At 43.9% G+C, this 288,358-nt stretch overlaps 2 protein-coding genes and 1 long non-coding RNA gene across 3 annotated transcripts; 1 reads left to right on the top strand and 2 right to left on the bottom strand.

The window, feature by feature from the left end:
• Window positions 1-21,681: 21,681 nt before the first annotated feature.
• On the bottom strand, window positions 21,682-73,080 carry LOC122104159 (transforming protein p68/c-ets-1-like). The gene is made up of 4 exons (XM_042674865.1): window positions 73,014-73,080; window positions 43,813-43,895; window positions 24,824-24,971; window positions 21,682-21,812 (listed from the first exon to the last, which is right to left on the bottom strand). The coding sequence occupies exons 1-4, from the start codon at window positions 73,078-73,080 to the stop codon at window positions 21,682-21,684; spliced, it is 429 nt and encodes a 142-aa protein (XP_042530799.1).
• Window positions 73,081-163,972: 90,892 nt separating this feature from the next.
• LOC122104223 lies at window positions 163,973-165,194 on the bottom strand. The gene is made up of 3 exons (XR_006146895.1): window positions 164,708-165,194; window positions 164,249-164,353; window positions 163,973-164,010 (listed from the first exon to the last, which is right to left on the bottom strand). It is a non-coding gene; the product is annotated as an uncharacterized LOC122104223 (long non-coding RNA).
• Window positions 165,195-165,274: 80 nt separating this feature from the next.
• On the top strand, window positions 165,275-288,062 carry Fli1 (Fli-1 proto-oncogene, ETS transcription factor). The gene is made up of 9 exons (XM_042674848.1): window positions 165,275-165,584; window positions 231,867-232,078; window positions 242,131-242,285; window positions 247,349-247,552; window positions 258,002-258,067; window positions 282,455-282,520; window positions 284,559-284,618; window positions 285,468-285,515; window positions 286,035-288,062. The coding sequence occupies exons 1-9, from the start codon at window positions 165,567-165,569 to the stop codon at window positions 286,562-286,564; spliced, it is 1,359 nt and encodes a 452-aa protein (XP_042530782.1). The 5' UTR covers window positions 165,275-165,566; the 3' UTR covers window positions 286,565-288,062.
• Window positions 288,063-288,358: the final 296 nt, after the last annotated feature.

Here is a 288,358-nt window from a genome sequence, read left to right as displayed (position 1 = left end):
AAACAGCGGTGCAAAACACTGAAGATGCACCTTATTTCAGTTCTTCCTAATAATTCATGTGTCCAAGATCACACTCGCCTATCTCTCAAAGACCTTTAAATGTGCATTTCCCCTGCCAAGTCTTTTGTTGTCATTTATTGAATTTCATTTTTCCTTCCTTTTCTTTCTTCCTCCCTCCCTCCCTGCCTCCCTCCCTCCCTCCCTCCCTCCCTGCCTCCCTCCCTCCCTGCCTCCCTCTCTCCCTCCCTTCCTTCCTTCCTTCCTTCCTTTTTCTCCCGCTTTCTTTTCTTCTTTCTTTCTTTCTCTCTTTCTCTCTTTTCCTCTTTTGGTGCTGGAACTGAGGCTTGAACAGAGGGCATGAATGCTGTTCCTTAGCTTTTCAATAAAGGGTGATGCTCACTTGAGCCACAGCTCCCCTTTCAAGGTTGTTTTTATTTGTTGTTGTTCTGCTTTGTTTTTGCTTTGTTTTAGTGGTGGGTTAATTAGAGATCGGAATCTCAAAGTCTTTCATTCCTGGGCTGCTTTGAACAGCAATCCTCAGATCTCAGCCTCCCGATTAGCTAGGACTATAGACATAAACCACTATGACCTGGCTCATTTATTACATTTCCTTTCCTTTTCTTTTTATCTTTTTGTGTGCCATAATCCATTTACATCATTATTTTTTCCCACCAAGAAAGATGGTAGTGGGTGGGGGAGGGAATGAGACATGGGGTCAGGTGATAAAATTATTAACACACTAATTTCTACCCATCTCTCCTAGGAAGGGGGTGGAGCATCCTTGGGAGGTGGAGACAGACAGAGCTCAGTGATACATCTGCCTGAGCTCAAGAATGCACCAGCATGAAGGATGAAATCACCACTGAGTATTGGGAAAAGGAGAGCAAAGACTCAGCTCCTTCCCCTGGGACTCAAGGGTCGAGGGAAACTGACACTGAAATAAACTTCTGCATCCAGACTGCAGAGGCTCTCAGATGTCTCTCCCTCACAGCTGCAGCCACTCAGCAAGGCAAAGCCTTACAAAGCGAGGATGGATCACCAAAGTCCTCTTCCTAACTGTTCTACTTTCACATGCCGGTGAATGTTGGGATTCTATAGTAACAAATTCTGGTACTGCACATATCTTAGAGTAACTGAGACACAAGGTTACATACACATCAACAATGCATCTAGAACAATGCTGCACTGTTCTAAAGCTTCATACTCCAAATTCTTCACAAAGGGGACCTACAAGAAGGAAGAAAGAAGCAGGATAAGGAAGAGGACTGGGGCAGCAATTTCATTGCTGGCATCTCCATTGTTAAGAGGTTATTTCTACTTTCCTTGGAGTCACAGTTTATCTCTTCCAAATGCCTGATTTGACCATTACTATGTATTAAAACTCTTATCTGTGATAAACTGTGAAGATTCAAGATGTTTATTAGACAATTGATATTAATGTTCTTTCTTTCTTTCTTTCTCTTTCTTCCTTCCTTCCTTCCTTCCTTCCTTCCTTTCTTTCTTTCTTTCTTTCTTTCTTTCTTTCTTTCTTTCTTTCTTTCTTTCTTTCTTTCTTTCTTTCTTTCTTTCTTTCTGTCTTTCTTCCTTCCTTTCTTTCTTTTTTGCTGGCACTAGAGTTTGAATAAGCGTTACACTTATTTGAATTGTTTGCTCATGGCTGGTGCTCTACCACTATAGTTGTGCCCCCAGCCTGGCTTTTTGCTAGTTACTTTGGAGATGGAGTCTCCCAGACTTTTCTTCTCAAGCTGGCTTTGAACCTTGGTCCTCTGGATCACAGCCTCCTAAGTAGCTAGAATTATGAGCATGAGCCAGTGGCACCCAGTTAATAGTGTCTTGTTTGTAAACTTGTCAAAGACAATGAATTAAAAACAAAATATCAATATTCATGTTACAGACATATTATCTTGCCTTAAGATAAAATTGGTATAATTGTTTCATAAAAGTATAATGAAATTGTCCCACAAAAGTGTGCTGACATTTTGTAGTTCACGTACACTGAGGAAACTGGACATTTAAATATTGTTTGTTTAAGTTTAATTGTAATGAAGGTGACAAGGGAAGATATTAACATCCCTTTTTCGAGATGAGGAAATAGAAACCCTTTAGCATAAGTAGATTTGCAGATTTTGCATCTTTACAAACTGCATACATCCGGGCTGCTCTGTTATTTTCTCCTGGCCTCTGATCATTTCCCATAACTTGTCTTATGAGGTCTCACTCTAGATTACCTGAGCTCAGACACAGAGACTGTCACACTTTTTTTAATAGTTACTTAGGTCTGAACCCAAGACCTTCTGGATTGTGCAACTCCTCCAACCCAGATTTTCTACTGGTTATTTTTGAAAATGAGAGTCTAGTGGACTTTCCTGCCCAAGTTAATCTCTAACCACGATCCCCCAGATCTCAGCCTCCTGAGTAGCTAGGAATACAGGTGTGACCTACCAGTGCCTGGTTCTAATAGTATAACTTTTGACAAATTATTTCAACTATGTAAAGTTCAGCTTACTGGCCCATAAAATTGGGGTTAATAATAGCTCACGGGATATTTGGTAAGATGTAAATGGGCAAATGTATTTAATAAGTTTGATAGAGCCTGGTTTGATGCAAATAATGTGTAGCAAGGTTTTTTTTCAAGTTGAACACACACACACACACATTCACACACACATTACTCCCCACTGCCCCAGCCCCCCCACCATAGTACCAGCCCTTCCAAAAACTAACTCAATGCGCATAGATTATGTGCTTAAATGTAAGAGCTGAAACCACACAGTTCTTGTAGGATAAACTGGAATAAATCTCCATAGCCTTGTGTTAGGCAGTGACTCCTTAGATACAACAGCAAAAGCATCAAAAATTGGGCTATATTAAAATGAAAATCCCCGTGTGCATGTATGTGTGTGTGCGCTCATACACATGTGCGTGCTCCAAGTGATAAAAGTGTAACGATAACCCATATTCTGGGAGATAACATTTGTAAATTGTATATCTGATGAAGGACATGTATTCAGGCTATCTGAAGAACTCTTACCACTCAATAGTAAAAAATATAACCCTGTTTAAAAGTAGACCAAAGATCTGAATACACATTTCTCAAAAAAAGATACACATATGATCGATATGCACATGAAAATATACTCAAAATCACTAATAATTAAGGGAATGCAAACCAAAACCACAGTGAAACAAGGAAGACTAGAAACTACAAGACAAGTCAACAATTGCTAAGGTGACCAACAACCAGTTCATGGATAAAGAAACTATGACACATGTGTGCGTGCACACACACGCACACACACACACACACACACACACACACATACCATGCAATATTACTCGACCATAAAGAAAAATAAAAGGACCTGGCGATCCTTACATTGAACCAGGTTCAGTACACTAATACATGTTTTCAGCGATTGGTGGAGGAGAGATCTAAAATGAAGATGATCATCATCATTTTAATGGATCATGATTGTTAAGAAGGGGTGACCTAGAGAGAAATGAGCAGGAATGAGAGGAGCAATGGGAGTAAAAAACATAATAAAATTTACTAAATCTGGACACTGGTAGTTCACGCCTTTAATCCTAGCTACTAGGAGGCTGAGATCTGAAGATCATGGTTCAAAGCCAGCCCTGGCAGGAAAGTCTGTGAGACTCTTATCTCCAGTCAACTACTCAAAAAAGCAAGAAGGGGTGCTATGACTCACGTAGTAGAGTACTTACCTTGAGCAAAAGAAGATCAAGGACAGCACCCAGGCCCAGAGTTCAAGTCCCTGGACCAGCCAAAATGAAAAAAAATTCTACCAAATACTGTTTGATAAGTGAGGAGGAGGAAAAGAAATAATATGAACAGGGAAAAGGAGTGTGCACACAAAGGAAATATCCTCGAGAAACTGTTTTATGTTACAAAGATACATAAATTCAAAATGAAACAAAATAGTTTTTTGAGAAGTAACAGGTAATAGGGAGAATAAGAAGAAATGAGAACACTTAGACATCATTGATGGCAATGGAAAATGACAGGGTCACCTTGGAGAACACTCTGCCCACAACACAAATGGTTAGAGAGTGATCACATTCATGTAAAAATAGGTACATAGATGTTCATAGTAATGTTATCTGTAACAGCCACAAAGTAAAAGCAATCCACATGTCCATCCAATGGTGGATAAATACAATGTGACATAACCATTTCACAAAATCCATGTGTGTTGTTGTATGTGTGTGTGTGTGTGTGTGCACACGTGCGTGTGTATGTGTGCCAGTACTAAGGCTTGAACTCAGGGCCTCAAGCTCTCATTTGTCCTTTTCTGCTCAAGGCTGGCTTTCTATCACTGAAGCCACACCTCTACTTCCAGCTTTTTAACTGGTCGATTAGAGATAAGACTTTTCTGTCCTGGCTGGTCTTAAACTTCAATCCTCAGATCTCAGCCTCCTGAGTAGCTAGGCTTGCAGGCATGAGCTACTAACCCCCAGATTAATGAAATAATGTTTAATGATACAAAGCAATGAAACATAGATGAATATGTTACTAAAGGGAGAACCTTATATGATAAGTGAAAGAAAATAGTCATAGCAAGCTACTGTAGGAGAAATCCAGACTAGGAAATGTTACAAGGACTAGTAGTTTAAAGTTGTAGGACAGGAAGCTGAGGGAGAATGGAAACTCTCTACAAATTTGTTTTAGGAAGGACAAAAATACTTTAAATTATGATGATGACTGAACAATATCGCAAATATTCTAAAAAACTGAAGTTGTGCATATTACATGAGTAAATGTATATATGGCATATAAATTATCCCAATACAGCTTTGCTCCCTATCATTACCTCCCCCCCCCCAAAAAAAAAGAAAGAAAAAAGAAAAAATCTCTCAGCTTTCCAATGATAAAGGCAAGACAAATATAAAAGACAGGTTTCTTATCAAGCAGTAGAGTCTGCCCAGTCTGGTCTATAGGACAGCATCTTAAGACCATTTTCTTAACAAAAGTTCAGTGGAAAAACCATCTAACATTTTCATGACCTTCTTTTCTAAACTTCCTAAGTAGCTTAGAGTGAAGCTGCCCGGGGAACTCCAAATGGAACCTAAAAATATTATCTCCTGGCTTTATAAACATTGGGGACACTAATGAGGTGAGGAGCAGCAGACCCAGGAATGGAATATTTCATTCAGGTTGGGAGGCAGGCGCAAAGTCTAAATGCATCTCTGAAGGCAGGCAGGAAGGCCATTGAGGGGGGCCGGGTGAAGGCCAGGGAGGTGAAAACCAACCCAAGGCAGAGAAGGAAAGAATAACAGTGATCTCAAATACATAAAGCAGAGCCAGATGACCACTCTTCTAAACACCAGTAAAACAAACCCCTCTGCAAAATCAAACTCTCCTGGCTGTGCTGACCAAGTCAGGAAAAATGACTGCTCCTCATGGGGCACAGACAGGACCCTCCCTTGCACATCATTTGGAGTCCCCAGAAAGAAGTATCTTGGGGTCTTCTTTCCCCTGGCCTACACAAAGAACATTCTTCTCACTATTTAGTCAAGAGTCTGGGTTCTAATTAAGAACCAAGACACCTACCAGTAGCTATGATGAGTTTGGACAACCGTGACACAAATACTGATCAAATCTTCTTTTATATGGCATTTATAGGCTACTTACTGGAGATATAAGAGTAAATGGTGAACTGTACTGTGATTTTTGAGGGAGAAGAATGACAACACAGAAAGCCTTCTTTGGGTCTGATTCTTGTTTTGTTTTGTGTACCAGTCCTGTGGCTTATACTCAGGGCCTTGGCACTGTCTCAGCTTTGTTGCTCAAGGCTAGAGCTCTACCAATTGAGCCACAGATTCACTTCTGGCTCTGTGTGTGTGTGTGTGTGTACTTAATTAGAGCTAAAGTTTTCATGGATTTTCTTGCCCAGGCTGGATTTGAACTGTGACATTCAGTGCTAGGATGCTAGGAATGAGCCACCAGTGCCTGGCTGGAACTGATTCTTTTTCTTTTTCTTTTTGTAAGTCATGGTGCTGAACTCTGAACCTGGGCACTGTCCCTGAGCTCTTCAGCTCAAGGAGAGCATTCTACCACTTGAGTCATAGAACCACTTCTAGTTTTCTGGTAGTTAATTGGAGATAAGAATCTCACTGACTTTCCTGCCTGGGCTGGCTTTTGAACTGTGATCCTCAGATCTCAGCCTCTCACAGGTGTAAGTCACTTGTGCCTGGCTGGAACTGATTCTTAAAGGCCTTTTTTTACGGATTATTGAAGGTTTATATGTGTGGTTAATTTTAATGACTTCTTACCTAATTTTAGATTATGTTTAGCCATAATGATCCTGAGAGATGAGTTGTTTGTTTGATTTGGTTCTGATATAGGAACTTGAACTCAGGGCCTCACACGCTCACTTATTTTTTCATTCAAGGCTAGCACTATGCCACTTAAGTAGTACTTCCACTTCTAGCTTTATGCTGGTTAATTGGAGATCAGAATCTCACAGACTTTCCTGCCAGAGCTGGCAGCCTCTGGAGTTGCCAGGATTACAGTACCTGGCTTCAGATGAGTTTTAAAACACTGGTTCATCTATCTGTCAACCTTACTTGAATTCCTATGACAGTTCAGGCACTCTGTTAGATACTGCAAGGAATGTTTGCTTCACAAGGAAGACTAAGGCAGTGCCTGCACACTGGTATTAAGGAACATGACAGACCTGCACAAGGAAATGACAGCCTTCTTCACATAGGAGATAGGTACAGAACGCCCTTTGCCTCCTATTCAGAAGGAAAAGTGATCATTTAGATTTCCCCATTTCCATCATCTCCTTGATTACTGGGGTAACATATGCTATTCACATATGCCATTAACCTAGAAGGAAGGCATGTTTTAGTAATGCCTATGATGACAGACTTTCCTTCTATCAAAGCAAAATCATGATAGACAGAGACAGAGATAGACACAGAGAGATAAAGACAGAGAGACAAAGACAAAGGCAGAGAGACAGAGACAAAGAGAGAAAAAAACAGAAGAAAGATAAGCAAAGAAGATCAAAATGGAGAAGAGGAAGAGAGAAATGTGACAGTTGATCAAGGCAGGATTTTCTAGTGAACTTTCCAATTGAAAAATCCATAAAGTCCTCTTCTATTTAAGCTAATGTGAGCTACTTCTCTGCAACTTGCAAACAAAAGAAGCCCCAACACATACAGGGGAAATATCGATGGGAGGGAGTCAGAAAAATGCAATTTTCTAGCCTGGTGGGTAGTTGATGGATAGCAGGGAGGGGTTAGGACACAGAGATGGAAGAAAAGAGGTAAGATCTTCTATAACCAGGGCACTGTTATGGGAAACAGGTGAGGCATTCAAAGAACACCCATGCAAACATCTAGATGTGTAAAACCACAGAGATGAAACTTTAAATGAGTTAAAGACCCTATGAGACTTCTGGTTTACAAGCCTTCTTTAAAGATGTGTGCTATATTTGTAGTGATTTTTAAAATTGCGATTATACAGGTGATGTACAGAGGTGTTACAGTTACGTAAGTTAGGTAATGATTACATTTCTTTTTGAACAGGGTCGATTGTTTCAAAAGGTAAACTAAACATGTCATATGTGTGTGCATGGAAAAGTTCACATCCAGGAACAGGAAAACGATTGTGTGAAAATTACAAGAGTGGCACATGCTCTCTGTGTTTCCTGCAGAAGTTGAGCTTGGATGCCTGCTCAGCCTCAAACACTGGGCAAATACAAATATTAGGTGGCTGATAACAAAGGGAGAGATGCAGGGTTGAATTTCAGATGGTCTCTTCCCAACTGCAAAATCTGATGCCTGAACTTCTCATACTGACGTGCTCAGCAAGGTCTCTTTGAATGCCTCTGATGCAGAATCAAAATGTTGTTCTGAACTCAATTTCTTCCTTCCTTCCTTCCTCCTTTCCTCCCTCCCTCCCTTCCTCCCTCCCTTTCTTCTTTCCTTCCTTCCTTTCCTCTTTCTTCTGTCTTTATTTGTGCTGATACTGGGCCTCAAACTCAGGGCCTGTATACTGTCCCTTAGCTCTACCACTTGAGCCACGACTCCCTTTCTGGCTTTTGGGTGGTTAATTGGAGATAAGAATTTCATGGACTATTCTGCCCTGGCTGGCTTCAAATTTCAGTCCTCAGATCTCAGCTTCCCGAGTAGCAAGGATTATAGGCCTGAGACATCAGAATTCAGCTTCAATACTTTTCTTTTTATACATGAGTTGTTCATTCCCTCTTGTGTTTCCTAAAACATTACCCTAACGAGTTTCAAAACTTTTGTCTTATGTGATAGAGCCATAAGGAATATAATAAAATAATTACTTAAGCACCTTCTGAACTATCATGAAAAATATTTGCAAGGAAAGGTAATTCACAGACTCCTAAATAGCTAATTTGGAAGTCCAGTTTCCTTCTAGCAAGTCAAAATCCATCTTTTTCAATTTAATCTCATCTTTCTGCTTACTATTCAATGAATGTGCAGAACAACTACCCCTTGGTGAAATTTGAAGAATTAAGTCTGCACTAGTATCAAATCTCCATTGGTTTCATACAGAATTCCAACTCACTGCTCCCTTGAAGTTCAACTTTTAAAAAGAGGAAAGAAGGAGAGAGTCTCAGTCCATCTTGTATTGCTGTAATAAAATACCAGAGGCTGTAAGAGATTCAGGGAAATTGGCCATCTTGCTTGTAACAACCTGCAGTTATGCTTGAGCTCCTTTGTGCAAGAGCTAGAAGACACTCTCATGAGAAAAGCACAAATCTCTGCTAAAGATCGAATCACTTCCCACATGTCCCCTCTGAAAGGTTTCATTACCTCTTATTATCTAACATAAAGCAAGCTCCAGCATAGGGAACTTAAAGGGAATACACTCAAACCACATCCACACCTTCCTACTGTAGGGCCTGATCAAGACTTATGCTAGATAATCCTCTTTAGGTCAGCTACATAGTAGCAACCAAACCACACTAAACGTCATAAGAAAGACCTATTCTCTGGAATGTTCTACCATTCAAAATGTTTTAAATTTTTGGAGATTAAAAAAGCAAAAAAAAAAAAAGGAAAGAAAACAAGGCCAAGCTACGCTTGTAATCCTATTTAATCAGGAGGCTGAGATCTAAGGATCACAGGTTAAAGCCAGCCTGGGCAGGAAAGTTCCTGAGACACTCATCTTCAAATAACCCTCAGAAAACCAGAAGTGGAGCTCTGGCTCAAAATAGTAGAGGGCTAGCCTTGATCAAAAGAGCCCAGGGAGAGCTTCCAGGCCCTAAGTTCAAGCCCCATGACCGACAACACAAACAAACACAGACCCAAACAAGTGTTCTGTCAACTCCATTAAGAGTTAGCAAGATAGGGAAAGAATTTTGAAAGGGAAGATGGAAAAATAATTGTTTGCTAAAAGTAATATAAAATATGCAATCCCCACCCATCCCACCCCTCCATCACCCAGTAGATAGAGCTGAAAACAGCAGGCAGAATTAACAAAGCGGGGGATCCACTGATAAAACAGTTAACTTATCCCAGCCCTTCAGCCCTCCCACTTCCCCTGCCCCCTGCCCCCAGTTCTGATCAGACATGCCAATTCTATCTTCTGCCCAGGCTCTCCTTCTCCCCATCTCCAGAACCCCAGATCCACAGCCCATTGAGTTCCAAGTAACGAAATGCTTTTCCTGAAGAATTCACATACAAATAATCTCATTACCCTAGTGCTTGGATTTATACAGCAGACGTCCTCTGCCAGGAAAAGAGGGGGGAGGGGAGGTACACTCTATGCTCACTCACATAGAACAGCTGCGAGGAGAGAAATGGTATTTAATTCATTGTGAAATATTCAACAATGACTACACTGCACTTTTAAAAGCCTTTTGATAGTAAACCCCACAGGGAACAGCCCATCCTGTGTGCTGAAAAGCAGCTTCCCCACAATTAGTCCCTCTATTCAGAGGTCTGAGAAGTCTGTGTAAACTTCAGCACGTGCTATGTACACTGTGGGGAGCTTCAAGGGTATAGCCTTTCAGGAACTTCTGAGTCTGGCTGGGGGCCTCTGTCTGCTCCCAGGGTGGCTGGGCCTGGGGTGAGGAGGGAGATGCTAACGGAGCAGAGGGGGATGTGATGCGTAAGTGAAGGGGTAAGCAAACCCCTCAGTGTCTAACAAAGGAACTAAACCATGATTTGGAGAAGCCTGGCAGATAAATAAAACCAATGTTGGACCAAAGAGAAACCAGAAAGGTTTCACAGCCCATAGTCAATACTGGGTCAGCTTTCTACTTGATCTCTGTGAGGTAGTCACGGGGCCTCTGACATGTAGGAAAGCCCACATTCTCCTATTCTGGAGAGGAGACATTAATCACTAAGGGGAGGCAACAAGGAAGATGTAAAAAGAAAAAACCTGGGCAATGTTTATCTAATGGTTAAGAGAGCAAGCTTTGAAGAAAAATCCCAATTTAATTACTCCCTCCCTCCCTCTCTTTTTCCCTCCCTCTGTCCCTTTCTTCTTCCCTTCCTCCCTCCTTCTCTCTCCCTCCATCCCAGAGTGATAGTTATTGTTCTTTGGGGGAGGTAGCTTTACCTCCCTGGCTATCATTCATTTAGTATATAACATTGGAAGAATATCACTCTCATAGGATTATTGTAAAAGCAAAAGACCACATGTACGTGATCCCTGGCACATAGAAGGCATTTTATAAACTGTGACTACCTCTCAAACCACCCTAGGAAGACAGCCTTCTCTGGAGCTTTCTAGAACACGATCATTTAAATTCTCACTTAATCAGAAAAGAACGGGTTACAACCTGATCTTTATTGATATTGGTCCCCCACTGGTCAGTAAAGAAACAACATAGAAATGGAGAAATGTGGTAGACATGGGTATGTGGTTCAAGTGGTAGAGCACCAGCCTTGAGTGAAAAAGCCAAGCCAGACCATGAGTTCAAGCCTCAGTACCAGAACAAGAGAGGAGGGGAGGGGAGGGGAGGGGAGGGGAGGGGAGGGGAGGGGAGAGGAGAGGAGAGGAGAGGAGAGGAGAGTGCTAATGACAAATACCTGGTGATAAAATACCTGAAATCTTACAGTTATGGTTGGAGTGCAGCACCAGCCTTCCTATTACTTCTAGTCTTTACTTGGACTCATTGGAACAGTCCTGAGACTTCTCTATTGCCAGAGGTAGCTAGCCACTTGCCTTCTAAAACCCAACATTCATTCAGCCTCCGAGTTTTCACGGGAGTGCTCGGCTAAGAACACACATCTGAGGTATGAAGGACAGAAATGTCTGCCCAACACGGCGTAGCTGAAAGCTCACTGGCTCAGTGCAGCGTGATCTCTGTCTCTCTAGCCTGGAAAGGTCCGAAAACTGTTTCTACTTGTTGGAGTCTGTAGCAGTGATGAGTCTGATCTGACTCAGAGTCTAAGTCTGGTAACAGTTGATGACTCCAAGAGAAGCTAAAGATCAAAAATGAGGGAATGATCCTGAGAGATAACCTAGGTACAGAGACAGTCAGCTGAGAGTCTGCCACGCCCAGTGATTTATTTGCCACTTGATGGGGAGGTTGTCAGAGACCTTATTTACACTCCCCTCGCCCATGAGAGTTAAGGATAACAGGGGAAATCTCTTGCTTATTAGAAAGTCTCCAAGAAGCAGGATCTCCATGTGGCTTCCCTATGATGCTGTGAAGTAGACCAAAAGGTCCATACTCCAGCTCACTTGAGAGAGGCCACAATGCCATTACTTCAAGGGTTTTCTTTGTGGATTTATTTTAGGGATTTTCATGAAGATCATTAATAGAAGGATCATTGAAAAACAGGAGGATGGCACTGAACTTAGGCCAAGACTTGTGGTGCTTATCCTGGAGACAATGGGAAGGAACCAGCTTCCAGTGTTAAATGCATTCTCTCAGGATTTACTGGGTTCTGGTGAGGCAAGATTATCAGAAGGAAGTTCACACCATGAATCCACCCCGTTCCACCAAGTGTGCACGTGCATTCCAAGAGTACAACAGTTTAAGTGCTACAAGAGGCTGCAGCAGTACCTTTTCCTTGAGGAAGATGTTCTCAACTTCTGGGGGGGGGGGGGGGGCGGGCAGGGGCCGGGAGAGGAGGTTTTCAGGTGGCTTTGAGAATCAGAGGACAGCAACACAGCCTTAGAAAGAGTCTTGCATATAATCTCTCAGCAGGATCACACATTTTTGAAGATCAGTTCTGGCCAAGAACCCTGCTCTGTTAGAATCAGCAGGTCTAAGACCTGGCAGAAAGTTATCGGGGCTGATAAAGAACCTATGAGATAAGGATAACATCAAATGAAGAGTCCAGCCACCTAGAACCTGGCTGTGTGGTTGCTCAGATCACTGCATGTCAGCTCCCCACCACGACCTGGTCAAGAATAAAACAAAAACAAAAAACCTCTGGGAATTGGTAGCTTTGGTGTCGGGTGTTCCAATCCAGCCTGCCAGGATGAAGAGAGGTCCTCAAGTTCTTTTTTTTTTTTGTTTTGTCGGTGTGGGGCTTGAACTCTAGGCCTGGGCACTGCCTCTCAGCTCTTCAGCTCAAAGCTAGTGCTCTACCACCTGAGCCACAGCACCACTTCCAAGTTCTCTTTTCTTAAGTAGCAAGAGAGCCCAAAAGAATCAAACAATTCTCCAAAGTCAGGAGTGAGTCTAGTGGGGTTGTTCAGGATGGAGTGGGGGAAAAATTGGTCCCTATTTAGAATAATAACAACAACAATAATAATAATTCCAGGAGGAAAGGGCTAATCAACTGGTTGGTGGGATAGGATAGGCTACTGAAAGGCAGAAGGCACAGGCCAACACACACAAGGGCAGCTGCCCACACATCAGCAGAGAGCTGATTTCTCCCAGGGTGCAATTAGGCTTCATGTTTGACCCTTGATCTCTGTCCCATGGGATATTTATGTTCTCCAGGCAGACAGCAGGGGGCCAGATGAGGGAAGATGGAAGCTAGAGGCCTTTAATAAGGAAAGAATGAAAGAGAGAGGGGAAGGAGGGAAAGAAGGGAGGAAGGAAAGAAGGAAGGGAGGGAGGGAGGGAGGGAGAGAAGAAGGGAAGGAAGGGGGAGAAGAAAAGAGGTGGGAAGGGAGGGGAGGTAAAAAGGAAGGACCTGGTCAATGCACAGTGATCTTTTAAATCTGGAAATTTATTGTTTGGTTGGTTTATATATATATATATATAAATATTTTTTCCTCCTCTCTTTAGCACAAGTGGGGAAACTGAGGCCCAGAGAGGTTCAGTGATTTGCATGTGGTTGTTGAGCTGGTGCTGATCTGAGCTCAAACCTGAGTCCCTATAGGTCCCACTGTCCATTTCCACACTGGGCAGCTGCGCATGTGTGCGCCTGGGTAGAGAACCACACTCTACCCAAGACGGTTATCCCTCGCCTCACTGGAAGCTCCTGTCCCAACCGTCTATTTCTTCAGTCCAGCTGGGAGCCCAGACCAGGCACCCCACGCCCCTCTCTCCTCTCCTGGCTTTGGCAGGGTGGCATTTGCCAAATGCAGGGCCTGAGGCCCCCACCTCAGAGGCCAGGCTGGCAGCGCCAGGGTTAACCGGCAGGGCCTGCGCAGCAATGATTTCTGCTTTATTTCAGCAGGGGAAGTGTGCGCTGGCTGATTAGCCTGATGGTTTCCTCTTTTCCCATAACCTCCAGACCCCCACGGCCCAAGTGTTTACTCTCTGAAATAAAAAATCTGCTGGTGTTTTTCTTTTTTGTGCGCTCGTGTATTTTGGGAGGATTGCAGAGGAGGAAGGCGGGGTTGGGTGCGGGGTGGGGAGGCTGGGGGGAGGAGGTTGGGAGGGGGAGGGAGGGGGGAGGGCGGAAGGGGGGAGGGGAGCAGGACAAGCAGGCTTCAGCTGCAGGCTCCGGGCAGAGACCTCTCTAGCTGCAGTGTAAGAAAGCAACTTATTAATGAGGGAGCTGGGTCTCCTGCTCCAGCAGCTATAAACACTGTGAACATCTGGACAGAGAGTCCAGGACCGCCAGACTTGAGCACAGCAGGCTGTCCCTGCGGCCGATCCCCACCCCCACCCGGTCTTGCTTTTTGGCTCCAGCCCTCACATCATCCATCCACCCACCTACCCACCCACCACCGGGTGCAGTGGCGCCCGACTTGTCGCCTGACCATTGGAGCCAAGCAGAGAGAGAGAGCCCAGTGACGCCAGCCAAGCCAGCCAGGGGCCTCCACCACCCCCAGACCCCACCCCCTCCTCCTCCCCATTGCAGAAGAAGGGTCAAACTGCTTGAATCCCGGTGGCCCCCAGGGACCTTTCCCAACTTGGACCAAATATTTGTGGTTTGTAAAAGTTCAGAGAACTTTTCTATCAGCACCCCCCAGGGGACTTGGCCCAGCGAGGCTTTAACTTCCTTGGATTTGGGGACATCAAGGCACTTCATCCATGGCCCCAACAGGAGAAGTTGTATCCTAATAGTAACACTGCTGAGACTCCATGCAGGTTAGACTAGGCTAGGCTGTCTCCATCCAGGCTGCCTTCCTCCCCAAGGTGCAAAGGTGACGTATATCTGGAAAGCCCTTTGCTCCTGGCTATGGAAACCAGCCAGAAAGCCAAGCCCCAGCTCCTGACCTGGCTTTGCTTCTCTCTTGCTTCTCCTCAGCGTCTGTTTCTTTCACTGGTAAAATGAGACCCGGAAGCCTCGGGTAGGAACCTAGTTTTTGTGTCTCAAGCTCAACCGGGGGTTGGAAAAACAGGAGAGGGCATCCATCTGTCACTTGCTAGCAGCCAGGATCTTTACAGTATTGTTTGCCAGTCTGTTGAATGGGCACAAGAGCTTTAAAAAATAAGTTTAAGCCAAGCTGAGGGTCATAAACGTCACGCGTGTGTGCTCATGTGCGGAAGCTAGATCTAAAATACATGAGGACCTGATAAATGATAGAGGACTCTGCAATCACACAGCGAGACTCTTAACAGAGGGACACAAGGGCACAAGGCCTACGGGCATCATATAAAATAATATTTATGGAAATTAACTCCAGGAAATGGAAACAAGAGGGTTTTCTCTGTTTTCTTTTCTCTGTTTTTCTTCTTTTCTTTTTGTCTTGTTTGGTCTTTTATCTTTGAGAAGGTAGAGGGAGGGGCAGAGAACGAGGGACAAGGGGGTAAACAAATACAACAGTGGTACTCATTGGACACAATGTTGAAAATGAACTATACAACTTGTGGGTGAGGACCAGGTGGGGTGGGGGCATTGGAAAAAAGCAAGGGAAGGAGTGGCATTGTCCAAAAAGAAATGTACTCTTTATCTGCTAACTGCCACCCTCTCTGTACATCGCCTTTATAACAATTTTTAAAATGTAAAGAATAAGCTTAAGTACTTCACTGTTAACGGTGGAAAGATGGGCCCTGAAGAACTGAATCAACGCTCCAGGCCTTTACCAGGCAGTGCTAAGGCCTGGGGGTATATTCTTTTTCCTTTTCCTTTTCCTCTTTCTTTCTTTCCTTTTTTTTTGGTTATGGGGCTTGAACTCAGGGCCTGGGCACTGTCCCTGAGCCTCTCTGTGCTCAAAGCTAGTGCTCTAGGGGCTGGGAAGGTGGCTCAGTGGTAGAGCGCTTGGCCTTGCATGCTCAAGGCCCTGGGTTCCATTCCTCAGCACCACATAAGCAAAAAGAAAAAAAGCCGGAAGTGGCGCTGTGGCTCAAGTGGTAGAGCGCTAGCCTTGAGCTGAAGAGCTGAGGGGCAGCGCCCAGGCCCAGAGTTCAGGCCCCACAACAGAACCCAAAAAAAAAAAAAAAAAAAAGCTAGTACTCTACCACTTTTTGAACAACAGTGCCACTTCTGGTTTTTGAGTGATTAATTGGAAATAGAAGTCTCACAGGGACTTTACTGCCTGGGCTAGCTTCAAACCATGGTCCTCAGAACTCAGCCTCCTTAGCAGCTAGGATGATAGGCATGAGCTACCGGCATCCAGCTTGGGGTATATTCTTACTCTGAGCACCACACCAGTTAAACCCTTCAGTTTATTCTCATCCTTGATGCCCACAGTTCATGTGGCCTATGAAATGATTCAGGCTGGAAAGCTACCAAGGAAGCAGGAGGTGGCAAGAGAATATAGGAGACCATGTGACATCAGAAGACAGGCAAGATCAGCCACAGTTGGTCAGTGACAGCACTCATTTGCAAAGAGTAAGGTTCATAAGCATCTTGTGGTCAGGAAATCTAAATGATAGAATAGGAAAAAAGAGGATAGGAAGTATCAGTGTGGCTTAAGTGGTAAAGCACCATGTTTGAGGGAAAAAGCCAAGCAAGAATGCAAGGCCTGGAGTTCAAGCCCCCAGTACCAACGCAAGAAATTTTTTTTAAAGAAAATAAGGGAGGAAATATATATATATATACATGTATGAAAATAGCACAATGAAACCCACTAAAAACTGTTTTTGAGAAGTGGGAGGGTAGGCCAGGTGCTGGTGGCTCATACCTGTAATCCTAGCTACTCAGGAGGCTGAGATCTGTCCAAAGCCAGCCTGAGCAGAGGAGTCTGTGAGACTCTTATCTCCAATTAACCAAAAAGCTAGAAGTGGAGCTATGGTTCTAGTTGTAGCATGCTAGACTTGAAGGAAAAAGCGGAGGAAGAAGAGGAGGAGGAGGAAGGAGAAGAAGAAGAAGACGCTGACAAAAAACACATATACACAAACCTCAGGGGTACTGAGTTCAAGCCCCAGCACAAAAAATGGAGAAGATCATTAAGAAAGAATATTGTAGGGCTATGAGTGTGTCCTAAGAGGCCCTGAGTTCAAACCCCATACCAGCGAGGAAAAAAGTCTTAAAGAGTAATAGAAACAGGGTCAATTTGATCAAGTACATATATGTGAATACCACAGTGAAGCCCTTTTCTTTGCATATATTCTGTTAATAATTGTTTAAAGAAATGATAGGGCCAGCGTGTGGAATCTTTCCTGGCAGGTGGATTCTCTTCTTTGTGTCCTACTTAGGCTAGGCCCACTCTGGGTCCCTTTCCTCCAGCATTTCCTCTGTGCAACCTCAGATCTCCTTGGAGACCAGTTGGGGTATGGCATGATGGGTCCTGCCTGGTGCTTTTCTTGGCACTAGTCCCTCTGGGAAGGGCCAAAGACAAGGCAACCACTAAACACTATAACTCCTAAGTCAGAACCTGAGACACTTCACTTTTCCCATCATCTTAAGAGTTTACTAAAAGGAATTGGAGGACATAGTCTTATGCTACAGAACTAGTGATGCTTCTGTCGTTGGATGGTTTAAGACAGCTCCACACTGAGTTGAAAAACTGAGAAAAAACAGCACAATAAAATCCTGAGATTGGGCAATGCCTGCATGGTTCCTGGTCTACTTCACTGTAGGCTATTCATCCAATATTGTAGTGTGTGATGTTTCAACATCTGGGCAATGCATACTCATGGGATCAGAACAGCTTTTGAAGAAGAAAGAAGCTGAAAGAAGACTCCCATTCTGAAATAGGTCAGAATACACATACACACACACACGTGTGTGTGTGTGTATATATATATTTTTTTTTTCAGATAGAGTTTAAAATGCCATTTTTTCAACTCCAGAGCCATCTGAGATAGTCAGCTGAAAGAACAAACCTGCTATAAAAATAAACATTTCAGAGCAAGGTGAATCTCCCTTTAACAAGTCTCTCTGGCTTTCCCTCAATAACCTCAACACTTGAAAGCCAAACTGGAGGCATCTGGTTTTCCTGCTGAAATTTCCCACCTGGTTGTGGATAGCCCTTTCCAAACACTGCCCAGGATTGATCCCTCCCAGCCGCCCTGCCTTCTGAGAAAGCCCCGGGAGAGACTTCTGAACCCAAACTCTCAGTATTATCTGACACTTGAACAGGCAAAGTTTATTTAGGCAAGACATTCTTCACTTCCACCATCTTATTAACGAATTTGTTTCAGAAATGTTAAATAGTGAGATTTGAAGTCACTCACTGATACTGCCAAACTTGCTGACATAAGTGTGTAATATTTCATATGGAAACCATTTGCTTTGTTGTGGGAATGTGCGCGCGTGCACGCACGCGCACACACACACACACACACACACAATATAGTCTTGAATAAAAGTTTTCAAGCCATACCCTTGTGGCTTGTAATTACACTTGTGATCCTAGCTACTCAGGAGGCTGAGATCTGACAACCATGGTTCAAGCCCAGCCCAAGCAGACAAATCCATTAAATTCTTAACTCCAATTAATCACCAAAAAGGCAGAAGTGGAGCTGTGACTCAAGTGGTAGAGTGCCAGCCTGGAATGAAAAAAAAACCAAGCAAGTGTATGAGGCCCTGAGTTCAAGTCCCAGTACCAGCACATGTGTACTTGTGCATACATGCTTACACATGCATACACACATGCTCACAAGTTGATCCCTTTATCCATCCATATTTTTAGTATCTAGGAAATGGCACTGGCCACTAAAGGTATTTAGCAAATCCATGGTTCACACTCTCTGAGTCAATGATTTGCAAACATTGTTGGGACTCCCAACATGTACTTTATAACAGTGACTCAAATGCACATGTTAACAAACATTCATATTATGCTTGCTAAATGATGGCACTGTTTCACCTTCTGTATATAGTGATGTAGTCATTCTCAAAGTGTAGAACACCAGCAGTGGCAGCACCTGGGAACTTGTTAGAAATGTACATTCCTCTGGAATTCAATGTTTTATGTGAAGTACGCCAAACTCAGAAGGACAACGGCTGGATGTTTTCTCTCATTTTCAGGATCTAGTCCCAAAAGATACACACACACACACACACACACACACACACACACACACATACACACACACACACACAGAGTATTTGGGATGACCTAGGGAGCAGGAGGAGATATAAGAGAGAATTTTGGAGGGCCAATAATTTTATGAAGATGGCATAAGGAACCTCACTGGAATTTGTTGAATTAGAGGAGTAGGGAGACACAGGAGAGAGAGCAATGGAGAGCGCTAATGTGATGCAAGTGTGTTATAACATATGTGTGAAATACCATGGTGAAACCTTTGTACAACTAATATGCAACAAAGAAAATGAAGGATAAGAAGTATAACAAATTCTTAGTGGGACGGGGGAATGAGAATGGACAGAGTAAAGGGGGTGAATATGGTTGAAGTACTCTATATGCATGTATGAAAGGAACAGCAAAACCTGTTGAAATGGTTTTAAGAAGAGAGCAGAATGATGAGGGGGAACGGTGGCGGTAATAGATTTGATCAGGGGACATTGCGTGTGTGTATGGAAATAGCATAGTGAAATCCCATTGTACAACTCACATGTACCAATAGAAATGGTCCTAAACTTGCACAGCTGAACAAGGAAGTTTGTTGAGGATGCTATTTTTTAGGGAGTACGGGAAGCATGAAGTGTGATGGAGGGAGTGAATGCAAGGTAAATATGTGTTGACATAACAATGAAATCCTCCAACCCTATATAAATAATAGACGCCAAAAAGAAGTAAAGAAAGGAAGAATTTACTTTCCTGACCGCCAACCTTGACCCACAGAACCAGAAATCCCCTTTAGAGCAAGGCTGTGTTAAAGCCCTCCAGGAGATCTTGCACTTCAGGAGTTCCTGGTTGGACCAGTGTGGGTTTGGGGTTAAGAGTCTGAACTTCTACCAAGTTCTCAGATAGTATTGTTTCTAGTGGTCTGGGAAGCACACTTTATAGGAGGAAAACCAAGTCACCTAGAGTCACACGGTCAGGAAGAACTTGCAAAGCCAACAATCTGACTACATGGTCTGGATTTGTTTTACTTTTTCTGTCTTCTTTTTTTTGTTGTTGTTTGTCTTTAGTGGTGTTAGGGTTTGAACTCAGGGCCTTATGCTTGCACTCTGCCACTTGAGCCACACTCATATTTAGTTTTCAGTAGAGTTGCGTGTGTTTTCCTGGACAAGCATTGGACTATGAGTCTCTTACCACAGCCCTATATTCTCAGTGGCTAAGATTACAAGCATGCCTAACTCCACTTGGCTAGAATCTGGGTTCTTTACTGATGTACCATGTACACATACTTTCTCAAGAAGAACAGGAAATGGCAGGTATTTTATGCAATAGGTAGATGGAGGTTTGCTGTGCTAAGCAACCAAAAGACAAATTGCATTTCATAAGAAGGATAAGAAAAAGCATTGTCTTGTTTCTCAAACAAAGTGAGTTGGATTTACTTTGTTCTACAGCTTCATATTTACTTCTGAACTCTAAACAAGTATTTCACAAAAGTGTGCTCTGATGGTGACACCCTGGGTTTGGTTAATTCCAGATGAACTTCATATTGCATTTGCACAATCATTCCTGAATTAAAAAAACCTGAACAATTCTTTCAATTTGGAAGGTACCAGGTAAACATTGTTTTTCTGACATACATGGTAGGCAATTCATAATCACCCTAATTGAGAGGCTGAAATAAAATATGGACTGAGAACTTATGGTCTGGGTGCTGCGGGGGGTGGTTGATAACAGTATTTCTGGAATGATAGTGGATAGGTAGGTCTAGGTTCTACTCTAAGGTTTCCTGTTTTCCATCAGAGAATGGCCTCCATCTATCTGTCGCTTCTCAATAAGGCCATGCATAAGAAGTAGTCATAACAGTGGTAGCAAAATGCTAGTGAATTCGAACTAAGGTGCCCATAGCTCATACCTGTGATCCTAGCTGCTCAGAAGGCTGAGATCTGAGGATTGAGGTTCGAAGCTATCCAGAGCAGTAAAAGTCATTGAGATTCTTGTCTTCCAACTACTCCCCCAAAGAACTGTGGCTCAAGTGATAGATAGAGCACCAGCCTTGAACCAAAAAGCCAAGGAATAACACCTAGTCCCCAAGTTCAAATCCCAGGACCAGCATACAAATATAGATAAAGAAAAAGAAAAAAAAAAAAGAAACATCACTAATGATCTCTTTGAGACAGGTAGCAAAAGCCGGTCACACAAAGTGATTTTGGCTATGAGGAGGAGGAGAGAGGGCTGACGCTGAAGGGTGGAACAGAGGAAGGGAGCAGAGCAGGCAGGGTCAGTGGGAGCCACTCCAGTCAGACTATAAACAGTAACAGACATTTCAACCCTGCCTCGTGTAAGGGGCTCATTGATTCACAAAGTTCCCTGACAGAAGGATGACGAGAAGCCCAGACAGAAAGGGTCTATTCATTCATTCAGAATACCAGCCCGCAGCCCCCATTGGCTCACACAATGGCTCCAGGCTGATGGGGAGGAGGGGGCCATGGCAGAGGGAGGAGGAGGAGGTAAAAATGAAAGAAAATGATGACTACAAGATTGTCGTGAAGAAATGTACAGCTGCACAGGCAATTGCATGCAAATGTGCCTTCCCATTTTAGCTTGTATAGTTAATGCTCTCAGAATCATCTATTTTTTTCTTTCATGTCATCCCCCTCCCCCACCTTCTTGCCTTGTCTTTTTTTTCTGGGCTCCCCACTTTTTCTCCGCTTCCCATCCACCATTCATAATCTTACCCCATTATGATCTACCTCTCTTAGCCATATTCATCTTGATCTCTGGCCCATCTCCACCCACGGCACCTGTATCCCATTTACCATCTATTCTATACAGGTGGCTCCTGACTCTTCTGGATTACTCCATCTTTCCTATCACCTGTCAAGGCTATTTCCCCAACTTGTATCTTTGTGCTTTCCTCCTCTCTTCCTCTCTTCAGCCTCTGCCTCAGCCTCTGCCTATTAGCGGGTAGTTACAACATTCCAATGAAGGCTGCTGTAAGGGGGGGTTGACCACTCCCCCACAGCCCCTCCTGTCAGTTTTCCAGTCTCCGACAGATGCAAAAATCCTTGGAAACGCTGTTCATTCATCCCTTTTGAGAGCACAAATATGAAGGAGGAGGGTGGGAAGTAGCCGTGAGATGGAGGACGGGAAGGAAACTGAAGTTATAAATAGGATAAAAGAAGATTGGGGAGAAAAAAAAATAAGTGGAGTATTTTTTCTCTCTTTCCCTTTTATTCAACACAGCTCCTAGGAAATATGCCACAGCTGGAGAAATCATTGTTCCATGTTTTCACCTACCTTTCTAATGACCCCACTATCACCTTCCAACCATCACCTAAACAAACTGGACCACAGCCCAGAAAGGATCCCTAGGACTCCTTCATCTGGACAGTTCACAAAGCAAAGAGGCTAGAATGACTTAAGGTGCTTGCAAGATATTCCCATCTGAGGAAGCCTGGCGAAGTGAGAGTTAGAGCCTATATCTGCAAAGAGATTGCCATTAACTGGTCAGGAGCCAAAGCCCCACCTAGAGTGGCCAAGGCCTACCATTTTCAGAGCCACAAAGGGGGCACCCAAGTCACCCAGCCTTCCCATGTGACCCCAAAGCCACAGGCTGGGTGACTCCAGCTTTCATCTCGAAACAATAAAGTGGACTATGGAAAGAAGACTACTTTATGCTGCCTGTAAGTCTCCGCATTTTAAAGCAGTCTACATTTATGAGACCTTCATGTGCTTCATAGACACTTTCTCATTAATACTGAAATAAAAATACAGTTTTTTTACCTTTGGGAACTTTGATAAGGAAGAGAATTAACAAATCATCTAAGAAGTTTACCTACTTCTTATTTGAGGTAGAGGACCATGTTGGGCATTGATAACTCATGTCTGCAACCCTAGCTACTCAAAAGGCTGAGCTGAGATCTAAGGATGGAGGCTTGAAGCCAGCCCCAGGCAGGAAAGTCCATGAGACTCTTATCTACAATTAACCACCAAAAAGACAGAAGTAGAGCTGTAGTTAAAATGATAGAGTGTTGGATTTGAGATAAAAAAAGTAAGGGGCAGTGCCTAGGCCCCAAGTTCAAGTCTCCTACACACACACATACACATACAACAATAGAAGACCATTTTTATTTGCTGTAAAGAAGAGACAGTCTTGACTGGGTGCCAGTGGCTCATGCCTGTAATCCTAGCTACTGAGGAGGCTGAGATCTGAGCATGGTGGTTCAAAGCCAGTCCGGGCAGGAAAGTCTCTGAGACTCTTATCTCCAATAAACCAGTAGAAAACCAGAAGTGGCGCTGTGGCTCAAGGGATAGAGTGCTCGCCTTGAGCTGAAGAGCACAGGGACAGCACCCAAGCCCAGAGTTCAAGCCCCATGGTGGCAAAATTTAAAAAAAAAGAGGAAGAAGAAGAAGAAGAAGAAGAGGAGGAGGAGGAAGAAGAGTCTCATTTTGAGGCCTTAGTCAAGTTCAGAGACAGTCTTAGTTACTAATAAGGTATAAATTGTAGCAAGAAGATGTATAATGAGAGCTGGAAGTTTTTTGGGTAACTTTAACCTCAGTTGCTCTGAGAGATACAAAATTTAAGCCTTGTGTTCTTGTGTTCAATAATCATACAAATAAGGATACAACCTTTTTGATCTTCTGCCTACACAAATATTATCCATTTTGGTTTAGAATTTTTAAAGGTCACTGTTATTCACATCTTCATATTTTAAGTCCTTAAGTTGAATAGGTATATAAAATATTCTCAACCTCCTCATGAAGTAGATACATAGTGAGGGCATTTGTGTTTGAGGATGAAGGATCAAAGATACAAAACAGAATATGATTGCATAAATGTTATTATGTCTGAAATCCAGGGTACTATCAAAGAATCCCTGAAAAATCAATGGCTAGTAAGTGAGGAGAATATGGGACACAGAGACTGAATTCACTCTTTCCTAGAGAAGAAACAGGCCATTGGAAAGTAGCCCCTCTGGCTTCTTTGACTGCGCTGGGCAGGCCCTATTAAGTGTTGTCCCAGCTTACCATGTGCTATGTCTATTTCTGATGACATGGTCATTAAAGCCAACATTTTTTTTATTTCTTTACTGTTATAAAAGTTGATATTGAACTAAAAATAAACAAATAAATTGCATTTAAGTTAGCTTGCAGAGGCTCACCTTACTCCATAGCTTCACCCAGGTAATTCCTCAAAATTATATTGTTTTCACAAGAGTAGGGACAGTGAGATGTTTGGAACTCATCCTGGTGAAAATCAAATTCGGACTGGTTTTGGTATTAGGATATACATCAGACCGTGGGTTCCAGGAAACCTAATCTGAATATCTGATTCATGATTCTGAACTCATCACATTTTACAGTTTGTGTTTTTGTTTTGGAAATAAAAAGGGAGAGGCTAGAAAGCAAACAAAGGAAGAATAGAATCTGTGAGAAACCAAATAGGTCCTGAAGACAGAAGGGAGGAAAGAACTTTGCACTGATCAGGCTCTGGAGAAAATAGTTCTGGTCATTCTAGAAAGCTCTGCGGGAATCTGATTCCTGCTCACCAGAGGGCAGCACTGCCAACCAGCAGCCCAGGAAGAAGAGGAAATGAAAGGAGGAGCTGGAAGGAGAATGGGAGGAGCTGGCATGGAGACAAGAAGGAAGGACTGGAGAGACGGACTGAGGAAGAGGCAGCCAAGCGCAGGTGGGCAAAGGCAGAGAACAGTGGAAAAGATGAGAAACGATGGTCCACAAACCCACACACCTGTGTTTTTCCAATCCATTCTTTATGGTAGCAGAACCTGTAGGCCCTTTGTCAATAGGCCCGACATGGTGTCATAGAAACGGGTGTCAGGAAATACATAGAAGACAACACTATTTACAAAACAGAGAGCTAAAGTGACCTCTTTGGGACCCATTCTTAGATTCGTGTCTTCCTGTTGAACAAAATAAAATAAAGCAAAATGATGCAGAGGCAGGGGCTTTCCATTAGAACAATAGTCCATACCCACGCAAGCCATGGCAGCTGTAACTTCAGAGAATGCACGCGTGCCTCACCAGTTTCCCTTGTCTTTCAACTCTATCCTCGTTCCCAGCTCCTGTTGATGTTCCTACCTGAGCCGCAGTGTTCGAGACCCGTGGGAACTTCCTGGGTAGCCATCTCATCCCAGAATGGGTAGTAAAGTCTTTGCTGGTGGTGATAATTCATCTGGAAAGTATAGGTCATTCGAGGATCTTCAAAGGTATTGACAGGTCCCTGCCTCTGTGACCAGGAAAAACAAAAAGGAGATATATATATATATATATACACACACACATATATATATATATACATGTATATACATATACATGTATATATATACATATACATCTCTATATATTTACTATGACTTCATTATTATTATTCTCCAGTTACATGTGAGTAGGGATAAACTATCAATGATAGAACAGCATCCACTATTGATTTCCTTCCCCTTTATCCCCCAAGTGCATGGCAAATGAAGAGAATTTCTTTTTTTTTTTTTTAATTTTATTTTATTTGAGAACATACTGTACAGAGGGGTTACAATTACATGGGCAGGATAATGCATACATTTCTTACCAAGCATTGCAGCCTCCTCCTTTGTTTACCCTTCACCTCCCTTCCCAGCCTCCCCCCTCCCCCCCACCCAATCCTTCCCCCCTCTCCCCCCACACACCGACATTGTAAAGCTCATTTTTGACATGACATTTTGTACTTCTCATTGTTGCAACAGGTCCACCTGAATCCTTAAACGACTTGTTTGTCCCCATCTCCTCCACAAGTTATACTGACATCAAATATAGTGAAAGCGGGGGTTACACTGTGGGGGAGGGACATACAAAGCAACAAAGAAATAATCTTATAAATGTGTTAGAAACACATGCATGAAAAAAAAACATTTAAATACATATTTAAGGGTTCGTTTTCCTAACATCACATTATCTGACCTTTCCCGCTTGACTCATACCTATACTATACTATACTCATACCTATACTAGATATTGCAAATAAGGGAAACCATGGGACCTATGTTTCTTTGGGCCTGGCTTACTTCACTTAATATAATTTTTTCCAAGCCTTTCCATTTCCTAACAAATGGGGAAATGTCATTCTTTCTGATGGAGGCATAGAATTCCATTGTGTATATATACCACATTTTCTTGATCCATTCATCTACTGAGGGGCATCTGGGTTGGTTCCATATCTTAGCTATGGTAAATAATGCTGCAATAAACATAGTTGTGCTGGTAGCTTTAGTGTGGTCTTGTTTGTAAACATTTGGGTAAATGCCCAAAAGTGGGATTGCTGGGTCATAGGGGAGTTCTATGTGAAGTCTTTTGAGGAACCTCCATACTGCTTTCCAAAATGGTTGAACAAGTTTACATTCCCACCAACAATGAAGTAAGGTTCCTTTCTGTCCACATCCCCTCCAGCATCTGTTGTTGTTAGAGTTCTTGATTTTTGCCGTTCTAACTGGAGTGAGGTGATATCTCAATGTTGTTTTGATTTGCATTTCTTTTATGGCTAGGGATGTTGAACATTTCTTCATGTGTCTATTGGCCATCCTTCTTTCTTCTTCAGAGAAGTTTCTCTTTAAGTCTTTCGCCCACTTATTTATTGGGCAGTTGTTTCTTTGAGGATTTGTTGTTGGGGGGTTTAATTTTTTGAGTTCCAAGTATATTTTAGATATGAGACCCTTGTCCATTGTATGGCTAGTAAAGATCTTCTCCCAATCGTGGGCTTTCTATTGATCTTGCTAGCTATGTCATTTGCCCTGCAGAAGCTCTGCAACTTTATGCAATCCCATTTGTCCAACCTTTCTTTGATTTGTTGTGTTTCCGGGTCTCTATTCAGAAAATTTTGGCCGGAGCCAAGGAGACCTAGGGTTTCTCCTATTCCATCCTGTAATGTTTTCAGAGTGTCTGCTTTGAGTTCAAGGTTTTTGATCCATTTGGAGTTGATTCTGGTGCAGGGTGATATATAAGGATCTAGCTTTAGTTTTCTACATGTAGTTAACCAATTTTGCCAGCACCATTTACTGAAGAGGCTGTCTTTCTTCCATTCTATTGTTTTAGCTCCCTTATCGAAGATTAGATGGCTATAGGTCTGTAGGTTCATTTCTGGGTTTTCAATTCTATTCCATTGGTCCTGAGGTCTGTTCTTATGCCAATACCAAGCTGTTTTGATTACTATGGCTTTATAGTAGAGTTTGAAATTTGGTATTGATATTCCTCCAGCAGTGTTCTTTCCGTTGAGGAGCGTTTTTGCTATTTGGGGTCTTTTATTGTTCCATATGAATTTTTGGATTGCCTCTTCTATTTCCTTGAAGAAAGAGGGTGGAATTTTGATAGGTATTGCGTTGAATTTGTAGATAGCCTTGGGAAATATTGCCATTTTCACAATGTTAATCTTTCCAATCCAGGAGCATGGGAGATTTTGCCATTTTCTAAGTTCTGTTTTGATTTCCTTTTTCAGGTTTTTAAAGTTTTCATCATAGAGGTCCTTCACTTCTTAAGTTAATTCCTAGGTATTTTATTTTTTGTGGGGCTATTACAAATGGAGTTGCTTTCCTAATTTCAGCCACACTTTTCTCATTGTTGGCATACAGAAAAGCCATTGATTTTTGGGGGTTAATTTTATAACCTGCTACTTTGCCAAAGTTTTGAATCAGCTTGAGTAATTTGGGAGTGGAGTCTATGGGATTCTTTAAATACAAGATCATGTCATCTGCAAAGAGGGAGAGTTTTATTTCTTCTTTCCCTATTTGGATCTCCTTTATGTTTTCATCTTGTCTTATTGCTGTAGCTAGGCATTCTAATACTAGATTGAAGAGAAGTGGAGAGAGTGGGCATCCTTGTCTTGTTCCTGAGTTAAGAGGAAATGGCTTTAGTTTTTCACCATTGAGTATAATGCTGGCTGTAGGTTTGTCATATACAGCCTTTATTGTATTGAGGAATGTTCCATGGATTCCTAATTTTTCCAAAACCTTCATCATAAAGGGGTGTTGGATCTTGTCAAATTGAAGAGAATTTCTGACTCAAGCTATGACTATCTTCATCTCCTCCCATTTCTTCACACATTTAAGGACTACCTTTTATCATCTTCAAATAAAGGTTCGCAGTTGGGTTGGGAGCATATTTAACTTGATGGTAGAGTGCTTGCTTAACATGTATAAGACCCAGGACCCCACCCACCAAGACTCATAGTTAACAACAGGACAGAATATGAATTATTTTAAATATATACACTCTTAGCTTTTTTTGGGGGGGGGGAGGGAGTCTGGTCATGGGGCCTGGACTCTGGGCCTGGGTGCTGTCCCTCAGCTCTTCAGCTCAAGGCTAGTGCTCTACCACTTGAGCCACAGCGCCACTTCCGGCTTTTATCTTTTTGCTTACGTGGTGCTGAGGAATCGAACCCAGGGCCTCATGCATGCAAGGCAAGCGCTCTACCATTGACCACCTTCCCAGCCCGTACTCTTAGCCTTTTATTTTTAGGGTACCTTACTCTAAAAGAAAAACAAACATGAAACAGTCTTCTGCCAAGCCATTCCAATATATAGAAGTGATAAGTGGCACATGCCAAAAAGAAAATGAAAAATGGTTTGTTGCTAATAGCTGACACTTGTAAACCTAGCTAGCCACGTAAGTGGCTGAGATCCAGAGGATCATGAAGCTAGCCTGAGCAGAAAAGCCCATGAGACTCCATCTCTAAAGCAACCAACAAAAAGTCATGGCTCAAGAGGTAGAGCACTCACTAAGCAAGCAGGCTGAGCAAGCACAAGGTTCTAAGTCCAAACATGTGTACTACCACAAGAAATAAAATAAATAAAAATAAATACAGACCTATTTCATGAAATTCATCTCATGTTTTTTTCCGCTAGTGAGGGTAGGTGGTAATGACATTGGTTGTTAGACAAGATTTTCTTCCAATATGTGGGGATTTATGTCATAAAACAGATAGCCCAGCACTGTCTAATGAAGATAGATGGCTATGGGAAAGGCCATGATGTATAGTGTGTAAAACCTTACCTTCTGAATTCAGAGGAAGTCAGATGTACATAGATTCAACTCTTGGCTTCACCACTTATTAATGTGAGTCTGATCTGCTTCTTAAGCTAAACTTCATTTTACTCAGTTATTAAGTGGGGCAAATACCACTTACTTCACCAAGTAAAAGCCATGTACATGAAATGATATGCATAAGAACATTATATGTAAAGCAAAATAAAAGGGCTGATTGTGGTTCATGCCTGTAGTCCCAGCTACTCTGTAGGCTGAGACAAAGGAATCACAGCTGTGAGGCTAGCTTGGGAAAAAGCTGGAGACTCTACCTGAGAAATGATGTAATAGCAAGAAGACCGGATCCATGCTGCAAGAGCAGAACACAAGGGCCTGAGCTCAGGTCTTAGGATTGCCAGAATAAAATTAAAATAAAACAAGAAGCTGTTCCATAAACGTACTCATTATACATGCGAAATTCAAGATAGCTGACCCTCAATCATAAGTAGGTATCATTTAGCATTTCTTATATAAAGCAAGCGAGGTAAATATTATGATTATAAAAAGGGAGGCAGATTCATGGAACAATTTTCCGGAGAGTAAGAATCTAAGCTGTACTAGCTCATCATCAGCGTTCCTTTATCCCTATACTCTCATGGCCCTTCCACGGCCGTGGGAACCCGGACCCCAATGAAGAGAAACAAAACTCTGCAAAGAAGTTAATGTGATTAAAACAATTGATGGGAAGTGCTAAGGAATGCACCTCTTAGGGGCCACGGACAGAAGATAGCCTAATAGATTCTCTAATTGTAGGATCTGATGCTGGCTTTCCCCTTGAGCATATAAGAACTCAGCCCATTATTTTACATTCAGTCACTTACCACATACTCCCTTATTTTGCAGTGGTCCACCCCTGCTCTCAAAAGCTCAGTTAAAAAAAAAAAGAAAGAAAAAGCAATAGAACATAGTGAGGTGTCCCTGGCTCACACCTGTTATCCTAGCTACTTAAGAGGCTGAGATCTGAGGATGCAATTCATAGCTAGTCTGGGCAGGAAAGTCCATGAGACTCTGATCTACAATTCACCACCACAGAGCAGGAAGTGGATCTGTGGTTAAAATGGTAGAGAGCCAGCCTTGAAGAAAAAAGCTAAGGGACAGTGCCCCAGCCTTGAGTTCAGGTCTCAGTACTGGCCCAAACAACAACAAAAACAGAAACAATATATTGGCACAGAGAAAAGTGACCATTGAACCCTAAATGTAGAAGAAGGCACTGTGCCCAATGTAAGACCCCATGAAGGTGGATCTTGTATGTGCTAATACTCATGAAGTTATTTAAGCTGGTACTGGATGGCATTTACTTTGGGACTGTTTATCTTCCACCTGCTCTGAAGGTACTGAGAACACAGTACTAACAATTCCTCAACCCTCCAACAAACACATCTTGAGGACTAAATGAAGATCAAGGCTAACATTCTTGGCCTTCTGCTGCCAGGAAGCCTGAGAAACTAAGAAAGATTTTCTACCATTTTTTACCTGTATGTGTTTTAAACCAAGAGGTTTGGGGAAATTATCACACACACACACACACACACACACACACACACACACACACACACACACACACACTCACACACAAATCAAAACACTGCAAGCGTCAGTGAGATATAGTTTCCTGAATTCTGGCTTCAAACCATTTTGCTGACAACTTCTTTTAATACTGTGAGCTCCTAGAGTGACTGCTGAGAGACCTTCTTCTGATTCTCCAACAATAAGCAGTCATCCATAACACTTGGAAACAGTCCATACAAGACACATTTATTTCTCTGTGAGATGCTTTTCTCCAATGAAGCACCAAAAAAGCCGGGAGTGGAGCTGTGACTCCAACAGTAGAGCACTAGCCCTGAGCACAAAAGCCCAAGGACAGTGCCCAATCCCTGAGTTGAAGCCCCAATAAACAAACAAAAAACCCACACAACACATTTCTTAGATGTATATAAGTCACACTATGGGCTCTCAATTCTATCCCTCAGATCCCTTCTCTGAATTCAATATCAAGCGTCAAAGTCCTAGGAACAGGATCTCAAGGGAGAGAATTTTGGCTCTAAATGGTATGAAGGAGAACTCTAAGTTACCCATCTCTTTCTTCTGTTTTTAAATTTATTTTTTATTGTCAAGGTGATATACAGAGAGGTTGCAGTTACATAAGTAAGATAATAAGTACATTTCCTATTAAGCTTGTCACCCCTTCCCTCATTTTCCTCCTACTTATCCTCCCCCCTACTACCCATCTCCCCATAGTGTCTTGTGTAGATCACTGTTGCATTGGCTACCCCCTTGCCCTTTGTCTCACCATTCTGTTGTTCTCATACCTTTCTTCTTTTGGGTCACAAATGTCCATGGCTTACTGAAAGCAAAAGATCCTTTGAAGGCGGTGACTGGTAGAGTTAAGTGTGGTGTTCTTGTAAGGTGGTAGTAAATCGTGTCAGTAGGATTTTTGTGCCATGATAGAGGGGAGTGGAAATAGGAGCTTTGTCAGAGGGCAGCAGAAAGAATAACTAGAAACCTTGCAAGCAGATGATGGGCTGTGTGTTACAGGCCCTGCTATAGTGGCAGGTGATTGAGATGGGTAGAATTCAACATAAGGAAAGTATGAGTTTTCTTTGCTATGGAAAGATCACTGAAAAGGCAAGGCTTAATATACCTAGAGGTATTGTGGGGAAAACTATCAACTAGAGGGTAGAGAAACACAGTGGGGTTCAGGTCTGCAAAACAGCTGTGTTGGTAATGAAGGCCAGCTTACTATGTCTGTAGGACAACCAGGGATGGTATCAGCTTCATTTTATGTCACTGCCTTTTTGGGTAGAGCATCTTCTGTTCCTCAAAGAGGTTCTTTCGTCAAGAGGGATAGCTCATCTTTATTTATAAATAGAACTAGGCTTATTTATTAATTATCTATTTATGCTTGTGCTGGTCCTGGGGTTTGAACTCAGGGCATTGGCACTCTCCTTGGGCTTCATTTGCTCAAGGCTAGAGCTCTACCACTTGAGCCATACCTCTATTTCCAGCTTTTATTTTTTAAGTAGTTAATTGGAAATAAGAGTCTCACAGACTTTCCTGCCTGAGCTGGCTTCAACCTATGATTCTCAGATCTGAAACTAGAGGCGTGAACCACTAGTGCCCTGTAAAACTATGTATTTTTAAAAGATGTATTTTCTCTGGCTCCCAATAGAGCCAGAGGACTGTTCATTAAAGAATGACTTTATGTCTTTAATGTCCAAGTCTCCCATAGGCCACCAGCATCCTTGCTAATGGATGTCACTGTCAATGATCTGTTATCTAGACACCTGCCTGTTTCTTTGACATTTCATCAACTGACTTAAAAACTATATCATAGCGTATGAAAGTGCCATTTTTACTCAAAGAGAACCACTTCACGAATTCCAATTCATTATGAAACTGCCCTACTTGAGGAGAAAGAAGCCAGTTATCAGTAGGTTTGAAATCTGGGTGGCAAAGCTCTTAACTCGTTGAATTTAAAAGGCACCACCCAAAACAATCTCTTCATTGACACCTTCCTTTCTAGGCTGTATCCAGAGATGAGTCAATGAGTTGTGAGCCACACACCCAATCTCTGCCACCGTTTTAAGGAAACCATCTGACAGTTTTTCACTCTTCCTCCCAAATGTTACTGATGAAAGGAACCAACAGACATCTCACGGCTGTTGGCACCAGCTGGCAGGCGAAGGCCCCTACAGACAACAGTCCCTGTTCATTCTCACCACAATCTTGCACCATTACTATTTTCATCTCCATTTCACAAGATGGAGACTTTAAGAGTGTAAGCACATATCCAAAGGCCATGCTCCTAATAAAATAATGAAGACCTAAGTATAACCCTGCTCTGTTAGATTTCAAATTCTTTCTCCCACCTCTACAACATGAAGTTGTGTGAGGCAATAGTTTGCTCAAAAATAACGGTTGAGCCAGATGCTGTTGGCTCATGCCTGTAATCCCAGCTACTCAGGAGGCTGAGATCTGAGGATCACAGTTTGAAGCTAGCCTGGACATAAAAGTTCCTGTGAGACTCTTACTCAAAAACTGGAAGTGGTGTTGTGGCTCAAATTGGTAGAGCTCTAGCCTTGAGTAAAAGAGCTCAAGGATAGTACCCAGGCCCCCATCACTGAACCCCCCCCCAAAAAAAAGTTGGAAACCAGGTGCCTGTAATCCTAGCTACTCAGGGGGCTGAGATCTGAGGGTTGCAGTTCAAAGCCTGGGCAAGGAAGTCTGTAAGACTCTTACCTCCAGTGAACCAGCAAAAAAGGCTAGAAGTGGATTTGTGACTCGAGTACTAGCCCAGGCCCTGAGTTTAAGCCTCAGGACCAACACACACACACACACACACACACACACACACACACACACACACACACACACACACACGCTCTGTTGAAGAATGTTGGTGGCTACTCAGTTGAGATATAAGGATCACAAACCTTGTTTGTGCCCTCTCCCTTACTCCATGGCTCACACTTCAGGGTCATGGAGTGGGAATTTTCCATCTCTCCTTCTCCACTGCCTGCAGCTAATGTCTCCAGGGTCATCTCTTCCACTTCCGTCTTCTGCCTTGCCACATTCATTTGCTCATTGGCTTCCTTCTCTCCCCCACCCCTCTCCAAAGTCCTACAAAATTGGAAAAGAGGAACCAGGAGAATAGTTTTATGAGACCAAATCACAAACTTATGAGGTCAGTGAATCTAAGGAGAATGTGTGCGAGCTATTCTTCAGCTAGTCTCTCTGGCTTTAGCCTGCGAAGTGCAGGTGGTTCATTCTCCTGCACTTATAAGCTCTTCTTTCACTTTCCTCGCATGTCTCCCCATGTGTTAACTCTCCTTTCCTTTGGTTATCTCCAGAATCCTGGGGCTTAACCCCAGGCCATAAATGGAGAACACAATCAACATTTTTAAGATAATGCAATGTCTAAGCACATTTTAAAGCCAGAAGTGAAGCTGAGTCCATGCTGGGTGAATGAATCCTGGGACTAGAATTGGTGTACTGTTTTCTAGGAAGTCAGGGATACTCTTGCAGTGGAGCAGAAAGACTCTAGAGCAGGAAGCTTGTGTTCAAATCCTGTCTACCTCCCAGGAGCTGTGTAATCTGTGGCCTGTCACTTAATCTCCCTAAGCTTTGTTTCCTGTGGAGCTCGGCCCTGACAACCTGACCTCTGGGTTCCTTGCTAACTCAAAGGCTCGGTTGTGCTGACCTACCTACATTCTCCTCTTGATGTTGGATTGGACAATCTTCCTCAGACTAACAACCCCACAGAGCAAAGAAGCCTAGGGAGAGCCAAAAGTGGTCAATTGTAGTGCCAATTCATGACAGTGTCCCCTTAAAAAAATATTCAAGCTTCCCTGAAACCATACCCAAACATGGCTTTGCTCTCACGGATCCCATGTTTCAGGAAAGTACCTTGGTAGTACAGTTACCAAACTCTTGCATGGCAGGGACTATAACACATAGTATAACACACAGGCCCTACTTTAGCTTAAACTCTTTACCTCTTTGTATACAGTCACTCCTTCCTTGACTCGAGGTAGAGCAACACTGATTTCTAACTTAGACTCTTCTTTCTCTGCATATGGTATCTTCTTACACTTACTAGACATGGTATGTACAGAGCTGCTAAGAAGGATTTGGCTGGGGTGTGCTTGGCCTCAGAATGAATGGCAGATTGGTGATGCGTCTTGGGGGTATCATCATTCTGCTCTGTTGGAGGCAAAGGGAGGGAGGCAGAGTAGAAGTCCTCCCTAGCTCTCCTGAGCATGCCTGTTTATCAAGAACAGGGGACTAGGGGTGGTGTGGACACCAGGAGAGGCCGGAACAGACAAAATAGGAAACTCTCAAAGGGCAATTTAATTTTAGACTCAAGGCCAGGAAATTCTTCTTAAAACAATAGGAATGATAGGCCTGCCTAGGCCTTGATGAAAGGGCAGACCTGACCCACTGCAGGGTTTTGAAAGAAGAAACATCTGAAGCCCGGGGGGGGGGGGGGGGGGGGGGGAGGGACATATCTGAACATCTAATTGTGCTTTTCAATTTCTTTTAATCAATTAATTGATCTTTTTTAAAAAAGTTTTTGGTGCCAGTACTGAGGTTTGAACTCATATCCTGGGAGCTGTCCCTTAGCTTTTTCACTCAAGGCTGGTGTTCTACCAGTTGAGCCACAGATGTATTTCCAGCTTTTTGGAAGTCAGAGTGTCACAGACTTTTCTGCCTAGGCTGGCCTTGAACCATGGTCCTCAGATCTCAGCCTCCTGAGTAGCTAGGATTACAGGAGTGAACCACCTGCCCTTGGCTAATTATGCTCTTGTGTAGACCATCTGGTTAGCTCACTGTCAGTGAGGGCCACACTCAACACTAGCACTGCACCTCATGCCAGCCAGGAACCAGCCAAGAGTACAATGACCTCCCCACACAGCAGGCATTGGCTGAGACACATGGAAGATAGGGCAAGAAAGGGCTTCTGAGGACCAGAGCACATCCCTGTTCCCTGCTGAGAAGTCTTAGATGAGATGTCACTTGTCAGCTCCCAGGATATCCGAATTACAGGAACTCAGCATGAAGCCTGCATATCAATGCTGTGGCACCACTGAGTGACAGGCAGGTCTCCATTGGCATGAGGCATATGGTGGCACTGAACCAGAGCCTTGAGGAAGGACACAGTCAGGAGGGACCTTCTGCTACTGCTACATACCGACAGTACTATCAGTACTGTGATTTGCTTGGTGGTGTACATGAGTTTTGACTCTTTCCTAAATCAGAAAGGCCATTTTCCCCCACAAACAAAGTGCATGGATATGAGTCAATTTTTTTCTTATATCGCACCAATATTTGTTTTTCAATTGAATAAGGATGTGTTTGGAGGTAAGGAATTGTTGTGCTTTGAATATCACTGATGTGATAGTAGTAAAAGGTAGTTGTCTAGGAAGTGGGTGGGGAGGAGGGGAGGCTCAGTCCCTTCCATTCCTTCCATCAAGAACACCGTGTTTATTCATCCATTCCAGATACAGCAACAATGTGCCATCTTGGAAGCAGAGTCTGGGATCCTCACTGACCTTAAAATCTACCAGAAACTTGATATGGATTTTTCCAGAACTACAATCGGTCACTTCCTGTATTTATAATTACCTACCCTCCGGTGCTTAGCTATAGCCACACAAATAGACAGGAGTATTCTGTGCCAAGAGCCAGGAAACATGGGCCACACTCCATCTATTTTCTATTTTGTAAACTGGAGCAGGTCATTTAACCTCTTAGCACCTTCATTTTCTGATGACATGGACTTCTTTTCACTTCTCTGACTCTGAAATGTGCTCATTTGTACTGACAGAATCTGGCAATTTAGAGAACTCACACTTTCTAAGGTCCTTGCTCTTTGTTTTTGTCAATTTCTCACCTGCCACTGAGAGTTTTAAGTATAAACAATTCCCTCCACATTCTGTTGCAATGATCTCTTCAAGAATAAAGCCATCACCACCTTAAGCAGTAGAGTGAAAAATCCTTTTCTGGATTCTTACTTTCTTTTCGTTGTATCTTTCCATTTTTTTTCTAATCCCAAATGCATTGCCTATGGGTCTCCAGGATTCCCGCAGACAAGGAAGAGAATCCACATCTGGGAGCACTCAGGATCACTGTAGACAAAGCCCAGGTCAGCAGCGACTCCCCTGTGAACATGCCCAAATTCTGGGATCCTGTGGCCCACAGGTAGAGGTGAAGAGAGTACCACTAGCTGGAGCCCTGGGTAAAAAGAGAATTGCTGCTCAATGAGGTACAATTAAACCAATTACTCAAGAGAAGAGAACCAGGGGCCTGTATACCACTGGCCCATGACTAGAGAACTTGAATCAAGTAGTAAGAGAGCTTATTACTCATTCAGGGTCACAATGAAGCAAAGAGGTTTCCCAATAAGAAAGAATGTCTCCATTTTTTACCCCATCTTGCTCTGGTAACATCCTTATATGGACAACAAGTCCATATTATCATTGTTCCCAGGCATCTATATAAAATGATCAAAAAGCCCAGGCCAGGTGTCAGTGGCTCATGCCTGTAATCTTAGCCACTTTTGAGGCTGAGATCTGAGGATCAAAGTTCAAAGCCAGCCTGGGCAGGATAGTTTGTGAGACTCTTATCTCAAGTAACCAGAAAAAAAGCCAGAAATGGAGGTGTGGCTCAAGAGGTACAGTGCCAGCCTTGAGTATAAAAGTTAAGGGACAGTACCAAGCACTGAGTTCAAGCACCAATACGGTGTGTGTACACACATGCATACTACACACACAAACACACACACACACATACATACACACACACACACACACACACACGTCAAAAATAAAAAAGGAAGACCTAGTGGACAAAGGGGAAAAAAGAATTAATGAAGGCCATTTTTGTGGAGTTACTTGTTAAGCACTATCTCCCTTAAGCCTCCCAGTGGCCTTCCTCTATAAGCTTCGATATCCACAGAGGTTATCCTTCATCTAAGGTTCTGTGTGTGGCTAAGGAATTAGAGACTAGAATTTAACACAGGTCTTTCTGACTCTAAAACCCAAGAGATTTCCATTTGGAGTGTCTAGGGTGCTGTTATGATTTGAGTGTCTCCATTCAGATAATTTTGTGGGACTATCAAGAGTCCTCTGCTCTCCTGAATGAATTAATGCTACTGTTACAGAAGAAGCTTCCTGATTCAAAAAAAAAGGTGAAGAGAATGAGTTCAGCCCTGCCCCACCTCCCTCCGCCATATTCTCTTTCATTATGTAATTTTTTTCCTCCATATTAGGCTGTAGCAAAAAGACCTTCACCAGATGAAGCCCCAACAAGCCTCCAGAACTGTGAGCTAAATGAATACATTTAAAAATAAATAAATAAATTTCCCAGTCTCAAGCCTTGTGATCTAGTAGCAGAAAATAAAGTCAGGTGTATCTCACAGCTACCTGGCCCAAGACTAAAGGTTTTAGTTAATGTCTGTTGTCAGACAAGGAAGGAGTACATGCAGGAAGTCCCTTTTCTGCCTCACTAGAGTGATTAAAGATGCAAATAAGAATTGTGTATAAATCAGTTGTCAATAGATCCATCGATCAGGGAAGAGAGGAAGAAGAGATAAAAAGGAGGATCTGCCCAAACCACGGAGAGATTGCCAAGACCCTCTGAAAGGCAGAGTTTGAGAGCCATAGCCTGGAGTTCAGTTTTGAACTGCTTTTAGCTGAGCCTCATAGCTGGGCTATTCCCCTTCCCAACCAAATTGAGCTTCCAGAGGCTCTCTGGCATTGCTCAGGCCGATGACACAGACCCCAGAGGTAGCCAGGGACTGAGGACCCCCCCTCGCATCCTTCCCAAGCTGACATCAGCCCTGTGTGCCTGAATTCATTTCCACCACCCTGTCCTTTGCGTGATCAAGTGTCATGATTCTTTGTCCTGTACAGCAAGAACAATCATCTAAAAAACTGCGTGCTCAATGATCAGTCAATAAATTCACAAGTCAAAGAAAGAAAAAGCCTTTCGTTGAAACAGCCCCTGTTTTCATTGAAAAAATAAAGGTACTGAATTTATAAGAGAAATACGTTTGATTTAGATGAGAGGGTGATCGGTTCTCAATGTTACCCCATCCTTCAGCCAGCAGGAATATCCCCTGATGGGGCCTATCCTAAGGAAGTCTGGAATTTGGGGATATCTATTGAACCCCTTGAATATTTATGTGGCCTAGCACCCTGGACATCCACTCTTACCAGGTCCCAGGTCCCAAGTACAGTGCTATGTCCCCAAAAGCACCCAGCTCCACAAGGAGATGAATGGGAAGTTACTATGCCTGTCCTCTAAGCAGCTTTAGGTGCTTCCTAAAGTCCCTAGGGCCCCAGGATCACTGATCCCTGAGGCTCAGCTCCCCACATCCTCCCTACCAAGGCCTAGGACATGTTTGGTCAAAGGAAGAGTGGCCCAGGTCCCTCAGGTCTGCTCTCCCCAGCGGGGCCAGCGCGGTGGCCTGAGGAGAATGACGCAGGGTGAGGACCGATGAGCCAGCACTGGAGGGACTTCCAGGGCCCAGGAGGGCAGAGCCAGCCAGAATAACAGGAAGGAGTGCTTCCCGCTCTGGATGAAAGGGTCCCTCACAGCCCACAGAAGTACCTGGAAATGTACCCCTCCCACACAAAGGCCACCCACCTTCCCACCCTGTGGCTTCTCCACCTCTCCAGCTGAAGCTGTGACATCACTCCATTCATAAAGGTCCCCAGAGGGCTGACTTTACAGTCAGGAAAAACAGGGACCTGCTTTGACAGACTCAACACAAACAGAGGCAAATGCAAGCACTTCTGCCTAAGCCACCATTGCCTGGTGGTGGTATCCATTTCCCATTTTTTTTGTTGTTATTGTTGGTCATGGGGCTTGAATTCAGGGCCTAGGAGCTGTCCCTGAGGTTTTTCCCTCAAGGCTAGCTAAACTCCACCACGTTAAACCACAGCACCACTTCTGGTTTTCTGGTAGTTAATTGGAGAACAGAGAGTCTCAGGGACTTCCTTGCCCCAGCTGGTTTTGAACTGTGATCCTCAGATCTCAGCCACTTGAGTAGCTAGGATTACAGGCATGAGCCACCAGCATCTGGCTGAGGCATCCATTCTCATGACAGCCTCTAGGGGTAAGCACTAGTGATTCTAGTATATCAGAAAACCAGGGAGTTTACAAACCAGGAACCTGAGACTAGGCAATTTCTCAGGCTTAGAAAATAATCACATCCTATTTCAGAAGATTGCTTTTTGGCCAATTAAACCAACACTCTAAATGGAGCTTCTTAGAAGAGGAGCACATACTGATTGTCTTCTATTCTGAGGGTTCCTTTCCCAAAGCAATAAGTCATAGGAGCCAAGAACCGCTTAGACCATTGTGCTACATTTACAATCCAGCCTTCAAACATGAAGGTATTATAGTGTTTCTCAACCTTAGGGGCTGGATAATTCTTTGTCATGGATTCTGTCTTGTGTTTAGTGGAAGTTTAGGTGAGTCGGTGGCTTCTACCAACTAACTAGAAGACAGTAGCACATCTCAGACCTTGACAACCAATCATAGTTCCAGGCATTACCAGAGTCTCTGTTGAGAATCTCACTGGCCCTCATCATTTCCCTTTTCCTACCCTTCCTAAGTTTACTATACCGAAGAAGGGACAAAATTGCTTTTTTTTGGGGGGGGGGAGAGGTGTCTAACTAAATTGTGGCTCAGGCAGGAAGACTTGGAGGGTTGGATTGAGAATATGGATGGGGCTCCATATGGGATGAGACTTGCTTCTCTAACATAGAGAGTTAAAGGGAACTATGCTCTGTCCTCAACCACATCTAGCTTGGGCTCGAGAATAGGAGGCTTGCTTGCTAGTGTCTCTAGCGCCCACATTGAAGGTTTTAAGTTGCAGACAACATTCTCTGTTTGTAAGATAGCCTAGATAAATATTGAAAGTTTACCTAAGAGGTTTACTAAACTTGAACTGTCACCAATCCATGTTATTGATGTGCCCCTCTTGATCAGATGAGTTGTTCAATGTGTCTCTGCTTATTCTGTGGTACTGAAGTTTGCCTTAATAGTTTCAGGGGTAGAGAAATTGAGGTCCAGTGAAAGTGCTGGAATAAGAACTTCAGGCTCTCACATCACCCAACCTTCTGCTTTTACCCAAGCAGCTTGGAAACTGATAGTCAAAAGCATCTCACATGTGGATAGTGTTTCTCAGAAATGGTTGTTGGTAGAGGACCGTGTGGTTTCTTTCCTTTTGGAAACCGTTCACAGTGCATGAAAACATCTGGTGTACCTCATTGAGGATGGTGGCTGTTAGCTGAATATTGATTGATTTTGATTGAGGGGTTTTTGTTGTTTGGTTTTCTCTGTACCATTCCTGGGGCTTGAATTTTTGTCCAAGGCTAGTGTTCTACCACTTGAGCCACAGTTCCACTTCTGGCTTATTGGTGGTTAATTAGAGATCAGAGTCTCATAGACTTTCCTGCCTGAGCTGGCTTCTGAGATCCTCAGATCTCAGCCTCCTGAGTAGCTAGGATTATAGGTGAGTCACTGGCTCCTGGCTTTTGGTTGAGTGTTTATTTTTAACCATCTATGACTTCCAGATACCCTGTCCAGGATAATATCCTACTATACCTGCAACTTAGACACTTAATATTTTTTGTCTGATAAGTACATACTTTTGTAACATTCTTCTCTTAATTTTAATTAATTTGTTTCCTTTAAATTATGAATGCTTGTTGGAAGTGGCGCTGTGGCTCAAGTGGTAGAGAGCTCGCCTTGAGCTGAAGAGCTGAGGGACAGCGCCCAGGCCCAGCATTCAAGCCCCATGACCCCCCCAAAAATGTTATGAATGCTTAATTTGATTATAACTAAAGATAACTAACATACACTGGCTTTAAATTGTCTTTTCCAAGTCAGTGACACATTTTCCCTGAGGTCACACCATGACTGTGTATATTTTAACAAAGCTCTACAATATTATCTTGAAGAAAAGTGGAGTGTAATTTTGCTGACTTTAGGTGATAACCTCTCAGAAGCAGGGATAAGTCCCTAGTAACTTTTCCAGCCCTGACCATGACTTTGAACTCTGAGTTCCTGGGCAGTTTTTTAGTAAACAAGTCCAAAGTGACTCTTTTGTTTTCCTTTTTGTAGTTCCCGTGTTTGAACCCAGTACCTCAGGCTAGTGTTCAGTCACTGAAGCTACATCTCCAGTCCTTTTTGCTTCTAGTTATTTTTCAGATAGGATCTCACATTTTTGTCACGATTCATCATGGACTTTAATCTCCGAAGTAGCTAAGATTGCATATATCAACTACTATGCTTAGCTCACTGGTTCAGATAGAGTCTTACTAACTCAAACTGTGATCCTCCTGATCTCTGCTTCTTCAGTAGTCAGGATTATAGACATGAACCACTATACCTAGTCTAATTGATTTCTTGCCTTGTATTTCTTTTTATTTTTAACATACTTCTGATATAAATTGTGGTATAAACCTTTTTCTGCTTTCAATTTGGGGAAATGGTGAATGGTAATTGCATAAAAACAGAAATCTTTTTTTTTTCTTTTTTTTTTGTTGGTCCTGGGGCTTGAACTCTGGGCATGGGTGCTGTCCCTCAGCTCTTCAGCTCAAGGCTAGCACTCTACCACCTGAGCCACAGAGCCAGTTTTCTGAGTGGTTTATTAGAGATAAGAGTCTCTCGGACTTTCCTGCCTGGGCTGGCTTTGAACCGATCCTCAGATCTCAGCCTCCTGAGTAGCTAGGATTAAAGGCTTGAGCCACCAGTGCCTGGCTCAGAAATCATTTTTGAAAAGATGAAAAATGTATTTCAGAAAAGCCCAGGGAGAAAGGTGCACTAAGGTTCCCTAACATAAGCTCCTCCTATGACTATGCTACAGCTTTTGAGCAATTACTTTTCAACATGACAGGAAAGAGTCTCAAAGTATTCAGATCTTTTCATATGCAATTAGAATGAGAAATTATGGCTAACTTAAAGTTCCAATGTTAAAAATTCCACAGGATCTCAGGTAAGACACAGGCAGAGACTAGTTAAACAGCTCTGATGGATTGATGCCTATTTGGGCAGAATTAACAATGAACTTATCTACCCATTTCCAGACTAAGTTTACATATTCAACACTTTTTTGACAACTACATTTGCAGAAACACATACAGAATTTAGAAGTAGCTAACCACACAGCTGGAAATATTAAAGTTTCATTTAACATGGAAATTGATCCATTCTGGAATCTCTCCTGTAAAGTGGCTTTTTTTAACTTTGCCAATACCAGAGTTTGAACTCAAAGCCTTGTGCTTGTTCAGGTGGCCCTCTACCACCTGAGTCATGTCTCCAGCTCTGCTTTGTGCTGGTTGTTTTGATGATGGAGTCTCTAGGATTTTATTGCCTAGACTGGGTTTGAATCATTATCCTCCAGATCCCAGCCTCCTGATTATCTAGAATTACAGGCACGAGCCACCTGCACCCAGCTGTCCCATAGCAATTTTTAAGCAAGTCTAGTGATCACCATATAGCTTTGAGAGGGGTCTTCTTTAAGGCAGGAAAAAAGTTTATCAAGTTCTATCTTTTTAAGTTCCTTTGGCCTTCCTTAACCAAAGATTGATGACATTTTTCATGTAAACTTATTTTCTTTCTTTCTTATTTATTTATTTATTTTTTGTTGGCTGTGTGGCTTGAACTCTGGGCTTGGGCATTGTCCCTCAGCTCTTCAGCTCAAGGCCTGCACTCTACCATTTGAGCCACAGCGCCACTTCTGGTTTTCTGAGTAGTTTATTGGAGATAACAGTCTTATGGACTTTCCTGCCAGAGCTGGCTTTGAACTGCAATCCTCAGATCTCAGCCTCCTGAGTAGCTAGGATTACAGGCGCCCGGCATAAACTTATTTTCACATTTCTTCTTTTTCCAGTTTCAAATCCTCTGATTAGAAAACTTGTACTGGATGCCCATGGTTTATGCCTGTAATCCTAGCTACTCAAGAGGGTTAGATCTGAGGATCATGGTTCGAAGCCAGTCTGGGCAGGAGATCCTTGAGACTCATCTCCTATTAACTAGCAAAAAGGGGTAGTGGATATGTAGATCAAATGTTAGGGGGCCAGTTGTGAATGTTAAGAACTAAGCAAGAGTGTAAAGCCTTTGGCTTAAGCTTCAGTACCAACACGTACACACACAAAGAAAACTTGTATTATTTATCTCTCATGTCTAAGTTAAATCATACTAATAAATATGTCTAAGGTACATGTGGAAAACTGACACCAAGTGATCTGAGAACTGTGAAAAATCATTGGGCTTCCCACTGGGAGCCACAGGTACAAATAAAACTTTTTCAGCAGATGTAGGGATTTCTGTATTAATACTGAATAGAAGAGTAATAATGTCACGAAAGACTGAAAATGGCCCCCAGTGTTGGTGGTATTCTGGTTCCTGGCTACTACTCTCTGTGTATCCTGGGTCATGGAAGAGATGCAGAAGGGAGCAGAGGGATGGGGGGGGGGGGCAGAGTCAAGGAAGGGACCACCACTCACCGCCATCGCAGGACGAGGTGCTGAGTAAGGCACAGGGCTCCCCATGGCAGAATCCACAGTGTAGCTCATTCTGCTCTTAGCACCTGTGTGGAAAAAAGTATTGGCTGAGCCTCTCACTGCCCATGGCGGTGGGAATCTGAACCATCTCAACCCCCACCTCCACCAAAGTGTCTGTGACCCTTAGACCTAGGAGTCTCCCTAGGAGTCATTTGATTCACGTCTCTATGAGGAGACTGAGATTGAGAGAGACAGAGTCAGAGAGACCTCACATAGAGCCAGACTTTGGACAGCCTGGTAGCCTGGCTGTGTGGACATCAGACAATATGGGTTGAGAGGGTCTACAAAGGGTAAAGGAATCTAGGCAGAGACCAGAGTCTTATGAATCTTTTAAAATAAGTTCTAGAGCCCTAGTTGGGTGAGGTGGCTCAAAGCGTGTGATTTCTAGCTACCTAGGGGGTATAGAGATTGGGTGATCGTAATTAGAGGCCAACCTAAGCCTGCCCCTCATCTAAAACCCCACAAGACTCCACCTGTACTGGGTGGAGATCAAAAGCCTGCTATCCCCAGCAAGATGGGGAATACATGCAGAAAGCACAGACCAAGCCTGCTGTGACCTCAAAAACGAAATGTCAAAAGGAAGTCTGGTGTTGGTGGCTTATGCTTACAATCCTAGTTACTCAGAAGGCTAAGATCTGAGGGTAGCAGCTCAAAAAATCAGCCCCAGTAGGAAAGTCCTTGAGACTCTGACCTACAACTAACCACCGGAAAACCAGAAGTGGAACTGTGGCTCAAACTGGTAGAGTGCTAACCTTGAACCAAAAAGCTCAGGGACAGTGTCTAGGCCCTGAGTTCAAGTACTATAGCTGACTGAAAAAAAAAAGCCAAAAGGGATTTGAAGGTGTAGCTCAAATGCTAAAGCACCTGCTTAGCAGGAGTAAGGCCTTGAGTAGATCAATTCCCAGTGCCATCAAAAAGGAAAAAACAAAAAAGAGAAAGAGAAAACAGATTTCCTTCCCTCTCTTGCTTCTCCCCCCACTCCCAATCAAAACTGGTACATAATAAGGATTTAATACATATAATTGAGCTGTAAATTAATTGATAAAGGGATAAATAGAGAAAGCATTAGAGAGAATAAAAAAAGCCACCCACCCCAGTGAAGCATGTCAAAAACAAAGCTGGATTCTGGTGGCTCACACCTGCAATCATGCTCAGGAAACTGAGATCTGAGGGTCCTGGTTCAAAGCCACCCTGGGCAGGAAAATGTGGCTCAAAGTGGTAGAGTGCTAGCCTTGAACAAAAGGATCTTGGGGACAGTACCCAGGCCCCGAGTTCAAGCCCCATGACCAACCAAAATAAATAGTACCTCCAAAGACAGATAGAGTCCCTGCATAATGGACCAACCACATTCATCCCAAAAGTAAGAGGAGAACTGCTAAATAATTCCCCATGAGAATGTTTGAGAATGTCTTAGAAGGACTGATTTTCAGCTAGCTGCCTTTCAGAAAGAAATCCTTTGTATCTCAAACCTAACTGATCTCTGGAGTAAATTAATTCACACATTCCCCATCCCCCACCCAACCTCAGGGCCTGTGCCCTCATTAGCCTTGTTATTTTACAGCTAGTATTCTATCACTTGACCCATACCTCCAGTCCTGCTTTTTTGCTAGTTAATTGGAGGTGAAGTCTCTCAGGCTTTTCTGCCTGGGCTAGCTTCGAACTGTAATTGTCTGGAGTTCTGCCTCCTGAGTCACTAGGATAATAGTCGAGTGGAGCCTAGTTAGTTCACTGTCATATAAATTCAAGCCCCAGTTCCAACACACACAAAAATTTACTGTGTACCTACTATGTGCTGAGGTACTATTTGGGACTTTGGAGACACACTAGTAAACAAGCAAAGTCTCCTGACCTTGTGGCCTTCTACCAGACTTAGGGTAGTAAACCTGAGAAAGACAGTGAAGAGAGAGACTCTCATGTAAGTAACATGATGTGATGAATAATTTGCCAGGAATATGGAAAGCAGAAGCAGCAGACAGTTCTGCCCAGTGCAAGGAATGGGAAATCATGGAAGATTACAGAGGGGGGTGGGGGGAGAGGGCGGGAGGAGGAGGTGTGACCACCAGAGTCCCCAGAGAATCATCCCAGACTCCCACAAGCAGCAAAGGACCTTTGCCCTTCTGGATGCCTCTTTGACTTACACATTGCAAAAGAAAGAACTTTGGGAATTGGCAATAACAGACCTCCTTGCAGCCCAGCTCAAAGACACCAAGGGTTTCTGTCTGCCTGCCAGACAACACTCTCCCTCCAAGCAACAGACTTGTGGGGGGGGTGGGGGCGGTGGGGGAAGGTTGGGTAGAAGCATGTTTTCTGTTCCATTGACAGAGGGGGGGGGGGAACCTCTGGCTGAACATCTGGTGCACTGTGTGCTGGACCACATTCTCGAGTCCATGAATGACGCTTCTCTGGGGGGAAAAGCCCTTTGCCCGGGGAAGGAAACAGAAAAGAGGGAGTTGCCAGGACTCTCCAGGGCTCTCATCTCAGGAAATAAAGCTGGGACAGAAATGGATTGCTACTTTAATTTTTTTTGGAGAAAGAAAAAAAGAACCTGTCTTCTTCCCCCCACCCCTCTTCCCCTCAACTTGTAGATTGTGACACTGAACAGCTGCAAATGCTCTGAACTCTTTCAGAAGATACAGAAGGCATATTGGGGGGTTGTTTTGGTGTGTGTGTGTGTGTGTGTGTGTGTGTGTGTGTGTGTGTGTGTGTGTGTGTGTGTGTGTGTGTGTGTGTGTGTGTGCCAGAGGGGAGGGAAAGCGGGGAGGTTCCACCCACCCCTTCCTTGTCTCTTTGGCCAGAGAGAATTCCCTCCCACATAACCACTGCTTGAACATCAGCTGGACTTGAACATTTTGTCTTGGCATTGCACATGCGCATTACCCAAATAGAAAACAACTGTGAGATTTTCAAGATTTACTCCCCAGCCAGGAAGCAGCTGTGAGACCTGTCTTGGTGCAGAAATGAACTGAGTACTTGATAACAGAGGCTCATGATGAGCCAACTTCATTTTTTTTCTTCTTCAATGGAACCAGAGCATTGCTCAAGCAATGAAGTGTGTGGATCCAATAAGAAACAGCCAAGCTCACCCATTCAGCTTTCCACACTCCAACCCCCCCAGCCCATACCTCTGGACCCAGCATGCAGCCTTCCCCCCAGCCCTTCCTCCCTGGGCCTCACCATGGAACTCAAGTTCTGGAGGGACCCGTTCTCTCCCCTAAAACTTCCCTACTCTTCTCAGGTTGTATGAAGGTTAGCCATGACCCTCTACTTTACCACACTTCTGAACTAGTGGACCCTTCTTCTTCAAGATTTTAGCAATTGCTCAGTTTCTCCTGCCTGCCCCTTGCGGAGCCACCCTTTGCTCCAACCAAGGAAAGCTGCCCCTTTCTTAAATTCTTCAGTGGTGTATTTTGTACTTATCACACTGTTCTGCACACATCTGCTTCTAGTTGTCTCTCCCACTAGATCCTGAACTTTTATGAATGTAGCCACACCTCCTTTTTCACATTGCATAACGGAACTCACTGTGTGTAAATCTGTGGATGGATGGATGGATGAATAACTGGATGGATAACTGGATGGATGAATGAATGAATTGCTCTCACAAGACTAAACGCAAATGAACTAGGTCAGAGGTGAAGACATTCATTTCTCAGATCACAGAATCTTAATAGGTGACAGGTCTGGATAAAAACCACTTCAAAAAATGAGTTTGTTTCATAGCAATGTGTACATGAAAACTGTTTCCTTCTTTGCTATTTAAGGTCACCTTATCTTTTCCCACAGCCCTGAACAAGAAGCCACACCCTATTCTCCATCTATTGTCTCCCCTAGTGCTACCCTAGTAGAACTTAAGCTCTAGAGCAGATTTTGCTCATTCCTTTCACACCATATCTCTGATCTAGAGCAATGTTGGTGGGTCTAAACCAGATAATAACTGTTGACTAACCAAGCCTAAGTTAGAAAACTGACACAGACCCTTTAACTCATGAATGTTGTCTTTCTTTCCACGAGGAAGAACTGGCCCAATTGAGCCCTGATTCTGAGTCTTAGGCTCCACCTTCACTATGCTTAAATATAGGGACCAAAACATGATCAGTAAATGAAGGGGACAAAAGGGTAATAACCCTTCTAGACCGATCTCTTTCCATTTGACTCTGCAGGGCTCTGTTCTTTACAAAGCATATGCCATTTCTCCAATGGACCACCCTTCCCAAGTCTTGTAACCCAGTAGGGATCTGTATGCCTAGAGCTTCCTTTTACCCAAGTCTTCCCAGGACAAGTTGAGGGACAAAGTGAAATGAAGGTTAGGGAACAAGAGGGACATTGGGGTCAAGACAGCAGGAGAATAGGAAATCCCAAAGAGACAAGGTTTTAGTCATGGCAGGCTCCCATTCCCATCCACTCTGGCCAACTTGGCTGTATATCCCTGTGACTGTGGCATCAGTTAAGGGATGTTCATTTTGGGTATCTGTTCTTAAAGAAAAGGTTAAGACTTTAAACTATAATTTAAATTTTTTCTCCTATGTACCCTGCAGGGCATATGCCTGTAATCTCATCGCTAAGGAGGCCAAGGCATGAGGACCAAGAATTAGAGGTCAGCCTAGTCTACATATCAAGATCCTGCTGCAAAAAAAAATCTTTTCAAATTAATTGCTTTTAAGCTGGACAAGGGCGGCCCATGCCTCTCATGTTAGCTACTCAGGAAGCTGTGATCTAAGGATTGAGCACCTACCAGCCAGGGGAAGAAAGGCCTAAGAGATTCTTATCTCCAATTAACCAGTAAAAAGCTGGACTGGAAGTGAAGATGTGGCTCAAGTGGTAAAGGCCCAGCCTTGAAGGAAAAAGCCAAGCAAGAACCAAGAGACTCTGAGTTCAAGTCCCATTACACACACACGCACACACGCACACACGCACACACACACACACACACACACACACACACACACACACACACCAAAACCCAAAACAATATATTGGTATTGATAAAACAATGTTTTGTATCTCAAAACATATTACTTTTAAAATACAGAAGGCTTAAATGGACATCATAGAGCAACTGAAATCCCAAAGGATTATACTAATATTTCATTCAATATTCTTCTCAGTATTTCAAGTGTTTCTACATAAATGCAAATGTAATATGTAAAAGTGATCATAATTCACTTTGGGGATATTCCTTATAAGCTATTTTGTTATCTACTTTGTTTTTTTGATAGTTGTGGGGCTTGAACTAGGGCCTGGGCGCTGTCCCTGAACTTTTTTGCTCAAGGCTAGTGATCTACCCCATGTTGAGCCACAGCACCACTTCCAGTTTTTGGTGGTTAAAAGTCTCTCAGACTTTTCTGCTCAGGCTGGCTTCAATCCGTGAAACTCAGATCTCAGCCTCCGGAGTAGCTAGGATTATAGGCATGAGCTCCCAGCACCCAGCTTATTATCTACTTTTTTCATTGATATTGGATATCATAAGGTGAGTGTTTTCAATAAATACAGCTCTATTTTGTGACAGGGAAGACTATATGGGATTCTATTGCTATGTATGCCTGTACTTTTCTCAGTGAGTATCTTACTGCTGCATACTTACTTTGGCTCCAATTCCTCTCTATCATAAAACTCCCCCCAAAACTTTACACACTCAATAAATGTGGTAAAGTGAGTGTTGTGGACACAAAAAATATATAAATGCCATATTTTAATATGTATTAACAAATTGTATCTCATAATACACAAGCTAGAATTCTATTGCTACTGAAAAAGGCACTGTAATTAACTATTGCTATTGTCATTTTATTTATTTTTTTAATTATGTTTAGGTCTATTACAGCCCAAGCCATCCTGAAACTGCAACCAGGCCCATGTTACTAGAGACCATGTGGTCTCAATTGAGAGGACTACAATGGTAGACCACACCCAGCTAACATTGTAGTGTTTGTGTTTTGTTTTGTTTTCATCTTTAAGCAACTGTACAAAGAAGTTTTTGAGTATAATGTATCTTGATCAATGGAACTTGCCCTCTAGTCTTCAGGTTCACTTCCCAGGCTTGGAATTATGGGTAAAACTGACCCTGAGTATGGAGTCTGCATGAAGAGTACAAATGTACAATAAATCTCTAGCAGAATATATCTCTGTCTTTCCTTATCTTTTCTTCTTGGAAAGCTACAAAATACTTGATAAGATTTGCAATGAACATTTCTTCTAATGTCAACAATTTAGCATTGTCATCAATTAGATTTTTAAGAAAAGGACATCCTTTTGATTTAAGATTACAGAAGAGAAAGAGTTTGGCTTCCAAATGACTGGTCACCACTTAAAGCAGCTTATTCTAAACAACAGTGCCTCTGCCAAATAAAAACCAACACTCATAGTATCAAGGCCACATTTTAATCTTCAATGCACTAAATTTGAACTTTTTTTCTTTCTGAAATACATCCTAGGGGAACTTGTGGATGTTCAAGTCTGTTGTATGAAACAGCCTTGTGTTGGCATACAACTAACACTATCTGTGTACTTTAAGATATCTCTTGATTTCTTATCTCTAATACCATGTCAATACTATGTAAATAATGTTTTTCTGTAGTGTAGAAACCATGACAAGGAAAAGAAAAAGTCTGTACATGTTCAATCCTGATAGAAATGTTTCTCAGCACTTTTGTTTTGTGGTTGGTTGAGGCTATGGACACAGCAGGCCAACTATACCCAAAAACTGTGTTTCTAAAGACTCAGAATATCACCTCTTTCTGGATATTTTCTCTCATGTTCCTAGGCTATTAAAAAGTCAGTTATGATACTCCTTCTGGGATTGTCTATAACAATGCAGCAAAGATACGATTATTTCCCATCCTTTTCTGCTTCTGAGTCATGAGTTCTTTGAGAGAAGGGACCATGTATTCTTAGGTGGTGCCTAGGACAAGTACAATGCACATTTGTTTAAGTCTATTACAGCCCTGGCTAAATGAAGGAAAGAGCAATGGTATGGAGTGTCAGAGCCTGGGGATGTAGATATATTTGGGACAAAAAAAAATTGCCACCTATGAAGTATGTCCATGTGCAACCCTGAGGGTTAGGCTTCTTAAATGTTAGCTACAAGATGGTATTCTATCTAAATGAATTGATATACCACATCTATTCAGTGTACTCTACTTTCCATCCCTTCCTTCCTTCCTTCCTTCCTTCCTTCCTTCCTTCCTTCCTTCCTTCCTTCCTTCCTTCCTTCCTTCCTTCCTTCTTTCCTTCCTTCCTTCCTTTCCCTTCTTCCTTCCTTTTCTTCCTTCTCTTTCACTCTTTCTCTCCCTTTCTTTTCCTTTTTCTTTATTCTTCTCACTTTCACTTGTATTTGGAGTTTGAATTTAGGGCTCACTCTGCTTGCTTGCTGAAGGCTAAAGTTTTACCTCGAGCTATGCTTCCAGTCCTGGTTAATTGGAGATGGAGTCTCTTGGTTTACCTGGGTTAGTTTTAAGTAAGGAGTGCTTACTTTTGTATTTCTTTCTGAATGAGAAAAAAAAATTCCACACCATCATACTGCTAAGTGCATTCTCAAAACCGAGAAGAAAGGCACCTTGGTATTAAAGTCCGCCAACTCTAACATGCCTGGGGATCTCAATAGGACAGTGCTTACTAAACCAAGTAACTGAAACTAGTCAAGAACTCACAATCTACTAGTTAGTCAGTATTTGTTTGAGTGGAAACAGCTTCTGGGAGATTAAAGATGTTTTAGAATAAAAGTGGCTATAGCTTGCATCCAAATGCTATTCCTCAGCTCTGGGTTTAATCATGAACTTCAACAAATAATGGCACTTGGGCTTAGGATGTGATCCAGTGACATGAACATATTAGGGATTTGTAAATAATGAAATAAATAAATTACAATGGTTTTTCTCTTCCTCCTCCCCTTTTTTTTCTTTGCTAAGAAACTAGAAAGAAAAAAAGAATAAACCACCAGGTGCAAGTGATTGATACCTGTAATCCTATGTACTCCGCAGGCTGAGATCTAAGAATCACAGTTTGCAGCCAGCTCAGTCAGACAAAACCATGAGACTCTTGTCTCCAATTAACCAGCAAAAGGTAGGAAGTGGAGCTGTGACTCAAGTGGTAGAGTGCCAGATTCAAACAGTTAAAACAAGAGCACGAGGCCCTGAGTTCAAGTCTCAGTACTGGTGTGTGCATACACACACACACACACACACACACACACACACACACACACACACACACACACACACACATGAAGAAGCCAGAGGAATAACATGAAGTACTCTGCTTTACAACCATCATGGATGTGAATTGGGTAGCAGTCCAGGCAGAACAAATTCCTAGCCAATTCAAGCTCAGAGAAGGACTATAAGACCAAAAACACCACTTCTTACCTGGTGCTGAATACCAAAGGAATTCTTCAAGAGCCTAGAATTTTGCATAATTTGTTTTCAACCCATAGTCTGTGGACCATGTAGGATTGAATCTAGTTCAGTTCTGGCTTTTAGGGAGCTCTCAATAAAGCAAACAGCATCAATAGAGAGATTAAGAGAAGAATTAAAGAGGACTGGGTAGTTTCAATAATGCCTTTCATAGAATTGAATTAAAAGACACTAGTTGACATAGATCTCTCAAACCCATCAAGTAACTTCTTGAACTATATCTGATTGTGATTTCCATGGTGGAATTTTATTGGCTTTATTGCTTGAATTGTAAGGTTCCAATTTCTCAGTATAATGCTAAACATCTTGTTGGCATGCTGGTTGTAAAGAGGAGTCTTTGTAAATTCAGTGAATTTTGGAGTTGGAAAGAGCTTCATCGGATCAGCTTTTTTTTTTTTTTAATTTGACTGAACTGAGTGAGGTTAAATGTTAGCCTCTGTGTGAACATGTATTATGAGGTCATGGGCACATATTTTAACTAATTTTACTCCAGAAAGGAGATGATAATAATCACTCCTTCAGGATGATTGCACAAAATAAATAGGATTTAACAAGTTCTTCATACATGGAAAAAAAAACCGATCCATTAATAATAGTTATCATTTTTATTTTATTTATGGTGCCTGTCAGCTTGTCAACATTTACTAGGTCATAGAAAGGATGGGTTTTATTTACTTTCATTTTTTATATCTTTGAATTAGTAGTTTTATTTATGAATTAGAACTAGAACCCATAGAGCCTAAATCCTCATCTTCTTCCCTCCCCCTCCCCCCTTCACTCTATGCCAATCCCTAAGGAGTAATATTAGGATTTCCTTTCATAACCCTAGGTTGAGTAGCCTTAGTCAGGAATTTTGCAAGAGAAAAGAACCATAATTTCTATTGAATGTGACTCAGTTTGTACCATTGTTAAACAGAAAACCAAGAAGTAAGCACTTTTCTTACAGCTCCCAAGGAAGTTTTTGGGAGACTGCTTAGAACTTACGGAGAACTATGGAAGCGCCAGGCCTGAGTTAAACCAATGTTCTTTTTGGTATAAATGTCAATCTTTTTTTAAATAAGTTTTTATTGTGGAAATACTGTACAGACGGTTTACAGTTACATGAGCAAGGTAATGAGTACATTTCTTATCAAGCATTGTTGTCTCCTCCTTTGTTTTTCCCCTACCATCCTAAATGTCAATCTTTTGTGGAGTAACTAGCTATGTATATAAGGAAGTAGTAATCTGCTCCAGAAAATGTTCGAGAAGTTTTTGTTTGTTTGGGTTTTCTACATTTTTTTGTTCTCTCTTTTCATTTTAAGGCAACACCCACCCAAACCATCACATGCATGGTAATTACCCAGGGATCCTGCTACAGTCTTAGGAAGGAGGTCTAGATCTGGGTCTGGACCTGAGCACATGACCCGGAAGCTGCAGGTCACAGGAACTCAGTGAGTAAGTAGGCAGCTGGGCTCATTTGATTACATTTCTGAATACGTGTAGCAAAATGGGTGTTTAGGGAGCAGTGACCACCCTATGACCAACAAAAAGATATCATCAGGGCCAAGGCTGAGCACAAGTCTGGAAAGGTGGAAGGCAAAGTTGGAAGGTTTGAATTGCACAGCTCAGGTCCTTTCTGGACCTCTCTAGCCAGGAACCAGATGACAGCTCCTATCTACAAGGCATCTGGTCTGTCAGATTTAGGTACCAGCCTACAGTCCCATCCAGGAGTCCTTGTACCTAGAAGTTCAGGCTAACCTGGCCAATGTAGCAAGAGCTTGTGGAGAAAGAAAGAGAGACAGAGAGAGAAAGAGACAGAGACAGACAGAGAGACAGAGAGAGAGACAGAGACAGAGAGAGACACAGAGAGAGACAGACAGAGACAGAGACAGACAAAGACAGAAACAGAGACAGAGACAGACAGGAGAGAGAGATAGAGAAGAGAGAGAAGGAAAGGAAAGGAATGGAAAGGAAAGGAAAAGGAAGTAAAGGGTAGGGAAAGAAAAGGAAGGGAAAGGAGGGGGGGGAAAAGGGGAGTAGAAGAGGGAAAAAGGGAAAGAAAAAAAAGAAAAAAACAAACAAACAAGTAACAGGGCTCCTTTCTCAGGCAAGATGAAGGAAACCAGAGAAGATACCCAGGAAATCAGCTAGATTCAAAGAGTGAGTGCTTGTGAAACTACTACATTTTCAGTAGAAATGATGAAGCAACCAACAAACAAAAAGAACTATGCTGTCATGGTAAGAACTGTTATCATAAGCAAGTTTCCTCAAATGCCACTAAATTGTTGCCTATCACATTAATTTCACTCAATCTAATTTTTAATTTCCATGAAGAAATAAAAGACAAAATAAGGAGAGGAAGAAAGGGTGGAAAGAAGGCGAGAGGGGAGGAGGAGGAGGAGGAGGAGGAGAAGGGGATAGAAGAGCAGAGAGGAGTGAGAAAAAAGGAAAAGAGAGGAGAGGAAAGAGAAAAAAGAAAGGAGGAGGAAGAAAAAGAAAGAGAGGAGGGAAGGGAAGAAAAGGGGAGAGAAGATGCTTCAGCTTCTAGAATACATCTATTTCTTCTGCTTTTTGGTAGGAACAATTGGGAAATTTGAAAGGGTCATTTAAAACAATGATTTCTCCAACAACACATAAAACTTTGAGGCACAGCAGAATGTGAGTTAAGGGTGCGAAATTTTTCCATCAGAACATTGAATCTCTGTGTGTAATCATAGAGAAATCTGGGCCAAGTTCTGTCTCCCTGGCATTTGTTCACCCCTGCCTCGCCCTCCTCTGGGGACCTCCACCCACACACCCACTTTCCTGCAGTATTACTTCACGCTACCCTGGATCTACTGGCTCTTATATTTTTTTTCCAAAGCTCTATTCCATTTACTTCTAATCTCTCATCTTCATGCACTAAGTGGTTTCCAATAACCATTCACATTCTAGAGTTAGAGGAAATCAAAGCACATCACGTTCAATCACCTGTCCTGGATTCTAAGGTTAAACTAAAAAAAAAAAATACCTTAAAGGTTTCAGTTCAACATATCAGTCTATAAGTACAAGGCATCTTGATTGATGTCACATTGTGACATCTTTAATACAACTCAAGGACCTTCCACTTTCCTGATTTCCAAGACAGAGCTTGAAAGTTCAGCTCTGACCCTGCTGTGGCCTCTGAACTCCACCATTACCTGGAACAAGCAGTTCTACCAGATCCAGGCTCTCAGCCGATTCTTCAAGGTCAGGGAAAGCAGCCAGGTGTTGAAGGATCCCCCCCCCACCCCAGTCTCCCCCTGACTCTGCTGAGAGGCCTTCTTGTACTTCTAGCAACAAACACCTGGGTGTAAGGAGCCGGTAAGGCAGTGAGGCCTGCTCTTGTAATCAATCTGAGCTTCCTACATCCCCAGCAGCGGAACCAAAACGGAAAAGGCTTGTGTGGCAGACTGAATTGTTTGTTATTTCAGTCCTGAGTTGGCAAGGATGGAAGTTGTTGATTTACAATTAGAAGCAGCATGCTTCTTCAAATATTAATATTAATAACTACAATACCCCCCAACACATGAAAAGAACTTTTCATCTTCAAAGCACTTTGCAAAGGCAAGCTCTCTCTTCTCTCCATTCAGAAACCACCAGGTAAGCAACTATCTCCCCAAGGGTGGCTGCCACCCAGTACTGCAGACTGGGCACAGGGGGTTTCTCTTGAGATAAAAAGGAGGTGAAACAATCCAGACCACCACTGATGAAAGAATTAAAGTGATGGTCATTTTACAAATCAAATAGAACTGCCTGGGTTATCTGTTTAAGATCCATACTTTCTGTTGTTTAACAACTACCATTTTGCTCAGAGAGAGAGAGAGAGAGAGAGAGAGAGAGAGAGAGAGAGAGAGAGAGAGAGAGAGAGAGAGAGAGAGGTGAAAAATGGCCTGGACAATTTTAGAAAAAGAGAGGAAAAGAAAAGTAATAAGGAAAACTTACAACCCTTCCCCCAAATCCTATCTCAATCTCTGAATAGCTTTTTGTGACAGCTCACCCACAAAAAAATGCTCCCCCCACATCCTTGTGTCCCTTAGCTTTTTTTTTTTTCCAAAGCTAGTATTCTACCACTTGAGCCACACCTTCACTTTAGCTATTTTTTGGAAGTCTCATGGACTTTTTTCTGCCTGGGCTGCCTCTGAACCTCAATCCTCGGCTTCCTAAGAAGTTAGAATTACAAGCGTGAACCAGCCGGTGGAAAATGCTACTTTAAAAATCAGTAATAGCGACATTTTAAACAGTAGTTGAGAAGCACACGGACAAGATGGAATTGCTGGATACTGTCAAGGAATGGAAAGGAACTGCCATTCCCCTCCCCCATATACATCCTAGTAGCAACTCAAGACTGAGAGACCCCCCCCCACCCCTCACCCACCCATTCACAGGGATGAGAAGAGCTGCGGAAGGGATTGGTAGATCTTGAAGAACTGTGAGACAGAAAGACTGTGCTAAAGCTGCTTGCCTTACAAAACTCCAACCTGTAACAGGCTTCACTAGGAGTGAAAGGCTGGGATAGAAGAGACATTTCTATGTTGAATTACAGTTTTATTTCCTTGGAAGTGCTCCAGTCTGCCAGGAAAACCCAGTAAGTGACAAGACCTTTGAATATGGACACCAATCAGAATTCTGCTTTGGGAGAAAGACACAGAATAAGACCTAAGTCTATAACAAGGTCAGGTAAGATTTTTTTTTTCTTCAAAAACTGGAATTAAACAATTGAATGGATACACAGAAGAAGATGCAAAATGAAGAAGAGAAACCTGCTGGTATCCTGAAAGTTTCCACTAATTTACCCTTGATTCACAGAATGGAGGGAAAAATAAAATGACAATAGGAAAAAAGAAAAAGGAAATGAAAAAATTTTCAGTAGAAACTCACCTTACCCTTTGCTGCGTGGAGGGAGAGGCAGGATGAAGTTTAGCTAACCAGTGAACGCCCCTGAAGTTCTGCTTTCTCTGCCCCAACTACCTGCGGAATTCTCTGCTAAGGGAGTGACTAAAGAGGATGCAAAGACCATAATGCTCCTAATAGAGCTGCCTCCTTAAATTGGGGGGTGTGGTCAAGAGAAAGCTGGAGATCCGATAGTCTTCCATCAGCCCTGAGCACCAAAGCAGGAGTCATTTAGGACCGGCGCTGCAGTCTACAGGAAAACAATTAGTGTGACTAGCTATAGCAATCTTAACTTTACATCCTTTGAAATTATGCTTCAGCAAAATGTGAATCAGCCAGCAGCAAAGCCAGGAGGGAAAGGAGCAAACGGACCCAGCTGTGTGATAGGAAACCATGTCTTATCAGGAATAATACATCAGATTTCCACTGAGTACACAAATATAAGATGCTGTCCACAGTTGTTTAAATTTTTTTTTTCCCAACGGAGCCTCATTCATTCAGGCAAGAGCTAGTGGGAAGGCTACGGGGGGGGGGGGGGGGGGGAAAATAGTTCTGACTGTCAGCAAGCATTTGGCTGCTGCCCACTTAGTTTTGTAGCCCAGTGTTTCTCTCTGATAGTAAATGCCACATTTCCTCAGGACAAGAGGAGAAATACAGGTGCGCATTAATTACACAGATTTTTACCCTGTATGTGCACTGTCACTTATACTTGCATATGAAAATACCTATGACCAGTAGTAATCTATAAGGACCATCCTGGCTTCTGTAGCCTGGCCTTGACCTACATGTATAGAAGAGAGCTGACTTGGGATTTCTATATGAGTTCAGGTGATCTCTAAAACAAATGAATGTCAGTTGCCCTGCCCAGAGTCTTTTTTCCTGCCTGACTGTAAACCTGGGTACAATGCACCAATGCTAGGCTAGGATTTCCATCACAGCTAGGGTAATAAGTATATATCACTGAGTTCAGGCATATGTTGAGAAGAGGACTTCTGTACAAATGTGTGACTAGGCTGGCCTTAAACCTCGATCCTCCTAATCTGAGTCCTTAAGTAGTTACGATTACAGACATGAGCCACTAGCACCCCATTCTTTTCCTTCTTTTTCATGAAGATACCAATTCTCAAATTTTTAAAGGCCCATAAAAATCTAGTAAATGTCATTCAGCACATCATCTCATTATCCTCCGTTGTATACTATTAGCAGTGCAGTAATGAGGTAATTAAAGCAAGACTGTGCTGTGCATGTTGCTCTCTGCACATTAACATGGCTTGGGGAAAAAAGGAAGACAGAGTGCCACTGGTTCTGTTTAATCTAATTAATATCTACACCAGGCACTGATCTAGGCCCTGGTAATCTATCAAGATCATCACACTGTCGTGGACAGGCAGACACATAAATCATCCATCTCCACAAAGCACGATGCATGGTGAAAGAGAGGTCTGTGAAGTTGCGTTCGCTCCCGCCTGTCTCCTAAAGCAAAGTCAGGTCCAGCATACAGCTTTATTCAAACAGCATATGCGCCAGTCACTGAATTTGCAACAGAACTTGTTTGTAGGTGCCACTACTGGGACTTGAACTCTTGAGCCTTGTATTCTTGGTTGGCGCTCAGCTTTTGCTGGCTTATTGATTGGAGTTAAGAGTCTCTCGAAGTCGTCTACCCAGGCTGACTTCAAACCATGATCCCCAGATCTCAGTATCTTGACTAGCTAGAATTGTAGGTTTGAGCCTACAATTGAGGGTATGAGTCTTCAGCCACCTGGCTTAAGACTTTGATTCTTGTTTTCACAAAACCATAGGGTGTTATTTTTATTACTAGAAAGCAGTACCAGGGTTTGAAGTCAGAGTCCTTGTGCTTGCTAGGCAAGAACTCCACCACCTGAGTCATGCCTCCAACCCTTTTTGCTTGAGGCTATTTTTCAGAGTCTTGAGCTTTTTTCACTTGGCGCTGGTCTCAGACTGTGATAGTCCTTTCCATGCTTCCTGTGTAGTTGAACTTACAGCCATGAACCATCATGAGTGGCTTTATTGATTGAGGTAAGGCCTTCTGAACTTTTCACCCAGGCTGAACTTGAACTGTGATCCTCCTGATGTCTGCCTCTCCAGTAACAGTAACTGGAATTATAGCCACAAGCCCCCATGCCTGGTATAGTGTAATTATTGAGGGATAGATTTAGAGTTTTCTGTATAGAGTCTGTACACAAAGCCACTCTTTAGAACCTGAGCTCCATCCTTTGCGGCAACCTGTCATGCAATGGTGGGAATAAACTAGAACCCCAAAGAATGTATGGTATATGTCACCACTGCCATAGATTGTCTACAGCGTGTCCAGCATGGCTGCAGTTTTATTTTTAACTAATACCTTAGCCGAAACATACGTTAGAAGGTATCTACATTCAACAGAATGAAGCTAGATTGTTACCTCCCACTATATGCAAAAAATTTAAAAATGAGTCAGAGACAGGATCTAAATATAGAAAACCCATAGAAGAAAATGTAGGAGGAAACATCATGATATTTTGTCTGTAATGATTTCCTGGCTATCATACCAAAAACACAGGCAACAATAACAACAACAAATAAACATTAGATTTCATCAAGACAAAAAATATGTCAATGGGCAATATCAAAAAAGTAAAAAGAAAGGTGAGGTATGGTGGTGCATACCTGTAATCTCAGCCATCCAGGAGGCAGAATTGAAATTATTTGTGGTCTAAGGCCAGCAGAGGGGAGAAAAGTAATAGATCTTATATAAAAATAGACTAAAGCAAAAAAGAGTCCAAGGCTTGGCTCAAATGGTAAAGGGCTTTCCTAACAAAGAGAAACATATAATGGGAAAAATTGTAATTCTCATATCAAATATAGACTTAATATTATATTAATTAGAATAAGTAACATAATACAATTAAAGTATCAATTACCTGTTGTTTAACTATATAGATATTATAATCAATTAATAAGCATATTATATTAAGATTAATAAGATTATATAAAGAACTTCTACAATTAAATAAACTCAATGAAAAAAATCAGAAAAAACTTCACTAGACATTTCTCCAAAGCTACAAAAGTGATTGATAAACCAGGAAAATATCAGTAATTTTTAGGGAAATATCAATGAAAACATCAATAAGACACCATGTTGTGTGGTATGTACTATCCAAGAAAGAGAAGATGATAGCTAAGATATAAAGAAAGTGAACTTTGATGGTCAAAAATGTACAGTGGTCCAATAAATTTGCTCTGCCAACGATATGGTCCCTACTCCAAACAAACACGAAATCACCTTGGGATCTAGCAATTCCATTCTTTGATCTATAGACAAAAGGACTGAAAGCGGGAATGTAAGCAGACACTTGTATACCAGAGTTCTTAGCAGTGTCGATCGTAAGTGTCAAAAGGTAGAAACAATCCACTTGTCTACCCAAGGATGAATAGATGAACAAAATGTACTGTAGGCCTTTGCAAAGAATGAGATTCTGACACATGCTATAGTATGAAGGAATGTTGACAAAAGTATGCCAACTGAAATAAGGTAGACACAATAGGACAAATGTACCATTCTGGTTATCTGAGGTCTCTAGAATAGTGAAGTTTGTCAACAGAATGTACGAACAAGTTAGCAGGGATTGGAGGGAGTGAACGAGGAGTTAGAGTTTAATGGGGACAGACTTTTATTTGGGGACAATATAAGAGTTCTGGAAGCTGGTCGTTAGATCACATCTGTAATCCTATCTACTTGAGAGGCTGAGATTTAGAGGATCACAGTGTGAGGCCAGCAGGAACAAATGAGAGATACAGTCCCAAATAACCAACACTGGGCCCAAAGAAAATGTAGTGTTAAGCAGGCCCTCCACCGTCCCTTGAAGAAAATGACCATGTGGAACAGGAGGGTATAATGCAGGGGCAGGCCAAGTTCAAAGGCCCAGTAGCTCACTAGACATGGGATGACTACATCAGCAGTGAGCTGAAAAGACAATGCTGTGTTGTCTTTCCTGGATAACTACCTGGAAGGATCTCAGTGGGGGAATCACATCTTTGCAGTTCAACAAAAGCAAGAAAGAAACTTGGAGCAAACTCATGATACCTAGACTTGTCTCCACATTCAAGGGAATGAAACACCATCACTGCTAGTTGAAACCCATGGTACTCATTACAGTTGACACCTAATCAGGGTAGCGCTTATAGAAGTTTCTAGAATAATTACCACCAAGCTATTTGCTGTGCTAAGTGTGAACAAGTCTTTCCCTCTCTTTCTTATCACCACCAGCTGCATGGCAAAGCTATACAGTCCCTTGAGAAGAAAGGGAGGTAAATTTTATAATCTTTGTTTTGCAAGGATTTTTAATCCTTTTCCCACCCATCTTCTCTCCCTCCTATCTAGGCCCCCTGAAATTCACTAACCCCCTTACAGTTCTCAATGATTCTTTATTATTATTATTATTATTACTAGTAGTAGTAGTTTCTTTAGTTGTACCAAATCTTGTCAATTCAACATGTCAGTTTGTGAATACAATGCATCTTGATCAATGTCACCCCTTCCATTCTTCTTCCCTCATCTCTCCCAACCCCACCCTCCCCCTCAAGTTACTTTGTTCCATTTCATATAAGTACATCGAAGATCATGACTGTACTCACCCGCCCTTCCTCCTTCCATTCATATGACCCCTCTCCTCAACCTCCCTTCTCTGACAAAACATATTTCAGCTTCCTGGTATTCATTTTGTTAAACTATAAGTTGTTCAAAGGAGTTACACCACTGGAATCCTCTCCTGAAATGATTCTTTAAGTCCAACACAATTTGGGTTAAGTTTGAAAAGATGAATAGCACTAAATTTAAAGAACACTAAAAGAAAAATTAGCTGCCTACTGCATTTCACCTATCATCTCTTCTTTACTTTTCTCTCAGGAAAAAGAAAAGGAAAGATCTAAGGATTCAGAAAACTCCCTACAAGCAGGAAAGCAATAATCTACACAAAGTGTCACAATAATGGAGGTAAAATCCAGACATCATTATAAACATGGTTGTCACCAAATAATGAAGAAGCCCCAAAAGATACAATAAAAGGAAAGCGCTGAGGTGAGAACCTCCGTCTACTCACACTCCAGCTCTGGAACTTCTCATCCTGTACTTTGGCATGGGTCTCTCTCTCTCTCTCTCTCTCTCTCCTTTCCATGATCAAAAGCCAAGCTTCTGTCTTGAGTCCCAGATGGAACTTCAGTAGTATACACACACACACACACACACACACACACACACACACACACACACACACACACACACACACACACACACACACACACACACACACACACCCGCCTGCTCACATCTGGCTTCCAGGTACTTTCCTGTGTGTGCCAGACAGCCTATCTATGGAAAAACTGGGTTTCTTGGTATGGTCCTCCCAGGACCCTGAAATGCACTGTTCCATTATTGTTGGCACCAACTTTCTCTTCTGAACTTCCTCTCTGTGATGTCCTACAAAGTCACTTTTATAAGGCTTGTCAGAGATGCATCTTCATCATCCCAGCTCTACTGAGACAGATGACCACTCGATGGCTGTGTAACGGATGTTTATGGGATACATGATAGTCAGCATGAAACTGTCCCATTACCTCTCCTTCTTTGACCCCTTTTTCTGCATTAAAAAAAATTGTTTTAGTGTTTTTTGTGTGCTGGTAGTAGGACTTGATCCAGGGTCTGGGCACTCTCTCTTACCTTTTTCTTTCAAGACTGGTATTCTACCAGGCGCTGGTGGCTCACCCCTGTAATCCTAGTGACTCAGGAGGCTGAGCTCTGAGGATTGTGGTTCAAATCCATCCTGGGCAGGAAGGTTTGTGAGTCTCCTATCTCCCATAAACCACCAGAAAACCAGAAGTGGTGCTGTGGCTCAAATGGTAGAGCGCTTGCCTTGAGCTAAACAGCTGAGGTATAGCACTCAGGCCCAGAGTTTAAGCCCCATGACCACCACCACCAACAACAACAACAACAAAGACTGGTATTCTATCTCTTGAACCACACCAGTACTTCCAGCTTTTTGGTGGTTAATTAGAGATAAGAGTCTTAAGAACTTTCTTGCCCAGGCGGGTTTTGAACCTCAGCCCTTAGATCTCAGTCTCCTGAGTAACTAGGATTATAGGCATGAGCTACAGGCGTCAGCTGTACTTTTTGTCATTCTATCTCCCCATCTCTTGTCTTTAAAACTCCTTTCACCTTTTTTGTTTCTTTTTGCTCTGTCAGTGTAACACCTACAAGGTTTTCTGTTTCAACCAGAAACATGAATATAAAGGTGATCTTTAAACTGTGTAGAAGGGTACAGATTCAACACTGAAGATGCTCATCCCTGGGCCCTTCCCTTCATGTTATACCAGATGGCTGCCCACTGTTTGAGAAAGTGATCCTCTAGATTTTCTTGTAGTTTTATACCAAGACTAGCCCTTCCCAAAGAATTGTGTTGTAGATGATGTGTTCCTTGACTTGTGTGTTGGGGTGAACTTTCCATGTTAGCCTTCAGAGAAGCCTCTTTCAGTCCAACATTCTCTCCCTACCATCCTCTGCCTTATAGGCTCCAGTTTTGTTTCTTCTGTGTCCCCCTAAACAGCCTGTCTTCTGCAGTTTCTTCTTGCCATCTTCTTGCTCCCAGGTTGAGTTGTAGCAATGCACTGTTGAAATTCTCCTATCTCCTTCCTACTTTTCTCTACCTCCCCTTCCCTACTAGAGTGGGATTCTGGGAGGGTGTGGCCTGTGTTTGTGACCTTCGCATTTCTTCAGTAACCCCACATCTCCCTGGCAAACTCCTGGAACTTAATACAGGCTGGAGGAATATGAACTTTATAGCCAGACAACTCAAAACATAGTAAGCCTGCCTTATTCCTGGATTTATTACACATGGTTTTGACCAAACATGACCCAATAGTTTTTTTTTAATCAAGAGAAATTGCAAAAACAAAATGAAAATTCCCCCATGCCCGTTCATTATACAGGTCAGTGGATGCAGGAGACTTAGTCCCATGTAATGGCGAGTTGTGCTTCAATCGTGTGTGATCTGCTGAGAGTTCCTCTGACCTTAGTTTTATGAAAACATGCCTTGTAGTTTTGGGGGTGCCTTAGTTTTATGAAAACATGCCTTGTAGTTTTGGGGGTGCCCCCCCCGATCAAGATGTTAACGCACTTATTTACAATGATAAAGTGAAAAGGTTAGCTTGTGGAAAGGCAGCACATCCTAAGTGGAAGTGATGTGGTGGCGTGGGGAAAATGAATCAAGCATGCTCCATACAGCACTGAACTCTGCATCCTGGCATTCCTGGTTTTCCTCAATGGCAATTTCCTTGAAGCCATGTCCCCATAGATAGCAAGGGTCTGTGGTATGCAATATATAGCTTGATACTATTATTGAAATCTAACAACAGAGATTGCTGGGGAGAGCATCTCAAGCCTGAATCCTAGCTACTTGGAAGACAGATCAGGAGGGGAGAATGACAGCTGAAGACCAGATATAAGTCCAAAGATTCCATCTCAGCCAATGACCAGACAGAGAAGTTTGCAACTGTTATCCAGGCATGAGGGAAGCATGATGCAGTGGCACAAGCATGTCATCCCAGTGGCATAGGGAAACACAAATAGGAAGATCACAGCCTGGAGGGGGTGGCGGGGGCTGGGTGGGGGGAGTATAAAGTGAGACATTACTTCCAAACTAACCAGTGCAGAAAGTGACTGGAGGATTAGCTCAAGTGGTAGAGTGCCTATCCAGTAAGCACGAGACCTTGAGTTCAATCCTAAGCACTCCCATAAATGAATAAATATACACATAAGTTAATTTTTAAAAGCAGCTGAGCACTGGTGGCTCACACCTTTGGCCTTAGCACCTCAAGAGAGCTGTGTTTCCAAGCTAGCCAGATCAGAAAAGTCCACAAAAGGTTTATCTCTAATGAGCCAGAAAAATGATGGACTGGAGGTATTGCTCAAGGGATAAAGTGTCAGATGTGAGCAAGAAAGGCAAGTGAGTGAGGTAAGTATGAATTCAAATCTTGGCACAAAGGAAAAAAGAAGCAGAAATCGCCAAAGTATTGAGTCTTTATTTCTTTTGTATGAGAAATTTTTGTCTTTTTTATGTCTGTACTTTTGACTTTCACACAATGTCATATTTCTGCAATAAGAATAAAAAAAGAAATCAAAGTCTAACACCAGTGACTCCCACCTGTAATCCTGGGCATCCAGGAGGCTGAGCTAGGAGGATCGTGGTTCGAAGCCAGCCTAGGCAGGATGGTCTGTGAGCCTCTTATCTCCAATTAACCACGAAAAATCTGGAAGTGGAGCTCAAGTGGTAGAGTGTTAGCCTTGAGCAAAGTATGCTCAGGGACAACACCTAGGCCCCAGGGCTGGCACAAATTTAAAAAAAACAAACAACAAAATTGTTTTCATAAAGATTATTTTTATTGCATGGGTCTTATAGCACATATTCTTCAATCCCAGTGCCCTAGTGGAAATGCCAGACTAGTAGACTAGCATCTGTGATACGACATTTTACTGAAGACTTCAGGTCTTTGATTTCTGTGTATATGTAATGTGAGGATGCTCAAGGATTATGCAAGAATGAAAGAAGCAGTGAGGGTTAGGTATTTAGTTCAGTGTTTATGCTGGATGGCAGAGCAAGGGCTGGACCTAGGACTGATTCCCACCTTAGTGCTATTCCACACATGTGGTAGATTCACACAAGGACCGTGAGCTGAGTATCTCTCCTGGTTGGATGCTAGTTTGCTAACCAGGAGAGTCCTATCATTACAGCACACTTGCAAGAGAAGCTGTCCTACTGAGTCTGTAGGACTGTGGCACCTGAGTCATATTCAGGAATGTCAACTGCATCCATCTTCCCTTTAGAAACAGTCTCCCTATTGCAGACCGAGCCAGGTCTCCAAGCTCAGCCTCCTCACCAAGACACAACGACTGGACCAATGCTTTGAATTTTTCTGACCCTATTTTCTAGTCTTATTTACAAGGCAGCCCACTATCATTGGAAGGATTCTTTTAAAAAAATCTATCTGTCTGTCTGCCTGTCTGCCTGTCTATCTATCTATTTGTGGGGCTTGAACTCAGAGCTGGGTGCTGCCCCTGAGATTTTTTACTCAAAGCTAGTACTCTAGCACTTTGAGCCATAGTTTCACTTCTGGTTTTCTGATGGTTAATTGGAGCTAAGAGTCTCATGGACTTTCCTGCCCTGGGTGGCTTTGAACTGAAGTGTGATCCTGGGAGAGCCTCCTGAGTAGCTAGGATTACAGATGTGAGTCACCAGCACCCAGAAGGTGCTGATTATCTCATTAGAAAGATTCCTAGTCCATTGATGAATTCCCTGACCCTTCTCACTGGACAAAGTGGTCCTCTACATCCCCTCCTTGATGGGAGTCTATAAGCATCTTAGGGAAGCAGTTTGGGCTCCGTTTTCTCTGAAGTACTCAAGAGCTGATGCTTCTGATACAAGAATATCTATCCTCTGAGCTTTGGCATTGAAACCTCAGCCCTATATCTGGGTTAATTCTATCTGTTCAGATGTGCCTCTCAGGGCAGGACTCCCATGTCCAAAATTCTAAAAGCCCTGAGTTTACTGGAAGAAGCAGGGATTATATAAGTACACAGAGCCAAAGAGATGACTCTTTTGACTAAGGGAAAGCTGGTAAGTATTTTACATCTATTTCTAACTAGATGGCTTATGTATTCATAGAAACCAATATCCACTGCCTATTGAACATCTTGAGAGAATGATCTATAGGTCTATGATTATGGTTAAGCCAGCAGCCATATCAAAAAAAAAAAAGAAGTAAAATCCAGATTAACTGCTCTGTTGATGGAGTAATCCTCCCCTTTTCAATGACAAGTTCAGAGAGGGCAAGTCCAATGCACAACAAAAGACTGTCATGCTTAGGTTCAGAAGACTAGTACACCTCAGTCAGCTATAGCCAGGCACGTGTTGAGAGATTTATAGAAAGCTACCTTCCTGGGCTGATAATATACGTATTATATTGGCCTCGGGCTGGTGAATGATTAGAAGTAGATTGGTTTATTTATATTTTTGAGACATCCTGGAACATCATTTCAACCAGATGCCAGGTTTGCCACTGACATCTTTATCCTGGATATTTTCCTTTCTTCTTCCACACACCCAAGACTATTCCTGTATTCAGGGACTTGGGGAGACAGCCTAAAGAGATCCAGATGTTTCCGACATTCTTACATCTGGTTTCAACCTGAGTTTTACCTTTGCAAGGAGATTTTCCCTGACCACTTCTGTGTCTTCTCTCTCATGAGATTCTGTCTTCTTACTAGATATGTTTCAATCATGTACTACCTTCTATACCAAGAATTATATTGTATTTATTTGTGCAACATTCCTCTTGCTTATGGTAAAGTCACAAAGCAATGAATGGACTCACTTTGTTTCACATATGTAGCCCTGAACTTGACATCTAAATTAAGGATAAGTTAATATTTAATAGGCAAATGAACGATTGAATGATTGGATAGATGGATGGATGGATGGATGAGCAGATAGATGATAGACAAATGAACAGCTATATGGACAAAAAGATGAATAAGTGAATGTTTCCAATCTAATTTACCTCATAACCTCTTAAGTCTTAGTTCTCTTCTCTTTCCTCCTTGATTCTGCTAATGTCACACACATAATACTGAATTCTGGCCTCTGTCCCTTGTAATAGGTACCATACTGACTTAACACAGGATTTTTTTCCCAATCAACACACAAGCAAACCTGTCAGGAGAATCATCTATCTCTACACAAAGTGGAGAGCTGGCAATTAAGCAGAACATTGCAGGCTGTGTCAACAGACGGAATGAGTCACCACTTTACACCAGATTTCTTTCTGTTATCTGGGTAATTCTGTCTACATCTGGTCTGGCTTTCCCTGATTACCAAAGACGTTATCTCAGTACAACCCTCATCTTACTTTTTCCTTGAGGAGGAATACAATAAAAGAAACAGGCTTGTGATTTCCGGACTGAATCTAGACTTCAGCGTTTTATTTTCCTTGGTTTGTTTTCTATGTGTGTCAGGTCTAAAGGCCGATGAAATATTTCACCCACTCTTCTCAATGGTGTTTGGTCTATAGAACACACCACATGGTGAGGGTGTGTAGGAACAGCATCTGAGTCCTGATTTGGGATAAGCATAGAGTAGAGAAAGAAAGGTACTAAGTGTGAAATCTAGTATGGAGACACCCTAGTAAGACACACAGCATCATTCACCCATGATTTTCATAAAAACCAGGTAAGGGAATCACATAAATGTGAGCTCAATCTTACACCAACTAGAAGGCATCTGGAGTCCTCCCCACCCCCACATCCAGAGATGCTGAAATAACTCTTAATAACAGGCTTGTGGCTGGAGACAATCAAGCTCATTATCTAAAGATACTCAACTCCTAATCAGGGCCTTTTCTTGCCTCCTGCCTCTCAGCACATCCCTGCACAACAAGTCTAGCCCTTTTTAATCTTATTTTGGTGGCATGTAAAAAATGCCAGAAATTCTGAAAGTTTGGATAATACATACTTTTAAAAAGACAACAGAAATGGAAAAAAGGGTTTGAGTTTTTTTTTTAAAAAAAGTGTTGCTTTTGCCAACCTTGAAGTGAATCAAAGGTTCCAAAGGTTTTGCCCAAATTGTGGAGAAGTTCTGCCCCAAAAGTGATCAAAATTCAAAGGAGCTTGGAGGGGAAAAATTTTACATTGAAATTAGGCCCATCCTTATTTTTGGTAAGGTTTTTATTATAAAAATACTGTACAGAGCCGGGCGCTGGTGGCTCACGCCTGCAATCCTAGCTACTCAGGAGGCTGAGATCTGAGGATCACGGTTCAAAGCCAGCCCGGGCAGGAGAGACCGTGAGACTCTTATCTCCAATAAAAACCACCAGAACACCGGAAGTGGCGCTGTAGCTCAAGTGGTAGAGCACTCGCCTTGAGCTGAAGAGCTGAGGGACAGCGCCCAGGCCCAGAGTTCAATCCCCACGACCGACAAAAAAAAAAAAAAAAAATACTGTACAGAGGGGTTACAGTTACATGAGCGAGGTAATGAGTACATTTCCGATCCAGCATTGTTGTCTCCTCCTTTGTTTTTCACTGACTTTGCGATTGTAAGTAAGGGGTAGAATTCTAACCTAGAGTATGACAGACAAGCACTTTGCACTCGGGTACATCCCAAGTGCCAAGGACATTGACCTTGAATTCAAAAGCAATTCTTTTACCACTTTTTACAAATAAATATTCTTTTCTGAAATCTGAAAGGAGTATCAATTTTTTTAATTGGGGAATACAGGAAAGGTCAGAGGGACAGATGAACGGAGGAAGGAAGGTGAATGCCGTCATAACTATTCAATGTACATATGTGAACATGGAAGTTGAGCAGATGGAGGGGTTGGGAGAGATGGGGTAGAATGATGGAAGGACATTGATCAAGATGCATTGTATTCATAAACTGTTATGTTGATATAAAAGAATGGTGTATCTAAACACTCTGCTCACCAAAAAAGACCAAATGAGAAGACTGAATGCATTTATAATCCTTCACCTAGAGATAGCCAGTGTTATAATTTCAGTGGATAATTTCTTTCCAATCTTTTCTTTGCAAAAATGTCTTATTACACAAATTTAAACAGATCATACTACTCATGATATTTTAATATACTGCTTACTTTTTTCCCCATCAGTTATGTGGCTTGAACTCTGGGCTTTGGCACTGTCCTTGAGCTCTTCAGCTCAAGGAAAAGGCTCTACCACCTGAGCCACAGGACCATTTCTGGTTTTCTGGTGATTAATTGGAGATAAGAGTCTCATGGACCTTACTGCACAGGCTGGCTTTGAACTGCAATCTTCAGATCTCAACCTCCTGAATAGCTAGGATTATAGGCATGAGACACCAGTACCTGGCTGCATTGCTTTCTTTAGTTATAAATCTTAATCTCTTTTTTGGGGGTAGCTATTCTTTGCTTTTGGGGGGAGGGGTACCTGGGATTGAACCTAGGAAGTTGTACTTGCTAGGCAAGCTCTTTGCCACTGAGCTATATGTCAGCCCTTAACCTGCCTACTATTCTTTTTTCTTTTCTTTTCTTTTTTTTTTTGTTTTTTGTTTTTGGGTCCGGTCGTGGGGCCTAAACTCTGGGCCTGGGGCACTGTCCCGTCCCTCAGCTCTTCTGCTCAAGGCTAGCGCTCTACCATTTGAGCCACAGCACCACTTCCGGCTTTTTTCATTTTGCTTATGTGGTGCTGAGGAATGGAACCCAGAGCCTCAGGCATGCAAGGCAAGTGCTCTATCACTGAGCCACCTTCCCAGCCCCCCTGCCTACTATTCTTTTGTGTGTATGTGTGTGTGTGTGTGTGTGTGTGTGTGTGTGTGTGTGTGTGTGTGTGTGTGTGCCAGTACTGGATAAACTCAGGGCCTGGGTGTTATTGCATAGGTTTTCCACTCAGGGTTGGCATTCTAACACTTGACCCCCAACTCTACTTCTAGCTTCTTTTGCTGGTTAATTGAAGATAAGAGTCTCACAGACTTTCCTTCCCAGGCTGGCTTCAAACCTCTATTCTCAGATCTCAGCCTCCTGAGCAGCTAGCATTATAGGCATGTGACACTGGAACCAGAGTTTACTTAAGTATTCTTATTTGTATTTCTGAAAGCCAAAAATTTAGCAAAGGACACAGCCTTCATTTCATACTGACCCTTGTAAAAATGAGAAGAGTCAGGAACTAGATTCCATTCCTATTTCTATTAAGTAGGAATCTAGTTGGGGCAAGGTCTCTCTCTTTCTCTGGACACAGCTTTGCTTGTCTATGAAGTAAAGGGTGATTTCTAGAAAGTTTAAGAGGAAGTCTTCTCATGTATAAGCCACATAATGCAATGTATAAATTGCCTTACTGCCTACTTTGTACGCTCCATATGATAGGGATTTCCTCTTTCCTTTCATCCTTTGATTTCTTTGCCTTTAATTTTTCCATTTCCTTTTCCCTGAAATGATGAAATGTGATTCCTTTTATCTTCTCATTGGAAGATGGGTGGTTGGCTTCTTCCACGCTTGGCTTTTGTAAACCCAGCACCATTGTCCTCCTGGAAGTGAGAGCTCTGGTTTGGAGCAACAGGGGGCAAGGCCAGTACTTTACAGATGCTGCAGCAAACAGGCTCCCCTGAGCCACCTACGTGTCCCTGGAATAAAACTACAGTCAATACTCCTGGAGTTTCAGGGAAGGCTCTGCTTTCTTGCAAGCTCCAGCCAGAGTAAAACTATGAATAAATTGAAAAGGCATTCATTCTCTTAAGCACACAAAGTTAATTATCTTATTTTCAACTTTATATCTACGCATACTTGTAACTTTAAACTCATGAGTGTGTATAGATGTATATGATTGAAACAGTCATATGATGTATGTGTATATCTGCAGTTATAGCCAATGTACATTATGTAAAAAGTAAGCCATGTAACTTGCAGGTAGGGATGGAGGGGGGAAATGAGGGAGAATGATGGGAGAGGTTAACAGTGACTAAGCAGTGCCCGACTCATAACCTGACATGGAACTGTAACCCCTTTGTGCAACTACTTAATAACAAGAATAAGCTAGGCGCTGGTAGTTCATGCCTATAATCCTAGTCAGGAGGCTGAGATCTGAGGATTGCAGTTTGAAGCCAGCCCAGGAAGGAAAGTCCATGAGACTCTGATCTCTGATTAACAACCAGAGAGTTAGATTTGGCACTGTGGCTCAAAGTGTTAGAGTGCTAGCCTTCAGTGAAAAAGCTCAAGGACAGCACCCAGGCCCTGAATTCAAGTCCCACAACTGACCAAAAAAAACCCAAACTCAAATAATAATAATAATAATAATGGCAATGATAATGATTATCATCATCATCATCATCAAAAGAACTAGCAAAGGTTTTATGTTCTATATCAAAGGGGCTAGGAAGTGAATGTTTTCTGTAGACACTGAAAATAGTTGGACACTCAACTTACGCATAAATTGGAAGGTAAAGAAGTTCCTGAGGAGTAATAACATATTTCATAGAAAGAACTTCCAGATTTCCTGAACCTTCCCTGTGCAGAAAGTGAGTGACGAAGAACATGTTCTCCACCATTGCATGACAACAAAGATTCTCCCAAGGCCTAGTCTGACTGCTATTCATTGTGTGAGCTCTAACACAGATCTGAAAATAAAACACAAGTTTGTGTGTTAGCACTGCGTATCTTAGGGTCTGTTAGGTAGGTTTCTGAAGAAAAAGAAAGGAAGGAAGAAGGAAGGTAGGAAGGAAGGAAGGAAGAAGGGAGGGAGGGAGGGATGGAGGGAGGGAGGGAGGGAGAACAAAAGAAGGAAAAGATGAAAGGAGAGAGAGGAAAAGAGGGAAGGAGATAAGAAGGGAGGGAGGGAAAGGAGGAAAGGGAGGGAGGGAGGAGGGAGAGAGGAAGAAAGAAAGAAAGAAAGAAAAGAAGGAAGGAAAGCAAAAGGAAGGAAGATAGGAAGGAAGGAAGGAAGGAGGAAGGAAGGAAGGAAGGAAGGAAGGAGGAAGGAAGGAAGGAAGGAAGGGAGGGAGGGAAGGAGGATGAAAGAAGGAAAGGATGAAATGAGAGAGAGGAAAGAGCGAAGGAGATAAGGAGAGAGGGAGGGAAAGGAGGAAGGGGAGGGAGGGAGGATGAAGGAAAGAAAGAAAGAAAGAAAGAAAGGAAAGAAGGAAGGAAGGAAAGACAAAGTAAGGGAGAGAGGAAGAAAGGCAGGGAGGGAGGGAAGAAGGAAGAAAGAAAATGTGGAAGGAAAGAAAGAGAAGAGAAAGAAATAAGAGGAAGGAAGGAATCAACATTTCTCACCAGTTTTCCGAAGCATTTTCACTGAGAAGACCCAGCATGGAGTCTTCTGATGTCTTGCTGCTATCATGAATTCCACTGAGCTCAGAGACCTGTGATTCTGGTGTGAAATAGGAACACTGTGAGGGAATGGTTCCAGCACATCTCAAGATGCTGATGTTCCCGCCTATCAGAGAACAGGATTCTGGAGAAGGAGAGCATCTGACCAATGAGCGTCCTCTGAGACAGTTCCTGCTTGACTAATCCCACCTTCAGTCATCAGTGTTAACCCCAGCAAAACGAATCCTGGAGCTTGAACTCAGGGCTGAACTCAGGTGCTGTCCCTGAGCTACTTTTGCTCAAGGCTAGCACTGTACCACTTGAGCCACAGCTTCACTTCTGGCTTTATTTGGCAGTAAATTGGAGATAAAAGTCTCACGGACTTTCTTGCCTGAGCTGGCTGCAAACTGTGATTCTCATATCTCAGCCCCCTGAGTAGCTATGATTAAAGGCATTGGCCACAGCGCTAATCCTCATTCTTCTTCTTTTTTTAACTTTCAGTTTCCATCATAGGATCTCAGTTTATTTAGGGATACAAGACTTGAAATGACATAATTATATTGTAACAGCATATAATAGAATTATATCATATAGGAATGTGGCCTGTTGAGAATGACAAATCTGTCAGAGATATTTGTCAGAAACAAAGATTATTTAAACTGAAACATGAAAGCCAAGTTTAACTATCAAGAAGGAACACAATAGATTTGCAGAAATTGATGCAAATGACAAAACAAAATGTGTATTATGATCTCATTCACATAAGAAAAATAACCTATTCTATGTAAATACATTAACACTGGTCTAAACTAAAGTAACCCAGAAGATAACAGTGATTACTTTTGAAAAGAAAAAAAGAGGACAAGAAAGACTTTTCTGCATGCCTGTGTTTGCACACAATTTTCACTTTTTCAGAATAGAATACCACACATTAGTTTCATGGCCACCGAGTTTTCAAAGGCCAGGGATTGAGGAGGTTTGTTCTCAATGTGAATGAATCCCCCAGAATCTAAGTTCCTGACTAGGAACCCTCCAGTTTAAAATCTTGATTAGTCAGGTATGTGTGGCTCTGAACTGGAATAGGCAAATGAGAAAAGAGACTCAAAAGCAAGAGAAGAGGCAGAGATCAGAGGCCACTGGAGAATCTTCTCGTAGATGTCTATGTTGGGCTTCAAAAAATGAATGAGCACTTGTAAAAGTTTGAATATTGTTACTGCATGATACCAAAAGATGGCCTTCCTGTAACACCCATTGACTGAGCCTCATTCAGTACTTGGATCCAAAGCCTTTCAGCTTCTCTACTAGAGCCTTTTTTTACATATCTAAAAGCAGCTGGAGAAGTCATGGTAACTGCAGCTGCTGTCTGGTACAATGAAAAAGGCTTTCCCACAGAGTCCTCGTGCACTGTCCTACTTACCTGATGCTTCTCTCTCTGGGCCTGCATTTCTGTTTTGAGTGGCTCCAAATGTTCCAGTGTACTTCATTATTTTGACCTAAAATATGCTTCCCTGTAGTGTTTATCCACTGATCCCAGTTCTGTGACACATGTGTGCTAATTAGACAATCACAGTTCCAACAAGGAATTTTTTTCTCTCTTTAAAAAACCTGCTGTTGGGGCTGTGAAGGTGGCTCAGTGGTAGAGTGCTTGCCTTGCATGCATGAGGCCCTGAGTTCGATTCCTCAGCACAATTCAAGCAGAAAAGGCAAAAGTGGCGCTGTGGCTCAAGTGGTAGAGCTGTGCTCAGGCCCAGAGTTCAGAGTTCAGCCCCCACGACCGGCAAAAACAAAACACCAACAAAACAAAACAAAACAAAACAAAAAACCTGCTGTTAGGCCAAGTGCTGGTGGCTCATGCCTATAATTTTAGCTACTCAGGAGGCTGAGATCTGAGGATCATGGTTCAAAGCCAGCCCTGGCAGGAAAGTCTGTGAGACTCTTATCTCCAATAAACTACCAGAAAACTGGAAGTGGCACTATGGCTCAAGTAGTAGAGTGCTTGCCTTGACATGAAGAGCTGAGGGATAGTGCCCAGGTCCAGAGTTCAAGCCCCACAACCAACAATACAAAACAACAACAACAACAACAAAAACCCTGCTGTTTGGAAACAAGACAGGATTCAGGAAACTATCTTAAGCAAAATTTCCAGTTCCTTTTTCCTAAGCAGAGCACTTTACATTTTATCTCTTTACTTTTCAACATCTCAGTGAAGAGATAAGAAGAGGTAAGTGTCTCAAGGACTTTCTTGCTCAGGCTGGGTTCCAACTATGATCCTCAAATCTCAGTTGCCTGAGTAGCTAGGATTGATTACAGGCATGTGCCACTGGTACCTGGCTTCAGGAAGGTTTTAAGTTTGTGAGACTCATCTCCAATGAACCACCCAGAAAGCCAGAAGTGGAGCTACAGTTCAAGAGGTAGAATGCTAGCCTTGAGCAGAGACAATGTCCAGGCCCTGTGGTCAAGCCTCAAGATTGGCACCAAAAGAAGAAGAAGGAAAAAAAAAGAACAAAAATAAATGAGCTTTGGCTGGGTCCTCTTCTGGTCCTATTAACTGTTTTTTTGTTGTCGTTTTTTGTTTTGTCAGTTGTGGGGCTTGAACTCCAGGCCTTGGCACTGTCCCTGTGCTCTTCAGCTCAAGGTTAGTACTCTACCACTTGAGCCACAGCACCATTTCTGGCTTTTTCTGCTTATGTGGTGCTGAGGAATCAAACTCAGGGCCTCATGCATGCAAGGCAAGCACTCTAACGCTGAGCCACCTTCCTAGCCCTGTTCCTATTACCCTTTAACGTCTTTCTTTCTTAGTCTTAATTTTCCAGGGGTAAATTAGGTTCATCTTCCTGGGCTATCCACAGGCCTCCAGAAACTAGGCTGAAGTGAATAAAAACTCTTGATGGAAATTCATTTGTTGTTGAGTTCTGCCTGTAGCCCTTAAAATCAGAGATATTCTCTTCCATTCTACCCTGTAGTCAACTTTTAACTCCTCTTGCCTCAGTTTCCCTAGCTTGATTTCCCCCTTATCTGGAACCAGCAGAGGCAGCTTTGTGGGATCAAGTGTTCATGTTCCCAGCTCACGTTACACAGTGACACCCCAATACCCTGTTAATCCACAGACAAATCCAGCAAACACTGGCCTACACATGGCTACTTTCCATTCAGAGTAAGGAATGGGCCTTCTTTATCTTTGTGTCCCAGCATCTTACCTGATGCCTGGCCTTTAGGTATTTCTCAGTTAGTGTATGTTCATTGGTTCAAAGTATACATGTTACACACAATTATTGTGTAGCAATTATAAAGAACGAAATGGATATGTTTTATTTTAGAGACTTGAAGGCTAATTGAGAATGGAGTAGGTGAGGTGAGAGGCTCAAATACAAAACCAAACCATCCTCAATTTTTAATATACATTTTTTATTGTAAAGATACTGTGTAGAGGGGTTACAGTTACATGAGTAAGGCAATGAGCACATTTCCTATCCGGCATTGTTACCCCATCCTTTGTTTTTCCCCTACCATCCCTTTCCTTCCCCCCTTCCCAATCCCTTCCTCTCCCCTCCAATGTTTTAAAGTTCGTTTCAACAGTGTCTTGTACATCTCATTGTTACAATGGCTCAACCTGTATCCTTATTTCAGTTTTTTGTTATTTCCCTTCCCCTCCCCAAGTTAGAAGAATGTATATGCAAGATGCAGGGCACCAGAATCACATACAGTGACAACAGGGGTTGTACCTTGGGGGAAGAACATATAAGAGAAACAAAAAAAAATCACATAGTACATTCTAAGTACATTAAAAACAACAGAAACAAAGATAAAACCTCTTGTGTCCCTATCTTGGGGCTCATTTTGCTTAGCATCATCTTATATGGTCATATGTACATAGCTTTTGATCTTTTCTGCTTGTCCTAGGTATATACTAGTTATTGCAGATAAGGGATCTTCCAGCCTGGCGCTGGTGGCTCATGCCTGTAATCTTAGCTACTCAAGAAGCTGAGATCTGAGGATCATGGTTCAAAGCCAGCCCAGGCAGGAAAGTTCATGAGACTCTTATCTCCAATTAACCACCAGAAAAATGGAAGTGGTACGGCAGCTCAAATGGTAGAGTGCTCACCTTGAGCTGAAGAGCTCAGAGACAGCACCCAGGCCCAGAGTTCAAGGCCCACAACCAGAAAAAAAAAAATCTTCCAAATACCATTTTGAACCAATATGGAAAAGGACCAAAGAACAAGGAAGTTCTTACCTTCGCTCTGCATTTGTGCACTTCTTCCTCCTGCTGTAGTGCCACATAGTGCTCTCTCTCGCTCTCTCTCTCTCTCTCTCTCTCTCTCTCTCTCCCTGGTTTCTCTCTCGCTCACTTGCTTAATAGATGTCACATGAAGATTTTAACTCAGCAGTGAGGTTTCACTTGACTGTCTCATCCATCCATAACCTCATTACTCTCTTATCCACCTTACTCTGCTTTATTTCTCTCCGTAGCATTTATCACTAACTAATACACTGTTTTTTCCTTACTTATGGTTTTACTTAGAGAGTAGAAATCGATGTGTCCTTTTTAGTAAATCTCTTCTAAGATCTTGTCTGGGGCTAGGCATGCTTCTAAGTCCAGGGATATGTAGAGAATGGAGCCCAGCCTGTGAACTTGTTCTTCAGCCACTCAGGAGGCATAAATAGGAGAAGCATGGTCAGTTCAGGAAAAACAGACTCTACTTGAAAAAGGATTAAAGCAAAACCAGAGTGAAAGTGGGGTTTCAGTGATAAAGCACCTGCCTAACAAGTGCTTGAATTCAAACACCAGTACTAACACACACATATAAACCAGGTTCCTATAACAAATAATTTACAAATTGGCTGAATAGTGAATACACAAATTGTTCTAGTTAGAAGAAAAACAAGCCAGGCACCAGTGGCTCATACCTGTTATTGCAGCTACTCAGGAGGCTAATAACTGAGGCTTGTGGTTCTTAGCCAGCCCTGCAGGAAAGTCCATGAGATTCGTATATCCAATTAACCATCAGAAAACCAGAAGTAGAACTGTGGCTCAAAGTGTTAGAGCACTAGCCTTGAGCAAAAGAGCTCAGGGATACCACCCAGACCTTGAGGTCAAGCCTGGTGATCTACAAAAAAAAGAAAAAAGAAAAGAAAAGAATAAAAGCAATTTAAAATAACAGGAAAAACATAAATCTCTAAAAGAAAAAAATGAAGTGATTCATATAAGAAAGAGATTCCATCTGATCTTAGAACTTGGAATTTTTCTTTTTTTTTTGTTTGTTTGTTTTTTTGGGTCCGGTTGTGGGGTCTGAACTCTGGGCCTGGGCACTGTCCCTCAGCTCTTCAGCTCAAGGCTAGCGCTCTACCACTTGAGCCACAGCGCCACTTCCGGCTTTTTTCTTTTTGCTTATGTGGTGCTGAGGAATCAAACCCAGGGCCTCAAGCATGCAAGGCAAGTGCTCTACCACTGAGCCACCTTCCCAGCCCACAGAACTTGGAATTTTTCATTAGTGGAGTTTTTATGATATAAAATCATGCCTCCTCTGTAAAGCCTAGTTATACATCTTTGTTCTACGGTGAATTCACTTAATATGAATATACATTCAGTGCAACACTGATTTCAATCTTTAGAATTAATCTATAGGGAGATAGTATAAATGACTCGACTTTGGTTACAAAATTGGATGCAAATTTAATGTTAATAACATTAGTAGGTGGGGATGTATGTTAAAAGGTGGAGAGAAATATGGTAGTATTAATTTCCTCATCTTACATGGCATGAAATCAAATATGTTCTCTAAAGATAGTAAACCAAAAGAAAGACTGTTACTCAAAGTTACAGTGATAGCTAAAAGAAAGCTAAAATGAAAATTCCCATAAAGATTAGGAACTTGATGTGTTCAATTATAGTGTAATTAACCTACATATTTATGTTTTGGATTGATAGTCAACTGGCATGACTTAAAGTGATTAAAGCATCTAAATTATATTCCATAAAGGATGAAATTAATTACCAAATGATAAGAACAAAAAAAGACACAGTTTTAAAAATGTGACCAGCTGTGGGTGTGGGAATGTCTGCTTTCACATTTTATAATACTCTGTTCTATTTGACTTTTCATTATCACATGATTTTCTATGCAATTCTTTTTTTTTTTTTTTAAAAGGTATCAGTTTGTTATTGTTGTTGTTAACAGAAGAGACCATTTGTAAAGAAGATGCTGGTCCATAGCCATGCTCAGAGTGAAATAAATTATGAAAATGTGTTTTTCTTTTTCTGGGATAAAGAGAGCCTGGGAGAAGTTTTGAAAAAATATTGATATGAAATCAAAAGCAACAGCAATTTCAGAAAAGAAAAAAACATCTTTGTCTCGATCATTCCCGCCTTCAGTGGACTTCTTCCTCTAATGGTTCACTCTTACTTGGCTCTAAGAATAGGAGACATTGGCACCCTAAGCTCTAGGGAATTTTACCTGTGGTCCTTTCCAGCTCAAACCCGTCATTGTGGCAACGGGCCACCTAGTTCTTCTGCATTTACGGCTCCCAGGTCAATGTGTGAAATGTTTAAAGGCACTGGGTGATTTCTCAGTCAGCAGCTCCAAAGCCCCCCTGACAGAATCAAATTTCCAAATGTTCTGAGGAAATTGCTGACTTACTGCACAGCCTGCAGCCAGCCAGCCACCCACGCAGCTCGCAGCACCCCTCCAAAACACCAGGTGAGCTGGGGACATGATGGAGAACTTCCTTCCCAGAGGGCCAGCTCCAGGCATGCACCCATCCTTGGGTACTAGGCTCAGGGAAGATGGTAGAAGGCATCCTGCCAAACTTCTCCATCCCCCTTGGACATATGCAGGGATGTCCTCTCTTCTAAACAAAGATCTCTCCAGTTCCTCTTCCCAAAATGATGGCTTTTCCTGCGGAATGCATAGGGTTGGAGGTTGGGGGTGGACAGGAAACATATAGAGAATGGAAAACAAAAAATGATGTGTGCAAATTCTCATCAAGGAGGCCTGCATTCCTGGTTGTGTGCATTAGTAATACTAAAGGGGGGAAAAATCACAAATAAGGCAGTCGATGAGTTAGTATGAATCAGATCTTTGTTCTTTGGCGAACCCTGCCTGGAAGGCTGAACTCAGGCTTCTCATTGACTTGGAGTATCCATTTTTATAGAAATGTCTGTAAAATGTTCCCAAGACACATTCTCCTCTTGCCAGGACAGAAGGAATAAGAAAGGTGACCACACAACTAGATACCTTGTGGTCAGGCTTATGAAAAGAGCAACCTTGGTACAGAGCCTCTACAACTGCCCCCCGCAACTGGAAAGAAGGTAAGGAAATCGGCCCATGGAGGGACCTGGTAACAGAGCAGGGAGCCAAAGACAGTAATAATTCTCCTGGCTCTGTTCTATGCCACCCACATCCATGGGCTAGATACACTCTCTGAGTGCCAAACCCGTCCTTCCTAGTCACCCTTGCAGCCAAAATGTAGCTTGAGAAAGCAACTGGAACATTCTACCATCCCAGCAAGCAAAGAAGTTTGACTGGAGACAAGACCAGGAGATAAGAAGGAACGAATGGAAGAGAGATTCCTTGTGAAGGAGAAACATTTGTCAATCTAACCCCTTTTGGTCCTGCTGATAAATTTGTGGAGCAGGTTGTATTTTCCCCATTTAATGAGCAGTGCAATCCAAGTTGAGAGTTGACTTGGCTTTCCTATCCAGTTGCACAAAGACCTAGACGGATGTCATTCTCCAACTGGACCATGGGAATTATAGTCACTTGGCTAGAGGTTACGGTCTGAAGGGTTGGGGGAGGTAGAGATTTGTGGCCTGTGTGTCCAGTTCTGCTTGATTCTGCCCCATACAGAGCCGGAGGACTATATTGCTTTTGCCTTCCTAACACTGAACGTACTCTACTCAAGGGTATGTCCCTGCCATTCGGATCCACCATCCCACTAAAGTGCTGCTCAAATTCAAATGAGGGTAGTAAACTTCATGTTTTTTCCTCCAGTTATAAAATATGAACCTTGAGGAAGGCTATTTTTAACAATATATCTGACATATTTATTTAACATATTTAACAACAATATAAACATATATTGTTGTTCTGGTAGTGATGATGGCAATGGTAGGAAGGTTTGAATCCGGGGCCTTGTGCTTGCTAGGCTGGTATTCTATATCACTTGAACTACACCTCCAGCCCTGGTTTTTGCTTGTTATTTTTCCAATAAGTTCTTGTAAACTTCCTTCCTCTCTCCGCTTCCTGAGTAGCTAGGACTAACCACACAACCTATACTACTTGTATTACTGTAGACCTGGTTTGGGTTTTGGTGATTTCCTTTTTTGATGATAAGACTATTCCACATCCTAGACCAAATGGGTTCCCATTTTCCTTGTTATAATTTTAATTTCCAAATGAATGGAATAAACATGGATGCCTTCCTATCTCATTTTCCTGTGCTGATAGAAATGAAAATCAAACAAAATCACCTGGCCATCCATCTTTCTCTCACTGGACAGTTTTCTGTTCTGATGCTCTTGCCTTTATTAACAGGGCCACTGTCACAGCAATAAGACTGGAAAGACCCATTAGCTCATCTGACCCTATCTCCCTGCCAGGGCAGGATATGAGCCCTAAAAATGCTTCCTGGTCTAAAGACTGCTTTGGGGTTTATTTATCCTAGGTTACAGCAAACATGGCTTAAAAACAACAGGAAATAGGGTCTCAGCTAATTATGATTGCAGCTATAACAATGTAGTGGAGGAGTTTCCATACAAGGCTGTGAGTCTTCTATAGAAGACTGTCAGGAAGCCGAAATCTGCAGCTATGACAGCCCTCCTAGGACCTAGAGAGGATTACCTATTCCCATTCTCACATTCCCTGGGGCCTACAAACGTCAGGAAAATTAGATCCGCTTGAGGAATTCTTAAATTGGTCCTAATTCACTGAGTTCCTATTAGGCAAATGAATTGTTCTATTTGCCTTTTGGTGAGGCCAGCCCTTCAGACATGCTCGATAAAATGCTTCATTAATTAAAACTATGGAAAAAGAGCCTAATTCTGTGAGAGAGGAGGGGTATGGAAGAGGAGAGGCAGGAGGAGGAGGGGAAGGAGGAGGCAGGGGTGGGGGGGAGGAGGAGGAGGAGGAGGAGAAGAAAGTGTTCAGGGAATCCAGGATCATTCATTTGTATGGAAGGAGCCCCTGAAGTAGTAAATTTGTGTTGCAGCATTTCTTTGTTGCTCTCTATCCTTCCTTCCTTGCTTGCTTGCTTCCTTCCTTCCTTTCCTCCCTCCTTCCCTCCCTCCCTTTCCTCCTTTTCTCCCTCCCTTTTCTTTCTTTCTTTCTGTCTTTCTTTCTTTCTGTCTGTCTTTCTTTCTGTCTTTCTTTCTTTTTCTTTCTTTCTCTTTATTACTTTCTTGTCTGTCTTTCTTTCTTGTTTGTCTTTCTTTCCTTCATTCTTCCTTTTTTGGCAGTACCAAGGTTTGAACTCAGGACCTTGAGCTTGCTAAGCTTACCTTGCTAGGTGGTGTTCCTGGTGCCTCCAGTCCAGCTTTTTGTCAATCATTTTGGAGACAGAGTCTTTCAAATTTTTCTTCCTAGATTGACTTTGAACTGTGTCCCTCTAAATCTCAGCTGTCGATGTAGCTAGGATTGCATGTATGGACCACAAGTACTGGACAAGTCATATTAATTGTGACATGTTACTGCTTTTCTCTTCTTGGTTTATTTCTGGAGAAGCAGTGCTTCCAGAGAAGAGAAGGGAGTGGCACTTATCATTGTCATGTTCACTGGGTAATTTTACATCTATCTCTATTTCTAAGAGATGCTTCTTTTCCCTTTTCGCCTTCCATAGGCCTCATTGGAGCCTCTCTGTTCCCACTCTGCTACCTCTACCTCTGCTTCCTTTCTTTAGTCCCTTTCCCATCAAAATCCTAAGTGTCTGATAAGACTAGAAAGCATGTTCATGGAGTAGTCAAATGTCTATTCCAGCCTCAGGTTCAAAAGAAGAAATAATCTCTTAGCTGCTACCTTCAGTGAAGCAGGACCTATTTTCTGTGTACATTCCATTCAGCATCTTCGTTTTCATTTTCATATGTAATACGTGTTACAAAAATATGAATTAGGCAAGCAAGATTCTTTTCTCTTTTTTGGAAGTTTAGAGCATTGAATTCAAGGTCTTGAACTTGCTATCAGGTGTTCTACCATTAAAACCATGACTCTCCCCTCAGCTCTTTTTTATTTTTTGATACTGTCTTTGTTTTCTGGTTAGGCCAATCTAAATCATAATCCTCCTCCTACTGGTGTATAGGCTAAAATGGTTGGTCTATACTACTTTACACTACTTACTTATTGAGATGGAGTCTCACTTTTTGTTCAGGCTGGCCTTGAACTGTGATTCTCCTGTTCTCCACCTCCTGACTAGCAAGGATTATAGGCATTTGTGTACCTTCTACTTTACAAGTAACAAAATTGAATCTAAGAATCCGGTACTAATAAGATCCACTTTCACATCCTACCTGTTCTCCTGGCCCTCAGATTCTGCCATCACTCCAGCTTGAGGAGCTGGTAGGCTTCACTTGGCATTTCGAACCCCACCCATGTGGCTCAGATGTCATTCACTGTTATGTATTCTTGACAAGCTGAGGTTTCTATGAGAGCTCATGTTTATGTTGGCTGTGGGATTGTTCTGTTCTTGCCATAGAAACCACATTATTTTGGTTTCCTTTAGTTGTTTCTGTCTTGCTTTAAACATTGTCTTGGTATAAAAGTAAACACAAGGTGAGCATCAAGTTTATCAACAAGTCTAAACAGCAATATACATTCATCCATAGTATAAAGAGTGGTATGTGAGTCAAAACACTTGGATTGTAGCCCAAATCTCCCAGAGGATTCTACCAGGTTTTGAGAGGGTCCCCTCAGCTACCCATTCCATGTGATTTCCATGATGGAATCAAAAGTGATGGGCTTGTGGGGTGACAGTGGCTCACCCCATAATCCTAGCTACTCTTGAGGCTGAGATCTGAGGATCGTAGTTCAAAGTCAACCCAGACAGGAAAGTGCATGAGACTCTTATCTTCAACTAACTACCAGCAACCCAGTAGTGGTGCTGTGGCTCAAAGTGGCAGAGCATTAGCCTTGAGCACAAAAGCTCAAGTGATACCACCCAGGCCCGGAATGCAGGCCCCACAACCAACAACAACAATGAAAGTGATAGGCTAGAGAACTCTCACAGAGTAGAACCCTCCCAGCATTAACCACTCACACACCCTTTAGCATCATTGACCATCTTAACTTTGGTCTCATTTGGGAAGTGTATTTGCTCTAAGCAAATTTGTTGTTTCAGAAGATTAGACCTAGAGACTTTCTTGCTGGCATGGTTAGGCAAAACGATGGCTGGAAGAAGATATTCAAAGAAGAGAAAGGTAGGCTATGGGCTGGCCTCCTGGAGAAAAAGTAGGAATGCTGAGTCTTTCACTGAGTTACAGGCTTTGAGCTGTCACTGAGTTAGAAGCTTTGAGTGACCGGTGATGATATTGCTATCTCTATGGGTGGTCTTTTGCTCTGAGTACACTATTTGAAGATAGCTTATGAGGATTAACTTACCCAAACAATTCATAATGAAGCCCTTCTGTGTCCCAGATATTTGATAAGCACTAGCAATAAAAGATAAAGTAAGATTCTGCTCTTAAAGAGCTTATGGTTTATCAGAAGAACAAATAACAAGATGATGTTAGCAGAGTCAAGTAAAGGGTTGGCTGGGAAAAATGGTTCAACAAAATCCGATCAACTCACAGGATCCTTTCATCTCTGAAATGTATGCTTATAATTGTTCTGTCTATTTAGACATCACACTATTCAGTGCATATTTTTTCCAGATCCAATTTTCCTCCTTTCCCTTTCTCACATTGAATCTGAAATCCTCTTGATCTTCCCATGTGGTTTGTTAGGGTGCAGTACTTTAGACCAGTTTGTAATATTCTTGAAGCTTTGTGTTTGTCCATGTGCACACATGTGTGTGTGCATGTGTGTGTGCGTGTATGCTGAGGTTTGAACTCAGGGTCTGGGCACTGTCCCTGAGCTTCTTTTACTCAAGGATAATGTTCTACCTCTTGAGCCACTGCTCCACTTCTGGCTCTTTTTTTCCCCCAGTAGCTCATTGGAGATAAGAGTCTTAGAGACTTTCTTGCCTGGGCAGGCTTTGATCCATGATCCTTAGATCTCAGCCTGTTGAGTAGCTAGGATGACAGACATAAGCCATCAGAGCCCAGCTATATATATATATATTTTTTGGGTCAGTCATAGGGCTTGAACTCTGGGCCTGAGCACTGTCCCTCAGCTCTTCAGCTCAAGGCTAGCACTCTACCACTTGAGCTATAGCGCCACTTCTGCTTTTCTGGTGGTCTTTTGGAGATAGGAGTCTTATGGACTTTCCTGCCCAGGCTGGCTTTGAACAGCGATCCTCAGATCTCAGCCTCCTGAGTAGCTAGGATTACAGGCGTGAGCCATTGGTACCCAGCACCCAACTATTCTTGAACCTTTTGAGGTATGAGAAGTCCTAGTTACTCAATTAGGGGAAACTAGGGCAAGGTTCTGACTGCTGTTTGCTTGCTCAGCAAAACTAGCCCAGTGGAAAACACATCAAAAGCTGTTCACTGTATATTTCAGATCTTTCTCAATCGGGACCTGCAACTATACTTTACTTTCTTGTCTTGAAATTGAGAATTGCCACAGAACTTGTTCTCATTGATGAAGCTGGAGCCAGGGTCACTTCTGATAGGACTAATGAAGAGCTTCAGCCATTCTGAAATCTCACCTTAGATGACAGCTGTTTATCAGCCTGCTTCCATGAAATGAAGCCCCCTTATCAACCCATAATACCCAGGTAACATGATTAAGAGTTGCTACAAAATATGGAGGGTTGGCATTTGTTATCACAGCATAAGCTGGCCCAACCTGACTCATATAGAAATGCTTAACATGCGGCGCCAGTGGCTCACCCCTGTAATCCTAGCTACTCAAGAGGCTGAGATCTGAGGATTGCAGTTCAAAGCCAGCCCAGACAGGAAAGTCCATGAGACTCTTATCTCCAATAAACCACTAGAAAACTGGAAGTGGTGCTGTGGCTTGAGCAGTAGAGCACTGGTCTTGAGCTGAAGAGCTGAGGGACGGTGCTCAGGCCCAGAGTTCAAGCCCCACAACCGACAAAAAAAAAACAACAACAACAAATATTTGCTGATGTCTAAACAAGAACAAGTCTCAGTAGAACAAACTCAAATGCAACAGATGGGAAAGGAAGAAAATACAAAATAGCTTGGTCTTACTCTGAGGTAAAAGCTATCTACCTATATTGGAAAGAATGAAAATAAAAATCTTCGCTAACTCCTTTTAATAGATAGAGCATCTTCCCCTCAAATCCTTTGGGGAACACATTCCAAGACCACCATTAGATGCTATATATAGGTTGAGGGTTTTTTTCCTGCACCATACATACTTACAGTGAGGTTTTATTCATAAATTTGGCATAGTAAGACATTAACAACAGTAACTGATCATAGATTAACATGCTAATATAGGCTGTGATAAGAAGTTATTTAAAACTTATGAAATTCTTATCTATGGAATTTTCCATTCAATATTTCTGGACTGTGGTTGACCGTGAGTAACTGAAACTCTGAAAAGTGAAAGCGTAAAGGGCGATGACTGCATTGCTCTTGCTCATATTTCTAGAAAAGTACCTCTCAGAGCCTTTGGCATTTCACCTCTCCTCCACCCTGAGGCTGCTTTTGTCTCAACAGTGTCCTAGCAAGGGACAGAGAATTGGGCAAGAATAATCACCTGAGAAGGTGTGCAAAGACTTTTAGTAAAAAAAAAAAAGTTCCACTGAGAACCTGTCACAAAGACCTCAGTGAAAACCACTGGGCTGCAGAAAAAACACTAGGGTGCGGCTGAGTGGTAGAACTCTTGCCATCCTGTCCCCAGCACCACAGAAACAAAATGAAATGCAACTGAACACCTTGGAAATTGTAATTGATGGGAAAGTATGTCAGAAGTTGCTGTCTGTCACCAGCCAAACCTGTACTTAATTCAGTCTTTTCATCTGCGGCGGTCTTATGTATGGGTGGTATAGGGCAAATCGGTTAATCTCTCTGACCAATCTCTGAGACTAGAACTCAAGAGTTTAGGGTAACTGAGAACATTGAACAGGCAATGTTCATTCAGCAGGGTACCGGTGGCCCACATCTATAATCCTAGCTCCTCAAAAAGCTGATGTCTGAGGATCGTGGTTCAAAGCCAGCCAGGCATCAAAGTACAAAGTGAGACTCTTATCTCCAATTAACCATCAGAAAGCTGAAAGTGGTACTGTGGCTCAAAGTAGTTGAGTGCTAACCTTGAGTTTAAAAAGCTCAGGGGGGCTGGGAAGGTGGCTCAGTGGTAGAGTACTTGCCTTGCGCTCAAAGTAGTTAAATGCTAACCTTGAGTTTAAAAAGCTCAGGGGGGCTGGGAAGGTGGCTCAGTGGTAGAGTACTTGCCTTGCATGCATGAGGCTCTGGGTTCGATTCCTCAGCACCATATAAGCAAAAAGAAAAAAGCCGGAAGTGGTGCTGTGGCTCAAGTGGTAGAGTGCTAGCCTTGAGCTGAAGAGCTGAGGGACAGCGCCCAGGCCCTGAGTTCAGGCCCACGACTGGACCCCCCCCAAAAAAATGCTCAGGGACAGTGCCTAGGCCCTGAGTTCAAGACCCAGGACCAGCAAACAAGTAGGCTGGAGGCATGATTCAAGTCATAGAGTACCCACAGTGAGCAAGAAACTGAACAAGCACAAAGCCTAACATTTAAACCCCAGTCTACAAAAAAAATGACAAAAAGAAGATAAAAAAAAAAATAAAAGAAGAAGGTACTATTCCTCATTTCCCCCTGTGGTACTAAGGTTTAAACCCCCAAACCTGTGCATGCTTTGCAAAGTGCTGCTTCTTGATTCCTATATCCCAAGCTTGTTTATTTTGTATTTTGTTTCTCAGAGATAAAGTATCTTCTCTAACTTTGCTAGGATTCTCCTATCTGTGCCTTCCAAATAGATGATAGTGTGTACCACTGGGCTCAGCTTGCAATGTTCCTCGAGAAAAACAAAGGGTCTTCATATCATGTGCCTTAAAAGAGTCTTCAACATAGTTAAGTGTGAACATTTTCTAGTACAGATAGCATGGTGACTATGACATAATTTTTTAAATGGTTCTAAGAATATAAAAGGAAGTAAGAACAGTCACACCAAAATAGCACCTGACACAGAAAAGCAAGTTCTGCATGGCTTTAGCTTCCATGAAACACCTGCCCAGAACACAGTGTTGGCTCCCATGCAAACCATGACAATTGGTTGTCCAGAAGTCATAACTTACCTAAACCCAGCCAGTTAAAAGGCATCCTCTGGAAAGTGCTCTAAGAGGGCTTCAAGCCGGGGAGACAATAGTGAAAGCATGCTTCCTGGACTGGTGTGTACTTCTTTCTAGAAAAGTTGAGCCGTTGGCCTTTGCTCTGTTCATCTGCCTTTGTGACATTGTCAAGGCCACCGTGAGCCTTCACCAAGGACAGCCTCATTGTCCTTTTGCTCCATGTAGATGGCCCCAGAAATACTACTACAGGGGACACTCTGAGGTGGCCCATTTCCCTTCTTTGTGTCCTCCCCTTTATCTGAGGAGGTGTTTCTGGGGGCCATAGCATCAGGCTGTCTTGAAATTCTGCTCTTCTCCCTGACAGAGTGAAACAAACCAAAGACTCAGAATTAAAAGATAGAAATCAGAAGCGGAATGCCTTCCCATGCCAGCTCTTTTAACTGATTGTCCCACAGCTTCAGTTTCCCAAAATAGTAATAACCACTATTTTATTCCCTTATGGTAGCAGCAGATTTGAACAGCAAAACCAAAAAAGGATTAATTTTTGCTCCTGTAGATGAAGGGAAAATTCATCACATGGATTGATATATTGCTCCCTCTCTTTATTGTTCCATCCATCTGCTCTCTCAGTAAACATTTATTCTACACTCATTATTAAGTTAGCTGGGGCTGAGGGGCGACAGCAGAAAGACAATTAAGCTAGGGGTGGGGGTGGGGGAGAAGACACTAACAAATTCAGTGTATATCCTACAAAATTAAGAAACATTTTTTAAAGATTGAGGAAAGGGAAGGGAGGGAGGGATGGGTGAGAAGGAGGAAAAGAGTGGCATTGATCAAGACACACTGTATTCATAAACTACTTTATTGAAGGACAACTCCTTTCATGATAATAAAAATTAAGAATAAAACAATACCACTTAAAACCTGGGAGAGCTTCATGCCTGAGGACCAGCCCAACACAGAAACAGAACAGAGATCAAGTGGCAGGCAGTAATGTAGAATTCACAGGGATGGAAGAAGAATACCAGCTTACTCCAGGGAGTTCAGGGAAAGGCTGCCTGGAAGAGAAGATATGTGGCTTAGAGGGAACTAACTGGGTAAGAGAGGCAGAGGGAAAGAAAGGGAGGAACGGGATGAGAGAAGAGATGAGAATGTGAAGTGGCAAGGAAAGCCAGTCCTTCCATGGAGCAGGAGGTGGAGCAGGCTGGGAAACTCTTGCTGAAGCAAACCCTTGCTTCAAAATGGAAAGTCTAACAGAAGCCCCCACCTGAGTCACTGGGCTCCTAGGTTTTCTGGGACAGAAAATTTACGTTGAGGAAATAGGTAGAAAACTGAAACGTTCATATCTCCCTCTGCATTTTCTCTCTCTCTCTCCTCTCCCCCTTTCTCTCCCTCCTCCCCCTCTCTCTCCTTTTCTGTCCTTTTTTGTGAGCACCAAACCCCTTTAGTAGGAAGCATTTATCTAAAAATAGCCTTTCTCAAAGACCCAATCTTTTCTGAGTTTCATAGAACATCTGTTCAACAGTTTCCCATAACTGCTTTTGGCCATTAAATCAAAGCCAGCAGAAACAATGTTCTGTTTCTGTCTTTCAAGCGAAGAATTGCCATGAGGCCTTCCTCTCAGACCCAGACGACAATGGGGCCAGAAATAGCCACTGGAGGCTTTGAAACACCTTTAAGGCTTGAGTCCAAAGCAAGGGAGTTTTGTGTGTGCGTGTGTGTGTGTGTGTGTGTGTGTGTGTGTTTTCTCTCTCTTTTTTAAAAGACCATTCAACTCCCAAGTAGAGAAAATATACTTCCTATAGCTCAAACCTCCTGAGAGAGGCTATGCTACCCCATGCAAATTACCACCTGCAGCGTGGGGCCCTGTGGTCTGAGCTACTCAGGGTGGTCAGAGACCAGAGATGGTAAATGTCTCATTTACACATGCGGAGCCATATCTGGGGGTGGCTGTTATCTGCTGTGTGGTTGCATATGGTTCTAAGTTGTGACCGTGACATGGCCTGGGCTCTTATTTATTCATAGAACACTGAATGTGGAGGTCTGCAGCAACCTATGTTAGTCCTGGGGGAAAAGACTCACCAAAGTTCAAGGAGATACTGTCCAGACTTGACTGCCCACTAGCCCGACATGTGTACTAAGACATTTTGTCTCTCTGACCCTGCCTGTGTTTGCAGGGTACTGGGAACAAGCATTGGAGCAAACACTTGGGGCTTTTGCTTCCCAGGCAGATGGCAGCAGCATGAGGGGGAGGGAGCCAGGGCCTGGTGTGAGCCAAAGTTAATGCCTTGCCCAGGGCCAGGGCCAAGGCCAGGGACTGGCTGTGCTCACCACAGAGCCCAAGAGACCCAGAGCTGGCGACTAGCTAAGGGGCCATTCTGGGGCAGAGCCCAGCCTTAGCATGAACAACCATGCTGGAGCTGAGACTTCTGTCCAGCTGTGCAAGATTCATTTAAGAGCTCAGGGTGCAGATAAAGCTGGATCCAGTTCCCCTCTTCCTCCCTCCCCCAGAGGAAAAGAAGCCTTCCAATGCTTTCCCACTGTAAGCCAGGACTTTAATCTGTGCAGTAGAAGATGGAAGATTAGGCCGAATAAAACAAAGCAACACCCTGGTACCAGAAGATGGAAGATTAGGCCGAATAAAACAAAGCAACACCCTGGTACCAAGGAGGTACAGATCAGCACATGCAGGGTCATGTGACCCCAGTTATAGCTCACAAAGAGTTCCTGGGTACGTGGGAGCACTTCTTGGTCTTAGGGCATGAGTGTTCAGCCCCAAGGCTTAATACTGCCTTGAAATAGGCAAATAGGCCAAAGCCACAGCTTGCTACTGTGCTACTGTAAAGACTTGCTCGGGATGGGAGTGCACCCCTGCCATTCACTTGGAAGCACAGGCAGATGAGGATGGTGGGGACAGGGGTGCACGGCTGTCTGCTAGGGAGGGGTGGCGGAGGTAACTCGAACAGCTCCATCCTTCCTCCAGTGTAGCCCCATGCATGTCTGGGTGCCCTCTTTAGGTGGTATAGAGCTGCCTTTGCAGTTTTTGTTAGAAACGGACCTCTGCAGTTCAAGTTCATCTTGATCTGAGAGAGGATCATGGTGCAATGGCAGCAGGTACAGGGATCCAGTGGACGCAGTCAGGTGGAACCAGGTCTGCAGTCGTGTAAGAGTAGAGTGAGAAGTGGGAGCAGGTGTTTCCTTGCCCTTGTGGCCTCCCGCTGAGCTCAGCCAAACAAAGGCCACCCTGGGAGAGAGGAGGACACCAAAAGAGAGGCCAGCTTGTTTTCTTTCTTTCTCCCTTCCTTGCTTCTTTCTTCCTCTCCTCTTCCTCCCCCTCTTCCTCCCCCTCTTCCTCTTCCTCCTTCTATACCTCCTTCTCCTTCCTCACCTTCTTCTCCTCTTCCTCCTTCTCTCTTCTCTTACTAGATAGCTGTTTAGAGTAGTTGCACCCTGAACAGAGCTTAATTTTTTTTTATTGTGAACATACTATACAGAGGGGTTACAATTACATGCGCAAGATAATGAGTACATTTCTTATCAAGCATTGCAGCCTCCTCCTTTGTTTACCCTTCACATCCCTTCCCTGTCTCCCTTCCCGCCCCCCCCCACCCAATCCTCTCCCCCTCCCCACGACCAAAGTTGTAAAGTTCGTTTTCGACATGACAACTTGTACTTCTCATTGTTGCAACGGATCCACCTGTATCCTTAAATGACTTGTTTTTCCCCTTCTCCTCCACAAATTATACCGACATCAAATATAGTGAAAGCAGGGGTTATACTGTGGGGGAAGGACATACAAAGCAACAAAGAAATAATCTTATAAATGCATTAGAAACAAATGCATGAAAGAAAAAAAACATTTAAATACATATCTAAGGGTTCATTTTCCTAACATCACATTATCTGACCTTTTCTGCTTGAATCATAAATATACTAGATATTGCAAATAAGGGAAACCATGGGACCTATGTTTCTTTGGGCTTGGCTTACTTCACTTACTATAATTTTTTCCAAGCCTTTCCATTTCCTAACAAATGGGGCAATGTCATTCATTCTGATGGAGGCATAGAATTCCATTGTGTGTATATACCACATTTTCTTGATCCATTCATCTACTGAGGGGCATCTGGGTTGGTTCCATATCTTAGCTATGGTAAATAATGCTGCAATAAACATAGTTGTGCTAGTAGCTTTAGTGTGGTCTTGTTTGTAAACATTTGGGTAAATGCCCAAAAGTGGGATTGCTGGGTCATAGGGGAGCTCTATGTGAAGTCTTTTGAGGAACCTCCATACTGCTTTCCAAAGTGGTTGAACAAGTTTACACTCCCACCAACAATGAAGTAAGGTTCCCTTCTGTCCACATCCCCTCCAGCATCTGTTATTGTTAGAGTTCTTGATTTTTGCCATTCTAACTGGGGTAAGGTGGTAATGTTGTTTTGATTTGCATTTCTTTTATGGCTAGGGACATTGAGCATTTCTTCATGTGTCTATTGGCCATCCTTCTTTCTTCTTCAGAGAAGTTTCTCTTTAAGTCTTTAGCCCACTTACTTATTGGGCAGTTGTTTCTTTGAAGATTTGTTGTTGGGGGATTTAATTGTTTGAGTTCCAAGTATATTTTAGATATGAGACCCTTGTCTGTTGTATGGCTAGTGAAGATCTTCTCCCAATCCGTGGGCTTTCTATTGATCTTGCTAACTATGTCCTTTGCCATGCAGAAGCTCTGCAACTTCATGCAATCCCATTTGTCCAACCTTTCTTTAATTTGTTGTGTTTCCGGGTCTCTATTCAGAAAATTTCAGCCTGCACCAAGGAGACCTAGGGTTTCTCCTATTCCATCCTGTAATGTTTTCAGAGTGTCTGCTTTGACTCCAAGGTCTTTAATCCATTTGGAGTTGATTCTGGTGCAGGATGATATATAAGGATCTAGCTTTAGTTTTCTACAAATAGTTACCCAATTTTGCCAGCACCATTTACTGAAGAGGCTGTCTTTCTTCCATTCTATTTTTTTAGCTCCCTTATAGAAGATTAGATGGCTATAGGTCTGTAGGTTCATTTCTGGGTTTTCAATTCTATCCCATTGGTCCTGAGGTCTGTTCTTGTGCCAGTACCAAGCTGTTTTGATTACTATGGCTTTATAGTAGAGTTTGAAATTTGGTATTGATATTCCTCCAGCAGTGTTCTTTCCGTTGAGGAGCGTTTTTGCTATTTGGGGTCTTTTATTGTTCCATATGAATTTTTGGATTGCCTCTTCTATTTCCTTGAAGAATGACATTGGAATTTTGATAGGTATCGCATTGAATTTGTAGATAGCCTTGGGAAGTATTGCCATTTTCACAATGTTAATCTTTCCAATCTAGGAGCATGGGAGGTTTTGCCATTTTCTAAGTTCTGTTTTGATTTCCTTTTTCAGGTTTTTAAAGTTTTCGTCATAGAGGTCCTTCACTTCTTTGATTAAGTTAATTCCTAGGTATTTTATTTTTTGTGGGGCTATTACAAATGGAGTTGCTTTCCTAATTTCAGCCACACTTTTCTCATTGTTGGCATACAGAAAAGCCATTGATTTTTGGGGGTTAATTTTATAACCTGCTACTTTGCCAAAGTTTTGAATCAGCTTGAGTAATTTGGGAGTGGAGTCTATGGGATTCCTTAAATACAAGATCACGTCATGTGCAAAGAGGGAGAGTTTTATTTCTTCTTTCCCTATTTGGATCTCCTTTATGTTTTCATCTTGTCTTATTGCTGTAGCTAGGCATTCTAATACTAGATTGAAGAGAAGTGGAGAGAGTGGGTATCCTTGTCTTGTTCCTGAGTTAAGAGGAAATGGCTTTAGTTTTTCACCATTAAGTATAATGCTGGCTGTAGGTTTGTCATATACAGCCTTTATTGTATTGAGGAATGTTCCATGGATTCCTAATTTTTCCAAAACCTTCATCATAAAGGGGTGTTGGATCTTGTCGAATGCTTTTTTCTGCATCTATTGAGATAACCATGTGGTTCTTATCCTTGCTCCTGTTGATGTGATGAATAATATTAATTGATTTGCGTATATTGAACCAGCTTTGCATCCCTGAAATGAATCCTGTTTGATCTGGTGTATGATTTTTTGGATGAATTGTTGAAGTTGATTGGCCAAAATTTTGTTGAGAAGTTTTGCATCAATGTTCATCAAAGAAATGGGTCTATAGTTCTCTTTGATGAGTCCCTGCCTGGTTTTGGGATGAGAGTTATGATGGCTTCATAGAATGTGTTCGTAGTGAACTTTCTCTTTCAATTTCATTGAAGAGTTGGAGGAGTATTGTGTGAGCTCTGCTTTGAAGGCCTTGTAGAATTCCGCTGTAAAACCACCTGGTCCTGGACTTTTCTTAGCTGGGAGGTCTCTTACTGCTGTTTCTATTTCAATGCTTGATATGGGCCTGTTAAGCTGGTTTAACTCATCTTGGTTTAGTTTTGGCATGTCAATATTTCTAGGAAAAGATCCATTTCTGCCAAGTTCTCAAACTTATTAGCATAAAGTTTTGAGAAGTATTCCCTTATAATGTTCTGAATCTTGGTTGTTTCCATAGTGATGTTTCCATTCTCATCTCTGAGTTTATTTATTTGGGTGTGTTCTCTTCTTTTTCTGATAAGATTTGCTAAGGATCTGTCAATCAGAGTTTAATTTTTTTAAGCATATAGATTAGCCAGTGGCTCACACCTATAACCTAGCTACACAGGAGGCTGAGATATGAGGATCATGGTTCAAAGCCAGCCTGGGCAGAAAAGTCTGTGAGATTCTTATCTCCAATTAACCACCTGGAAACTAGGAATGGAGCTGTGGTTCAAGTGGTAGAGTGTGAGCCTTGATCCAAAAAGCTCAGGAAGAGCAGCCAGGCCCTGAGTTCAAGCCCCAGAACTAGCACCAAAAACAAACAAAAACATATAGATTATTGTTTTACACAAATAGCCCAAGCCAATAGCCAGTTCAGGTGAAAACAGCATTGGCACATAGAAATAACGTCTTCCCCTGATATGGAGGCTGCAGAGAGACAGTGCTGCTCTGCTGAGAGCCCCAAGACCCCAGATGCCTGCTCCTTCTGAGCCCACCAATGCTTTTCCTTCTTTGTGAGAACATTTCTACATATTTGTCAATTAGTGTGTATGGATGTGTGTGCGTATGCATGCACACATGCACACCAGTACTGGAGCTCAAGCTGAATGCCTGGACTCTCTCCCTTAGCTTGTCTGCTCAAGTCAGCATTCTAGCCACAGCTTTGCTTCTAGCTTTTGGATGGTTAATAGGAGATAAAAAGTCTCAAGGACTTTCCTGCCCAAGGTAGCTTTAAACTATAATCTCAAGATCTCAGCTTCCTGAGTAGCTAGGATTACAAGAGTGAGGCACTGATGCCTACCTAGCTTGCTTGTAAATGTATGAAGCAAAGCATGAGGTCTATTTATAGATCTGTACTTGCAGAATAACAGGGGTACTGAATGGGCTGTTGTAAGGCAGGTGTGAATGTGTGAGCCAATCTGGGATGCTGTTATGAATAACCATTGATGTGCACACTGCCTAAGGTCCTTCCCTACTTAGACCCCTGCCTGTCAGTCTTTCCCAGGTTCCCAGATCCAAATAAAAGCTTCACCAGGTAGAGGTGCAGAGCAGAGCATTGAAGTCAGGGGAGGGCAAAATGGTTGTGGTCTTATATTGTAAGTAAAGGGAAAAGCTTCATAAATAACACTTTTCAAAAATGATTTTCTTTCCTTTAGTCATCTGGCCATTTCCCTGCTTACCCAAGGACACAGAGAAAAAAAAGTCAGTCCCTAGTTTCCAAATATCAGGCCATGAATTACCAACAAGGTTGGGCCACAAGCCAAAGGACTCTAGGTCTGTTACAGTGCCTAAAGCTGGAGCTGTGGCAGCTCCTATCCTGCAATTGCCTTTGAGCTACATCCTCAGCAAGTAGTAGGTGGCTAGAAGCTGTTCTGGAATTCCTAGGAAGCATCAGGGTCTCCCTGGGAATGTGGTCTCAACAGCTGGAAGAGAGTCACAGCTGGGGCTGGTGGGAGCTCTGGGCCTGTGTCCTTTTCCATGGTTCAAGGAGTTCAGTCCTAAGGCTGCTTCAAAGAAGCATCTGTAGGCGGGGATGTAGTTCAGTGGCAAAGTGCTTGCCTAACAAGTGCAAGGTCTTGGAATTGAGCCCCAATACCAGAAAAGAAAAGGAGCTTCTGTAGTGTTTCCTCCTCACCTGTCCCTTTCTGCAAAAAACAAAACAAAACAAAACAAAAAACACAACCCAGTTCATTTCATGCAGGGTGTAGGTGTAGTTCAGGGAGTGGGAAGACAGGGAGGACACCACTCCAGGTGGGAAGCCCAAGGCAGGACACACAGCAAGCTCTTGCCTGGTGGTAGGCTCCAAATAGAATAGATCCTACCGGTAAGGAGACTGTGGGGATTGCATATTCCAGGCAATATGCAAACTCACCCAAGGTGCAGCACAGAGGCCCTTTGTTTCCTTAGAAGCAATGGATACAGTAGGGTTGAAATGTGGCAAGTGTCCTGGGATCTCCCAGTGCCAGGCATGGGGGGCACCAGGGAGGCTTTTCAGCCAATAAGGAGGCTTAAAGGAGTCTGTGACAGCATCATTTAATCTGACTGGCCTATAGTGTAGGAAAACAAGAGGAATCTTCCATGGATGGGCAGAAAGAGCAAGCAGATGCCTGCACAGTACAATGCTAGAGAAAGAACAGATCTTCTCTTCATATTCTCTCTCGCTTGCACGCACATATACATACACACAGATGTTTGCATACTCACATATGTGCATTCACACCCACACTCAGTCAGACAAACCTAGGCTCCAGGCTGACTTTCTCTCCTAGCTTTGAGGCTATGTGCAAATTCTTTATTTCTCTGAGCCTCAAATTCCTTCAACAACAAAAATGCGGGTATTTTAATAAAATGGATTTCACAGAACGGCTGCACGAGGCCCAGAAGACAATACACTACAAATGGTTCCCATTCATTCCACCAATATTTTGTTAGCACCTGTTTCCTGGAAGTTATACCAAGTCCTTGAAAGACCATAGAATGAAGCAAACACACACAGGATGGGAATGAATGACAAATGCAGGTAAGTGTGTTTACAAGTTGTGACAACAAGTTTGGAGGACCCAAGAGAGCACATAGGCAGGGAGGCATAATCTACCTGGGGTAATCTCTGAGAAACTGGCCTCCAGGCCACATCCTGTGGAAGAGAAGTAGATATCTGTAATCAAAGGGAATGTTGGGCCTATGGCAGGGCCTGCCCTGTGTCACCAGGCTCTAGGACTCAAAGTCCTAGTGGGGCCTGAGGCCTGGGAAGGAAGAAATACAGAAAATGGGGAATCGAGGAAATGATCCAACTAGGATAGAAGAAAAAGAGTAGGGTAAACTAGATGGGTGAGCTGGAGGGTGGGCTGGGGCAGAGCCAGGGTGTGGCCCCTTCTTACAGACTAGTCAAAGCTGGAGGGGGAAACAAAGACTTAAATTGGTGAAAGAAGAGGATCATGATTTGTCCATTACTTCAGTGACAGGTTGGAAGAAAGCCATTGCAGACTTCCAAATGAGACTTGAAGGTGGCTCAGCAAAGAGTGTAGTGGAAGAGAGGCAAAGAAGCTGGTGGGTACTGGAGTAAAAGTAGAGCCAACAGGATATGGTAACATGTTCGATGAAGGCTGCAAGAACAGAGAAGGGAAGCAAGATTCCATGTCTCAGTCTGAGAAAAATGGCAGTAGGGGAAGCTCACAAGCTGGTGTGACATCACCCAGGCTGCCAGTGACCACTCAAATCCGAGAAGTCTGGTTTGTGAATGCCATAGGTATGTCTGGAGTCCCAAGGGAGCTCGGGTTGGAGTTCAAGTGTGGGGTGTCCACCTTAGAGATGCTCTCTGGAGGCATGATTCTCTAAGCAGATGTAAAGAAAGAGTGTAGAGCTGAGGACACGGACAAATGCAGAGACTGGACACAAGATAAAGAACAAGTGAGCAGGCAGGGGGATGGAGCAGAGGACAGTGAAATAGGAGGAAAAGCAAGCAAGAATGACATCCCAAGACCTACCCAAGAAACCCAGCTAGGACAAGAGTAGCTGATAGCATCACATGTGATCTGAGTGGAAAAATAAAATGAGGGTGGGACATAAACACTCTTATTTCAGAGGGATCTGAAGGGGTTCCCAAAGCTCCATCCCTCAGATGTTTCTCCCTGTCCCTAGCCTGAAATCCTTTCTTGGAATCACCCCCTCCTTCCCCCCAGGACAGAATGAAGTCTAGGGCAAGTGTCCCCAGAGAGACCTGCCAGCCCCCACCCACAGACTCATGAAGGCGCAGATGTCAGTGACATATAAGGGTTCCTGCTAACCTCAGAAAGTGGAATGGCACCCTATGAGTAGGAGGTCTTAGAGGAGGGGGATTTTGAAGGAGGTGGGGTGGGGGTGGGACACAAACGACAGCCCTCCACAAGCATGCTTTGCAATCCATTTCTAACTTTCCACCTGATCCCTTTATAACACTCATCTGAACATGTGTGGAGCCACAGGCAGCTGGGACCCGATCAGGAGACCCTGCGTTTGTAGGCCACAGCAGCATGCACAGTGAGGAGACAAGGAAGGAAACAGGCTACACGGAAGCCTCCTCTGCAGGTCCTGGAACAGCAGCCCAGCCCCTTGCTCACCAGTGTTTATGGATAGGAAAGGAGGGGCTGGGCCCCAGAGAGGAAGGTAAAGGGCCTGGTCTGCCTGTGCTGATAAGTGATCCTACAAGACAAGCAGAGCATCCAGACTGAGATCTAAGAGCATCCAGATGCTCGGCACAGCAGGACCCAGTTCCTGAGCTAGGAGGGGCTTTCATGTGTGCCTTAGCTCCTGGAGAGAGGGCCTGGCTGCCTGGTCCTCCCTGATCTCCAGCGATGACCCAGGCTCCCCTCCCCAGGCAAGGCGGAGACTGTATCTGTAAAAGCATCCACCCCATGCTAGCTGCTGCTTCTCTGAACTCCCAGACACAGGGTCTAGGCTGGTAGCTTGCAGAACGGAATGTGAGATGCTTAGATTGTGATTGAGATGACAGTGTGAGTCAGGTATGTGCTGGCTGCTTTGGGGGTTGTATAGATTCAATCCTCACACACAGGCGATCTGGGGAGTAACTATTGCTTTGTCTCCATGTGATGAATGAGAAATGGAGCCTCAGGATGATGAAAGGACTTGCTCAAGACTGCACAGTTAATGAATGCTGCGATTTGTATCTAGCCCAGGCCATTGCCATGGTGCTTCTTGACTTGTTAACCACTGAGTCAAGCTTCTTTGAAGTCTGGGGAGAAAGAATACTCAAACATTAGATGCAATTTTCCTCTTTCTGAAGTGTTTTACATCAAGAAAGACAGCAAACTGGGCACCATAGCTCATGCCTGTAATCCTAGCTACTCAGGAGGCAGAGATGGGGGATAGTCCTAGTAAAAAGACTCCATCTGAACCAGTAACTGGGCGTGGTGGCTCATGCCAGTGATCTCAGCAATACAGAAGGCATAAATAGGAAGCTAGCAGTCCATATTCCCTAGGCCTTGTTCTCCCCTCCTCTCCTCTTCCCTTAATCTCTATCCACTGTGATCTTCACAGTAATCTTCCACAGTCCAAGCCAGCTCAGATATAATGTATGAAAAATTACTTGAAAAATAACAAAAATAAAAAGGGGTAGAGGGCAAAAGTAACAAGGTAGAGCTCCTGCCTAGCAAGAGCAAGGCCCTAAGCTTAAACCCTAGTACCACAGGAAGGAAGGACGGAAGGAAGGAAGGAAGGAAGGAAGGAAGGAAGGAAGGAAGGAAGGAAGGAAGGAAGGAAGGAAGGAAGAAGGGAGGGAGGGAGAGACAGGTAAAAAAGTAAATGACCTACTTCCTTCTCCCTGAGTGTGACAGGACAAAAAGACTAAGGAGAAACTCCTATACTGGGTTTAGAAGACAAAACGTTGACATCCAGAACTAGCCAGTCCCTAACTCTCACATAAAATTCAAAGTTGCACTTTGTCAATGAATCTACATTCATCTGCAAGCCCATTCATATGGCACTCAGTGCTAGAGACAGGACAGAAAATAGGGCAGAAATCAAATGGTTCTCCTGGAGGAGTGGGGACTTTCTGTTAAAGAACGAACCATCTGGTTAAGGCTGTGGTAAATGCTGTAAAGGGATGCATGGGATACTTCAAGAGCACCATCAGAGGGGCAGCTGAGGAAAACATCCCCTAGGAAGTAGTTTTGAGAATGAGGTTGAATGCTGAGCAAGAGTAACTCCATAAGGGACAGGGGGAAAGGATGTCATCTGCAGAGGCCCTGGTTGGGAGAAGCCTGACCAGCTGCAGGACAAAGAGGCTGGATGGCTGGAGTGTCCTAAACAGACCCAGTGACAAAAATAGCATGGCAGACATCTCAGTTCATCCTTTGAATAAGCCGATTGATCTGATCCTCCCTGTTGTCGGCATCTCCACCTTCTACCAAATGGGTGATCTTCTTCATTCTGCCTCATGGAGAAGATAACTTGAAAGGCCCCAGGAAGTTATATGCTTCCTTAACACAATCTCATGAATCCGACCCTCCATGCAGATGAAGCCTATTTCCCAAGAGAGCCGAGCAATTCACTGTTAAGGCAATTCACTTTGTATTGATTTTTCCATAACCACACTTGTAGATGAGCTCAATGACTTCAGATTTTGGGTACCCCACATGCAAGATATGGTTCCACAATTAAGGATGTTTCTAAAGTAGGGGTGAGAAGAGCAAGATAGAAAGAGGTCTACATCTCCGATGGACAGGGCTGAGCCAACCCTGCAGGTACTGGGCCACACAGGCTGAACTGAAGTCAGAGGACTTCTGGGAGAGGCCAGGAGAAAAACACAGGTGAGCCCTGACAGGTGGGTGGCAAACGCACAGGTGTGAGAGTTGCATCCAGAGGACTGCCAGTCCTCCAGGGAGGGAGAGAAAGGCTGGCTGGCTAGAGGCCACAGCAGATGAGGCCCATGCAGGAAGGGACTATGGGATCCCCAGCAGGTAGCAAGAGAAAGTGCCAACTCTGAGAGGCATGTCTCCAGTGGCAGAGTGGCCGAAGCTGTAGGGAAGAATGATCCTCTGCCTGAGGAACTGAGGAGACAAATTGGGGCATATTGAACTCAGGACCACTTAAATTATGCTGTCTTGTAAGTCTATGAATGCTAACGTTACTAGGCAGCAAAAGTTGTCCAAATAAAATCTTAGGAGGAAATCGAATAGGTGAAATGAATTAAGAGGAGATTGAGTTGGTTGAAAACAAGGGGTGCCATGAGCCTCATAAGTATTCACTCCATTTTTGAGGACTCCTTAGAACATCTTTGGGGAGGGAAATAACACTGGCTTGGGGGTGTGGCTCAAGCAATAGAGCACCTATCTAGGAAGCACAAGTTCAATAGCAGTATCACCAAGAAAGGAAGGAGGGCAAGAGAGAGGGAATAGGGGACCACAGCCACTAGTAATTGAAGAGGTTAGATCAACTGTGGACTAGGGGTCTGAGTTAGGGATGAAGAAGATTTGGGGTCACCAACCCAGGGCTGATAACTTAGGACATCTCTGATATCTCTGAGGTATTTGAGTTCAGAGCAAAGTTAAGCATGGGAATGCCAGGTTAGAGACAGGAGAGCAAACGTTAAACAGAGCATCAGGCCTGTTGGTATTTTGTCATTTGAATATTAATTTCCTGGGGGTTTTCCCCATGAAATGTGAACCTCGTATTTGCAGGACTGGACTTTCTCCCCAGAACCTTACTGTCTCAGGTTCTAACTCTGTTTCTCCCTGTCCTGTTGTATATCTTGTCCATGGGCACAAGCAGTTCCTCTTTCTTCCCCTAGAAGCATTCCTCCATCTTTTTATTTGTTTGTTTGTTTGTACTGGTCCTACTAGCTCTTAAATCTAGGACCTGGCCACTGTCCCTGAGGTTCTTTTGTTTTTGTTTTTGTTTTTATACTCAAGGCTAGCATTCTACCTTGAGCCACAGCTCCACTTTCAGCTTTTTGGGACTTTCCTGCCCAAGCTGGCTTCAAACTTCAGTCTTCAGGTCTCAGCCTCCTGAGTAGCTAGGACTACAAGCCACCAGCAATGGCTTCCAGGGTTTTTGCTTTCAACTCTTCCTAACTCTCTTCCTCTTCTTCACCTACTTATCGGACTGCATTTCAAGCTTTATTTTTAGCTCCTGTGTGTCCTGAGGATGTGAACAATACTTCTGAGTCATGGGTTTGCAAGGAAACAGGGGCAGACAGCTCCCCTGCACACCTCTGAAGATGGCTTATCAACTTCCAGCCAGCCAGGACTGCAGAGAGAGAGCTTTATCTTCTAGTTCCTCCTCTGGTTGGTCTTTCCTCCTCAGTCTCTACCCTCAGCTCAGCCTCCAGCTGCTACACCCCAGGCCTATAGTCAGAGACATCAGCTGCTCCTGTTGATCCCAGGAAAGCAAGGCAAGCAAAATTCACTTGTGTCCATCCACATTACATCCTTCCCAGAGTGGGTCTCAGGAAAAAGGGATCTTGTCTCTGGTATGTATATGATTGAGAACAGAGAGGAAGTTTGTTCTGAGAAAGAGGGAAGGTGACATCTATTCTTAAAAAGCACTGAATTGATGTTCAGAGACTTGGGCTCAAAGTCAGTCACCTTGAGCAAGTCAAGAAGTATTTACTGATTTTATCCTGTAGGGAAGTTCCTAGTTTCATCTGAGTAAAAAGGAGAGGATTATGTTAGAAAAGAAAGACTCTATGATCTTTGAGACAAGGTCTCAAATGGTTGATATAAGTCAGGATTTAAACATCGCTAGCTGGGCGCTGGTGGCTCACACCTGTAATCCTAGCTACTCGTGAGGCTGAGAGCTGAGGATCAAGGTTCGAAGCCAGCCAGGGTAGGAAAGTCCCTGACATTCCTTTTTTTTTGGTCCAGTCGTGGGCCTGAACTCTGGGCCTGGACGCTGTCCCTCAGCTCTTCAGCTCAAGGCTAGCGCTCTACCACTTGAGCCACAGCGCCACTTCCGGCTTTTTTCTTTTTGCTTATGTGGTGCTGAGGAATCGAACCCAGGGCTTCAAGCATGCAAGGCAAGCGCTCTACCACTGAGCCACCTTCCCAGCCCCAGTCCCCGACATTCCTATCTCCAATTAACCACCCAAAAACTGGAAGTAGAGCTGTGTGGTAGAGCGCTAGCATAGAGCAAAACTGCTCAAGGACAGTGCCTAGGCCCCAAGTTTAAGCCCCAGGACAGAAAAAAAATCACTTTGATGTCATTTCTACTTTATATTCCTCTTTTCCCCTGCCTGCTTCCAGCTCCGGCCTTTAGCTGTCTTCACTGAAGAACAACGGCTAGATCTTGAAGCAGTGTGGATTGATGGAGATTCAGGCTGGCTGGGAGAAATTCAGTATTTTGGGGTCTTCTTTTTCCTAGGGACCATAACCAAGCAGGTTACACCATAGAGAAGGAGCCTCTAGGTCAGAACAAATCTGTTAAACATCTAGATGTGAATCATTCTAGATTTCTCCCTGATGGGTAGAGAGAGATTTTCTGTGACAGAGACATAGCTTCCACAGCAGCTCTGTCTCCCCATTTCTCCCTTCCCCCCTCCTCCCAGTTCCCTCTGAAGCAGAGCCTCCTCCCTCAAACCTCTGCCTCTAGCTTGCCTTTTTTTAGATGCTTTGGTGTTTCCCAATAGAAAATACAAAATGATACAATAAATTGCATGGCCACCAAGAGAGGTGGGAGAAAGAATGCAGTCCTGAATCACACTCAAGAGATGAGTTTTTTGTTTTTTTTTTCCAGATGGACACAATCCCAGGGGTACTTCTCAGAGAGGGGGCTGGCTGTTGTGGTGACCCTGTTGCAAGTCCTGGGACCTGACCGATCCCTGTAGGATATTAGTCACTCTATAAAACCTCTAGGCCAGTTTCCCAGACTGTAAGCCCCTATAGGCAATTTCCCATAGGGTCTCTGAGCCTGAGAACCTATGCATCTCGGGAACTTGGTGGTCGGTTCCTGTGTTGCATCAGATGTTATTTGTTTCTTCAAACATGACTTCAGCAAATATCTCCAGGCAGAGCCGTGAGCTTCCTTCACTTCTCTCACAGAGGGAGCTGCAGGATGCAACCACCATTGTTCCTCAGGCCTTGAAGCGCCTGGAGGAATCCAGAGGACTTGCTTCAAGGCAAAGCTATAGGCGTGTTTCAGAGAAAGCACACATTCCATCTCAGGAGATTGGAACTGAGAGGATGAAGAAGAAAGTCAGCTACCAGATACCTGTGTAAAGAACCTGAGGATGAGGAATCTCAGGGCCTAGATGACAGCCAGAAAGATAGATACTCTTATACCCCCCCCCCCCATACACATAGACACATACACATAGCATTGCTTTCTTGCATTTGTTGGGTCTTGGTTTAAATCCCCTCCTCCTCTCCAACTGATTTCACATTTGGATCCCTTTCCTGGTTCGAGCAATTTCTCAGCATCTGATAATGAAATTGGACTGGAGGTGGTAGGGAGAGATCATCAATGAAGGAACAAAGAAACATTTATTTGTTCATTATTTATTCTATCTATCGGTAGTTACAGTTTCTTATTTACATTGAAGTGAATTCAGATTCAGAAGAGAAGGATGACAATTATAGTGGATAAAGATTAAGAGGAGAGGAGGAGGGAACAAGGCCCAGACATCAGACAAGGAGAGGAAGAACTAAGCCAGTTAGTTCCCTGGGTTGCACACGCAGCCAGCCTAGAAAGAGTGTCATTATATGTATTACTTTGTAGGGCTTGGGTTTGTTTTCTCCGACCATGAAAGAATTAAAGGGTAGGAAAGTGTTTAAAGCAGATGGAGCAGATTTATTTGAAAGCAAAAGAAACAGTGAAACAGACTTCTTGTACAAGGAGAGGTCCAATGTCTCCCCCTACATCCCTGGCAGCCATATTTAGTGTCAATGATGACGGTACCTGGCTTTAGTGGCTGGTTTTTAGCAGCTAAGAACCCAGCATTGAGAGAGAGCGAGAAAGAGAGAGAGGAAGTATCAGAATCAGAAAGCTGGGGGACAGGGGGTGGTGAGGAGCTAGTTTTTTGCTTCCTAAGCCCTGTCAGAGTGTGGTAGCCAAGTACAGCCTCCACAGGCCTGAAGTGTCCACACAGCTCAGCACATCGATGACCCACACTGGTTCTCTCCAATTAACTACCAGAAAACTACAAGTGGAATTGTGGTTCAAAGTAGTAGGGTGCTAGCCTTGAGTAGAAAAGGCTCAGGAAACCAACCGGGCACTGGTGGCTCACGCCTGTAATCCGAGCTACTCAGGAAGCTGAGATCTGAGGATCATGGTTCGAAGCCAACCTGGGCAGGAAAGTCTGTGAGACTCTTATCTCCAATTAATCAAAGAAAATGCTGGAAGTGGTGCTGTGGCTCAAGTGGTATAATGCTAACCTTGAGCCAAAGGAGCTCAGAGATAGTGCTTAAGCTCAGAGTTCAAGCCCCAGGACCAGCAAAAAAGAAAGCTCAGAGACAGTTCCCAGGCCCCGATTTCAAGACCCCTGCCTGGAAATACATATAGTATCTAGCTCCCAGACTCTCACCATGACTGCGACCGCAAAAGGCAGAAGGGGCCTGCTTTGGGAACTGGCTTTCTACCTGGGATGCCTCCTGCTATATGAGCACTCTACCCAAACAGTGCTCATGTGCACACACACACACACATACACCACCAGCTTCCCATGTACCCTTCCATCTGAATATCAGCAACTTCCACCACCTGACATTGTGTTTATTGGCTGGTTGATCTTCCCTCATCTCATCCCTGAATCAGAACACAGCATTCAGTTGTGAATCAGAGGTGCAGGAATCTATGACAGGTTGGAAATCCTGAATCCAAAAATCAGAAAGCCAACATCGAAAAGCTTTGAGTACCTACTAGATGCCACAAGAGAAAAAAAAAATTCCACCCCGTGAAACCATTTCATGCTTAACATTTAAAACCATCTCCCAAGTATTGTCAGGCTTTCCTATAAGGTATACATGAAACCCAAGTTTCATGTTTATACTTGAGTCTCATTCCTGAAGTATCTCATTAGGTACAGGCAAATACTTCATACCCCCAAAATTCCAAATTTCGAAATGCTTCTGGCCCCAACCATTTTGGGTACACGGTGCTGGCTCTGCCGTCATGTCTTCCTGGTCTCAAGAACTGGGGCCAGGGTCTTAGAACTGTATTTCCTAAAGTCTTATGCACAGTAGGCATAAGAATAATCATGTACTGGTGATTGAATCCAGTGGGTTCTATCACCGAATAAAAGGAGAGGAATAACAGCCAGGGCATTAGAGAACATTGCTCAGAGTGGGTGATACCGCGCATTACAAAGACATCACAGCTTGTGGAGCTCATTGACCATGCCCCTGCTCCATCCTGCAGCATGCTACACTATCTCTCTGCCTCTCCCACAAACCTCCAACCTCCTCCTGCACCGCACAGATTTCCTTTTCTCTAAGACTTCATGGCCCCATGTCCTTGCACCCAAGTCTACCAGGTCCGCGTGTTCCTGCCCCTCAAAGATGCAAAACGACTATATTTCCTCTAGCAGCCCGAGCACACTGAGGCTGGCTCTTCCTAAGGAGGGAGTTTTTGGTATCCTTTTTTTGACAAGAAAAGCACAATAAACCTGAAGGTAGAACAGAGCATCGCTGTGGGAAAGGGGAAGGAGAATGCCTAGCAAGTGTGTGGGGCTTAATTATGAACTTGCTGTCCTTAGGAATCCTCCTGAAGACCACCTGCTCCTGTGTCTCTTTCTATCTCCTCAAAGGGAAGATGCAGGCCCAGAAAGGTCACTGCTGACAGCCAGACTCTGGGCCAGTCCTCTGGGGCCTGCTTCCCCACACAGGGTCCAGTCCTGGCTATGGGATACTACAACAAAACCATGACTGGGAGTCAGAGAGATCTGTGTGAATCTTGTCCTTGTTAACAAGGTGATTGTGAGACACTTCCTTCAACTCTCTAAGCCTCAGGCTTCCTCTTGTCAACATGAGACATGGCATTGAATCTCAAGGTTTTAAATGAGATACTTAGATGACAAACACAACATAGCCACTTTGTACTGTAATCATTTGATAATGCAAAAGTTAGCATAGAAACCATGTTTTCTTTTAGAATGCCAGGCATTCTAACAGGACCAGAAAAGGTTTTTGTTTTGTTTTGTTTTGTTTTTGTGTCAGTACTGGGGCTTAAATTCAGGGCATGAGTGCTATCCCTGAGTTTTTCTGTTCAAGGCTAGAGCTCTACTATGTTGAGTCACAGCTCTACTTCCAGTTTTCTGGTGGTTAATTGGAGATAAGAGTCTCATGGACATTCCTGCCTGGGCTGGCTTTAAAGCACGAGTCTCAGATCTCAGCCTCCCGAGTAGCTAAGATTATAGGTATGAGCCACCAGCACCAGGCTCAGAAGAGATTTTAAAGATCTTTATATTCGCTACCCAAAAGGAGGAGGAAAGAGAGGGCAAAGACATAAAAAAAGAATAAAGAATCATTAGTAGTTTATTTGGAAGAAAATACTAGTCAGCTTGGCTGGCTCAAATAGAAAAGTACAACCGAATGCAGTAAGAGCAGTAGCAGCGGCCCTGGGAGGGACGAGAGGTTCTGCGTGTACATTGGGAAGCCTTACCTAGGATGACATGAAAAGGATCTTTATGCCTGAGTCCCAGGTCCACAAGGAGAAGTAGCCCTGGCAGAAGGCAGAGGCCACACCTCCTGTGCTGAGGAGGCCATACCCAGAGCCACGTGGAGGAAGTGAGGGGAAGGAGAGCCAAGGGGGACTGGGGCCCAGCCACACGGAGAAGGGATCTCTTTGCCTGACTGAGTCTCAGGACTTCATCTCAGAGGCCCTAGCAGAAGGGTGGAAGGCTTATCCAGATTTACTTCTGGAAAGGATCTCAGAAGCCATGGGAAGGAGCACAAAGGAGAAGATGGAGCAAGGAGGCAATCGGTAGCACTCCAAGTAGGAGAATCATACAGGTGGGTGCTCTTTTACGGCAAAGGAGTGGAGTCTTCAAAGCCAAAGGGGACCCCAGAGTCCCTAAAATATAGATATGAGTCAGCCCCCATGCTTAGTGACTACAAACAAAGCCATATCTTGGCCCTACAGCTGCATTCTAATCCAGAGATAAAGGTGAGTGACCCAAAGAAAGAGCCCCCAAACCCAAAGGGAATATTTATTTTAAGTAGTCTGACGTCCGTCCGTAGGAAGAGGGTGGGGGTGGGGATTGGCCCAGGCCTGAATGGAGAACCATGACATTCACAGCAAGCCCGGCCATTGTGTCAAGAGACGAATTCCTCAAGATTATGTTTGTCCAAGAAATCAGACAGTTTACGGTCCCTGAGTCAAAACACTCAAGGGTTGGAAGCCAGCGTTTCCTGGGCTGAGCCCTGTTACTAAATAAAAAATGAGAGAGCAATTAGATGCCATGAATTGTTGTTCAGCAAATAGGGTGGGTTGCCGAGGCTCATACCCAAAAGATGTGACAAAAGAAACGTAGTCAGGAGAAGCAGAGGCCTGCTGAACCACGCCACCCCCTCTGCCTCACCACCCACGCTGGTTGGCACTGCTGATATCCCTGTGAGACCTACCCATAGCCCCCGATCCACCAGGATAAGAAGGAAACTGTGGATTCAGCCAGGTCTTGCAGAATGTTGCATTCAACTAAGAAATCAAAGGAAACCCCAGTTTGTAGCCAGATATTGGTGGCTTACGCCTCTAATCTTAACTACTCAGAAGGCAGAGATCTGAGGATCATGATTCAAAGCCAGCTTGGGCAAGAACATCTGGTGAGACTCCTTTCCAATGAACCGTCAAAAAGACAGAAATGGAGCTATGGCTTAAGTGGCAGAGTGCTGGTCTTGAGCAAAAAAGAGGAAAAGAAAAAGAAAAAAAGGAAAAGAAAATGCTAAGGTAGAGTGACCAGGCCAAGTTCAAGCCCCAGTAACAACACACACAGACACACACACACACACACACACACACACACGAATACACAGACCCTTCTTGCTAGACCCTTTGGAAAACAGTGTCTTACAAAGACCACTGAACAGAGCTACCTGTACCCCTTCCCCTGAGTGAAAAGACAATGAAGAGTAGAAGGCATATCAGCTTTATGGGGGGAGAGGACACCCGACTGGGAAGAGTAGAAAGGACAGTGAGTGAGACAGATAGCATTTGGTGCCTGTTCACCCACCTCCACATTGCAACCCTCTGAACCAGCTCAGCACCTACCACTGAAGGCTGAGTGCAAGCTGTGCATCAAAAACGCTGCATGGACCACAGAGCCCCCTTATCAGACCACCCTGGCTGCTGCACAGGGACAGGGATGAGAAAAGAGTGTGCCTTGACAGTGTGAGGCCCCATCTGTACTCCGCATCACTGAAGTGGACCTGCTTGGAGTAAGTTAGAATCCAGCTGCTTTGCGAGAGGAAAACACACAGAGCCCCTCGAGGCCAAGCTGGAGGTGTTTGGGTTGCCTGTGACCCCAGACCTCAGGCAGGTGTCTCACACATGCTTGACCCCTCCTCAGCCTTCAGGGTGCCAGGCAAACCCTGTGAGGTATTCGCAAAGCTAGAAGATGCTCCAGGATCTCAGGCCTCAAAGGCTCAAGCAAAGTTCAGCTCCGCATTTCAAGGTTTCAACAAACAGTGGAGGGGGAGGTGTGAAATCTCTTGTTGAAGGTGAAGTATAAACAAACTTCAGAAACGAAGAGGAAACCCAGCAAAGCCTGAAAACGATTAACTCTATCGGTTCATATAGTTCATGTCGAAGAAAGAAAAGAAGAAAAGCAGAAGGAAGTTAAGTGGTGAGGGTCCTTATAAATATTTCTGAAGATCATTTTGCCCATTCTCTTTTGAAAAGAGAATCAGGTGCTTTCTCTACTGGAGTCTGATTCTCTGGCCACCGTGGAAAAGGACTGAAAGTCATTTCACCCTGCCCAGAGGAATGGGGGTGCTGTCAGAACTCACTGACACCATGGAAGTGTTTGTGGGCCAGGTAGATGACACTCAGCTTATGCGGTTGAGCTGGGGAAGCCTGTGTTATTTTCTTTTTTTTTCCTGTGTTATTTTCAAGTGGATCAAACTTGAAGTAATTCATTTCGTCTCAGCCTCCATTTGCCTAGGAACAGATTCTATCCTATGGCAAATGGAAAGTCAGTCCCATATCCTTTCCATGTGTTTGCTCCCTGACTCCTCTTTTTTTGTTTCCTATATATTGTTTCCTCAGCCAAGAAATGAGATGGCAGTAGATCATACGAAGAGCTTAGATACTAACAAGGCAGGCCTGGCCCAAGATGTGTCTACATGGTACAGAGCAGAATAATTTAGGCCAGGGCTATAGGAGAAGACCCAGTGGACTGAAAGCCAGAATGGGGGACCCCATTGAAGAGGACTTCCAAGTGTGCCTCTTCTTCCCCCACATTGGCCTTAATGGTTGTGCCCAGCAGTTTTAGATAAAGGTAAGCATCAGAGGCATTGGGAAGCAAAGGTGCCAAGCAGCTACTTGTCAAAACAGCCTTGGAAAATTGCAAAGAGGAGAGACAGTCAATGATGCTGTATGCAGTCAATCTATCTTCAGGCTGGCTGCCACACAAAACACTCCAGTATACACATAGCATGGAAGTCTCCTTACCCTCTCAGCACCCTGCCTTATACAAATGCTCACAGGAGATCCTCAGAGTGACTGAAATGGGCTAATGTGCCTAAAGATTTCCTTTACTTACACATGGTCTGCAAGAAGATTTCCAGAATTAGTGGGATTGGAAGCACCTTTTCTTTCTGTGTCTGTCTCCCTGTCTCTGTCTCTGTCTGTTTTTCTGTCCCCCTGCACCCCCCACGCTGAGGATGGATCCCAGGGCCTCATGCATGCTAGCCAAGCTCCTCCTTACCACTGAGCTGTATCTTCAGCCCTTGGAAGCATTTTCTTTCCATCTTTCCAGCAGGAGTGACTCTCTTCCATACTTCCTTTATGCCTGAGAGAAGAAACAGACTAACTAACAGTGATGCACACTGAACATGGGCATGAGGGAATATGTGGCAGCCTGTGCCAGAATGTCCCAGGTGGACACAGGCTGGTGTTCCAAGACAGCTTGGGCTTTCCTAACAAAGGCTTTCAGCCCCTGAGATTGAAATCTCACAATTTAGCAAACAGACAAAGAAAAGAAAAGGGGTCCTAATCATTTCCCAGGTGTCAATGCTCTCTGATGGGTTGGATTCCTGTTTGCATGAACCACAGTTAACCATTTGCTTTATCTCATGGTAGATAGAGGGCCTCTCAAGACATCTCCCTGACAAGTTTAAGGTTACCAGTTCTGTGCTGATACTGGATCCAGAGTTGCTCTGTGTGCCTTTGATGATGCTTTGCTTTGCTTTGTTTTGTTTTAAGGTAGTTTCGTAGTTTTCTTTTTGAAGTACCTTGAGTAAAGGAGAGAAACAACACAAGTTGCACTAACCTTGACTTCTTAAAGGGCCATTCGTTACAGGTATGGAACAATTTTCCTTTTTAAGATGTGTGTGTGTGTGTGTGTGTGTGTGTGTGTGTGTTCACAAAGACAAAAGTCTTAGTGGTTAGGATTTCAACCTTAAGAGTTTTTCTTTACCTCCTGGATAATTTTAAATTGCACTGTAGGTCCTTTTGGCCTAGAACTTGGTGAATACAGCTCAATGGCGCCCCCTGAAGGCCAATGGCATGCAGTACAGTAAAGAGAATGTGGTGCCTTGAGTCCTCCACTTCTGATTGGCCAAAGCAAGTTGGTATTCAGGGCAAGGTCAGTTATTAACTCAGTTTTGAACACACTAAGCTCTTTACACACATGCCACACAGATGAGAAGAGAGACTGGAATAAAACTCGCATTGGATTCGATTCCTGCAAGACATGTTACTCTGACTCAATTTCCCCTCTCTGCATATGATATTATTCGGTTCCAGGAGAGCCCCTCCCGCTGCTCTCACCTGCATAGAGAAAACTTCCAAGAATAATCAGGTCTCTTATATAATGGCGTGTTATTTGTATAGAATACATCTTCCTGTGTGTTTTAAGCTATCTTTATATGACTGTGTGTGCGTGTGGGGCGGAGGGGTGGTTCCTGGGGTTAGAACCTAAAGCCTGCGAGCTCTTCTTGAGCTTTTGTGTTCAGAGCTAGGGCTCTACCACTTTTGGCTTGTGGGGGAGTATTTAACTGGAGATAAGTGTCTCATGGACTTTCCTTTCTAGGCTGGCTTCGCCTCTTGAACCTCAGATCACAGCCTTCTGAGTAGCTAGGTCTACAGACACGGGCCACTGCCGGTGGGCGCAACTTTTGATTGTTTCCTACCTTGCCGCATCTGCTCTATGTTCAGCATTAAACCACTTAATCATCAAAACCCCTCTGATTCCTGCTCTCTGATTACCTACTTTGTACAAATGAGACAATCGAAGCCCAGAAGGAGTGAGGAAGTTTTGTAGCTGCTAATTGGCAAAAGCAGGTTGAACCTAGGGGGGTGTGGCCCAGAGCTTAGAGCCAACCACACTGCACACTGATTCCTCACCATGAGGCCAGGCTGCTGTGAACAGCAGAAGGGGAAGGAACGAGGCTGGCACAGAATAAATGCTCAGTAAAAAAAGGAGCTAGAGTTAGATTCCTGTTCATGGTAGACCACATTCGTAAAAGAAATCATAGGAGAATTATTACAAGCGGTGACTAGAACACTAAGAACGTGGCACTGTGCAAGAAAAGAAACATAATACAGGGTATTTGAACAACTGGCATACCATATAAAATTATGTCTAAGTTAACAAAGTAGTGAACTCTTGCTATAAATTCTTAGTATTTTTATTCTTGTTCTTTTCCTTTCCTGTGCCAGTACTGGCTCCATCCCTTAGCTGCTGCTGTCAAGGCTGGTGCTCTACCACTTGAACCATAGCTCTGCTTCTGGCCTTTCAGTGGTTAATTGAGACAGAAGAGTCTCACAGACTTTCCTTCCTGGAACCTCAATCCTCAGATCTCAGTTTCCTGAATAGATATGAGCCACTGGTGTGACAATGGCAGAAAAATTCAGTTTAGTAAGCACTTCTGAATTGTACTCACTCTACACATATTATCCAGAGACAGTTCCTTGGGCTGGAGGCATGGCTCAGTGGTAGAGCACATGTCTAGCAAAGCCTTGAATTCAAACCCCAGTGCCACCAAGAAAAACAGTGACCGTCCCTCACCTCATGGTGTATTTTAAAGAAGAGGAGAATGATGAGTGTGGTGGAGCAGAGAAGAGCTTGAAATAAACCTTCCAGAGCGAGGGCACATTTAAAGGGCCTCTCTCTCTCGCTCTCTCTCTAGCTCTTGCTCTCTCTCTCGCTCTCTCTGGTCTCTCTCTCTCTGGGTATCTTTCTCTGTCTCTCTGCCTCTGCCCCCCCCCCCCCAATCTCTCTCCCCAGCAGTTAAGAACTATCTTGTGCTTTGCACAGCAGAGACCCCATCTGGCCAGATGCTGGAGGTACAACTAAACAAAAAAGGCAGAGACCGAACACTGCCTACCCCTGGGCCAGCAGAGTCCCCTTTCCTCCCCTTCACCCTCCCTGCATTTTCTGAACCACTGTGCATCTATTTCTGGGCTCCAGCTGATCTCTAAGCACTGGGCTGGGAGCTGTGGAGGTCAAAGATGAGCAGATGCTGTCTCTGTACCCGGCACACTCAAGAAATCCCAGCATGTGATCTCACACGAGGTGGGATGGTAGTGGATCACGAAGCAGGCCAGCGACACTGATAGACCTCACGGAAGTAGAACCTTCCCAGGAGAAGAGTTGTCTGAGCTGGCCTTGAGCGATGAGATGGAGAGAATGTGTGTGTGTGTGTGTGCGTGTGTGTGTGCGTGCGCGTGCAAGCACACATGTGTGCCTGCAAAGAGCAGAGGCTGAGAGAGAGAGATGCATAGAGACAAGAACCTTCCAAAGCGGGGATGCTACAGGAGATGAGAGTAGAGGGGTTGAAAGGATACTGTCTGCCCCTTGACTGCCGTTGGTCCCTCCTATCCACAAGCCATGGCCTCTTTTGTTTTTAGGAAATAAGGAAGACAAAGGAGATGGGGGCTCCTCCAGGATGGGCAGGGCTGTAATGACTGAGGCCTGGGGAAGCAGAGAAGGGCCTTCCCCAAGAACCAGACCCAGCTTCCCTTGGCCTGGGTTTTGCTGTGTAAATGTCACTTATGGATCACCTCTGCTGAGGACACAGGCCCCCCCCCCCCCCCGCCCCATGGCCTCAGAGGCCGCCTGGGGAGGCCTCTATTGGCTTCTAATTGAAAGTCTACAATCGGCAACACAGAACAGTCTCTGCCACATGCCCAGAGACTTCTGAGGTTACTAGGTTTCCAGCAAAACAGACAAAAATCCAGACATTTCCAGAGCAAAAGCCATTACTAAATTCTCCCTTAGAACCAATCTGGTTTTCTTTTCCTTTTTGCCAGTACTGGGGCTTGAATTCAGGGCCTAAATACTGTCCTTGAGCCTCTCTGCGCTCAAGGCTAGTGCTCTACCACTTGAGCCACAGCTCCACTTCTGGCTTTTTCTGAGTGGTTTATTGGAGATAAGAGTCTCACAGGCTTTTCTGCCCAGGCTGGCTTCAAAACACAATTCTCAGATCTCAGCCTCCTGAATAGCTAGGGTTATAGGCATGAGCCACCAGTGCCCAGCTAATCAGGTTTTGATGCTAGGTAAATCATATCAGCTCAGCCACACCACATAACCCTAGAGAGAAGCAAAGACAACCAGCCAGGAAAGAAATGGAAAATGTGCCAGGATCAGATCTTTAGTTCACAGTTTTGTGACTGTAAAAATATTCATTTTTTAAAAAATGGTTTCATATCTGTGTGTCCTTCTTGTTGATGTGTTGTATAGGTAATATTTTCAGTTTTTCATGGGTAGTAGAAATACCTATAAGACATGCAAAATTAATTTGTCTTGAAATTTCAAATACAAAAATATTACAAAGCAAAACAAAAAAAGTTCCAAAATATCACCAGACACTGGTGACTCACTCACTCCTGTAATCTTAGCTACGCAGGAGGCTAAGATCTGAGGATTAAGGTTCAAAGCCAGCCTAGACAGGATGGTCTGTGAGACACTTGTCTCTCCAATCAACCAGTAAAAAGCTGGAAGTGAATGTATGGCTCAAGCGGTAGAGTACTAGCCTTGAGAAAACAAAAAAATGAGGGGCTGGGAAGGTGGCTCAGTGGTAGAGTGCTTGCCTTGCATGCATGAGGCCCTGGGTTCAATTCCTCAGCACCACATAAGCAAAAAAGAAAAAGCCGGAAGTGGCACTGTGGCTCAAGTGGTAGAGTGCTAGCCTTGAGCTGAAGAGCCGAGGGACAGCGCCCAGGCCCAGAGTTCAGGCCCCACGACTGGACCCAAAAAAAAAAAAAAATGAGAGCTCGAGGCCCTGAGTTCAAGCCCTGGTACTGGCTCATCATACACACACACACACACACACACACACACACACACACACACACACACACACAGAGTCACTTACAAAAGGTCCCAAAATGCAATCAGGCACAAGCTTCTGGTAACTGGCCTTTTATTCCCCTGAGGGTTTTCTTTTCCTACAATGCAATTTCATAATTAAAATTCACAATCTAACTCCGGCAGAGCTCAGAACTCACCAACTCTCTCTCGGTCAGGTCCTACCTCACCCCTCACTACCTACACTTCAGACCTTCTTCCTCTCACCCCAGTTCCTTATACTGCTTCTCCCAGCCCCTCGTTTCCCACTCCCCATTTGTGCGCAAAGCCAGATGTAAGGAGTAGCTTTTCTGTGAGTGCCGATGGCTGGTTCTATTCATCTCTGCGTCTCTCCACATCCCCTGCTTGCCTCCTTTCTGTTCAGTTCCCTAACAAAGGGACACTTCACCTGTTCCCAGCCTCAAGAGCCTTTGAGGCTAGACCTCTCGAGGACCTCAGGGAGCCTCATTTCCTGTTCCTTCCCAGAGAGCATGCTGTCAGCAGCATTGCAGTCCATCTACCCCCTGGCAGCCAGGTTTAGGAGCCAGCCAGGCAGTGGGGACCCAGGGAGGGCTCATGTTTCCTGACCTGGAGCCCCTACAGGGAACAGGAGCTCCTGAGGTCATCCTCATACCTTGCTGTGCTTGGAAGAGGGGTGGGGAAGTTGAGGGGTGATGGGTGTCCCCAGGAGGCTCCAGCCCCTGGCTCTCGGACAATTCACCCACACATACACACGCGCACATATGCACACACCCACACACGAACATGCACATACACTCATGCACAATCGCATACACATGCACCCATACCCACATCCCACACAAGCCACAAACACCCACATACACACACACATGCGTATGCGTGGGAGACACACAGGTGCACGTGCACACACATACCCATCTACACACAGTCCGAGGGATGATCTGCTCTGCTGAAAACTGACCAGTTGAGGTGTTAGTTACATCTAAAAGGTATTTTCACACAAACATGTAAGACTGGAGTCTTATCGTACAGCTGTATGCTGCAGCCGAGCCTACACAATACATGAAGTTCATTGTCACCAGTGGCCTTTGAAACAGCCGAGCATAAGGAAGAGTATGACAGGACGCTAAGGGATTCAACTTCTGTCATTGTGACAAAATGCCTGCATAGCTCACTTAAAAGTAGGGAAGATTTGGCTGTGGTTCATGGTTTGAAGATTTCGATCCATGTCTGGTTGACCTGCTACGATGGGCCTTGAAAGGAAGAGAAAGAAGAAAAGGGAGCATGAGAGAGAGAGAGAGAGAGAGAGAGAGAGAGAGAGAGAGAGAGAGCAGGACGTATTAAGAGGCAGTGTTCCAGCCAGGTCCTGGTGTAATTCTAATTACTCAGGAGGCTGAAGTCTGAGGATTGTGGTTCAAAACCAGCCCAAGCAGGAGAGTCCATGAGAATCTTATCTCCAGTTAGCCATTGGAAAACTGGAAGTGACACTGTGGCTCAAAGTGGTAGAGCACTAGCCTTGAGCAAAAGAGCTCAGGGCCAGCAGCCAGGCTGAGTTCAAGCTGCACAACCAACAACAACAAAAAAGAGGCAGTGCCCCAAATCTGCTTTAAGCATGACCCCAATAACCTAACTTCTTCTCACTCAACTGCACCTGCTAAATGTTCCCCCACCTCCTAATACTGTCACAATCTTTAACATGGACCTTTGGGGATGCTGGTTTCCAAACTATAGATGGTCCCAAGGCTCCAGTAGCAAGAGTTTGGGGGTTGAGGAGGAATAGGAATGAGAAGATCCAGGGAAGAAACAAGAGGTTGAAGGGAGGAGAGGGAAAAGGAAAAAGGAAAAAGGAGTCATGTGCACGGGCAACATGGCAGAATGTCACTAGCCTCCCCATCCCGACACTTTTGCACCAATTATTTTGGTGTCAAGACAGGCCAAGGATTCAAGAAAACATTGGCTGTAGTGAAACAAAAAAGGGTGTCTGCTGCCTGTTCCCCTCTGAGATTACATTCCCCCATTTTCTGCAACTATGTCTCCTGAAATCTTTGCAGACAGCCTATCTGCAACGTGGTGAACGTGGTGAGGGACCCCATAGTGGGCTTTCATCTAGAAATGCAAAGGGGGACTGTCTGTGTGTGTAAAGTTCAAGGTCAGCGTGTGGCCACCTACTGTCCTACACAAAAAAACCGTGCTACAAAACCAGTAAAGCAGCCATTTTGCCAGACCTTGAATCACAAGTTAGCACAGTGTTTCAGAAATAGGCAAGAAAGACAACTGAACAAATTCTAAGGCAATGCCGTAGAAGCCTGTCATGTCCCGCCTGTGGAGGAGATGGGTTCAGAGTCCAGAACATTTCCTTCTCTTGTCATTATGCACAAATGATCAGCCCTAGGAGAACCTGAACCACCATCTGTTCCGAAAATAGAATTGTCCACAAGCATTTATGGAAACTCTGCCACCAGCCAGACCTTGTAACACAGCTAGGGCCCTTCATTTCTGGAAGTTTTCATTTGGCACATCAACCTTGGGATGGCCCTAGCACCTTCTGATAGATTCCCTAGTAGAGAAACCACCACTGGGCCTGGGGCAGCACCAGGAGCCTGCCACCTAGTGGTCATGTCCTCTATCTGCAACATCCAATTCCTCCACCTCAGGGAGAAAAGCTGTCATTCTTGGGCCTTGAAGCCACATCTAAGCCTTGACCTTCCTTTTCCTGTCTCCCCACCTGTGTCCATGTGTTAGAAACCACTGAAATGTAAAAAATAAACAAATAACAGAGCTCTGTAGGCACCACTGAAGAACCTGAGAAGGCGCTGGAATATCCCTGCCTTTGGCCTCCCTTGGCCTTCATAGAGGTGACAGGCCAGCCAGAGAGTTTCAGGCTCAGGTGCCAAAAGCAACAGGAGCCTCTGATCAGAAACGCATTTGCTTTCCTCCTCCCTTCTTGCCCAATTATTTTTCCCGTTACCTTCAGTTTTGACAGTAGGGCCAACTTGTTCACTTAGGGAAGCAGGACATGTGTGTGGGCCTCCAAAAGACTCTGAGGTTCTCTAGAGAAAAGTCTTTGATGGTTTAGGGAATTGTACTGATAAGAACAGGCCACACGCAGACCCATGCACCAGGCACTGACCACTGGCCCAGGAGATTTCACAAGTTCGCTTGTTTCCTTCCCTCTCTCACAGGATGAATTCCAGGGAGGCAAAGATTGGTACAGGCAATTTAGACAGAAAGGAAGTTTTTTTTTTGGGGGGGGGGGGGGAATTGTACTTAGTTGTTGTCAAAAAACAAACAGGAAGCTGGGTGCTGGTGGCTCACACCTGTAATCCTAGTTACTATCAGGAGACTGAGATCTGTGGATTGTGGTTCTAATCCAGCCCAGGCAGGAAAGTCCGAGACTCTTATCTCTAATTAAACACAAAAAAAAAGCTGGAAGTGGGGCTGTGATTCACATGGTAGAGTACCAGCCTTCAGTAATAAAGCTAAGGGACAGTGCCCAGGTCCTGAGTTCAAGCTCCAGAATGGTATACACCAAAACAAACAACAAAATGGACAACGGGAAAATTCAAGCAAATAAAATCCAAAATACTGGACATGACCTTTCCTTATCATGTTGAATATGGGCCCCTTCTTGTGATAGTTTCCTCGATTGATTACTGTGTGGTCCCAGAATTATAGGCTCCCAGTAGGCTTTCTATTTCCTAAAACTACTCATCTTCAAGGGAAAATACAGAACTTTCTTAGGTCTTGTTTCTTCTCTTTTCAATACTCTCAGCTTTAACATCTGTCCTTTTATTTCTTTATCCTTCATTCTTTTTTAATAAGTTTTTTATTGTGAAATACTGTACAGAGGAGGGGTTAGTTACATGAGTAAGGTAATGAGTACATTTCTTATCAAGCATTGTCTCCTCCTTTGTTTTTCCTCTACCATCCCTTCCCTCCCACCTCCACAACTACATTCCCACCCCCCCCGCCCGCTCCTAAATTGTAAAGTTCGTTTTCCCACATAGCATCTTGTACATCTCATTGTTGCAATGGGTCAATCATATCCCTGTTTAAACAATTTGTTTTTTCCCTTCCCCTTCCTAAATTATACCAACATCAGATACAGTGAAAACAGGGGTTATACCGTGGGAAATACTTTTTTTTCATCATTCTTATAAACATGCAGTGATAGGAAAATCATGAGTGTATGGTCACAGGGTTGGTCTGATCTTCACACCACCTAGATGTTTCCTAAGAGACTCAGCCTTTACTTTGTCTTAACCCCATCAATGGCTCCACTCTTCCAGGACAGAGGCTGGACTCCTTAGCCTTTATATGCCCTCACACATGGAGATACTTCATCTTGTCAGGTTTGCTTTTCTATAGCACTAGCCAGAATCCCTTCACTACCAAGTTCACCTAGAAAGTCTTCATTCACCTTTCAAGTTTCAAGTCATCAGAAAGTATTTAGTATGTCCTGGCTCTCCTAACATATTGTCCTGTACTTTGTGAGTATGAGATAATCTTGTCCTTTCTATCGAGCTCCAGGTGAGCAATGGATGCTCACTCTTCAATGCCCAGAATGCAGGCATATCATCATCTGGAAGCAGTAGGTACTTCTAGTTCTCCATGTTAGACTGACTGACCAAGGAATGGAGAGATGGGTGGATATATGGGATAAACCACATAGGAAGATCAGGAGATGGATGATGGATAGATGGATGGATGCATGCACTCATGGATGGATAGATAGATGGATGGACACAGTGTCAACTTTATATAAGATTGTTCCTACCTTTCGTCATTCTTCAGAGCTCTAGCTCCCATAAAATTGTATATCATATAGAATTTCCAATATATATTATATTTTGCTCAGATTAACCATAAAGAAACCCTTAGTGAAATTAATACACACTTTAAAAAAGAACAAAATGGGAGACTAGCAGGAACCAGTGGGAGGGGAAAGAGTAAAAGGAGAGGGTTAAGGGGGGATGTAATCAAAGAACTTCATACACACATGTGAATAATGAAACCCATTACAAATTATTTAGACAGAGGGGAAGGTGGTCATAAAAAGTGGGAAAGGGGGAATTTTGTGAAATACATTATATGTAAAATTGAGTTAACACAACAGAAATTTTTACATAATGAATATATGCTAATTAAACAAAGAAAAGTATATTGCACACCCTTAAATGTGCAATATATTTAGATATATTAGATAAGCCTGGTGGCTTATGTCTGTAATCCTAGTTAACTGAAGGGTTTGAAGCCAGCTTGGCAAAAGAAAGAAAGTTAGAAAGGAAGGAAGGAAGGAAGGAAGGAAGAAGGAAGGAAGGAAGGGAGGGAGGGAGGGAGGGAGGAGGGAAGGGAAGGGAAGAGAAGGGAAAGGAAGGGAAGGAAGGAAAGATCCTGATTGGAAAAAATAGCTAAAAGGCAAAAGAAGAAAGAGGAATGGCTCGTATAAATGCAAGGCCCTGAGTAGTGTGTGTGTGTGTGTGTGTGTGTGTGTGTGTGTGTGTGTGTGTGTGTGTCCATCCAGTAAATCCTACCTCCAAAGAAACCACTTGCACTTGATTTCATGTTTTCATGGTCCTTTGAATGGTATGGAAGAGTGGCAGAGAAACCAGTAACATAGTATGAGTGACTACTACTTGTCCTTTCTCATTTAACATTTTTTTAAAATGGTGGATTTCCTTGTCCTCAATGAGTTCTGAAAATTCTGAAATGTCCATTTCTCTACAAAGGATATCTTTGTAAGGCAGGTAGTAGATTTCGGAGCTTGTTACTGCTCCGTGGGTTTTACACCGTACCAAAATAACTGCATTATTCAAAGCTAAAGCAGACCCCTATAAGGGTCCCTCTTGGAACAGATGACTCAGGATTTCTGAAATCCTTGTTTGGAATCTACAGAGGAAGTCTGAGAATTTGAGGCAAGTGGGAAATGGAGCAGAGAGATAAGAAAAAGAAGGAAAGGAACAAGAGGAGAAGGGGAGGAAAAATAACCCCTGTTGGGAGTGTTCCATGCAATATGACTCTTCGCTGTACACACTGAATCCATGAGCTGAAAGTCTTTACAGGATATCTTGGTTCTGATGGAAACAGGAAATGGGAGAGGAAGTCTCTAGGAGAGGAAGGCCTGGTGCAGAAGATAAACCCACACCCTATAAACCCGGAGCCTGTGCTTGGTTGGGCATTCGCTAAGACAAACAGGAACACCAAAGGATTCTCAGGTTGTAAAGAATGGAATGGATTAAGAGGAATGAGGACAAGAGGCTGGGGGATCTTTCCTGATGTCCTCAAAATGAGAAACTCAGGGAGCAGTTTCCTAGATGTGTGTGTCCCCTTTCCACTGCTTGTCCCTTAAATAACTCACTGCCCAAAGATGGCATCTCTTCTATTTATCCACACAGCCCCCAGAACCCTGCTATAACATTAGCTGACCTAAGTGCATCTACTATCTCTACCCAGATAGCGCAGATACTAGGCCCTGCGACTCTGAACTGTTGCTACCATAGTGCCTGGCACATGATAGACTCTCATTTGACTTCTAGCAGCCCACGCACACATTCAACGGATGTTAAATCGAATCAAATATTGGCTCCATTAAACAACAAGAACAAATGCCTACAGGGTGTCTGTGGTATGCCAGCTGCTGAGAACCACAAATGCATTCACTCAATTCACCTGCACAGACAACCTGCTGAAGTATGTACTGGTATTTTCTAGACAAGAGAACTGAGCCATTAGATGAGGTGTTCTTGCCTAAGAGAACCCAGGAAATGAGTGGTACACACAGGCTCTGCATCCAATGGGGAAATTGCATTCTCAACAATGACACAACATTGCCTCATGTAACTTTTCAAAGCTTCCCATTCTACATTCACTCCTCACCCACCACTCGACATCTCTCGATGCAGAAGACCAGCAAGACCCTTAAGGGATGGGCAGAGACCCCATGTTAAACGGAGTCAACACATCCAGTCAGTAGTTCATTCTTCAGCAGCCTGCATCGCAATAGGACAGGTGGCAAAGGTGGGCTAAAAGTGTCCCAGACACCCCACAGCCATGCAGGTTTTCCTCACTATGGAAGAGTTCTGGTTTTCACCAAGGTCACGCTGATATCGTTTTGCTCAAAAGCTCTCAGGAACAAGAAACAAGAACATAGGTTGACATCCTCAACCCAAAAGTCAAATGTTCCATAAGCCGAATCATTCTGAGAGCTGAAATGACACCTCCAAGTGAACAATTCCACCCTATAGAACGGGGTTACGTGCACAAAATGATTTAAAATCTTGCAAAAGAAAAAAATCCAGGTTGTCGGGGGCCCCAGCTGGTATGACTCCATGTGAAGACTTACATGCTGTAAGGGTGCACCTGCCCATGTGTTCAACCTGGGGGGAAGGAGAAAAGGCCTTCCAAGTCTGGGCAAAAGTCCGGACGCTGGCCATAAGCCTCAGGTGAAGGCATGCGAAATTGCTCTTCGTGCTCCTCCAAATTAATCCCATTTTGTGTTATCCCCTTTGTGTTTCTAAGGGAGCCCACCTGTATCTTGCTCACTCTTTGCAGTTTTTTGATCACATGAAATCATTTCACCTTTGTTGACAGCGATGAACTCTTCCTGCTCGTTGACTGGAGAATGTGAACTCTGTCTATAATGTATGTAAGCTTGTGATGTTTCCAATAAACTCGATCTATACCCGCATGGTGCGGTCCACTTTCTGCTTACTACACGCAGGTTCCCAGGTCTCGATGAGGAATCAGCAACACAGGTTGTATATACAAGTTTATATAAAATATAAATGGATTGTATGTATATATGCCTGTACTAGTGCTTGAATTCAGATCCTTACGGTCTTGTCTACCACCTTAACCATAACTCCACTTTAGGCTTTTTATTAGTTAAGTAGAGATAAGAATCTCCCGGATTTGTCTGCTTGGGCTGGGCTGTGAATCTTGATCCTCAGATCTCAGCCTCCTGATTAGCTGGGATTGTAGATCAGAGTGAGCCATCAGCACCTGGTTTAAATTCTGTGTTTTGGCTTGCGTCCTAGGCCCCTACATATCCCATTATGTACACACAAATATTCTGAAATCCAAAATCATTCTGGTGGTAAGCATTTTGGGTAGGATTTACTCCATGTGCAGCATAATTTCCATGCTTTAGGAGCAAAATAATTCTACCACTTAAGGAATGTGAGTGTATTCTTTAGCTACTTGATACAGAGACTCTAAGTTGAGTTTCGGTTTATAAACCATTCCTAGTTCAACTGCCTCAGGGCATCCACTAGGAGCACTGCAGTGGCGGAGTTCAGAGGGATAGATTCCTCTTGAATAGTTAGAGGACTCGGGTCAAGAACACAAATGAAAACCACACAGCCTTTGTCTCAATGTTTGTAAGTTTAACTGAAGCTAACAAACTCTTAACTTCCCAAATACATGATTACAACATGATTTTTAAAAACCATGGAAATTCCAGTGTGAAAAGAGAGGAAAATATCAAAGATAACTGAAATTTATTTTTATATTGAAAGCCTCTCTCTCTCTCCCTCTCTCTCTCTCCTAGTGCTGAGGATCAAACCTAAAGACTTATGCATTCTAAGCAAGCATTCTATCATCAAGCTATATCCTCAACCTCTTGATTTTCTCTTATTGAACCAGCAATATCTGAGTGAGAATAAAATAAAGACAAAAGTAGTACGATTTTACTTGGTTTTGGTCCTTAAACTTTATTTCTCTTGTCCTCATTTCAGTTAATCTATTAATTATATAATCAGGATTTTCCAAAGCCTTTCTGTTCTATTGGCAGTATTGAATAAAACTCAAAGGATACACATTTTCAATGTTTTATGAAAAAAAAACTAAAGCAAATGTTAGGGGAAAGTGAAAAACATCATTACTATGGTTTTAGAATTCTTTTAAAACTTAAAAATTTATTTATGAAGATTAAAAGTCCAAGCATAAATCATAAATAATAAATATTACACTTCAAATCACAACTGGCTATAAGAGCTAGCTGACATTTTTATTTCAGTTGCTGAAGAATGCTAGTATTTCAAAATAATTTTACAAAAGGGAAGTTCTTCGGCAGGCAAACATTCAATGTCTTGCTAATTGCAAGAGAATCATTTTCACATTCCATCCACGTGATGTCTAGACTTCCATGTGCACAAATGTAAGATTAATATGTGTTATTCAATGCTGCAAAAATGCTCCTCGGGCACCACGTGTGACTGTGGCAAATACTGTGGCTAGAAATACAGTGTTAACGCGTGAGTTCCTGTAGAATCCCACCTCACAACAGGAAGACAAGCAAGGAAAAGAACAGCAGAGACACCTGGGAAATTGCAATTCTCCAGGCCAGTTTCCCTGGGATTCATGCGTTCCCTACCACAGAAGAGGAAAGACTTGAGCCTTTAGGAAGTTTATCTTCCTCTCCCAGGAAAACACTTCCTTCCTCACCCCTACCTTGTTTTTCATGCCAGCAGCAGCAGCACCACCTACAAGCCCACACAACACATGAGGAACACAGGCACACAGCATGAAGGAACAAGGAGAAGATAATCCCCTTCGTTGTTCCTTTTAGATACTTGGTCATCTCACTTTCAATGGTTTCTTTTAATTCAGGGGACAATCTTAGAATATTTATTTCCTAGCAGGAAAATGTCCTTATATTTTATTATTTTACTTGACTTGCTATAAAGGATGATCTGAATGAAATTAGCTCCTCACTTGCCATGCTTTCAAGAATAAAGATGGATTTTTGTAACTGTACCTTAGACATGACAGGGGGAAAATGTGTATTTTGAAATCAAAGATATGAAATGCATATATAACTAAATCTTATATGTATATAAACTAATTTATGCACATGTGTATGTGTAATTAAATTGAATTTGATTATACCAGTAATTATTATACCAGTTCATTAATCCATAACCCTACTTACTGTGTGTGCGTATGCACATGCAAGCGCTCACTGATACTTGGCCTCGGGGCTTGAGCACTGTGTCATTACTTTTTTGCTCAAAGCTGGAACTCTATTCTGTGAGCCACAGCTCCACTTCCACTTTGTGGTGGCTAATTGGAGGTAAGAGTCTCACAGACTTTCCTGCCTCAGCTGACTTCAAACTGTGATCCTCAGATCTAACTCTCCTAGGTAGCTAAAGATTACAGGAGTAAGTCACTGACTTCTAGCTGTACTTGTTTTTGTCTACATTGTATTCCAAATTGTGAGAAGCACAGATTGTATGATGGCTTGATATACACTCATTCATATCGCACATGTTCATACAGTATGGTTTCCAGTCTGAGATAACTGGATTTCTTTTATTTCTTACTATGACTTTTAAGTTCAGTATTTTTGGCAGCTGTAAGGTTTGAACTCTTCCTTACACATCCTAGGCAGGCACTTAAACCCCTAAACAACACCTCTAGTCCTATTTTCTTGCTGCTAATTTTTGAGATAAGTTCTTTCTTCTTGTCCCATCATTGAATCACCTAGGTTAGGCTTCCCTATATACATGTCTTATGAACTTTATTCTCCCAGATGGTTCTTGAATCTCAGTCCCAACCATCTCAGCAGTTTCTCAAGTGGTTAGGATTACAAGTGTGAGGCCTGGTGCCTGGCTAGAGCTTAAACTTTTATAAGAAAAGATGTAATGCTTCCCAGAGTATAATCATCAAAGGAAAAACAGTAGATCAAGCTAGATGAAAAATAGGTCAGACTTGGTGAATTGAGCTTCAGGCTAGGTGCATATGACCCTGACACTTACCTGAGGAGCTGAAAAGGGGATTCATGTCCAATAACATAGAGAGAGCACAAAGGCAGTCCACACACTGTATTTCGTGGGCCAGCATCTTCCTTGGTTTGTGATATATCTTCTATAGGACAAACTGCAGGATAAAAGAAAGGGCGTCTCATCTTAACTGTTCTGGAATATATCAGAGCTCTAAAATGGCAATGCTGGGAGAATGCCAGAAATTGTGGCCTCTTTGGAATAGTAATAGAAAGACTTAAGGCAAGAAGAAGATACGATGGAACCAAAAAAGGAAGAATTGGGGAGAGAAACTACAAAAAGAAAAAAAACATAGATGTGGAAAATTGCAAATGAATGAAAAAATAGCATTGTGGAATTCTGCTCAGAAGTGGAAAAAAGTAGACTTGAAATTGTAGGGGGAAAAAACAAGCTGAAGTTGGAAAATGAATAATTGGACAATTGAAAAATTGTTGGAAGATGAACAATAGAAAATTTTAGCTGCAATTGGATTTTTCCCCCCAAAATGATCAGATAAAAAGGACTGCAGTGGAAACAAAGAGAGAAAAGATACTAGAGCCAGAGGCCGAAGTCAAAGTCTCACGTTGGCATGATAAGATCCTGAAGAGTAAACTTGAACTGGAGAAAGCAGAGTAATATCAGATCTTTTCCTGAGGAACTGTAGTTTTGTTTGTTTTTTGTTCCAGTACTGGAGTTTGAACTCAGGACTTGGGCACTGTACCTTAGCTTTTTCATACAAGGATGTCTCTTTACCACTTGTGTCGCAGCTCCATTTCCAGCATTTTCTGTGCTTAATTGTAGCTAAGAGTCTCACAAATGTTCCTGCGCAGGCTGGTTTCAAACTGTGATCCTCCGATCTCAGTGTCCTGAGTATGATTTCGTAGTAAGATTACAGGTGTGTGCCAGCAGCAGCCAGTTTAGAAGGAAGAATGGTTTTGTTTGATTTGGTTTTGTGTGAGTAGGAAAAAGAAAAAATAATATATCCTCAGGACTAAAAATGTTCACTAGCCACAATCAACCACAAGTGGCTACATTCTGGAAAACCATTGTAAACATGGGGATACTAGAGAAAACACAAGTACACAAGTTGTAAGTAATATCACCTGCACTGGGACAGAAAGAAAGACTGATAGTATCTATGAAGAATGTGTAACCAAAAGAATCATGTGCTCACTGATGCTTTCTTTCATCTGTGAAGCAGTAAGGAAAACTTCTCACCTGCGCTAGAGTTCAGAAATTGGAATACCACTTAGTCCTTTTGTATTAGTGATAATAATTCTACAAACAGGTTTCACCATGGCTTTCACATTTGCATATTTTGTATATTAATCAGACCAGCCCCCTCAATTGCTCTCTTTTCCTCTTTCCTTCTTCGCCCACATTTCAACAGCTTCTAGTGGATTTCCTTATGCCATCCTCATATACAGATAAGATGTTTTTTGTTATTAATTACACAGCCCCATCATTCCCTTTCCCTCATCTCCCTCTTCCCATCTTTTGCCCTAAACAATCCTACAATGATCGTCTTGTCCTGTGCCTCTTTTGAGATGGAGGAATTTCAGAGCCCAGCAATAGAGGTGAAAAGGTGTTATCGGAATGGCAGGCAACATTTAAAGGAATTTCACATAGAACTTATTCTAAGCCATAGTGACAGTGTTAAATGCACCTGTCAGAACTGGTTTTAAAAGAAAGAAGGCAGGGGCTGGGAATGTAGTTTAATGGGAGAGTGCTTGCCTAGCATGCATGAAGCCCTGGGTTCAATTCCACAGTACCACGTAAACAGAAAAAGCCAAAAGTGGCGCTGTGGCTCAAGCGGTAGAGTGCTAGTCTTGAGCAAAAGAAGCTCAGAGACAGTGCCCAAGTCCTGAGTTCAAGCCATGGGACTGGAGAGGGGGGGGGGAGGGAGGGAGGGAGGAAGGGAGAGAGAGGGAGAGGGAGGGGGAAAGAGAGAAGAAAGAAAGAAAGAGAGAGAAAGAGAAAGAATGAATGAAAGGAACAAGCAACTTAGCTCTTCACTTCAGCAAATAAGGAAATGAATGTTCAATCTGGAGCCAGCCTAGCTACTCAGAAAACTGAGATCTGTGGATCATGGTTCAAAGCTAGACTAGGCAGGAAAGTTCATGAGACTCTTATTTCTAATGAAAAATCCAAAAGCCAGAAAGGAGCTGTGTCCAGGACTAGCAGAAAAGGAAGGGAGGAAGGAAGGAAGGAAGGAAGGAAGGAAGGAAGGAAGGAAGGAAGGAAGGAAGGAAGGAAGGAAGGAAGGAAGGAAAGCAGGAAGGAAGGAAGGAAGGAAAGCAGGAAGGAAGGAAGGAAGGGAGGGAGGGAGGGAGGGAGGGAGGGAAGGAGGGAGGAAGAGAGGGAGAGAAGATGTTGTAAAAATCCATGGCACTGTTAAAAGAAAAAACTGTTTTTCTTCTGAGCCACTCCTTTCTCCTCTGCAGCTTTGAGTTCCGTCTTCTCAGGATTTCACAGAATCAATTATTCCTTCCCTTCTCTTTCATCTAGATCCTTCTTGTCAACAATCAAGTATGCTCAAGTATGCTCTGAAAATTCTTAAAATATATAGTCCACCCGCCATAGTGCTGGGATCCCAGGATTCTACATCCTCCAGTTCCTTCAGCCTCAGATTGAAGATATTCCAGAAAAAATGCATCCATACTTAACAGGTACAGACCTTCACATCTTGTGTTTCCCTAAACAACATAGCCCAACAGGTAATTATGTAGCATGTACATTGTTTCAGAGCTTGTTAGCAATGTGGAGATGATTGAAAGATAGAAGGATTTGTGCAGGTTATAGGTAAAGATTGTACAAGTCCATATAAAGCACTTGGTTGTCTGCAAGATTTATCCATGGGGTACGGGATAGGGAGTTCCATGTCTTGGGACCAATCTCCTGAGGATACAATGGTGTAGAGGGAAAAGAGATATAACTGTGATAAGTGTGTATTTTCTCCTCATTTAGTAATTGTACGTCTTAGTTGCATATTGGAATCACAAGGGAACTGAGGGCTTATTTCTGGAGAGTGGTCATGGTGCTGCGAGTGGTGTGTGTGTGTGTGTGTGTGTGTGTGTGTGTGTGTGTGTGTGTGTGTGTGTGTTAATCCTCAAGGCCTAAGAGATATCTCTGAGTTTCTGTGCATGTGGACCAGTATTGAGACTTTAGCTGCTATCATTTGGCTTTTTCAGACATGACTGGTGCTGTACCACTTCAACCATGTCTCTCTCCTGACTTTGGCTGGTTAATTGGAGATGAGTCTCTTGGTTTTGTTTTCCATCACACCTCAGTGCATCTTCAAATCTCAGCCTCCTAAGTAGCAAGGATCACAAGCATGAGCCACCAGCACCCAGCTCAACATATTATATATATATATTATAATTAATATAATATATAGGTATTATACATTAGAAAAGGAGAATAATCCAGGTTCCAGTGGCTCACACCAGGAGCTGCTCAGTAGGGTGAGATCTGAGGATAACAGTTTGAAGCCAGCCCGGGGAAGGAAAGTCTGTGAGACTCTTATCTCCACTAAAACTACCAAAAAAGCTCCAAGTGAAGGGGTAGCTTAAATGGTAGGGTGCTAGCCTTTAGTAAAAGTATCTCAGGGACAATGCCTCCCTCCCCAAAAGGGAGAATACCTTCCAATTTTTCAAGCTACACCATAAAGTTTTCTAATTAGAACAAAAATGATGTGTATGTGGAAAAGGTGCTTCACAAACACAAAGTGAAATGAACAGAGCAGTCAGTGGACTAAAGAAAATACTCACTTCACAGACCTTTGCTTTGGATTTCCCCAAATGCAGATTATTTATTTTTTTTCAATATGACCTCTTGAAGGAGTGCCTAGAAGGATATCTTCAAGTTCACAATCATTGCTTCACACTTCACAACTTGTGGTTGGGTTCGATGATAATTTACCCAGCTTTTGAATTGCACCAGGATTAAGCAACTGATGTTGAATTTAACTTAGCAAAGAACAGCAAAGTGGCCTTTTCCAGGGGTCAGCAGAGATGGTGTGGGAGAAAGTGATGGTCGGAAAGGTCAGGATTAGGAGTAAGTCTCTGGGCATCCAAGAGTATATGGGGACATTATTAAGCCCTATCACAGACAGGGCAATCGTGGGCTGTGCCAACAAGCTGTTTTTTTTTAAAGCTTCCAAGCTTTCCTTCTCTGCCCTCCCTTTCTATCTCAATGAAAATGTTTCTGGGCATCCTAGCATCAGGGAAATTTACCTCTGTGGTGTATTTGGTGGGGGAGTGGGTGGGGGTTGGGAATTCTCTGGAGTCATCTTCACCCTTACCAAAAATACATGGCTGTTTCATGTGAGCCGGCAGTTTTGTTTGACACTATAATAAGATCTGGTTAAACAGATGAAACATGGTTCAACTTGAATGTTTATCTCAACACTGCCAAAACGTTTAGCCGCCAGGCACTGCCATGTCTGCTGAGTGGGTCGTGGGCCTGGAGCTGCGGCCCTCGCTCAGCTCTGTGCTGGCCTCCTGCCCACGGAGGCACTTTTGCAATAGCCGAAGGCAGGGCTGTCTGTCAGTTTGAATTTCCTGAAGTCGACTGGCCTGTGTCACAATCTCCATGGTGGCTGAGTCTCCGTTTGTTCTTTCAGGTCCCTGGTATGGGATTAGAAAGGAAGGGTGAAAAAGTATGGGAGAGACTCATAGAACAGCGGGCTGGCAGGTGATGCTCAACAGGGTTATTTGTCTGGGGATGGATTGGACAGTGTGGGGGCTGGGCTCCTGCCAAGATAAAAACTTAAGAAACTTTCTCAGAGTCCTGAGCAGAGTCCTTCCTTCAGGTGAGTTAGTCTTCCTTTAAGTCAAGTCGACACACAGTGGGAAAAGGATGGGAAAAATCATCCAATCAATGTACACAAGGTAGGTGGCCAAGTAGAATAAGTTAGTTACAAAATGTGGTTGATCTTTTGAATAGTCAATGTGAGAATTACTCTGACCTGTCCATGATTCCTAATCTACCACCTGGGGGTTTTGTGTTCTGGCTGGGACACCTAGGAAGGTTTTCAATGCACAGTTGTTTAGGCTGGATTTGTAGCTCGTTGGCAGAGCCAAGCTTAAATGTCCAAGGCCTTGGGTACCATCCTGCTCAGAGGAGAGGGAAGAAATAAAAGGAAGGGGAAGGGAGGGAAAAGGACAAAAGGGGAAGTGACAGAAGAGAAGAGAAGAGAGGAGAGAGGAGAGAGGAAGGGAGAGAAAAGAGGAGGAGAGAGGAGAGAGAGGGGAGGAGGGAGAAAAGGGGAGAGGAGAGGGCCCTTCATATGAGAATTTTTGTGTGTATCTGTTCCCCCCGCAGAAAGTTACTTCCTTTTGAAATGGTATTAAGTGAAACAAACATCTAATAATCGAAGTTATACCAACTGATTCACCCTATGGTGGCTTGCCCAAAGCTCAAGGAAACTATATCTTAAAAATGAAATGAGAGCCCCCTTGAAGAATATGGTACAAGAAGAAGAGCTGGGAGCCAGTGGCTTACACTTGTAATCCTAGCTATTCAGGAGGCTAAGATCTGAAGATCGAGGTTTGAAGCCAACCTTCAAGAAACTCCACGGGGCTCTTATCTCTAATTACCTACCAAAAAGCCAGAAGTAGAGTGTAGCTCAAATGATAGAGCATCAGCCTTGAGTGAAAAGGCTCATGGACAATGCACACACCGTTAGTTCAAACCCTAGGAGCTGGAGAAAGGGCTGGGGGGAGGGACAGGGCACACCAAACTTGCCAGAACAAAGGTGATCTGAGTCAAATACTTTTCCCTGTCGATTTTTCTCAGTTATATTAGAATCACGTAAAGCTGGAAGTACCTTGGAAAATTGAGACGTCCTTTTGAAAAAAAAAATAAAAAGAGATCTCTCTGGTTATCATTGAAGTAGCTCGCTCCTCCAAGGTCTTTAACCTTCTGCCCTCTGTCTCTAACCTTGAGACCCTGGGGGTGTCTGTCTGAAAGACTGGTTTCCAGAGGGGGTCAGTATTCCTTTCTTAAGAGCCCCCCAGAGCAAATGACTGAACATATTAGGACGGATTAGGCAGATAACAACTCAGACCTTTTTACAAGCACATTTTTCACTCGACACTCAAATTCCCTCCTGTGCCTCGCCTCTCTGTCTCACAGAACCCAACGACTGGACGGTATTACTGAAATATCTCTGAGCCAGCCGAGTGTGTGGAGCTGTGGAAAGCCAGATGTTCCTGCAGCCCTTTTTTACTGAGTTATTTATATCCATATAATATTTGACATTTCCTGTGTTGTTAAAGAGTTGGGGGCCCTTGACGTATTTTTAAGAGAACAGTGCCGACTTTTCTGAGGTTTTCTTTCATGCCTGGCACCATAAGTATTATGGAGGAGGGCTGTATTAAATGGATGCTCAGACACCCAAAGTTTAGCTTATTTCAAAGCCTTTCATCTCCAGTGATCTTTCGGAACAGAAAGATGCTAGTGCACCCAATCAGAGCATATGAATTAAGCTTATCATGTAATACCATATGCCCACCAGCCTTAAATAAGGCAGCCAATACACAAAGGAATAATGATATATGATGTTTGTGTGTGTGTGTGTATATATATATATATATATATATATATAATTATTTATTTTGTGCTGACACTGTGGTTTAAACTTAGGACCTGGGTTTTGTCCATTAACTTTATCAAACTCAAGGCTAGTGCCATACCACTTGAGCCACAGTTCTACTTTCAACTTTTTGCTGGATAGCTGGAAATAAGATTTTCATAGACTTTCCTGCCTGGGTTAGCTTCTTACCATGATCCTCAGATCTCAGGCTTCTTGAGTAGCTAGGATTACAAGCATGAGCCATGGCTCATGAGCTCCCAGCCAGGAAATATTTTTAATAAATACTGGAACCATAATCCACATTTCTAGAGCTCAGTTTTATGAAGTCTTGATATGTGAACTATATCATGTCTTTGAAGTTGATAGATATGGAAAGGGCTAGTTAAACTCTTTTTGTAAAGGCTTAGCAAAATATTGGCTGGCAGATTTTTCTGGCTAATGGAAACTTATAAATTGAAAGTATTTGATTGATCTCAAGTGGGAATAATAGTCAAATTATGTAAAAAAGTAAGTCAATATCATAAAAGGTAATCACTCTGTTTACTTTGCTTATTGTATAGATCCACTCACAAAATATTAATTCTTCTTAAATTTTTATGATTTCCAAATGGTAAAATAGGTGTTTTCCCCCCTTTTATAGGATGTGATGGGCAGGAGAAAAATCCTGGTTTACAGTCCTATGGCCATTCAACACAACCAAAGAAGACACTGAAAAAAAAAATAAGAGGGCTGGAAAGGTGGCTCAGTGGTAGAGCGCTTGCCTTGCATGCATGAGGCCCTGGGTTCGATTCCTCAGCACCACATAAGCAAAAAGAAAAAAGCCGGAAGTGGCGTTGTGACTCAAGTGGTAGAGTGCTAGCCTTGAGCTGAAGAGCTGAGGGACAGTGCCCAGGCCCAGAGTTCAGGCCCCACAACTGGACCCTCCCCACCCCCCAAAAAAGAAAAGGTAATAGGGAAGATGTCTGGGCTTACTCTGGCCTCTAGAGTTGCCTTGTAAACTTGGTCAAATCTTCCTATGTTAGAATACTATTTTAGAGGATGAGATTCCTCTCCTAAGAGCAATAAAAATATGCACAAGTTCATTGTGCAGAAAAATTTCCCAGAATACATTCTGCCACCCACTCTGTCATATTCCTGCCCTACCTCCCCCTCCCACTCCGCACTCTGAAACCTGAATGTCCAATCAAATCCCTTCCCCCTCATTTTAAGACAACAAGAAGTCAAGGAAGGCTAGTGTCCAACTAAGCGCACTCCAAAGTGGGACAACTGCATACTTCACAGATTTGCAAACACAAACCTTCAAGCCATCAATGTATCGGAAGGGTTCTAACAGTGCCACCTCTCACAGCAGGTAGGGAAGGGCAGCCTTTTAGGGCATGGGTTTGCTCATCTGTGTCACCAATTGTTTACCCTTTTACCATCATCCTCAAGTTCTGTGCGATCAATTTCAAATCACTCCACTGCAATGGTTGGGTTGGAGGAGAAAGTCAGTATGTTCTACATTACTGACCAGTGGTCTTTTTGTGTGTGTTTTTGTTGTTGTTGGTGGTGGTCATGGGGCTTGAAGTCTGGGCCTAGGTGCTGTCCCTCAGCTCTTCACCTCAAGGCTAGCATTCTACCACTTGAGCCAAAGTGCCACTTCTGGGTTTTTGAGTGGTTTGTTGGAGATAAGAGTCTCTTGGACTTTCCTGCCTTGGCTGGCTTTGAACTGAGCTCCTCTGACCTCAGCCTCTTGAATAGCTAGGGTTGCAGGCGTGAGCCACCAGCACCCGGCAGTATTTTATTTTTATTTCTTTTTTTTTGCCAGTCCTGGGGCTTGAACTCAGGGCCAGGGTGCTGGTGCTCAAAGCTAGAGTTCTATTACTTAAGCCACAGTACCATTTCTGGTTTTCTGGTGGTTAATTGGAGGTAAGAGTCTCAAAGACTTTCCTGCCTGGGCTGGCTTTGAACCATGATCTTTATATCTCAGCCTCCTGAGTAGCTAATATTACAGGTGTAAGCCACTGATGCCCCACTAGGGTTTTGTATTGTATATCTACATTTAGCTACATCTAGATTCTTCTGGACTGTAGCTAGGCTGCTCATATATAGGTGCTACCACCAAGTCAAGGTTTTTCCTTCCTGAATCTCTGGTGCATACTCTTGCTCTCTCTCTTTCTCTGTCTTGTTCAACCCATTATTTCTTTCTTTGAAAGACCCTAAGGATGTTTTTCCTCTTGAAATAAATCTTCCATCTTTGCTTCTTTTCTATTTACTTCAGGACCTCCTCCTTGCTGCTACAGACCACCTCTAGCTGACTGGAGAAAACCTCTCAAGATTAAGAAGTATCTGTGGGTCAGTAGGAAGATGGCCTAGATCTGCCTGGGACCAGTGTATTGGAAGCGGTAGAATTCTTTTCATAATCTTCTGGTTTCACAGCCTTTAGATCCCCACACACGATGTAATCCTTTTCTGAAGCAAGAATTTTGAGCAATGAGTGTAATCTTCTATTTCCCCAGGCTGTCTTTGATGGTCCAGAGCTACAAGTTCAAGAGCTACTTCCTCCAGACAATCTGATGCTTTCTTCAAAGAGAGTAGTTGATTCTCCTGATTAGAGGCTGGAGTTTATGAAGCAAAGTTTCCCAGAGTGTGAGTTTTGATTGGGGAAAATTCATTATATACATAAAAAAAAAATTCACAGTCAGAATCACTACTAATAGCATGAACCTCCAAGTTCTCCAAGAAATTAAGGCTAATGGGTGTGGCTAATATTAGCTAGCAACACTGTGTGGAAAACAAGCAAAACCAAAACAAGGCAACTAACCTTACACTGGGGTTGATAACAGTAAAATTCCTAAATGTGAGGATAGTATGTTTAAATCTAAAGCATAATACCTACTCAGATAGATACTGGAGGAAAAGAATAGAAGTCATAAGCTGTGTGCTGGTGGCTCATGCCTGAAACCCTAACTACTCAGGAAGCCGAGGGTTATGGTTCAAAGTCAGCCTGGGCAAGAACATCTCTGAGATGAGACTCTTATCTCCAATTAACCACCAGAAAACCAGAAGTGGTGGTGTGGCTCAGAGTGGTAGAGTACTAGCCTTGAGCAAAAGAGCTCAGGCCCTGAATTCAAGCCCCATAACGGACCAAAAAACAACAACAAAACCAAAAAACTAATTCTAGAGGCATGAGGAAACAACTGTAACCCAGGAGATCTAACAGTAAACAAGATCATGTATGATACACACAGTGTATATAATATACAAAATATATACATATAAGAAACATATAATGTACACACATTAGCATTATTACATTAGATATGCAGAGTTTCATTTTCAAATAAAGAAATGAAGGAACAGAATGAAGAAAGTTGCTCTCCACTCAGTCCTTGCTTTTGCCTCTAATTCTTACTCTCAAGGCAAATGTCATCTCAGCCTGGTCTGAACAGCCACCTTCCCATTTTTTCCCTCAGCCTATGAGCTTACCAGTCAGCAATGCTTCAAAAACAAACATCCCTTCACCAGATGTCCCTCACATCTGGCTAAACCTATAAAACTACCTCTACTACCACAACCTCCTTCCAAACTCCAAAGGGGAGGGGGAGGAAGCCTACAAAATGTCTGATGTAGTGAAATTAGACCTTGACATATCCATCTTTATGACTCTTTTCTTTCTTTGTGGTATGTCTTGACTCTGTCCTCAGCATTTAGAAGCACCACATAGCTCTAGAGAAAACTGACTTCTCTAACGAAAGGATTGTAAGAAAATAAGATTCAATATTTAAAAAAAGAACTATCTAAGCTTCTGGGAATAAGAAGGAGAAGTCCTAAGTGTGAAACAGGAGGTGTGTGCCAGAGTACAATGAGACTGAGAAGGATGCCAGGACAAGGATAAAGGGTCCTACCCTAAAGAGAAGTCATGGTGGTAACTTGGAAACAGAGGATACAGGTCCTAGGCTCAGCTGTCAGAGGTCCAGACAACAGAAGTACAGGAGATAAGAAGGAGAGGCTGCTGGATACACTAAGGGACTAAAGAGCCCTCATCTATTCAGAGAGGCATATCAGCTGACCCCAAATCTTTTGGGCAAAGACCCTTCATCTCTCTCTTCCAAACAAAACACATGGCCAGGCCACTCCATGCTCCCTTAGATCTTGACAAAGCTGCAATGAGATTCACTGGTCCTTAAGGTATCCACAATGGGGTTTCTCAGCCTCAGCACCAGTGGTATCTGAGGTGGCACAATTCTTCCTTTAGCAGCATCCTTGGTCTCCACCTGCAGGATGCCAGTAGCACACCATCACCCTCCTTGTTGTGACAACCAAATTGTAGAGGGAAAACCATCTCCAGTTGAGACCTCTTTGTCTACCCAGCTAGGAGACCCTCCATTATTATACTGGAGCTATACCTACCTTATTATCAGCAAAACACATACACACACACACACACACATACACACACACACTTTTAGGTGCTTGGTGTACACCCAGAACAAAGTATTTATTTTCCTAAATGCAAAATAACAAATGCTGTAGTTAAACGTGAAAACAGGCATAAGTTTAAAGACCTGGGAAATAGTAAAAGGAGGTTAAATAATGCCTCTACAACTAGGGCAACATAGAGAAAGGGAGAAATTGAGACCCACAATGACGTTTTGTGGAATCGACAATTTCTTGAACATGCTTGGCCAATTAGCATCACTTTCAAAGATTTATTAAATACTCCCTTGTAAACTCCACCGTTAAGCAGCTATCTAATACAGAAAAAAATGGTTCTTGTTTCTTGTCATCTGCAAAATGGGAATATAAGAACATACTTTTTAGGATTTCAATGCAAATGAAAGAAACTAGACCCCACAGAGCACAGAATTTGGTACAAAATAATCTCTTAGTAAGATTGATCACCATTGTTATTTTCATTAGGATGGATTAAGGGACTGAACCAACAGAGATGATAATACCACACTGGGAGTCCTGTGTTCTCAGTCTGCTAGGATGCTTCTGGTGACTCAAATGGCTTAAGCAATAGGGGACTATATTTCTCTATAACTGCATGTCCAGAGGTTGGGCAGCTTCCAAGAAGCCAGTCAAGAGTCTGGCTGTGTGTCAATAAGATTCTCCCAGTCCACCTTCCTCTGGCTACCAACCTTATTTTCAAAGTAGCTTCCTTTGTGATCATAACGATGGAAGTAAGGGTGGGCAGGGGAAAAGGAGAAAATATGACCATTTACACTTCTTTTAAAAGTAAGGAATAATCTATACCATATCATATTTGTTGATTTAAAAATTAAAAGTGAGAATAAGCCTCTGTAAACCTTTTTTTTTTTAATTTTATTTTATTTTATTTGAGAACATACTGTACAGAGGGGTTACAATTACATGGGCAGGATAATGCATACATTTCTTACCAAGCATTGCAGCCTCCTCCTTTGTTTACCCTTCACCTCCCTTCCCAGCCTCCCCCCTCCCCAGCCTCTGTAAACCTTTGCCCCAAACAAAGTTAGATGGTATGGACACTTTGGGCCAAATATTTTCTTGAAGGTCAGGCTTGGCTCTATTTGTGTGACCAGATTTTACCCATACTTAAAGCCAGAGATGGCACAAGAATGCCTGGGAAAGCCAGTAACACGGGGAGATGGCGTACAACAGGCCAAAGCTGTCTCAGCCAGGAAGAACACATTAAAGCCCTGACAGTAGACACAGAAGACTTAAAAGCCCAGCTCTGGTAGCTAACACCTATAGTCCTAGCTACTCAGGAAGCTGAGATAGGAGAATCAAAGCTCCAAGAAAGCTCAGGGAGGGAAGTCTGTGAGACTCGTCTCCAGTTAACTACTAACAAGCCAGAAGTGGTGCTATGGCTCAAATGGTAGAATACCAGGTTTGAGCAAAAAAGCTAAGAGAAAGGCCCTGAGTTCAATCCCCAGAACCAACGCAAATGCACGCATGCAAGCATGAGCATGTGCACACACACACACACACACACACACACACACACACACACACAGAGCTGGATTCCTAAAATGAAGGCATTCCAACAACTGCCCCCATGGTCTTTCCTGTCATTTAATTTGCTTCATGTAACAAAAGCAGCTCCACACCCTCAGTTTGTTATTTAACACATTGCAAGGAAGTTGGCTCGTCCTTTTTTTTTCTTCTTTTTTATGAACAGTTCCTCTTCTGCAACATCATAAATCTTTAGCAGTTCCTCTAGGGCTGGACATATGCTGAGTTTCCAGAGCTTAGCTGCAGTTGATTCACAGATACTACCTCATAATGGCCTGAAGATGTCCCCTGAGAACTGAGCTGATGAGCTGAGAAACCCTTCCATACATGCTTAGAAAAGTGACTTCTCTAGAAGATTCTTTCCTTGTGGGCTTGGAGCCTTCTGGAAATCTTGTGATGAGAGTTTTTCCCCTGTGTATCCTGAGAGAAGGTGGAAACAACCCGGTAGGACCCAGAGATGGGCCTGAATTCTTGTATATCAAAGAAGAAGAGAGAAAGCGTAGGATGAATGAATGGGATTTTGAAGTTGTGCCACCTCCCTATCATGCCCAACTCCTCTCCCAGAAAAGTGGGAGATGAGACAGTTGTATGAACACAAAGGACTTTCTTTCCAGGTCTCTGCAGGATAGTGGGGCAAGATGCAACCGCCTCAGGTGTCCCCTCCCCCTGCGTTCTAGAAAAAGGCCCTAAGCTCACATCTGACTACCCCTCATGGGAAAGAAGGGAAACCAAAAAAGATTGACCTCATAGTGAAAGTATGTCATGTGAGCCAGGCATTGGTGGCTTACACTTATAATTCTCGCTATTTGGGAGACTGAGATCAGAGAATCACAGCTTAGAGCCAGCCGAGGCAAACATATCGCTGAGATCCCACTCCCTAATTAATCAGCAAAAAGCCGGAAGTGGAGGTGTGGCTCAAGTGATAGAGGGCCAGCCATGAGCAAAGAAAAGCCCAGGGAGCAAAAGTCCCCAGTATTGGAATGCATTAAACAAAATCATGTGTCCTTTATAGTCCATCCTATCCACTCAAATGCATGCACTTTCTCTGCCCCCTGAGTTAGCAGGTCAATGAGGATGTCTGTAGCCCCAGAAATTCAGGGGGGAAAAAGAGAAAGAGGTCATATATCTGTGAGATGCTTTTCCCCCCTATTACATTGCTGCCATTGCATTGCTATGCAGACTTGAGTAGTAGATGAAAGCTCTTCAACCGAGTGAGACATCTTCAGTTACGATGGTCAGCAGGAGACATTGTCTGCCTGTCTAAGCAGGCTTCTCTTTGCTCCACACATGTTCACTCTAAGTTATGCGAACCCAAGCCTTCTGTTTCTGTTTATTTGTCTTGCGTTGTGTTGTTTTATGAACCAGAAACTTGAAAAGGAGGCAGTCTTTGTTGTGTTGCCATTTGGCAGCGGACTAGAGGTTACAGTAGCAAGCGAAGCCCAAACATTTTTTTTTTTTAAATCTTGATGAAAGTTTCTTCCAGAGAGAAAAAACTATATCCAATCCCCTGTCTCCCATTGAACTTCGAAAGGACTTCCCACACCTTACCTTCAAATAACAGAACCCTAGCCAACAAAAATGGAGAAACATAAATTTTTGCACGTAAAATGAAAAAAGCTAAGGGTGCAGACAGACTTGTGTCAACGGGGTAATTTTAGCCATCAGTGATTTAAATAATAATAATAATAAAAGGAGTTGTAAGACATGGTTTCCTTCACATGGATCTAGAATGTATTTCTTAGGAACTTTTCTATCCATGGCTATTTTGTCAACTTTTCCATCCATGGCTATGTTTTCATATTTTCATATGCCCTTTTTAAAGAGTGGAAAAACTGAGGCCCAATGGAGAGAAAATGACTTGTATACACTCACAGTGATGGCAAAGCAGAAGTGAATGACATGACACCCATCAGTCAGTGCATATCTCCAAGGCAAAGGTGCAGATTTTCATCATGTGTGATCTCTGTGTCTTACTATTCAATCTTAGGCTTCCTCCCTAGAACTGAACTATTAAACTCAAAGAAAAAGAAATAAAATACAGAGAAGGCTCACCTGCAAGCCTCCACTGCTCGTCCTAACCAATGGTTTTAAGACAAAGACTGAAGCTGACTGAAAATGACTGCCGTCCTAAACTGGGCTTGGTTATCTCCAGCCCTGCCTCTTGTGTCAGGACAGAAGATGAATGTAGCCGCTCAATTTTCCCTCTATTTCCCACAACAGTCACGGGTGGCTAAGTCTCAACGATCAAGCTGTGGCAGTTAGAGGCAGGAAATGGAATCAGAGGAAAGTGACTCAAACTTACCCACCATAGAGAGTGCAGGGGTACTTCGAACTCTTCCAGGCCCCAGCTTCCCCAGGCTGCTTTGCACCTGAGCAAATCCTCCAGGGCTCCAAAGGCCCGTTCTGTTTCCTGAGCTACTTCTGAGCCTCAGCCCTCTTTTCTGTTAGTTACTACTACCTATCAACTTTCTGGAGCTGCCTAAGCCTTCTGGAAAGCTGAGACTCCATCCAGTGGGTTAAGTGGTGCAGCCTCCCATGTGAGATTCAGGATGTAAGATCCCTTGCTCCTAAACTCAGGAAATGCTCTGAATGCAAATTACTTTTATCCTTAATTTTCACCAACCCTGACCATAGTATGGATCTGAAAAGACCGAGTCCTATGCACCTGGACATCTTTCCTTCTTTCCTTCTCTCTTTTTTTTCCTTCCTCTCTCTCCCTCCAACCCCCCACCCTTGCTTGCTTACTTGCTTGGTTTTCCTTCCTTCTTCCTTTTTCGTCAGCTGTAGGGTTTGAACATGAAGCCTGAGCCCTGTCCTTGAGCTTTTTTTGCTCAAGGCTAATACTCTATTACTGTGAGTCACAGTTCCACTTCCAGTTTTCTTTTCTTTTCATTTTGGCCGGTCATGGGGCTTGAACTATGGGCCTGGGCACTGTCCCTTAGCTCTTCAGCTCAAGGCCAGCGCTCTACCACTTGAGCCACAGTACCACTTCTGGTTTTCTAGTGGTTTATTGGAGATAAGAGTCTCACAGAGCCAGGCGCCAGTGGCTCACACCTGTAATCCTAGCTACTCAGGAGACTGAGATCTGAGGATCTCGGTTCAAAGCCAGCCGGGGCAGGAAAGTCCGTGAGACTCTTATCTCCAATTAACCACCAGAAAACCAGAAGTGGCACTATGGCTCAAATGGTAGAGAGCTTGCCTTGAGCTGAAGAGCGCAGGGACAGTGTCCAGGCCCAGGGTTCAAGCCCCACGACCAGCCAAAAAAAAAAAAAAAAAAAAGAGTCTCACAGGATAAAAAGAGTCTCACAGACTTTGCCAGGGCTGGCTTTGAACCATGATCCTCAGATCTCAGCCTCCTGAGTAGCTAGGATTACAGGCATGAGCCACCAGTGTCGGGCTCCACTTCCAGTTTTCTGATGGTTAATTGGAAATAAAGAGTCTCTGGAACTTTCCTACCAAGGCTGGCTTTGAATCAAGATCCTCACATCTCAGACTCCCAAGTAGCTAGGATTATAGGTGTGAGCCACAGGCACTAGGCAGATACCCATTTTTCTTGCAGCTAGTATCCCAGAATGCTTTTTTGTGTTTGGTGCAGCCTTTGATCAGGTATTGCGTGTGTATGGAAGCATAGAGGTGACCCTGTGTGTGGACAGAATAAACTTTTGGAGTCAGTAGAAGGAACTTCCCTGCAATCCTGCAAACTGATCAAAGTATAAAATTGTGAGTGTGTATTTGTACTTGAGTGTGTGTGCACACACACACTTGTGTCAGTACTGGAGCTTGAATTCAGAACCTAGGCCCTGTCCCTGAGCTTTTCTTTTTTTTTTTTTAGTCAATCCCGGGGCTTGAATTCAGGGCTTGGGCACTGTCCCTGACTTTCTTTGTGTTAGAGGCTAGCACTCTACCACTTGAGCCACAGCATCACCGCTGGCTTTTTCTGAATAGAGAGATATCTGAGTAAGGTAAGAGTTTTACAGACTTTCCTGCCCGAGTTAGCTTTGAACCACTATCCTCAAATTTCAGCCTCTTGAATAGGTAGGATTATAGGCATGAGTCACCAGCACCTAGCTCCTGAGCATTTTTATTCAAGGCTAGCACTCTACCACTTGAGCATAGCTCCACTTCTGGTTTTCTGGTGGTTAATTGGAAATAAGTGTGCCATGGACTTTCCTGCTTGGGCTGGCTTTGAACTGCTATCCTTAGATCTCAGTTTCCTGAATAGCTAGGATTACAAGCATGAGGCACTGGTGCTCAGCTGGTTTGTTCATTTTTAAGGAAACTAAAGAGGACTGTTTACAAGCTGGACAAGATGAATTCCTAAAGCTAAATGCAACCCCAGTCCGACCCACCTGTGCGCATGCGTGCACATGTATGCCCCTGAGCTGAAAGCTTTCTTGTATTCATAAATAGTTCAAAAGTATTAATAGCTTATCATACTGCCCAGTTCTGTTTAAAAATGAGTCAGCAATCAATACACATGCCTCTGGTTTTTCTGATAAATGACAATTCACGCACACATCCTAGATTCCAGTGTAAATAATTTAGCATTTATTAGAAGTTTTCTGGTGATATATTGGGAGTATTTAAAATAAAATACATGTTATTAATATAGCTAAGTGTGCTATGTACTTTACTATGTAATACCACCTAGTCCTTACTAGAACATTTAGAGATAGTTACTGTTACATCTAATTGCTTCAGTGATGGGCAAGCAGGCTCTGAGATGTTAGGTAACTGACTGGAATGCTGTGGCCTAGATGGAGCAGGGCCATTCTCCACACCTAGAGCTGTTGATGCAAAGATAGAACCTTAAATACCATGCTAGGTGGCCTCCACCTCAAGATGTCACTTTAGTAGCAATTCCAAATCATTCTCTTTTTTGGGAGGGGGGTCCAGTCATGGGGCCTGAACTCTGGGCCTGGGCACTGTCCCTCAGCTCTTCAGCTCAAGGCTAGCGCTCTACCACTTGAGCCACAGTGCCACTTCCGGCTTTTTTCTTTTTGCTTATGTGGTGCTGAGGAATCGAACCCAGGGCCTCAGGCATGCAAGGCAAGTGCTCTACCACTGAGCCACTTTCCCAGCTCCCTCCAAATCATTCTTGACAGCACCATTACTCAATCAGATTCTTGAGGATTTCCTATATGTTCAAATTCCCACAGATCTTTCTCAGGCTTTGTGTCTCAGGACCAAGTGTGATGCAGATATGGCAATTACTCAACAATGGAAAGTAACATGTTATTAATGCATACAGAAAAATGCTGAATCTTACAGGCACTTTGCTAAGTGAAAGACGCTAGATCCTAAGCCCTACGCAGTATGTAATTCTATTTATAAGCTTTAGTAAGACCAGCAAAACTCTGACAATAGAGACAAGCCAGTAGTTGGCAGTGATGGGAGGTGGGATGAAGAGATGGGATAGGAGATTATCAGTGATGCACTGTTACAGCACGGTGGTCATGCATTTGTGCAAACCCAAAGAACCGCACGCCACAAAGAGTGAGTTTTGCAGCTTTTCAATTTTATAAATCAGGCAGAAGCTGGTGTCTCATATCTGTAGCCCAAGCAACTCAGGAGACTGAGACTTGGAGGATCAAAATTTGAAGCCATTTGGACCAGAAAAGTTCAATAGAATCTATCTCCATAATAACCAGCAGAAAGCTGGACTGGTGGGCTTAGCCCAAGAGGTAGCACCAAGCAAGTAAGATGGAATGAATAGGATAACAACTGAGTATAATTGTATTAGAAATGACTGACTTAAACCAACTGAGGGATTAGGGGAAAAGGGGGATGATCTAAATAACTTCGGAAAGTCTACTGGCCAGATAATAAAGACCAATAAAACAATGCATAAACATACTACATAAGTGGGATAAAGTTGTCTGTAGGGTATGCATTAGTAATTTTGAAACCACCTTCCAGGTACAATAAGTTTGATCAAGCAAACAAATATGTCATGCACAGTAAGTGGCAGGTTTTTCACTGCAGAGGAAGTAAATGGTAAATAAAAAAAGAGCAAATCCTGTCATCCTGGATTGGCATTAGCAAAATCAGCATCTCCTCCTCCTCTTCCCCGCCATCTCCCTTCCTCATCCCCCACCTCCTCCCCCTCATCCATCCATGAGGGTCTTTTTTTTCTCAAGTCTAATGCTCTACCACTTGTTGAACCACAGCTCTACTTTCAACTTTTTGGTGATTAATTGGAGATTAGAATTTCACAGGCTTTCTTGTCCTGGCTGAACCATGATTCTCAGATCTCAGTCTCCTGAGTAGCTAGGATTACACGTGTAAGCCACTGGTAGCTAGCTCTCTCTTTAAATATATTTACAAACTGATACGTAGTAGATATGTTCTTCTCCCCAGAAAAATAAGCTTAGGTTGAAGTTCCAATCCTCAATAAGACTGTTTGCGGTTAAGTTCTTCCTGTAGGTAATTAATGTGAAATTAAGTCTTTAAAACGGGCCATAATGCAATATCACACATCTTCATAAGAAGAAGTTGGGGGGGGCTGGGAAGTTGGCTCAGTGGTAGAGCGCTTGCCTTGCATGCCTGAGGCCCTGGGTTCGATTTCTCAGCACCACATAAGCAAAAAGAAAAAAGCCGGAAGTGGCGCTGTGGCTCAAGTGGTAGAGCGCTAGCCTTGAGCTGAAGAGCTGAAGGACAGCGCCCAGGCCCAGAGTTCAGGCCCCATGACTGGACCCAAAAAAAAAAAAAAAAGAAGTTGGGATGAGAGTGCACAGAGGAAAGGCTATATGTAGACAGAAGTCAGCCATCTGCAAGCCAGAGAGAGACCCCAGGAGACATGGAACCAGCCAACACCTTGATCTTGGACTTCCAGACTGCAGAACCTTGAGGGGAAAAAAATTCTCTTGCTTAAGCCACTCAGTCTAGGGTATTTCTTACAACATGCCTAGCCAACTCAAGACATGAGCAGGGAGAGACAGAAAGAAATACACCAGGCTAAGTGTGTGCATTTATACTGGTGTAAGTTCATACAGTTTAGCTCCTTGTCTTGTCTGCTGAGAGTTACAAAACAGTGGTACCTCATTCCTAAGCGTACCTCATTCCTAAGTCGAGGTTCCTAAATACCATTCTGGAGGAGAAAGAATTAGGGATCTTCTGAGAAGCAGAGGCGAGCAGAGCCAGAGCAAGGAAAGCACAAGAGAATCGTGAAACATCTGATTATGTCAGAACGTAAGGAGGTGCTAAAGAAACAAATTCAAACAAGGATAGGCACAAATCAAAGGGATACAGGGGCAAAATGTGGTGGAGGTAAGGACTTGAGACCAGCCAGAGCTACACAATGAGACCCTGTCATAAATTGGTAGATTTAGACAGATATGCATACTTGTAGATATAGATGGATAAACATATTATGTATAGGTTCCATACATACATAATACATACATACAAATGCATACATTATAATCCAATGGATAACATACATATCCATGAGTCTATGCTGAAATGCTAAAGGATTAAATCAATACAGACACCTCTTATTAAGGGCAGGATTCCAATCAGGTAGAGACAGTAATGAGATCACCCAGAGAATACGACAGTCATGGTTGCTTAAAATGAAATTCACCAACCTGAGGAGAAACCAACCTCAAAATTTGTCTCTAGGAAAATTCTTGTTCCTTGTCAAGAATCTCTTTCTAAATTCTTGTCAACGACAAAGGCAAAGCAAAAATAAAATAATAGCACCTTTACATAAAGAACATTGACCAGGTACTTTGAAAAAAAAATAGTAGCTTTACAATTGAGAACACTGGTCAGGCAACTTTGATTTCTCATGTGAGAAATTTCAGCAAGTTAAAGATGGTAATAATAGACCAGGCCTGGTGGTGCACACTTATAATCCCAGCTAGTAAGAAGGCAGAGATCATGAGGATCATGGTTCAAGGTCAGCCCAGGCAAAAGGTTAGCAAGTCACCCCTCCTCCCAATCAACCAATAACTGGAGATGATGTCTTGTTCCTGACATCCCAGCTAGTAGAGAAGCATAAACAGGAGACTCATGATCCTGGCCAATCTCTAGGCAAAAATATGAGACCTTATCCCCAAAAATTACTAAAGCAAAAATGGTTGGGGATATAACTTAACTGATAGAGCATTTTTATGTAAGAATCTCCTTAGTGCATTAAAATATAACTTGAATGTCATGTAACCAATTTAATGGTAGCATTCAGGAGGATATCATGTGCATCAATTAATGCGAGCCACCTTGCCATGCCCTCCCCCACACATGCACATTCATAACTACATAGGTCATATCTGTGTGTATTCAGACCCAAGCATGGGGTTCTTTCTTATTTTAATTATTAGAATGCTGTGTGAACATGGCTGCTTCCCTAGCTCCAGCCTACATGTTGTCTCCCTCCCTGGGGGTCATCTCTCCTGCCACACACAGTACTGGTAAAGGAGCTTAAAAAGGGGGCCTGAGCTTCAGCCCTGTGCTACCTCCATTCCTGTCCCCACTGCTGGGGTAAGGCAGGAAATGCCAGCCTCCTCACAGGAAGGCCTGTTGCGGTGAGATTTCCCGATTTACTTTATAAATGCAAGAAAGCCAGATACAGGAGGAGATAAGCACTCAAGATTGTGAGTGCTTATCATCTCGCTGAGTTCTGGGCCCCTTGGTCAGGACCAGGAATCAACTTCTCTTCTAGAGCTGCAGGCCAAATTTCAGCTTGATTCCAAATTGAAAGGACTGATGAATGGAATTCTCCAGGGTAAAGTCCTCCAAACAACTTGCTGGCTATGAGGGAGATTCTTTATTTGACAAATTGCCAGTGCCGCTCGTTCACATGTACATTGGAATCACATGGAACTGGGGCTGGAGCTTGGGGGAATGGACATAGGAAAGCAAGCAAGAGATACAATGGCTCTTGGTTGTAATCCTAGCTACTTGGATGGCGATGATTGGGGATCATGGTTCAAGACCAGCCCAGGCATAAAAGTTTGAAACTCTACTTCACCCAGTGTCTGGGAGTCTTGGCAGAAACCTGTCATTCCAGTGGCACAGGGAAGCACAAAAAAGATCTCAATCTAGGCCAACTGGGCCTACACAGAGATCTCATCTTACAACTAACCAATGGAAGATGATGTTAGTAGAATAGGTCAAGTGGTAGAACAACTACTTAGCCAAAGTGAGGTCTTGAGTTCGAATGTCAGTACTGTCAACATTACAAGAGAGGGTCTGGTTGCCCAGGCATGGAACTGAGCCATAGTATACACCTGACTGGAGTTTTCAGTGACAGCACACTCTGGCCTCTGATGCCTAATTGTTGGTGAAATTGATGTAAAATGTTTGGTAGAATAAGGATAGGGAACTCAAAAGAACCAGGCATCCTGCAGATGGTGACCATATGAATTAATACAGAAAATATGTAACAAATTCTACCAAAAATCAAGGGTACTCTGGCAGCCACACAAGCCCACTTTCTCTTGGATCAAGCTTGGACAGAGGCATAGTGAAGCTGGAAGGTACCCTAGACTTGAAGAAGACTGTGATTCCTTCAGGATCCTTTCCATCCCAGCCCTTTACCTTCTAGCTGGTTTTTGCAAGTAGAACCTTTAGCTGGGTGCTGGTGGCTCATACCTGTAATCCTAGCCAATCAGGAGGCTGAGATTTGAGGATTGTGGTTTGAAGCCAGCCAGGTCAGGAAAGTCTATGAGACTCCTATCTCCAATTAAATCAAAGAAAAATCTAGAAGTGGCATTGTGACTCAAGTGGTAAAGTGCTAGCCTTGAGCACAAGTAGTTCAGGGAGAGAGGGTCCAGGCCCAGAGTTCAAGCCTCAGGACTGGCAAAAAAAAAAAAAAAAAGTAGAACCACTAAAAGTCACCAGCTGGGATGGTAGCTCAGTGATAGAGTGCTTGCCTTGCATGCATGAGGCTCTAGGTTCAATTCCTCTGCTTATATGAAGCAGAGAAAACCGGAAGTGGCACTATGGCTCAAGTGGTAGAGTGCTAGTCTTGAGCTGGAGAGCTGAGGGACAGTGCCCAGGCCCAGAGTTCAGGCCCCACGACCGGCAAAAAAAACAAAGTCATCAGCCAAATAAGCAGCCTGTTGACTGTGCAGAATGAAATTCAATTCTGTTTCTCTCCTCCCCTCCATATATATATATATACATATATATATATATATCCCCAGTACTTTGAAGCTATGAGAATTTCAGAATCACAAACCCAGTTTGCCAATTACTACTCACAATCTGATCTTTATAAAAGGAAGAAGAAAAAGCAAGATTTGGATGAAAATCTGGGTTCCCTCTTCCCCTTCCCCCCTACCCCAGCCAAAAAATCTAGTAGACACTTTAGTTCCCAAAGCTTTGACTTCACAAACATACAGAAGAAAATGAAAACATGCTTTCCACCTTTGATCTCTTATCTAGGCAAGCCAGGTTCCCTCAGAGGGACTCTCAAGGCTATGTGTCCCACTGTTTATTGTGTTAAGTGGAGCACATTGTCTTGCGTTCAGCTATGACGTGCATTGAGGTAATATTGAATGACCATACTCTCTCTAGGTCCCTACTGTCCCTAATCTCTCAAAGTTGAGGGTCACCATAACAAAAAACAATGACATAGAAGACTAATCTTTAATCAGACAAGTATTTGGTTTTTTTTTTTGTTTTTTTTTTTCTTTAAAATATTTTTTTTAATTTTAGCTATGTAACACATTTCTGGCTCCAAAAGTAAAAGAGTATGGGGTAGTAAGTAAAATACATACACAGACACATACGTACATGCATGAATACAAACGTACATACAGAAGCTCTCTTCCAATCTTGTCTCTTGTTTGCTAAGTCTCCATCCTATTTCCTGAATTTGTTACAATACATTATGTCCTTGCACTCCTTGGCAGACATTTATGTATATATACTAATGCATAGTCTGTCTGCCTCCTTTTCACGCCAATAGACACATAAAATCAGTCAGACAAGTATTTGTATAGCATCTTTTCTCTCTAGAACCTGAAAGCCCTGGAGCAGAGGAATCAGCCCTCCAGATAAATGTTCTTAGACATCAGTATTAAAAATATTATGTATAGCATCTCATCCAGCTATCTCTACATACTAACCACTACCTAGCCCCATCCCTACCCATCCTTCTAAAGAATAAACTCCAAGGACTTTCATGTTAAATAGAATTAGCCTCAGTCCAGCTTGATTTCTATCCAGTCTTTTTTTCTTTTTGTTTAGAGTAGGGTCATTACTACCTATTATTCTTAGTGACTCTAAGTACATTTGCTCTGCATTTCTGTGGTGTGTGTCCAAAGACTGCTTTATTTTTCAGTGTACACAGTCACTTCTATGTTTGAGTTGCAATGAGTGCCCACTTGTCTTACTTGGAGCAATTCATTTTTGAACCCTGCTCATGACCCCTCAGTGCCCATGGGGTAGCTTTCCTACAAAAAGGTCCTGAACTGGATGCTTTCTTTTAATTCTCTGCTTTCTTCCTTTTCAAGGTTGAGTAAGGCCAGATTGACAGAACAAAGATAACAGAACCTGTGCAATCCTACTCAGAGATGGCAAAGCAAAATTGCTCAGGTCCTGTGCAAAAGATACAGAAAGAGAAAGAGAAGAGAGAGAAAGAGAGAGAGAGAGAGTAAGAGGAGAGATGCCTCCAGTGTGTGGGATAGGCTATGGACAGGACCTGAGAAAGAATGAGAGACAGAGAGAAATGAGTAAATCAATCAGTAGCTACATTCAGTCACAAAGGGCAATAGTATGTCTGGAATCATAGTTTAATTATATCAAAAGAGCTGAGGTTGTAGCTCAGTGGTAAAGTACTTGCCTTTCATGCATAAGACCCCATGTTCAAGCACATCACAAGTAAGTAAACAAGTGGAGATAAGCAAACAAAATCATTGGTCTAATACTTCTTTGTCTCAATGTACAGTTTCATTCACTCTCCAGCAACCTAGACTTCATCCTTGGGAAAAATTTCCAGAACCATTTAATTTACAGGTGAGGTGAGGGGGAAACCTGTTGACCTGGAGGAGGTCCTACCTATGACACTCTATGTGGATTTCAGACCTACCATCTCCCTATTATCTCTCTCTCTCTCTCTCTCTACAAGTTCACACTAAAGGCATGTATCTATGTGTGTGTGTGTGTGTGTGTGTGTGTGTGTGTGTGTGTGTGTGTGTATACAATGGGAATCATAGGCTACATATATCCTGGAATGCAAAGAGACCCCTAAGCAGTCACACATATCTTGGAATACAAAAAAACCTCTGACCAGTGACTCTTTCCATGGACCATGCTCTGGTCACTGACTCTATTTCCTGGACTTATCTCTCTCACCAGATTTCCCACCCATTCTCTGTCCCTGAAATATCCAAAAGCTCAATCTACATTTATAGCCTAGTCAAGACTGAAGATGTCACAGATAATGAGCAATTAAGAACGTGTCTCCTTGGTAGCCATCCATTAAAATCTGAAACTGTTTGAAGAGTGACTTCCCTCCTTCCCATAGAAAAACCCATGGCAGGGGGTGAATGGCACCCTAAAGATATGGCAATAAAACAGCCACACCATGGGGGCACGTAATAAAGCAGTCTTGATCATGACAGTAAGTTCTAGGAAGGTGGAGTGAAATGGGTCAACACAGTCAATCCCACCCCCTTTTCTGTGTGTGTGCCAGTACTAGGGCTTGAACTCATGGCCTGGGCACTGTCCCTGAGCTGCTGTGCTCAAGTCTAGCGCTCTATCACTTGAACCACAGCTCCACATCTGACTTTTTAGTGGTTAATTGGAGATTTAAAAAAAAAAAAAGTCTCATAGCCCTTCCTGGGCTGGCTTGGAACTGAGATCCTCATACCTCAACCTCCGGAGTAGCTAGGATTACAGGTGTGATCCTGGACTTGCTTGGAGAAGCCAAATTATGACCAAATATCATTCCATGGTATTGATTTGCTAGGCCTACAACACGAAGTGCTACCGACTTGGAGGTTCAAATAATAGAAATTTATTTTCTCCTAGCGCTGGAGGGTCAAAGTCTAAGATCAAGATGGAAGCAAGTTTGGTGCTTCCTGAGGTCCATTTTCCAGTTAGCAGATGGCCAAAATTATGTTTATGTCTTCACATGGTCTTTTCTCTAGGCACCCTCCCGATGTGTCCTGAACTCCTCTTCTTGTACAAACACTTGTCCTAGTGGATTCAGCCCACCCATTTGATTTCATTTTATCTTGATTATCTCTTAAAGGTAATAAGCAATGATGGTCATTTTTTTAAGTATTGGGGGTTGAGGTTTCAAACATGAGGACTGTAAAGTACTATAATTGAGTCCATTCACCAGGAATAGAACCAAGACTGGAACAGCAAGTTCCTAACCCTGGAATAGTGATTCGCCTTTCATTCATACCCTCTCCCAGGCTCGATACTCCCACAGAATTATAACCGGAAGTTATCTCATTGACCATCAAATTGTACCCATCTCAGATAGCAGATATGGAAGCTGAGTCTTGTCTTGATCAGAATTCCTCTCCTGACCCCCAGGCCAGCATTGCTGCTGCTTACTACCCCAAGGCTAGCTGGCAAATCTATGGCCCAGGAATTTCCCACAGCTTGCTGTTGGACTGACCACAACCCGGCCCCCTCTCCTTTAGGAAAGGTTGGGGGATAAGCTGGCTTTCATGACTCCCCCCTCCCCCCACCTCCTCTCACTTGTGCCTGCCTGATAGCAGCTGTTACCAATTTCAGCAATTTTCTTCTGGTGAATTGAAGGCTCCAGGTGACAAAGGGAGTTGATTGTATTCTCCTGGAGGATGAGATAGCCTCAGACCTACCCCCCACCCACTCCTGAACCTGGACTGGGCATGTAGGGCTTCCAGCTGGTATCTTATAACCCTCCCCATTCTCGGCCTGTACACATGTGCACACACACTTGTGCACGTGCACACACACACACACACACACACACACACACACACACACACGTCCAACTCTTAAAACATGTCTGAAGGGAACTCCAGATTCATCCTCAGATTTATTTTTCAAACTCCTGGACTAAGTGTCCATTCTGGCTCCTGAAGACATGGGGAAGAGTAGGAAATAGAACACAAACCCATACCACCTAGGGCCACCTCCATCAGTCGACCACACTCAGGGAGCTTTGGAATGCTTGGGTATGGGCTTTAGATTAGGCCTCCTGGGTAAACCATCAGTGTACAAATGAAGTAAATGGGGAGCACCAATTTGAGGGTAGAAACCCCTCCCGCCCCCCACCATTAAAGTAGATAATGAAGAAATATCACTCAGGATAAACCTCCTGTCAGCTTTCCCTTACTCAACTCAGTGGTTCAGCACTGTTTTGTATCCGCCTCTTTAAAGGAGAAAGACAGTCAAGTAAGCATCTCACTCCTCTACCAGTTAATATCAGTGGGAATGCTAGGTATCCAGACATGTACAAAATAGTCAATGCTTGCCTTTCAGGTTGCTTACAAGCTAACCAGGGACAGATATTACAAAGATATGTCTAAAATAGTAAGGATGTCAGAACAAGAGTGAAAATACAAAGAAGGAAGTGTGTAGAATCTGGAGGAAGGTCTCTGAGTGTTCACTTTAAGAAAAGAAATACAGGGCAGGCACCTTAATGTTGCTCAAACTGTAATCTTGGTGGAGAGTGGAAAGATCAAAGTTCAAGCCAGCTCAGGCAAAAGTTTTCTAAGACATCATCTCAACAAATAAGCTAGATATGGAGGTGTGTATCTGTTATCCCAGCTACACTGAAGATGGTGATCAAAAAAAGGAGGATCTACTAGAAAAATAACTAAAGCTAAAAAGGGTTAGGGACTTTGCTCAAGTGGTAGAGTGCCTCTCTTGCAAGTTTGAGATCCTGAGTTTGTACCCCAGTATGACCCAACAAAGAAAGGAAAAAAGGAAGGAAGGAAGGAAGGAAGGAAGGAAGGAAGGAAGGAAGGAAGGAAGGAAGGAAGGAAGGAAGGGAGGGAGGGAGGGAGGGAGGACCAAAGATATTGAGGTATAAGATGCTTTCAGTTTTGTTTAATATAGCTGAAGCCTTCATTTTCAAATCTCCCATCTTTGAACTGTATGTCATGGGTTTAGGATGTATTATCTGACAAGGAAACATCACTACTTTTATTTGAGATCAATTGGAAAAGTACGTTTGTTCATTTGGGAGGCCAGGCCATCTCCCCAAGAATCCTAGTAACAAGCTGAGCGCTGGTGGCTCACACCCATAATCCTAGCTACTCAAGAAGTTGAGATCTGAGGAGCAAGGGTTGAAGCCCTGGCAAGAAGTCCCTGAGACCCTTACCCAATTAACCACCAAAAACTGAAAGTGGAGCTGTGGGTTAAATGATAGAACACCAGCCTTAAGCAATAAAGCTACGGGACTGCACCTAAGCCCTGAGTTCAAGTCCCAGGACAGACAGTCAGACAGAGAGACACACACACAAACATACACACACACACACACACACACACACACAGAGGAATCCTAAGAACAGACTTCTAGGGCAGTGAGTGGCTCCCAACCCCTTCAACCCCTTCCCCTCCTCGGCTTCCCAGCGGGTCTTGTTTTCCTAAGCCCTGGTCAGGAATGTGCGGGGCGGGGGCAGCCTGGTCGCCAGCGAGGAGCCCAGGCAGCCCCAGTCACGGTCCCAGGCTGGCCTTTCACCTCCTAGCTCTCTGGGCTGCTCTTACTAAGTAGCAAAATGTTTCAATATGTGGAGCTTTGGGGGAGGGACGAGAGAGAAAAATCGGGATATTGTTGAGAGGGAAATAATGAATAACCCTGCCGCCAGTCCTCGTACCCCCCACGGTGGGCAGATCTGGGTGATAAGTGTGTGCTTTCTCTTGAAATGGAATCCTAGCAATTGCCTCTTGGCCAGAAATTTCCAAAGTCAGTTGGGGAAGATGGGGGTGTGGGTGGGGGGGGAGTGGAGGGAGAGAAACAGAGACTAAACCAACTTTGCTTCAAGGGGCCAGACCCAAGGCACTCAAGTGACCAGAGTACCCAAGAAAGAAGAGGAGACAGCACAGACAAAGCTCATGAAACTGCAGGATTTGTCTGTACACACTGACGTAATCCCACGTCTGCAGTCTCCTCCACACCCCCTACCACTTTGAAAAAAATCTTCCTAGTTCTACCAACCCTGGTCTCTGCAATGGTGCTCCAAGTTGAGGCTCCTGGTGAGTGAACCCCTCTTACCAGGAAGGTAAACTAAATACAATCCTGGGACCCCGGGCTGGGCAGGCCATGGAACTGAATCTGATCAGAAATCTGAGAAATGTGAATCCAAGCAAGGCCAAGTCTTCAAGGCAAAGTGAAGAAAGATCAACATTTTAAATCTCAAGAGAACACAAATTTCAGGATCCCCAAACAACTTTTTAGCTGCAGCACTTTTTAAATGCTTGTATTAAAAAGGAAAAAAAAAAAAAAAAAAAAAAAACCTTCCACGATTCAAGTATTTCTATGACCCTTGTAATCCACCTTGCTCTGAGGAATATTCCCTAAAAAGGGTGGCCAGTAGTTGAATTGTTATGGAGACCAATTACAGGAGCTAACTTAAGAGACTGTTCAAAGCCAGCCTAGTCAGAGAAGTCCATGAAACTCTTATCTCCAATTAACCACCAAAAAGCCAGAAGTAGAGCTGTGGTTCAAGTAGTAGAGCACTAGCCTTAAGAAAAAAAAAAAGCTAAAAGAGAATGCCGAGGTCCTGAGTTTGAGATTCCAGTACTGGCGCGCGCACACACTCACACACACACACACACACACACACACACACACACACACACACACACACACACACACACATGGAAATTTAGAGGCTTGAAAAGTGAAAGAAAGGTAATTACTTGCCTAGCAATAATATGAAACTTTCAGAGAACAGATGCTCAGCTGATAGGCCAGGGTGTCCTGTCTCCTTTTGGGGTTCACAGTGGCGGTGTCTGTACACGCATGAAGTGGTTTCTAGTATTCCTTAAAGTTTTGTGGTAAGGTAAGAGACGTTTTTGGTGAAGTAGCTGGGAATAGATGGGTGGCCATCCTTTTAGAACAATCCATCAGACAGCAGTTGAAATATTGATAAGAAAACGGAAACCCAATAACAGGAGGGGAAAAAAACCAAAGGAAGAGGGAGGGAGTGTGACCGGGAGAGCTGGCTATAGGGAGGAAAGCAGTCCTTGTGTGCACAAACTCTCTGGTTTCTGCAGCAAACGCACCCCCCACTCCCACCCCACCCCCAGGATGCACCAGAGGAGCTGAGCCCACCGCCCATCTGTAGGAGCTGCAAAGAAACAATAACAGCAAGTTTTGCTTACAGGAAGTCAGGTTTAATTTCTCACTGTCAAGATTCTGGGATCTCTGGACACAGCCAATACGCAGGACACCAAGAACTAGAACACAGTTCTGCTCCTGTTGGCTTCTCTGGAAAGACTGTCTGAGGTAAGTGTCATTTGTGTCTGAACCTCTGCAGGCAACCACAGAATCCCATTGCCTCTCTCTTCCCAGCTGCCTGTTTATGTTGCCCTTGGAAACTTCATGGCTTCCTTTTTCCTCTCAATCGTCTGTCTCTGTCTCTCTGTCTCTGTCTCTTCCTCTCCTACCTCTCCCATTCAAATTGTGCACTGGCTTTCAAAGAAAAGGGACCGACTGGAAAAAGGGTGTAGGGGGTGGAAGCAACCAAGGAAATCTATGAGCCATAGAAACCTACCTTGTCCCTGAACTCGTGTGTGTGTGTGTGTGTGTGTGTGTGTGTGTGTGTGTGTGTGTGTGTGTGTGTGTGTATGTTGTGGCTTCAGGAGCCAAAAAAGCTGGAATTTGTTAGTAGGGAGAAAAGTGCTTTATCAGAAACACATTGGCTGCTGGAGAAGCCCTGGGCTGCCACGTTAAAGATGGATTAAGAGAAAGCAGGAGAGGAGAGGGAGAAGAGACAGCTGCCAAACTTGGCAGTCAGAAGACAGACAGACTGAGGCAGAGAGAGGCACCTGGCACCCTAAAGTGCTTTTTGCTCCCCCCACCCACCCAAATATGCAGACCCAAGAAACCATCTCGTTGGTTATTATATATGCATTATCACTGTCCTTGCAGGAAAAAAAAAACCAAAACATTTTCTTTCAGAAGGAGAGAGTTGGTTCCTGGGAAAAGTCCCTCCAATCTTCACTCTCCCTCCCACCCCTACCCCTCAACACCCCATCAGAACAGACCTGAGAAACTTGACTTAGCCTTCTCCCTAGGGAATCCATCTTCCAGAAAGAAAAGAGTAGAGCTACTGCCCAGCATGGCCAGGGTGGTAAGAGAATCTTGCAGTAGGTCTCTCTGCCCAGGTCCTATTAACAGCTCTCTATTTGTCCCTGGGACCTCTCTTGGGCTGTGTAGAAGGGAAGAACTAGCTCTTTTCTGGACAGTTTTTCTCCGTGAGCTAGGGCAATGCTGGTGGGTAGCTTACCTAAGCCCTGAGCCAATGGCTCCAGTTGTGCATAGGAGAGAGGGGGAAGGGACTACAAGGGGGAAAGACCCAATGGTGTGAGCTGGCCTCCGTCCTCACAGTCTCCTACGCTGCCTCCTGGTTCTTCCTTTTATTTCCCCCCCCCCTCCATTTGTACCAAGGCTTCCATGCCCTCCCCCCACCTCTTCATCACCTCAGTGTACCTCTCTCCAGTGACAAAGTTTCTCCCACCCAGGTTGGTTCTTGAGCCTTCCTGTCCCTCCCTACACGATGTTTCAAACCGTCCCGGACACAGCGTCTTACGTCAAGGTAAGACATGACGTCGTCTTTAAACAGGTAATGACCCCTCCCCCCTGCCCTGCTCAGTCCTCCCCTTGACCTCCCTCCTTTGCCCTGGAAAAGGGGCGGGAGGGGAAGTGGAGGGGGAAAGCCCTTGGATCTCCTGGTGTCAGGTACCTGGCTCTTAGCCACTTCGGCTTCCCGACGAGCCTAGTGGGAGGCGCGCCGGGCCGCCGCCTTTTGGGTTCGGACCGTGGCGCGCGCGGCAGCCCGGGCGTGCCACGGGTGCGCGTGTTTGCACGCGAGGGCTGGTGCGTGTGCGCGCGGTGGTGCGCGTGTGTTCGTGTTGCTCTGTGCAGGTGTGCCGGGGAGCCCGGCCGGCCTGGCCCGCCCGCCCCTCCAAAGCGCCGGTGGCTGGGTTTGACAGCCCCTCGCCCACCCTCGTTGGTTTGTTTATTTTTCCTTTCCACGATAATTCTTAAGAAGGTAAACAACACCCGGGGCTGGGGCCCCTGGGTTACGCGTTGAGGGGAACCCCCCAGATGGCACAGGGCGGGGATCGCGCACCGGGACAGCGCTTGCGCGGCCGGGACCTCTTGCATTTCGGATAGGGGTCCAGAACCTGAGGCTCTGGGAGCCCACCTTCGAGCCGGGAAGGAAGGGCTGGGTCCAGCCAGGGTCAAAGCAGCCGTTGCGCGCGTAGGCTCCGCAGGTCCCGGCTCCGCCCTCCGGCCGGCAGCCCCGCCCCCTCCGCTCCGCCGGGCACCCTCGACGGCTGGGGGCGCGGGGGGGGGGGGCAGCAGACCCTCCACCCAGACTGGCCTCTCCGTTCACGTCCAAGGAGAGCCAGCCACGGGTCCAGCCCTTTCAGATCCCGGTGAAGGGAAACCTGACACCGCGGCGCATCTCCTCGGCCCCGGCCTCGCTTTCGGAAGCAGTGCACGGTCACTTCTAGGAGGCGGGGTCCTGGAGATCACATTTTACAATCCAGGATGAAGGGGTGAATTCGTGAATGAAAGACGAAACGAACGTGTCAGTGATCCGGGGGAGGAGGGAGGGAGGGTGGTTCTCCACGAACTGCCAGACTTCGGAGTCTGTACTTCAACGCGCACTTGTCCTTAGTCTTAGGTTTTCCATAGGTCGTCGGAAAGCTGGGCCCAGGCAAGTTCTGCACTCTTACCCCCACACTTCCAGCTCGAGGGGGGGGGGAGCAGAGCTTGGGGAGCCCTCACTGAAGTTCTGCCTTTCATTGTAAGTGGTCGCAGAGGGGCGGAAGCTGCAACCACTCTCAGAGCGCCTCTGTGTGCCACACACACCAGCACCCACAATCTCAGGGACGATGGTCCCTGGAAGCTGAGAGGTCTGACTGGTGTTAAGGGTTAGGGAGAAAGAAAACTGGGACCGGAGGCCAGAGTGAGGGGCTCGGGAAGACCATGGCTGCCAGAAGAGGCCGCTCCCTGCTGGAGCTCTTTTTCAAGGAGGAAAAAAAAATGGATTTTTCAGCCGCCACAAAGTTTGTATTGTTGCACAAAGGGGTGCATTGATGACGGGAAAAGTCTGCATAGCAGGACAATCTTGAGTCTGTTTAGCCGGCTCACTCCGTCCATCATTTGCCAGAGGGGCACAAACAGACCCCAACTGCCAATCCCAGTCACTGGCACCCGGCTCAGGGATGTTGACAAACACAGAGCCCAGGCTCCTGGACCCCCCAGGAGTCTGAAGCAGAGCTGGGTCCTGAGGGGCCAAGGCTGTCTTCTGTGCTATGATGATGATGGTGATGATGATGGCAGTCTGAATCCTGGTGTGGGCTCTAGGGGCCCCCAGAGTGTGGGGGGGAGGGGTAGAACACCACAAGAGAGCACTTCCGTTCAGATGGACAGGAAAGAAAGTAGAGGGATGGTGACTCTGTAAAACCCTGACAATCACAGCCTGAGATGTCCCATTGTGGTGATATTGACAGTTACCTGTCACACAGGTCTTACCCCCTACATCTGCCAAGCCCTGTTTTGAGCATGGAGCTAAGTCATTTCTAGCAATAACGAACCTATTCAGTAGCTTAGTTTGCAGATGGAAAGCTGAGGCACTGAGAGGTTAGTGTGACTGAGCTTGTATGGGGGAAATCAAGGTACAGATAATGACAAAGTTGTAGAGACTGCCAGGCAGTTGTGAACACTCCTTTTCAACAGTCTTTAGAGGTAGGTCCTATCATAAAAGTTCATACAGATCAGGATAAGGAGATACACAGAGATTAAGGAACATATCCAAGGCCTCAGAGCTGCTAAGTGCAAAGCTAGATTCAAACCCAGGCTGCCCCCTGGTAAACTGGGGTCAAAGGCAGCAATCCACTTGGGGATGGAGACTGAAGAAGGACTCGGTGACCCCAGTAAAATAACCCTGCCCAGTGCTGGAGCACTACCACGGAATGCAAAGCACTGGTCACACATTCCTGAGAGTTCCTTGCTGCCTCAAACAGACTGAAGGTCTCTCCTCATTCACTCTTTGGCTTCTCCTAGACTCCTTATTTGTTCTACCAGCCTTTGGATCTGGCTCAGGCAGCATTCTGGGAGAGACGCCCTCCTTGATACCTGCCCCCCCCTCCAACCCCAGACCAAGGAAAATTGCTGGGTTCAGAGTATTCATAGCCACAGCAAGTGTCCAAAAGTGGCACCTAGCCGGCCTGACCCGCAGGACTCCAAGTTGCATTTCAAGGATACTGATCACTACTTGGAATATATTGTTTGAGGCTACTGGGAGGAGTGGGGTTTACAAGAGATTGGAGAAGCGTAGCCCATTTCCCCCATTTCTACTGCCTCCTTCTGGGAGCTGCTACTGCATGCAGGGTGAGGAGGTGGGGGTCTCCAGCTTAAACTCTCCGGTCAGCCTCCCACTCCCTTGGGTTTTTCTTTCTTTCTTTTTTCCTTCTGGACTCCGTGTGGTCTGGGGCCCAATTCCCCAACAGATCTCCTGACGATCGCTCAGAGATCGGGGTGCGTGGACACCCCCATCCCCGCCCCTGCCTCCTGCCTGCGCGCGCGCCGGCGCGCACCCCTGCAGTTTCTGTGGCCTCCCACGTTGCGTTCTGAATCGGCTGGGCGCAAAGGCAAAGAAAGAGCGTGGGGAGCGGGCAGGGCGAGCCGAGGCTCTAAATCTTCCTTCAGTCGGTGAGTGGATGAAGTTGGAGAAACAAATTCAAAGCAGGCGCGCCTGCAGAGCCTTCCTGCAGAAATATTCCCCGGCATTCAAGCGCATCCAGGGGCGGCTTGAGCTGCCTTGTTTGGCTAAGGTCTGACGAGACTCTAGTTCTCCAATAAAAATAAATCTCAAATTAATTATGGCCTCGAGCGAGAGGCCAGACATTGGAAGCTGCAGTTTGTGCAGTCTGGAGTTTTGGCACTCGCTGGCCCGCCCACCCCCTCCTCCCCGCCCCCACCTCCTCCCGCCCGCCCTTCTGTTGGATCTCTTTCCCCTCCCCCTTTGCCCGCCCCGGGTACCCAGTACGGCCACACTGGACCAGCTGCCGGGGAAGGGAGAGGACCCGGAGGGGAGGCCCCGCCTCAGACGCCCAGCCTAGCCGGGCATCTATAGGAGTTTCAAGTGACCCCGATGTCCCAGAGTCTAGAGGCACACAGGGGACTCCGCTCCGTTTGTGGCGTCCTCCCACCCCTGACCCAGGCTGAGAAACTAAGGAGCCCGGGAAGCCCGCGTCTGGAAAGTCTTGACCCGGTCAAAAGGGCTGACATTGAGCGAGCCAAGACACGTTTTCGCCCGGTCGTCGTTACCCTCCCGAGGGAAGCAGGACTTCCGCATCTTTGAAAACGTTGTCAAGGACGATGTGCACCAGCCAAGCCCTCTGCTCCACGTTTCAATGAAAAGGCTCCAAATATTGCCTAAATATCCTCCCCCCCCCCCCCGCCCCGTGTACATGCCTTGTATAAGACTTAGGAATGCGCGAGGGGCTGGTTTGTTGTTGAAGTCTTTGTACAATTTTTGTCTCCAGTTGGTAGTTTTTTAAAAAAAGTTTTTATTTGTTTATTCATTAATTAATTTATTTATTTTTGTTTTGGGCCTGGCTGCTTTGGCTGTGAGTGACCCCTAACTTTGAAAGCCAGGAAGGAGTTGATGAAATGGGCGCCGCTGGTATTCATACCAGATCGTGGGCCCAGCCCTGCCCAGTCTGGAAAAGAGTGAACCCAGGCAGTGCTTGTGGAGCCAGGAAAGAGGGTGTGCACAAGTGTGTGGGCAGGGGCAACCATTCCCAAGCTAGGCTGGTAGACCAGGGAAAGGGGGGGGGGCTGGGAGAAGAGAGGGAGGGGAAAGAGGAGAGGGTGGAGAGAAAGAGGGAGGGAGCCGGAGAGGGTAAGGAAAGCCACACGCCCAACACAAGACAGTTTTCATTTGTATGGGGCCTCACCGCAGGCTCTCTATCAATTTGTCTCAATGCAAACATTCAAAATATTCTCTTTGGCTGCTCGTGAAAACAATGTGAGCTGCCAGGATCAAACCATCTTTCCAGATGTCTGGTGGTAACCACATTAAACGGGGCAGACTTGTTTACTGTTGTGTTTGGTTAGGGCTCTCTCCCCACCCCTTTGGGATTTTAAAAAAGAACCAGCAGCAATAGAATGAAGTATCTAGCCCAGAGTTATATAGGTTAGGCCAACTTGCCCACTAGCGGATCAACACAGGACTGGAAAGAATCTGATATCCCTCCACCTCCCAGAATTGGGGGTGGGAGGAGGCCTTTCTGAGTGGAGATCCTTATGAATGGGCCTTAGCTCTCATCAGAAGAACGAGTTAAGTAGTAAGAAACAGTAGCACTAGTACCAATCAGGGGTCCACAACGCCTACGTCTGTGGACAGGGTGTTGCTTATGCCAGAGCACACCCCTCCCCCATCTCCAAAATTACGAAATCACCATACTTTTGGTTTTACAGGCAAAAACAGAAAGTGTTAGTCTTACAACTCAGACAGGCAGGCCAGTCTTCATTTTCATCTAGTTTTCTATTGCACACTCCCCAAAGGCTAGGGAATTAGGCTTAATGAAACCGGGAGTCCTAGGAATGTTGGGGTGACCCTTGATCAGAACAGTGAAGACAACCGGTATTTGGAAGCCAAGAGGAGTTGGAGAGAGAAAACCTGTTGGTTGCATTGTCATCATTGTGTGTGGTGGGGGGGGGGGGAGGAGTGTGGGGGAGTTGCCTCTTGTGAAGTGGCTATTCACAGCCTCCGTGTATAGTAAGCCCTTGGAAAGGGGGCTCTCCATCATGGACTTGAGTGATTTCTTGCTGAAAGAGGGGATGGGGTGCTTAGTTTTCTGGTGAGGTCCTGGTGAGACTCAGTCTCCCCACACCCTCCCCAAAGCCTTGTTGTCGTTTGAAGGTCGGTAGAGTCTGGGCTGAAAAGGAAACAATTTGGGGTTTGAAAGGATGTAATTCATTCTTCCCTTCCCTTTAACCTCTTTCCTCTCTGGAAAGCATGTGGAAATGCTGAAGGGAAGAGCAAGAGGGCGGGAGACGGGCTGGTGGGGAGGAAAGGGTTAAGCCTGATTTCTTTTAATTGAACTCCAGAACTGGTGGCCCCCGGCAAAGGGGGGGGGGGAACTGACCCCGCTAGCGGTAACCAGATGTGGCGGTCCCTAGGGAGCCTCGGAGCAGACCCCTGGATTGAGAAGCAGACAGGAGGGAGGGGGGGAAGTCCGCCCTGGCCCCCACTTCACCAACCACCCCACCCCACCCCCCACACGCACAGCGGAGTCTCAATTGCTGGCTGGCTGCACCCGACACTGCAGGTCTGGTCACGTTCAGACCCGTGTCTGTATTCGAACTCAAAATTGGAGCTGAATTGATGAGACTAATTTCGAGAGGGGGAGGGGGAGGGACGGAGGGAGGCGAGCAAGCTCTGGGGCTCGATTGCTCCTGAAGAAATAAAGCATTAATAACTCACCTTTTTTTTTTACCCCCGCCCCGCCGCCGTGGACACCCTTTTGAATTTTTTTTTCTTTTCAATTTACTTGGATCATCTCTGGATTTTTCTTCTTCTTCTTCCCCCCTGGGAGGACTCTTAAATAAAAGTGAGAAAGTCCCAAGTCTGGAGAGCGTGGACAAGGTAACTGGTTTTGAGACTGGGGAGAAGGGAAGTCAGGCCAGACAGCCCCCCCCCCCCACCCCTGGGCGCGACAGCCCAGTAGAGGGCCCGGGAGATCTGTGGGTGAGCCGGGCCTGCGAAGTGGACCGTGGGGAGGCCGGTCACCCGGCGGGGTGGGGATGCCATTCCCGAGAGGGGGATCCCAAGTCTCACCGGGGAGATGTCTGGATCTGCTGTGCTGCGCTCTGGCGTGCTGCGCGCCGTGGGGGGACATGCTGGTCGGCGGCGTGGAGGGCAGGTCGGCCGCGGGGTCCGTTCCTGGGGGGGGGGGCGGGCGAGAGGGGCGCGGACTTGAAACGGCAGCTTTGGCTTGAGAATCTAGGCTTGGGCAGTCGGGTCTGGGTCAGCGAGGGATTTAACTAGGTGCTGTTAGTCCTGTGGCCTTCGGTGGCTGCAGGATGCCCAGATGTGAGTCGCGCCAACGGGAGGGAACCCCCTTTTTCTTAGTAATGTCTGGGGTCCCGCCCCTGACAGTGCAGGTCAGCCTGCAAACTCCCCAAAAGCCTCAACGGTGAGTGAGTGAGAGAGTCGCTCCGGGAGTCGGCAAAGTCTCGGCAGTGGTGGGGCAGAGTGGGGAAACTCCATCGATTTGTTATTATTATTAATTATTACTATTAATGGTTGGTTTGCTTCGGTGTGCGTCCAGATCATCCCCCAGCAATAGGCGCTCCGGCCAGGTTATCCCACGTTCTAGCAAACTCCCCCGCCGTCGTCTTCCCATCCCCAAAAAAAGTTTGGACTCCGGCTGGAAAAAGCATTAATGAACGTATCTGTGGGAAGAAACGGAAAGTGAATGAGTCAGGACGGCCACCTTGGGCCAAGGGCCCCGGGAAAAGGAAAGAATCTAACGGCGTTTGGCTTTGGATTTGGGGACGGAGGGGGGTGGGGTGCGGTGGGGGGGTGTGGAGGTGAAGGGGGCAGCGTTGCCGACCGCGGGGAATCAGGGCGCGGACGCTGGGCGTGAACCCCGTCATTGTTCCCCGGCCAGCCCTTATCTCCCTGAAGCAAGTATCCTGTGCGCGCGGTGCATGAATGCATCGGGCGATCTCTGCGTATATTTATATAGTGTGTGATGCGAAAAGCAGGACCAGCCGAGGAGAGGAAGAGGGGGTGTGGGGGAGGAAAGGCAAGGGAGAGAAGAGAGGAGAGCGCGAGCCGAGAGAGAGAGAGAGAGAGAGAGAGAGAGAGAGAGAGAGAGAGAGAGAGAGAGAGATAGGACTTCCTCCCCGATCGCAAAGTGAAGTCACTTCCCAAAATTAGCTGAAAAAAAAGTTTCATCCGGTTAACTGTCTCTCCGCTACAACAACAAACGTGCCTAGGGGAGCAAGGGCTGGGCGCTAGCACGGGGCACACAGAGCCGGCCCAGGGCGCCAGGGAGGCCGCGCCGGGCCAATCTGAAGGGGCTGCGAGGTCAGGCTGTAACCGGGTCAATGTGTGGAATATTGGGGGGCTCGGCTGCAGACTTGGCCAAATGGACGGGACTATTAAGGTAAGCTGGGGGTGTCAGGGGTGGGAGTGCGGTGGAGCCGATTAGGGCAGTGGGGCGGGCAGATGGGCGCGCGGGGTGTCGGGGTCCCGGAAGACGTGGCCGCTCTCCCTTCTCTTGGCGCCCCGGCTTTGCGCGGTCTTCCCCGGCGCTGCGTTGGTGAGTCCTACGTTGCGGAGAGGCCGGCCAGGCTTTCTCCATCCAGGACGATCTCCATCCCCACCCCCCCTCCTTTACTCTCTTTGCCAAAGTGGAGTCCGGCTCCCTCCCACCCAGCTGCCCCGAGGGCTGCGGGAGGGGCGCGGTGGAATCTGGAGACCCTGAGCGCTGATCAGAGTCAAGGGCGAGAGACCCCCGGGTCTGCTGCTGTTCCATCTCGGCAACCAGGGCGCCCCGGGACCGGAGCTGGACACTCGTTTGGTGGCCAGCTTCCTCTCTCCAGAGGCCGAAAGTAGCGGGGAGCAGGCGCCCAGCTGCCACCGGCTCGGGTCCCTGCCTGGTGGGGGGGTGGGGGTGGAAGGGGCCGAATAAAAGGATTAACTGCCGGCCGATCGGGGTGCCTGGGAGTGCGTCCGTCCGAGGGTCTGCTGGGCTAGCTCTTGTCGATGAAAACCCCTGTTTACAAGCCAGCTAGGCTGGTTTCTCTTCCCTCTCCTCTTTCTGTGGCCGGGTGCTCAGCGCTCAGCAGCCTTAGCAGCCTCGGGCTCCCCGGGACTAACGGGTCAGCTTAGCCTCAGCCGCTTCTCCTGCGGGGGGTCCCTGACCCCGACAGTCTGTCTGCTCCACTCTTCGGCAGCTCAGGCTTTCTGAGCCCCACAAGCGCCAGCTTCCACGGAAGGGTCCCCTAGTAGCTGTTTTCTAAGTGAGAGCCCCCTAGATCTTCAAATTACTCCCCTCCCTCCACACTGCCTGGAGAGTTCAGAGCGCCCCCCACGCCCTGCCCCAACTCCTACCATCCCCATCCACTTTGCCAAGCCTGGGTCTAGATTGCAAAGTGCAGACCAGAGGACTGGTGGAGATCCTTGCTCTGAGCCACCCTCCAGTAGGGGCTACTGACTGCCCTCTCGTAAAGGGGGAAGTGGGGAAGAGAGCAGAGAGGTGGGGGATTCCCCCCCCCACGCCCCGGGACTGGCCTTTGAGGACCTAGCGAATGAATGGGACCAGAAGTTAGCTTCTAGGTCCTTGCAGGACCAAGCAAAAGGTTATCTGGTAAAACTATTAGGCTGGTGAGGTGGGATTGGCAGAGAGACTGTCATCTTTCAGATCCCAGAGGCATCAACTCCCCCCCCCCCCCCCCCACACACACCTAGGTCTGAGCAAAGAAGTCTAAGATGTTGAGCTTAGAGCTTCAAGAGATTTTTATCATCTGGGTGGAGTCGTAGTGGTTTTATTTTCTAAGTTTCTCTCTCTTTCTCTCTCTGAAAGTTTGAAATATGCTGACTGAGGTAAAAAGCACCAACTGAAGGAGTTTGACTCTTGGAGATGAGATAACTGGCATGAGTTAAAAGGAGCCTTTAAAATTCACATGTAGCTCAAACTTAAAATGAGTGGGTGAGAAGAGGGCCATGGAGCCAGGGAGTGGAGGTCACCAGGCCAACTTTACTCTTGTTTCTCTACTTCCTGTTAGTGTGTGCATGCAATTGCCTGCGTCCCTGGGTTCAGTATAGAGATGTTCCATTCTAGAAGGTACTTCTGCTATCAGGACTCCTACACTCACTCTCCTCTACCCCCAGCATCCCTCCCTGATCCTCTGATCTCTGGAAGGGCAACAAGATGGCTCTAGGTCTTGGTGTGGACACCCTAAGGAGAAGTGAGGCAATCTCTATCTCCCCAGTGCTCAGACCTCTATAAGCACAGGCCCTGAGCAGAGGGAGGAAACTGTGGTCTGTGTGTGTACCCGGGATGTGTTAACCTCCTTTGGTACATACTTAGGGATTAGCATGGCAAGCAGTGAGATCAGCCCTTAGACCAGAAATTTGGCACTTTATGTCAAAGATGGGAGTAAAGGTGTCTTGTAAGGTGGATAGCCCTTCCAACCCTCCCTTTAAGCATCTTTTTCTCTTCCTGGGTTACCAGTCTTCAAAGTCACCCACAGAGCCATGGCTTTCAAGCTATGTTCAATTCACTGAGGTTCTGAAAGATGCAGTCTAGAGTGTGTGTTTTGGTTTTCTTATTATGTGGGAGCCACAGATTCCTGTTCACTTGTGACCTTTGAATCTTAGGATTCCAGAAGGAACTGATCTGGGAGAAAGGCCCACCAACTCCTGGTCTTGCTGTGAGAATGCACAATATATTCAGTCTCTTTGTGCTTCATGTTGGTAAAAGCAAGCTGAAGATTAAGTTGCTTCTAGAACGGAGAGTATCTTTCCAATCTATCCTTCCAATATTATGCTTCTGTTCTAGAACATTCGTCTGTATGCGTGCTAAATCCCATCCTGTCATGAAGGAGTTCTGAAGACCCTATAGACGAGACCTAAGTTGTGGAATCTAGAATGCATGCTCTTAGTTTGAATAGCCTGGAAACAGTCAGCTTTGACTGATTCTGGGATGTGATTTTCATGTACTTCTACATTTCTTTCTCAATTATATATATCACAGATCAGGAAGTATTTTGTCCAGGATGAGAGACAAGTCTGGATTTCTTTATAGAAGCCTCTAGCGTTGTGTATTACTTATACAGCTCCATGGGATTATAAATTCCCAATCTTGTTGGCTTTCAGCATTGTGTTCTCCATTCCAAGAATGTCTCCTGAGCACCATATTGGGAATATCAATGATTGTTACTCTTCTCTTGCTAAGGGCAAGTTAACTGGCATATTAAACAACAGCCTACCCTATCACTGCTCCCCACAGTGATATTATCAGTGTTGAAAGCATGTGACAGTGATAATCCTTGCTGCCTAAAGAAATGATGACCTGGTTTTGAAAAATGCATCATAGTTTTAAGCAGATCTCAGTTGAAGCCAATTAATGTTGTCTATGGAAACTTGAATACATACATAGAGAGTCATCAAAGCTGAAGAAGTAATCAGAGAAGTAGCTATGATGGCATACAATTAAGAAATAGGGAAAGGAAGAGAGGACTTGAAGTCAGAAAAGTGGGATCTATTTTTCAGCTCTAGAACTTGTGGATATATGCTGCATAGCAAGACTTTTACCACTTTTAGTCTTGGTTTCCTAATTTATGAAATGAGGCCAAAGCATCTCTTTACCACAGATCACAGTTAGCAAGAAATAAAGTACCTAAAGCTGCATACACATAGGCTGAATTAATCTTTTAGATTCGAATTTGTGGAGGTCTAAAGGGCAGAACATTAGAACCCAGGTCTGGATTTATTATATTGTTTAAATCATTAATTCAGCAAATATAGATATTTCTTATGATCAAGATTCTACATATTGAGAATAAAGTCAGTGATCAAAGCCAGGCTCTGGTGGCTCACACATATAATTAATTCTCAGTAGTCAGGAGGCTGAGCTTTTAGGATCCTAGTTCAAAGCCAGCCTAAGCAAGAAAATCTGTGAGACTTATTTCAAATTAACCACCATAAGCTGAAGTGGAGCTGGGTTTTTGTGTGTGTGTGTGTGTGTGTGGCTCCAGCATAACAAAAAAACAACAACAAAAACATACAAACAAACAAAATAGTTTTTTAACTCTGGGAATTTATACTCTAATGGTAGTGATGGATGTATTTTAAGAGAAAGAGACTTATACCTAGTAGCCATGCATTTTCTGAACAGCCATAAAGATCTTGGGGCACAGAAAATTGATGGTTAGGGAAATCACCACTATCCAACTTAAACTGAGCAGATATGATCTCTCCTAATCCTTTATCTTGGGAAAGTTTAGTACCACACAACCAGTAAGTGATGGAAAAGCAGACTGGGAAAGAGAAGTTGGCTTACAAACCTGGCTTTGAAAACCAGAAGAGAGTCATGTGACAGACAGGCCCTGGATGGAAGGGAAATGTGAGGAAGAAGTCTTGGAAAGCAGCACCAAATGAGAAACACATAGGACCAGACTTGACTGCCACCCTCAGGTACAGGATGGACTGTGACCCTTCCTCCCTGTCCGTCCATGGTCCAGTGCCATCTCCTAGCTTTGAGAAGACTTCAGGCAAGATAGGCTGTCCATGTCTCAGTTACTATAGCCATTAAGCTTGCTCTCAGAAGACAATTACCAAGTGGTAAGCTCTGTTCTCTGTGTGAATAATTTCCACTAAAATGCTCCCGCTACTTCTGTGACTATGCAAATTCAAAATGTGTAGGTTGGCAACTTTAGAGCCTTATTGGGTGTTTGTTGGGACATTCTCGTTGTATGACTAGAGCCATTGAGGCTCCAGATATTAAATGGAGCATCCAAGATCATACAGTTGAATTTTCACAGAAAGAATGAGAATTTAGGAATATGGGGTTCCGTGCTTTCCGCTACACCATGAAGACTGAAGATACTGTTTGCTTTTGTTATATTATGTGAATTAAAGAATCCTAGAGGCAATGTTTGTGTATGTGGGGGAAGGGGCAGACTAAGACAGACCAAGAGAGAAGATAGAAACCTTTAAAAGAGATATCATGAGGAATCTGACTTTGAACTAAAAAACACACATGTCATTTAGTAAAAATATATATTATTACTGTCCTGGCCAGGTGCTGGTGGCTCACACCTGTAATCTTAGCTACTTAAGAAGTTGAGATCTGAGGATCTGGTTAGAAGCCAGTCTAGGCAGGAAAGTCCCCAAGACTCTTGTCTCCACTTAACCACCAAAAAAGCCAACAGTGGAGCTGTGGCTCAAGTAGAGCACCAGCCTTTGAAAGAAAACGCTAAATGACAGCACTCAAGCACTAGTACTGCTGCCTAAAATAATTGTTATTGTCTTGGATTGTTTCCCTACTTAGAGAATAAACAACTCCCAAATTTCAGATAGAATTTTGACACAAAATAATCCTTCTTTTACTTTAGACAAACTAAATAACTTGCAAGAATACATTCTAAAGTATTACGTTGTATTTTAATAACTGACAGGTTCCTTTTCCAGACATGCCCTGGGTGCTGAATTCTTCTGTCAACTCTTAATAATTGAATATTAACCTATTTAAATAAAATATGTTCAGCATTGTTCAAACATTTCCATTTTCTAGACAGAATGGAGGTCTTTAATAACAACCACATTTAATAATAAGATTCAGGATTTCAATGGCTCCCTCTGTTTGGGGTTAAACAGTTAAGCTGACATTGGTATTTTTTAAAAGTAGTTGATTTAAATCAAGTTTCTTTTTTTTCTAGAAATACAGCATTCATCTAATGTAAGTATTGAGTTACTCCCGAGAAAACAAAGACAGGGAAAAAGTTGGGAAACGGTTTATATTGATAAACTACTAGGCAGGCTTCCTAGTGTGATAACTTTTATCTTACCTCAATCTTCAGAAAATATTCCTAGATTAAAGTCTCCTTCAATATGAAGCTAGGTATAGAGACCTTCAGGTTCAGAAACAACTTAAGTTCAAATGGAAAATGTACTGTTTTCTTTTATTTGAGACAACCAGCTGCATAATATAGTTATAGAATAGTGTTTTTGTTTTATTTTGAATAACATGGTTTTTGGAAGAGTGCACTTAAAACAGACTTTCTAAGGCTATCTTTTGTTTGTTATTTTTCAACAGATTGAATAAGCTAAAAGACATTGGCTGATGTGCGTGTGTGGGGGGGAGTGCGGGCACACACACACATGTCTTCTAAAATCTTCAAAAAGCCAGCCCTATGAGCTTTATCCCACCTTTTCTTTTACTATGTAACCCTGGATGGCCTTGAACTTGAGAGTTCCTCTTGCCTTCACCTTCTGAGTGTTGGGATTATAGCTGTACACCACCATGTCCTGTTGCAATAGCTTTTTCAGTAATCTCAACGTTATGCAAGTGTCTTTTTCTCTGCAAAAGACTATACCCTAGTCAGGTGCCGGTGGCTCATGCCTGTAATCCTAGCTACTCAGGAGGCTGAGATCTGAGGATTGCGGTTCAAAGCCAGCCCCGGCAGGAAAGTCCATGAAACTCTTATCTCCAACAAACCACCAGAAAGCCAGAAGTGGCACTGTAGCCCAAGTGGTAGAGTGCTAGCCTTGAGCCAAAGAGCTGAAGGATAGCACTCAGGCCCACAGTTCAAGCCCCACGACTGACAAAAAAAAAAAAAAAAGACTATACCCTGTTTTGTTTTCTGTTACTTTAATGATTTCATGTCTGTTGTATGCATCCCATTTAGGTATCATTTCATGGGATGGTTTTAATAATGATTTCATTTTTTCACATATAACTCTACCACTGACGTGGTGAATGTAGCCATCACCAACCTGTGCCCTTTGCAGTGGTGTTTCTTCAAAGACATCAAATGGGGACATCATCTATTCTCCGATGGTCACTCCTAGCATCAATACCTTCAGACTTTGTCAGAATGAGGCAATCTGTGGAACAGTCTTTCTCTGTGTAAAGTAAGATGGCCTTGTAATCATTGCTAATCCCCAACCTCTGGGGAATCATCAACTGACCAATCATATGAAGGCAACTACAGGACTGTTAGTCAGGACCTGAACTTGGTGACTAGGTTTGATGAAAAGACATCAGAAAGCAACAGGTGAGCTAGCCCCATGGAAGGAAAAAGCAATTTAAACTGAAGAGACAGAGAAGGACTCAATGTTAACAACAACCTATGCAGTTTCCTACTGTTCGCAAAGCATGCTTTTTTGCATCTTGTATTTACAAGAGCTCTGTAGAAGGACAAATCACCACATCTCTCTCTGAAAGAGTCCAGAGGGCTGAGACACGTTGCCTGATATTATATGGCCTGTAGCAACAGAGCCACCTTTCAAGCCTAGTCTTTCTGATGGCAGAAGACTTGCTTTGTCTCTACATACTAGCCACACTTCCTTTTGGCATAGGTAACTCTGAAGGCTGTCTTTGAAACATGAATAGAACTTGAACATGAAGTATGGTCAATGGCATTCTAGGAGAGAATAGGCTACTTTGGGGAGTGAGGGGCATGTGAAAGACAGGACAAGAGTGGTAAGGTCAACTGAACCTAGATTATGGGGGATAGCAGGTACCATAACGAAGAGTTTGGGTCTTACAGAGGAAAGAGGAATCCAAATTTTTAAATAGAGGGATAGTCTACATGGCTATTACAAAGCTCTTAAAGATTGCGTCCTCCCTCCCTACCTCCATTCTTCTTAGGCAATGGAAATATGAGTAACTCCATGACTTAGGAGAAGTCTTATGAGAAGTGGGTAGAAATCAGGAGCGGACAAGTGGTGATAGGCTCAAGCAATCAGGGTTCTATCTGTGATCTTTAAAGGGGTTATTTTTTTTTATTAATATGACACCCAGAGTTGAGGGAGAAATTGTGTAACAATGTCGTTACTCTTTTTCTTGTTCAAATGTGTCTTCTTTGGCCAATGTTCTGGGAATCTTGCCATGACCTGTCTCCTTTCAATTGAATTGTCTATGCTGGGGTGCAACTTTAGTTCTTTTTGAGAATGAGTCAGTAGAGAGTAACTGAGAAGAGCAAAAAGATGGGTTGTTGGAGTGAAATTCAAGTCAAATTTCCATGGAAGTTCAGAAAGGTGTGACATTTTTCTCATGGATGGTTGGACCCATCGCCTCCCTTAGACAATTGGCATTTCATCCCAGTGAATCAACTGCTCAGAGACTTAACAGCATTGTTCCAAATAGGATCAGAGCTTGAGGACATTTTCAGAGAACTCATATCCATTTTATAGCAGCTTCCAAATTCCTGGTACCTACCAAAATACTAAAGTATTTAAGATATTTCCTGTCATTAGGGAAGGAACAATGCATGCGTCATGTCATTTCTGATCAACAGTTCACAGAGTATGACATTTTTAAAATGACCTCCAAGAGAACGTAGATGTGAGTACTGAAATGCTTTTCCAAGAGCAGGCCCATTTACCCAGCCAGTGCTGTGTGTCCCAAGTAATGAAAGACCTTAAGTCACATTTCAGTGCACACGTGCAAGAGGCCAGAGTTACAGGTGCCCAGGGAGCTTTAACCTTGGATTTCTAGACATGTGTGGGTTTCACATGTCTACTGGAATCTAACATTCCAGTAGCAGATTTGGTTCTGAATATAGGGGTATTTCACCAAGTTTGTGTTGGAAAGTGTCTGAAAGCAAATAATTTTGCCATTCATTCATGCTGCAAGAATAAATGTGAAAAGAAACGTTAAGGTTAAAATAAAATCGCTCAGTTTGTAAATTGTCTCTGACCATGTGTTATAATCTTTATGAAAATAGACAATGAGATTGAGATTTTCTTTCCTTTTTAAAAAAATATTATCTTTAAGTAGTTGTACAAAGGAATTGCCATTTAACAAAGCAGTTTATGAGTACAATATATCTTGATCAATGGCACCACTTTCAACATTCATTGAGCCTGAGATTTGTAGGTCTACAAGAGTCATTTTATCTTTCGTTGTGTGTCACTTAATTTACACTCATTCATCTGAATAAGGCACTAGGCACTCTACCCAGTAGAGTGGGGTATAGCTGAATAAGAACAAGCTGACTCTAATGTTTCATTCAAACTTCTACAGAAGGATTCTCCGCTTCCTGATTTGAAGTGCTAACTTTTTGTGGTTCTAAAAGAAGAAATACCCATTAAGAGAAATCTTTATTTGTGGCTTACTGTTATGAAGATATTTAGGCATTTCTGTCCCAAAAGTGATAACCAATGTTTTTCTTTCATCTTTGGTGATACTAGTCCACTGTATGGTCATTTTTGAAAAGCCAGTGGAGAGTCCCTCTTCTTGTTTTCTCTTTCTGAACTTCAGTTCATCTATTTATATAGAAGCATGGAGAAAAATACCACAACCAAAGTGAAAAGATTAGGTTGGGTGTGTGACTCAGTGGTAGAGCGCCCGCCTATAAGGCCTTGTATAAGGCCTTAGTATCCATCTCAAGCACCTCAAGAAACAAAAAAATGAAAAGATAAAGAGAAATTTTTAAAGTTTATTTCTTATACTTAGTGTCCAATCCTTAACAATTTCTCAAAATCAGAATGTTTTGGTAGAAAATAAGCAAGAATGTTATGAATAGGCAGTACTAGAAAAAAATCAAAGAATCCACAAATATGAAAAGAATATACAGCCAGAAACAATGGCTCAGGCTTATAAAATCCTACCTACCTGTGAGGAAGGGGGAGGCGGTGTATCTCACTATTCAAGGATAGCCTGGCCAAAAAACTAGCAAGATACAATCTCAATCACTATGCTGGGCAGGGTGGCACTCACATAAACTATCACAGCTATGTGGGCAGTGTAAATAGGAGTTGCAGTCAGCTGGGCACATACACAAGGCTCTATTTGAAAAAATATCTAAAGCAAAAAGGACTGTGACATGGCTTGAGTAGTATAGTGCCTGCCAAGTGAGTGCAAAGAATTGAGTGCCAGTACCACCAAAAACAAAACCAAAAAATATTCTAATAAAAATCACATAGTTTCTCCACTTGTGTCCTAGAAGAACACACAGATTAAAAACAATATAGAAGTGATGCTCAAGAAGTGGCTCAAGTGGTAGAGTGCTAGCTTTGAACAAAAAAAATAAAGAGGCTCAGGGACAGAATACAAGCCTCAGGACCAGAAAAAACGCAACTTAATAATGTCCCATTTCAGAAAGAATAAAGGGAAATGTTGCTATCTTACTCTCTTGGTAAAAAATAAAATTGGATACAATTTTTGCAGAGGGTAATATCTACTTGAAGAACTAATTATCTCTATAAAATTGATCATTCCAATTTACAGATATATTGATTTAAATACCAAAGAAATAATGTTTGTAGCTGCATAATTTATAGCAAGAAAAATTGAAAATAGTCTAAACAACCAACAACAGAGGACTAGATAGATATATTGGGGAAGATTCATATAAGGGAATAGCATGACAATATATATTTGTGTGTGTTTGTGCTGGTATTGGGACTTGAACTAAGGGCCTGTACTCTTGCTTAGCTTTTTGGCTCAAGGCTGAAGTTCCACTTATTGAGCCATATCTGCACATACAGCTTTTTGCTGGTTAATTGGAGAGAAGAGTTTCTTGGATATATCTGCACAGGCTGGTTTTCAACCAGGATCCTTAGATATCAGCCTCCTAAGTAGCTAGGATTACAGCTATGAGCCATTGGTGCCTGGCTTTGGTATGTCCATGTTAAATGAAGTAAAACCAATTGTCACTCAAAAGTATATTATTGCAAGAAGAAAAAAGTGAGTTCCAAAATGCATGATCCCATTTATGAACAAAAGTTACACATACATACATATGACTACTTAAAGAAAGATAAAAGGATGCATATATTAAATGGTTAATATTTTAGAAGGATACAGATGAATATATATTAAAATTATTAAAAAGTAGTTGCTTTTAGGCATGAATGTAGACTTTAACTTTTCATAGCATAAATTGATGGACTATTTCATTCCTTTAATCATTGGTATACATTTTTGTAATTTAAAAATAATTATGTAAAAAATTAAAAAGGTCTATGACCAGTAGACCTGTAAGAATCATTCTATCTCAACTTTGTAGATCCCAGTGGGTTTGGGGTTACATTTTAGAGTAAAAAATAGAAAGAAATAGAGTAGTCAGATTGAAGGTCTTAACCTTTGAATTCTAGGCCCAGGCCTCCTTCAAGCTAGTTATGGAGACTTAGGCAAGTTAGTTCTGGGTTAAAGGTTTTCTAGAGTATAAAATGAAAGCATAATTTCAGTTCTTCCTTTCAGCTCTCATGTTCCTATGACTCTGCTCTTGGTCAAGTTTTGTATTTGTGCATCTCATTTGGGGATTGAGAGTAACTGAGCCTCTTACAGGTCTTCTTTCTGGTCTAGTATGGCTCTTCTATAATTTCAGAGCTATTTTCATATTGTGGAAGGACTTGGAGGCTGGGACTCTTAGGAAGGGCCTTGTGAATTTCTGGGAGCCAGTTGTCTTTACTGCCAAGTGACACTGGAGCTTGTGCCAATCTCTTTACGTTAATGCAAACTAAGAATAGAGCTTCACTCTGCTCTGGAGTCCTAAGACTTTTTTTCTTCTTCAAAATTTAGTCTCATTTGAAATCCAAAAACACATTTGGCTCCAAGTGCCATTCCCCTGGACCTAAATAAAAAAAAATCTTGTCTAATTGAAGGGAAATTGAATTTGTCTGGTTTTAATTCATTTACACTTAAGTCTTTAAAAAAAACAATATTTTTGAGAGTTTATTTGATGTCCAAGAAGAATGTTGAGCCTCTTAATGAGTTTTCTGGAAGGCTTTTTTTCTTTCTTTCTTTCTAAAACAGGAAGTGGTGCTGTGCTATGGGCAAACACACTCAACCCCAAAAGGCCCCAATTCAGTTTGAAACTGTATCACCCATAACATGTGCACAGGCCCTAGTGGCCCTAGCCAAGGCCTTTCTTCCTCTAGGCCTTACCTTCCACCTAAAGAGGAATCAAAATGAGGAAGAGCAATCATAGTTATAAGAAGAGAAAGAACAGCTTATCTGTCCAGCTTTAGGCGCTAAGCCTTAAGACTTCTATGCAGTGCTTGTATCAACCCTAGAAGGTATGCATTATTTCTACTTTGGAGCACTGAGCAACAGTCAAAGTCATAATCTGAACCCAATCCTGTTTACCTCCAAAATTCATAGAGCCCAGTGATGGTGTTACATCACCAGACAGACACATAAATCTCCATTTGGTACAAACCATGCCAAACCTAGTTAAGTGAATCTGGCCAGATTCATTAAATCAATCAAGACTTCATCATTCTTTATTCAAGCCCTGTTTGTCCAGGAAGGAGAAACTACATGGTTTTGTTAGCAGGTGTACCAGGCAGGCAAGACATGATAAAGTTGACAGGTTTTGTTTTTGCCATAATAAACTAACAGTAAGTTTACTAATTCAGTAGAGAACGGCCTATTCTTTGACTTGACAATACTTTGTCATCTATCTTCTTCTTTTTATTTCTTTTTTTCTCTTTTCTTCCAACTCTTTGCTCTCTTTGTCATGTCTTTCACTTGTATAATCATAATATTACACATAACTTTTTAAAAGTAAGAGATCTAGGACATCATGGGACACACAAAGAAGCGAATGTTCTGCGAGGTTAAAAGAAAATCATTGAGTGAGACTGACTTCAGGCTTCAGTTTCTCTTGAACAGCATTTCTTGTTATTTCAAGGTAGATTGACTTATAACTGCATCCAAAGCCACCTCACATCAGGGCCTTTTATCAGCTCAAGTGAGACTTCCTGTGGACTGGCCCAGCTTCCTGATAGATTTCCTTTTTCCTTTGGCAGAACAAAGAAAACCTAGCTTCAAGGATCTTTGGGAGCAAACATAACTTAGCACTAAAGAACCAATTATTAAAAAAAAATTATTCTCCTTGTGAAGGGCTAAGTGCGTGCCTTTGCATCTCTTCTGTACCATGATAAAACCCATGTGCATTTATCAAGGGCCACTGAGTCATCTGAACCCATCTAGTTGTAGTTTGATTTTATTTAAAGATAGGGAATTAACCTATTATTGTTATTACCAGTGCATGATCACTTCTCTCCACCTACTTCTCCACATGTAAACTTTCAGGAGTTAAATGGACACTTTGTTATATAGAGTTTGTGTGTGTGTGTGTGTGTGTGTGTGTGTGTGTGTGCGCGCGCACGCGCCCACGCGCGTGTGTGTGCGAGCATAACTTCAAGTACACTCAAAGGCTCATCAAGTCAGTTGAAGTAGAAATTATAGAGATTGGGGGTGAGGTTGTTGCTTTTCTCTTTTGCCTGGAATATTCTGCATTATTCTGTGAAATTTGGCCTCAATATCGACTCTGCATATTATTACTGAAACCTTTAGGCATTACCTGGGGCAAGAAGGAGACACTTAAAATAGCTGCTTGTATTTTTGTCATGTCCCCCGAAGCAGCCGTTACATACTGTCAAGTTAAATATAATAGCTCTCTCCCTAAATGCTTAGAAAGTCAGAAACCATTACACAGAAAAGATAGTTGAGGTTTCAAGATGCCTGCTCTGGAGATGACAGATTAGCAAAGAGGCCCTGCAAGCACAACTCAAAGACTCAAGCGTCCAAATGTCACGTTCCACAGTAAGAGTGCCTTCTGAAGTAAGGAAATCAAGCATCATTGAATCCACAAGGATTCCTGATCTCTTGGATCATTGGTCCAATTTTCTCAGCATTGTCAAAATACACTTGGGGGGTGGAAGAGGATCTTTGCCATAGGGACCAGTGAGGTAATCATATAGCCCCCCCCCCCCCAAATGTTACTAAAATAGAGTTTTTGTTTTTGTTTTGTCTTTAAAAGGGTTGATTGGAATAGGAAAAGTTAAAGCTGAAATGTAGCTCTGTGGCAGGAAGGATCTGAGTGCTAATCCATCATATTGAATTTGTATGGGATTCTTCTAACCCAAATGTTAACACTGTCATCCCTAAAAGAAAATGACTTAAGCTCAGCACATGCTAGTAATCCTAGCCACTCCAGGTGACTGAGATTTAAGGACTGCAGCTTGAAGCAGGTCTGGGAAGGAAGGATTGTGAGACTCTTATCTACAGTTAGGCATCATAAAGCTGGAATTGAAACTGTGACTCAAATGGTAGAATTTGAGTGGAAAAAGCTAAGGGACAGTGCCTATGCCCTAAGTTCAAGCCTTAGTATGGTAAAAAGTAAGCAAGTAAGTAAGTAAATAAATAAATTAGGAGGTTGAGAGGGTTCTGAAATAGTAAAATAACTTAGAAACTATCTGGCGTGAAAATATAGAGTGGTTTGGGGCCTAAAATCCACTTTGGTGACGCAAGAAGGAAAGGGTTAGAATGACTACATGAACAAAAGCATAAGCATGAGATCTTTCTTTTCCTGGCACTGTACTCTACCACCAGCCCTGTCTTCCAAGTCTATGACCAGACAGTCATTCTACAACAAAGATCTATACATTGTCATGCAGCTACCCGCAGCCCTGACACTGCTGTCTCTAGAAAACCATAGTGACTTGACTCTCATCTGCTCCGTGCTAAGAGTACATTGGGTCAAAAGTCACCAGTAGTCTTTCTCACATAAGATCTTTGATACAAGGATTTCTCCAGTGGTCAGAGATGTGAAGGATACCTATGCTTTGTGCAATTTTCTCGAAAAAGAAGGAAAAAAGATCAGCTATCTTTTCTGGAAATATCTCAGGAATTGGGTACACTGAGCATTTTCCCAGCGTACCTTGGAGAACATATCCAGGGATGCAGAGTTGGTTCTTTGAGGTTCTAAGTTGTTCCTTCTGGAGACTTGTGGATCTCTATATATTCTTTGGTCTGCAGTGTGGTGGAGGATTTACCCTAGGCACTCCTTCCTGTCCTTCCTGATGTCCCCCCAGAATGTTTCATGCATAAGCCATAAATGGGCAAGGGTACTCATCTTGGAGCACGTTGGAATTAATTATTTTCTTCCCATCAGTGTGGACTGGGTTTGACCCAGTCTCCCCTCTGCCCAGAGCACCCTTTAAAAAGAATTTTAAAAACCCTGTGTGTTTCATGGGAAATTTCACATGCCTGTTTCTGATTCATTTCCAATTAAAGGCTCAAAATACTGGCTTTGTAAGAGCTCTTTGATGATTCTGATTCTTGTTGGTTCATCTTTTCCCCCTCCTAAATGTCCACAGAAGTTTAATAAATGTTGTTCAGACATTTGCATGCTTAATTATTAAACATAATTGGAAACAGGAGAGGATGTTTTAGTGCTGTGGACAATGCAAACACACTTACAAGCTTGGAAAGACACAGAAATTTGCAGTGAGGATGGACTGTGGAAAAAATTACAGGAATCACTGAAGATGGGTGTCCATCACTGGAGGATGGTGGGAGATCAGAGCTCTGATCCTTTGGAAGGGAGAAGGAAGTATTATGAGAAGCAGTTAGCTCAGGTCCACAAATGTCAGTTGAGTCATCACTGTCATCTGAGGTAGAATATCATTTTATAGATACAGATGCTGATCTTTACTTCCTCCTGATAGGAGGGGGTTAGAGGTCTATAATTATAGCAAGCCTCATTCTTCACGTCTTCCTCTTGGTCACTAAAACCTATTTGGGTAGATCTCTATACCAGCTCTTCAGGAAGCTTCCATATTCTTTGGATGATCCCTCTAAAGTACCAAAATGTGCCCCAGACTTGGATTAAACCACTTCTATGTCTGGTCTTACCTTAGACTGGAGGGATGGCATTGAGCCCATTCTTCTTCCCTTCTTGACCTCAGCTTCTCTAGCCACTCTCAAAACTTAAGACTAGTTATACAATCCTCTTCTACCATAAATCTGGTAGAAATGTGGAACAATGAGTTGCCTGCAGTTTTTTTAAGAAAAGTATGAATTAATTACTACAGTTTACTATGTAACTCCTTGTATGGTTGTCCTTGCTGTCCAATGTTTTAGAGTCTGTCAAACTTACCAAACATAATTCTATGTATCTACAATGTAATGCGAGAATGCTGTGTGCTATAAGGTACTTTAGGCCCAACAAAGGCCACATCAAATCATAGCAAAACAGGTAGGCAGTTGCCAGAATGTGTATCTAGACTACCATGGCTATAAGTCATGTGCAAATTGACCTTTGAAATTGTAGATTTTATAATTTTATAATTCCTTTTTTCTACCTGTAAAATAAGAATCGTAGTGACACACCTGTAATCCCAGCTACTTCAGAGGCAGAGATTGAGAGGATGGTTGTTCAAGGCTACCCTGAGTAAGAAGTTAGTAAAAACTCATCTTAGTCAATAGTGAGGGAGACTTGTAAATAGGAGAATTGCTGTCTAGTTCAGCCAGGTACTTGAGATATTTGAAACTGTAATTGAAGCAAAAAGGGCTGGGAGCATGGCTCAAGTGGTAGAGTACACTGAATTTGAGACCCTGAGTTCAAACTATAGTACTGCCTCCCCAATAACAAGTAATACTAAATATCCTATTTGCCTTACTAATTATTAGAGTAAAAAGAAGTATGGAAGTAAACTACTTTGCAATCAATTGCAAAAGTGAGTTATCATTATTATTACTATTATTATTATTTAGCTAGTTGTATTATTCCAGTTATTCTCCTCATTGCAGTCCATGATTTTACAAAACAAAAATAAATGTCTTAAACCGAATTTATTGGCTTGCTTTTCTCTGCCAGTAAGACTTTCAAGGACATTGTTGGTTAAATTCGTCAATTGGCTACTTACTCATATCTCTTTGCCCACACAGACTCCATCTCTACCAATGCCCAGTGCACATCAAACATCTATATTCCATCTTTCCCTCCCTTGCATCCGGCCATTGTTCTCGTTGTGAAACTCCCATTAAATCAATGGGGTTTTTACGTAAAAAGCACAAAGCGATGGCAGGATATGACTCTGAGTTCAAGAATTCCAGGCTTGTGCTGCTGATAAAGAGACTTGTCAAATAGAAAACACCAGCGAAAGCTTCTCCTGTTCAACTTAATGGTGCTCGGCTCCATTTGTTTGAAGATTTGCTTCTTTCTTTATAGAGCCAAGAACATCCTAGACTACAAATTACATTGTTCTTACAACAATCCCTTGCAAATAGTTTCTTTTTTACATGCCCATCTGGCTATCTAGATATTCATCGGCTGCCAACTCTTGTTCACCTGGGTCCCTTCTTCTGTAGAATCTCCAGTGCCCTTTTGCCATTAAGGAGATACAGGGGCAGACCAGAGGTTGATCAATTCGAAGGGGATCTAACATTTCAGCCTCTGATTTTCTATTCCCTTTTGTAAAGAAGACATTTCTACCAGGGAGGGATAATAGAGCTGAATCCCCTGGCCCAGTAGATGTGAATTTGTTTGGTCGTCTCAAAGGCGAAAAGTATGGATTATATATAGAGATGGTCTATATTCAGAGATGCTGCTTCCAAGAGCATATTTCTCTTACCTGTGAGCAAAGAGACATCAGAACAAAGGCAGTAAGAGGGCCTGAACAAAGGCCTGAAAGAGGGCCCTGTGGTCCTAGAGATGTTGGAAACGGTGGTAGTTCTCACTTCATGAGCCCTGGCAAGACAATCTCTGTCTTTTCTCATTGAACATCACCAATATTTTAGGAAACTTTGCATCTAAATCTTTGGTGCTATACTAACCCCCCACATGTGGTTATGTAGCCAGAAGGAAGCATTGAAGTAGCCGAATTAGTGGAGAGATGAAAACAGAAAAATAAAGTGGACTGTTTCCATTTTAAGCACTTTGCAGACACTGAGGATTGAGATTAAGAACTCCTTAAATCTTTCTTTCTGAGTGGGCTGAATTGTGTATGAAGAAGAACTTACTGAACTAGGATTTCAAAGTGGATAGAGATGAACACTTGTGTGTCTGTGATTCCTAGAGATCACCAGCTAGCAAAATCAGCTGTATATCTTGCTGCTCCATAAACACCAAAAAAATCACCACTGTAACGTAAGGGAGGCATTGAACGAATATTTTATATTTTTCCCCCATAGCAGAGAAAAAAAGTAAAGAAATTATAGAACATCTCGAATGTGATAGACCTTCTCATTCAATGGAGTCATATCAGAAACCTTTCAGGAAAGACTGTGGGGTTTTTTTGACATTTTACTATTTTCTTGTGCCATTTTACTATCTATGCTCTATGTTTTGCCTAGATACTTACAGATATGAAAATAAGGAATGCACCCCTTTCTAAGTTTTTTAAGAAACGGTTAAATTTCTAGTTTAAAATTTGAACTGGGTGGGAGAGAGAAATAATGTTTTCTGGGGCTACAGAAAGCTTAAAATCTCTTTTTAAGCTATTGGTAAATAGGAAGCTTCAAAAGAGATACAGCTCTTGTGTATTGCACATTTTTTAGCAAAAGAGATTTGGGAAATATTGTCAGTTATTCTCAACTTTTAAAACTCTATCTTAAGGGCCAAAGAAAGTAGAAGATTAAAAAAATGGTCAATATTGCTCAATAAAACTTTCTACAATGAAGGAAATGTTCTGCTGTGTACTGTCCAATAAGGTAGCTCCCAGCCTTAGCCTACACAAATGGCTACTAAGTCCTTTAAAGATTTCCAGTACAAAAAGAAAGCAGATTTTTAATTCAATTTATTTAGCATTAATCTAAACTTACATATCCTCCTATGGTTACTTGGCCATCATACCGGACAGTGGAAAGCTGTCTATAATTCAGGTTAAAAAAATCATCTTGAAATCTGAATTGAATCAGAAGGCTGTATTTGCCTGATTTATTTTTAATCTAAATCTGCAACATACCTGTTGTCCACACTGTCATTTACTCTTATCACTGACAAAGTCAAAGTAAAATGACAAGTCAGCTCTCAGAATACCACCCATATTGGACTAGGGCTACAGGTCAAAGTTTACCATCTAGTCTCCTGGCTTCATCCTTAATTCTAGTCTGGCTGGAATACTTTCTTTCCCTTCTACAAAATGGGAGCATTTGGCTTCATCAAAGGGATATTCACAATTCATGATTGAATGTATATTGGGTTTGCCAAAGATGCAGGGTGTGTGTGTGTGTGTGTGTGTGTGTGTGTGTGTGTGTGTGTGTGTGTGTGTGTGTGTGTGTGTGTATCCTTCCACTGAAAAATAACCTTGGTCAACAAGAACCCTTATACAATATCACAATTTCAGTTTCCCAGCTGTAAAATACTGGCATTGTACTAAGTTCCTTTTAAGGTTGCTTTCAGCTCTAATGCTTTATGCCACCATGAAAATACGATTTGCTATTGCATAGGACTCTGTACTATTAACAGATGGTTTCCTTTTCTAGTTCCCAGATCTTTATAATTCCTTGTAAGAAAATTTCTTCTTAAGTATAACTGCAAACAAAGCAATTTAATTTAGCCAATGACTAGCTGGATGGTCTTGGAAACTCAATTTCCTTCCAGTGGCTATGCCCTAGGTCTTGAACATTTTGTGGTACTCTCTTCCAAAGATCTACATTCTTGATACTCCAAGACATAAAACAGTGGCATCTGTTGCCTTCATGATCTTAAACATGGCTAATGGAAATATGTGACATATTACCCTTACCATGGCTTAAAAACTACCCTAAGGAGCTGGACACCAGTGGCTCATGCCTGTAATCCTAGCTACTCAAGGGTCTGAGATCTAAGGATCACATTCAAAGCCAGCCTGGGCAGGAAAGTCTGTGAGACTCTTATCTCCAATAAACCGCTACAAAACCGGAAGTGGCACTGTGGCTCAAGTGGTAGAGCACTAGCCTTGAGCTGAAGACCTGAGGGACAGTGCCCAGGCCCAAAGTTCAAGTCCCATGACCAAAAATAAATAAATAAATAAAAACTACCCTAAGGAATAAATACTTCCATTCTGCTCCTGGGGAGAGATCGTCCCTCATTCTTAAAGTTTCTCTAATGAGCAAACCTGTGTTCAATTCTGAATCTGTGGCCTAAGCTTGTGAGTTCAATTGTGGAAAGTAGAGATGGTCCAGCTCTACTGAAAACATGAGGCAGAGTTCCCTGAGATCTAACCCTCCCTAAAAGTTTTAGGAGTGATAAACCATGGAGATCCCACTTCTCACTTTTATCAGCCTTCTAGAAATCTAGGATTATAGGTGTGAATCACCAGCATCTGGCAGAATAAAGTGCAGACCCATCCATAGTTAGTCTTGGGTAGTCATTTGACCTGGTAATACATACAGTTTATCATGAATTCCATAGTTCTGTAGTTTCTCCATTTGAAGAAATTTCTTCAGCTTGAAGTTTTCTACCTTTCTTCTTTTCAGATCACATCTTACGTAAATTGAAGACTGTAAAAAAAAAAAAACAACACAAAAACCAATTATTGCTCATGTACTGCTAGTTCATGTCTGAAAGCCTAGCTAGTCAGAAGGCTAAGATCTGAGGATCAGGATTTGAAGCCAGTCTTTGCAGGAAAATCCATGAGCTTTTTATCTCCAATTGACCAGCAAAAAGCTGAAAGTGGTAGAGTTCCAATATTGAGTGAAAAAAACTCAGTGCCTAGGCCCTGAGTTCATGACCCAGTATATATACTCCCTCCCTCCCTCCCCCCTCACACACACACACACACACACACACACACACAACAGATATATACACATACATACAAGGAATATCCTTCTTTGGTGGACTGGCTTATTACTTGATCTATTATCTGTCTACTGGATCTAAACTATTTCCTAGTTTCAGGATCTAAGTGTTGGTTTGTGATGTTTGCTCAGAGCTCTTTGAGAACAGAGTCTCTGCTGGTTTGTCTTTATGTCTTGAGTACTTCACTCCTATTTCATGCATTTATTGAGCGGCTTTCAGATGCCAGGGGCTGGGGACAGTTGTAAAAAAGACAGATGTAGTTTCTTCTGTGGCAGAGATTCTGACCAAACTGAGCGAGTGGGTGTCCAGTCTGAAGAGTTCTGTGTGAAAGGGGAAGTACGGGGGTGCCTCAGAGAGCCTAACCTAGCCTCAGAGGTCAAAGGTTTTCCTAAGGAAGTAATGTTTGGTCTGAACCCTGAATGGCAAGTAGGAGTAAATGTGAAAGAGAATAGGCCTTCCACATATCTTTGCTGATGAATGAATGAATGAAATGGCTGCTTTCCTGTATGTCCTTGCTAAGTTAGGAATCCAAAGCTTCGTCTTTCAAACTAGAATCCTTCTGGCATTATCTGTGTATCCGAGAGCCATTTGCTTAGCCATTCTCTTCTTGAATATGTACAAGCAGAGTATAATGAAGAGTATGGAAAGACATGATCTGTATACATGATCAGATGCATGTTCTATCAAATATACAGAGCCAAATGCTTTAGAGTGTCAGTATGACTTTAACAAGCAGAGCCTACAGAAATTTCAAGGCATAACGCTTGAAGGTTGAATCAAGCCACTTTTGAAGATCCCATCCTGGTTTCAACTGATCTAAAATTCCTGGGAAGTCAGCAGCTATTATGCAGCTAGCACTCAGGGAAACTGGCTTTCACAGGAGTACTATCTGACCCAAGTAAGAAGCTGCATCTCCTCAGGCTTCAGTTTGCTTAACTACAGATCAGGGAGATTCTTCCCGTGATAATTTTACCTCGAAATGATGTTGCAATGAAGACAGTGGTAAAAGCATTTTGCAAGATCAAACACACATATACTCACACACACACACACACACACACACACACACACACAAACATACAACGCTTACTGAATAGGCATACTAGTCTTTATCTGGTGTTTGCTAGAATTTCAGAGGAAACTCTCTAATCTAAGATTCTAGAAAGGCTGAGGGTTAGAACTGGCTATTGAGCTCTTTTCTGGACTTATAAGGCCTTTAAAAAAAAAAAACCCACATTCTTACCTTAAAACAACATTTTCTAGATAGATCAGTGTAATGCCCATAATGTTTGCTGAGTAATTACTAGCCAGCCCAGCATGGTACTGAATCCTTCAATGCATTTTATCACCTCATTTCTATCATAGATCCCTGGAACTCATCTGTTACTATACCCACTTTCCCAGAGACACTAACGGAAGCATAGGAAACTCAAACAACTTGCCAAAACATTTTCAGCTTATAGTCTCTCTGATACCAAAGATTTTTACTCACATCATATGTGAAATAGCTTAGATTTTAGAGTAAAAGCTCATGGCCACTAAGTGACTAAACATATACAATTAATTATTTCTGCCCTGGAATACAAGCATATTAGCATTTGCAAGAGTTCATTCATTTATTTGTTTTTTTGCTGTTCCTTTGGCCTTCTGGTGTTTTCTACATGCCTCTACTCCTTTTCCTAACTGTATTGCTCTCCTGGTACTTAAAGGGAAGTAATCTATTTTCAAGCCTGTCCAAATAGAAAAATGTCTTGCATTAAAAATTGTAAGAACCACAGAGAGACAGGCGCCGGTGGCTCACGCATGTAATCCTAGCTTCTCAGGACGCTGAGATCTGAGTCAGCTTCAACAGGAAAACCTGTGAGATTAATATCTCCAACTAATCACCAAAAGGATAGAAGGAGAACTGTGGCTCAATGCTAGACCGGCCTTGAGCAAAGAAGTTAAGGGACCTGAGTTCAAGCTCCAGTATTGGTATGCATGCACACACATGCCACAGAGAAGGATTGAATTGGAGGAATTAATGACATATGGTGAAAACCCACTAAGCAAGTCCCATAGGGCTGCCTGGACTTGGGTTATGTTTTATTATCAGTGTCTTAAACAATGTTTAAGAGTCTTGTTATTCCCTCCCAGTTTCCATCCCACCTCATTCTGTTACATGATACATACAGAGAGAAAATAATATTTCTACCTTCTTACTGTGGAAACAATAGGTTTTGCTTATGCCCTACTTTTATTTCCCCAGTGGGGAATCTGAGAGATGACCTGATTGAATTCTGACCCTTTAAAGGTCATGGTTTGCATTCAAGGCAGAGGAAAAGAGTGAAGAAAACATTTTGGAATGACACAGCCTGTGTCCAGAGTACCCGGGGACCCTTCCTGCTTGCCCTGTCGTCTGCTGATAAGATTAACAGGGATGACAAGTGGTTCATTTCCAGGACAAAGGAAATTCTCTGCTTCATTGTTTAAAGGAAGCCCAGCTAGGAGAGCAAGAAAGAGTTGGGACCCAAGCACAGGTTTTCCTGCTGGTTGGAAAGACAGGCAAGTCTTGGCTGGAGACACAGCGGGGCTGCTTGTGTCTGTCCCCAGTCTCATCTGGGCAGCATTTGTGTGGTTGAAGTCACCAAGGGGTCATGGCAGTTTATGGCATGGCATATGAGTTAGGAGCCAGGCTGTTAGGAATGAAGGCACATAAGCTTTGCAGAGTAAAAAACCCGATTCATACAATGTGGTCCGTTTAGGAAGCAGAGCAAAAGCACCAGGAAATTTAGAGAAGCTGGTCTGGTTTTGAGTTTAAGTCTGGGCCCTCCTTCTCTCCCTACCCGCTTCAAGCCAAAATGTCAAAGAAAAAAAAAAAAAAGGCCTGGTTTCCCTTTATGGAGTGCAAAATAAACAGATCTTCAAGAGCAGGAGAGGAACACACTTCTCCAACCCAGAGCTGGGGTTGGGGGACTTGGGGGAAAAGCAGTGATTCTTCTTTCTGGTTAAGATTTGGCATTGACGTTGATTTTCTCCAACCTCTGTTTTTCTAGAAGTCTTGCCTGGGTGGAAAGTACAGGACGAAGGCAGGACCTGATTTTGGTTGTTTTCCATTTGTTTATTTGTTTGTTTTTAACCAGACTTCAAAAGAGGAGGATTTTTGAGAGTTTGGCATTTCCTAAACTAAACTCTGTGGGGGAGAGGGGACAGAGGGAACGGCTAGGGGATTGAACTCACCATCCTGAAGAGAGACATGTACTGTGGGCTGCCTGCTTCTCCTGTCCCAGCCCAGGAGAGCACCCAGCCCTGGCCATCTCAAGGTCAGCTGTGGTTAGTCTGGTCACAGGGCCCTGCATTCCTTCTGGGCTCTGCTGGGTTTGGGTGGGTGTGACCACGAGTTTACTCTGTAGAAAACCGGAGACAAAGAGTCTAAATTGGGCAGGATCTTGAATCTAATGACTTGTTTACGATCCTGTACTTCTTCTGGGGCAGGGAGGAGAGAGAGAGGAGAGGCTGAGGGCTCTCTGTGGGCACCGGGCACACTGTTGTTTTTCATTCTAAGGAGGCCGGCCAACTCCAGCAAGCAGCAGGGCATCGGCTTGGCAGCCAGCGGGCAAAGCCAAGCCGTGCTCTGTGTAATTTTCCAAGGTGGGGAGGAAGCAGTGGCAGTAACTTCTGCCTCTGACCATGAGTTGAGCTTCCGGGAAACAAACTGCTCCACAGAGAAATCCCAATCCTCCACATGAAAGCCTTCATTTCCCTATGGCAGGGGGGGTCGGCAGGGGTGAGTGTGTGTGGGGGAACCTAACCCTCTTCACTCCTGCTTTAAATGTACCTCACACCAAAAGTACCTCGTATGGAATGCAAGCCTGTGATGTGACTAGAAAAACATCCTTAAACCTGCAAAAGGAGGGAAGAGATTCCCAGAAGGAATCTGGCACAGACAAGCAGATGGAATTCGTAGTGCTACAAGGTAGCACTTAATAATAGCTAAGTGTAAAAAAATTCCTCAAAAAAAAAATCTACACACGAAACCTAGTCTACTGCAAATTTGGGAGACTTTGTTCTTCCTGATTCTAGAGGTTCTGTGGTTCAGAGATGATGCTTCCAAGATATTAAGATTTGGGCGTCTGGGTTAATCCAACAGGGAAGAGTACAGAGGCAGAAAAGGGTGGTGTGAATTTGCCAGGGAGTTTATAAATATCACTTTTTAGTTTAGGGTTCTTTCTTTTTGCCATCCATGAGGTGTATATTACAATGATCATTTTCTGACGAGGATGCTGAAGCTCAGAGAGGCTAAGTCATTGGCTCAAGGCTGCATAAGTGCTAAACAGGTCATGGTACTGCTTTTTTGCTGCACAGGTTGGCATGACAAGACAGTAGTAAGTAATCCATGTGTGCCTCAGCTTCTCAAACTGAGAAGGGGGTGGCCCTACAATGTGGTCTGTTACCTCTCCTGGGCGGTTTCTGTTGGGTGTGGCCAATTCGAAATTGTGCTTCAAAAGAATGAGATCTGGTGCATGAGTAAAAGAGTCTAATATAGGATCAACTGTGCCTTCTTGCTTTCCAAAGGCTTCCTTACGTGCCCCTAGGGGCCACGAAGGTGATACTGGACATAGAGGTGGCCATGTTTGTGGGATCCTCAATGCTTCCTTATCTGGGAGGCCTCATAGAGAGAGCACTGCCAGGAAATTACAGTTACAAAGGAGAAAGAGTCTCATAAATGACAGCACCCAGTCACCCTGAAAGAAAGAGAAATACAACGGCTAGTTCTTCCCATATACTTAGTCAAAGTTATTCATTCATTGGACTGATGAAGAGCTAGGCAGGGCAGCTATTGTGATTGGATAAAGAAGGCCACCTGGTGTGGTGGATATGTATTTCTAGTCCAGCTCCTGTCATCCAGGAGATCTATGGCTAAGCTGTGGGAGGGGGTACGGAAATGGCTGTCCACAATGTCCTAAGGTGCCCACAAAAGCTGGCAGCACAAACCTTCTACTGAGTGCCACGTCCTCTTCTCTTCTCCCCTCCGCTCAGACTGGCCTGAATCTGACCAATGGGGAAATCAGATCTGTATGGGAAGGAGGAGGTGGCAAGACTCCTTTCTACTTGTTTCCTGTACCTGGAGACCAGAGCAGAGAACATTTTTCTTTTCTTTTTTTTTTCCAGATGACTTATTATTTCAAGTTATTGTTTGTTTGGGTTTGGACCTTTTTTTAACCTGATGGAAAGAAGTTTTTTTAAAAAATCGTTTTAAAATTCTAGTTGTTCATCTGTTTACCTGTTTACCCCAGCTAATTACTTGGCAACTAGTCAGTTACTTGATAAAATCTCTGTGAGTAGCAACTCAGTGTGTGATTTATCTCCAGACGTGGAGACTCAGTAAGACTAGAACAGCTGAGGTTCGACTCAGTGGAAAATCCAGAAGTACAGATGTGGATCCAAACTGGGCTGAAAAACCTCATGAGATCAGGCTTTCTTGGACTTCCTGCTTTTTGTCGAAGCAGTATATTCAACATAAACGAACTTTCGGTATTTTGAAACTTCCGTTTCTGATCTCAGAAGCTGGAAGTAGAGAGCTGCTGTGAACATTTCCACAATTTTTTGTCCTGGTTATAGTGGGGGCCAAGTTGAAGCTAGCAATTGTGGAGCTTTGGAACTCCTTACAACCACAGCAGCCTGTTTGGATTGCAGCAGGGGAAGGAGAATGGCATTTTGTAAAGAGGTCGGGCTTTGGAGGTGGGACTGTGTTCAAACTAGTCCTGTTATTTCTGGTCATGTGACTTAATGCCTCAGTCTCAGTTTCTTTACCATTTAGACAGAGAGAATGTGCTTGTTCATGATGTCTTGAAGTCAAAGTGACCTGTGTGTGTGTGTGTATTTCTCTCTCCTCTTTTCTCATGCTTATGTATGATGTCATTATATATATACATATATACATATATACATAAACATTATTTATAGCTAGGAAAAAGTCCTGCTGGAATCTTACACAGCTAATTTCTGATAGATTTGAAGTTGTTGAGATGGACCTAATTAACTGTCAGATGTTGTCCCATACAAAGACTGTAAGGCCTGGGTTTTCAGGAAGGAAGAGCTGTGAGATGGAGAGGTGACAGGCAGTCTGTGGTGACAAGTGAGGCTCCCAGGAAATGTTGGAAGCTGAGTTGCATTCATTACATCATCTGGTCTTGTTCCTAGGGAGAAGTGCTGGGCAGGCAGGTGCAGTGGAAAGCCAGATGCTCCATACCCTCAACAACTGAAATGAACTAGAGCTGTGCAGAGAGAGAGAGAGAAGGGAGGGAAGCCAGAGTCAGGGACCGTCTATAGGAGATTCCTGGAAATCCCTCCCGGAACTGCCTACCTGGCTCCCTTCCTAAGCTGACTTACTCTGTGAATGCTGCCGCCTCTCTGCTTTGGTTGGCTTACTTTGTTTGTTGTTTATTGGTAGCAATGCTGGGCCTTGAACATAAGTCCTTGGGTATTGTCCCTGAGCAATTTTTAGTTCCAGGTTAGCACTTTTATCATTTGAGCCACAGCTCTATGTCTTTCTTTTTGGTGGTAAACTGGGGACAAAAGTGTTGTAGTCTTTCTTGAACTGGCTGGCTTTGAACAGAAGTCTTCAGATCTCAGCCCCCTGAGAGGCTTGGAAACCAGTACCAGCTTATATAATAATAATGACTTCTAAAATACTGACTCCTGCTGATATTAAATTTTGTATTCTACTTGAAAACTATGAAGAAAATCACAAAAGAAAAATGCAAATGGCCCATGGTTTTGCAACCAGGAAACAATCTATTCGATAATATTTTGATGTATTTCCTTCCAATCTAATGCATTACCAACACATCTCTATTTTTTAGTGATTTTTATTAGTACATATTAGCTGTGCAAGGGTTTTATTGTGACATTGCTGTACATACATACAATGGAGCCTGATCAAATTCACCCCCTCAAACATACTCCCTCATCCTTTTACTCCACTTCTTAAAACAATTCCAACAAATTCCATTATTCTATTTTTGTACATGCATGTAAAGTATCTTGCCCATGTTTAACCTGCCCTGTCATTCTTTTTTAAAAATTTTAAGTGTGTATCAATTTACATGCCTTATTCAATATAACCGGATTCATATTGTTTTATAAGTAACCTCTTTTAAGTTTCTTTGTACTAAATTATACATACTGAACCAGGCCTGCTCAGTTGCCCACAATTGATCTCGGTATAAGAGGTAGTCTCTCTGCAGGTCAGTGGCTGAGAACTGTGAGCTTGAACCATGCCAACATCTGGTTACAATTTCAAACACAAAGCAAAGAATGGGTATGTCACTAAATATTATTAAATATTATTTTTCCCATATTATTAAATATCCTATTTCTACTTCTAATAAGTCATTAAACAAATGAATGAATGAAATGAAATACTGGGCTTTTTCTCCCCTCTTCTGTGCTATGGATCAGACTCAGGTGCTTTTACCTGCAAGGCCGATACTAGACCATTGAGGTACAACGCACTCCTATATGGGTGCTTGAATAGTATATGCTGTCTTGGCGTACTCCCAACTTCTGGCTCCAGGATGGCATTCTATAACAGAAATACATTTCTTTTCTTTTCAATTTAACAAACATTTCAGTATAAGGTTTAAAAATGAACCCGCATGACATGCTGAACAAGTGATATTATACAAGTCACAAAGACCCCCTTGAGTCATAAAACCAGAAACCCTGGGGGAGGCAGGGCCCGGCTTTTGCTCACCTCCTTGTGCCTCTTAATGCAGCCCAGATGGAAGCAGCATCTGAGAGCAGATTGAGGCCAGCCCAGGGCCTGGTCTGATGGCACAAAGACACCACAGCTCCAAATTCCCCACTACCAGGATGTGTCTTCTGCACGTGGAAAACAGCTCCGAATAAGAGAAGAGTTGTTGCTTCTTGTCAATCTACAGTCCCAGTCCCTCCTCAGTGACTTCTGCATATCAAGGCAGCTGTCAGCCACTTTCCTACTCCTCCCAGCAACAGGGTCAGTGGAGCAGGCTCCTTGTCAGAGAGACCATAGCCCCCCCCCCCCCCCCTTTGCCTTTTCTGTGTGTGGCAGAGATTGGAAGGTAACTTTCTGAAAGCTCTTTGTTTGGCAAGGGGAGAGCAGGACCTTTGTGCAGCAGAAACTCCCTGGGCTCCCTGTGCCCTCTCCCCACTCCCATCCCCTTCCCCCCTTCCCCCTCCACCCTCCCAACCCCCACCAACGGTCAAGTACTGCATAGGCAATGTTCATTTCTCCAGCCCCATCTAACCTGTGCTTACTTAACTCACCCAGAGAGCCTAGAAGCTCCTGGCTACTACTACAAAATCTGTGTCACTGGGCTTGTGATGAAGAGTTCCCTGGGAGCCATCACTCAAGCCTATCTTACTCAGAGATTGTCTCCAAAAGAGCTGGAATAGTGAAACCTTCATTCCTGCCTTCCTGCCTTGATGCTCATGGCAGCGTCCATTCAAACATGCCCTCATTTCACTAATTTGTATTTAGTACCTCCCATCCCATGTCCCATGCTAGAACATGGGGATGGAATGAAGGATGAAATGGACAAGGCTGCTGCTCTCCTGGAAGATGAGAAAGAATCAAAAGAGAAGCAGCTAGAACGAGAGAGTCTATGGTAGAAATCACAGAGGGCGGATAACTGCCACATTCTAAAAGACCCTTGATACCACCCACCCCACCCTTTGCTTTGTGTTTGAAATTGTGACCAGCTGTTGGCAATGGTTCAAGCTCACAGTTCTCAGCCATTGAGCAGCAGAGAGACTGTCTCCTTATACCAAGATCAATTATGGGCAACAGTGCATGCCCGGCTCAAGCACAGGGCCCGGTAGAACATTGTGGTCAGGGAGTTTCTAAATGGCTTGAAACGTATGGAGACTTGGGGTCTGTTTACTTTTGGCACACTGGGATTTCCTGTTTCTAAGAAAATGGGCTTAGATGCTCAGCTGAAGTAACCAAACAATATGTTAATGCAAGTGAATCCAAACCTTGCCAGCTCTGGGCTCTGTGGAAGGCCAGGTTTAAGAATTAAAGCATTGGGTGACTTTCATATTCTGATTTCTGAGACAGATGAGTCAGGCCAGATATTAACTGGAGATCCCTCATTCTGCCTACAGAGAAATCCTGCCTACAGAGGAGGCTTCTGAAGTCCATTAAAGGGCTTTGAACTCATCTTTCCTCATCATCCTACAGGAGAAAGGAATAGGGAGGAAAGCTCTCTATGGTTCACAGCCTGCCTTAGATGAAGAAATGCTAGGTAGTAGATGAAGGTATGATGGAGTGCTCTGAATGGTCTAGCTCTCCCCTCTGAGTCTCTATCATTGGTTCCTATCTGCCTAAGACATCTCATGGTATACTCATTCCTTTGAGCATCCAAGAGGCTCATATCAAAAAATACCAGAAGCTGGGTGCCGGTGGCTCACACCTATATTCCTTGCTACTCAAGTGGCTGAGATCTGAGGATGGCAGTTCAAAGCCAGCCTGGCAGGAAAGTCCTTGAGACTCTTACCTCCAATTAAACACCAGAGAGCCAGAAGAGCACTTACCTTGAGCTGAAGTGCTCAGGGACAGCGCCCAGGCCCAGAGTTCAAGCCCCATGATCAAACCCCCCCCCCCCCAAAAAAAGCAAGAATCACCCATGACATAACTGTATAAAAATTGCCATATATTATTAGGGCATTAACTCTATGATCTTAGCCTAGCTAACAAGGTCCTGAAATAGGGGAAAGCTAGACAGTTTTGGTATGGGTAGGGGAAGAGAGAGAAGTTAGAGGAGAAGCTGGCTAGGGCCAAGGGCTTATTGACCCAGAGAAGGGAGGAGGAAGACCAAATGGAGGAGCAGAGCAACTTGGTGACTATGGATAAAACAATCCAACTGACTTAGTGTTGGTCCTCACATTGCCATTCGCTTTGTGTGTGACCAAATGCTAGCAAACTCTGAGGGAATGTGCCTCAGAGAGGATTTTTTTTTTTATTATTTTAAGTAATACTTGAGCCAAGGGGTTTTGTATGACTTCCACAAGAAAGTTCAACTCTATGGTGAAAAAATGTGTAATTTATCAGATAGTTATTTCATAACAAGTTATCGTCACTGAGGGGCTGTCAATTAGTACAGCAAGAGCAGGAGCTAGTCAGTTTTGAGGTTCCTTGGGAAAATCATAGGTAGGGAATGAGTGATGGATGGCAGCATGCAGAAAAGGTACTGTAGCAATATCTCATGCAGGCGCCAATTGTGTGTTGTGACCCTCCATATCAAGCATTGAGCACCATGAAAATGAAGGACATCTCCAAAGAATCAGGAGGATAAATACCCATGTTTGCACCAGTTCAGGTTGCTGTAACAAATTGCCCTAGACTAAGTTGCTTATAAAAAGCAAAACAAAACAAAAAACACTTCTCACAGTTCTGGAGATTAGGAATCCCAAGACTAGCGCACCAGCATAATTAGATCCTGGTGAAGTCTCCTCCAGTTTGTGGAGGAGACTATATTTTCACATAGTGGGAACAGAGCCAGCAATTTCTCTGGAGTCTTTACTAAGAGTACCAATCACATGCGATTCTGTCCGTAACTAAATCAACACCCAAAGATCTCGTCTTCCGTATTGGGGACTAGGATTTGACATGGATTTTAAAAGAAAACAAAACATTTAGTCCATTCCTCTATAACAACTGCATGCAAGTCCAACATGATAGTGTAATAATAATAATAATACAAGAATAGAGGAGAAACTGGAGTCAGGCAGTATTGATACGGTTAGTCAATTAATTCAGAATAAAAGGAAAATTCCTCTGAGCTTGGGTGAAGGTGCCTTTGTGGGAGAGGTCCACTGTGATCTTGGAAGTCTTGTCTGCACAGGTGTCTGTATCACAGCTGATGAATCAATGTCCTTATGAACGCTAGCATCTCAGAAGCATATTGAGTAGGAATGGCTGTGGGTGATCTGACAGAACAAGGATAGAAACATTTCAGAACTGGAAATAAAAGAAAAATGCATTCCTCATGCCATATGTGTTTGCTGAGCTCCAGGAGGTAGCCACGTGTGGGAACGAAAGGGAAAGAAAGAGAACAGGAATTCCCTGCTTGAATTCCAGGAACAGACTAGTGCAACTCATTCATTCTTTTCTTAATTTTTATTATCGGACATTTACTGAGTGCCAATGATTTTCTGGGCAATGGGCGGGATTGAGAATGCCAATTATGGATGAGATTTAGTCATTGCCTTTGATGCAGTCAAGGTCTCTTGAAGAAAACAATCACAAATGAGCACTCAAATTACCAAAGAAACAAGGATTTTCACAATGGTAATCTGTTAAATATGACAGGAGGCCAACTAAAGGAATGGTAGAGTGTTCTAGGAAGAGCTAGGAGTCAGGACGGTTTCACAGAGGAGGTACCCATGGGGCCTGCTCACTAAAGGACCTGCACTTTACTAGATGGGCTGGCAAAGGCATAAGCATGGCCATGGGAAGAACACGCAAGGTCTGTAGTAGTGACATAGCATGGGACCTCTCCCACCTGCATGGGGTGGAACTTGAGAAAAAGGAGTGAGACTTTAGCCCTCCTTCACCTTCTGGACCAAGCCATAGGGAATAAGATTTTCTTCTGTGTATGAAAAGAGAATATGACGCCAACATTGCATTCCCTTCAGTGAAGTGAGCATGTATAAGGTGCTCAGTACATGAAAAGAAGTGATTGTGGTAGGTACTTTGGGGTTTCATGCAAAGAAAAAAAATCTAGTGTAAGCCCTCGGGGGACACCCTAAAAACTTGAGAAAAGGGGAAAAGGGTGGGCATAAATGATTTATTTATTTTTTTTTTTAGGGGAGCATAAATGATTTAAATATAAGATTGGAAGAGGTTCATGATTCTGGGAGAGGCAGAAACCAAAATGAATGGGAGTGGAGATTTCCAATAGCTCAAATTTGTTCCTGCCAACTCAGGTCAATGCATCAGCAAACGTGCTTTTATTAGTTCAGGGAACACTGGGGTTCAAATTGGAATGCTACAAATAGGTGGTAGACAGAGGCCACCCCCAATAGGTTTGTCACCTCAGCCTCCTGAACACCCTCCGTGCTCTGCCCAGGGTTTGATTCCAGGCTACAACTCCAACTGTTCTCTGGGTCCTGATAGAAACTGTTATTAACTCCCACACAAATGCCAGGTGGTGTAGGAAGGGCAAGGGGAGTGGTTTTCTGGAAGGTGAATGGTTTTCTGGCTTCTCTTCTAGACGCCACTGTATCCGTGTTTAGATACTTAAGGTATCTAAGGTATCGCCATCACTCTCTCATCCACAAACCCTATCCGTGTATTCCTGTGCCACACTGTCTACCTTCCCCCTTCCCGGCCTGAACACATGGGTTTTACCTTCTGGTGCACGCATTCAAGCAGGACATAGGGGCCACTTCAAATCACAACTGAAAAGGTTTGGCCCTTCACAACTAACCTGTCACCCTCAGGCAGCCACCACATAGGCAAATGAAGCACACTTCATCAAAAGCACTCTGATTCACAAACCCTTACGTATGTCCAGGAGTCTTGGAGTCTGCAGGGGAGGAAGGCCAAGCAAGAATGAGGCTACCACAGAAACTGTTGGGATGTAACAAGTGATCCACAGAAAGTCATCTTATTATATCTCTTTTATATCTTCTCTCCCCCCTTCTCTCTCCTCTCTTGCTCACTCGCTCGCTTCAGGGCTGGTGGTTTCAAAACTAGCAGCTGCAAACTTATGAAGGAAAAAAACTGAAACCACAAAAGCTGTCTTGTGAAACGTGTGTGCCAGTCTAAAAGTGGCAGCCCTTGGGGTGGGGGAGCTGTGCCTGTTAACGTTCAGGAGACAGAAACAGGCACTATGAGACAGTAGCTGGGTCTTTACGGTAGAGAGGAATTAGCCTGTGAATTGGGGCATGGGGGACTAGGGGATAAGGTGGAAGGGATGGCCAGGTGGTGGTGATGGAGGAAGAGGAGAAGGAGGAGGGAGCAGGAGGGGGGAGGAGGGGAAAGAGGAGACATGATCTTAGGAGAGCTCTCTGGAATGGCTCTGGCATGGGCTGAGCTCACTGAGACAGCCATCTTCCCAAATACAAACCAGACCAGCTGTGACTAGCATGACACTGCTATCTTCTTCAGAAGACTTGAGGTCTGGCCTTTAAACCTACCAAGGGCTTTTGAAGCATGCTGACACACATAACTGTCACCCCACTTCTGAGAAAGATCATCTTCTCACTGCCCAACAATGCCACCCTATGTCCTGCCCCAAACTCCCACTGCAATACTTATCTCAACTTTACAAATCCAGCCAAGAGGGTAAGGGGATGAAGACTCCAAGGAAATCCTCACAAGCCTCATCAAATGTGAAGGCTGGAAAGGAAATTTCCTTTGAAAGACAGTAATTGGTCTGGGCTATTTGTCCTGTTCTGTTCAAACATCTCAAGCCAGGACACTGGGGCCATTTGTTCAGAAGGTTGGGAGATAACGGAGCATCTCCCAACCTTCTGGACAAGAGCAGGTCACACACAGGCCCACAGACAGACAAAAGAGGCCAACCTTAAGAGACCACTGTAGACCATGTATCTTGTGACTTTTTGCTCCTTCAAAAAGAGCCAGATGGACACTGGTCATAAAACAAAGGCTATCTAGAGAGCACTTGAGTGTGAGTGTCTGAAGAGAAGCAAAGAAGGTGAAGTGATTAACACTGGGTGGGGTTAATGAGAGAAAGCTTCAGGAGGAAGTAAGTTCTGAGTTGAGGCTGAAGGAGGGGGCGGGACTATGGTGGGGCAGAGGAGAGGGAAGAGGAAGTATGAGCTGTGGGGGAGGAAGACTATCTTTGGGAAGAGTAATGCTGGCTGCATGGTAGTCCTGGGAGCTGGGCCACTCTTAAAGGAACTGCCCAGAGTTATTAGGGATGGGATCTGTTTTTTAAGAAGAACAATAGAATGCAAGATATTTTCAAAGGAAAAGAGTCATGTTCAATGTTAACAATAGGCATGCTGTGAATTAGAAAGATCACAGATGTTTGGAAATAGCCCACTTTGAGGAAACAGATCTGAGTTTAGCTCTGAAATTTGCCTCTGAAGGAGCTAGATAACCTCCCAGATTTCACCTTCCTGAACTATAAAATGAGGAAATTATTTCTTAAGGCCACAGTGAGGATGAAATTAGATAACTCACCCCCAGTATTTACTTGGTTCCTGGCAAAGAGCAGCTCCTAAATCCATGGTGGCTAGGATTACTTATTTTGTAGTTCATAGATTAGAAAGGCAGCCAGGGCAAGGGTTTCATATCCTCAAGAGGTAAAACATAAGACTCTAGGATGCCTGCATGGATGTTGAGCTCAACAAATCTGGCCCAGTCTGTCTTTCCATGTCATAAAGTCAACCAAAATCGGAATAGAACTCAAGCATTGGCCTGCATCCTGGTTGTCAATAGAGCTGGCTTATCAGTTGCAGATGCAGACTTACTGTATAGCCCAAGCCCTGGGTACCAGAATTTGACTCATTAAGCATCATGTACTTGCAGCCACGTATACTAAGAAATGTTCAGCAAGCTGCTCATTGAGTGCTGTTCATTATCCATGGTGATTTCAGGCTACTAATGAGATGTCCATAGATGCAGTGGTGGGAAGAGATGTATGCCGTGAGCTGTCAAGAAACTCCAGGGGCCAATTCCTGCCAATCTCTGCATCCAGTGATCTCATTTTAGGAGCTGGATGTGGTTGATCTCAAAGCAGCCTTGCTTCTTGTTTGTTTCAATAGAGAGGCTAGGAGTTGAAACAAGACAGATTGTCCATTTCTGCTTTGTTCTCTGTCAAACTGTGCAGAAATGAAGCTTTTCTCCCTGGTCCTGTATCGCCTCAGGCCAGATCGATACTGAGTTCAAGTTTATCTTCTTCACAAACCAAAACAAAACAAGTGGTCCTATGCACTAGGCCCTCTGCAGAGTTCTGCCTCGAGGGGAAATCTGAAGGAGCAGATCTAAAGCAATGGAGTCTCATGGTACATCAGCATGTTGGGTTCAAGAAGCTAATGTTGCTCCACCTTACTCAATCTGGACATAGGTGAGTGGGGCACACCTGAGCAGAGATAAGATGACCAGACCAGGTACCTCTAAATCTCTTGATTATCTTTAGGTTAGCAGCAAGGAGGATGTAGCTTCTTAACCTTAAAGTATTGTAGAACCAGCTGGGTGCTAGTAGTTCATGCCTGCAATCCTAGTAGCTACTCAGAAAGTTGAGATCTGAGAATTGTAGTTCAAAGCCAGCCTGGACAGGAAAGTCCCTGAGACTTTTATCTCCAATCAATTACCAGGAAACTGGAAATAGAGCTGTGGCTCAAAGTGGTAGAGTGCTAGCCTTGAGCAAAATAGCTCAGAGACGGTGTATCCAGGCCCTTAGTTCAAGCCCATGCTGAAGAAGAAGAAGGAGGAGGAGGAGGAGGAGAAGGAGGAGGAGGTGGAGGAGGAGGAGAGGAATTGTAGAACTATGAAATGCTAGAGACAAAAGACCTTTTCAATCATCCATAAGTCCCCTGTTGTATTGGTAAGGACAAACTTTCCTGTGTAAGCTTCAGAGTTCCAGATCTTTCTCTCTCCCTCCCCCCTCTCTCTCATTCTCCCTCGATCTCTTTTTCTCTCTCCCTCTTTCTGTCTCTCTGTCTCTGTCTCTCTCTTTTTTTTTTTTTTGGGTCTGGTCATGGGGCCTGAACTCTGGGCCTGGGTCCCTCAGCTCTTTTAGCTCAAGGCTAGCGCTCTACCACTTGAGCCACAGCGCCACTTCCGGCTTTTTCTCTTTGCTTATGTGGTGCTGGGGAATCGAACCCAGGGTCTCATGCATGCAAGGCAAGCACTCTACCACTGAGCCACCTCCCCAGCCCTCTCTGTCTCTTATCTCTCTCTCTCCTGCTATTAAGTGGTGATTCTGTGCATGGGCAAGTGATGTTTTTCTCACATTATTTCTTCTATGAATTATTGTACCCCTTGTGAGCATAAGCTCATGGCAGCAAAGTCTAGGCAAGATTAAGACCTTCTCTTTCTTATGCATTGTCTGTGGGCACCTAATAAAATCCTGGGCAGACTGTAGACTAGCTGATAAATCAGATCTGCTCCAGTTTGGCAGTATAGGAAATGATGGGAAAAAGCAGAGTTGGGATAAATCCACATTGGGTTTTCTTCTTTCAGATACAGCACTTAGGTTGTACTCCCCATTAATACCAGCAAGCACACCTGACTTTGCTGTAATACCAGTGATCTGCATTTCCTACATAGTGCCATCATATGAGGAGCCATCTAAGCGAACAGCATTCTATTAGTCCCCTAGCTTGCAGGTGGAGTGAAAGAAATGAAAGGAGCCTATCACTTTTCACAACCTCTGCTCCAACTACTAGAGACCACAGCCTTGGCCTCATTTCTTTCACCCAATGGGTTGAGAACCACTTTGAATCTATACAGTGAGGACATGGCTGCTGAGGCCTGTCCTAGTTTGTAGAGGCTGCCATGCTTCCTTGGACAAGTGTATGAGTATTTAAAGCGAGCATTTGCTGCTGGGATGTTACCAGCCCAGCTCTTCCAAGAGGCAGTTGTTATGCTCTGCTGTTCAAAGAAGAAAAAAAAAAGATAGAGGAAGGCTTGATTAACAGAGGACAGGAAGTGAGTTTACTATTTTTATAAACAATGAGCCCATGTTCTCCGGTTCAGGTGTCCTGATTTATCTCACAGGTGGAAGAAAGAATTGCTGGCCACTGTCCCCTCTCAGGGCTCAGAGTTTGGGAGCAGGATTTCCTCTGCGAGTTGTCAGAGATCAGATAAAATCTTAATCTCAGGCACACACCCAACCCCAGACTTCAGGCCTTGTGTCTGTGGGCTTAGTTTTCAGAGATCAGACTGAACAATGGCTTAGGACTTGGTACAAATGCTGGGAGAAAGGAGAGAGGATCTGACAAGTTTAGGCCTTACATGAAGAATACAGGTCTGTGGTGTGGGCTCAGGACAAACCGACTCTCCTTTTATACCTTTTGGCCACCTTATGCTAATTAGAAAGCGTACCTAAAACAGAACCTCATCCATTACCTTTTTTTTTTTTTAAAGGATAGAAACCAGAAGCATTCATAGATCTCTGCTTTTTCAACATGGTTCTTGGGAAATAGCCTGGAAAACATGTTCTGGGCATTGGCTAGTGGGATTGAGAAGATGGGCAAACATTTAAACTTGTTCACCAGAATGTTTGAGTTACAGGCTTATCTGATTTCTCAAAATGCGTCCTCCATCTTTTCAGAATAGGAAGAACCCAATATTTTAGGCACCCTATTTATTACGTGGCACTGTAGAAAGGACTGTTGACCCAACACCCAACCTCAAAGCATTCTCAGTATCAGAACATGGCCTATTTGTGTTGAATGAGCCAGTCAACCAAGTTTGCCTAATTAGGTTTAGAACATAAAAAAAAGATGAAAATCTTAAAATTGGATTCTGTACCTCCATAGAATTCTTTCTGCTCTAATTCTTTTACTCCAATTTTCCTGTGTCTAATTCTCACAACATTACTACCTTCACCATGACTGTCAGGCATTGGGCATTTGTTATATGGGCGCTGTGCTGTCAACTCAACTTCTAGTCTCTTATTTAATCCTCACAGTCCTATGCTCCCAGTTTCACAGAGGAAAACTCAAATCTCAGGGAAGGCTCCTAACTTGCCTATGTTATCCAGCATACATGTGTAGCCCAAAGCAAGTATGCCTACCTCTATGGACCAATATTTCCACAGCTACACAATCCATAAGATTCATTTGTATGCTTATTCAGTAAGAATATGGGCTGGGTAAAGAACACACCAACACTAATGAAACCTTGCATAAATATGTATCCAGGCATGGTAGCTTATACCTGTAATTCCACAGTTTTTGGTAAGGAAGTCATTCCCCTAGGTGAAAGTGTGAGTCCATATCTGAAAAAAAAAAAACAAAAAACTAAGCAACTAACTAAGCTAAAGTAAAGGCAAAAAGTACTGGCTCTTGGCATCAGTGGTAGAGTAGTTACTTAGCACATGTCGGGCTCAAACTTCAATCCTTAGTACTACAATAAATAAATAAGACAAAATAAACTAAAAATGACTCTGAGCCAAATTCTAGAAAGCTGATAGATTCATTTCCATGCTAAGAAAAATCTTTTCCAAAGAACAGAAGAACGGCTCTTCATCCAGGACGTACCTCAATTGGAGGAAATAGGGTCTCCTTTCCTTTTCGTGACTCATTTGAGAATAAAGATGGTATAGGGTGCCTGGCCCTCAGATTCCTCTTTCCCCTTCAACTTTCCTCTCGTCTCTGCCTCTGGAAGGATCTGTGGGGAGCAAGATCAAGTGCCAGGTGACAGATATCCCAGTAAGTGTTGTATTTTGTTATTTACTAGAAGAATGTAACAGGAGGAAGCAAAGCCTAATTAATGAGTTTTTTTGGGGAAAAAATTCTCCATCAGTGGAAATGAATGATTTGCCCAGATGGGCCATTGAGAGGCTCGCGGAAATCCTGTGTTTTCCCACCATTATTCCCCATCCTTTCGAAGCCTTTGCTGAATGTAGCCGGAAATCCTTTGGAAAAGAAAATGCACCAGCCAGTTTACTTAAAACTGAAAAACCAAAAAGGTGCAGTGTCCCTGTTCCTTCTCAAAGGGAGGGATCCATTTTTACAAGGATCTCTGAGGCCTCAAGGAAAAGATGCATACATGCATGCATGCATGTCCCCTCCTAATGCAAGAAGTTCGGCCTAATCTGCAAAAAGACAGCACCTTTGGATAAACACAGTGTGGCTCTCTCTCTATTCTGTTGGCCATTTCCTGTTGCTCTTGCAGCTTGTGCAGGCTTGAAGGTAGGGTGAGGCTGTGACCAGAAGCCACAAGGTGACATGTACATTCGCTGGAACCGTCTGCTTCCTGTGTTACTTATAACCCAGCTGGACAAAAGCTGGTGCTGCCCAAGGGAGGAGGAGCCTCACGACCTGAATGTGAGAATCAGCACCCATGCTGCCATCTTCCACGGGCACAGGGTACTTGACTGCAGTTGAGTGTCAGTGCAGAAAACAGGAGGAGGTCAGCGTGTGTGTCTAACAGTCTGTTACACGTATAACTTCTACCACAAAACAAGAGGTCACGTAGGAAAGTGTGGTTATCGAATTGAGTTAAAAGGACATTCTCAAGAAGAAGAAAAAATAAACTTCTGTAGTAAAGTTGTGTGAAAAGTATCATTGAGCAAAACCTAAGGTCCACAAGGCTTGTATTCGAAACCCGTTATACTAGCAAAAGTAATTGTGATTTGAAGTTCAGCATTGCCTCTCATTTTAGGATTTCAAAATGTTTAAGTAGACAGTTCATGGGGCGGGGGGCGGGGTGGTGGTGGGAAGAGATAGGTGGCCACCCACTGTATTGAATAGTGAAATGAAGTCACCAACACTGTACAGAAACCTGTTGAAAGACCTCATGTAGCCCAGAACTGACCAGAATACAATTTAAAAGCACCTACTTCTCTCAGTCCATTCAGAGATGAGCACATAATTCCCACATTCTCCTCCAAGCCTGATCATATAAGAGCTTTGAGGTAGAACTCTGCACTTTTGAAAAGCTTTTCAGGAAATCTTCATGTACAAATAGAACCACTGTGAGCCCAACTAATTTCAGCTTCTATGTTTGATGTGAATTACAGAACAGAACTCTGTCCTTCATTCATGGGAATAGTTATGGGGTACTTACTTGGCCAAACGTTGTGTTAAGTCTCAGAGTACCCAGGGGGAACAAAAATATCAAGATTCTGTCCCATATAGGGTTGAGTCTAATGGGAGAGAGTCATTGAGTACATTTTGGCACAAGTGAGTATATATAATTATGCTGTGACACACATAATGAAGAAAAAACAGAGTGCTCTGAGAGAGAAGTACAAGCCGGATATACTTTAAGTTGGAGGATTCAGGAAAACCCTTGAAAAATAGGACCCTTACATAGAAATTATTCAGATGGAAGAAGGAATGTGCTTTGTTGCTTTTAACATATAACCAGAGCAAGTGATGAGTCTAAGAATCCACTAGCTCCCCTCCCCACCCTAATAAAAAGACGAAAGAAAAGTCAGTGATTCCTATTTATCCCTGGAAATCATGCTTCCTTCTCCTAATAGTTTGAGAGATTTATGGTAGGAAAAGGGAAGAAAAATGAGTCTTGTATAGCTTTCCAAAGTTCCTGAGAGATGTTCAAAGGTGCTGAGTGTTATGGAAACAAGATTTTGTGTCCAAGTGAATACGAGGAATTTAAATGGACATAAAGAGATCTCTTTCCCTCAAGATTCATCAAGCCTTCCTGGGTGTGCACTGGTAGTTCTCTCCTATCATCCTAGGTACTTAAGAGATTGAGATCTGAGGATCACTGTTCAAAGCCATCTTGGACAAGGAAGTCCTTGAGACTTTTTAAAACCGGAAGTAGGGGTGTGGCTGCAGTGGTAGAGTGCCAGCCTTGAGCGAAAAAAACCTAAGGGACAGCATCTGGGCCCTGAGTTCAAGCCATAGCACCATCCCCCAAAGCAAAAACAGAACTACCAGAGCCTTGAATTCAATAATGTATGTCTAGTAGCTCCAAAGGAAGGGGGAGGAGCCATAGCATCTGCAGCATATTCCAAAGCAATTTGAGTGTGAAATAGTTTATTTCTCTAAGCACCTATTAATCCACTTGAGTGGCTTTGATGCAACAAGTCCTGGAAAATGATTATAGCTGTTGAACCAAACAGTATCTCAGAAGCTCTACGACACTTCTGGCATTCAAGCTTTCCTCTTTGCTTTCCTTATTACTTTAAATTTAATTTATCCTGAGTAAATGCAGCCAACATTATTGGTCTCAAAGAGATGAAAATAACAATAATATGCAAAGTGAGTCAGAGTTAGCAAATCCAGCCATGGGCTGGAATCTGTTGTGTGTCATACATCAAACTAGAAAGACTACATTTGGAGGACTCTAGTTGGCAAAGCACATCATGGGTGGTGTGCACTGAAAATTCCTGAAGCTGTACAAATACAGGATCCAGTAGACTTTTCTCTGTTTTACTCATCTGTCTTTGTCTACTTAACCAAGACTCTTTGGCCTCTTTCTTTTCTTTCAAAATGAACAAAGGCACCCAGAAAGACATACCTTGATGCATTTCTATGCAGTTTCCCTCCCTCTCGCTATCCCTCCATCTCTCTTTCTCATTCTCTCATTCTCTCTCTCTCATTCTCTCTGTGAGATGACCTATCATAATGAAAAAAAAAAGACTCCAGAAGTTACCTCTTTTCAGAGAGGCGTTAACTCCCACGTGCTTCTCCTATCTGCTTGCAATGAGAAAGATGACACATCGCATGGTCACAACTGGGATTTGCTACTGAGATATCGAGGTTCAGATAGTACTACCTGTGCAGCCTCCCCAGAGCTCCCAATCCCTTCTAACAGCACCCAGAAAATGCCTTTGTGGTCACATGCTGGAAAAAAAATAAAAATTCTTAAAAACCATGGCCAACTTGGTTCAAACACAGACCTAGGGGTAGAGGTGAGAGATAGCAAGGCAGAGTGAAGGCAGGAAATGTGTTCTCCAGCACATTAAGAAGCTCTGCTTTGTCCTCCTAAGATGATTCAGACAAAATATTTAGAGGCATTGTACTTGTGCATATGCAGAAACAAGGTTATAGGTTATAGCAAAAGGCAAGCCTAACGTATTTTGCACACCAGTAGGTACTTAATTTAACTTGTTTCAAAGTGAAGGATGGTTTTTGACTGAAACCCCGGGGTGTGATGTGGGAAACATGTTGCATTTCTTCAAAGATAACTGCAAATTGAACACATTCATCCTTGTGACCCAGGCTGTCTGTAACCAGAGTGTTTTGCTTGGTTTGCACCAATGCCCTAACTCGCGGTCACTTGCTCTTGGTGGCCAGTTTCACTTCCTGATTTTAAGAAAATGGTCGTGAGGCCTTTTGCTTGGGCCCGCTGTCACTGAAGGAAGTGTGCACTTTGGAAATGTTGAAGCCAGCAGGCTCATGTCCAGTGCATGCAACCCATCAGCAAAAGTCTCTGGATCCCCCGAGAGTCTGCTGCAAGTTCAAATGGCAAGTAGCAGACCAATAAAGATCTGGCCTTAAAATCACCCAGAATCGATGCAGGCGAACAAGATTGAAGGGGAAGGAAAAGCCAGATGGATCTACAAAAATAAATAGAAGCGTGGCCCTCATGTTTGTAGGGTAGGAAAGCATCAGAGAAATTGTAGCCCCTATGAAGAAGGACTGATTGATATCTGATATCAAGTCCTTGAGACTCTTATCGCCAGTTCACCGCTAAAAAGCTAGAAGTGCAGCGGTGGCTCAAGTGTTAGAGCACCAGCCTTTATGGAAAAGCTAAGAGACAGCACCCAGGTCCTGAGTTCAAGTCCCAGTACCAACACCACACACACACACACATACACACACACACACAGTGTGGGAAGCCTTCCATGAAGCTATTCTTAAACTATGTTTCACTTGCTCCTGAGTATCTCTATCACGATGGTAAAATGCAAGGAAGTCTAGCAAGGGAATCTTCTGCCATCCCCATTAATTAAAAAGAGAAAGAAGCAGAGACCAGGTGGAATTAGGAGTTAAGTAGGATTTAGTTCTATTCCTCCCTGAGTGCTTAAAATTCTCTACAATCACCTTGAAGTAATTGTGGCTATCATTTGCATTGAATTATTTTAAGGCAAACCTGTCAATTCTAAAATTGGATGATATCTAAGAAAGAAAGCAATACCCTAAGATATCCTTTGGTTTAAGTTTTCTTGATATAAGAAATAAGGATGGAGGAAAAAAATGCTTGAAATTGTTCTTATTATTAGGTCTCTGTATTATAAAGGCAAACACAAAGTAAATGACATGCTGTGTGACCCTAGGTGCTGACTGAACTAGAAATGTACATTTATGTTCTTATGAACTTCCTGGGTCTTCCTGGACCTTCTCTTGAACCTTTAGATGCTAAAATCCTCTTGGCAATTCATATGATTCTGCAAACAGCATTGTATTAGGGATGAGATGTTTTTTCAAATTTTCCTTGTTCAAGGATTTCATTCAGGGGACAGAAAACCATTTTTAATGCCATTTTGAAAGAAGAGTAGAAAGGGCAATTGAAGCAAGCAGCTAGAATTTGTGTGTGTTTGATCCTAAGGTTTTCTGATATTCAAACAACCAAATTGGTCATCCCTGGGCGGAGATTCCCTGAGCCTCCTTGCTGAAGCCAGCTCCATGCATCAGAGAGTCCTTCCTGTTTAAACCCTTCCCCCAACCCCACTAAACAGGAAATGCAAGCCACTAGAGCTGAACTTAAAACTACCTCCAAGACCCCTTTGCTCCACTCCACCCCCATTCAGTATAGCTACCTATGCTCTGTTTTCCATTCTGATGAGCGGAACACACTCATTTATGCTAGGCAAGGTATTCAGAACTCCTTGGAAGTTGAAGAGCTGGTTCTAAGTCTTACACTCTGGAATTTTGCATGTATGAACCTTTCAGTGAAAGGGGATATGGGAACTGATAAGCTACAACTTTTAGTAGTGGAATGAGCACCTTGACTACTTGGAGTCCCTGGAGGTCACGATTGGGAGACAGGCCTGATGGCAGCCTTGTCCCATTTGAGATCCTATTGGTGGCTTTCTACTCACAGTCAGTTTGTCACTTGGGCAGCCTTTGGTTGAGAATGTCAGAACTTGGGAGAGATTTCTGGAGACACACCCATTTCAGACCCACCCCAAACAAGCCAGGTAGAGATAAAAATACCCACTATCACTACAACATTTCAAAACACAGGAAACTGGTATTTGTTGATTTAATGGTTTCCGGAGGCACATGTTCAGTAAATAGCTGCTTCTATGATCAGTTGAAAACTATTCTTTCAGAGACTGTAGAAGAGATACTAAAGCTTTGTCTATGTACATACTTCCTGCTAGAATAGTATTTACATAAGTTAAATATTATAAATAGGTTCAGTTTTTTTTTTTCAGTTGGTACTGGAATTAGAACTCAGGACTACACACAAGCACTTGAGTTATATACTCCATCCTGTTCTTTTTCTTTAATTATTTTTCCAGGAGGATCCCTTGCTTTTGTTTGAGACCACCTGCCAACTAGTATCATCCTACCTCCTTTTCCCATGTACTTAGGTGTGCACTAAGCCTTACAATTTTTAATAATTTTTGACATACAATGCAGTTATGGGTTAGCTGGGCACTGGTAGCTCATGCCTATAATCTTAGCTACTCAAGAGGCTGAGATCTAAGAAGGATGACTCAAAGCCAGCCTGGGCAGGAAAATCTATGAGACTTTTATCTCCAATTAATCACCAAAAAAGCTGGAAGTACATTTGTGGCTCCGGTGGTTGAGCACTAGTCTTGAGCAAAAAAAAAACTAAGGGTGGCGCCCGGGACCCCAAATTCAAGCCCCAGTACCAGCAAGGGGTGGGGGAGGTATGAGTTTATATAACTGACTATGGGTACTTTTGAAGCTCAAAAGATACAGTTCTGCAGTAGATCTAACTCTTAGGTGGACAGGGACTTTGGAAGCCCTTTGCATACTGAATTTCTTGAGTCCAGCCACCTGGATGGAGATGATAGTGTGAGCTGTGAATAGGAGCCTAAAATTGCTTGATCCATAACAGAGAGAGGCCAAGCAGGCTTGAGTGTCAGCCAGTAATTTCCTCTCAGCTGTGAAATGGGTACATACTGTGGCTTACCTTGTTATCTAATCTTATCTCTCTCTCTCATTCATTCTATCTCATACACACATACAATGAAACACAAGTAATGGTTCCTTAAGTGAGAATTGTAGAAGACACACAAACAATCCTGCATTACCTCTGCCTTCCTAACACTAGAGCAAGACTTTCCTGAAACATGATATGCCTCTCTCCTGTCAGAACTTGAATAAGACAAGCATAGTAGTGCTGCCTGTAATGCCAGCTGCTACTTGGGAAACTAAGGTGGCAGGAACTAGAGTTGGAACTAGAGTCAGGGCACAACTTGGAGAAGAAGGAGATCCCTGACCCCCCACAAATAAAAGTAAAACAAAAGAACCTTAAAATTAAACAAATTAAAGGGCAGTGTATACAAAGTCCTGGGTTTGACCCCCCCCCCCCAGCATCATGGAAAGGGGGGAAAGAAGAGAGAGAGAGAAAGAGAGACAGAGAGAGGAAAAAAAAGAAAAAGAAAAAAGTGTGTTTGGAGTCATGGCTCAGTTGGTAAAGTACTAGTCAGTAGGTGAGAGCATCAGATACCAAGTTCAAGTACCAGTTTGGGACCTTAAAAAAAAGTAAAAAAGAAAGAAAGAGGAAAGAGAAACAAAGGGAACTCAAGGAACTCTAGATGTTCCTATTTTCCCCATCTTTTAAAATTGATATTTAATGTATTCATAACATATGCTTGTATATATACATATAAATGTGTGTGTATATATATAGGTACCTAGATATTTTTATAAAAATATTCAAGGAGAGATAAAGGAGGAACCGTCTTGTCTCCTCATACCCCATAATCTCACAGATCACACTGGAAGTAGTGATGGGAGGTTTACTGTGGCATCTAAGATTGCTCACTCGAGTGATAAATCACTTCCCCCTGGAAGCTTTCTCTTAAGCCAAGTTACATGTATTTTGCTGTAATACTTGTGAAATTTACTACCTATCCAAATACTGATGTCCATCAGTCCCCTGTCTCTGCTGGGACTTATAATAGATATGAAACTGATGATTTTGGCAGTCAGGGGCAGAATGGCTTAATCAAAACTTTTGTTGAAATGATTTGTTTGTCTTCATGCCTATAAATGGCCATCAATGGTTTCCAGAGTTAGACTTCTAGATCGCCATCATGGAGCTCTGGATCTGGGAGGAAGGAGCACTGTATACCTGTGTTCTAGCCTTGCTTTTGTTGTCTTTGTCTGAAATCATGTCAACATTTACTTGGGTCTTGTCATTATTGTAGTATAATTGTTGGAGAAATACATTCACAAGGGAGCCAACATTCTCTGCGTTAACTTTCTCTTTCCTCCGTCCATGGTGCCTTGAGCACCATGGCTGTTATTTTATAGAAAGAAAACATGGAGACTTGAGGAGTAATCTTTGCTCTCAGGACCCCATAATTGGAGCAGAAACCAGAACTCTAGACTCTCTACCCAGTGATCTGTCCACAACAACATCAACATCTGCTTCTTGCTAATATCTGATGCTAAGAAATAACCCAGCACCGATGCACTGCAATACAGGACAGCCAAAGCTCATTATTCAACTGATGCTAAACCCAATGTCCCTTCCCCCACAGCTCCCTAGGCTTTCCAAGTGCTTCCAGGTGGGACAGCCACGTTCAAGGCCATTCTGATTTCTGGTTATCTTCTGGTTGCTCTGCCTCTGAATGAAAATAGAATGAACAGAATCCAGCTTTATAGCCAGACAGATCCTTGTGTTGTTGTTGTTGTTTTCCTCTTTGCATCCTACTTCAAAATGTGTGTCATTCAGCGCATTGTACATCTTAGCCCAGGCACAGTGTTTTTGTTTTGTTTTGTTTAATTAATTTTTTTTTTTATTTTTTGTGCCAGTCCTGGGGCTTGAACTTGAGGCCCAGTGCCTTCCCTGAGCTTGTGTACTCAAGGCTATTGCTCTATCACCAGTTCCAGCTTTTTGGTAGTTAATATGAGTTTCCACAGACTTTCCCACCTGGGTTGGCTTTGAACTGTGAACCTCAGATCTCAGCCTTCTGAGTAGCTAGGATTATAGGTGTGAGCCACCAGCACCAGGTTGCAGGCAGCTTCTTTTTACTTATAAACTCTTCTGTGTCATAAGAGTAAGACAACATGATGACTATAAAAACACTTTGTTGTCTAAGGACAACAAAATGCTACATACAGATTGTTATCAATATTGAGTTCAGGTTGTTATCAGTATTGAGTGCATTTTTTTTTATGGCCAGGAGTATAAAGGTTTCCTCCACTAATGTCAGAAAACAACAACAATAACAACAATTGAACAAAGCAAAGTTCCAGGGATACATTTCTGCTCTAGAGTCCTGCATTACTGTATCTGTGTTGGGCTTTCCAACATGAAACAAAACAAAAGAAGAAGGAAAAAGCAGCAGCAAATACTGCTTGGTTTTGCATTTTCCCTTCTGTTTTCTGATTAGAGTCTCTACAGCCTGTGAGTGCCGAAGAGAACCTCAGAACCTTGTGTTTGCTGTGGATAAGCACCAAACCCGATGTTTATCAGCACTTATCTCCTGCAAACTCACTCTGGAGGCGTCAAAGATGTGGGGAGATCTTTCAGCCTTGCTCTGGGGGAGAGGCAAATCCTCTAGCTTGGTTTCAGCCACAGGTGTGGTCCAAGAGCTTTTTAGCCAATCCCTACAACAACTTGGTTCTCTTGGTCCCTTTCTCTGCAAAAGAAGGAAGCAGGGAATGGGATTGGACAATGAAGTAAGGAGAGTGAGAGAAGAAAAGGAGTTTTTGAAACTAGCTCTGAGGAGCCGAGAAAGTAGATGAAGGGAAAAGAGAATGGCGGACTCCCTACCCACTCAGCGTCTCCATACTTCCTACCAGTTGCCTTCTCTGCTTTTAGCTTGCTTTTCCCAAACTCCTTGGGGTCCACCTACTCCTCACTATTCCAGAGGACTGTTGGCAAAGTGGGACAGTGGAAGGGAAGGGTGGGGGGAGGAAGGGGCAGGGAGAAGGGAGAGCCAGCATTTTATTAGGCTGTTGGATTTGATTTATTAGGGGGGAAAAAATCCTTCGCTTTCTTGCCACACAGGTTATTCTCAAAGTGAAAACTCTATTTTACTTTGAGGGGGAAAAAAATGGTGAAAGTGCCTCCAGTTATGAATGGAGCTCTTTGTTACCTTCCAGATCGACAAGACAGACTGTTTGGTTCATGTCTGTGCACTGGTAAAGGAGTGCCTGGGAGACAGATGTGGCCTTAATTGCATGGAAATATTAGAAGATCGTTAAGCCATTTTGACAGGATTTTCCTCTTGCTGCCTGAGCAAAGGGCTGTGTCTGAGCTGCATCAAGTCTGGCCTGGCCCTTTGCCTGGGCCTCTCGTCCCCATGTGTGAGGACACATGGGCTGTGATTCACTTGCCCTGATATTATAAGGAAATAGATAGATGCCTCCATGTCACCAGCTTTGACTCCACATCTGTGTCCCACCAGTACAAAGAGCAATCTCCCAATAAACTTCGAGACCAATAGTAGGGCTTAGGGAGAAAAAAAACCAAAACCTGTCAATTGAAATCAGTGTGTTCAGATACTCTTTAACATATTGCACTCAAACTTGTGATAGGTCCATGGCTCAATTAAAGAACCTCACCTAACACCCAGCATTACAGCTTTAGCCACACAGTGTATGTAGAATGTCCACCGTGTCCCCTCCTGATTGTTATGGCTCCATGTTGATGCCTAGAATTTTGAGAGAGGATGACACTGTATGTGCTAGCCTAGAAAAAGATAAAAATATTAGATAGGAATGTGTAGATTTTACCAAATACATGTGGACTTCACAGCATTGAAAAGTGAAAAGATATTGTAAGTTGGGAGCTATCGCCCTCTCCCTCCTCTGGTTTTGGGGCTTGAACTCAGGACCTAGGTGCTATCCCTGAGCTCTTCTGGTCAAAGTTAGCAACTCTACCACTCTGAGCCACAGCTCCACTTCCGGTTTTCTAGTGGTTAATTGGACTTTCATGGGGTTTCCGGCTGGATTTGAACCACAATTCTCAGATCTCAGTCTCCTGAGTAGCTAGGATTATAAGCAAGAGCCACCAGTATCAGGGTAGTCAGGGACTATTTTTTAAGTAAGTTTTTTTATTGTGAAAATACTGTACAGAGGGGTTACAATTACATGAGCAAGGTAATGAGTACATTTCTTATCAAGCATTGCTGCCTCTTCCTTTTATTTTCCCCTACCATCCCTTCCCTCCCACCTCCTCAACTACACTACCCCTTCCCCCCCTGACTAAATTGTGAAGTTTGTTTTTCAACATAGCATCTTGTACATCTCATTGTTGCAATGGGTTGACATGTATCCTTATTTAAACAATTTGTTTTTTCCCTTCCCCTCCCAAAATTATACCAACATCAAATACAGTGAAGACAGGGGTTATACCATGGGGGAGGGACATACAAAGCAACAAAAAAATCATGTGGTACCTTATAAATACGTTAGAAACAATAGCAAGAAAGAAAAAACCACTTGTGTCCTTATCTTGGGGTTCATTTCGTTTAACATCATCTTATCTGAACTTTTCTGCTTGTCTCAGACATATACCAGTTATTGCAAATAAGAGAAACCATGGGACCTGTGTTTCTTTGCACCTGGCTTACTTCACTTAATATAGTTTCTTCCAAGTCTTTCCATTTCCTAACAAATGGGGCAATGTCATTCTTTCTGATGGAGGCATAGAATTCCATTGTGTATATATACCACATTTTCTTGATCCATTCATTTACTGAGGGGCATCTGGGTTGGTTCTATATCTTAGCTATGGTAAATAATGCTGCAATAAACATTGTTGTTCCGGTAGCTTTAGTATGGTCTTGTTTGTGATCATTCGGGTAAATGTCCAAAAGTGGGATTGCTGGGTCATAGGGGAACTCTATGCAGAGTCTTTTGAGGAACCTCCATACTGCTTTCCAAAGTGGTTGAACAAGTTTACATTCCCACCAACAATGAAGTAAGGTTCCCTTCTGTCCACATCTCCTCCAGCATCTGTTGTTCTTAGAGTTCTTGATTATAACCATTCCAAATGGGATGAGGTGGTATCTCAATGTTGTTTTGATTTGCATTTCTTTTATGGCTAGAGAGGCTGAGCATTTCTTCATGTGTCTATTGGTCAGAGACTCTTTTAATCGGGGATGTGTATGCATGTTGTGTGTGGATCAAGAGTGATTAAACCATCTGCAGACTCCAAGGTGTGTTCCATAAAGCTCCAAGCAGGCTGGGGAGAATGAAGCTGTAACAGCAGCCACAAGTGATATCCCATGACAATGGCTCTTCTGCCTGCTCACTTCTCTCCTTAGTCCTTTCTTACAGAAGTGATAGCCCACAGAACTCCAGAAATTAGATCAATAGAATAGATCAATAGCTGGCAAAGAACAAGACTCAAGAAGCCCAGCCTCACTTCTTCTAGGCTTCTCATGTATGTTTAGCTTTCTCTTCTCCCACTTGACCTAGGTTGAGAAAAGAAAGCAACTATTTTACCATTAACTAAAAATAAAAATAATTAGGGAGGGTAGTTTGCCTGAAGGGGAGAAGGCCTTTCAAAACTACTACTGGTGTATATACAATCTAGTAATCCATTTTGGGATACAGGAGAAAAAATGTGTTCCCTCAAATCTTTCTGGCTTGGGTCAGAAAACATCTAGGGCTGGAACTTGGAAAGGGTTAGTATCATACAGTCCTTCCTCCAGAGGGATAGAGCAGGCTGAAATCAACCATGGTCAGGAGCCACTTCTTAGATAATATGTGGGCCACAACCCAGAAGGGATGAAGACTGGGCGAACAAAAAGGAAGGTAGGTGAAGAGAAGAGGGAGAAGATGGCAACATCTGAGCTCTTGTTTCCTTGCAAATATCATTGTTAACCCAAAGGGGTAAAAGGAAGCATTTCCAGGCCTGGTTGGCATGTCAGAGCCCCTAGGCCAATCTTGTCAAAGTTGATGTTCTCCTAATGCCTTCCCCTTTAAGAAGTACCAAGGATATATTAAGTGGCCAGGTGCCCCAGTCTGCAAGTTGTAGTTTAAAATACTGGCACTTGGCCCATTAACACTCTGCTCTGGGGCCTAAGTCACCAGTTCATTGTCAGGATTCAGGAGATACTACTGTAGATTCTTACATGGCCTTTCCAGCTCACCCCAGATGTACAAACTGTCCTGCAGGGACGGTCATAGCATTTTTCTATGAAAGCAAGAAAACAAACAAGAAAGAAAGAAGGGCCAGGCCCTGGTGGCTCACACCTGTAATCCTATATACTCAGGAAGCTGAGATCTGAGGATCATGGTTCAAAGCCAGCCTGGGCAGGAAAGTCCATGAGACTCTTACCTCCAATTAACCACCAGAAAACCAAAAGTGGAGCTGTGGCTTAAAGTGGTAAAGTGCTAGCCTTGAGCAGTGCCCAGGCCCTGAGTTCAAGCCCCATGACAGACCAAAGGGGAAAAAGAAAGGAAGAAAGAGAAAAATATACTTTTGATAGTCTTTGTCTTAACTCATTTTCTGTTACACTGAATGTCACAAACAGGACAATTTGTAGAGAATAAAAATGTGTTTCTGACAGTTCTGAATGCTGAGAGATTCAACAGTATGGCACTGGCATGAGCCCAGTGTCTTGTGGGGGCCTTCGATCCACCTCATATATAGTGGAGGGCATCATATGGTGAAGAAGCAAGCAAGCCAGATCGGGCCTCTCTTTTTATAAAGCCACAAATACTATCTTTGGGACCCCTACCCTCATGACCTCATAATCTAGTTCTCAATAATTCCCAAAGGCTCCATCTCTACATATGGTTAAAAAATGGGAATTTGGACATTAGGTTGTCAACTCATGGACATTGAATGGATACATTCAAACCACTGCCATTCCCTTCCTCCTGTGTTTGCCTTGGAAGAGATGGGATGGTATGTTCTCCTGGGTCCTTGCTGGCTGTTTGTGATCAGCCAAGTGGCTTGGTCCACAAAGGGTCAATAATTCCATTCCATTCACTGTCTTCTCCTCCTCTGAAATTCCTTCCCTGCCTCACCTTCTCTTGATGCCAGGAGCTACTGACTCCTTGCTTTCTGAGATGCCATATTGGTTGTAGTGTCTGGAGAAACTAGCCGAGATGATTTCCGAAGTTCCTGGTGACATGAACAATGTACAATTTTGATTTGTACACATTTTATACATTCCAGAGGACTTTTAAGGATCTTGCTCTTCTTCTTCTCACATATCATAATTCTCCCCTTCCCTGGCTTATTTAATTTGGGCTCTTTTTTTCCTGTGGTATTTTCTGACCCGAGTACAGCTTTTGTTTCCACAGCAGAGTTCCAGGGCTACTTGCTTGTCCACAGTGATCATCCACCTTGGCAAATTAGTCCTTCTACCCATCACATGTTTAATTCCTTGCAGAAATACAGTCATACTGGGAGAGAAAAACTTCTGGTGATTCTCCTAATTTCAAAATGTAGACATTCCTTGCTATCCATGCATAGGTGGTCCCATGAGCTCTCACAGATACCAAATGTAAAATTATGTAAAATGGCATCGTTTGAATCTAACCGAAATACAACCTCCTGTATACTTTAAGTCATCTCTTGATTACTGTTAACATCTAACACAGTGCATGCTGTATACATGCATCTTCTATAACATGGTTAGGAACTACCAACACAAAAGACAAAATTGCACATGTTCAGAACAATGAGAACGTTGTTTTCAAATAGTTCGGATATGTTGGACTCTACAGGTATATAATAGGTTAGAAACAGAGGACTATTTATACCTAACTAATGCCAGTAAAATTTCAGGGTACCTGTTTTTGGTTGACATATCCTGATTCTTATCATGGTGCCTAGCAGCTGTCTAATACATATTTGTTACATGAATGGCTGCATCAAAGAATGAGTGCTTGTGTGTGTGTGTGTGTGTGTGTGTGTGTGTGTATGTGTGTGTGTGTGTGTGTGTGACAAGAATGTTTCATGTCTCATCATGAGATGGACATGTTAAAGAAATATCTACACTGACTTAGGCATGTTTTTAAGCACACAACCTACTGCCAAATAGAAATGTCTAGAAACTGTAATGTTCGCTAATGGTCACTACTCATAATATGCAGGTACTTAAATGTAAATGAGCTAAAATTAAGTGAGATTTAAAATTCAGTTTTCTCAGTCACACTGATCGTATTTCAAATATTTGGTAGCCACACATGGCTAATGGCTTCCACGTGACATAAGGCAGGTTTTAGAATATTTCTGTTACTGCAGACATCTCCATCAAGCAGCAGATGATGAGAATGGAGAGGTCAAAGCTGGTCACCAGTGGCTCCTAGCTATTCAGGAGGCTGAGATCTGAGGATATCAGATCAAAGCTAGCCTTGATAGACTCTTATGTCCAGCTAATCAGCAAAAAGCTGGAAGTGAAGCTATGGCTCAAGGGGAAGAGCATCAGCCTTGAGCAGAAAAAGATAAAGCCTTGACTTCAAGTCCCAATACTAGCTCGAGTGCACACACACACACACACACACACACACACACACACACACACACACAAGTTCAGCTTCTTTCCACAGAGAAAAGAACCAGGGTTTGTGTAAACCTTTTTGCTTCTTAATTTTGATTTTATTAAGATTGATGCTGAAAATTATGCAGTTGTTAGTCTTTTCCAAAATCATTAACTTGTTTAGAAGTCATGCAGGCTGATGTCAGACCTGAGACTTTTGTTGGCTCGGGATTAGAAGGCGCCAAAAGATCACAAGGTTCTCCATGGAAGTGGGGTTGGGACAGATGTGGGAGAGAACGCTGGAAGGGGTGACATTGATCAAATGTAGTGTGCTCACAAATTAATAAGTTGAAAAGAAACGACCTTGGGTAGCTACTTTAAGATAATAAAAATATAATAATAAATATGGGGATTTTGGCTGCCACCATCTCACAGGAAAATACAAAAGGGTATCTCCACTGTATTTCACAGGAAGATACAAAGGGGATCTCAACTGACTTCAGCCTTCTTCATGCCATTGTAGAGATCTCAGTCATTCAGATGATCAAGTAGAAGCAGCCGTTGAAAGTGAGCCTAAATGGAACTGAGCAGAAAAAAAAAAGAACTAAGAAACTTTTGGATACGTTGGGCCATCTCCCCAGGGCATTTCCAGCTGGCAAATTCATTTGCCATCCTCCATAAAATTTTGGAATGTCCAAAGTTGGGTCTCAGTGCTGCCATGACACATGTCCTTGAGACAGACAGACGGGAATTGCTCCTGCGGGGCAAGGCTGGCACCTCTAGAAGCTTCCAAGAGTAGAACACTCAGGGCCCTTTATGGAGTAACTAAAGCAATACCAAGTTTCTAGGATCTGTCAGTGGGTTTTAAGCTGGGGTTTCTGCTCAAATAGCTTTATTGAGGCTGACAAAGAAAATATCTGCATGTAATCCCACTGAGATGTTTTCATTGGAGGGCCATGGCAGGACTTGTTCACAAAATATCTGCTTTTCCTATAGATGGATGCCGAGAGACAGGGGGGCCCCAGTGCCAGACTGCCTGGGTTTGGCATTCAAGTCAAACAAGGATGCAAGCCAACTCAGTGGGCGACAGCTTTGAGGGTGGTTGCCAACTGTGAGACCAGCTGTGTACCGGAGATGGAGTCTGAGCTCCATGATGACAGGACACTTGGCTTCTCGTGTGTAGACCAGGCTGTCCTTGCTTCCCCTTACCTCCTTCCTGCAAGAGATCAATAGGGTAACAGAGATGAGCCTATGAAGTTAGTACATGCAGAGATAGCTAGGTTTGGTAGAAGAGACTGTAACCAAATCATGGCTCATCCAAACCCAGATAATTCCCAAGTTAAAGGAGGTATTGGTATATTTTTTTTGAGACAAGTATAAAGTGGAATATTCCAACCACATGGGGTTGCTGGATCACTCTACCAATGGACTGTAGAGTTGAAGTACAGAAGAGATCTTGCTCAGAGTATTTATACTAGGTAAAGTATTTAACTTGCTCAGAGTATTTATTTTTGGGTAAAGAAGCCTAAAGAGATGATTCGCTTTTGCTATGTTAGAACTTGTAGATGATAATAAGATTGTGTTTAGGGGGTGCTTACAATGTGACAGGCATGAGTTAGAATACTATTATTAGGGCTGGGAAGGTGGCTCAGTGGTTGAATACTTGCCTTGCATGCATGAGACCCTGGGATTGATTCCTCAGCACCACATAAAGAAAAAAGCCGGAAGTGGTGTTGTGGCTCAAGTGGTAGAGCACTAGCCTTGAGCTGAGGAGCTGAGGGACAGCGCCCAGGCCCAGAAATCAAGCCCTACGACTGACCCCCCCCAAAAGAATACTATTATTATCTCTATTTTTTAACTAAAAAGGAAACTGAGGCAAAGAAAGGTTAAACAGCTTGTCTAAGGTCACAAAACTGGCAAGTGGAAGATGCAAAATTCAGATTGTGTTTGTGTATGTGTGTCAGTACTGGGGTTTGAACTCAGGGCCTCACACTCTTATTTAGCTTTCTTTTTTTTTTCCCTCAAGTTTGAGCTGAACCACTGACCACAGCTCCACTTCTGGCTTTTTGCTGTTTTAATTGGACATAAGGATGACCCAGGCTAGCTTTGAACTGAGATCCTCAGATCTTAGCCTCCTTCTTACCTAGGATTACTGGCATGAGACACCAGTGTTGAACCACAACTCAGATCTCTACTGGTTTTGTGGATGCAGCTCAGATGACAGTCTGCTCTGTAAACAGCACAACAGAGTGTCTGTCCTTTGCACACATTTACTCACACTATTTACTCACTCAGCTCTCGCCTCTGCCCTCTGGAGGAGCTCTTGTCATTGTGCCCATTATTTATGTTTGAGTGGACAAAGGCACTCAGGTAATAAGTGGCGATGATTTCTATAGAAAACCACAAAGAAAATCCATCCTTGAGACATTTATAACCTAGTCAGAGAGAAGGTAACCCTCTGAAAAACTATACATAAGGCAAGAGTAAAATCGAGATAAAAGCAACATGACATAGTGATTCAAGAGCAAGCCATGGGAGGAGAGTGTACAGCAGCTTTGGGCTGCATGAGAAGTTTCTGTGGTGGCCTAGAGTGGGCAGGCTGCCTGGAGGAGGGGGACAGAACTTGGAGTAATCAGCAGTTTGGTGAATGAATGAGATCTGATTAGTTAAAAAGACGGGTAAGTCAAGTCTGAGAAAGCTGAGTGGAACAGTATCAGGAAGCTGGTCTCAAGCAAGACCCTCAAAGAGCAAGCAGCAAATGTATAATGTATATTGTACACGCAGCTTAAAGTTAGGAGCAAGAAGGGTTGCCTGTGGCAAGAAAGGGGGGTTGGAAATCTAACGTAAAAGGAAGAGAAGCAGATTTTAAAAGGATGTTAGAGAGCAAAAGAGAGAGATGGGAGGGAGGCGGTGTCCTTAGACAGAAGTGAAGAGCAGATGAGAATAAAGAACAGAGGATGCTAAAAGACCAGAAGAGACCAGGAGTTAGGTAAAGACAGAGCTCAAAGCTGTTGAGCCAGCCCAGAATATGGCTCTTCTTAGACACCACCTCCTTCCATTATTCTCATCCCATCCACAAAGTTTGGCCACATGTTGCTGTAACAATATGGTCACCATATGCCCTTGGCCCACAAAAGAACTAAACACCTTGGATAGAATGGTTCATCCAGATGTGGAAGCTAGAAATATTGCACCCTCAGGACTCCAGGCAGGGCTGCCTCCTGCCATGATGGGCCTGAGGTCAGCAGGCGTGTCTCCTCAGCAGTGAATCATGAAAAGGAAGCAGCCATGAAGAGCTGCGGAATGGACTTAAGGGCTCCCCCTTCCTCATATTCTGGGAGGTAACAAAATGACATGTAGTTTCTAGGCCTGCTTTGCCTATCAAGTGGCAATAACATTCTCGAGCACCAGAGATATAGAATATCTCAGACTTTCCCCCATTATGGCCCTGTGAGAGAGAACACCCAGCTTCCTGAGGCTGGTATTGTGTGTGTGTGTGTGTGTGTGTGTGTGTGTGTGTGTGTGTGTGTGTGTGGTGCTTGAGTTTAGGGCTTGGGTGCAATCCCTCAGCCTTTTCACTCAAGGCTGTCAACCTATCACTTACACCATACCTCCATTCCCAGCTTTTGGGTGGTTAATAGGAGATAAGCGTCTCATATGCTTTTAGGTTGGCTTCAAATGGCAATCCTTGGGTCTCAGCCTCCAGAATAGTTAGGATTACAGGTGGGAGCCAGTGACATCCAACTAAGCTAGTACTTCCTTCATACTCCTACTAATGGCTCTTTGATTGGAGAAGAGAGAGGGACCCCCTTTGCAAGCCTGTTTCCTCCCAGGCTTCCTGTGAGGATTCTGAGGGTTCTGGTTGCCACGGCAACTGTCACATGAGGAAATTATGGGATAAGATCACAGCTTCTAGGAATAAGACCTCAAGTGGTTGTTCAGTGGCTTTGTGTTTAACAAGAAACGGTCACTGGGTGTGGCTGGTGTATATATATATATATGAACAAAATGGTGGGAGGGGGCGTGAAGGTCCAGGCTTCATCAAAAGTACTTGAAGTACAGAGAGAACAGGAGGGCAGATAGTAGTAGAGGTATTCACTGGAGAGGGAGGATCTCTACCTTTCACATCATTCTGTGGGATTTTTATTCATCAAAATAATTGTATACATACTAGGCAGCAGAAAGTGTCCAAGCAGTTGGGAATAAAAGCAAATAATTAAGTTGACTTGGGCCTGCTCTTCGGGTAACACACAGCATCAAAATTTGCCATTGAGGAAAAAATGATTTTAAAAAACTTGCCCTAATGGGCTGGGAATGTGGCTTAGTGGTAGAGTGCTTGCCTAGCATGCATGAAGCACTGGGCTTGAATTCTCAATACCACATACACAGAAAAATCCGGAAGTGGTGCTGTGGCTCAAGTGGTAGAGTGCTAGCCTTGAGCAAAAGAAGCTCAGGGACAGTGCCCAGACCCTGAGTTCAAGCCACAGGACTGGCAAAAAATTGTTTTTCCCTGATCCCAGGAGTGGAAGAAATATCTAAGGAAGCATGCCACCTGCACTGTCTCCCGTGCCCAAAGCATAGAAAAACTGGCAGAAAGTGCCATCTTCTTCCTCATGGACATCTGTCTGTGTCCTCACAGAGCCCATCCTTTGAGATCTGAATGCCCTTCCTTCCCACTCAAGGTCTTCTCTGGCCTCTGCTGGCCCAGATTTAGATCCTGACCCATCCAAAGGTCAAGACTTATGGGTTTTGGGGTTTTTTTTGGTTGGTCGTGGAGCTTGAACTCTGGGCCTGGGCACTGACTGTCCCTAAGCTCTTTACCTCAAGGCTAGTGCTCGACCACTTAAGCCATGTCCGGGTTTTCTGGTGGTTTATTGGAGATAAGAGTCTCGTGGACTCTCCTGCATGGGCTGGCTTTGAACTCTGTGAGTAACTAGGATTAAAGAAAGGCATGAGCCACTGGTACCCGGAGACTTAAGGTTTTTTATTTTTTTATTTCTATTTTCTTAAGGCTTTCCTTAAGGAAACTTCTTAAGAGTCTTTTCTCTTAAGCAGTAAGTGGGCTCAGGACACCTGTCGACTTCCAGGCTGTTCTACGATCCCTGTCATGGGTGAAATTCAGACTGCCGGACATAGGAAAACTTGCAGTCACTACTCAGAGAGGACATTTTCCCCAGGATAGAAACAAAGAGGGTGGGTGCTCAGCTATGGGACAGGTTCTGAGTTTGTTTTCAGTTGCAATAACTGAAAACAACTAGATTATTTATAAAGAGGAGGTTGGGAAATACAAGAACACGGTGTCAGACCCTATCCTTGTTGTAGATAAGGTCGCTCTGTAGAGTCCTAACATGGTGTATAGCATCTTGTGATGAGTTAGAACAAGGTTGCTAACTTGAGTCTCTTACTTTTCTCATGAAGCCACTAACACGGTGTCAGACCCTATCCTTGTTGTAGATAAGGTCGCTCTGTAGAGTCCTAACATGGTGTATAGCATCTTGTGATGAGTTAGAACAAGGTTGCTAACTTGAGTCTCTTACTTTTCTCATGAAGCCACTAACTCAGTTGTACGGGCCCCACCCCCATGACCTCATCTACGGCAAAGGGCTAGCCTCCAAATATTATTATCCCATGACTTTGGGGTTCAAGCTTCAACATAAGCTTTGGAAGGCATCATAGCAGACAGTATTGCTGTATTATTATTTTTAAGGACTAATACAAACCACTTGTTTGAAATCAGGCAAAATAGAATCCCAGAGTAAAATATACAAGAAGCCACTTGTTGGAGTGGGCTGCGATATAGGAAGGCTAAAAAGATCCTGCTTACTCTGGCATCTAGGTTTTGCAGCAATGGTTGACAATCTTTACCATCACTCCTGTGAATCACTGAGAGCTTTACTTAATCCTTACAGACCCACCCAGAATAGCAGGACAGTATGGGAGACAATGCTGATGCTTCTTGCTCATCATAAGCTCAATAGACCACCCTTACCATGCCCAGACAGCTTGGCCCCATAGGGTTTACCTTACGACACTCCTACTTTATTTACCTAAGAGAAGATTGGTCCTCCTAGGGTCAAAACATGACAAGTTATGCACAAAAGAACATTACTGACCTTTGGCGCTGTCCATTATCATCAAGATAAAGCAGCTTCATGGGCACCAGTGGCTCATTCCCATAATCCTAGTTACTCAGGAGACTGAGATCTGAGGCTCTTGATTTGAAGCCAGCTCAGGCAAGAAAAATCATGAGCCTCTTATCTCCAATTAGCCATGAAAAAAAAAGAAAGGCTGAAGTGGAGCTCAAGTAGTGACTCAAGAAAAGAGTGCCAGCCTTGAGTAAAAATGCTGACAACATCCAGGCCCTGAGTTCAAGCCCCAGTACTAGCATACTCAAAAAAAGATCAGCTTACTAACTGGTCAGATCTATTATAAAGAAATAGAAAGCAAAACTATAGTGTTCATTTTTCTCTTCTTAGGGCTCAGATGAGCCTTGTAGCTTCTTCCTAGAGTTTTTATATTCAGCATTTTTTTTCAGCCATAAAATCATCCTCTGAGAGAGGAGATTTAGCTTTGATCTTTAGAAATGCCCTTTAAATGTGGTTATTGTCACAAAAGTGGCTGTGAAAACTCAATGACAACAGGCCAAGGTCCACATATACCCATGGGAGACCTGGAGAAGCATCTGACAGGAGGCTTATGGTGAACAGACAGCCATAGTTCTGGATTCTATTACATGGCCTGCCCTTAGAGAACTCAGAGATCCTGTTCTCTAAACTCATTTAAGCTCGTTCCATTAACTTATTAAACCCCATTAAATAAAGTACTTTTATCTGCAAAGATTTTCACTTCCATCTTGGGGGAACTTCTCTGGCTGCTCTTGTATGGGTCATCCATTGTAAAAGCTCCCTTCCCCAGTAAGTGGAGATTTAACATAGTGAAGGTGTTTGGGTTGTGCTGCTATAACAAAATGCTACAGATTGGTTATTTTAATGAATAGAAGTGTTTGTCATACTATTTGGAGACCATTGAGAACTCCACAATCAAGGAAGGAAATCTGGTGAGGGTTTTTTTTTTTTTTCTGTTTCATTGAATGATAGAAGGCAAGGAATGAGGAATAAGTGGAAAAAGATGATGGTGGGAAGGAGGGAGGGAAAGGGGAAAGGAGAGAAGGAGAGGGAAGGGAGAAGGAGAGAGACCTTATGAGGAAGAAACTTGCTTTGATAACTAATCTATTCTTACAATAATACATCAATCCATTCATGAAGGCAGAGTTGCTGTGACTTAATAATCCTTAAATGCCCACCTCCCAACATTATTATCCTGAGAATTAAGTGCCTAGTCCATCAACTTGGGGGATGCATTCAAACCATAGCAGAGGGAGAGAAGTCTTACAATAAAATTACTAAAATCCATCCAGGCATTCTGAAGTTCTGGGGCAGGTGTGGCTGTGGTATATGCAGCCTGGGATTAGAGATGGCAAACTGGAAACAGTTTTGAAGAAGAGCAAGAATCAGAGACCCAAGCACCCAGACTCACTAGCTGGAGGACCTACGGCAAGTCTAAATCTCCTTAAGCCTTGGCTTCTTTCTCAATAATATGAGGATCCTAAGGTTAAATAAAGCTGTGGTTATAAAAGTTCCTTGGAAACTTCTTGTTATCAAAATACTAGTTCCATTTCTTCTTTATAATTTAAAATAATGACCCTGATTGGTTTGTTTGTTTGTTTTGCTTGATCTTGTTTGTTCCGTTGTTATCAGGGAGTAGTTATGAGAGGAAGGAGGACATTTGGCCAACTTTGATTCTCTTCCATGATATGAATCTAGACAAGCTGTGCTTGATGACTCACTTTCCTCTATCTAGTCAGTCATGGTGCTGATTCCTGACAACCAGTATCAAAAACAATTATCCAAGGATGTTCAATCACCCCTACTTCATTTGAAAATGGGTATTTGAATGTAGCTAATTGGTGATTGCTAATTACAGTAACTGTAGTATAAACCAAACATGGTGCTCAGGAATTCCATCATTCAAAGGAGCCTTCATTCAAAGGCAGAGGTTGATACTGTCTGGTGGCCTCAGCTCTTCTCTGTATGGGCCTCTCCCTTCAATTCCTCATCTTGAGCTAGTTGGGCTTCCTTAGAGCATGGTGGCTACAGAGGCCCAAGAAAGAATGAGAAGCAGATGAATGTAGTATGGTCTTTTATCATAGAACCCTGGATGTCAAGCAAAGCTATTCTACCTGTGAAAGCAATCATGAATTCCCTGTGGCTTCAAGAGGAAGAGAAGGAGTAGGAAAAATCAACTCTGCTTCTTCACAGGGAGAGACAAAGATTAGAAATATTCCAGTGGTCATTTGGGGAAAACACAACTTTGCCCCGTTAATACGTGGTGACTTGCTAATGTTTCTCACCTTCTTCCGTAAAATTTACCTCATTTTTTTTTTCTTTTCCACCCTGCTCTCTAGGGGATGGCACAAGACTAGTAACTAGGTGGGTGGTGGGAAGCAATACATTTGATCTGACTAACAGCAACCACTGGATCTTCAAACTTCAGATGTGCCTTGGAGCTACTCTCTCTCTCTCTCTCTCTCTCTCTCTCTCTCTCTCTCTCTCTCTCTCTCTCTCTCATACACACACACTCCAGTCTGGATGTTCTTCTTACTGAAGAGCTCAGTGGGTTTCCAAAACAGAGAACAACAGAGGGCTCTGCTTCTAGGAATCTTGTCTGCATTCTGCATGCTCTCCGGCTGGCAAGAGAAGGGACTGCATGTCATTATGCAAAGAATGCAATAAAAAAAAAAGACTCTAAAGCTCATGTGTTCCCTGTGGTGACCTTGGGTAACGGATATACCAGAGATTAGCTTTCCAGAACCCTGGTCTGGGAACAGCGTCATGGACCCACTGAGCAGGGGCAGAGCAGGGAATTTGGTCTGGTTGCTTGTGACATTCCTTTTACCCATTGCCTCCAGCAAAGTTCATCAGCCATAGAAAACTATCCTGACCAGATTCAGGGCCGAGTAAAGGAAAAAATGAGGGGAAGATGCCATGGGAAATGAATGCTTCTCAGACCCCATGTCTTGGCTCATTCTTTGTGTTGGAAATGAAAAATCAGTTTAAGCACTGGGATGAAAAAGATAAAGATGACCTCTCCACGTTGGCACCTGGGATTTAATGTCTCCTGTAGAACTGCAAATTTTGTTTGTACCCTTCCTACACAGAGGATGATAGGTGGAGATTCTTTCTTCTTCCTTTTTCCTTCTCCACTTTTCTTTTCCTCCTCCTCCTCCTCCTCCTCCTCCTCCTCCTCCTCCTCCTCCTCCTCCTCCTCCTCCTCCTCCTCCTCCTCTTCCTCCTCCTCCTCCTCCCCCTCCCCCTCCTCCTCCTCCTCCTCTTTTTCCTCCTCCTCCTTCTCCTCTTCCTCCTTCTGTCATGGGTTTGCACTCAGGGCCTGAGCACTGTCCCTGAACTTCCCTGCTCAAAGCTAGCTCTGTACAACTTTGAGCCATAGCTTCACTTTTGGTTTGGGGATAGCTAATTGTAGATAAGAGTCTCATGATTTTCCTGCCCGGGCTGACTTCGAACTATGATCCTCAAATCTCAGACTCCTCCTGAGTAGCTAGGGTTACAGAAGTGAGCCACCAGTGCCTGGCATGTCAAGATTTCTTTTGTGTATTCCTGAACAGACTGGGGAAATCCTCAAGGCACTTTTGCTACTTTGTCTTGCCACTCTGGAAACACTGGTATCTCTGCTTTAGCTGAAGTTTGGGAAGGTTCCTGAGATCTCATCCTCAATATCGGCAGGCCATCATTTGGCAATGTCCCATCACACTACCAACATCTGGTCAGATATGGAAAGTAACATGTAACTGGCCTAAGGAAGACAAAGATTAGCAGATTTGTCAGTAAATATAAGAAAAAAGCATAAATACATATGGATATGTATAATACAAACACGTGTCTATGTAACAAATGCCAAAATAAGTGAACTTTTTACTAGTGATCTCACAGAGACACTGCATTCTTCAGATATTTACTGAGTATGTGCCATGTAAGCAACAATGTAAACAGGTACTAGGCACCTATAGGCATTATGCTGGAGTGGATGGCCCCTCCTCTTGTTTGCAGAGCTATTTAACAGTCCCCTGAGCCACCTAGAGGCCCGAACTCAGAAGCCGGACAGGTGCAGTGGGAAGAGCCTGCAAGGGAACACCATTCATTCATGGCTTGAAAGGAAGACTGGAAATGCAGAAAAGTGAAACAGGGTCTAATTAGAAGGCCAATGGGTTCAGATTTCAGAATCTAACTATCATCACCATATCTACTACTTCTTCACCTCTGACAACTGACCTTTGTTTTGACTGTAAGCATGGATTCCAAATCATAGTTTTCCAACGTTGAGTACTCAGCAAACATTGGTTACCAAGATTAATAGAAACACGTTCTCTTGTTCCTCTGCCTTCCAGAAGAACCCAGGCAAAGATTTTTGCCAGGATTGTGAGAAATAATCAGAAAGGAAGTAATGTTCTTGGGTCTGAAGCCAGTGATGGGGTCTGCCTGTGGTATTCTGGTGTGAAATGGATGGGGTAGTACAGAGGCACTGCCACGCTCTGGGTAACTGTGTGGGAATCCTGCACAGAAATGGTTCACTCCACTTGCAAGTGTAATAGAGGTACTTCCCTAAGCCAGGGAGACTTGTGGCCAGTCTTGAAGGGATGCCCCTGGCATCCATAAAGGCTAATGCGGTGCTTAGTAGAACAGGAGGTAGTACAGGAAAATAGGGGTGGCTCCTGAGAGCATGTGAGGGCTTTCCTGGAACCAGGTAACAGAATTGTCAAGGCCTAGTGGCATCAGCTGGACAGGAAAGGAAGGCAGCATTTATTCACCCTACACCTCTTTGACATCCATCTCTTTCTTTCTCTCTGCATGCTGCTTTCTGCCTCCTCGTTTCTGTAGACTATCCTCCTCGACTTCTTTGTTCTTATGGAGAAGTAAAGCCAACTCATGTCTCCTGAGCTGGCCCATTTTTGAGTCAAGCACTCGGTGGAAAGAGATCTATTTGTTTTAGGATGAATTTCAGATACTTGGGAAAAAATTCTGACTGGTTTTGTTTTTCTGTCAGATTTAGTCAGGTTCTCCCGAGCAATGAAGCTAGATGAAAGGAAAGGAAAGGAAAGGAGGAGGGAGGAAAGAAGGAAGGTAGGAAGAAAACAAAAGAGGGGAAGAAAGAAGGAAGGATTGATTATGGAGACTGAGAAGTTCCATGATCTTCTGACTGTAAGGTATTAGAATGAGGGAAGCTAGAGGCATGGCTCAAGCCAACCCAAAAGTCCTGAGAACCCTGGATTCTAATGTCTAAGGGCAGGGAAGAGGGTGTCCTAGATTCAGAAGGAGAACAACTTGCCTCTCTCAGGACAACTGGAGTTCTGAGGAACCATTACAAGGGAGAAAGAGGCATTGCTCCCACACTACCCATCTCTTAACCCAGTGGTTCTCAGGTCCTCTCCTGGTATTGGCTCTTTAAGTTTTTATTCTAGTTATTTACTGTGTTATTTGTTAAATACTTGACTTAGATACTGTACATAGATCATCTAGTTGTGTCCTTATTCTAAATCTACCAGGTTAGGGAATTATGATTGTCTCTATTCTACAGAGAAGTACTTGTAAGTACTACAGATAAACCATTCGAATATCTAAGGAACAATTGATATAGTTTCCACTAAGACTCAAATCCCTCTGGCTGCAAAGATAGTACTTTAAGTACTCTGTGTGTGTGTGTGTGTGTGTGTGTGTGTGTGTGTGTGTGTGTAATTACTACCTTCACCAGGCATGTTTTCTTGCAGATGAAGAAGTTATATGTAAATTATAAAAGCTATGTAAACACATATAGGGTCATATGCAGATATATACAAACATGTCCGCTAAGGAGGGTACGTAGGAGGGAGGATTCCAATAGTATAATGCCTTTGAACAAGGTGAATACCAGGAATGCCCCACCACTAGGGTCATTTCTAGGTTCTGTTCTGCCTCCAAGACCTCTTCACCTCTGCTCTTCCATTCTGTCCTCCCCTTAACAATCGAAGTGATGTGGAAGGAATCATTTTACTGGAAACTCCAGGATTCACTTATGACAAACCAAGCCTGTAGAAACCAAGTCTGTAGGCCACTCACCTCAGCAGATCATACCAGATTCCTTAAATGCTATTTTTTTTTTAATAATGGCACTGTGGGAATGGATCTTCACCTTTATCACCCGAAGAGCACTTTGGGGTGCTGAGAGGATTATATGCAGGTTACTTCCTCCTATCTTCTTTGGCTGAATAATCAGGTTGAAGAAGGTCTAGGGGACACACCAGCACATGCAGCAGAGGACATCTTCAAACTGCCAATCATTTTGTATAAGCTAAACATCTGTGCCGCAGGTGCTCATTTAATCCACCTAGCAACCGAGTGAAAATTGACCCAGTCACAGCCTTGGATACCACCACTCCCTTACATGACCTTGAGCTAAATGATCTCCCTGGAGCATCTCTATGTCCTCCCCTGTAATATAAATGCCCATTCTCATCCAGCCCCTGTCCCTTGACTATGCTACTTAGCTAATCAGAGACATTCACATTTATTTCTGAAAGAGTCCAGAGTCTGCGTCACACCTAGCACCTCCTTCCATGCTTTTTAACCACTGTTTCTGACCTTCTCTTTTCTATTCTCCTTTTTGAGGACCCAACACACAGCCTCCCCCCAAACTGCACTCACTTCTGGGTTCTTCCCTTGCTAATCTCCTCTTTCTCTGTGGGTGAGCCTGCTCTGGAGGGCCATGGTACAGTTGGAGCTCGCAGGCAAGATGTTCCCCTGCAGCCCAGGGCCATTGGACCAGCTCAGATTGAGAATGCCACTTGCCTGGGTGAAGAGAGCAAACCCTAAGCTTCTTGTCTCTTCTTTGGCCCTGCAGGAGGCTCTGTCGGTGGTGAGTGACGACCAGTCCCTCTTTGAGTCAGCATACGGAGCCGCAGCCCATCTCCCCAAGGCAGACATGACTGCTTCGGGGAGTCCTGACTACGGGCAGCCCCACAAGATCAACCCCCTCCCGCCGCAGCAGGAATGGATCAATCAGCCAGTGAGGGTCAATGTCAAGCGGGAATATGACCACATGAATGGATCCAGGTAAGCCTGCTTAGCCTTCCCCTCTGTAGGGTTGGGGGGAAGCTCCAGGCGTGTCCCCTTCCCCAGTTTCTGAGACCTGAGAATTTTTCAGGAAGAGGCTGCTGGCATTGAGGACATTAGCAGAAGGCAAGGCTCTGGTACTGGGTCTGTGAGCTGTGTCAGTCCCTAGAGAGCTGAGCTGAGAGAGTGAGTTGCAGAACTACAGGCTTGGTGGGGCTGGATTGGCTCCAAAAAAGCCCACCTGGTTCTCTAAGTCCTGGTGGGACCCTCAGGATTCGGGTTAAAGCCAGGCCCCAAACTCCAAGACACACACTTGCAGAACACCTCTCTGTGTCAGGCCCAGTCCAAGCCCAGTCTCTCCAGGTTAAAAATCTAGCAATAAGATACTCATCCTATCTTCTTGAAGGCTCTTAAACTTCCCAGGTGGGTTTCATTGGAGCAAAGGTGAGCAGATGATTCTAGTAAAAGTGAAATGCGGAAGGCAGACACTCAGAAGGACTAGCTGTGCCCGGAAGTTAATGCCATGCCTGGAAAGTATGCAGGAAGGGCAAAGAAGGTAGGATTTTGCTTATAAAACTGGAGAGAGAAGAATTCTAGAAAAATGATGGACACAAGAAAGAGCACCACCTCATAGACTGAGGAGGCCTTGGGTTCCAGGTCCTGACTCTCCATTTTGAGCAAAAGGTCTCAACTTCTTGGAGCACCAGCTTCCTCTCCTGTGAACAGTACAGAGGCCTTTGCTTCATGTGAGCCTTCAGAAACCTCAGGAAAAGGATCCAGAATGGAGCCTGTAACTCAGATAATGTCCAGTAGAGATTTGTGATCATTATATGCAAAGGCTTGAAAGGGAGAAAATGTTAGTTTCATGCATGATCTTGTCATTTCTGGTGGATTGTCTGGGCCTCCACTGAACCTAAAGACAGGGAGACAAAAAGATCAGATGCATTAAGAGGGCCTTGATTGGCAGGCTAAGAAAAACAGGTCATTTCTTGCATAGGCAGAGACTGACTTTAAGCATAGATGTGAAATGCAACATCATCAGAGCTGTGATTCAAGACTGCTGGGGTGATCGTTCCTGCCCATGGGGAGTGGAGATGGGAAAGTCAGAAGGACAAAATCTGAAGGAGCAGAGGAGGCAGCTCGAACTTATACTACCAGCTATTCAGGAGGCATAAATCAGGAAGATCAAGACACCCATCCCAACAAACAAGTCCGATTGGTGATTCACATCTACTGTTCCAACTTTGCAGTAAGCATAGGTAGGAAGATCTCAATCCAGGACCAGACTAGCCAAAAAGAAAGGAAGAAAGAAAAGAAAAAAGAAAAAGATATTCTCTGAAAAGACTAAGGATATAGCTGAAGTACTTCCTTAAAAAGAGTGAAGCCGAGTTCAAATCCTAGTGTTGTTCACCCCCCAAAAAAGAAAGAACGATAAGAAATAATCAGAAATAATATACTTCTGGACTAGAGTGATGGAAAGCTCAAAATAATTTGGAGTTTGGAGCATTGCAGATTTTTTTTTAATTTTCAGGTTCCAGATGTTGCAACCTGGGGCTAACAAATAAGCCAGACAGAGACACTGCTCTGTTGACTAAGCCCCTCCAACTTAGAACCTGGGTTGCTGCTCAGGAAGCCTGTTTTGCTGAGCTTACTGCTTCCTCCCTCACTACCTCCAGCACTACAGGATACTAATCCTGGGCTAAGAGACCTGTGGGGAAACTGACATTCAAAATTCCCTTTCTAGCTCAGTCACAAGTAGAGGCCAGCTGGAGGACTATGTGACAATTCAATATTTACCTGGCTTTCTTGCACAAAGCAACCTCTGATTTGAATTCACCCATCTTGACCAGACATCAGCAGGTGACAAAGCAGATCCAGATAAGGCTGAAGTATTCTTACCCACTCCAGGAAAACTCAAACAAGCTACTTGGGGTTTCAGAGCCAAGCAAGATATTCTCTAAGGGCTCATAGTAAATAGACAGTAGGGAACAAGGATTTTCAGAAAGATGCCTTTGCTTAAGGCAGGTTCGAATACTAAATTGTGCCCAAAATAAAAGAGACGAAGAAATAGGTGGGGACAGGCATCGGTGGCTCACACCTGTAATCATAACTCCTCAGGAAGCTGAGATCTGAGGATCATAATCCAAAGCCAGCACAGGCAGAAAAGTCCGTGAGACTCTTATCTCCAATTAACCAGCAAAAAGCCACGAGTGGAGCTGTTGCTCAAGCAGTAGAGTGCCAGCTCAGAGTAAAACAGCTAAGGGACAGATTCGGGTTCTAAGTTAAAGATCCAGTACTGGCACACACACATGCTTGTGCACGCATGCACACGTGCGTGCACGCATACCGACACATACATACACACACACATGAAATTGATGCCAACCCATTTAAATCTCTTATCCTAAGTGCCATGCTTCTATTCTCTCAGCCTGACTGAGAGCAGCACTTTGTTATTTAGATGTGATTTGGTCTTTTTCATCATAATCTGTAAGATAGGAAGGGTTGTTTAACTTCACATGAGGAACCCAGCGGTTTTCTTTGGAATCGCTTAGCTTGTCTGTGCATCCAGTATAGAGCAGCCACTGGCTTCTGTGTTGCTGTTGAGCACTGGGAAAGGAACTAGACCAAAAGTGTGCATTTTCTCCCATGGAAAATATACACTGGACTTAGAAAATACCTAGTAGGGAGGTGTAAGACATATGTTGGAATGAGCATTTTTGTCTGTATTAGCAGACTGATACATTTTCATTTGTTGTTATTCTTTAACAAAAAATACAACTACCGGGCTGGGAAGGTGGCTCCATGGTAGAGTGCTTGCCTTGCATGCATTAGGCCCTGGGTTCAATTCCTCAGCACCACATAAGCAGAAAAAAAAAAGCCAGAAGTGGTGCTATGGCTCAAGTGGTAGAGCACTATCCTTGAGCTGAAGAGCTGAGTGACAGAGCCCAGGCCCAGAGTTCAGGCCCCATGACCACCACCACCAACAACAAAAATACAACTACCAAGCCAGGCACTGGTGGCTCAGGCCTGAATTCCCAGCTACTCAGGCTAAGATCTGAGGATCCTATTCAAAGCCAGCCTCAGCAAGGAAAGTCCATGAGACCTGTATCTCCAATTAATCACTAAAAAGCAGGAAATGGAGCTGTGGCTCAAGAGGTGGAGTGATTACCTTTAGTGAAAACAAACAAACAAACAAAACTAACAACAAAATAAGCAAGAACACAAGGTCCTGAGTTCAAAGCCCAGTACTGGCACCACCATTAGCACCACCAACAAATACAACCACCAGAATGTTTTTAAATGATCTGTGTGACTCACATTTGGTTGGACAGCACTGGGTCAGAATGTTTTGCACTGTCTTTGTGGTTCACCGTGTATTCCCTATGTTCCTTGATAAGCGTGACTTTCTGAGTTACTTCTTGAGGCTTATTGGAGGCCTCGGGGATCTTTGTGCCTCTGGCAGGAAGGAGGCATCCCACATGCCCGAAGCTGCAGTGCTCTCTTGCTTTTATATCCCAGCTATGAGCCATCAGAACCAGGGTCAAGTGGAGAGCCTGAGCTCTGATTTGCTGAGAGTTGCTCTAGGCCACCCAGGTTGTAAGAGGTTCACCATGTCTCTTTGCTCATCTTCCTGTTGCAGTTGAATCTGGTCCTCTCAGTTGCCCTTGAAGCAGCCTGGCCCATAGGTTCTGTGTTGGATATAGATTTCAGTAGCTTGATCCAAGCTATGGTCTGCAAATAATTCTCAGTTGCTTCCTGTCTCAACCACAGGGATTGGTGGAAAACAACCCAATGTCAATTAATGGAGAAGAAACCCAGGACTTATCTTAGGTATCTAGCCCTTAGGACTCAAGCTCAGGGTTAGACTTCCTGAACTAGCCAATAGCATCAGGATTAATTGGACGCCCAGAGACTGATACACCACACCCAGAATGATGAGCTTTGTGCATCCTGTAACGTGGGCCTCTCTTTATTCAGCACCTTCCTAAATTCTTATGTTCCTAACCTTGTAATAAGGAGACATATCACAGTCACAGGGGTTAAGGGTTATTCTCAGAGTTCCAGAAGAGCTATCAATATCTGCTATGGGTGGGCAGGAAGTAGTGAGTAGATTTTGAGTGATGGCTTCATTACAATTTTGCTTTCCTTGGAAGTTGCTTTTTGTTTGTGTCTTTTCCTTTCCAAAACACAAGAAGTCACACCTATACAGAGATCTTACAGAGATCTTACAGAAAGATCTTCTAAAGGCCATGCCGATTGCTGGATCACACAATGCATTGTGCTATGGAGAAGACAGGCTGGGTGGGTCTGAGTGTACCCGTGTGATGCAGACCGCCTTCCTGACCTCAGGGTAGTGAGTGAACACTGAGTACATACTTGACAGCTGGTCTGAGCTGCAAATTTGTAGACCTGACAACATGCCTTATTTTCAGCCACTCTGAGGTAGATGGGAAGGGGGTGGGAATCTTTGAAATCTTTGAAACCTAAGACTTTACACCTTAACTTGCTAAAAGCCTTGCAGGATGCATTTGGAGATTGTTAACAGTCTTTAAAAGCAATGTTCACTAATTGCAGATGCATAGAAACAAGGGTAAAGAAATGATGATGGCCTGCTTCTTGTCCCATGGATGGCCCATGCCCTGCCATGGAGATGTCCTGATCTACTCCCTCCCTGCTCCAGCCCCAGGTCCTTCTGCCACCTGTCCCAGTGCAATTAGCTGCTTGTGGGCCCCAACTCCTTGCTAGCTGCAAGTGCAGGTCTCAATACAAATGTGTAGCTCCCCCTCCCCACTGATGGTGCGGGGAGCTGAATGGCAAGATCCCCCCCCTCCCCGCCTTGCTCTCCTTCTTTTCTCCCCACCCTTGTTTGCATCCTGCCCTCTTCACAGGCACCAGCTGCCCCATTGAAGAGCAGCTTAGAGCAGCTTTTATGCAGGGTTCACCTGGACCCACCCTTAGCCATAGCCGGAGAGCTGTGGCTGGGCTGTCTAGAGGAGGCACAAAGAATGGAAAGAAGTCTGGCAGGCGATTGGGAGTGATACGGTTTCCCTTCCCCTCCCCCTCAACAGTCTGAGGAGGGCCAGCTGGGCAAGTGTAGTACGGGTAGTGTCAGGGTGGTTTGTCCCCAAGGATGCTCCTTTGTAGGTTTTAACACAGAGATCTCGGACCAAGGACAGGGGCAGACAGACAGATCATCTGCCCTGCTGGGGAGCAGATGGAGGTAGACCTGGGGGAAGAAAATGGAGCTAGAACCTCTGTGTGCTACAGAATGATGTTCTGCCCATCAGACAGCCCAGGGGCTGCTAGCCAGACAGCTAGGAGAACCAGCCCGCCACACTCTCCCCTTTCCCCACCAGCCTTTGCCCCTGCCCCCAACCCCTACTGCCCTCCTCTCTGTTCTCCAGGATCTACAAGTTACAAGACCATGGTCAGGAAGGCTATACCAAATTTCCTTTCCTCTACGTACTGTCTTAAGAGACAGGCAAGGCGCTGCCACCTATGCCCGATGTTCATGGCCATAAACCAGACAGGGTCTCAAGCTTGGGTGGTTCCTGAAGTTTAAATTTCTCAGTACAGCAGGAGCTCAGTGCTTAACTCAGAAACCCCCAGAGGCCCAACTGATAGGAAAATGAATTCTTTGAAACTCTTCATAATGGGGAGAAGCCTGGGGGAGTAGATACCTCCTCTTTCTCTGTCCCCTGCCCATGGCCTCTTCAGGGCAAATGTGTGTCAGCTCTGCCCTCTTCCCCAGAGGCCCCCAGCCAATGAAAACTTTGCTCTCTCGGTTGCCAACTTAATCCTTTGAGCTTCTCTGGCTCTTGAATGGCTTTACAACTGATGCAGAGAGGCTACCAGATGGGTGTGAATATGTGTGTGTGTGTGTGTGTGTGTGTGTGTATGTGTGTACTTCCATGCACATGTGTGGTGGAGGGTGGACACATGTGTAAGCATGTTTGTTTACATGTGTGCGTATATGCCTTTTAAGGCATACATGTAGTTGCATAGTTAAGTGATGGAGGATGTATGTATCAATGTGTGTGCAACTCTGGTATACATGAGCATACATACTTGCCTTACGTAGTGTGTAGGTGTGGACCATAGATGTATGTGTATGTGTATGTACATCTGTGCATGTACATACTGTGTGGTGAAGAATATGTGGTATATGTGTACATATATGGTGGAGTGTGTAGGCATATTTGCATTGTGCATGAATATTATGTTTGGATGTTTGCCTTGTGTGTGTGTGTTGTGTGGTGGAGCGTGTATATTTGTACACATGTGTGAAGTATGTGTAGGTTTGCATTGTGCATGTGTCATGGAGTGTGCATGCACATATGTGGTGAAGTGTGTGAGCATTTTTATGGTGGCTATCATGTAGAGTGGAGGGGTTGTGTATATGTGGTGGAATGTGTGTTTTGTTTGTATTAAACATGAGTAGTGTGTGTGTGTGTGTGTGTGTGTGTGTGTGTGTGTGCGCAGTGGAATGTGTGCATGTTTGCATTGCGTATCACTTGTGGTGGAGTGTATGTCTGTGCATATGTCATGGAATGTGTGTGCATGTGTGGTGGGATCCATGCACGCTTGCATGGTGTGTGTCATGTATGGTGGCGTGTGGCGTGCCTACGTGGTAGGATGTGTGCACATTTTCATGTTGGGTGTCACATGGTGGGGTGTGTGTAGCTTTGCACTGAGTGCTGTGCCTGGTGTTACGTGTGCATCTTCAGTGCAATGTGTACATGTTTGCATTCTGTATCCTTGTGTGTCTATGCATATGTCATGGAATGTGCGGTCGGATGTGTACACATTTTCATGGTGTGTGTGTCATGTACAGTAGGGTGTGTTGTGCATGTGTGGTGGGATGTGTACACATGTAATAATATCAGTGAACATTTGCATTGTGTTTGTGTCACGTGGGATAGAGTATGTGTACGTTTTTACTGTGTATAAATTGTGTGTGTGGTGGACTGTGGGCAGTATAATAGTATGTGTGTGCACACGCACGCGCGCACACACACACACACGCACACACACATACACATGCGGTTAGCCGCCGAGCGGGACCCAGCATGCTCGGGCCAGCTCAGCCCAGACACAGGCACCAGGGTCTGACTGGGGCTGCTTCATCTCCGGCCAAGTCCTTGAACAGCAGAAGCCAAAGGGCCGAGTGCTGGTGAAAAGCCCCGATGTGCTACTGCCTTGCCTCCGACTGCCACGGGGACATTAAACCTTCAACAATCTGGGACTCTGACGGCTGGTTCTTGGTTCTTTGCCTGGAAAAACAGTAGGCGAATAGTAAAACCTTAAATTCTAACATGTGTAAGTTATACATCTTATTTTCATTTTCAGACCATGTTCCCCTCTGTAAGACATCAGGAAAAAATTACCGTCTGACTTCTAATATCTCAGTGGAGCATTTATCTCCCAGCTATGATAAGTGATCTTCAATATTTTTTTCCTTTCAGATTAAGAAACAAATTCATTTAATTTTCTCTATTGAGTGTGCTCAGGCCTCCCCCCCTGCCCCCCGCCCCCGCCCTGCCTGAGTCTCTCGGAGCCCTGGGCTGAGTGCCTGCTCTTTGGGCTGCTGACTGTTCTCCAAGCTATGGGGATGGGTGGGTCTCTTATCTGGCTTGGTTGGCTCCTTGGGTCTCGCAGTGGTCCAGTCCTGCCCACTGCAGAGTGGCAGAGGGCAGCGGTGAGGCTTCTGGAAGTTCCTGAGGAATGACTGCGGAGCTGGAGGGCTGTGCTCTGAACCTTATCTGACCTCCCTGGTCTGAAGAAGGCCTGGGTTGGAGCTCTTGAGAGAACTGGCTGTCTCCCAGGCTGCAGAAACGGATGTTTCCTGCTTGGGGTAATGGCAGCTGCAACCCCGTTTGGCCTTCTGGGGTCTCCTTCCATCCTGCTGCTGGAAGGGCTGGGTGGGAAGTGGACAGGCCCAGTGGGAGGTCCATGACTGCACTGGGCAGGGGATATATGGAGCTGGACACCTGGTGGCCAGTGGAGGGCGTGTCAGGCCTGCTGTCCAGCCAGTTGCTCAGCAACCAACCCTACAACATTCTAGGTGCAGCCGGATGCCTGTGCCTCATGCTTGTAATCCAAGCCACTCAAGAGGCTGAGATCTGAAGATCACAGTTCATAGCCAGCTCCGGCAGGAAAGTTTGTGAGACTTTTTATCTTTAACTACTCAGAAAAGGCTGGAAGTGGTACTATGGCTCAAGTGGTAGAACGTGCTAGTAAGGACCAGCCAAAAAATGTGTGTGTGTGTGTGTGTGTGTGTGTGTGTGTGTGTGTGTGTACATCTTAGGTGCTTGTTGTGTTGCATTGTTTGAGACTAAGTGAGGTGATTGGGTTTTTCCCTGGTGCATCTCTGTATTGCTACCTCTGTGAATTTGTGCAAGAGGTGCAAAATGCTACAGCAACCACAACTTCTGTATCAGGTTGAAGTCCTTGCATTCTGGTTCTCTATGCAGGACCCTATTCTTTTTTTTTTTTCTTTTTTTGTCGGTCCTGGGGCTTGAACTCTGGACCTGGGCCCTGTCCCTGAGCTCTTCAGCTCAAGGCAAGCACTCTACCACTTGAGCCACTGTGCCATTTCTGCTTTTCTGGTAGCTAATTGGAGATAAGAGTTGCCTGGCTTTTCCTGCCCCAGCTGGCTTTGAACCGCGAGCTTCAGATCTCAGCCTCCTGAGTAGCTAAGAATACAGGCATGAGCCACCGGTGCTCAGCTAGGACCCCTTCTTTTGCATGTGGGTTTTTGATGAATTTTCCCTCCACCTTCAGTAGACTCATTTTCTTTCCCCATAAACACCAGATCGTAGCCCTTGGTGGGGTCTAATGGGCAATATACCAAACAGTGTGTGACAAATGTGTGACAGCGAAGTGCTGCAATAGGAAGAGCTCAGTGAGAGAGTACCTGCCAGTCCCTTCCTCTCTAAGTCAGTTTGCAGGGCACATTGATATGGAGGGAGTTTAAAACAGTGCAGGCAGCAGAGGTGGAGACAGCGACTTAGGGAAGGGGACCACATCTAGGCCCCGGGGACCCTAGAGAAAGCAGAGATGGCCTGGTGGACCTGTGCACTCTTCTCTAGGAAAATTGAGCTAATAGGTCTGAGCAAGCAAAGACTTTGAGGACTCAGAGTGGATCCACACAGACAGGGGGCCCCCTCTCCTTGGAGTGAAGTGGGGGCTGTGATCCCACTAGATGCCAGAGAAGATGAGAATCACCCACAGGACTAGAAAGGAGGGGCCCACAGGCTCACAGGAGGCTACTGTTTTCTGGGCCCCACTTCTAGCTTTCTTACAAAGGGAAGTCCATTCTCTTTTCCCACCACCTCCTTCCCCTTACCTGGCAAGCAGGTAAATAAGACTCCGAATGGCCTCAGGCAGCCCTCCTAGCTGCGCTCCAGGTTGGAAGTTTATACCAACTGGCCAACAGCTAAAAGGCTTTTCCTCAGTTTCCCCTATCATCTTACTCTTACATTCAAATATACATTGCATCCACTCTCCCTCTCCCTGCCTTTTCATTCTTGGAGGGGTAAAGAAGAGCCCCTAGATGGTCGCAATACCATCTCAAGAAATAACAGGACAGAGGGCAGCGCCCATGACAAACTAAGGATCAGCCAGTATAACAAGTGCTCTAACCAAGGCAGACACAAAGTGTCCTGGGGCTGTGGAGAAGGTGTGTCCAGGAGGAGGGACTAGCCAGGGAACTGGGGAATATAGATGGCCTGTCACTCCAGGCTAAGACTGTAAGCTGCAGTCAGGCAGGGAGGGCTGTGACACTATCCAGAGAAAGTTCACTAAGCAGCTGCCATATACTTTTAAGTCCTGTAATTACAGGATTGGGCTGGGATTTGTCGCAAGCTGTGGTAGCCACATAGAGGGTGGCGACAGAGTCTCACAATCATCATTGTCACCATCCTCAGGATACCAGGTGGAGCTAGAGGTGCTCCACTGTGTCTCAATGCCCGCCCTAGCCCCCTGAGGTAGGGGTGAGCTGTCCCTCTTGTAATGACTGCTTTGGGTTTTGTCTCCTCTCACCCTAGGGAGTCTCCGGTGGACTGCAGTGTTAGCAAATGCAACAAGCTCGTGGGCGGAGGCGAATCCAACCCCTTGAACTACAACAGCTACATTGACGAGAAGAACGGTCCCCCTCCTCCCAACATGACCACCAATGAACGGAGAGTCATTGTGCCCGCAGGTACTTTAGGATCGAGGTTGCCTGGCTGTCATCCCCATCCTTGTTCTTTGGGGGTTGTAATGGAAGGGTAGCCCTACCCCGGAGAGCATCAAACTCTACTGGGAGACAAATGCTGGGAGCTTATGCCCATAATCTTATGCTACTCAGAAGGCTGAGATCTGAAGATTGCAGTTCAAAGCCATCTCTAGATAACCAGAAGTGTCATTGGGGTAGTGCACTAGCCTTGAGCTCAGGAACAGCGCCCAAGCCCTGAGTTCAAGACTCATAACCACCACCAACAACACAACACTCCACTGGGTATGCTAAATCTCCATGGAAGCTCAGTACTGCAAAAGTAACTCGTCTCTACCTGACTCTCTAGCTGCCATCCAAGGGAAAATTCCTGAGAACCACAAGAACCCAGTAAATTCCTGAAGTTCCACTCTTAGATCCCTCTATAGACTCTAGGTGATTCGTTTGTTGCCTCTAGGATAAGGTGTGTACAGGGACTGGAGGCAAGTCATCTTAACCTGGAAGGAGTTCCATGAGCTGAGATCCGGCCTTCCCTGCCTTTGAGGAGGAGCGTAGCTACCAATGCCTGCCCTTCCTTGGGCAAAGTACTTCCTGGCATCTGCTCACTTCCACCTTTCCAAAATTACAGCCAGCTCTTTCAGTTTGAAAATAGAAATAACTATATTTAACAAATGGAACGCCTCCACATATGTGCCACAAGTTATGTCATTATGTAAAAATAGCCTCTTTCCCCCCGCCCCCCTGTAGGTATTGGAGCTGTTGGTTGGTTTTACAGAAAATAAAACCATTATTCAGTCCTTCTGTCCACTGGCTGGACACCATGTCCGCCAGCATGGGCATACTCAGCTGCCTGGCTACAAAAAGAGTTTGACAACAGCCACGTGTAGAATAGGTGCCAGGGAGAAGGAACACATATGTCCAAATCTTACACCAAGTGAATTACAAGGCAGGGACTAAACTCTGCTTACTAAAATAACCTGACCAAAGAGGCTAACTTCTTCCCTTCTCAGGAGGAGAAATGCAGTTGTATCTGAAGACAGAGGAGGCATTTCTTTGAAGGAATCAGAAGGAATTTGTTTGTTGGTCCAGTACTAAATACTAGTTTTAGTGATAGACATCTCTTTCGTAAATCTTGGTGTGTGTGTGTGTGTGTGTATCATTATGTCCAGAGAGAGGCAGGAGCAAGGGCTCATGAGAGTTGCCTGGCATGTTTCATGACATAAAAATGTTCTCAAGTTCCTTCTTCTACAAGGAAGAAGAGTTTTGTTTTGTTTTGTTTTTTAGGGTATGTGCCAGTGGCTCATGCCTATAAATCCTAGCTACTCAGGAGGCTGAGATCTGAGAAAAAGAAGAATCTGTGACACTCTCCAATTAAACCCCCAAAAGTTGGAAGTAGAGTTGTAATTCAACTAGTAGAATATTAGCCTTGAGTGAAAAAAGCTAAGGGACAGAATCTAGGCCCTGTGTTCAAGTCCCAGTGCAGATGTGCATGCATGTGCATGCGTGTGTGCGCGCACACACACACACACACACACACACACACACACACACACAGAGTAGTTTGGTGAGCCTCTCCAGGTGCCATGTGTAAATTGTGTTTTGAGAGAATCCTCTCTCTCTTCATAGGTGACACTAAAGCATGCTGGGAAATTGTGTGTATTTCTCAAGGCCAGGCCAAGCCTTGGCTTATTTGCTCCCACACTCTACCAGAGCTATTAGCCCAAGAAAGAACTCCTGAGAGACTGATGCAACTAGAGGATCAGAGATTGTTCCTGAACCAGGTTGCTGGCACCATCTCATTTGGGTGGTCGCTTGGAGAGGGCTTATGGAAAAAAGGCAATAGGGACCAAACTGCATGGTTGATCCTCTGACTCTTAAATGGCACTGAAATGCCTTCAAAGGGAATCTCAAGACGTCAGCTTCAGCCGCCGGCCCCATTAACCATAGCAGTAATCGTGCAAACAGCGTTAATTCCTATCAAGCTGTTTTCAAAGTGCCTTGTGGAATGAATGCATGAGCTATGATTTGTTCCATTATTTTACCACTGGCTGGATCTTGAAATGCTCTACCCAGACATTTGGCTTCCTCCAGGTCAGCCTCCTGGACATGAAGGAAAGTCTCCTTGGGGCAAGTCCACAAATCAAGGCAATAAAACATTAGTGGAACAAGCGATTGAATTTATGATGGGCTTTTAAGACAAGTATAAACGAGGGTCCTACTTAATCACTAGCTTCACATTCAGATGGGAAGAAACTAGGGCTAAATCATCCAGGAAATACATTTGGAAGAGCTTAGCATGGTCCAGAGTGGAAGATTTATAATTCATTGTGCTGTAGAGGGAGAGAAATAATATTGTGATAGAGCCCAAAAGCAAGGGAGGAAATAATAAAATAAATAAAAAATACAGGGTCTAGTATGGATTCGGAGGCTTAGAATACCAAAGAGTGACATATTTGGAGATGTGAAGGATGAGCAACTATGCTACATGATCCAATTCCCTCCATGATATTTTTCTTTAAAAGCTAAAGGGTAAACCTATTTCCATTTACTAATGGGAATTAGTTTGCTTCGGGAAAATGAAGGGGTAACACAAAGCAAGAAATGTATGCAAAGGAGGCAAATACACACTTGCACGATGAGCTTTCAAGGAGCTGGCCTTCTGACACCAGGCTTCTTAATTTACAGGTGCGTTAAGGCAGGATAAGAGAGTGGACAGGATGGCAGGCAGGTCAGGGACCTGCTTTTCAGCAGACTCCCATAGGAACCCTGGCTCCAGATCTCAGCAGTAGTGAATCTCCAGGCAAGTGACTTAAATTTCCAAAGCGCCCCATTCCATCTGTAAAATGGAGATAGCAAGCCCATTTTGCAGGGGTTTCTTGATAAGAAAAAAAAAAAGGGATGCCAGGCACTGCTCATGCCTGTAATCCTAGCTACTCAGGAGGCTGAGATAGAAGGATCACAGTTAAAAGCCATCTCAGGCATTTACCTCCCTAAAAGCCAGAAGGGGAGGTACGGCTCCAGTGGTCGAGTGCTTGCTTTGAGGGAAAAAGCTAAGCAAGAGCACAAGATCGCAAGGTCAAGCCCCAATACTGGCACAACACACACACACACACACACACGCACACACACACACACACACACACACACACACACAGAGAGAACAAAAAAGAAAGAAAAAAGGAAAAGAGGGGACATATGGAAGAGCTGATACATGGTAGGACATGATAGCACAATCTAGGTCATTGCTCATTCCAGGATTCTAGATTCTTCCACAGCTGTCTGTGACCTGTGGCGCCGCCCCCCCCCCCCCCCCCAGCTCCCTCTCAGCCTCTCAAGAGTGCCTCATAGAATTCCTTTTCTTCTGCCATCTGCCTCAACTCTAGCAGAAATACAACCAGGCATGGCAAGAGCTTCCCCTGACACACATAAACACCCAACAAGGGTGGTGGGAGTGGACCCGAATGAAGTTTCTGGTAACGTACGTGCCTACGGCTGTCCCATTTCAAGGTGTGAATCTGACCACAGCACCACCTTCCTCCTCACCAGCACTCAGGATCATTCAAACCTGGCCACCATTTAGCCAAGAGTCTTCTTAGACTCTCAGTGAGACGATGCATTGGTTGAAGATGAACAGAAGAGGCATACTAAATAAAATAGATTTAGTGGGTGGTGGAGACTATTTGCTGCCTTACCAAAAAGAAACAAAAAATCTCCTCCAGTAAGCCTTCCGTGAGTTTCCCAACACACACAACTCTCTCTTCTAGCCATTGACTTCTTGACCTTCTACCACAAAACCTATTGCTTACTGCCTTGTTGCTTAGATTTTCCTGGGAATAGTAGATATTTCATGAGGGTGAAACCCATATGACAGTCTTTTATGAGGAACTATTGTCGGCCAAGTGAAGACCTGGGTCTCAGGCTGAAGAAACTTTTTACTCCTTCCTATATCACCCCCCTCCCCCCGCCCCCGGGGTGAGAGAGATGGGCCAGAATTTGTGAGGAGGAGGAGGAGGGAGAAAGAAAGGGAGGTAGGCAGAAATGGCCCTGGATCTTAAATATTCATGTTCGTTCTCAACTAAGAAGTTTTCTGTCCTTGACACCCTTTCTCATCTTTAAGTATTTAAATATCCTCATAATGTTTTGGGGGATGATCTGGTAAAAATTTCAGCACAGCTGTCCCCAAGAGAAGAGAACCTGGATCGGATTTATGTCACACATGAATACCACCGAGCTAATTGCACAGATGGGAGGGATGGCAGGAGAGTCGGTACATGTGCACTTCCTTCTCTCCAGCAATCCTGGCATCTGTGTTCTTTCTCCCTTTCCGATTTGGTTTTTGTTAGTATGTACTAATTGCACAAAATAATGGGCTTCACGATGACGTTTTCCTAAATGTATGTACCCTATATCGTACTTGGATCATCCTTGCACCCTCCTTCCCCTCCCCCCGGTGTTCTTTCTTGAAATCATTAATGTTCTTCAATACAGATGTCTCCATCCCCACTCCCCTCCTTTTCCAGAGAGACACTGGTCTCTGGGTCAGTGTTTATTTTCATTCTGATGCCACCATTTCTCAGGCAAAGGTTTCTATTGCCCTCCAAAATCTTGAAAGAGGGTCCTGTCAGGATACCAGTTGGGGCGGCTCAGAACCTTCCACAGTGCTAAGTGGTTCAGGCAGCACCAGATGCAATGAAGCCAGATGGGGTGTTCTGGGGTACCATCTGGGAAGGAATTGGGAGGAGAGACAGAGACAGAGAGAAACAGACAAAAAGAGACAGTGAAACAGTTAGAAGCTGAGACAGAGACACTGGGAGAGACAAAGAAACAGACACCAACGAGATGGGGAGAGAGATGGAGGGATAGATATAGAGCCAAAGTGAAAGAAATGAGTGGGGGGGGGGGAGAACAGAAGAGGGGGAGAAGGGAAGGAGGAATGGAAAAGAGGGAAGGAGAAGAGAAGACAGAGTTGGACGTAGGGAGGGAGAAAGGGCCCGAGGGAGTGGAGAGGCTGCTTCCAGCGTCCGTGCTAACGGGCCTCCTCCCCTCTGCAGACCCCACGCTGTGGACGCAGGAGCACGTGCGCCAGTGGCTGGAGTGGGCCATCAAGGAATATGGCTTGATGGAGATCGACACGTCCTTCTTCCAGAACATGGATGGCAAGGAACTCTGCAAAATGAACAAGGAGGACTTCCTGCGAGCCACCTCCCTCTACAACACCGAAGTGCTGTTATCACACCTCAGTTACCTCAGGGAAAGTAAGTCCTGCTCCAGCTTGCCCTTCCTCCCAGGGAAGGAAGGGGGTGCTGTGGGTCACACCCATGGGGCACAGGATGAGGGGTCACGTGGGTTTCTGTAGACTGCACAGGCAAGGGGCAAGGAAGCGACCTGGAAAACCAAGAAGAAGGAAGCGAGGATCTCAGTTTTCAGGGCCCTCAAGGCTAGTCGTACTGTCCCCAAGCGGACCCCTTTCTAGAAACCACTTCTCTGCCTGGGATTTGATAGGGTGGGTGCTGTTCTGGCTGGAGTTTTTCTGAAGACCGGATTTCAAGTTCCTACAGGTTCATACGCTTAGGATTAAAAGTTCTGCATGTCAAAGCTGGGCACTGGTGGCTCATGCCTGGCCTGTCATCCTAGCTCCTCAGGAGGCTGCGATCTGAGGATCACCATTTGAACCCAGCCCTGGCAGGAAAGTCCTTGAGACTCTTATCTCTAAGAAACTATTCCCAAAAAGCCAGAAGTGGTGCTGTGGCTCAAGTGGTAGAGTGCTTGCCTTGAGCAAAAGAAGTTCACAGACAGCGCCCAGGCCCTGAGTTCAAGCCCTAGGACTGGGAAAGAAAAAACAAAAGTTCTGCAAGTCAGTGTCTTAACTTCTTCTTATCCTGATGTTGTATGGGAGTCCCAACTCTGAACCCCGTAGACCTGTTTCTTGAACACTTACTCACCAGGGATTGAAGTCCATGCAATGGGTTTAGGAACAAATACAAGTTTTCTCTGGAAAACAAAAGTAGGTTTAAGAAAGATTATGAGATTATGAGGCTTGGCTAGCATGAACCCCCCGTCCCCCACCCCCCCGCCGTTTTGTTTTTGTTTTTGTTTCCAGTACCAGAGCTTGAACTCAGGGCCTTATACTCTTGTTCTACCTCCTCTCCACCCCCTGCTCACAGGTAATGCTCTACCACTTTGAGCTATGCCTCCAGTCCAGCATTTTGCTGCTTTATTGAAGTTAGAGTCTCTTGGACTTTTCTGCTTATACTAGCTTCAAACCATGATCCTCCACACCTCAGCTTCCCAAGTAGCTAGGATTATAGGCAACAGCCACAGGCCACAGCTCTGCTTCTTCGTTTGATATGAATTGCATTTGAGTTACAGTGGTCACTGAGGAGAGGAATGGAATGATTCTGCACCTATTTTCCTCAGCCTTGATTTTTGACCAGAAATCCAGGCCAGGTAGCAAGTATTAAAGGGCCTCCAAAGATGGATGAAAGCCACAGGAAGATGGACATGGTCAATTCCCTGTGAAAATATCTTTACAGATGACCAGAGCTATATCCAGCAGGCTCAGAACAAGGTTATCAGAATGTTAAGCTTTGGCAAGTTGTTTGATAGGTTTTTGTTGTTGTTGTTGGTTTGTCAGTCATGGAGCTTGAACTCAGGATCTGGACGCTGTCCCTGAGCTTTGTGTTTCTCAAGACTCTACTAGTTTCTCAAGACTCTACTAGTTTGAGCCACAGTGCCACTTCCAGTTTTCTGGTGGTTAATTGGAGATAAAGAGTCTCACTGACTTTTTTGCTCGGGCTAACTTTGAACTGTAATCCTCAGCTCTCAAGTCTCCAGAGTAGTTAGAATTACAGGTGTGAGCCACCAATGCTTGGCTGAGGTGTTTGATGATTTTAAGCCCCTTTCTCAAAGCTGCCATGGTAGACACAGTAGGGGGCTACTTTGCCTGGTCCTGTGAGCTCTGGGTTCCTTACCTCCCCCTGGCTCAGTGAGGTTTTTGTTCTGCAGTGGTGCTCTGCATGGGGCAGGGGCAACACATACCACACTTGCTGGGAAAGTGGAAAGTAAGAAAAATGCCTTCAGAAGTTTCCACCCATGCCTCTGGGCTATCTGGCCACTTTCGAGGCGTCTGGTGACCGGTGGGAGAGTATATGCGAGCACCAAAGCAATGACCTCATGTCTGAGTCTTGCTGCAATATGAGGTCAGCCCCAGAAACAACAATTTCAGAAAAAGGACCATTTTCCACCCAGCTTATGCTGAGCCTTAGTGATTAGCATTTTCTAATGATCTCGAGTTCTCAGCCTATATGTGTTGGTAGGATGGAAAAAAGCCAAGGATCTTTTAACAGAGTCTTGCCCAAACCAAACCAAAGGAAAAACCAGGGAGTGAGGAGCAGCAAGGTGGGCACGGAGAGTAGGTGAAAGGCGCAGAGCCGGATACGCAGAAACAGGCACACACCTGCCTTTTCTGCCTCCCCTCGCTTCTTCATGGCTGAGGGACCCTGGCCCCATCTTATCTTTCCTGGGAGAAGGGACTTCAGATGCATAGGTGAATTCTGAATGGCAAAAGGGCCCAATAATTGGGGGCTTCATGCTACATGCCCTTGTGAGAAACCTGCTCCAATTCTGCACCCTGGTTCTCTGACTAGCCCATAAACAATCCACGTTCCATTGGTACTTCTTATCAGCAAAGAACCTGAACCACAGGTGTTGAAGTCAGACAAACACCTCTTGCTCTGGAGGCCCAGGAATTTGAGGTAGCTCATCAACCTCTAGATCTTCTGCTGGACAAGGACAGGTGACAGGGAGGGAAGTGGTGAGCAGGTGTTAAAGAGGAGGAGGAGAAGGAGGAGGAAGATGACAAGGAAGATCAGAGTTTGGTATTTGGGGGTATAATATAGGAAGGAAAAAAAGTGTGGGTTGTTTCTTTCCTCTTAGGAACACATGTAGAAATCAAGGAAGATGCCTCAAAGTAGCCAAAATATGAAAGTTCCAGAAAGGTAATTGTTAGTGAGGCCAACTGCCAGGGTTATGTCTGCAAAGGCTTTTGAAAATGCAGGAGAGAACCAGACTGGATGGCTCACATCTGTAATCCTAGCCGCTTGAGAGGAGGAGATTTGGAGGAATGAAGTTTAAGGTCATCTTGGGCAAAAAAGTTAGTGGCATGCCCATCTCAACCAATTAAAAGCTGGGTGTAGTGGAACGTACCTGTCAGCTATGCAGGAAGAATAAGTATGAAGATCATGGTCCAACTCAGCCTGGGCATAAATGCGAGACCTTATTTTAAAAATAACTACAGTATAAAGGGCTAAAGTCAGGAGTGGTAGAATGCTTGAGTAGCAAGTGTAATGTCCTGAGTTCACACCTAAAATAGTCATATGAGGTCTGAAATTTAAAAACAAAAACACTTGCCCCAACTTAGCACTGTAGTAGCCTTTTGAGGAATGTTAGACTTGAAAGAACCCACAGGGAAGAACTTTCTAATGTGCGAGTGTGTGTGTGTGTGTGTGTGTGTGTGTGTGTGCGCGCGCGCGCGCGCATGCACGCACTAGGCTTAGGGCTTGAACTCAGGGCCTGGGCACTGTCCCTGAGCTTTTACTTATTCAAGGCTAGCACACTACTACTGGAGCTACGGGTAGTTAATTGGAGCTAAGAGTCCCTATTGACTGTTCTGCCCCAGCTGGCTTCGAACTACAATTCTTCAATCTCTGTCTCCTAAGTAGGTGTGAGCCACCAGCATTTAATCAGTTGATTTGTGCTTTGGTCATGAGACCCTCAGGACAGATCTCCATCTGTAGGGCTGTAGGATGAAAGACATTCCATCCCATCCATGGATTCTACTAGGCCAGAAATGTAAAATAAGTGATGTATCTATAAATCTGTCTTTCTAGGCTTTTGTAGAAAAAGGGACACCTTAGAGGCTAAGTTCTATTTATACTTTCTCCCAAAGCCATTAACTTGTCTGGTTGTCTGGGAGGAGGGGATTATAATTTTAAGTTTAATAGGCCAAATTAAAAAAAAAAAAACTAATGTATCTTCCAAAATAAGAGAGAAATTGCAATGTCTTGAATCACTCTATGTACTCTGCTGAAAATATGCCAGAGTGTATCTGATCTTCGTGGAGGTGTGGGCTCCTCACCAAAGTTTCATTAGGATGAAGAGGCTGGGACTGGTCAGGGTGGCCCCAGTTCTTGGGGTCACACTGAAATTGGCTCAGGTGGCCAGCACCTGCCCAGGTGTCATAACTGAAATTTACGTTGACGGGCGCCCCCTTGTGGACACCATGTTCATAACTCTGGAGTCCCCATTTCAAAGCCAAAGCCACTGAGGCCTGGTCTACTCCAGGAAATCAATTGAAAAGCATCCAACCTCAGCAAAAACACCTGCCCTGAGCTCTGAGCAGCCCACCTCTGCAGTGCCAACCTGCAGCCTGGCCCTAGCTTCAGAATGATGAAGTCTTCCGCATTGAGGGTCAGACCACTTTCTCCACAGTGTTGCTGTTTTTATTTGTACCCAGAGATAAATGTTTTTCAAAGACTTTTCTGTGGCCTTCTGGAATGAGGCAGATTAAACCAAACATCCCCTCACCCCACCCTTTTTTTGCCCACAGCACCCCAACCTCTGGGCCTGATTGGCAGCCCCACTAGAGACTCTCCCAGATATACCCGCTGAGCACAGAAGAGGCCCAGGGAAAGGAAATGGGGCCCCTGGCAGGCAGACTGGACCTCTGGGGAGTCAGGCTGCCCATCCCCACCTGGCAGTTCAGCCTTGGGGCCACTGGGGGGAGTTCAGGGTTGTTTGAGAACTTGAAAGTTCCTGGGCAGAAGGAGCAGCCAGTAGAAGAGGTTTTGTTTTGATTTCATTTCATTATTTCATTTTACAAATGAATTGGGATTGTGCATCTGTCTGGCCTAGAAAACATCATAAGAAAGTACATTCTCAAACGGGTGGGGTGACATTTGCCAACTAGAGAATGAAATATTTAGTGTGATAGGAAGATCACCGAAAAGGTATCCATCTTGATCCTTGTTTTTTAATTTCATACTAATGGAAAACACATTGTGCGACCTGTGGGCTTTCCACCTGCATCCTCAGATGGTGATAGGCCTAGCAACAAGCCAGGGTGGTGTATTGTCCCTTCCAGGCATCCGTCTGCACTGGAAAGGAGAGCAGGATTACAGCAGTACAAAAGACAGGGTGGGCTGGACTCCATCATTTGTCAGCCAAGTCTGATCAGCCCTCTGCCCTCCTCCAATGTGCGCTCAGGGAGAGCAGTGTCTGCCACGCAGAGAAAGGACAAGTCAATAGGCTGGCTGTGGAGGGGCCCGCTAGACTGTATGGTAACAGAGTCTAAGGCCCAGACAAAGGCTTTGGCATTAGGAGCCTTGCTGCCCTGCTCCAGGTGTCCCAGATGAAAAGCACGTTAGGCAGATGGTTCTCGGGAGAACCCCAGAAATCCCGGGGTTCTGCCTCGTCCACGCACAGCTTCCCTGCATCCTCATCTTCTACGTCCCAGATATGGGAGACTCAGAGGGAAAATTATTCTTGTCTTAGGCATTTCTCTTGAAAAAGATCATTCTAGACTAAGCATTGGTGACTCACATCTGTAATCCTGGCTACTCAGGAGGCTGAGATCTGAGGATTGTGGTTCAAAGCCAGCCTGGGCAGAAAAGTCTGTCTGTGACACTTTTATGTCCAATTAATCAGCAAAAAGCCCAAAGTGGAAGTTTAGTAGAGCTCTAGCTTGAAGCCCTGAATTCAAATCTCAGTACTGGCATAGAAAGATTGGGGGGGGAGGGAGGGAGAGAGAGAAGGACAGGGAGAGAGAGGGAAGGAAGAAAGGAAGGAAGGAAGGAAGGAAGGAAGAAAGGATCATTCCAAAAGGTCATTCCAATCTCACAATACCTACTTCCTGCTTTCTAGAGCAAAGTGTGCCCCAAATCAAAATATAGACATATATGCATGCCTATAGATCCACATATACATTCATACATAGACAACCAAGTAGACCGATGTTTTAATTGAATGAAGTATAATATATAGAGAATGGTAAACAGCACAATACACAACTGGGAAATCATCACAAAACACATCTACTCAATTATGTAAGCAACCCCTGCCATCAAGGAGAAGAGAAACTTGTACCTTCTCTCCTTCACCCCCACTGCTCCTTCCCAACCTCCCTCCAACCCTGTCGGCCAGCCCCAGAGATGAGTTTTGCCCATTGTTTTGCTTTAGCCTGGAGGCCCTGAGGGCTGCTGGCCTGACAAGTTTTGTGGAGAGACCAGGATGAGGTCTTGTTGCCTGCACCTTCTGGCTGTGTGATCTTAGGCAAATGATCAACTTATCTGTGTAGTGGTCTCATGTACTGCACAGAGGACAATGCACTAGCTTTCCTGGCCTGTGAAGGACAGAGTGAAGGAGCAGACAGGGTGTCTGGCACACTGGGTATGGTCCGGAAGCAGTGCTTCCCTTCCTCCCTGCTCTCGCCCATTGCCAGGTGAGGTCAGAAGCAGGGGAGGCCAGCTCAGGTCAGGCCAGACAGATCTTCAGGAAAGGAAGAAGAAATCCAAAGCCACCCCGGAAAAGGAAGCCAGACTCCAGGAAGGGCTTTCTTATGGCAGAGCAAGTTTCCTTAAGAAAACTGCGCTGAAGCTGTGTGTAAGTGGCTCATGTAATCCTCGTTTCTTGGGAGGTAGAAATAAAAGAAGTTTGAGAGACTCCATCTTGACCAACAGCTGAGCATGAGTTTTCATACCTGTCATCCCAGTGACGTGGGAAAGCCCAGGCACAAAACAAGACCCAGTCTCACATAATAATAAACAGAAAAGTGCTGGTGAGTGCTTGCCTTGCGAGTGTGAAGCCCTGAGTTCAAATCCCAGTACTACTGAAAAAAAAAAAAAGAAGAAAAGGGGGAAGGGAAGGAAAAGGAAGGAAGAAAGGAAGGAAGGAAGGAAGGAAGGAAGGAAGGAAGGAAGGAAGGAAGGAAGGAAGGAAGGAAGGAAGGAAGGAAGGAAGGCAGGAAGAAAAATAGGAAAGACAGAAGGAAAGAAGAAAAACAGAAAGAAGTAAGGAAGGAAAGAAACAAGAAAGACAGAAGGAAGGAAGGAAAGAAGGAAGGAAGGAAGGAAGAAAGGAAGGAAGGAAGCAAGGAAGGAAGGAAGGAAAGAAGGAAGGAAGGAAGGCAGGCAGGCAGGCAGGAAGGAAGGAAGGAATACAAAGAAAAGAAAGAGGAGAGAGAGAGACAGAGAAAGAGAGAGAGAGAAAGAGAGAGGGAAGAGAGAGGAAGGAATTTGCTTTGCCACCCTCTATAGCCCAAGGACCAGGCAGAGGGAGAAGGAAATGTGGGTCCCCAGAGAGAAGAGAGGCCAGTGGCCCCCAGCCAGCCCCCTCTCAGGGGAGGCTGCTTCTCCTTCCCAAAGTGAAACCTGAACCAAAAACAGTCTTGGGGCAAAATTGCTTTCCTAGGTTACCATGAAATATGTATTTCATGCAAGCTTTGGGGAGGTCAAGGACCCTTCCCTTGGCTTTCTGGGAGTTTCCTGTGGCTTCACGTGTACCCACAGACCGGCTTTCACCATGGGGAAATTTGATACCTGTGGTTTTTCTGAGCTTCGTGCTCAAGGCTAACTTTGCACTAATGACTTGGGCTTTTGCTCCGCAGAGACCATCATTTTTCTTCATTTGCTTGGGCAGCGGGTTCCAGCCTGAGGGAGAGAATGCCAAAGACAGAGGCACACATTCTCCATCTTACCTTGTTAGGGGTGTTTGCATTCCCTTGGAACGTTCCATTCCATTTCCTAACCAGCTTCCAGTCATGAAGGGTTATTTCTTCTTGTCGCAGAACCCATTTGTAGCTCTTCTTCCAGAAGAGGAGATGAATGCTTGGCAAGCTCTTCGACACAAGGACTTTTCCCTGGGTCATTGTCTGTCCCTGTAGGAGAAAGAATAGAAAAAGACATGAGGATTACAGCTAGCAACTCTTGATCATCATTTACATGGTTCCATCATTATTACTGTTTTGTGCTATTCTAATTCATTTGTTGGTGCTGGTACTAGAACTTGAACTCGGCGTCTTGCTCTCTGGCTTGGCTTCTCTGCTCAAGGCTAGCGCTCTACTGCTAGAGCTACACTTCCCACATCTAGCTTTTTCCTGGCTAATTGAAGATAGGAGTCTCATAGACTTTTCTGCTAGGACTGGCTTTGAACTCCTATCCTCAGATCTCCGCCTCTTGAGGATTGCCGGCCATGAATCATTCCCAACCTTATTCTGATTTTAAAAAACCAAAAACAAAGCTTAAGTTTCACAGCAATTGCATTAGGTTAAAGCTTCTATGAGGCTGTTACGTGTGAGGCTCAGAGAAATGAAGGAAGTGGATGGGTGTTCACAAAGATGCACGCTCACTAAGCTGGTCAGTGGTAAGAGGCAGATCTAATTTTACACCCTCGTTTGCATAATAACCTACATTCGGCTGAAGTTGTAAAATGAACTTCAGGATCATCACTTGGTCATGGATATTCCATTCTTTCCTTAAGAACGGAAATCGTCAAACAGAACTGGTTGGGGCTACTGCATTCAGGTGACGGTGTCATTTCTACAGTGTTATCCATACTCGAGAACTTCAGCATGGAGCAGTCTCTGCGTGACCCCTGCCCCTCCTGATTTTCATTTGGGAATTGTTTCAGAACCTTCTAGAAGGGGCAGTCACCCAAGCCAGAGTCATATAGCCCCGGAAGTTGGAGACTGTATCCTCTGGCCTGGTGTGGGCACATTTTTCTCTGCAGCTCACAACCAAATACCCACAGCTGGGTGAGGCAGACACAGCTCAGCCTCTGCTTCCCCTCTGTGCCTGCAGACTAAGAATAAGCGTGGCTGACAGCCCATTTCCAGCCTGGCACCCCGTCAGCCCCTTGGCCCCAGGCCCTATGAAAAAGGAGTTGTTTAGAAAGTCTTTCTTAGCCTCAAACACATCTGTTGAGCTCATGGTAGCCTTATAAAAAGCAAATTCCAGTCCTCGTTTTTGATGGCTCTTTAAATTTTTTCCTCAGGAGAATTATGAGGAGAATCCTAAAAATGCCTACACGTGACACAGTTGGACTCTTTGAGCTCACTTTAAAGGAGAGAACCAATCTAGTGGTGAGGAGGAAGGACCATGCGACGTTTTGACACGCAACAAGACCCAAATGGCCCTCCCTTCAAAATGGGGAAACTGAGGCCTGTTTGAGTGACGATGTAAAGATTTCGTCTCCACTCTGGGTGACAGAAATGTCAGCACTTAACTCCTTGTGCTGAGTTGTCTTCTCTTAGAAACAAAGTAAGAGTAAAAAATAAAACCCCATTTCCAGAGCCATCATCCCTGTTCCTCCCCGCTCCCAACACCTCTCCACCAAGAACAGAGCCAAGCACCTGGCTCCATCGGTAACAGTACCCAAATGTACGCAGGTGAACGCAGAGGCTCGGTGGTACTTATTTCTTCCCCAAGGTATGGCAGACCACAAAGTATGGGACAAATCTAACCATGGAAAAAGCACAACAGAAGCTAAACAGACACTGTGTTCATTTGATAAAGTCTAAAACATTTACTAATGGGTCTTTAGAGGAGAAAATGTACCAACCCCTGATCTACTTCAATCCCTTCATTACTCCAATGAAGAAATCGATGTAACATTACTTAGCCAGTCATCAATCAATGAGTTAGTAAAAAGTCTAGGCGCTGGTGGCTCACACCTGTAATCCTAGTTACTCAAGAGGCTGAGATCTGGGAATTGTGGTTCAAAGCCAGCATAGGCAGGAAAATCTGTGAGACTCTTATATCTACTAAACTACCAAAAAAAATCCCAAAGTGATGCTGTGGCTCAAGTGGTAGTGAGCCAGCCTTGAGCAAAAGAAGCTCAGGGTCAACACCAGGCTCAGAGTTCAAGCCCCAGGACGAGTACAAAAAAATGAAGAGCCAGGACACCTGTGCCTATTCATTCTCCATCCGGTTTATTCTGTGGCACAATGCCTAAACTCTGCAGGGTACGAACATGGCTCTTCAGGAGGGGGCAGACTTGCCTCCCCATACATGTCATGTTCTAGCTTATTTGGCCCTAACTCCCAAAGTTACCAAAGTCCTAGGTGGTTGATTCCAAGCAAATAGGTCTCATTAGCGTTTTCCTCTCCTTTCCCTTCAGGAGTACTCTGTCCTTCTTATCCTCTTTTCTCTTCCCCTCCCCATTCTCTTCTGATGCCATCTCCTAGTCTGGATGAAAGAAAAATGTTTTAGTTCTAACCTGTATTAGTCAGCTTTCCATGACTATAACAAACGACTGAGACAGTCAACTTAGTAGGAGCAAAGGTTGATTTTGGTTCACAGTAGCAGGGATTGATTGGCTTTCTTACTGTGGGCCTATGGCAGTATAGCATAGCGGGACCTCCCTTGGTAAGCCACCATTTCCTTCATGAATAAAACAACAACAGTAACAAAAACAAAACAGGAAAGAGGAAGAGCTGGGGGAGGGATATCCCACAATCCCCTCTGAGTGCACCACTTCCAATGACCAGAAGACTTACCAGAGGACTACCTCTTAAAGTTCCCACCACCTCTCCATAGTACCATGCTTGGGACCAAGCTTTTCAAAATACATTGCCTTTGGGGCAAAGTTCTGGATCCAAACTATATCATTCACTTTTGCCTTTGTTCTTTTCTTTTATCTTTGCCTTACAGGTTCACTGCTGGCCTATAACACAACCTCCCACACCGACCAGTCCTCACGACTAAGTGTCAAAGAAGGTAAGTCTACTCTCTCGTGGGCTTGGAACTTAGCTTGTACCAAGCATGACACAGCTCCATTTGCTTAGCCTGGGGTGGGAAACTTGGCATCTGTAGACCAATCCCCTTGTTTGGGTCCATTTTGAGTTTCTAGCATCCAAGAAAAGAAACCAAAGAATTTCACTCTTGTGTCACTAGTTACAAAACTACAGCATCAGGAGGCTTTGCGATGTCCGTAGTAATCTTATAAATAGAACTTGAAGCTTTCTTTCAGGAGAGAAAATGAATTATTGCGCTTTGCCCAAGCAGAAATGGTCTACTTTCTGAGCCTGAAGTGAGAGGATTCTCAAGGAGGTGATCAAATTTACAGTTGAGGGTTTTAGCATGCCTACCTTTTAACAAATGTCAACCATGTCCATTTCATTTGTAAGCAGGTAATTTAAGGATATGGTCTGGTCTAGTTTTGTCTGCTTTGGTTTGGTTGGGTTTGATTTGATTTGGTTTGGTTTGGTTCAGAGAGAAAGAAAACAGTATCAGAAAATGATTCGTGTAGATGAATCTAACACACATCCTGTTAGTGTTTCTCAGCGTCTTTATTTCGGAAGCAATTTTGTAAGGATTGATCCAGATACTGTGTAAGATTTTAGACATTTAAACAAGTGAATGATTCCTAGAGGAAAACAATGTGACACCATTGTTAGAAATTGGAGAAGTGGGAAAAATTCTTAGGGGAAAAAGAAAATTCCACAGAGAAGGGATTTCTGAGTGAAGGCCCAGGAGCAGAGGGGAGTTTTATACACATGCTCTTCCCCCATCCTCTCCTTCCCTCTCTTTCTTCTCTACATCACACCTCTCACCTTGGATGAGAGCCCAATTTTCACTGTGGGCATGCGCTGCATGTGCTGCCTAATAATTCAGAGAGACATAAACTCTTCTAAGGGAGGAGAGCATTTCATCCAAAATCTTCATAGGATGTAGAGGTTACAGAGATATCAAAGGTCCAGGTCATAGCTTCATTCACACAGGACTTGTATTTCTTGTTAACAATTCATAAGCCAGACACCAGTGGCTCACGCCTGTAATCCTAGTGACTCAGGAGGCTAAGATCTGAGGCTCCAGGTTTGAAGCCAGCATGGGCAATAAAGTCCATGAGACTCTTATCTCCAATTAACCACTAGAATACCAGAAGTGGTGCTGTGGCTTAAAGTGGTAGAGAGCTAGTCATTAGCCAAAGAGCTCAGGGACATCATCTAGGTGCTGAGTTCAAGCCCCATAACTAACAAAAAAAAATTGTAATTGAGCTCACACCTGTAATCCTACTCAGGAGGCTGAGATCTGAGGATCACAGTTCAAAGCCAGCCTGGGCAGGAAAGTCCGTGAGACTCTTATCTCCAATTAACTACCAGAAAACCAGAAATGGCACTGTGGCTCAAGTTGTAGAATGCTCGTCTTGAGCTGAAGAGCTGGGGGACAGTGCTCAGGCCCAGAGTTCAAGCCCCATGACAGACCAAAATAAAAATTATAATTGGACAATAAAGAGATACAATATAATGATCTGCTTTTAGATGACAGTGTGTTTCTCCTTAGATGACTGTGTTTCTCCTTAGATGACTGTCTTTCTCCTTTGCTTCCTTCGCTCCTGCCTCATCTGGGTGGGCCAATCTATTTTCCACTGCTGCTTTTTCTTTCCAAGTCAAATGTATTGACGTCTCTATGGAAACTGAAGAAGGATTGTTTTAGTCTTCATTCTGAGCCACTTTTTTTTTCCTTGCTGACTTATTTTAACATCATGTGAGGAATGCCTGTACAATGAAGCCATGCCACCCCTGAACCAATTCCCTGTTCAAGTGCAGGGGCTGAAGGGAATCAGTGAGAGTCAAGCCAGCCAAGGCTCTGGAGCGCTTTCTTGGCTCTTGAAGAGATGATCAGGAGCCACACAGCATGAGAGTGAGATCTCAACAGCCAGAGGCCTCTGCTTTGCTTTACTGTATATATCCAGCTTTGTTTCACTTGCAGGTTTGGAAGGAAGCAAGAGAGAGAAAAAGGCAACCAACCATGGAAGGAGTAGAAGAAAGGAAGAAGGGGTAGAAGGAAGGAAGAAGGAAGTGAGGAAGGGTAGAAGGGTAGAGAGAGAAAAGGAGGAGAAAGGGAGGAAGGGAGAAAGGAAAGAAAAAAGAAAGGAGGGAGGGAAAGAGAAGGAGGGAGGGAGGAAGGAAAGAAGGAAGGGAAGGAGGAAGGGAGGGAGAGAGGAAGGAAAAGAGAAAAGAAAGAAAAGGAAGAGAAGAAGAGAGGAAGGGAGAGAAGAAAGAATAAAGGAGAGAGAGAGAGAGGAAGGAAGGAATGGAGGGAGAGAAGGAGGGAGGAAGGAAGGGAAGGAAGAAGGGAGAGAAGCTGGAAGGGGAGGGAAGAGGGTAAAGTCTCTGAATGGCTGTGTTAGGATTCAACACTGCAGACTACAACCTTCTGTCAACAACCATTGGGGCTCTGGTGCTGGCAGAGCCAGTGGGAGATTTTCTAGCATTGGCCTTAAAACATGTATGTCTAACCTTGTTTTAGTTTAAGAACCAAACCCACTGGGCTAAGTTGAAATGTGTTGGCCTAACCATCTCCTTCCTCTCCAGGACCTCAGGCCTCAGTTCTCAGCCCTGTCCTCCACCTTCCAGGCTGGCTCTGCTTTGTGGGTGGGGGAGGGAGCTTTTGTGTCAGGAGACTACATTCACCGTGCTGGGGCTCATTCAGGGCAGCTCTTTCTGGTCGGGTAGCAACCTTCTTCTGACATGAATTAACTGCAGCATCTAGACAGACGCGAGTGCACGGCCAGAGCCCCATTCAGGTGGTGCCTGGCATTTATCTCCCAGCATCAGGGCCCTGGCCTCTAGAGATGATTAAGTCTGAGATTTGCAGGTGCATCTTTTGTCCCCAGGAAAGCTGTGCACTTGAGCTGCCGTCTCCCTCTAGGGAGGTGGGCTGAGGCTGAATGACCCACTGTGCCAAAACATAAAGTGCATTAGCAAGACAAAGCTAAACAGCCTTTCCTCACCTCCTCCCTCTCTCCCACTTCTCCATCTCTCTTCTTGTCTAATAGCTATCTTTATTTCTTTAATATTAAATGGACAAAAAGAAAGAGAAGACATCACCATGCAACCTTGGTTACCTCTTCTTTGAATAAGATGCACTAGTAACCTCAAAGTCAGAGCTGAGCTCCAGAGCTGTGTGTGTGTGTGTGTGTGTGTGTGTGTGTGTGTGAGAGAGAGAGAGAGAGAGAGAGAGAGAGAGAGAGAGAAGCAAGAGCAGGTGCCCCATTAGGCACAAAGGAAAGAAGTTGTGGAGATGATTTAGAAACATTATTAATGTGTCTTTAGAGTTGGTATGATTAGAATGCCTTTCTACTTTAAAATGGTGCCATTGCTCTTCTAAAATAAATGACTACAATCTCCAAAGGTTATTTGTGCCCAGGAAGATGGCTGCATTTTAAAAATTAACTTACAATGATCTTTAAGTAGCTCCTGAGGGAGTACCCAGCTACCTAGTAGTGGAACAAGGGCTCAAATCTAAGTTAGAATATTAAAGTTCCCTTGCTTCACTAATAGTTAATCTCATAGAATCAGAGATTGGAATCTTGGTACCAGAGGTGAGGGGGTGGGGGGTTGTGGTAGAGAGATGATGGATGCAGTTAGACTGGAGGAAAAACTTCCTATGTTCTATAGGACAGGCAGGGTAGCTATGTTGGACAACAGTTAATAGATATTTCAAACTAGATACTAAAGAAAATTAAGTAATCCCAGGGGCTGGGAAGGTGGTTCAGTGGTAGAGCGCTTGCCTTGCATGCATGAGGCCCTAGGTTCGATTCCTCAGCACCACATAAGCAGGGGGAAAAAAAGCCGGAAGTGGTGCTATGGCTCAAGTGGTAGCGCATTAGCCTTGAGCTGAAGAGCTGAGGGACAGCGCCCAGGCCCAGAGTTCAGGCCCCATGACCGGACCTCCCCCCCCCAAAAAAAGAAAGAAAATTAAGTAATCCCAATATAAGTAATGATAGATGTTGGAGGTGACAGATATGCTAATCACGCTGATCTGATCTTCGAACATTGAAAACATGCACACATATAATGTGTAATTATATGTCAGTTAAAATGTAATGTCCCAGGGCTGGGAATGTGGCTGAATGGTAGAGTGCTTGCCTAGGATGTATGTACCACATAAAAAGAAAAGCCAGAAGTAGCGCTATGGCTCAAATAATAGAGTGTGAGCCTTGAGCAAAAGCAGCTCAGGACAGTGCCCAGACCCTGAGTTCAAGCCCCAGGACTGGCAAAAAAAAAAAAAAAGTAATGTCCCTCTTCCTCCCTCCATCCCTCGTGGTAGCAGATTTGAACTCAGGGCCCTGAATTTTGCTCAGCTGGCCCTCTACCAGCTTGAGCCACAACTCCCACCCAGCTTTGGAGATAAAGCTTAGCACACTTTTCTACCCATTCTGGCCTCAAATTGCCATCCTGGGATTACAGGAGAGAGCCCCATGTGCCAGGTATCAAAAGTCTTCCTGAATACAAAATTTTCTTTCCTGCTGACTTATCATGAAAACAGTAACTTACTTAAATATAATTCAGGCAGAGATATGAATTGAGGACATTATTTTTTCTCTATCCCCATTGTTTTCCAATCACTTCAGGTTCTCTGTCCTGAAAATAAACTCACATATACCCTCTCCTTGGCAACATTCCCTGGGCACAGAGTCCCTTGTAGATCTTTGTGAAATACTGATGCTCAGGGAAAGTAAAATGACTCAATTTCCAAGAGAGACAGAGAGAGTAGCATCATGGGAGTGGAAATCAGCTGGTAGTTGGCAGAGGCTACAGTAAGAAAAAGGGAAGTTAGTGTGTACTGGGGACCAAGTATCAGTTTGGGAGGCTGAGAAAGTTGTGGAGATGGAATGGTAGCAATGGTTGTCCAGTTGCGTGCGCGCGTGCGTGTTTGTGTGTGTGTGTGTGTGTGTGTGTGTGTGTTGACACTGGATCTTAAGTGCAGGGCCACACTCTCCCACTTGGTTTTTTCATCAAGGCTGGCAGTCTATCACTTGAACCACAGCTCCTCTTCGGGTTTTTTGGTTGTTAGTTGAAAATGAGAATCTCACAGACATTTCTGCCTGTGTTGGCTTCAAACTGCAGTACTCAGATCTCGGCTCCCTGAGTGGCTGGAAGTACAGGTGTGAGCCACCAGCACCCAGCTCATGTGAATGCTCTTAATGCCACCCAGCTGTCCACTTAAAGTGGCCAAAATGATACATGTTAAATAATCATTGAGTGTATGTATGTATGTGTGTGTACATGGTACTGATTTTGGAGCCTGAACTCAGGGCCTGGGGGCTGTCCCTGAGCTTTTGTACTCAAGGCTAGTGCTCTGCTACTTTAACCACAGATCTACTCCCAGCTTTTTGGTGATTAATTGGAGATAAGAGTCAATTAATTCTCCAAGAAGGCCTCCTGGGCCTTGGAATCCCCCCCCTCTCCCTCTCCCTCTTTCTCTCTCTGCCAGTCGTAGGGCTTGAAATTAGGGCCTGGACAGTCCCTGAACTTTTTTTGCTCATGGCTAGCACTTTATCACTTGAGCCACAGCTCCAACCCAAATGCCGTTCGGTAGATGAATGAATGGATCAAGAAAATGTGTCAGTCTGAGGCTGGGAAGGTGGCTCAGTGGTAGAGCACTTGCCTTGCATGCATGAGGCCCTGGGTTCGATTCCTCAGCACCACATAAGCCAAAAGAAAAAAGCTGGAAGTGGTGCTGTGGCTCAAGTGGTAGAGCGCTAGCCTTGAGCTGAAGAGCTGAGGGACAGCAGCCAAACCCAGAGTTCAGGCCCCACAATCAGACCCCCCCACCAAAAAAAGAAAATGTGTGTGTGTGTGTGTGTGTGTGTGTGTGTGTGTGTGTGTGTAAAATGGAATTCTATGTTTCCATCAGAAAGAATGGCACCGCCCCATTTGTTAGGAAATGGAAAGACTTGGAAAAAAACATACTAAGTGAAGTAAGCCATACCCAAAGAAATATAGGTCCCATGGTTTCCCTTATTTGCAATAATTAGTATATGTCTAGGATAATCTTATCAGATGAGCAGAAAAGCTCAAAAGCTATGTACATATGACCATATAAGATGATGCTAAGTGAAATGAACTCCATTTCTGACTTTTTGTAGCTAATTAGAGATAATCTCATGGATTTTCCTGCTCATGCTATCTTTGAACCTTGATCCTCAGACCTCAGCCTTCTGAGTAGCTAGAATTACAGGCACGAACCATCGGTGCTCCACCAGGATTCGTTTTCTTAAATTTAGTTCTGCAGATTTCTTATGCAGCCCAGTTTGACAACCCTGCTTTCCAGAGCAGAATCACAGGAAAAGAGAACAAAGTGGAGATACACTGGGTGGTTGAGCTTGATTTTGCCCAGCCCCCAATCATCCTAAGCAGGGAACTGATAAAAGGATAAATGAGTGAAGGGACAGATGAGCCCTAGGACTTTTCATCACTGTCATGAGTATGGATTTTGATGACTTTATATTAGTATAGTACTTCACATCTCAAAAATTCCTCTAAGCCAGTCATAGGTGGCTCTAGGCTATAATCCTAGTACTCGGGAGTCTAAGATCTGAGGATCAAAGTTCGAAGCCAATGTGGACAGGAAAGTCCCTGAGACTATTATCTCCAGTTAACCACCAAAAAGCCAGGAGTGGAGCTGTGGTTCAAGTGATAGAGCACTAACCTTGGATAAAAAAAAAGCTAAGAGTCTGTGCCCAGTCTAGTACCAACATACAAACTCTTCTGCAGTGTCTCTAATTTGGTTTTATAGATTTTTATGGGTGGACACTGAGGTAAGTTCTAGAAGTTGTGACCCATAAGCATGCTGGAGCCTGAGCTACTGACTGCCTCCATACCTCCTTTGTCCCAGCCTCCACTCCAAGCCACAGACCTGAGCTTGTCTGCCCCAGTCACAGGTCAGACTTTGTTTTTCTGGGCAAATCCTGCCCTGGGGACCTGTCCCAATGTGCTCAGCTTGGGCAGCTACAGGCAAGAATCAGTAGATCCCCTCTTCCGAACTGCTTTGCATCCCTAAGCCCTCATTTCCTCAGCTCCTCATGCTGAATCTGTTTAAATATCTCAAGACACTCCAAAAAGACAGAAGATGCTGAGTTCTTTGTTTATTAACTCCTGGAACTCATAACCTACCAAGGGCCAGTGGTGCACTGGGCTTTTAGTCCCAGCCTGGAAGCCTTTCAAGACTTGCTGTGAAATGGGAAAAACGAAAACCACAGCTCCACGGAAGGGAAGACTGTCAGTCTATGGAATCTCCATAGACAGGCCACTGCCCTGGCTAATGAGTAAAAAGTCTGTGTGCTTGCTCGCTGAGAATGGGAAAGAGAGAAGGGAGTTTCCCTTTTGTCTATTACCATGAATGTGTGGTTGCTGCTGGTTTGGGAGGGAGGTGGAGGGCTGTGCACACAGTAGCAGCCCCTTTATTATTGGCCAAGCATTTTTATATCTTTTATCTCATTGGTGCCTAACACCATCACTCTGAGTAGCCAGGGCTGCAATCCTTCTTGTTTTCATTATGCAGATACCAGAGGACAGGACTTCCAGGCTTCCTCAGAAGTCCTCACAGTATCTTGGGGCCAAGTGGGACTCAACCTAATCTGTGACCTTAGATAGGGCACTTACTGCCTCAGTTTCCTCGTTTAAAGTGAGGATAACTGTGGTGCCTCATTAAGGATAATACAGTTGTTAATCAGCCAAAACTGTTTAAAAAGTTATACTAATAACAGTAAATTAGTATTTAGCTATTCACATTATTAATATGATATGTTATAATATTATTAATTAATTGGTGTGTATGGGAGCATGTGTACATGAAGCTACCAGGGCTTGAACTCAGGGCCTGGGTACTATTCTTTTGCTTTTTCAACTCAAGGTTGGTGCTCTACCACTTGAGCCATACCTCCACATCTAGCTTTTAGTGGCTAGCTGGAGTTAAAGTGTTTTAATGACTGTCCTGCCTGGGCTAGCTTCAAACTGCAACCCTCAGATCTCAGTTCCCTGAGTAGCTAAGATTACAAGTGTGAGCCACCAAAGCTTGGCTAGTAATTAACATTATTGTTGGGAAAATATCACAATGTTTTTGAGGTCTTACCGGAAGTATCGCTTGTAATGTTAACCTGTGGTAAAGCGTCACAAGGAAACAGGTTATTCAGAAACTTACAACATTTATAAAATAGCAAGGAGGGATATAAAACTGCATATAACTGAATACAAAAATGTATGTGACACAGAAAATGATCACTGAGGACAACGAAGAAGTGAGAAATGATGAAAGTCATGCATCTCTCTCAAGCCTTCACGTAAAACAGAAGAGATTGGAGGCTGTGGGCCCTGCCAGGAACACACAGGGGAGTAGTCCTAAGCTGAAAACCTCTAAAATCTGATATACTTCTGATCCCAAGCATTTCAGATAAGGAAGACTCAATCCATGGTTTAAATCTTTTCCATGCAGTACACCTGTGGGTTCTAAAGAGACCACTGTTGAAGACAAAACCACAATGGCTCAGAAGGCACAGAGATGAGCCCTGGACCTCAGAGCCAATCATTTTCCCATAGTGCCACCCAAATACAGCTAACATTGTTTGTCACCTGGCAACGCATCTAACAATTTCACTTTCTCATTACAATCAGTACACTCCTAAGTACTCGTACATGCACTCAATAAGTGCACTCATTTCAGTTTTTTAACTGGCATTTGGGAGGGGGGACTATTTGCTTTTAGGGATCATCATAAAATTAGGGATGTGGAAGCGCTCATTGATGACATAATCATTTAACACTACAATGCAGGGCTAAGAGCTTCTCTGTATCATCCGGGCTGCATGATGCACACACATGGATTTAAAATTTTTGTTTTAAAAGGTCTTTTGATTTATTACTATTATTATTATTGTTATTGTTATTACTGGACCATGCTTAGTCCAAAGTGCGTGTAATAAATCTATCAATAAGTCAGGCTTCCTATATTGGCTAGGGAGTTGTAGTGGAACTGAAATAAAATTGACCTCAAATGCATAATTGTCCAGGCAGGGTGATGGGCACGCAGGGTTCACTGAACTATTTTCTCTACTTTATATGTTGTTGTTGACATTTTCCATCGCTTTAAAAATTCCTTGAAAAGCTTTGTTTTGATGAGGAAAATTCTAGATGAGGAGAAAAACTTTGTTCCTAAATGCTACAGTACCTTGAGAGGAATTTTGAGGGTTCAGTACTTTTTTTTTGTCAGTTGTGGGGCTTGAACTTGGGGCCTGGGCACTGCTCCTGAGCTCTTTTTGCTCAAGTCTAGTTCTCTACTGCTTTGAGCCACAGCACTACTTCCGGTTTTCCGGTAGATAACAGGAGATATGAGTCTCATAGACTCTCCTGCCTGGGCTGGCTTCAAACTGCAGGCCTTAGATCTTAGCCTCCCGGGTAACTAAGATTACAGGCATGAGCCACCAGAGCCCAGCTTCAAGTACTTTTGATAATGCAGTATGCTTGTCATGGGATGGAGGGTGGTGAGCATGGAGTCCAGAGTGGACATGGCCTGTGTACATTGGGGGAGGGAGTGTTGAATGTAGAGCTCAGAGTGGACTTGAGTGTGGTCTGTGTGTGTGTGTGTGTGTGTGAGTACAGAATCCAGTGTAGACATGGATGAGGGGTGTGTGTGTGTGTGTGTGTGTGTGTGTGTCCTTGTTTTGGGAAGACTGTTCTAGAACATGTACACCTCATACGGGAAGAGGCTTGGAAGGGGTAAGGCAGCCTCCTGTTCTCTGTAGGGAGCAAACAATTGTACAGGTTGAGCTTCTCCACAGGATACAGCATGCTGGGGCAACTAGGACAGCCTGGTTAGGATGAAACAGCCCTCATCCACTGTAGCAAAGGCAGAGATGATTGTTGAGGTGGGGTGCTGTCTGTCTGTGGTCCAAGGTGAGACTGATGATTACTAAGTAGAACTTTGCTTTCTCCGTTTTATTTATTTATTTACCTTCCCCCGCCCCTTGCTGAAATCACACAGTTAGTGTTTTGTCTGCTTTCTATCTAACCATTTTTGGAAGGTTGCATTTTTTTAATTTAAAAAAAAAATCTTATTTGGCTTTTTCACGAGAGAGAGAGAGAGCGAGAGAGAGAGAGAGGGAGGGAGAACAAAGAATCGTTGTGTCTGCTGCAGTAGGCAGGAAACCCCAGTCCTGAGGGAATTCAGCCGCCAGCCCTGTCCTGGAGTCAGACTCCGGCTCTCTGAATTCAATTTGACAGCTTGTCTGGGACACTTTCTAAGTAACCATTATCCTTCCTTTCTCTACGTAAAAAGAACTGTTATTCCTTACCGTGGGTGTGCTGGGTGTACTGGGATTGTGCACGTGTGGCCACAAGGTGACGAGGACACATTCTCTCTAAATGGTTGGAAACGGCTAGCAGGTTTTCTAAGACAAGTATGTATAGCTTCCAGAATAATGAGCTGAACGATTGTCAGCATTACTCCACTGCCTTAGAGTCAGGTCTGTCTCACAAGGGGAGGACTTCTTTTTTGTTGTTTTTCTTTTTACTGGCTGTACTTTTTCTTCCTCTAAGGATTCCTTTAAAATATATACACATCCGCGCACACAAGAAGATCCCCCTCTGACTAGTCTCCTCTGTCCTTGTGATTGATGGTTCTGAATAAGAGTGTCAGCGAGGAAGGAACTTGGAGGGGGGTGGTCATGGGTTTGGAATGAGGAACAATAGGTAACAAGAGAGTTGACTAACTAGAGCTCAAATAGGACTCTACTCCAGGAACAGGGCCACACCACCTGGGGCCCTGTTAATCTTGCAAGGGACCCTGCACCCATCACCCAGCATCCCAGTGGTATTCTTTCCTACTTGAAGAGGATGCAGATTCACCACTGCAGGATCAATATAGAGCAATACAGAGGTAAATTCCAGAGCAGTCTCAATAATCATGGAGTTCAAAGGTATGACAGTTTTGCCCCAGGACATTTTTGCCCATTTAAGTTTGGTTTTGGGGGGGGCCCGTAAATGTTAGCTAAACACTTTACCACTTGAGCACACACGCCTCAGCACCCCCCCCTTTTTTTGTTTGTTTGTTTATATTTTATTTTTGAAGCTAAAGTCTCCCAAACTTTGTCTGGACTATCCTCAAACACACAGTCATCCTGCCCTCATTTTTCTTATCACAATACCAACCAACATTTATAAAGCTCCCACTGTGTGCTAAAAACGTTTATATTCATGTCACGTGTGCACATTATACGCCTTTGATAAGTTGATGCTACTATTATTTTACACTTTCCATGAAGAAGCTCAAATCACTTATCAGGTCAGAAGCAAAACAGAGTCTGTTACTGAGTTCCCTACACTAGCCAAATTGTCTTTCTCTAACTTACCCAACACATTGATCAAAAGACATGTTTCTTCCAGGTAGCTGATGTTGTTTAATTGGTAGCCAGACTCCCGGGATTATGGCTTTAATCTCAGCAACTCAGCAGGCAAAGATCGAGAGGATCATAGTTTGCAGGCAGCCTAGCCAAAAAAAATTAGTGAGACCCCGTCCCAGCCAACAAGTTGGACATAGTACTGCCATCTCATCTATGCAAGAAGAGTTTATAAGAGAAGGATCATAGTCTAGGCTAGTTTGGGCATGAATTTGAGACCTACTCAAAAATTAAAGCAGAAAGAGCTGAGGGCCTGGCTCAAGCAGTAGTGCCCCCTTTTGGGAAGCATAAGGTCTTGAGTTCAAACCTCAGAACCAACAATAAAAAGTTTTCAGGCAACGGTGGCTCACCTGTAATCCTAGCTACTCAGGAGGCTGATATCTGAGAATCAAAGTTTGAAGCCAGCCTGGGCAGAAAAGTTCCTGTGAGACTCTTATCTCTAATAAACTACTCAGAAAAAGCTGGAAGTGTCATTGTGGCTCAAGTGGTAGGGCTTTACCCTTGAGCACAAAGAGACTCAGGGACAGTGCTCAGACCCTGAGTTCAAGCCCCAGGACTAGCAACAAAAATTAAAAATAAATAAATAGATAATAAAAATAAATGCAAGGTTGTATCTACTAGGTTAATGAATTGTTGCTGTGGTCTAAACAGCCAAGAGCCTCATTCAGCATGCTCAGTTTTCTCTGTATTTTAAGAAGCATGTTAGGTTGTTTTGCAGAAGTTTTTTTTTAGTGTTATGCTTCATAATTATACATATCACCTATGCCTTGTGTTTAATGTTATATTTAAGAGGAAGGACAAAGAGGAAAGACAAAAAGGACTTAGAAAGGAAGTGCTATGTTAAGTAACACTCTGTCAAGAGTATTACAACCAATGGAGTTTGAAAATGAGGGGAGGGGTGGATAGTAGTCAGTAAATCAAGTAGTAAAGATCCCCTCAGATTACAGATAAGCAATACCTGAGTCGCATCTTAATGACTCTTGTCAGGATGTTCCAGCCACCTTGCTTAACCGTGCTCCCATCATAAATCAGTGACTGGGAAAAGGTGAAGGGCAGGAGGAAGTTGGAGCTGCTTTGTGCCCTTAGATAAGTGCTTTCCATTGCTTGGAGATGATGTCGCTCTGAACACTGCCTAGTCCATCATGTACTGAAAAAAGCCACATTTCCCCCCTACCAGCACCCTCTCTGCCCTTAACAGGGCTTGCTTCTTCTCACCTTTGTAGCAAAAGATTCCAGGATGGAACTTCTCCTGGCAGCTCAGAAGTTAGGCTTTCTTGCTCTTTGGAGGACATGACTTTTGCCTGCCTGCCTGCCTTCCTTCCTTCCTTCCTTCCTTCCTTCCTTCCTTCCTTCCTTCCTTCCTTCCTTCCTTCCTTCCTTCCTTCCTTCCTTTCGGCTTCAACTCAGGGCCTGGGTGCTGTCCCTGGCCTCTTTTGCTCAAGGTCAGGGCTCTGCCACTTGAGCCGAAGTGCCACTTCTGGCTGCCTAGTGGTTAAATGGAGATAAGGGTTTCATGGGTTTTCCTGCCTGGGCTGGCTTAGTCCTGATCCTTAGATCTCAGCCTCCTGAGTAGCCTATGGCTGTGACCCACCTGCAGCACCAGGCTGCCTTTCATCTTTACACATGTCAAAACTGCTCTTAGATGTTTTCCTGGTGAAACAAAGACTCCCCAGGTCCCCATTTGCTCTGCAATGTTGGTGACAAGGAATGCAAGCACTCTGGTCTTGCCTTGCCTTTTAAGCAAGGAAAGTGATGCTGTGTCAGCCCACAAGGGGAAAGAGAGAAAGGTGTGAGACTATAGGAAAGGTATTCTGGGTAATTTGGCCAACTGAGCAGCTTTCTAAATAGACTCAACCCCAGGACTTCTCTTCTATTCCCAGACAGAGGCCCCTCAGCTTCAGTGCTTATGCTAATTGCTCAGTGTCAGGCCCCCCCATACTAAATGAGCCTCTTGGTCTATGGTTCTAATTCATCTCTAGACTCTGGGTTATCAGCCTGGTGCCATCTCTAGAAGTTTCACTTTGACTTGGGCCTCCATCCCACTCAGATGACAAAACCAAGGAGATAGCGTCACCACTAGTTCCTGGGGTCTTGGTTCATAATGGAAACTAAACTGTTTTAAGAGCAGGTTCCCAAAATGCTTTGGAAAGTATGGGCTCTCAGGGGTTGCCGATGACCCATTAATAGCCAGGCCACATCTACGTAGAATATACCAAGTGTATTTGCTAGGCCTAATACCCTGGTTTAGAAATCCCATAGCACTGAGGTTGTTGAGGGCAGTGGTGGTTGGAAAGTACAGTGGGCCCTTTGTATTCCTAGCCAGTCACTCCGCCACCCCAACACACACACACATAGCAATCAAGATGCTTCATGCGGCTCTCTGATGACATTTGAATTCTTGTCAGGTATAAAGAGGAGGGGATGGTTCTGAGTGCAACTGTCACTTTACCTGTCAGAATCTGGCTTATCCTTCAAAACCCAGAGCAATCCCACCTGCCTGGAAGTATGTTTTTTCCTCTCTCCTACACACTACAATCTCGTCTCTGCACTCTCCCACTGCCCCAGCCCACATCCATAAGCTATTTACGGACCTAATTGCTGATTACCTTGAAGTCTTTGATTGTGAGTTTTCTCCTGTACCCTTTTCCCTGCCTCATGCTGTGACTTTTCAGTAAGTATCATTGACAGTTGATGGATTCACTGGGAAGGAAAATCTAGTCTTTTGTCAATTGAAATAAATATTTACTCAGTCCTGCTCCATTAAAGAAAGAACCAGAAGAAATTAGCTTTGGTTAGCCCAAGAAACATTAACTTCTCCTGTAAATAAAACTCTGAAAAAAAAATAGTAACTAAAATTCTGTGAGAGATGCCGCAAGAGTATATAAAGGGTTTTCCCATGCACCATCTTCTTATTCTCCAAAAATCCCTATGAGGATTATACATACTGTTTGTTTTATAAACTCTTCAACTTACAATTGGTCAATTCGTGGGGGGAGGAGAGGGTGAGAATCTATCTTTCACAGACAGCTAGGCTAACTGAGATTCAGAGACTCTTAAAGTCTTTTGCCTAAGATCACACAGCAGTAGAACTTACTCATGAAGACAGGAGATTGACAGATTTGTGACCTCTAACCCACAGTTCTTTTACTTTGCAAGAAGCCATTGCTCTGTCTGTAGAAATGATAGAACTGTTTCCCATAAAGATCTCTAGGAGCCCTTAATAGCACTATAAACAGTCCTGTGCTTGCTTAGAGCCTGACATTCTTTTTTTTTTTTTAATGAAAAATGCTTTTGATAGAAATTTGAAAAAAAAATCTTTGAGCCTAAAAGTCTTTGGCCTGCTTGCAAAATAATTATCTGTTCTGCCCAATATCCTAGAGAAATTCAGAAAAAGGCAGTTTGATGCTCTGAGTCATATTTTCAATTTCTATTAAAATTCCTACAAGGCCACATGTTCTGTCTCTCAGGCCTTGGGCCTCAGCCTATGCTAATTTGCATGTCTGGTTTAGATCGTGTCTGAGGTCCTTTACTGTCTGAAAACAGAACCTCCCATCCTAGGATATGCTAACAAAGACCACACTTCACCTACCAAACATTGATGATTGTTTTTTTCTTCACTCGTATGCTTCTGTCAGGCAGATTCAGGATATGGGGCATGATGTATACATGGCCTGCACGTGACCTACCAGGCCACAAAGACAAGTTGCTACAGGATGACTGTGTACCCCTCCCCCAACAACCCCAGAGACAAGACTTTTCCTGCAAGCTACCTCAGTCATGGGTCAAAAGGCAAATCCTAGAGAGTGCTGGGATTTTAAGTTTCCTGATTGAATAGTAACTTGAGTCTGTAAGCCTAAGACCATCACCAGGAAATCATCCTCATTCTAATTATGAAAAAAATGGTGACTGTTTCATCTGGGGTTATCTCATCTTTACTCTTCTTATACAAATGTCATGTAGTTACTGGCTGCTGACTCACACCTGTAATCCTTGCTACTCAGGAGGCTGAGAGCTGAAGATCTCAATTTGAAGCCAGCCAGAGCAGAAAAGTCCATGAGACTCCTATTGTTAATAAATCAGCAAAAAAAAGCCAGAAATGGAAAGGTGGCTTAAGTGGTAGGGCACCAGTCTTGAGTGAAAAAGCCAAGTGACAGCACAGGGCCTAAGTTTAAGCCCCAGTATTGGCACACGCACAAGTGCATGCAGGTACACACACACCCATACCCAAACCCACACACCTATTACTGTTTAGCTATTCTCCAACATAAAATGTTTCAATTTGTTTAAATAACTAATTAAAAGGAATTGACCTACCTGAAAGACTAAGATCAATACAGGGCAATCTACATGTACAAAGAATCCTGCTAGAAAGCTGAGTAAGACCAGGGTAGTAAATATAAGACAACTATTCAATGAGCTCTGATGTATAGAACTCTGAAAGGAAAGAATGCAGAAGACAGAGACAAGATGGCTCCTGTGTGGCCAAGGAAATATAGGCTAACCTCTGTGAGCATTTCAACCCTGGAGGGGCAGAGCAAGCTCTGCACAGAGCAGAGGGAGCTGAGCCACAGATTGTCTCTCATGGATCCTCAAGCCGGGTAGAGTCGTTACATTTTCTTTTTCCAACCTGGTATCCTCTTAAACCCAAGGCCCATCTGACAGAAGAAGTCTGTAATTGTGCATATGTGACCTAGTGTGGAGGGAAGTTTGGCAAATACCCAGTTCATCTAGTCAGCATGAATTGCTTTTTCCACCATAAGACTGCCCCCCCCCACCACTGCAAAAAATAATCCCATTTTGAGGCCTTATCAAAATAAATAGGTCATTTAGATACTTGTGCCAATTGGACACAGAGTACCAAAGGACAAGTTCAAGAAAAGACTCAGCCTCTGTGGTGCGTCTTGCTTGATGGCAGCAAGGTTATGCCTAGCACATGTGCCAATTACCTTGCCAAACTATTCATATTTAGAAACCATCCATTTCTTTCAAGCATGTTGCTCATACATCTATTTTCCCCCACTGCACACAGAATGTCTTAAACACTACCTTCTTTATGTTCCACATGGCAGGGCTGGTTCTGAAACCTGGTTGTTTAGATTCAAGGTCAAAGGATCTCTGAGCAGAGGAAATGTGATCCAGGATAGTTTTTTTCCTTCTTTCTTTCTTATGTAAGTTCCAAGCTTGGGCAGAGGCTTTCCTTGGGTAGTTTCCTTCTCTTCTGGAATATCAGGGGAGTAGCAGGGGAAGCTACAATCCAGTACTCTTTGAGACACAAGATGCTACCAGAGGGAATCATGGGTGACTTCTAAAAGAATGGATTAAGATGAACAGAGCCTCAGCAACAGCGGGGGCAAGGACACATGGAAGAAGAATGTGGGACAGTTTGGGGCCTTGGGTACCAACAGGTTGCCCTCATCCTATCCATCTTCTCAGCCACATTCCTCACCCCAGGGTGCAGAATAATTCATGGCTTTCTTTGGATAAGACACATGCTTTCTTCACATGAGATCATCACTAACCCAGGACACAGAATGGATCTGGCCTTTCCCCTGTAAGGCCTTTGGGCTACTCTTGCCTCTCTCCCTTTCCAAGGCCTTCCCAGATGAGCATTATAAATTGTAATGTTGTCACCAGCACAGATATTACAGAGCTGGCAGCAAAATGTTACAGACCATAGATTAGTGTGTCCAATTTTAATTAATTAATTAATTACTTTAGAGTGTGTGCTGGTCCTGGGTTTTAAACTCAGGGCTTGGGTCCTATGAGCTTCTTTTGCTCATGGCTAACACTCTGTCACTTGAGCCATAGCTCCACTTCCGGCTTTTTTTCTGTGAGTAATTGGAGATAAGAATCTCATGGACTGTTCTGTCTTTGAACCCTGATCCTCAGATCTAAGCCTCCTGAGTAGCTAGGATTATAGGTGAGAGCCACCAGCGCCCATGACGTGTGCATTCTTACATGGCCATGTATCACATGCTAATATGATCCTCCTGGCATTGAATGAAGTATTTGTGATACATGCTTTTTGGAGAAGCAAATGTTGGGGTTCAAAGACCAACATCATTCAGCTAAATAGCAGGAGAGCTGAAGTTGGAATACAAGCTAAGTGATTCCAGGGCCATGTCAAAGCTACCAGCAAGAAGGAACAGCTCCAGGATGGATTCAGGAGAGCTGCCCATCCTTCCCTTGCTTCTGGGCCAGGTGCCTTTGCACTAGGCTGGTAGTAGAAGGGCAGATCAGGAACTGGGCAAAAGAACACAAAGAGTGGCACAGCAGCCAGTGGAGGTAAGGACAGAAGCATGGTAGAAACCACAGTATAGAAGAAGCTGGCCCAGGGCTGGGAAGGTGGCTCAGTGGTAAAGTGCTTGCCTCACATGTATGAGGCCCTGGGTTCAATTCTTCAGTGCTACATAAGCAGAAAAAGCCAGAAGTGGCACTGTGGCTCTAATGGTAGAGCTAGCGCTAGCCTTGAGCTGAAGAGCTGAGGGACAGTGCCCAGGCCTAGTGTTCAAGCCCCACCAACAGAAGAAGAAGAAGGAGGAGGAGGAGGAGGAGGAGGAGAAGGAAGAGGAAGAGGAGAAGGAGAAGAAGAAGAAGAGGAAGAGGAAGAAGAGGAGGAGGAAGAAGAAGAGGACCTTTAGCCCTGTAGTTTATGCTTGTAATCCTAGCTACTCAGGAGGCTGAGATCAGAGGATCACAGGTTAGTCCATGGGACTCTCATCTCCAATTAAATACCTAAAAGTCAGTAGATGTTTAGCTCAAGTGGTAGAGAACTAAACTTGAGCAAAAGAGCTAAAAAACAAAACAAAAAAAACAAACTAGTACCCAGGCCCTAAGTTCAAGCCCTAAGTACAGGACACAGTGCAGGCACAGCATGGGTGACAGACAGCATATAGCTGAGCCCTCTGAATGAGTTGGTATCCAGTAAATCTTTCTCCTCTTCAGAGACAGCTTATTAGAAGTGCAGGCTGTCAGAGAGAGAAGCGGCTTTGGAGAGTCACTGGTTGCCTAATGACAAAGAACATTGCTTATCTGAATGCTGATTCCTTTTCACGATCAGCCTGGGTAGTGAATCTCTCCTGGTAGGCTCAGATCTTTTCTTGGAGATTGAAGGCCTTGGATCCCGAGGCACTGGGCATTTGCACACTCTCATTATCTCAGGATACTAGGCAAAATCCATGCCCTGCTCTAAATACAAATGGCCTTACCCTCTTGTCTACCGTAAGGTCTACATTCAGCGCTGGACTTTCCAAGCTTAAACAGGGTTGGCGACTGCCAGCCTGAACCACAGAAAGCAGAAATTCAGTGGGAGGCTGTAGCGATAATGCATCTTTATCCATGAGTAATGGAGAGAGAGCAAGACCTTTGGTCACATGGGTTAAAAAGAAAGGCTTTGTGAATCACTGTGACTTTGCCTGGCCTCATGGGTGGAGAGATGACATTCTGACAAGGCAGAGAGCCACTCGGTGGCTGGCCTTCAAACTAACTGTGGGCGTGGAGGTAGGAAAATGTCTTTCTGCAGACATTTGGCCACATTTCTAGCATCACTTTTAAAAGGTTCACACCGAAAAGGAGTTACCACTAGTATGTATGTGCCAGGATCACGGTCAGCAAAAGCTTTCTCCTTCCAGTAGGGACCTGCAAGGGGAAAAAAAAATCTCCAAGCTCATATTTCTCTACCCCAGGAGGCCCTCCTGGAATCTAAAAGGTCACTGAGTGTCAAATTCAGCCACACTGAGCATGGCATAATAGAGAAACTGTTCAGACCGGTGTACACGGGGGAGGCTGAACTATCCACAATGGCTGGCAAAGTCTCGCTTCTCCAGCACGCGGCTCAGGTCTCTTTGCTTTGGCAAAAACTGACCTCAGGACTGCCTGAAACCAGAAACCCCAAGCAAAGTCTTTTAATGGCTCCTCTGCAAAGCAACTACAATAGGATTTGTCATCTTGGTACTCTGTAGAGCCAGGGGTGTCAGCCTTCTTTAGCATGGAAAGCAAGTTTGTCAGAATCAAGGCATGATTTCTGCTGATAAAGCTGATCTGTCTGCCACCATAGGGAAGCTATGAGATTGTCAACTCTTGGGCTGGCCAGAATGGGCATATTTTGCAGACTGTGTCTGGCTGTTTCCTCCAGCTTGCCTTCTCAGAAATCAGCTCTGGAACGCAGACTTCACCCATTGCATCAGGAGCCATCTCCGTGCACACCCAGCTACTTAGTGGGGGCCTGCCACATTGGAGAACCCCACAGATCAGCAGCCCCTTGAAGGAGTTGCACAAGTGGCAGGTACCAGGCTGCAGAGGATCTGTTTGCTAAGAAATGCAAGCTGCTGATCTAGATCCTTGGTTTTGCCATGTTAGTTGTACTTATAATTCTGTTTGTGTTTCTGGTACCAGAGCTGAGCACCCAATTAAATTGTCACTCCTGTGACATTTAGTAGAACAAAAACATGAATCCAGTTGCAGAGATGGAATGTTTAACCATGAGATTGATCCTGATAAATACTTCGTTGGGGCGGGAGGATTCTGTCCTTGTGTGAACATCATAGATTGTGAATAAACAGAGACAGCTGTGACATGCTTCATATCTAGCTACCATCTGCTGTCACCTGAACATCATTGTGTGGGATGGGACTGTATATCAAATAAAACACAGGCTACTCTAACCCTTAACTCCTCTGTAGGGACACACTCTTAACCTCTGCCTCAAAATAGGTGGATTGCTTTCCCTATGGTTAGCGGGGTCTCAGGGGTGATTGTGGCCTGTCTCCCTAGTACCACAAAGGCAAATCACCTGAGGAAATACTTCTATAGGGAGAAGTCAGGCTAGGAGCCTGGGATTCTTTTCACCTAGTGAAGCATAAGAGAATTGTGTATAATTAACAGGAAGGTAAAAATATCAGCTCAGTTCATTCATTCATTCATTCATTCACTCACTCACTTAATAGATTCAACAACTGTGCTGGGCACAGTGTCTATAGCCAGCAGCGAAGCTTCCTGACCTCATGGGCCTGACACTCAGGTGGCAGGTGTCAACCACAAACAACAAACCTGAATTAGGCCAGAGGTTCCAGTGGCTCACACCTATAAACCTAGCTACTCAGGAGGCTGAGATCAGAGGACTGAGTTCATAGACAACCCTAGAGAGAAAAATCCACAAGATTCTGTCTCCAATTAACTAGCAAAAAAAAAAATCCAGACTTGGGGGATGTGGCTTCAAATGGTAGAATACCAGCTATGAAGTAAGCAAGCCAAATGAGAGTGAGTGCAAACCCTTGAGCTCAAACTCACACCCCTGAGCACAGGCACACACATACTAGTGGAAACCACCAACAACAACCATGAGTTAGTTGCTGATTAAATGAGGCAGTGAGTGCAAGACTAGAAGCAGAGCAGGGTAAAGACAACAGAGTGAAGAGGAGGAGTGCTGTGTGTTTGGCAGGTTGGCAGCAAGTGTCCGCAGCGTGATAATGGTGCCTAATACTGATTGCATGCCTTGATTGAGGCCAGCGCTTGGCCAGGCCTGTGCTGACTGCTTCCTTGGACTTCACACTTCAGCTGCAAGACAGCCCAGCTTTTTGGGAATTGCTCCAAAATGACTGATTCTCATTTTAGTCCCAAACTGAGAATGAGGCCCTATGAATCCTAACATGTGTTAAACTCTGTAGAAAATGGGCTGTTCTTCCTAGAGTTGGTCTCAATGGTGGGATTTGCCTTGAAAACAGTGAGGGATGCAAAAGCCAATGGATGACAGGCAGGAGGTCCTTGTTGCTCTGTTTCTTCAGTATTGTGCCACTTGGCTGCAGTCGCAGGTGACCACCAGGTCATTAGCTGTTTATTGATCTATTAACTTCCACTGGGGGATCGTGGCACAGACTGACTGCAGGGGTGCTCTCTATTTCTGTCACCTCCTTTGTCACCTGGATGGGTGGTTGGGCCGGTGAGAGTACCCACTTGTGAAACTCCGCCTTCCTCCTCCGGCCAACAAAATCACAGGAAAACTCCTCTGTGTTAAAATACCATGGAGTTTTCCACTTAGAGCTACATAAAAAGCCAACGATCACCCACCTTCCGTAAGAGAGAGGGACTTCATTCTGTGTTCTAGAACTTCTGTGTATCTGTTCTGTCCCTGGAGCTAGAGTAACAGATCAGGGAGAAATAATAAGTCAAAGGCAGGCAGGGCAAGGTGGCATACTCCTATCATCTCTGGGAGGCAGAGGCAGGAGGACCTAGATTTTGAGAGTAACCTGGACAAAATAAAGCATGAGACTTTATCTAGGCAACAAAATTAAAAGTCGAAGGCTCGGGCACACAAGTGGTAGAGAGGCTGTCTAGCGAGCCTAAGGCCATGAGTGCAATAGCAACTCTAGCCAGGGCCATTATCTGGGCTTCAAAAACCATGACTCTTCTGAGTGGCTATCACATGGCTTTCAGTAGACTCCTGACTAAGTAGAAAAAGTGATTTGGAAGTATTCGAGACAGATTGCATCCATGCAGCTTATTAGAAACCAAGAATCAAGATGGCCTTCAGAGGACATACCTAGTGACTTTCCTTTAGATTGTCACTTTCAATTCTGCTTTCTGTTCTGTCCCAATGGAAAGGCCTCCTTTACCTCCTTACCCCTACCAGGCACCCCATGTATTCAGAATACCACCTGGAGTAAATAGGTCTCACCTTGCTGTGTACCTGACCCTACTGCATACCCCAAACCTCCATCCACCTCCACTGTTGCACTCACCAAGATCAGCAAGTTTGCTTAACTCCAGTCAACTCCTGTCAATTCTCAGGCCCTCTCCTTTGGTCCTCGCTCCTTCTCTCCCTCCATATCTCTCTATTTAGTTAGGCATGTACTTGTATCACACTACTCATTTCTGCTTTTTCCCAACCTGCATTGCCTACTCTCTTCTTTCCAGTGAGCTCTCCCTCAAGTCTTCCAGATCCAGAGAGCCTCTCCCCTACCAGTGTACCCCCACGTCTCCCTCCTTCATCTCCAGTAGCTACTGCCATCTCCACCATGCTTGGCACATGACGGCACTTCCTAAGACTCTTAGAGATCGTCTTCATATCTAAATCCAAGGACAGGAAACTTAGTTTATGCTGTTTCACCTCTATTCTATGGCCAAGCATCGAGCATGCGCAGAAGTCCTTAATAAACGGTGAGAGGTCAGGGTGGTAGCCTTCTCCTGACCAAAGAAACACCCTTGAGGACTCTCACCTCCCCCACTTTGCTTCTGGCACACTCCCAGTGCTGATTTCTACAGAATCTTTCACCAAAATGCCTCTCTCCAAATGACTAAGAAATTGGCTCCATTGGCTTAGTTGATTTTAAGCAAGAAGGATCTGGATAGGGTTGGGAGGTAGAAGGGAGAAAGGTGGGAGGGGTGACATTGGTCAAGATATAGTGTACTTACCAACTGATATGCAGAGTTGAATCCCTTTGTAATCCACTTCAAGACAAATTAAAAATTAAAAAGAATCTGTTTTGGAGAGGCAATGTGAATGACGGTGGAAGAAAGTTAAATAAAAATAAAGAGACAACGTGAAGCAGTTGAGTTTGTATCTTTGTCTCTTTCCCAGCCTTTCTCCCTATCCCCATTCCCCTAGCTTTCTGTTTTGCTTTTCATGCCAACTGTTAAAGACTGTAATTTAAAAACTGAACTGGCTTTTCCAGAGACAGGAGGAATTTGCATCTGCACGTGGATTTTTTTTTTTCAACAAGAAAATCATTCCTCTCTTTTGGTTCTTCTTAGCCAGTAACAGTGAAAGTTCAGACAGTCTGAATCCATCTGTCCATCCATCTTCCCAGGTCTTATTCTAATTTGTTTGAGAGACTCCAAAAGGGTGGAAGGGAATGGTTTGTGTTTCACCATGTCAGGCTGTTGTTTGATGAGGTTTGTGCCCCATTTGTTCAGATGGTATTTATGGTTTCTTTGTTGTTCATGGAAAGACTTTGAAAGTCATAATTCTGTATCCTTAAGCCTTTCTGCTATTCCTTCTCTATGTCTCTACAGGGCTTGCACCACGAGAGAGGAAATGAAGACATTTCCAGCCAGTTGTTAAGCAATTTCTGAGCATGGTTGTGGAGGCAGATGGATGGGCTTTTTCAAGAAAGGCTATGGATCAGTGAAGTTCAGATTCCATAGCGTATTCTCCAAGAAAATCTAGTCTCTAAGCCCTCCTAGATGCAAGCTTCTCTCTAGCCATATCTGGACCATTTCTTGATCCAGCTTCTTTTCCAGCCACACCTCTGGCTTTCTCCCTTTCTCCGAGGCCATCAGGCTCAGCCCCCAATAGAAAAGTCTGAGAGTTCTAAGGCAGTCTGGAATGTGCTCACAACTCATAGCAACATTTCAGTGCACTGTGACAGGAGGCTGGAGTTGGCCTCCAAGGAACATCAAGCCCATGGGCTTTGACACTGATTTCCCATGAGACCTTTCATCTGTATATCCCCCATCTCTCCAGAGCCACTCCAGGACATTGTTAGGCAGCTAATGTTTTTGACAAGTTCTATAAAGTAATTTACGTACATCCTATTCCTTGATCTCAGTATAACCCATAAGGTAGATAATGTAATGCAGGTCAGTCCTTACTTGCATATCCTTGACCTTTGGGCTCAGATAAGTCTTCTAATTTATCTAAGATCTCACAACAAATCACAAGATAGGATTTAAATCCATCTTCCATCTTAAATACAAGATCTTCCCAGTGCTTCAGGCAAGACTGAAATCTTCTCAAAATCAGTGTTAATTTTTTTTTCTACCACCCCACCCCCAACCCCATGGGAGTTCACTTCAGGAATTTAGAGATACTTAAAAAATTCATTGCTGAATTAATGTTAATCTCTTCTGATCACTAAGATAATCTTCATGTAACCTTCCTACAAAGCAGTCAAAGCTAATTGCTCCTATTTGTTGTTTTTCATTAGATCCTTCTTATGACTCAGTCAGGAGAGGAGGATGGGGTAATAACATGAATTCTGGCCTCAACAAAAGTAAGTAAATGTCATACCATTCCTTGGGAAGACAACATTTTTTCTGAGGACAGGGTAAAAAACAGGGTCATGAGATAAAGAATAAAAAATAAACATTTGTTTCTATGCTTTTCTGAGCACATAATCAGAATTCATTTTCAGGGGCTAGAAAGGTAGAGTTGTGTGGTTCCTATATACAGGTTTCCAGGTTTAATCTTCAGCACCATAGCTGTTTTCAATTTAAGACCTGTTTCTTTGAAAGATGGTGTGGGATTAGACCTTTGAAATTTGCTTTGCTATACTTGGTTTTAGGATTTTTAATTTTGAAGGTTTCTTGGGACACATTTCCATATGAATGAAAGGTGACTGGATTTGAATTTCTGTTAAGGTTGATGAGAGGTTATTGACCTCTGTGACTTTGTTCCTCCAATTGATGATGCTTAGTCAGGTCACACGCCTGTCTATACTAGACGAGAAACTGACATAGAAGATAGCCTGACAGAGAAAGTGTAGGGGACTACCATGATGGTAGTTAAAGTTTATCCAATATCTTCCATTATGAGAATAAGGAAAGATGATGGTTCATGAATTCCTGGAGCCAAATGTATCTATCTTGCTTTCTCTAGAAAGTAAAAGAGCAAGTGGATAAAGGCAGGTGAAGGAAATTCTTTTAAGAGACTCGAATTATAAACAGTGGCCAGTCAGTAATCAAGATCCATTTCTCTTCTGTGTGTTCATTTTAGACTCTGCACACAGCCCTTCACTGTATGGATTCACAATGATGAGTCAGGCATAGGTGGTTCTTTAGGGAGGAGAAGGAAATGGTTGTACATCCATGACTGTATTCACCTGGGAAATACCAAGGAAGTGTGTAGATCTGCTACCACTTAAGTTAGATCTAGATGGAGAAACATTTTTTGACTGAGAGAGAGGGGAAGACAGGCACCCCAGTCAAGCTGTGGGCTAGCATGGCAGATCATCAGGGAGGACCCTTGGTTCCTGGAATTTAGAACATATGTGGAAAAGAAGCCTAGAGAAGTAAAAGTGGGATTGGTAGCGAATGATGCTAAGAAGCTAGATTTTGATTCTTTAGGCAACGGGGCAGATTCAGGTGTCTGGACAGGGACATGAATGAGAGGTCAGTGGGAAGATAAAGGCATCTGGGAATGCCAGTCAGATAAAGCCACAGACCCTGCAAGAAGTAACAACACAGCTTCAAATGAAGAAGCTATGGTGAGCACAGAGAGGGTGTGTGTGTGTGTGTGTGTGTGTGTGAGAGAGAGAGAGAGAGAGAGAGAGAGAGAAAGCCACGGGTGGAGGGAGGGAGGGAGGAAGAGGAGAAAGAGATATTCTGGGGGGAGAACCCACAAAACATGGGATCACAGGAAGCAGGTGATCTTTGCACAAATGCTGCCATCTCATTAAAGATTGCCCAAATAAACTTCAAAACCCCAGTACTAGAGACATACTAGATTATTACCTTTTTAAAAAAAAAATCATTTAGGGGCTGGGAAGGTGGCTCAGTGGTAGAGCGCTTGCCTTGAGCTGAAGAGCTGAGGGACAGCGCCCAGACCCAGAGTTCAGGCCCCACGACCGGACCCTAAATAAATAAATAAATAAGAAAATAAATAAAGCTAAGCACAGTGGCTCAAGCCTGTAATCTGAGCTATTTCAGAGGCAGAGATCAGAGGGTAGGAGTTCCAGACCAGTCCAAGCCAAAAGAAGTTTGTGAGACTCTATCTCCACTAATGGCTGGACACACAACTGTCATCCCTAGCAACACAGGGAAGCACCAAGTAGAAGGATCAAAGGCTGGTCAGAGCATAAAGTAAAGCCCTACCTTGAAAATTACCAATGTAAAGAAAGGGCTGGAGATGTGGCTAGAGAGGCAGAGCACTCCCAAGCTATCCTGAAGCCCTGAGGTCAATCCCCAGTAGTACCAAAATAAAATAAATAGCATGAATGCCAGTTCAGTACATGATGCCTCCTTCTGGAGGGCACTTGATATTCCTCTGCCCCGGCGAACAGCCATTTACCTCACTTCCTTCTCTTGGCACAGGTCCTCCCCTTGGAGGAGCACAGACGATGAGCAAGAACACTGAACAGCGGCCCCAGCCAGGTATATGATCCAGATAGATGATGTCTCCTTTGCTGTGGATTCCACATAATCATTTGGTGGAAGATTTAGACATCTAGTTGGTCCTCCATAACTGCGGGTTCTGACCCAAGGATTCAACTCACAACAGAACAAAAATATTCAGAAAAATGTTATATGTGTGTTGTACATGGCCAGGTCTTTTCTCATCATTCCACACATTATATGGTGTTAATTTATTTTCCCATCACTTCCATCTCTTAGGTTTGAGAAGTAATCTAGAGATGATCCAAAGTCTACAGGGAGATGTGTGTAGGATCTGTGGACCATTGGTTCAAGGCCAGCTGAGGAATTAAAAAGTTCATGAGATTCTGTCTCAGTCAATGGTTTGGGTGCAGTGGTATGTACCTGTCAGCCCAGAGACAAAGGACAGCACAAATAGGAGGATCAATGATCCACATCACCCTAGAGAATAAAGCAAGACCCTATCTCAGAAACTATGAACACGAAAAGTAGCTGGTGGAGTGGCTCAAGTGGTAGAGCGCCTACTTAGAAAGTACAAACCCCTAAGTTCAAACCCCAGTACTACCAACAACAAAGGAAGGAAGAAAGGTAGGAAAGAAGGAAGGAAAGAAGGGAGGAAGGAAGGAAGGAAGGAAACCAAACAAGAACAAAATGATACTGTTACTTTTCTATAAATTTTGCCCCTGACCATACCCAATACCTTTGAGATCTACACATAAGAGCAGTAATGTTTACTGAAATTAGACTTTCCTATGATATTGAAATAGAAGTGTAAAGTCTTAAGTTGTTGTTGACACTGCTATGTTTTTTAAATAATATTAAAACATATTTCCTTTTTGATTTCTTTAGATCCATATCAGATCCTGGGTCCCACGAGCAGCCGTCTGGCCAATCCTGGTGAGTTCACCTTCCCCTGCAAGCTCTTCTTTCCAGAATGTTCCCTAGCTTTGTGAGGTTACAAAGACCTCCATCTCATATCTAGACATCTGACTGGGGAGTAAATGAGTTCTTCATTTTGCCAGATAAGTCAATACCTATCTTATAGAGTGCAAACTAGAGGTTGAGACTTGTTATTAGTTTGCTGTGTCTGCAGCTGAGGATGCTTCTGGAAATCAACTAAATTAGAGGGGAGGATTTTGAATATTCAGTCTAACATGACCATTTGAGGTTGTTAGACACGCTAAACAGCCTGATTCCATCAGCATACATTGACTACATGTACTGAAATGTCAACCTGTAGCCCAGGAACGCATATCATTATGATGGTTCTGTTTTTGTAAAGTGAACGGCAAGAAGAAGTCATCTGAAGGTAAATGACACAAAGGGGGTTCTTAGGAAGGCCAGGAAAGCACATATGCAGGGAACAGGCTTTGACTTCTCTGGGCTGAGTTGCTGCTTTCTCCTCTTTGCCTGCAGGAAGTGGGCAGATCCAGTTGTGGCAATTTCTCCTCGAGCTACTCTCCGACAGTGCCAATGCCAGCTGCATCACCTGGGAGGGGACCAATGGGGAGTTCAAAATGACGGACCCAGACGAAGTGGCCAGGCGCTGGGGGGAGCGGAAGAGCAAGCCCAACATGAATTATGACAAGCTGAGCAGAGCCCTCCGGTATTACTATGATAAAAACATTATGACCAAAGTCCATGGTAAAAGGTATGCCTACAAGTTTGACTTCCATGGCATTGCCCAGGCTCTGCAACCACACCCGACCGAGTCATCCATGTACAAGTACCCTTCCGATATCTCCTACATGCCTTCCTACCACACCCACCAGCAGAAGGTGAACTTCGTCCCTCCCCATCCATCCTCCATGCCCGTCACTTCTTCCAGCTTCTTTGGAGCAGCATCACCATATTGGACCTCCCCAACTGGTGGGATCTACCCTAATCCCAATGTCCCCCGTCATCCTAACACCCATGTGTCTTCACACTTAGGCAGCTACTACTAGAAGCTTAACCATGGTGGCCTTCCACTCTTCCCGGATACTTTGGACCGTAAAGGACCTATGTGACCTCTGGTGAAAACAAAACTGGATGTTCTTTCTTGTTGGATAAAACCTTTGCTCTTTAAAAAAAAATTTCTTTAAATGTCATTAACTCTTGCTTCCTGTACCGAAAGAAAGAGATGGATCCTTCCATGGGCCAGTAGACCAGTTTGGATTCTTAACCTCCTATCATTTTTTTTTTTAATGAATGGAATATTTTAGATGACTGGAATGATTCTATCATGGTTCTAAAACAAAACAAAAAAAGAAGCTGTAAATTTTCTTTCTACTTTTTAATGGCCAAAGCAGTTTCTTATCAACACACGGGTCTCATCATTGTAGGATTCAATACAATAATGAATCATGGATTTAACCAGTCATGTTCTGGTTCGAAACTAAGTGGAAATAGAGGCAGGAAGCTCAGAATCTTACTTTTAAGAGGACCAAGTTCAGTGGATGGCAACTGGAACACTGGTTGTAAGGCCAGTGAAGTTTTCACCCAACTGGAATTTAAAAGACATGACGTGTGTGTGTGTGTGTGTGTGTGTGTGTGTGTGTGTGTCTGTGTGTGTGTGTGCGTGTGTGTGTATTTATGAACCCATGGGCATCGGAAAATCCCTGTTAGTGGTCCATATGCACTCAGCTTATTGTTCTCTCTACAAATAGTCAAGCTTTGAACTAAGAAATTCTAATGCAAACACAGACATTCCTGAAAGACAAATGATTTAGATAACTATTTTTTTTAATGACAATGGGTCCCAGAACTTTGAAAAGTCACGGGGATTTCTAAACTCAAACAGATTCGCAAGCGCTGTGCGTTTGTTAGACCATCAGACCAGGGTCAACCAATCAGAAGGCATCTTACTGTATAAATTATGCAGAGTTATTTTCCTATATCTCACAGTATTAAGAAAATAAATAATTAAAAAATTAAAAAGAATAAATAAACGAGTTGACCTCGGTCACAAATACAATGTTACTATCAAATCAATCCTTGTTATTTTTTTAAGTGTAATTTGTACATCTTTTTTTTTGTCAATCTGTACATTTGGGTTCTTTGTACGTTTTTATAGCTGGTTTTTAAAAAAATGCATAATGTGACTATTGCTGAAAAGAAAACAGAGTGTCTAAGTCATTGACTTACTAGGAAAAAGAAGCACTGGTGATATTTAACAGCCATGCAGGGGTAAGAGCAGTCCATTTAAATCTTTAATGCTTTGGAAATGTGTGTAAATAACCGCATTGCAATAATCACAACTCTGGAAAGGACAACCAAACTTTCCCTTGTGGAGGCAAGGGATTTTCCTGCTCTATATATGCAATATATTTTTAGACTTTAAAATATATATAATTTTGCAGGTAATCGCTGACTTTTAACTATATTAAGTGTTAAGCTGACAACTGTCAATGAAGACTATGTTGTAAAATAATTTGACTAAATAAATTGTGCCTTCTCTCAGAATGGAAGATGTTGTTTTCTTATATAGCCGCTGCTAAGGCAAAGAATTTTGTCCAGGGAAGGTTTTTCTGTTTTCTTCTTGGGCTCTGAGTTTTTCCTAGGCCAGGCACAGTGGTTCGTGATTATAATCCAAACTATTCAGGAAGAAGAGATGGGAGGATCACAGTTCCAAGCCATCCTGGGTAGACCCCCATCTCAATGCCAGGCATGCTCGTGATTTCAGCTACTTAGGTAGGTTGTGGATTGGGGGATATGAGTCTGAGGCCAGCCCAGGTTTGACCCTCCTTAAAAAATAATGA

This window comes from Dipodomys spectabilis, unplaced genomic scaffold, assembly GCF_019054845.1.
Source record: "Dipodomys spectabilis isolate Male_0828 unplaced genomic scaffold, ASM1905484v1 ptg000023l, whole genome shotgun sequence".
In the NCBI taxonomy this organism is placed as follows: domain Eukaryota; kingdom Metazoa; phylum Chordata; class Mammalia; order Rodentia; family Heteromyidae; genus Dipodomys; species Dipodomys spectabilis.
The sequence above is the reverse complement of the archived record's forward strand: the minus strand, read 5'-3'. Positions and strand labels throughout refer to the sequence as shown.

Coding starts and splice junctions, on each gene's coding strand:
- LOC122104159 (XM_042674865.1), bottom strand. CDS start 73,080: ATGATAGCAGCAAGACATCAGAAGACTCCATGCTGGGTCTTCTCAGTG. Junction 43,896..73,013: donor GAAAATGCTTCGGAAAACTG/GTGAGAAATGTT, acceptor TTTTCCACACAG/GTGCTAAGAGCAGAATGAGC. Junction 21,813..24,823: donor TCTCGAACACTGCGGCTCAG/GTAGGAACATCA, acceptor TGCTCTCAAAAG/GGATGAATGAACAGCGTTTC.
- Fli1 (XM_042674848.1), top strand. Junction 232,079..242,130: donor GACCACATGAATGGATCCAG/GTAAGCCTGCTT, acceptor CTCTCACCCTAG/GGAGTCTCCGGTGGACTGCA. Junction 284,619..285,467: donor TGAACAGCGGCCCCAGCCAG/GTATATGATCCA, acceptor TGATTTCTTTAG/ATCCATATCAGATCCTGGGT.